General features: G+C 36.3%; 4 protein-coding genes across 9 annotated transcripts in view; 2 read left to right on the top strand and 2 right to left on the bottom strand.

The window, feature by feature from the left end:
- Acod1 (aconitate decarboxylase 1) overlaps window positions 1-3244 on the top strand; it is a 7516-nt gene extending 4272 nt beyond the window's left edge. For both annotated transcript variants that reach the window (XM_042685573.1, XM_042685574.1), the window contains 2 exons: window positions 1077-1282; window positions 2085-3244. In XM_042685573.1, coding sequence (XP_042541507.1) covers window positions 1077-1282; window positions 2085-3081 — 1203 coding nt within the window. In that variant the 3' untranslated portion in view covers window positions 3082-3244. The remainder of the gene's footprint in view (window positions 1-1076; window positions 1283-2084) is intronic.
- Window positions 3245-16687: 13443 nt separating this feature from the next.
- On the top strand, window positions 16688-23884 carry Cln5 (CLN5 intracellular trafficking protein). The gene is made up of 4 exons (XM_042685319.1): window positions 16688-16951; window positions 18906-19071; window positions 21102-21327; window positions 23356-23884. Exons 1-4 carry the CDS (start codon window positions 16764-16766, stop codon window positions 23844-23846), a joined length of 1071 nt encoding a protein of 356 aa, XP_042541253.1. The 5' UTR covers window positions 16688-16763; the 3' UTR covers window positions 23847-23884.
- A 3570-nt stretch (window positions 23885-27454) lies between these two features.
- Fbxl3 (F-box and leucine rich repeat protein 3) lies at window positions 27455-40907 on the bottom strand. Of its 4 annotated transcripts, none has more exons than XM_042685317.1 (5): window positions 40547-40907; window positions 36603-36954; window positions 34678-34800; window positions 31910-32081; window positions 27455-30368 (listed from the first exon to the last, which is right to left on the bottom strand). In XM_042685317.1, the coding sequence occupies exons 2-5, from the start codon at window positions 36948-36950 to the stop codon at window positions 29725-29727; spliced, it is 1287 nt and encodes a 428-aa protein (XP_042541251.1). In that variant the 5' UTR covers window positions 36951-36954; window positions 40547-40907; the 3' UTR covers window positions 27455-29724. The 4 variants fall into 4 exon arrangements, with proteins under 4 accessions (XP_042541251.1, XP_042541252.1, XP_042541250.1 ...); XM_042685318.1 differs by having other exon boundaries at window positions 36603-36951; XM_042685316.1 differs by having other exon boundaries at window positions 40729-40812.
- Window positions 40908-49504: 8597 nt separating this feature from the next.
- On the bottom strand, window positions 49505-284279 carry Mycbp2 (MYC binding protein 2). 2 transcript variants are annotated; one of them, XM_042685653.1, is made up of 85 exons: window positions 283691-284279; window positions 248969-249044; window positions 244938-245153; window positions 242487-242640; window positions 237825-238021; window positions 235038-235280; window positions 234764-234835; window positions 233213-233309; window positions 228919-228992; window positions 228199-228337; window positions 226107-226183; window positions 225028-225232; window positions 223324-223488; window positions 221067-221225; window positions 218743-218947; window positions 215275-215420; window positions 214889-214990; window positions 208937-209044; window positions 202320-202439; window positions 200944-201025; window positions 196628-196745; window positions 193048-193252; window positions 192281-192434; window positions 190282-190454; window positions 188758-188883; window positions 188543-188670; window positions 183485-183576; window positions 180393-180527; window positions 178430-178513; window positions 176325-176421; window positions 172694-172886; window positions 172025-172299; window positions 170071-170292; window positions 166913-167104; window positions 165441-165647; window positions 164419-164550; window positions 162720-162898; window positions 159884-160026; window positions 158518-158618; window positions 157632-157850; window positions 155866-156091; window positions 154073-154191; window positions 153096-153183; window positions 150398-150447; window positions 147223-147395; window positions 145912-146056; window positions 142475-142690; window positions 140349-140404; window positions 138338-138453; window positions 137381-137478; window positions 135900-136016; window positions 135116-135256; window positions 126575-126649; window positions 123988-124212; window positions 123028-123160; window positions 121400-121522; window positions 118196-118351; window positions 101261-102904; window positions 99918-100087; window positions 98873-99117; window positions 97184-97351; window positions 91487-91644; window positions 88802-89001; window positions 87594-87743; window positions 84451-84611; window positions 83354-83510; window positions 82944-83168; window positions 80664-80729; window positions 79095-79334; window positions 78744-78833; window positions 76105-76185; window positions 75016-75282; window positions 74017-74300; window positions 70779-70875; window positions 69336-69455; window positions 67375-67476; window positions 66233-66361; window positions 65785-65917; window positions 63453-63556; window positions 61960-62148; window positions 61067-61174; window positions 59570-59779; window positions 56995-57102; window positions 55760-55925; window positions 49505-50332 (listed from the first exon to the last, which is right to left on the bottom strand). In XM_042685653.1, exons 1-85 carry the CDS (start codon window positions 283993-283995, stop codon window positions 50217-50219), a joined length of 14262 nt encoding a protein of 4753 aa, XP_042541587.1. In that variant the 5' UTR covers window positions 283996-284279; the 3' UTR covers window positions 49505-50216. The 2 variants fall into 2 exon arrangements, with proteins under 2 accessions (XP_042541587.1, XP_042541588.1); XM_042685654.1 differs by lacking the exons at window positions 118196-118351; window positions 126575-126649 and having other exon boundaries at window positions 78735-78833.
- Between the last annotated feature and the right edge of the window lie 4079 nt (window positions 284280-288358).

Below are 288358 nucleotides of genomic sequence, written 5' to 3'. Positions count from 1 at the left end.
AGCCAACTAAGTAGTTAGAATTACCAGAATGAGCCACCAGCACTCAACAAGGCTGTTTTTGTTTTGTTTGTTTGTTTGTTTTTAAACTCTCCCAGGTACCTCAAATCTCATCCTTAATTTTTTTTAAAGGATCAAACCCAATACCCAGACACAATTTATCCTTAATTCTTTCTGTTGTGGGTACCAGTTGCTTCTCTTCATTGATTTGACAGTATTTATTGAGAAAGAAATAATGGCCATATGGTGTCTATATTTTCTGAATCAAAAATCAATACTTGTCATCTGATGGGTCATTTTTATGTTTTTTTTCTGTGTGTCAGGGGGAGTATACAAGATATCATTTGGGCACAAACATGTTGGGATTCCTGAGACATTTTTATAGTTTATGAGGACAGTTGATCAAAATATAGAAAGGCAAACCCAGTGGTGCATTCAAAAGTCAATGACCAGCTAGCTGTGAGAAACACAGTACACATATCAAACTCACATAAAAATCTGTTTTCAAATGAACTGCTAGTAATTTTTTTAATATATGGGAAAAAACAAATGCCTGGCTTGGTTGAAGGAAAATAAAATCCTATAACAGAAAATAATGGCTTTCAAATACAGCTTAATAGTTCATCTAAAATTGAGAGATCTTGCACTATTCTTGCAAGCAAATGTTTAAAATTACTTCAGAAGAGAGACACACAACACAGCGTATGGCCTGATATATCATAACTGGAATGAACTTTAGATATAACGTGTTTACAGATGCAAGAGAAGAAGAAAGAGCAGCTTTGCAAGAGAGAATATAGGTTTTTTTCAGGGGCTCCAGCCATTTGGGCAAGATCTAAGGTGCCTGGGATTTGTAAGAATCTTTCTAAGGTCTAGCCCTCCTCTAGATAGAGACAGGGAGCCTAATGCCTAGTCCCGTGATTAAGAACCACAGCCAGTTTTCAGGTTTGAACATCAGCGAATCAGTTAAAGCAAAGTCACAGCAAAAATGGTTCATTGCTAAATTAGATCTTTACTGGCCCCAACGCCAATGCATTCAAGTAAATTCTGAAGGGAGTTGTTTGCACCTGTTTACACAGATTCACTCCATGGATTTTGATGACACTTGGCACCCTGCCACACATCCTTCTGGAGCAGTCCTTCCTGTTCTCACAGCTTTAACAGAAGCCTTGCCTCAGAGTCCAACGTTTTCTGGCCTTGACCTGCTGTTGGCTTTCAATGTTGGTGTTGAAGCTCAAGGCCGATTAATGCATTTCTCCAAGGAAGCCAATGACATACCAAGGAGGTAGGGAAAGCTCTGCTCCATTGAGAAGCAGCCACATTCCCCTTTATCTACCTGTGAGTCTCTCTGTAGAGCTGGTTTGGTGAAGTTCACAAGCGTGCTGGCAGATGTATCAGTATGGGTGAATACCAACCCTATGTCCATACATAGAACTATGACCTTAGAAGTACAGCAGAAAATTCCTTTGAGTTCTGGTCTATCACCCTGGTGTGACCACGAGTACTCTTGAGTCTTACTGACTCCATTCTCAGAATAGAACCTACTCCGATATTCACTAGGGTCCTTCAGCCTAATGAGAACATTTGGAGTACCCCATCCATGACTGTTCATCATGCATATTATAAATAGCCAAATGCTGGCTATATATCATAGGGCCCAATCAAAACATTGATTTTGCCTCTTGGGCCTGTGAGGAGAAGAATGTATTGGACTAATCTCTGGTGAACTTCCAAAGTTTCTACAAGAGCCTTAATTCTTACTGTTATTTCAACATTCAACAACTTTTACACTTATGGCAATAACTTGAACAGTTCTATTTAGAAAGAACTTGCTATTAGATACTACTGTAAAACATGTGATTCATTCAAAGTTCCTAAACCCTATGAGGTGAAAACTTTTTATCATAACCACTTATGTAAGAAAAAAATAATTATTCCAGCATATGGAATAACTCTCCTAGGATGACCCTGCTAATAAGTGTAAAGAAAGGATGAGATTTAAACCAAGGTAGTGTGCCTTGATTGCTGTACAACACTGCCCCCTGGTGGTGCATATTTGTAAGTCTCCAATCTGTATTGCTTTTCAGATTCCATCCCCCCTCCGTGGTAGGAACTTTGGGCAGAGCTGCCGCTGCGTCCAAGTTTTTAGGACTCAGCTTGACCAAGTGCCAGGAGGCCCTGGCAATTGCCGCCTCTTATGCTGGAGCACCCATGGCAAATGCTGCTACTGAGACCAAGCCCCTTCACATGGGCAATGCTGCCAGACACGGGATAGAAGCCACTTTGCTAGCCATGCTGGGTCTCCAAGGAAACCAGCGGGTCTTGGACCTGGAGAGGGGGTTTGGGGCCTTCTATGCCAACTATTCTCCGAAAGTCCTTCCGAGCTTGGATTCTCATACATGGCTACTGGACCAGCAGGATGTGGCCTTCAAGAGTTTCCCGGCACATCTGGCCACTCACTGGGTGGCTGAGGCGGCAGGGGCTGTGAGGAAGCACCTTGGGCCTCCAAGTGGAATCCTGTTTCCTGCTGCCCACATCAAGAAAATTGTGCTCAGGATCCCAGATGTGCAATATGTCAACAGACCCTTCCCAGATTCAGAGCATGAAGCCCGTCATTCCTTCCAGTATGTGGCCTGTGCCATGCTGCTCGATGGCTGCGTCACCGTCCCATCCTTCCACAAACCCCAGATCCACAGGCCACAGGTAAGAGAGCTGCTTGGGAAGGTGGAGCTGGAGCATTCTCCAGACAACCAGCCCAACTTCAACTCATTGTACTGTGAGATCAGTGTCACTCTCCAGGACGGATCCACCTTCACCGAGCGCTCTGATACGTTCTATGGTCACTGGAGAAAACCACTGAGCCAAGAGGACCTAAGAGGAAAGTTCAGAGTCAATGCCTCCAGGACACTGTCCTGGGACACCGTGGAAAGTCTTATAAAGGTAGTAGAAAAGCTAGAAGACCTAGAAGACTGTTCTGTGTTGACCACACTTCTGAAAGGATCATCTCCTCCAGAAGAGGCTTCAAAATATCCAGAAGACAATCCTTCCATTGCTCAATCTCTCCCAAGTCTGACTAACATGTGAAGGCCTTTGCAGTATAAAGCAGAGGCCTGCTGCTCCAACCGATCAGGAGCAAATCAAGGTCAAGTGTGCAGATATAGAACAACGTGCGTGCATCTGGAAGTCATCTTGTCCTATAAAAATTGTGTGATATCTTTAACTTACCTTCAAGATACTATTTAAGAAATTATTTTATAAACATTCACAAGGATGAAGTTTAAGTCCTCTGTGACTTTTGCTTATAAAGCTATGTGTATTTATGAGCTTCCTGAACCTCAGGACTCTGGGCTAGGCCACAGCAGGTTTCTTATACAATATATTGTTGATCCCTTCCCTGCAAGAGATGATTTGGCTCCTGGGCATCTACCCAGAACACCATTAGCGGGGATACCATAAAGACACTTGCACATCCATGTTCATTGCTACGCTGAGAGACTAAATGATGTATGTGTTATCACATATACAGAAGCTAGATCTAAAACACATAACAAATTATACAGGACTCTAGGCATTCACACAAGGGAGACCAAGGGAGGGCACTCTTAGGGGAGAAAAACAGGTGTAATGCCTCTGGGCCTCTGATCATTATAGAATAATATATATCAAAATGAACTCGAGGAAATGGAAACAAGAGGGTTTTGTTCTCTTTTTTTGTATTGTTTGTTCATTTTTCTATCTTACAGGGGAGGGTAAGGAAGGTCATAAAAATGGTGGGACATAAGGTGAACAAATGCATCAGTGGTACTCAGTAGAAACTATGTTGAAAATGAACTATACAACTTGTGGGTGGGGATGGGAGGAAAAAATGGGAGAGGACAAGGAAAAGGAACAAAAGGAAAGAAATGTTCTCATTATCTATGAAATGTACTCATTCATGCACCCATACCTATTAAGGTACTCATTACTTACGAAACGGTAACACCTCCGTACATCACCTTTGTAACAACAACAAAAAAATTGAGATGATTTGGGGGATCTGTGGGTTCAAATCCTGCCACTTCCACTTAGTACATGGATCCCTGAGCATATTACCAAGTATTTTCTGCTTCCTTGTCTCTATCTATAAAATAAAGCATTTTTTAAAAGTAGTTGGGCAGGGGACTTGGCTCAAGTGGTCTAACTCCTGTCCACTAAGTGTGAGTTTCTGAGTTCAAATCCCATCACTGAAAAAAATTAGAAAAAGAAAACAGTAGTATGTCTTAGACAGAGCACCCTATCCAGAAGGTATGTTCTGCTTTCAACTCAGATGGCTGGGATGCTTGGAATCTTGGATAAACAGTGACAAACCCTTCTTCACGGGAGGACATACAACTCTGTGAACCGGACTAACATTCTTCATTAAGAAGTGTCAAGACAAATTCCTAGCTGGGCACTACTGGCTCACACCTGTAATCTTAGTTACTCAGAAAGCTGAGAGCCGAGGATCACACTTTACAGCCAGTCCTGGAGCAGACAAATCGGAGAGATACTTATCTCCAATTATCCAGAAAAAAAGACAGAAATTGAGCTGAGGTTCAAGTGGCAGAGCACCAGCCCTGAGTGAGAAAAAGCCAAGAGAAGCTGGGTGCTGGTGGCGCACGCCTGTAATCCTAGTTACTCAGGAGGCTGAGATCTGAAGATCATAGTTCAAAGCCAGTCTGGGCGGGAAAATCGTGAGGCACTTATTTCCATGTTAACTATCAAAAAAATCTGGAAGTGAAGTTGTGGCTCAAGTGATAAAGTGCAAACCTTGAGCAAAAAAAGCTCAGGCTCTGAGTTGAAGCCCTAGAATGGTCTCTCTCTCCCACACACACACACACACACACACACACACACACACACACACACACACACACACACAGAAGAGCATAAGAGAACATTACTAAAAATGAAGAGGGCTATTACATAATGACAAAATGTTCAAGTTGCTACTTAACTAAAATAATCTACTGTTAAACAGAACTTATTTGATGGCAGTAGTACTAGGATTTGAACTCAAGTCCTTCCACTTACCTGTCAGGCACTGTAGCACTTGAGCCACACCCCTAACCCCTTTTTGCACTGTTTCTTTTCAAGTAGGCTCTAAACTTTTTACCTGGGCTGGGGATGACTTCAGATCTCCATCTTATGACCCATGACCTCCAAGTGGAGGTAATCACAAGTACCACCATATCTGGCTTTATGTAAATGGATTCTTCCTAACTTTCTGCTTAATCTGACCCTCAAATCATAGTTCTCCCAATCTTTGCCTCCCCAATAGCTAAGATTACAGATGTTCACTACTATATTTGGCCTTAAAGATATATTTTTAACATTTCTCTCAGCAGCAACAGTTAAAAAAATAACAATGAATAGATATACTCTGCAATACTTAAACAAAACCAACATATGTTTACATCTATAAAATAGAAAATCTTGCACCTCAAAACTAAAGAGTTGTAATATGTTATATGACTTTACAAAAAATACTAAAGCATAAAGCAGGTTTGTAAAACTTTTCAAAGAACTGGATGATAAATGGTATTTTCTCTCATCATAATGTAACCAGGTTAGAAATCAATGTAAAGAGAACTAATTAGTGACCTTTAGACAAAACTTAAACATAATTGGTGAACTTTAGATAAAACATAAACTCTTTTCCTGTCTTAATGTTTCAGAAATTCCTAGAGACAAGCAACCCCTGACAGCTCTTCAAAACCAACAGCTGGGAGACACTTGCTTAGGAACAGCCAGGATGACCTGACTAGCATCCCTTGTACCCGCTGAGCTAACTGAAGGCAGAGCACATGCAGACAGAATGTCGATGTACAGGGAGAAGTTAAGGCTCCTCTGATAGGCTCATAGGCCATCTACGTACACCTAAGCCACACACTGAAGCCAAGAAGAAGGCTGAGAGTGGGAAGGAGAAGAGAGATGAGCTCACCACACTCTTCTCCAGTGACAACTCCTTCCTCAGATTCATCTACTGGGACGGTTCTCAGCAAAGGCGTGAGAGACGTTTTGCTGGAATATTATAGATAAAGCTGAGCCCTCTTGTCTTTTCCTTCCATAGAGAATGAACACTGCTTTGGAGCTTCTCTGTCCTTGAGGAAGCTCTGAATATTAGCTTGCGGAGCCCTAAAGTCCAATCATGGTGGAACATGTTGACTTTTCTCCTTCCATTTTTCACCTCCTTAAGTTGGGTTAACTTACATGCAAACAAATGAACCCCCAACAAGGCTCAGGCTGAGCTGGGTGCCAGTAGCTCAGACTTGTAATCCTAGCTGCTCAGGAGGCTGAGATCTGAGGATCACAGTTCAAAGCCAGCCTAGTGAGAAAGTCTATGAGATTCTTGAATGTACTCATTATCTGGCCCATGTAATTGTAACTCCTCTGTACAGTATTCTCACAATAAAGAGAGAGAGAGAGAGAGAGAGAGAGAGAGAGAGAGAGAGAGAGAGAGAGAGAGAGAGAGAAGAGTGTGCTGGAAAATAGTAGAGTACTTGCCTTGGGCAAAAGAGCTCAAGGACCCTGACCACCAGGGAAAATCCCACTGAGACTCAGATGGAAGCTTCCGTTTACAAAGAGCCTTGTTCCAGTTCCTGCCCTCGGCACACATCAGAGTGCAGTCACCAGACACACTTCCCAGCTCTCAGAAGCACCAGTCTGACTATTGTGTATGTTTAGGGATCCCCAAGACCACACACCCCGGCAGTACTTCACTAAAAAGATTCAGGCCTCGAGGATCAGGCTAATTACAATGAAAGGAACATGACAGAATCAACAAGAGAAAAAGACACAGGCAGGGGCAGGAAAAATCCAAGCATACTTCCTCTCCTGAGAAGATATATCCAACGCGTTCCTTTTCCCACATGTGAGGGTTCAGTTGTGTGCATGCAGCGTCTCTGCATTAGGGAGTCCTGATACACACAGTTTTTATTAGGGGCACAGAAATAATTAGAATTCCAAACTCAAAGAAGGAAAAGAGGTGTACAGCTTAAATCACACTGTTTGCAGCCAGCCAGTCTTTTTGGTCAGGGAGTGGCTGTGTACCACGGTCCCAGACACTGGCCAAGGGCCAGCCTTGGGAGCAACTCTGTCATAGAATGAAGAACTGAAGTGATTCTAACCCAGCCCCTTAAAACGAAGATAAGAATAGGGAAGGCATTTTGTGAGTTATATTTTATAACAACTTCATTTGCCAGGTGTTGTCAATAACAGAGATTAATCATAATCAAGTAAGTTCCCTATGAGGGGCCTAGGGACCACTTCAAGGACCATGATAGTGTATACAGAGAAACATCTTTAAGGATGCTGGATAAATGACAGGTAGTCTCAGGGCTGGGAAGGTAGCTCAGTGGTAGAGCGCTTGCCTTGCATGCATAAGGTCCTGTGTTCAATTCCTCAGCACTACATAAGCAGAAAAAGCCAGAAGTTGTGGCTGGGTAAACAACAGGTTGTCTCGAGGCTGGGAAGGTGGGTCAAGTGGTAGAGCATTAGCCTTGAGTTGAAGAGCTGAGGGACAGCACCCAGGCCCAGAGTTCAGGCCCCACAACTGACAAAAAAAATGGCAGACTGTCATTAAATTTGACATGTTATATTGAGGATTTACTATGTGACAAGGGATGCAATTGGTGACAGAATGGTGAACCAAATAGCCAAAACCTCCTGCTCTCCTGCAGTTGCAATCTAGAGTGAGTAAGACACTAAGCAAAAGACAAAATAGGATGAGCAAATCCCCTTTGCCTGATCTGGGTGGCCTCTGATTTCCACATCCCTGCCCTGATAGGAACACCAGCTTCTGAGAGCTGAGCGGGGTTGGTTGATGGAATGAGCAACTTCTGCGTCTCTCTGGGCTGGCATAAACAATATGGCTACAAAAGGCCTCTGACTCTGCAGAAATACAACTATCCTGCCAATTGTGGAACCCGTCTCCACACAGACCAAGGCCATAGGGAACCCAAGGTAGGGACAAAGTCACCAGAAGACACACTGCGCTTCCTGCTAGCAGAGTTTATCACGTGCACAGTTTATTTGCATGTGCGCGTGTGCACGCGCATGTGCTTGTGTGCCCACACACTCACTATCTCTTCCCACCAACGTGGAATCCACCCCCAAAAATGAAGATGGTCACTTATAAATCACTTGGAAATTGTTTCACTCATTTTTTCTTCCCCAACTTTATGAAAAAAGAAAGAAAAAGTAGTGCAGGAATGGTGATAATGGCACAAGGCTCCAAAGAAAGCGAATGTTTCATAGGCAGCTCCTCCAGTCCCTGATGCACCTGTGCAGTATATCACAGGGAGTTATGATACAGAGCTTTAAAAAGTCACATTGCTTTATCTGAATCCAAATGAACACAAAATAAACTATAATTAGCTTAGCTATCTAATTCATTTGTAAAAACAGAAATCAAAATTCAGACATTAGCATCTCACTTCATTTCTCTCTGGTGTGTGCTGTGGTTATTATCAAAAGTGCCCCCAACTACCTCATTTAGCCTTAGTTGGTGCCTATACTAGAGCTTCAGTGCAAATTCTAGAACAGCTCAAGGCCTATCTCTTTGAAATATGGCATGAGTGTTGCTTCTGGCTCTAAAACCACAGTTAAGACATGCTTAGGTGCCAATTATCTGTACTGAGCAACTTCACTTTTCTTATCACGTGAAAAATATTACACGGAGAGACCATATCATGAATATACAAATGGATGGCAATTTGGGGTAACCTTCTTGGGGGATTTTCTCACAGCTGTCGCTACATCGGGGAATCTGTAGCCTTGGTGTCATCAGCAAACCTAGAGGGAAATGGATGGAGATGGCATGTTTCATAGGCATTGATTGTGAAAAGGGTTAAGTTTGTCCATTCCCCTTGGCCTCTCAACATTGTGATGCTAAATGAACCTCACTGTAACATAAGAAATTTGTTCCAACTGGCTACCAGTGTTCATGCCTAGAATGCTAGCTAGTTGGATGGATCACCATTTGAGGCCAGCTTAGGCACATCCAAGAGACTCCTTTTCAATCAAAACCTGGACATGATGCACTTACCTGTCATCCAGTTACTGAGACAGGGAAGATTATGGTTTCAGGCCAACCTGGGCAGATAAGTCCATGAGACTCCTCTCAATTGAAGAAGCTGAGCATGGTGGAGAGCCTAAAATAGAAGCATTGCAGTCAGTACCTATTTTAACTATTTATTAGAAATAATTAAAGCAAGCATAATATGATGCATGTATGGTAAGTGATATAATATGGGAGGATAGCTACATTAATTTTTTTCTTCTAGAGTAAGCCAAGTATTTTCCAAGAATAGATTGTCCATATGACTCAGAGCCACCTGATCTTATCATCTTAAACCCTACCACCTGGCAATCTATCTAACAAGAATGTTCAAACAATTCTTACTAAAGGAAGGAGGGTATGTGACTCGATCTTTATGCATTGGATCATGTATTGAATTATCACACTACCATAGAAAATGTACAACTAAGATAACAATAGAAAAAATAAGGTGCACAAGAAAAGTAATAGGGATGATAGCATTTTTTTGTCTCCAGTTGAAACTAATTGGAATTAATTCACTTTATCAGGATAAGTATAGCAACTTGTATCTGTGGCAGCTGTTCAGAGACCCTTTATAAAACAGTTTTATAAAATATAGGTCCAGTCACTAGGGATCATGTAGCTTTCATGTAAATTTTGTAGCAAGTGAACTTCACAGACATAGAAGTCTGGGCAGCCCAGGTAGTCACCCATAGAACCAAGATAACTAATCAATTATTGGTTAGGCCACTCAGTTTGGTAGTATCTGTTACATAGCCAGAAATATCTGGAAAACTATATGTGTAAAATAAAAGTAACAAACTTACTTAGATAGATATATATAAATACACAACAACACACACCTGACGTAGAACCTCCCCATTCTCACTGAGAAATAGCCAAAAGGACTCCAAAAGAAATTCAAAGAATACTGTAGACATCTAAAATAATTAATTGCCAGACTGACTTTTTTTTGTCAGTTATAAAAAAAAGTGCCATACTTGTTAGAGAATACCTATAATCTTAGCTATTTTGGAGACAAAGTCAGGAAGACCTTGAGTTCAAAGCCAGCCAGGCAAAATTTGTGGGATTTCTTATCTCTAAAACAAAATACAAACAAAAAGATCTGAGTAAGTGATGGGGACAAGAGAGAGAGCGTTCTTGAGGCCCTGAGTTTAATCCCTAGTACCACATAAACAAGCTGACTTCAACTGCAGAGTTAAAGAGGAGATGTACAAGTCGTTACGTTGAAAACGAACTTTATAACTTTGGTGTGGGGGAGGGGAGGATTGGGGGGGGGAGGGGGAGAATGGGAAGGGATGGGAAGGGGAAACAAAAGAGGAGGCTACAATGCTTGATAAGAAATGTACTCATTATCTTGCCCATGTAATTTAACCCCTCTGTACAGTATTTTCACAATTAAAAAAAAGAGGATAAATATATAACATATGGCTCTTTAGAAAGATTAGCAATCAAAAATATTTGAAACACAAACCGAATTTTTAAATTGAAGTAGTACGATTGACGGAAAATGTTATATGCATTAAGAAGAATTCAGAAACAGATAAACCCTCTATTGATTCCAAACCCTGAGGCCTTTAGGTGTGGTTCTCACACAGTCACCATAAGGTCCACTCCTGGATGGCGAGCAGACTCCACCCTCCTCGCAGCAAAGTCTCCACCCAGTACCTGCGTTACCTAGGCAACTGGGACACCTGGAAGAGGTCACATCTGCATCCGCTGAGGTCACATCTGAATTTGATGTGGCCACACCTTTCTCCACCCATACCCTACATAAGGCCTTAGCCTAGGCCCAGAGGCTCTTGCAGTTCTTTTCTAGCTCTCTCTGCTTTCTCTCTGCTCTAGCTCTTTCCTCTCTTTCCCAGCCACGTGGAATGCCAACCTTGCCTGGTCCCAGCAGGTCTACTGAATAAACCTACCCCTTACCTGAATACCACGTGCGTGCTGGTACTGTTCTTACTCAGCTACCTCTTTTTAAAAACCTAACAGTCATCACTTGTCACCATCTGCTCTGTGACAAGATCTCTTGGTGACTCAAGCATTCTTTGAAGCTGGTACAGAAAAAAAAATCAGACATAGTGGCACATGCCTATAGTCCCAACTACTAAGAATACATGTTCATGTCTGCATATGGGAGTCATCTAGGGCTCTTTACAACTCTCTGAATCAGGCCAAACCCCAAAACAATGCAAGCACAATCTCTGGAGATGGAACCCTGGCAGTGATGGATCTGAAGCCCACTAGGTGATTGCAATGTTCAGTCAAGTTCAGGATCCACCGATCTCTCTGGAGCACTGGAGGAATTATGTGGGGTGTATTGAGAAATGCTGCCTTTGATTTCTACCCCAGCAAGTTTTATATAAATGGTTTCAGGTGTGATCCAGATGTCAGGTGTTTAGAAGCTGCACAAGCAATTCTTACATGCAGCAAAGTTGGGAAACAGGGGCCTGGAGCCTGGCACAGAGGATTTAAAATGGCAGCTGAGCTGGCAACATTCTTAGAAAGGAGGGTTTAAATTCAATAGGCATTAATTAAAATGAACAGTTGGCCTCACAGCTTTCCACTAACTCACTGGGTATGTAGCCTCGTGCTCACTGAAGTTCAAGCCTGCCAAATCTATGTCCCCACTGGCTCTCCTGGCACTCTCCTCCTACACATTTCTCTTCTTCTACTGGGCTCTCTTTCAAGTGATTAACAATTTTCATCTGCTTGGCATTAAGAGCAAACAACTTCATCCACAAATAGAAATAAAAATAAATGAAGTCCTTGCCTGTATGAAAACAATAGAGCAAATCAATCTTAGAGTCTACAGCTAAAAAGAAAGCTGGTAAAACCACTAATTTGTGTGAGCCTTTGAGGCCAGACAAGCTACAAATATTACAACTCAACTAGTAGGAAGAAAATAAAGCTACAGTTTTAGCTTCAAAAATGAAAGGAGCCAGAAATATCACAAGGAGGCTGGGTTTCAAATACATGCATGTTTTATATTTATGTCTAAGCATATGTATAAGTGTATACATTCATATATGGGTGTGTATACATATATATAGTTTTTGTTTGATTGATTTGTTTGAAAAATGAACCCAGCTTTATTGAGAAGGAAGTATAGGACTGAAAGATGTTGGAAATTGACTAAAACTGCACTTACAGGCAAACCTTCTAGAGCAGTGGTTCTCCATCTGGGTGCATAGTACACCGCCCAGCAGTCTTAGCTAGGATGAAAATGTTCTTTTGGGGTGAAGAAAAAGTTGTAGAAAAGAATGGTATCACAGGGGCTGGGAAGGTGGCTCAGTGGTAGAGCACTTGCCTTGCATGCATGAGGCCCTGGGTTCCATTCCTCAGCACCACATAAGCAGAAAAAAAAAAACCAGAAGTGGTGCTATGGCTCAAGTGGTAACACACTAGCCTTGAGCTGAAGAGCTGAGGGACAGCGCCCATGCCCAGAGTTCAGGCCCCACGACCGGACCCAAAGAATGGTCTCACAACCTTGTGAATATACTTAATGCTAACAAAGTGAACAACTAAAGGTTAAAAATGTAACACTTATGTTGTGTATATTTAATTACTACAACCAAAAAGCAAACAATATCAAAACCTGTTGAAAACTATTGGCAGTGAGGGTATCAGGATTACAATAGTCTGTGCTTCACAAATGTAAGTCTTAGAAAGTCCAAAACTCTTTATGTAACCTAGTTTTTGCAGAAAAGCAAGAGCAACAAATGTCATTACTTCGTTCCACTTGGATTCACCAGCTACTTGATGGAAATGCATTCTTCTATAATTAAAGAATGAAATCAGCAATATCCAGGAAATACATCTTTACTTCCTTGGCTGGATTTTAAATTATTAATTTTTTTTTGTCGGTCGTGAGGCTTGAACTCTGGGCCTGAGTGCTGTCCCTCGGTTCTTCAGCTCAAGGCTAACGCTCTACCACTTGAGCTACAGTGCCACTTCTGATGTTCTGGTGGTTTATTGGACTACCCGGGCTGGCTTTGAACCGCGATCCTCAGGTCTCAGCCTCCTGAGTAGCTAGGATTACAGGTGTGAGCCACCAGTGCCCTGTTAAATTATTAATTTCTTTAAATTATTATCTTCTTCCAAGAGAAACTCATAACTAAAGAAAGCCCTACATATACTTCCAACAAGAGACCTCCCTTTACCCTGGAGGTGGAATGCAAAACATAGTCATAGGTAGAAGACTACGCACCTGTGAGGCCCTTGACCTGGTAAGATGACATGGCCAGAGAACGTCAGTAATTCCACACTGGGAAAGAGAAGCATACATGACATGCTCAGAAAGTAGGAGAACGAGCAGCTGCTTGTGAAAGTATACTTGTAGCCATAGATATCAAGCTAAAAAGACCAATGCATTCCAGAACTGGGATCAACTAACTCTGGCTCTAAGATTGGGGGTCGACTCTGACTCTACCTTCACTGCCTTGTAGGATACCTAGAAAGGAATATCTCTGTGTCTGCATTACCTCAATCTGAAAGCCAAAAGTAACACTTTTTCATAGATTTGTTGGGGAGGACTCAATCCATCAGGCACTGATGGATTTGATGTCAACCAGGTGGTCCCAATGTTCAGCCAAGCTGAGAATGACTTCATTTTCCTACATACACATGGTCAAAAACAAAAAGCTCAGTGGCACAGCACTTGCCCAGTGTTCATGAAAGCCTGGATTCAGCCTGCATATGTGTCCATATACACACACATACACACACAATCAGGTCAAGTGCTAGAATCAGCTTCAGGGGTGTGCAGTCTTCTACCATGACTTATGTCCAGCATTATATTTCCAGATAGATATCTTCTCCAAAGTAGATACAGGGCTTTATCATTTATATATTCATAAGTAGAAGGCTGGCAGAGTGGCTCAAGTTGTACAGCTCCTGTTTAGTAAGTATGAGGGTCTGAGTTCAAACATTAGTATCATCAAAACAAAACAAATATTAGTTGAAAATTCGATTCATAATCTGCCCCACTACAAAGGGAGAATAAATACAGCAGTGGTACTCGCTAGACACTATGTGGAAATGAACTATACAAGTTTGTGGGGGTGGGGATGGGAGGGAAAAACTGGGAGAGAACAAGAGAAGGGATGACATGGTTCAAGAATAATGTACTCATAACCTCATCACTTAACTGTGATCCCTTTGTGTATCACCTTTACAATGACAAAAAAATATATTTTTAAAAAAATTTGCCCTGCTATTTACAAAAGACAGATAAAATCAGCCTCAAAATTACCAGAAAAAATATATATAACCACAGTAAATAATAAAGTGTCATTACCTTCTTGACTTATTCACAGAGAAACTTTGATCTCTAAAATTTTCTTTTTTGAAATTATATCAGTATAAATAAAATCTCAGAGAATCAGCCTCACTCTAATGCAGAAAGACAAAAAACTTCTGATAAGGGGTTTCTGGAGTCAAAATCCCATCTGTATTTAAATTCCATCTCTTTTTTAATTTCAGTTGTTGGTGAAGAAATGGGACCCCTGTGTCTACTTTGTAACCTAGATCTCAGGCAACCCCTGTGTATCACACAGCCTTGTTGGGCTTTGAGCCAGGCAAAATACTGCTCAGAGTTCAACACACGTCCCCAGAATATTATGACAACACTCTTGTTCATTTATCCAGGGAGATGCTTGAATGCATCCTCTGGTGTAGTGTCTTATACTGCAATGGCCTAGTAAAATTGATTTTGTTGGACTACAAGTTAGGCAAGGTCCTGAGAGAAAACAATTCGATTAAAATTCAATTCTTTTGGCCTTCAAACTTTGTTCCCCCTTTGGGGTGTGAAGTTGGAACAGCATGATTGTTAGGTGGACTATCTACCAGCTGTGCCATGCCTCTAAGTCATGCTTTTTGTTGATGCAGCCTAGGGATCTTTTCTGTGCAGGGTGGTCATGCACCATGATATTCCAGATCCCAGTCTCCTGAATAGCTAGGATTACAGGACTAAGCCACTGATGGCTTCAAACTTGGCTCCCAAGCTTTAGAAAGCCATTGGATCTGTATAAACAGGACACTAGCTTGGATGTGGGCTCATAGCCAAGAGGAGCAGAGCTTAACCCAAGTTGTCACCTGGGGAAGGAATGGCAGCTACCAGAGTTTGTAAGGGCCATGCGAGGAAACACTGTCTCACCTTGAGAGGTTTCTGTACAAAGCAAAGCCATCAAAACCAAGAGGGAAGTTCCCACCATTGGCCAATGTCAATCTGGATATGTTTTTATAGCCCAGAGAAGGCAAGAGCGTTATGGCAAGCTCCACTGTGGCACTCTAGCCAACTGTACCTTTAAAGGCACTGACTTTGGAGCACTGACCCTCTGAAGTAGTGTGGAAGTCATGTTCAAGGGTGGGTGCACACAGAATCTTACAGGTGCCCTTCAAATCAACTTTCATGGCTTGAATGACTTTCCTTCTCATCTTGGATGGGGTTTCGAAGAAGCCAGGTTGATTTGGGTCATTTTCAATGGTATAATGGATTCAGGGATTCATCTCAATGAGCTTTAGACACGTGGATGTCGGCCTTGTCTGGATTTCCCCACAACTCCCATCTTGGTACAGCATGTGGGAAAGAGTCCTTTCTTCCTTTCCTCCCTTCCTCCGCTCTTTCCTGCCTTCTGTCTGTAGGGAAGAGTGATTCACATCCCCCTCCCCCCGTGGTGTTGTGGAGGTCACCGCTGTCCGCAGAAGACACCTTGCTTATTCCAGTATATTTGCACCTATTACGATTCACACGTCACTGGGAAAGTGAAGGAATCTGAACGCCCTGGCCTAGGATTGCTGTAGTGGCTTTCTTCTTAAACAGGGCCCATGAGTCAACGCTGTTGATGCACTTAGATCTAAACCAGCCGTTGTGTGCAGCAGCCTGGCAGATCCCACGGTGGTCTGGAGATGGTGAAGGGACAAAACCAGAATCTTCTTCCTGATTCGGTGGGGGGGGGGGGGCGGGAGGGAGGGGACTGCACGGGCAGATGGAGGCAGCGCGGGCTAGGGCCTGCGGGTGATGACGGCTGCATCCGGGGCTCAGCCTGGTGACGGATGAGTCACCCCCCCCCCCTTTTTAATGGTTTTCGTTTGCAGTTTTCCTTCTTCATTATTCAAATAGAGACTTCCTTCCACTTCTCGTTTTTGGAGGGCTCCTCTGGGCCCAGTGGGTGGGGCGGGGAGCACGAGTCCGAAGGATCCAGGTCGAAGCCTGGACTTTCAGTGGATTCTTGTTTCGGTGGCGGTGGCCGGAGGTCAGCGCGGGTGCACGGCACAGGCCCTCCCCGCACCGCGCCTCCCCGCGCAGTTCTCCCAGGAGCCAGGCCCGAGGGGCCAAGTTTGTAGGCCGCACCGACGCACTAGGAGAGAGGGGTCTCGCGCCCGGCGTCCGGGAGAGACGGTCACGCGCACGGCGTCCAGGAGGGACGGTCACGCGCACGGCGCCCGGGAGGGACGGTCACGCGCACGGCGCCCGGGAGGGGCGGGGTCACGCGCTCCGAGGCGTCACGCACGCCTGGACGGGCACCGCGGACAACTTGTATGCGCGGTGGCGCGCTGAGCCGAGCCCGGTCCGGGCGGCGGCGGGGAATCGCGGGGGCGCGGGATCGCGGGGGCGCGCTCACGGCGCTGCCTGGGCTTCTGCCGTCGAGAGGCTCTGGAGGTGGCGGAAGCACCCAAACCGTCTATGGAGCCGGCGGGGACCGCCGGGACCGGGACCGCCGGGACGGGGACCGCAGACCAGCGCGGCGCGCGCACGTCTCCGGGGCGCGCGCTTTGGCGTTGGGACCTGACGCTATTCTGGCTGGCGGTAGCTTCCGGCTGGTCTCCGGCGTGGGGCGGAGGCGCCCGGCGCCACTGGCCTGTGCCTTACAAGTGAGTGCGGGGGCGCGCGCGGCGCGGGGGCGCGCAGGCCGGGTTGCTTGAGGGGGAGGGGGGCGGGGCCTGCTGGGAACGGTGCGCGCGCCCGCGGCGGGAGTCCCAGACGCGCGCCGCGCCGTGGAGAAGGAAGTGAGGGAGCTCGGGGTGGCGGGCGCCTTTTGGGTGCCGCCCGGGGGGGACGCCGGGGCCTGGCCGGGCCATCACTCTCCTGCGTGACTTCGGTGCGTGTAGCGGAGTCCCGGAAGAGGTGAAAGCCCGCTCAGACGTTGCACTTGGCGCTGCCATTCGTCATTACTGCCGACGATTGGTACCGAACGACTGGATGCGCTTCCCCGAGGGCGGATCGGCACGGGGCGGGACGGGGGGCCCTGGAGAGTGGCCGGGCGCGGGTTGACCGAGCCTGAGACACGGTGGGAGGGGGCGGAACACGGGGAAGGGTGTCCGTACCCGACGCGGGGCGCGGGCTTCCGAACGCACACAGCTGTCTACACCGACAGAACGTGCTGGAAGGCAGGCGAAGCCCCCGAGACGTCTTGATCGAGTTCCTGCCGCCTCCGCGCCATGAAACCTGGCGTGGATCCCACCGATCACCCGTGGGATCGTGGGCAAGTTACGGTCTCCGTGTGCTCACGTGCGCCCGAGTCAGAACCCAGCCGTGGAAGGCGCACGGACAGGTGTTTTGGAAAGGGTGTCACTCGTCATCTGTCCTTGGAATGCTTTCGTCTGATGTGGGTGGAGACGTTTTGCTTGGAGCGCTGGTTTTCCTGAACATTCCAATTAAAAAAAAAAAGTCCCCAAGTGAACGCCTAGCCTACAGACAGGAGGTTGTAAATACAAAGCTGTTTGGTGTAATTTTTTTTTAAGACAAGAAATTGCCCATGACTTCCGTTCCAGCAATTAAGTCCATCCCGCTCTTCAGCCCCCGAGGTGAATACTTACCTTTGTTAGTGAGTTCATACTTGAATTTTGTGCTTTTCAAATTACCTTTGATTTAAAGTCGATTTTTTTTTTGGTTGGGATAAATGAACCTTACATATATTTGGCTTAAATAAGGCAAGTACTTAAATTAAAATAGGAGTTGTATTCATGTGTTAGGATCATAATATTTTTGGTGTGAAACTTCTGGCTCTTGAAATCCTTACTGGATAGAAAACACTTCTTATTCTTCCTTCTCTTCAGTGCCAGGTATGGAAGGTGACCAGTAAGTCTGAATGCTCTGTGGCTTTCTCCAACCTTCTTTTTCTTGCCTGAACTCTTGCAGTCACCTACTCTCTTCCCAAAGCAAAACTGTGAGCTGTTCACACTTCTCAATGCCAGAGTCCAAGTGACAGCCCCTCCCTTCCTCTTCCCCCTCCATTACAGCCTTGAAACCCTAATTTCAGTTTTTCATCCCTACTGAAGACTCTTGAAATGCATTTGTTTCATAATACTTAATATTTCCCCTCCTTTTCTGTCCTAGCCTTCTTTGTAAGTACTTAAAGCCTAGCCTAGGTTGTCCACCATCTATCTGTGCCCTCTTCTATCGCATGCGCCAGGTGAACAGTTGTGACTCCTTTGTATCACAGTGTTTTGCTTCCTTTGTGCTTTGCCCAGCAGCACACCTTATGATGCACTTGTCTTCCCAGCCCCCAATCCAGGCTCTATAAGGAAGGGAACAGCATTAGACTTTTTATTTTTCTCCTTCCCACGATGGCCGTACACATAGTGAACATTAGTTGATTGAATGTTGGTTAGTTCTTCAGTGCATGTAGAATATACCCTAAGATATGCCCATAAAGAAAATATGAAAGTGTATTCACAAGAAAACTAAAATGTTCATATTTATTCACTATGATCCAAACTTCATTTTCCCTAACAATGTTGCTGAAATGAAAATCTGGAGTTCTAGAGGCATGCAAAGAACCACTTCCTCTTAGAATGTCATTTGATGGGTTGTCTGTCCTCTTAGACGCTTTTCCTTCCGGCCGGAACCAGATCCTTACTGTCAAGCAAAGTACACCTTCTGTCCCACTGGCTCACCCATCCCACTTATGAAGGGCAATGACATCATTGAAGTCTTCCGACTACAGACTCCAGTTTGGGAATTTAAGTATGGAAATCTCCTGGGACACTTGGTAAGGATGCATCTTGATCTTACAAAGTTTTAATTAATTTACTGATTTGTTATTAAGTTGATTTGAGGAAGTCATCAGTACTCAAATGGTCCCATTTAGATTATACCTACTGTTGTACTTCTTACCATATTTTAAATGGTAGTTCAAAATTAGTTACATCCAAGTACATGAGATTTCTGGCATTCTAACTTGCCTGTTTATTCCTCCAGTACCATATAGCCGTGCTTTCCTTCTACTTCTGTCAGAAACTCTTCATCAAAGATTTTTCCTACTTCTTTTCTTTTGAACTCAGTATCTGATGCTTTTGTTCATTGACTAGAACTCTACAAACTGAGCCTGACCTCCAAACACAGTTTTTCTGACTTCTAACACCATAGTAGGTTTGCTTCCATTGTTATCATATACATAATGTACTGATTTATTTTTATCAGCATTGCATTTGTATGATTCAACATACTGTTTATTGATAGTTTCTTCTGTTTACCTTAAATATACTGCATAAATTATTGAATTAATGGAATATACCAAAATATCTCTGTGGATGGATAATTGGATTGCTTCTCCTTTTATTTTTGGTGCTGGGGATAGGACCCAAGAGCCTCTGGAAATTACTCTTACCACTTAACTACACTCCCAGCCTTTTCAGTTTTTACCTACACAAATATTGCTGGACTGTGTGTGTGGCTCAGTGGTAGAGCATTTGACTAACATGCACATGGTCCTGAGTTCCAGCCCCAGAATTGTAGAATAATAATAACAGCAGTGCTGTTCTGTGCATTATTACATATTCCTTTTAGTGGACATAACACTTATTTCTAATGTATGAAACCCAGGAGAATTGATAGATCATAGGATAGGTGCTTCTTTAACTTCAATTTTCTGAAGTAGTACTAATTAATCCTCACTTTATCAGTGACAGGGAATTCCAGTTATTTCCATATCTTCTCTGACACTTAGAATTGTTAAGTTTTTAAAAATTTTTCTATGCCATTCTAGGAGATAAGTGATAAAAGGTCATGATGACTATAATTTGCATTTTCCTGATAATGATGTTTAGTGCTTTTCATATTTATTGTTATTTGGGGTGCATACTAATCTAACTCCTACCCCAATCTTAAATTGGTTTATCTTTTCTGATTTGTATGAATCATTTGTCAAATATACTTTCAGAAAAAGTTACAATCAGCCGGGCGCCAGTGGCTCACGCCTGTAATCCTAGCTACTCAGGAGACTGAAATCTGAGGATCACTGTTCAAAGCAAGCCGGGGCAGGAAAGTCCGTGAGATTCTTATCGCCAATAAACCACTAGAAAACAGGAAGTGGCGCTATGGCTCAAGCGGTAGAGCGCTCAGGGACAGCACCCAAGCCCAGAGTTCAGGCCCCACAACCGACCAAAAAAAAAAGTGACAATCAAACTGGGTATGGGGGCACATACCTGTACTCTCAGCACTCAGGAGGTTGAAACAGGGACATCTTAAGTTCTAGTTCTATAATATAGAGCAAGAACCTACCTCAAAAAATGTACATATTTGTATAAACATAGGTATGTGTGTATAAATATAAATGTGCATATATGTATATATAATCAATAACAAATATACTTGATGTAATCTCTTTTAATATTATAAGTCTGACCCCAGGGAAATGAGGAGAGAGGCTCAGAAGAAGGGGCAGGACAGGCAGGAAGTCACTTCTTGGTTACAGGCCCTGCTGTGCTGTAGGCACTTTTCCAGTTTAGCCCAATTGTGACGTGAGGTGGGCAGAGCTCCTTCCTGAGACTGGCATGGATGTCTCTCACATTTATTCTAAGCTGTAAGAAAATAATGAGTGTTTGTGCATAGCACCTATCCCAGCCATGGGATGAGCTTCAGTGACTAGAACCAGAGTGGATGAGAGCTTGGGAGCTTGAGGGGCCAGGACAAGGGCACAGGAAGACAGCTGGTTAACGGACGTGTGTGTGGCATATGACGCTTTCTTCCATCTGGTGACCCGACCCAGAGTTACTCCGCTGGTGTTTTCTTTCTACACAGAAAATTATGCATGATGCCATCGGATTTAGGAATACATTAACTGGCAAGAACTACACAATGGAATGGTATGAACTTTTCCAACTTGGCAACTGTACATTTCCTCACCTCCGACCTGAAATGGATGCCCCTTTCTGGTGTAATCAAGGAGCTGCCTGCTTTTTTGAAGGAATTGACGATGTCCACTGGAAGGAAAATGGGACATTAGCCCTCATAGCAACGATATCAGGTAAGTTTCAAAAATGTGGTAGTGTTTTGTGGTAGCATTCACCTGCAGAGACAGTTCCTCTGTTGAGACAATTCAGTCCTGTTCTACTTTTTAGACTTCACTTTTAGATTGTTCTGGCTGCATGTAACTCCACGTGGTCGTTATAGAGAGCTTTACCTATGGGAGATGAAGAGCTTATCTGCTGCTTTACTTCTCAACTCTGTAGTAAAAATGAGTGTAATAAGATGCTTTGTACTATTTAATTGGACTTGCTAAATAGAATTGAAAGAAGAAATCCATAAGGTATCTACTAACTATATATGATTTATTTTTAGCAATGGTAAATTATTTATTAAGAATATAGTAAATAAGCTAGGTGCCAGTGGCTCATGCGTATAATCCTGACTACTCAGGAGGATGAGATCTGAGGATTGTAGTTTAAAGCCAGCCTAGGCTGCAAAGTCCATGAGACTCATCTCCAATAAACTACTCAGCAAAAGCCTGAAGTGGTGCTGTGGCTCAAGTGGTAGAGTGTTAGCCTTGAGCACAGAGAGAACAGAGCCTAGGCCCTGAGTTCAAGCCCCAGGACTGGCAAAAAAAAATGTAGTAATTAGATAATACTACCATTACTATTCACATAGACTTGCTCTGGGCCCAGCCATCTTCTGAGTGCTACACATACCAAAGTACTCTCAGAACAACCCTAAGAGATAGTTACTGTTATTTTCCCAATTGTACAGATGGGAAACTGAGGCAGAGAAGAGGTTAGAGAGCTAAGTGGGATGCCAGCCCCGGCAATCAAGCTACATAGACCAATACTCTCAATAATTCTGGTATACTCTCTCTCAAAATGCATATGATCTTCATGTTTGAGGCCCTCCAGAACACTTTAAATATTTTATATGAGATTTTCTTTAGGATGTCCCAAACCATTCTAGCAAAATGAAAGTCCATCTCCATCCACATGCTTAATAAAATAGCTTCTCTTCCATGCCAAGCCAGTTCTCCATTTCTGCCTATATAATCTGAAACTTTTCCTTTTGACATAATGATCATACAAACAATGACCACTGTTTGCTATAAAACAGTTTATAAAATGGAAGTAAGTACTTCAGTCTTCCAAATTGTCCCATCCTGCCTTGTGATTAATCCTATTCAGTGACCTTCATTTTTCAAGTTAGTGTTTTGGAGCCCAGCCATGGCTTATCTCATAAGAACATCAGTACTTCCAAAGTTGAACAACTACAATATTGTTCCCAGTTCTAAGAAAACAGTATGCAATTTTATTTCCATTAAATTGATGCATGCATCATCCACTGTTTTGCAAACATATTAGATATGGTGAAAAAGTGAAATGTTAGAGCCTAGCTCTGTTAGGCATTTATAATGCCCAGTAAGTATTTTCTAACTCTGTGCTGATAGAATGGTAGTAAAAGAGAGTTAGCCATCCTGGGATCTGTGCAGTGGGTGAAGTTGGCCCAAACTGATTCATTGGAACAATTTCTATAGTAGGTATGGAATTATAATCAGGAGGAAAAGGGAAACAGCACATATTCCATGGAAGAGGGGGTACTTCTTGTAGCTTGAAGCACACCAGCCAACCTTCCTCAGCAGGCAGCTGTTCTTTCTGCTAGCATCCCATGCTTTGTAACACTCATCCTCCTCCTCTGTGGTACTTAGGTTGACTTCATCCATTCAGCTTTTCCTCTTCCCAATCCCTTCCTTGCTCCCCCTTTTTTCTTTTGCCTCTGAATCCAAAGTGTATTGAGTAGCATAAGAACTATTATTTACTTAACCTCACTTTGACTATAGCTTAAATGATTATCAAGTTAGGAAGACTTCTCTTTATTATATCCAGTGTTTGTAATTCAGAAAGGCCTTGAAGAATGGATTAAAAAAAATGCCTGAGCTTAGATTCCTGTTGGTTTGGAAATTCAAGACTGTCTCTTATTTATGTGCATCTGCAGTCTTAATCAGGTCAGAACTTGTCTTAAAGTTAACGTAATTGTCTTTGATGTTTACATGGTTTTGTTCTTCTTTTTAAACTAGGAAATACATTTAACAAGATGGCAAAGTGGGTGAAAGAGGACAATGAAACGGGGATTTATTATGAGACATGGACTGTCCAAGCTAGCCCAGGAAAAGGGGTGGAAACGTGGTTTGAATCCTATGACTGCTCGAAGTTTGTGTTAAGAACATATGAGAAGCTGGCTGAGCTTGGCGCAGAGTTCAAGAAGGCAGAAACCAACTATACGAGAATATTTCTTTACAGTGGAGAACCTACTTACTTGGGAAATGAAACATCTATTTTTGGGCCAGGAGGAAACAAGACTCTTGCTTCAGTCATAAAAAGATTCTATTACCCGTTCAAACCACATTTGTCAACTAAAGAATTTCTCTGGAGTCTCTTGCAAATTTTTGACTCAGTGGTGATACACAGACAATTCTACTTGTTTTATAATTTTGAATATTGGTTCTTACCTATGAAATTCCCTTTTATTAAGATAACATATGAAGAAATCCCTTTACCTAATACATAAAATTTTTTAAAATCAATTAAAAAAACACAAAAACTTAATTCTACTGCTCTTCCTCCTCCAGCCACCAGCACCAGTTTTTCAGGAATAATTTTACATTTGTGGATTCCTTCGGGCAGAAAAGTAAAAATGTACTTTGGTAAAATTGCTTCATATGAATAGTTCAGGACTTTTCTTGTGGGAAGAAGCTAAAAACACTTATTATATGGAGAAAAGTGAGCACACTCAGTGATCTTGATTTCAATTTCTGAGCGTGTTAACATGGAGTAGGATGGTTCCTATCAGATACAGAGCTTCTTTGGTACTAATAGACACATTTGCATGGTGGGAACTACTTTGATACAGCAGTTGGGCTTTCATTTAAGTGCTTTTCGGAGGTTTGCATTTGTTAGGCTTGCCGTGCCAGTCTGCAGGTAGACTTCCCCCCTCCTGGCCTTCTTTTCCATGCAGGACTATACATGTCCTTCCCTAGAAGTCTCCACAGCACCAGCGTTACCTAGGTGATCCTTTCTCTGAGGTCACATCCTGGACTGTCTCTGTTCTGCCTCCTTCAGACCTTGGGGGTTTTTCCAAGACTCGAGGTCACTTCCACATCCACTGTGACCACTCCTCACTTCTCCCTACCTTCAGCCCAATCCCGCCAGGTGTTCACCCCTTCCATGCGCACCTCCATTGCATGAGGGCTGGCAGTTCAGAATGAACTTCTTTTTTCTGTCGGAAGCAGTTTTTCTCTGGCAGTTTTCTGGGCAAACCTTAACAGCACCATTACAGCTGTTGGAACTTTTGGAACTAGGTCAAGTTGTGCATGTTTGTTTCACATAATTTATAATTTTTTTTGGACACTGGAGCCCGAGTTGTGCTTTCAGATGTGGTAAATACACTATTAAAGAGCAAAATTTCTGACTAGCACTTTAGAAGTAGCTAAGAACTAGCTTTTTTTTTTTTTTTTTTTGTACCTGGATATTATATTCTTTAGTTTCCTTCACTCTAAAATGATTCATCTCTCAGGATTTTTGACAAGGTTGATGTCATATCTGTTTACATAGGAAGGTCAGAGAGTACTAATGTTTTAGGACTGTAATGATTAATCAAAGAACAAAGTGTCATCCTTGAGCCTGCCCAATAAAGATTATTGCCACCTTTTCCTAGATTTTGTAATTTAGTAGACTTTGAGCTGACAGTGTAGTTAGTACTTGAGTGCATTCATGGTTGGGTGTATACTTCTGACTCTGTCCCCCAAACAGGACCAGCACAGTGGAACAGGGTGCTCCTCCTAGAGAAGACAGGTTTTGTCAGGGATCTCTTATGTCTGTTTTTGTTTTAGGGCCAAACAAGTTCTGTATTTTATAGTGAACTGAACACGCATTTTCCTCTTTGTGGAAAGTAGGAATATGATGCAGTGGAGATCAGAGACAAACATTTAATATGTAAATGGGCCAAATCAGTTTTAGCTCATGTTTGAGTGTTTGCTAAGAGGTTAGTACAATCATTGAGTGCATATAAAAAGCTTAATTATAGATGTTATTTGTGTGGTGCAATAAATTGGAGCTTAGTAAGGTCAAGTGATCATTCCATAACTACCCAGTTAGTAATAATGGAGTCAGATTTTTATCTCAGGTCCTGCTGACTGACTGAAATGGATGCACTGTTTTCTCAGCACTGAAGAAAATAAGGTCTTTCGACCAGTACCTGTCCACCAAATATTACCCATTTATGAAGAATTAAAATTTTGACTGGAAGCATTTAGAAACTTATAGGCAATTTGTAGGAGATTTTATTTCTGTTGAATCTAATTTTTTTTAAGCTGAGGCTTGTAATTTATGTCTTAGTTCTTATTTCATTCAACTAGGAATTCATTTTGTGTTTTTCAAAAGTATTACTAAAATACAAACTCAATAAAACCATAGCTTGAGCAGCACAGCACTATACCATTCTGCCTCCTGCCTAGGTAAAGTCTCCTCAAATACACTTTCCTTCACTGCCATCCAGTCTGTCTGCTGATATTAATGCTGCCTCCTTAACCTGCTAAAGGATCTTCACAATGTCACGGGAAAACTGGATCATTACATTAGCACCATCTAGTGGCTAAACCTGCATAACACAAATTTTTACCAGATTATTGAAATTACTCTGGATTTCCAGAACTGTTGGACCTATAAGAAGAGATTGTTATACCAGGTTTGTGTCAATTGAAAGTCACAGAACTTAGTTCCATACCAAATAAAATGAGGATATCTGTAACCTGGAACTTGGGTTTTAGAGAAAGATTCTAAATTTTGTGTTAAAAGCCATTTAAGGTATTTTCATTGTTCTTGAGAACACTAAATGAAGTTCTGAGAAAGTACTATATAGATTCAGGTGGCTAAAACAGATACATGGCACTCAGTAAACATTTCTAAGACTTAAATCTTTCAAGCCTTTTTCAAAGGAAAACAATGACTATTCAAGAGCAAGTTTTCAAATGTTAACTGAGAAACCCAAACCAACCTGAGGCAGGAATCTGCTAATTACATGTTGCTGCTCCTTGAGTTACTGTGTAAATTAAATGTGATTTCTATTTTATTGTTAGCTTTAAGTTATAAATGTATAAATATTTCCTTTAAAAGAAACCATGTCTTTGTGAGTCTGAATATTAGGGCTTTACAATAAATGGCTAGACATTGGAAAAGTATACCCAGAGTGTCACCTAATAAAGTCAAAAGATAAAAATAACTATTTCTTGGAACCACCAATGAATATTAGCTACTTTTCAAAATTCAGAAAGGGTTGGTTGTGGTGGGACATGCACATAATCCCAGCTATTCAGGAGGCAAACGAAAATCTCAATTTCAGACCAGCATGGGCAAAAGTTACTGAAACCCTAATCTCAAAAACAAGCCAGCTCGACAATGGTGGTTCACAACTGTAATCCTAGCTATCAGGAAACTGAGATCTGCGGTGACAGTTCAAAGCCAACCCCCGGCAAAAATGACTGTGAGACTCTTGTTAACCACCAAAAAAGCCAGAGCTGTGGGTCAAGTGGTAAGAGTGCTAGCCTTGAGCGAAAAAGCTAAGGGACAGTGTCCAGTACTGGGACACAGTCTAGCCAGTTGAAGAACTCTTTAAAACGTAACTGGATTTTTAAGTAGTAAGTCACACTTATAAAAATGTTAATATGCAGAAAAATTATTCCTTAACTATCACACCTGAGGCATGCATGTGTATGCACGTGCACTGGTACTGGGGCTTGATCTCAGGGACTTGCACTCTCACTTGGCTTTTTCACTCAAGACTGACACTACCACTTGAACCACATTTCCACTTCTGGCTCTTTAGTGGATTGCAGACAGGAATTTCATACTTTTCTGCCTGAGCTGGCTTTGAATCATGACCTTTGGATCTCAGCCTCCTGAACCCGTTTTGGTTTTTTGCTGGTTACTTGGGATGTAATCTCTCAGGCTTTTCTCTCAGCCTCCTGAATAGATAGGAGTACAGTGTCAGCCCTAGAGCCTGGTCCTATTCTTTATTTGTAATCATTTTCTGCACACAATTTTGGAAAATACATATTTCATGGTAAATTTTATAGGCATCAGAGCTTATTTTAAGTACAGAGCCCATGTGCTTAATCTTTCTTCAAAGAAGGCAGCCTACCACAGCTGAAAAATTATATCCAAATATAGACTTAAAACTAAAACTACTGATTTGTAAGTTTAACTAGTTTTAAAGAATATATGGTTACATAGTTAAGATTATAATAATGCAACAATATTATAGTAACTATTTTTATTCTCAAATTGATAAAAGCATTTTACATATACTTTACAATATAAACAAATAAGTGCTATTTTGTTTATAAAGTGACATATAAGTATTTCAAGCATTATGTAATTTAATTTGTACAAAAAGTAAATTTTCAAATAAACTTTGGTTAGTAGAACTGATTTATATGTACTGTCAAATCCATTTCCAAAGTTCTTAAAAAAAACTCATCCACTAATACAAGTATTCCTTTAAAGTTTTTTTTTTTTTTTTTTTTTTACTATTTATAAGGGGAAATACCATAATTGCACTTAATTTTCAAGTGCAACCTTTTTCTCATTTCTGTGCAGCTGAAAGAATATACCATCGTTTTTGAAAAGCATAAATCATGTATGCAAAACCATTATTACCTTATTTTTTTTCCTTTTTTCTTTTTTAATTTTTTTGGTGCCAGTACAGGGGCTTGAACTCAATGCCTCACTTTCATGCAGCTTGATAGCTTATAGCTGGAACTCTGACTTGAGTCATGGCTCCAATCAGGTATGTTGCTGCTTAATAAAAGATGGGAGTCTCACACTTTTCTGCCCTGACTGACTTTGAACCTCAAGCTTCCAGGTCTCCTGTGGCATGAGCCACAGGAGCCTGGAAATTCCTGTTGTTAGGAAAGCCATCTATTTTAAGATTGTTAGCTTCCATTTAATTAGCAAGATACTTCCTAAAAGTCACACTACTAAAGAGAGCCATATCAAGCATTAATATATTCCACTGGAATACATTAACATCACTTCTAATTTCCCTTAGAAGAGTAATCTACTAATACTAGTTCTGAGAACCAAATTATATATAATATCTTAAAAAACCTCTAAATATAGACCAAAACTTAGTACTCTATATGTACAGACTCTAAAATGAATGCAGGGGATTTCCTTTATTCATATGAGGGAAAGACAAAAAGTTGCCTACATTAAATAATGTATTGGTTTGAGCCAACTTAATCACAAAACTGTAGACATTTTTCTATTAAAATTTTCCAATTCACTGTGCAATACTGACCTCAAAAATATGACTAAAAACTTTAACCTCATTTTAATTTTCTGTTTATGATGAACTATACCGGTGTTCCATTTTTTTTTTGTTTTTTTTTAAAGTTCTATTTAGATAACTATGTAATTCCAAAATGGAAAAATGAGCCATCACTAAAATTCACTGGAGACTAATTTTTTCATAGAAACGATTTATAAACATTTTAAAGTTCTAACTTTAATTATCTCAATTTGGCTTTTTTTTTAAAGTAGGTAAGATTTTAATTTTAATTATTATGTAATACTTAAAAAACTAGTTTAAACAAAGATAAAACATAAGAAAACTGGTTACGCATTCCTTACTTTACATACAATAAAGTGTCATATACATAGTAACAGATCAGAGAAAAGAACTTACATGGTTTAGCAGATTAGAGGAAACCTAAATGTTTATACAAAGCTAAATACTGCCTTATATTCCAATTACTTTCTCTTAATTTGATCTTGGCTCCATACTATCCTTCTATAATAACCATTCTGTGACACCAGTTTTCTAAAGGTTCCAATTAGCTATATAAACCTTTGTACTTTTTAAATAACTGTATAACATTAGAAAACATTCAACTAATCTTTTCCAATAGATACAATATAAGCTAAGTTTTTCTCACAAAATGCTCACTTTCCTGAGCTATATTAAACACCTTAGAACAGGTGTATTTATAACTGAAAACCCTAAAATGTCAAGTTTACATTTTTTAAAAAATGCATAGAGAACATTTCAGAAAACTTATTAGTACTCACTTCTAAGATATTATAATACATAGGTTGCATTTCTTTCAGATTATGACTGTTCAATCTTTGTAACTGGTTATTACTTTCAAATATGAAACCACATTTAAAAACGAAATTCAGATTTGACTACTATTATGCTAAAGAAACAGATGGAGTTTTCTGACCCTAACTGATTTGTAGGTCTTCCAACAAACATACCAGTATATTTAAGATATCAAATTTCTGTGCTACAAAAGAATAGAATTATATTCGAACTACAGCAGACTTTTACTATAATACATTTGCTTGAAATTAGGGTGCTATTCATTATGCTGTACATCATGAGGTCCTTACCAAGTGGGCATCATGTCTGGAAACCATACCCTTCCAAGATGCTTAGAAACTTCCCAATGAATCTGCTCCAAGCTATACTTTTGGTCAGGAATTAATACTTCTTCCATAATGGATAACTGAGACAGGCGGCCACCACACATCTTCACAAACTCAACAAAGGCGCTACATGACACTTCACATTCTCCCAGTCCAATAGCTGACAAGTTTTTGCAACGTTCTGCAATGCGAATTAACTCTTCATCAAGGGGTCGTAATCCATTAGCACACACTACTAGTTCAACTAGCCTAGGGCATGTCATTCCTACTCGGCCTAGTACATCTTTGCTTACTGATCTCCCAAAGTAAAGGTGAGTGGCAGGTATTTCATAACGAAAGAATGGGTCAAATTCCTCTTCATATAAGAAAAAATACATCACTAAATTGACTTTGGGTGAATGTTTGATGAAAGCATCCCAGCTGCTCTTCTGAATACTATGGAAGTGTGTCTGTCCAGGGTTCTCACTGACCACATCAATGCGCAAATGTTCTAAACGAACGTGTTTTTCAGAAGATAGAGCAAGTAGCAACTCATCACTTAATAAGTGATAGTTCAACGCCAGTTCTCGTAAGCCATGACACTGATCAGCCACACAAAGGATACCTTGGAAGAAGAAAAAAGAATCTCATTATTTATAAGCTTTACAAATTAATCTGTTGAAAAATATAAGTGCACATCTCACAGATTTTGCTTTATTTCCACTTTCAAATAATAATGCAATAGATAGGTTCCAGTAGCTTCTTATGCCTGTAATCCTAGCTACTCAGGAAGGTGAGATCTGAGAATAACAGTTCAAAGCCAGAACAGGCAAGAAAGTATGTGAGTTTCTTATCTTCAATTAACGACCAAATGCCAGAAGTGTAGTTGTGGCTTAAGTGAAGAGCACTAGCCTTAAGCAAAAAAGCTCAGGGACAGTGTCCAGGCTCTGAGTTCAAACCCCAGAACTGACACAAAAAAACAAAAACAACTATGCAATTTAATTCAGTTGTGATGTTAAATTAGCAGAAGGTGAGTCACAAACATTTTAAATCACTTTCACTATAAAAAATTGAAACTGTGCCTGGTGTTGGTGGCTCATGCCTGTAATCCTAGCTACCAGGAGGCTGAGCTCTGAGTATTATGGTTCAAAGCTAGCCTAGATAGAAAAGTCCATAAGACTCTTATCTCCAATTAATCACCTGAAAATCACAGGTGGCACTGTGGCTCAAAGTGGTAGAGCACTGGCCTTGAGCAAAAAGAGCTCAAGGACAGTACCCAGGCCCCCAAGTTCAAGCTCCACAACCAACCAAAATAAAAAATTGAAACCAACTCTAAATCCTAATAAAGTCCATTTATCATGTCAAAAAAATCATTTATTAATAACTGCCATCTTAAAAATATGCTATAAGCAAGTATGATTTATCACAGTAAAGCCAAGTATGGGTGCCTCATTTATTGCCTATTTCCAGCAATTTGAACTCTGTGACTCTTGCTTGCTAGGCAAGTGCTCTATTACTTGAACCAGGCCCCAGTATTTTTTTTAACTTAATTTTCAGGAAGATGGCATATTTTGCCCAGGGCCAGTCTCAAGACCACAATCCTATCTTTGGCTCCCACATGTCTAGGATCAAAGGCTTGTACTAACACTTCTGACTTACTGAGATGAGATGGGAGTTGCTAATGTTTTGCCCAGCTGGCCTCAACACACTATTCTCCCAATCTACACTTTACTATTTATAATTTCTATCCAAATGGAGCAAAAGAACCATCAGCCTACTGGAAACAATAGGAATAACCCTAAGACCTTGCACTATTCCTTGGTATTTTTCTCTTAACCCTGCCTAGACCTTTACAAACAACCTCTTTACTAAGCATCTGTGAATTACTCTAAGGTTTCCTAGTTCCAGCTGGAACACTATGGATATTTCCTTTACAAAAATGTATATATGGCCCTAGGTGTCCCCCACCCCAATTACTGATTTTCTTGCACATGCCAAATAAAATAACTGGAAAATAAGCTGAAAGTCAGTGTCTAAGCAGAAGAGATAAAACAGTGCAAACAAATCTGCAAGTTAACAAAACTATTGAGGTTTATTTTATTTGATGAACAAGTCAATGTATTTTATTAAAATGTGTCTGGAAAACAAAAAAAAACCACAACATACCTGCTGGAGAAACATGAGGACAGCTGCTCATTTTTAGCAACTTGAGCGTATCGCTGTTGTTGGCCACCAGCACTTTGAGGGATGGATCATCTACTGGGGTATCATCTATCTTGAGCGAGGACAGGGATTTGGAGTTTACAAACACAACTGTCAGTGCAGAGATAAAGTGAGACTGGAAAGCAAAAACATGAAAATACTGTTTCGATTTTTTGAAATAATTTTTTTAGAAATGAACAAAACATTCCCTAGTATGGTTCATCTGAATTCTAGTGATAAATTTCAAAACTGTTAAATAACACCCTGCACTCTGTTAATGGAAGTATGGCCAAAAAAAAGTCACTAACTTCCATCTCTGGGATACTTGTGGGAGAAAAATTAATTTTAATTTTCAGCATGCCACTTAAATCACTGTAATGCTGCAATTCAGAATAAGAATCTCTGGACACTTCATCATGTCTGGAAACTATATGTGTGGTTCTAGTTGTAGGCTTCCTAGTAAGCACAAAGCTCTGAGTTCAAATCCTAGTACTGCATTGCCCTGAAAAAAAATTAAACACAGCCAACCAACAATGGAAATCTTATTTGTACCAGTGCCCCAAATACTAATGACTATTAGAATAGCAGTAACTACTGACACAATCACTAAAAATTCTAAGTCAATCAACTCAAAAGCTATGATTAATTTAGAACATGAAAGGTCATATAAAAATTGATTTTAAAACTGCTAAAATTATATTTAAATAAAATTATAATCTCTGCAAGTGTTCTATTTAATTTGAATATGTCTACTTAATTTGAATAGAATCAACCTAGGCCTATGTAATAAAGAAGCAGTCCCAGCTAGAATTCTCAAGCTAGTATTACACATGATAGTACAGTAACTCCAAATTAAGACAAAAAACTATGTTCCATATACATTTTTTTTTTTTTTTTGCCAGTCATGGTGCCTGAACTCTGGGCCTGGGCACTGTCCCTCAGCTCTTCAGCTCAAGGCTAGTGCTCTACCACTTGAGCCACAGCACCACTTCCAGCTTTTTCTGCCTATGTGGTGCTAAGGAATTGAACCCAGGGCCTCATGCATGCAAGGCAAGCACTCTACTACTGAGCCACCTTCCCAGCCCCCTGTTCCACATACTTTTAATACTCTGTATCTTAAATTAGGTTATATGTGGAATACATGCATTTAACTATGATGGTCACACAGAATATCAACTCAGAACATTTCCTTTCAGATGTGATACTTGAAGGTGGTACTAAATCATGTAGAGCATTATGATTTGAATCATCTAGACTATCTGAGGGAGAGAGAATTGGAATCACTCAATTTGGACTAGTAAACTAAAATTTATGCACAATTAAGTCTGAAAACCACCGTAACTTAGAATCTTAAAGTGTTAAAATGAGCAGATTTTCTTGTGTTTCCCTTATTTAGTCTATGGGAAAAATATTTTTATCTAAAAATCTACAAATTTAATGAAACTTTTAAAACATTAAAGACCTTTGAAAAAAAGGTATTGCTATTTAATAAGAACACCCAGGTATTACATACACGTTAGTAATACTCCTTCTTCAATCACACTAGTAAATTAAACAATCAGGTATTTTCTGAAGTGTGTATGTATAGATAGATATACATAATTTTTTTGTTTTAGCCAGGTGCCATTGGCTAACACTTGTTCATTACTCTTGAGACTGAGATTGGAGGATTGCAGTTCAAAGCCAGCCTGGGTAGGAAAGTCCAAGAGACTCTTTTTCTCCAATTAATCACCAGAAAACCGGAAGTGGTGTTGTGGCTCAAGTGGTGGAGTGTTCACCTTGAGCTAAAGAGCTGAGGGACAGCACCCAGGCCCAGAGTTCAAAAAAAAATTTTGTTGTTGTTGTTGGTTGTAGGGCTTGAACTCTGGGCTTGGGCACTGTCCCTCAGCTCTTCAGCTCAAGGCTAGCACTCTGCCACTTGAGCCCCAGTACCACTTCAGGTTTTCTGGTGGTTAATTGGAGATAAAAGAGTCTCACGGACTTTCCTGCCCAGGCTGGCTTTGAACCGCAATCCTCCAATCTCAGCCTCCTGAGTAGCTAGGATTACAGGTGTGAGCCACCAGTGCCTGACTGAAGTATCTTGAGGTAACGCTGAAAAATGCTTCAAATTATTATCTATCCTTAGCATACAGATATTATGTATGTGTATGTTATATGTATATACTTAAATATATGTATGTTATCTATAAATACTTAATTTCATTTTTCTATTTTAAGAGATAAGCTGTTAAGAGTAAAACTATCTCCAATTGTATAAAAGATCATGTTAGAACATACATGTGAATTTAGCAATTAATTCTTCACAAAATATATATTCTTGAAATATAGAGTTAAAAGCCAGGCCATACTTTCTTCAAAAATAAATCTTCATAGAACACTTGCCAGAAATTTATTTTAGTAGACTACATCTGCCTTCAATATTAATATTCTCTTCTTTGATTCTAACCTCACCAATCTGTTCTGCAGGCTAAAAAGGAGTATCTACACTCCCCTTTTTCTAATGTTTGTTCTGTTTTGCTTTCCTTTAGCCCTTTCTAGAAAATCTTCAAATCAATTTTCTCTTTAATATTACCAATGAAGATACACAAAGTGATTTTAAAAATTATTCTGAAAATACTATGTTAACATTCTCATAATTGGCTTTCCATTACACATGCTACTTTTCTTAAACTCTCATTATACATATAAGAAATATTTAGGCTTTAACTGGATTCTCAGTAACGAGCAGATACCTTTGGTAAATCCATAAAGCTTGGCCGAGCAGTTGAAATAAGTCCAAGTGTTTTTAAAGAGCAATTCACAAGTTGTGATAATATATCACAAGCTGCTTCAGCTGATTCTTTGCTGCTGTCCACCTTAGAAAAGAAAACATCTTTACTGATGCACATATTTACATTTCTTTGATATAGCTTCACTTTACAAAAGCAGAAACATTGTTTCTTCGCTCCATTATATTTTAAAGAACATTCTTTTAATTATGCTGTCTCCTACAACTTCAGGCTTAAATGCTCCTGAGAAATTATAAGTGCAATTGTCAAGATAGCTTTTTCACTATTATATATTTAGTGTTGAAACAACTAAGACGACTGTATAAACTAAGGGAATAAAGCAATTTGTAGTGTGAAAACTGTATTTGGTAGATCAAATAATAGATGAAATACAGTGCATATGTTAAAACATTTCAAGAAATTAATGACTATTCATAATGTTGAGACAAACCACAATTTGGATTCATAATTAAAATTTTTAATGGAAATAATTTAGCAAAGTAACAATGTTCACTAATCAAGTGCAAATCTGAACCAAAAAATTGTTAAGTAGCTCTGCTATCACACATTACACATTCCTCTGCTGAAACACCACTAGAAAGAGGAATTACGGAGAAAAAAAAAGGAAAAAAATACATTCCCAACCCCCCAAAGGAAAAGTTAGCTGCTCCCTAAACTAAAAATCATATTACAGCGAACAGCTAGGTAAAAACAAATATACTAATTTATATTACAATTAGGTTCTTAAAATGTGATCTCTGGACTAGCAACATCAAATTCACCGAAGAATTTAAGAAGCACAAAGTCTCATGCACATCCAGACCATGTGAATGAAACTTTTTTTTTGGGGGTCGGTCATGGGGCTTGAACTCTGGGCGAGCTCTTCAGCTCAAGGCAAGCACTGTACTGCTTGAGCCACATAGCACCATTTCCAAATCAAGAATGGGCCCCAACAACCTTTGTCTTATATGCCCTGTAGGTGATTCTATTTATTGCACATCAAGTTTGAGAACGACTAGTACTCTGCTAAAAAAGTATCTGAAACTCAAACTTAACTTGGCTTTTTTTTATTTCCAGGGTGGCAGTGGGGTGGGACTATACTTGACAATCCACACCTCTAATATCCAAAATGTTTTTATGTATTTGGGAACATTGCCACAGTCTGCTCAACCATTCCCATTACCGAGTATCATCTTCTCCTTGGACACAAGGTCCACCTAAGAGGAAATGACATTCTTGAAAAGAAGATGAGTGTTTAAGTTATGATATGAAGCTGTAGGTTAAGAACCATTGCTTTATCTAAATCTAATTCTGCCCTTTTAACAACTGATACATATCGGTAAATCAGGTATCATTATCTTATTTTTCCTTGGTGATTGAAAAAACTTGTTTCACTTTATCTGAAACAAGGGTTCTACTGCAAAGCCCAAGCTGGCCTTAGCTTTCTGAAGGTTTGGATTACAGATGTACCACCACCTTTAGCATGCCTCACTTTTCAACACGTACTTGTAAGTGTCACTTGATTTGCTTAAAAATGTGATGCCTGTCTCAACAGATTCAGTAAGCCTGCCCATATTTCACTGTTTCTAAAAGGACATTAAAGTCTCTGTACTCATATACATACATTCAAAGCTGTGCTTTCTAGATATCTTGAAAGGCCACCTCAATTTTACCTTAACATGGTATCAGTTCCAAGTTGCCCCTTACAGCAAAGAAAAGCAGCAGTTCCTATGGTATATTTCCATGCATCCTTTCTATTTTTCTCTGAAACATATCAAACTAAGCCTTTTAAATTTTTTATGCCACCTATAGATTTGAAGATCTCTTAGCAGTGAGATCAAAAACACCAAAATTGCTTTATTTCTTAAGAGAAGATGTTAAAGTATTACCTTGAAGCTGACGTACTGTAGATGGTTTGAATGTCTTTTAATTATCTGTTTAATCAGCTCTGGATGTGTAGCTTTTAAGTAAGATGTAGCTGGCTGATTCAGTTCAAATTCAAAACACCTCCACAAGTCAGGCATGTGAAATACCTGATTCCAGTTGCGGCAAACTTGTGAGGCATGAGCCCGGTCAAGAAGAGGCAAATACTTAAATACTTGGAGAATAATGTCCTGAAGGAGATTGCCCCAATCGCAAGTTTGAGAATGCTCATTTGTAGTCCTCAGTTTCTTTGATTTTTCTGCAGTACCTTCTTCAGATGAATTATGCTCACTATCTCTTCCTCCTCGTTTCATCCTACTTGGAAAAATGAACCATTCTCATTATAACAGCAATGAAACCAAATTAATTTTTCTGTCATTGGATGTGTATTTGTTTTGTTTTGTTTTGTTGTTGTTGTTGTTGGTTATGGGGCCTGAACTCTGGGCCTGGCTGCTGCCCCTTAGCTCTTCAGCTCAAGGCTAACACTCTACCACTTGAGCTACAGTGCCACTTCCAGCTTTTTCTGCTTATGTGGTGCTGAGGAATCAAACCCAGGACCTCATGCATGCAAGGCAAGCACTCTACCACTGAGCCACCTTCCCAGCCCATGGATGTGTATTTGTATATTGAAACACAACTATGTACAAAGAACTAGACCAGTGATTTTTAAGAATTATCAAAATAAAATAAAAAAAACACCACTGGAGACCAACTATTCATTTCTGGTAGATGTTTCTTTTTTTTTTTTTTAAACATTTACACATGTATTACCTATGATTTTAAAACGAAACCTTTACATCTTAAAAGTTATAGTCAACCAAAATGAATACACAGGAAAATAAAGCTATACTTTCTAAAAGTTTATTAAAATCATTTTAAAATTCCTGCTGTTCTTGAATTCAAAACAGACCATATTCCCCAAGAACCACCAGAAAGGGTATGAATTAAGCAGTCAACTATTTTCCACAGTGAATAGCCTGTAATATGTACTACTGATAGAAATTACTAACTTCAGCTTATTTCAAGTATACCTAGGCTGGAGGTGTAGTCCAGAGGTAAAGTATTTGTAGATGCTCCACACTTGGATTTGATCACCAGTAGCAGAAAAAAGAATAAAACAAGAAAGAAAGAAAAGAGAAGCAAACACAGCTCTGATGATGCATTTGTTCTAGCAATAGGGCTTCTCTTCTCATCACTTACTGTTAGACATTTTCCCCATTATATGTTTCTGAAAGACCACTATGTGTAGTGGTCGTGTGTATATTCTTACTACCTTCATTCAGTTTGTTTCTTTGAAAAATAATCTTTACTTGGACTTGAATCTATGGAAGTGGCATTGGAGCTCAAGCAGTAGAGCGCTCCCCTTGAGCTGAAGAGCTGAGGGACAGCACCCAGGCCCAGAGTTCAAGCCCCACAACCGACAACAAACAAAAAAACAAAACTTGGGCTTGGATCTAAATCCTACCCTATTTGTCACTGGTTATGTGGCTTTGAGCAAATTACAAGACTGTCCTGTGTCTCAGTTTCTAATATAGGATATTAAGATTAAGGGTTCTTATGAGAAATCAAATAGGAGGGCTTTTGAAAGGACAGACTATTGAACTCTAGTTTAGAAATGGAGTCCAATGTCAAAGTCATTGAAGCACACAATAAAAGGTGAACAATGATACTAAAACAGGTTTGCGGCTGCTCACCAAAAACTGACCAAGTATTCCACTGGGCTGTGAAGCAGGGGCCTATTCCTCATTGTGTCTAATTTTAACTGAATAAGGTGATGTAAATCTACCAAGCAGGGGAAAAGGAAGAGAGGACAGCATGACAGACATGACAGCAACAGGTTACTTTTATGGAAAATTGAAACTTAACTCTATAGTTTTTTAAAGGTATTAAGGAAAAAATAATACAGTGCCGTGTTTTAACATAAAATTCTAATAATAATGTTACACTAAAAGTAGAGACAGAATGTCATTATGACCCATTTTTCTGCTTCAACTTATCTTGAAGATTTACTTTAATTTTAGCAAGTACAACTGGGTCAACGAACAAGTATTTTGCTACCCTTGCCCAACGTCTATAATCCTTGCTACTCAGAAGGCTAAGATCTGAGGATTGTGGTTTAAAGCCAGACTGAGCAGCCAGACTGGGCAGGAAAGTCCATGATACTCTTACCTGCAATTAACCACCAAAAACAGGAAGTAGAGCTATGGCTCTAAGTGGTTACAGTGCTAGCCTTCAACAAAAAAAGATAAGGGACAGACCCCAAGCCCCGAGTTCTAGTCCCACAACTGACAAAAAAATAATTTAAAACGCATTTTGTCCAATTTAGTCTCATTTATGCAAAAACTTCCAATGCTTTCATAAGTATTTTATAATATCTACACATGCAGCTCTGCTGTACACAAAGTTAAATAATTTAGGCTGGATGCAGGTGACTCATGCCTCTAATCCTACCTACTCAATAGCAGGCTGAGATCTGAGAATCATGGTTGGAAGCCATTCCAGTAGAAAAGTCCCAGAGACTCTTATCTCCAATTAACAAGTAAAAAGCAAGACCTGGATGTGTGAGTGGATGGTAAGCACCATCTTTGAGTAAAACTGGTAAGGGACAGTGCCTAGGCCTTGAGGTCAAGCGCCAGCATGGACCTGTACACAAAAAATTTTCCATCGATGGACTTTTTAATCTCTTAGTATATACATTCTATATTTGAGTGAGGATCAAGCAGGACAATACTTCTATATGCATAAACCAAAACCAGGCTTCCAGGGCTGGGTGAACTTCATGCAGTGTTTCAGGTCCTAAATAATGCGACTATGGCAGCAAGGGCTTTTGGTTATTATTGTCAAGTGCCAAAATGCAAATAAGAGAAAGAGTACAGACCAGTTGAGCAACTCAGGGAATCAGTGAGCTTGGGTTAGCATTCCACAAGTCTGAGAGGAGTGGTCAACTTGATCATTAATTGAAGAGTACACTAATCTGGGTGTCTCTCACTGTCTTGGGCACATTTACGTATACTCGGCATACAGGAAGTTTTTTTTAAGCGTGTACTTAATACTAAAGTTCCTGATTCAGATTAAGTTCATGGTGTTCTGTTTAATTAATATAAACATCAACAACGCATTCTTTGGCTGGAATATAAGAATACAATAATAGAAGTCGTCTCAAGACAGTTAACTCCCAATGGTCACTGATAATTTCTAAGAAGGGAATGGTATTTTTATAAATAGATGAGGGATAACAGAAAGAAGAGAAAAAAAAAAAAACCTTTCATTTGGCCAATCGATTCGACACCATTAACAACAAGAAAAGACTATTTTTCTCCTCTTAGCTTGGCGATGCGGGCTAGCCCAGGGCTGGGCAGTGTCCCCGACCCCTGGCTGCCTAACAGGCTGCACAGGCCTCACGCGGCTCACTGAAGAGGCCTAAGGAGGCCGCTCACCCGAAGTTGACCAAGTTTTCCACTGGGCTACGCGGCGGGCGGGGGGCGGGGTCCCCCCCCCCCCGGAGCGCCACCTCCGGGGCCGGGCTTTCCCTGACATTTCCCCGGCGCCCCGGCCGCGGAGCTGCGCTTCGTGTTGCTACCACGCGGTGTGTCCACCCCACACCCCCATCTCTGCCCGGCTACCTGCGCGCGCGCGCCGCCCGAGCGCGCCGCCGCCCCGCACGCGCACCCCGCCTTGTTGACATGTTGTGGAGCGGCCACGGCGGGGCAACGCCCCCAAGCCGGTTCCAAGGTCTAGGGCCGCGCCCGCGTCCCGCGGGGGTTCCGGAGGGGCGGCCCACCCGAGCCCCGCCCCCTGGGCTCCGCCCCCGCCTCGCGGCTCGCCCGCCCCCCCCCCCAGCCCCCGCGGCCCCACCCCACCTCCGCAGCCCGGCTCTCCGCGGGCTCCGGCCCGGCCCCTCCGCCGTTACCTGCTGCCGGGGGCGGCTTCCCCCACGCACCTCCCCGACCTCCGGGGACGGCGGCGGCTGGTCCCGCGGCTCTCACATGAGGCCCCCCGGGGCCCCCGCTTCGCGCTCCCGCCGCCTCGGCCCCCCGTGCTCCGCCCGCATCCGAGACGCTGGTCCCGCGGCGGGCGCCGACGCGGCTCCACCTTGGCGGCTGCGGCTGCCCGGGGAAGAAGCTCTCCTCGGTCCTGCGCTGTCGGCGTCCGGGCCCTGGCGCTCCCCGTCCCCCGCCAAAGACTTCCCTCAGCGCACGGCGGCCAACGCGTCGGTCCTCTCTCTCCCCACCGCTCAGATGCCGAATCCAAAATGGCGCCGGGGCTCGCGGGCGCGCGCTTTCGCGGGCGCGTCTCCGCCCGAGGGCCGGCGGGCGCGTGTCCGCGGGAGGTGGGGCCGGGCAGGCGGGGCCGCGCCTGGCTAGGCGTGGGCGCGCCCCGGGCCCCGCCCCCTCCGTTCCGGGTGGTGAGGGACGTGACTCGCTGCAGAGGGATTGCTGAGGGTTTCTTTGGGGGCGGGGGGCAGATTGAGCGCGAGCGAGGAGGGACAGTTCCGGGAGGTGGAGCGGGCGGGACCCACAGCTGGCCCCACCCTGCGGACGGACCCTGGCGGCTGGCAGCGACCCCGCAGGCGCCGAGGGCGAGCATCACGTGGGCTAAGTGACCGGTCACGTCGTGACAGCAGACAGCTCCGGGTCACGGATGATTTTTATTCTAAAAATCTAAAGTACTGGTGTCTGTTTTCAAAGACGTTCCCACACGGATGTCTTTTTATTTTTCTAGTTATTACTTTTTTTATGTGTACTTCATGAAGTACACATACTCCTGAAATTTGTAAATATATATATATATATATTTTTTTCTAAAACACATAAGGGTGTGGAAGGTGTAAAGAAATAGATTGTTAAAAAGCTCTGGTGAAGCCATCTATGAATCTCAAGGTGTCTTGGTAATTGCTACCGAGTTGGCTTTCTTTTCGAAGTTTGGCTTTGGGGACAGAAAGAATGGTATTGTATTGTGTGTAAAGAAATGGAAAGACCTGGAAAAAATACTAAATGAAATCAGACCCAGAGAGAGACAAAGGTTACTTGTTTCCCCTCATGCATGGAAGTTAGCATTAGCTTATAAACGTGTAAATAAAAGTGTTGTGTGGTATGCAAATATATACAAATGTATTAAATATGGTAGATTCAAGAGAGAACTCAAATAGTGTAATTGCTTAGAAAAGCAAGGGCAGAGGTCAACAAAATTAGCACCAGAAAGCAGGTACTTGAAAGGGGTAGAAGAGGGTCATGGAGAGAAGGGTTCAGGAATGAAGAGAAGAGGGAAAGAATGCAGTCAAGAATCCAATGTATACCCTATAAAATTAAGAAACGCAAAAGGAGTGGGTTGGGAGAGATAGGTGAGAATGTTGAAAGTGGTGACATTGCCGGGCATGGCGGCTCACGCCTGTAATCCTAGCTACTTAGGAGGCTGAGATCTGAAGATTACAGTTCAAAGCCAACCTATGCAGGAAAGTCTATGAGACTCCTATCTCTAGTTAACCACCAGAAAACCAGAAGTAGCTCGAAATTGTAGAGCGAAAAGAACTCAGGAACAATGTACAGACCCAGAGTTCAACCTTCACCACACATACACAAGTTGTGACATTGATCAAGATGTTTGTATATCAACTGCTTTGTTAAGTGGAAACTACTTTGTACACTAAAGATAATAAAATGAAAAAAACTGTAAAATGTCCTTATGTGCAAAATCATAAGTCATGCACCAACCCCCACCCTGAAGAACAAGAAGTGACCTTCCATCCACATATGTCTTTAAAACCTAGCCCTTTCCTAAAAAATTGGGTTGCATTTGATTTCCAGGACACTTTTGTTCTTTCTCTTTTTCTAAGAAAATGAGCTAGTGAAGCCAAACGAAGAAAGTCCAAGGTAGGAGCCCAGAGAAAAGGCAAGTGTGTCATAGCATTTGCCTGGATTGTTGGTTTTCAAAGGACAGAAACTAAGTCCTGGTGGGAAGAAATCTTCCTGCCTATGATGTTAGTTCCTTTCGGTGAAAAGTTCTATTGCTTAGATTCATCAGAGGGAAAAACAACACAGTATAGAAACAATGACCTCTCTCCTTACTCATAGCATTACCCCAACAGTCCTAACAACAATGACATGATTAAGTGGGTGCTCCCATATGCCTCTGACTCTCCCTATTTCTCCTTCATTTAATTCTCATGGCAACCTTGTGTGGTAGTTATCATTACTCCCAAGTGTTTTTAGATGAGAAAACTGAAGCAAAGACATCACATATCCAAATAAGTATCCAATAAGTAAAAGAATCAGATTCCAAGCCTAATCCATGACCCAGATTCCATACCCTCAGAGCATCTGCCACTTTGCGCAGGCTTGACTTGAAGCCCTCAAATATGCCAGATTCAAGAAGATGAGGAGACGAAAGTTCCTCTTCTTGTGAGGAAACACCAGAATAGGAGACCTGAAAGAAAGGAACTCCAGAATAAAAGAGAGGAAATGGAGGACTAGATCAAAATTTTAAACATCAGAGAGCAGGAAAGTACATGTGGACATGTATCTCCTCTAATACTAACTCTGTAAAGGCCCTTCCTTTGTAGATTCAAAGATCTGTTGCTCCCGACTGCTCTTTGCCCCAGAAAAGAATTACATGCATTTTTCTTATATCTATAGATAATTTGTCAACTTGGAAAACACTGAATTTTCCAAAATGGGGAGCAATTACATGCAGCCTTTTTCCTGAGGCTCCACTCAGGTTGGGGCTGTCTGCAATCATCACGACTCCCAGGAACAATCACCCTTGGTTAATGGCAGCTGTGGAGATTAACTCATTACCTACCCGAGACCAAATTCTATGACCGCTGTCAGCTAAAGAAACATATTTAAGACTACAGTACAGTCCTCCTGGTTCAAATTGGTACTGGCCAAGAATTTAAGTTGTATTCAAAAGACAACAAATTCAAAGTAACGATAGCAACTCAGAAAGAAAAGTATAATGGCTTGGGCTAACTCCAGGCCTTGCAGATAGAGCAGAACCATCCATACTATCTAAATCCATACCATCTAAAAATGGTCTTCTAACCTACTAGATAGACAAAGATTCTGCTGGACCCTAAATTGCCTCAGCTTGCTCTCTTCCAGCAGAGGTTGGTTTGCATTCCTTCTGCCTCTTTATCACAATCAATCTCCGTAACAGGTGTTCATCTGCTCAGCCTCTATCTGAACAGTTACAGTGACACACTTACCACCTTGCCAAGGATATTTGTTCCACTGCCAAACACAGACATTTGTTAAAACATTATTTTGTATGTGTAAATAAAAGGCATCTCTTTGTCACCTATAATTTACCTTTAAATGATATAAATCTGTTCTTTTTCTTTCTATGCTTTCCAGTTACTTGCCCAGATTGCCAGTCACTTACATCCATATTGGTTAAAGTTTAATCCAGAAGACCAAAACTGTTCAATTGCCTATTTCTCAAATATGTTCCTTAACATCCTACGTTGGCAGATAGTTATGACTAATCAGGCTTGAAAGTTGTGCCCAGAATTGGGATGTCCATGTGGACATGCTTTTACTTAGTAGCATAGAAAACTTTAGCTTCAACTGGAGCTACCCTTTGCAGGAGGGCACTTTCACAGATAAGACTAAGTGAGCTTGGAAACAATGACAAAGCCTTTGTCTACAGTTACATCAGACTTTCTTGTTTCCCACACCCATCTTCCTGGAGAACTTAGGAATGAAACAGCATATACATATGCAGAATTATGTTCCAAGTTTTTATTCTATCTGCCTGACAGACCTATTACTTTGAGACAAAATAGGATGCTTTAAAAATACAATTTTTAATAGCTGTTTAGGCCTTAGTACTTTCCAGTTGTCGCAGCAGTATTTGTGAGGTTTTACTTTTCCATATTACAATATTCAGAACACATTTCTATAAAGACTCTAAGCAGTCATACCCAATATTGGATCTATTTTTTCACTAGTACATTTGAGAAGTACTAGACCCATTCTACATGAAGCCTCTCAGCCATGTGTTAGGACATTACAGGCCAAACATTCTAGGCACAGGGGACATATTTCATGCTTCTCTTTGAAGGAACTCAGAATTCTGGTACTATATACTGTTCAAGTTTTTGAGTTGATACTACTTTATTTACTGAGAAATACCTAATTGTTCCCACTTCAGTAATTTAAAAGAGTAATGACTGAGGTAGCTGATGAGTCTTGAAAGACTGGTTGCTACTTCTCGTTCATCTTCATGTAGTAGGTATTGGAATTTGCCCTCTCACTGGAAAACATTGAGTGTGTCCATCTTTATCAAGGTCAAAGGCAAGTTTGTAGGCCTGGCATTTTAGCTGATGAGTAACCATGTCTCTTCCTGAGTCATCTTCGATGACTGTTTTTCTTTGTACTGAGGCATAGGTTATAAACATCAGAGTGTACAAGTCTAAGGAAGGCAGAATGACAGATGTCTGCATGCGTACTCTTGAGTAACTCTTATTCAGATCAGCATATAAAACATCCCAGACTGCACTGCTCCCTCCTACTCAGTGCCCTCTCAAAGGCAACCATTCTCAAGTTTATTACTATAAATTGTTTATGCCTATTTTTAGAAGGTTATATACATGAAATCTGGTTGTTGTTTTTTTTTTTTTTTGGTCGGTCGTGGGGCTTGAACACTGGGCCTGAACTCTGGGCCTGGGCGCTGTCCCTCAGCTCTTCAGCTCAAGGCGAGCGCTCTACCACTTGAGCTACAGCGCCACTTCCGGTTTTCTGGTGGTTTATTGGAGATAAGAGTCTTATGGTTTCTCCTGCGTGGGCTGGCTTTGAACCACGATCCTCAGATCTCAGCCTCCTGAAAGCTAGGATTACAGGCATGAGCCACCAGCGCCCGGCTGAAATCTGTTTGTTTTTTGTGCCTATATTTTTTCTGCTCAACCTTTTATCTAAGGGATATATTCATTTCAACCACTTCTTGACACAAACATAGAGCTCAGAGTGATCCTATGACAGCATCTCTACCTGTCCTGTTGCTATTTCCCTGTCCCTAAAGAACATGTACTTGTCTAGGACTCAGCCTTTCTTCATTTTAAGTTTTCCTGCTAAATACAGAGAGTAACAAATGTATGGGGAATAATAGAGCTCACTAAATTCTTTCAGAAACTTAAATGGCATTGTTTCTCTCCTAGGTGGATAGAAGCCAGACCTCCTCCATGGCATCTTGCTGCCACAATTCCACTCCCCACCACTAGCTCCCACTCTAGCAAGCTAGCCTACCTAAACCATTTTCATGGTAAGCCATTGCTTTGCATAACAACCCTTTTTAGAGAGAGATTTGTTAGTTCCTCACAGGCAAGAAGTCTGACTCAGAATTCTGACAAGAGCCGCTAGCCAATTATTTGCTTTGATGATACTGAGGTATTTTAGTCATTTACATATTTTGAATATTAGTCCTTTGTCAGAGAAATAGTTTTCAAATATTTTCTCCCATTTCTAGGCTGTCTCTTCATTCTGAATAATTATGGTAGTTCATCATATGGTAGTTCTACTTTTAGTTTCCTTTGCTGGGCAGAAGCTGCCTCGTTTGATTTAATCACATTGGTCTATTCTTTCTTTTTTGTTTGTGCTGCTAGGGATATTGCCAAGTCATTGCTATGCCAGAGCTTTATAGTGTTTCTGCTTTTTTTTTTTTTTCCTAGTAGTTTTATAGTTTCAGGTCTTACATTTAGATCCTTGATCCATTTTGAGTTTATTTTTGCATATGGTTTGGTTTTATTTCTACACATATTAATATCCAGTTTTTCTAGAAATGTATTGAAGAAACTTTTACTTCTCCAATATATCTGGAAAACTAGCTCTTCAATTATCCCATCTTCTCATTTCTAGTGACTAGTATTCAACTTGACTGCTATATGATAAATTTTCTTAGTCTCCTTATATGAGAACATGCAGTAATAATTATTTCAATTGACATAATCCCTTCCATTTCATTCTTGTTGCCACTAATGACAGAATTTCATCCTTTTTCATTTTCTTTTTTTTGGCCTTTTCTTTTTCAGAACTGGGGATTGAACCCAGGACGTTGTACTTGCTGGGCAAGTGCTTTGCCACCGAGCTACATCCAGTCCTAATTTCATCCTTTTTCATGGCCAATAATATCCCACAGTGTATAATGACCCATGTTCTTCATTACTGATTTGTTGGGAAACCTTGGTGAATTCGAGATCCCAGGTACTATGGTGTTATTATGAACAGTGCTATTGTGAATAAGTGTGGCAGTGCAAGTACTTTTGTTTCCTTTTAAATGAAATCCTACTCCCAGGAGTAGAATGGCTAACTCATATGGTTATATGAGATATATCTATCATATAGTTATATTTTTAGCTTTTTGAGGAATCTCCATACTTTTCCATGATCTACTAATTTACATCTACATTTCCCTCCAACAGTATTGTCTCTTCATCCCTATCAGAATTTTTTATTTTTGTCTTTGATTATGTCCATTCCAACTGGGATGGGATAATAACTCACTATGTTTTTTATTTGCATTTAATGATTAGTGATGTTGCACATTTTTTTCATAAACTGGATGCCTGTTATATATTTTCTGAGAAATTTCTATTCAGACCAGTTGCCTGTTTTCTTTTTTGTCTGCCTTTGTCAGGCAGGCTCTCTAACAAACAAAGTGAAGTGAGGAAGTGTGGGAATCTGATTAGAGTAAGAACTGAGGGCAGTAGGCAGGAAAACCTGCAGACTGGATGCCCATTGGGCATCTAAGGAAGAACAAGGAAGAAAGTTGGATAGGAAAGCCCTCCATCTAAGCAGATGTCTCAGCTAGCCCTATCTCTGGATGCAAAGATTCCTCATGAAGGTCAATTTGCTTAGAAGAAATGGGCCAGGCCATAGCAAATCAGCTATGTTTTACCACTGGTTGATGCCCTGGAAGAGTGTGGATTTTAACCAGATGTTGTATGTAGCTGGCACCTGTCATGGAACTGGACTGTTGAAGTGGTGGGGGCTGCCATGAAGAGACCTTTCCCAATAAACTAAAATAAGGAGGAAGCAATAGTATCTTGTCTCTTCTGAAAATCTTTTCTATATGACAAGTGCCCAGTTACTTTTTCATAAATCCTGTTGGGAGAACCACTGGCAACCTAATAGTATCAAGGGAGAAAAGACTGACTTTAAGAGACAAATTTCTAGGTTTATACCTTTACATTTTTTTTAACAGTAAACGCATTGAGAATCTAGTGCAGGTCTTCTATCAAAGAAATTAATTGATAGAATATGGACACCTTAGGCTTCAACAATCTACTCAGAAAATTGTTTATGAAAAATGGTCTTTCCTTGGCCTGAAAACAACTAGAAGAGTTTCTTTCCAGAAAGATTCACTGTCCCCCACTTTCTGATTCTGATTTGTTTCCTGCCTAGCATATTATCCAGAGTATTTTAAGCGTCTTTGTATATAGGATGCTTAAGCAGATGTTTGCTACAACCATGCCCTTCCTGCCTTTGTTATAACTTTTATTCCTAAAATGTTAGGGGTGATTAAAAACAGCTTCTTTATAAGCAAAGGTAAGTTAACATACATTATAGGGCTTTGTTGGTTTTTTCCTTCATTACTAGAATATTAATCTGAGAAGACTCATTCTGGTCAAGCATCTTAATAGTTCCATTTTTTTCTTCTCCATTACAAATTGGAGCAGATCAATTTATCAGCAAAGTTAGAAGACATTTAGAAGACATTCTCAAGGTTAGTTTTTGCTCCTGTGTCCTGTGAGTTTAAGGCAAATATATTTACACTGGTCTCACCATTCTCCCCTCTTTTCCCTGGGGGTACATTTAGGGTCAGTGTTTGTCCTTGTACCTACTTTGTGTTTTCTGGAAACATGTTAAATCAACCCTGAACCTGTATACTCTGACTTACTCTTCCCTGATCACATTATAGATTTTTCTATTACATACTTTCCCCCCATGCCATCTCTGATCCTTGAAATGCTATTTACAAAATGAAGCTCAAATGGCCTCTTAGCTACTATCCTCCACACTGTAAAAACAACAAACAAGTAATGATTTTTCTAAACCTTGAAGCATTTGGCTTGGCCATCTTAATGACATTTAGTAGAATGTTCTGTAATATAGTCATCTGTACTATGATTTGACTTTATATATTTGAAGTTCCTTTAAGGCAAAGGCAGTTTTAAGCTTGTCACAAACACTTAACCACAAACATCATTACATTTATCATTGATTTCTATATTGGAAACTACTTTCTAGATTTCCATTGGTGGGAATTTAGAAAAATATAGGTCAAACTTAATTAGTCTCATTAAATAAATATATTCTGATTTATGATAAATTATAAATCAATCATTTAGAGGCCTATTAGAGGCATGGCTCAAGTAGTACAGTATCTGCCTAGTAAGTGTAAGGCCCTGAGTTCCAACTGCAGTTCTGTCAATACGAGAGAAAAACCAACGAAACAAAACAAAATGAAATAAAACAAAAAAACAGAGTGGAGGGGAAATTAAGATGCGGAGGTAGGGGAAGAAGCAGAAGATGGTGACAGAAAGATCTAAACACACTGTGGGCTACAAAGAACTACAGAAGATAAAGACTAGATTTACTTTATAAATATTCTATAAGCTACTGTTTAAGAAAACAGAAGTTAACTAAGTGTGAAAATGTGTGAAAATATATGTATACACACATAAATTTTCATGCCCTATGATCTTCTATGCAACATTTAATTAATATTCAAATATAGTGGTTCAGCTAATAGTTCCCTAACAGTTATAGAAATTACTATTTGCAATATTTGAAAAGGTTTTTTCAAAGAATCTTTGAACTTTTGTGCTTTAACCTGTTTAGAAATAATCTGTCTCAAACACCTTACACAATTGTTAGACTTTATCACTGTATAAAAATGTACAGTGGTTTTATTGACATGTACATTCCAATATGTTTACAGCTGCAAGATAATGAGGCACACTCAGTATTGCACTTCATTAAAATTTCAGGCTCAAACTTAACCTAGAAGTTTAAATGAAACTGCATTTGTAATTTAGTAATTCATATACAGGACAAACATTGATATCTTTATATACAGTGTGATACTTATTACATTATATGCTGTCCTAACACAATTTTTTTAAATAACAGTCTAGGAAATAAACCAGAATATTCCTCTTTTTATCCCCACCCGTGATGCAATTGTACAGGAATACAAAAAGGCAGTATACAATAAACAATGATTATTTTTCTTTTTTGCTTGAAAGCCAGCATCATTCTAGTCCATGGGTATGGTGATTTTTTTTAATATCAATTATCAATAAATGTCCAATGCTTCACAGGCCAATGACGGTAATGGCCACATGCAAACACCTCACAAGTTTGATGTCTTGGTTCAAAAGAAGATAAACCGAAATAATGGGGAAACTTTCCCTAGCAAGAATTATATACATGGTATTTGGCATTCTTCTTGCACTGTGAATGGTTCATTTTCATGGATGTAAAAGTGGTCCCATTCTTATCCTGAGCAGAGTTTAAATTTCACTGCATCCTCATGGTGGATGAAGGCAACTTCCCTCTCTATTGACAAAAGAGCTTAATGTTCTAAAAAGTGTGAGCATTTCTGCAGACTCCACACCCAAGAGCAAACTCTTCCCCAGTGGGCGGATGAACAACATGGAGTGGACATTCCGTTCCTTCTAGCTGTTTGCCTTTGGGACCTGTATAAATTGTGAAGGAAACGAAGAGATATAATTTGAAACATGAATACACATGCACACATACCTTTATATATAAATTACTGATAAGTTACTACAGAAACAATATGTCTCATTATATAAATATAAAGCTAAAAGGTTATTTTTCTTTAAGCATGAAAGTAAAAACATTCATAAAAACTTTAGCAGAGGAAGTAACATGGTCCATTACTTACAGTGTCCTGATCAAAGAGAAACACTATGAGCTATTGATAGATGACAGTGAGAAAATGACAGAAGTACAATATATATGAAAATTGTACAATAAAACCTGCTGAAAACTATTAAAAAAGAGATCATAGGAAGGGACCAACTAACTGTAAAGTGTATTAAAATATAATATAGATAGGGTAAATTTGATCGAAGTATATTATATGTAAAGATTACAATAAAACTCTTCTGAACAGTTAATTTATACTAATGAATTTACAAAACAGATATAAATTATTACAAATATAATTTTATTTTTATTTATTTATTTATTTATTTTTTGGTCCGGTCGTGAGGCCTGAACTCTGGGCCTGGGTGCTGTCCCTCAGCTCTTCAGCTCAAGGCTAGCACTCTACCACTTGAGCCACAGCACCACTTCCGGCTTTTTTCTTTTTGCTTATGTGGTGCTGAGGAATTGAACCCAGGGCCACACGCATGCAAGGCAAGCACTCTACCACTGAGCCACCTTCCCAGCCCCTACATATATAATTTTAAAGCAGAGAAGCAAAAAAAGTCATGAAAATGCCTCTTTTATTTAATAAAAATTACTCTGGGTGGTAGAACATGAACACTTTTCTTTAGGATTTTTTTTTTTTTTAGCAAATAGAAACAAAGAAGTATAAGTAAATGAGGTTACATATCTACTCCCACTGCACACTGGCAAAATAGAAAGACTGATTATTGGTGTTATTCTAAAAAGTGTATGAAGGGGGGAGATTAATACCTAAGTAAAAATTAACCAGTTCAAAACTATGAACATTAAGATAATATAAAATATAGCTTTCTGTTGGGAAGTAAAAATTTGTAGATAATAAAGAAACCAGGCTTTTAAAATGTTAATAACCTTGTACTTTTCTATTTTTTAAAGATTTATTATGGTAATATGCTTCACACCACATCAAATCATTAAAAAGGATTTATAACTTTTTTATAAATAAGGAAGAACTTTAGGATGTCAGAAATACAGGCTATGCTTACACTTAAATGTAGATTCCCTACTGGCTAGTAGGGAACAGCTCACCACTACTAGTTTTTCAAAATAAGAAACACAAATTCTGATTTTGCTTCAGAGAAAAATAGCATGAGATTCAATGGAGAATGAAAACTCTTTCAATTTACTTCTTCTGGATTTAAAATTTTGTCTGACATAAAAGAAGGAAACTATGAAGGGTAAAAGGTTAGAAAGTTTATAAAATGATTAGTCTGGTTCAGTATAAATGCCCAGTTAATGTTAGATATTACAGAGTAACATCAACCTGATGCCTGGTCTTGAGGAGTAAGAAGTACAGTCCATACAAGAATAATACCAATGCCTAGAGGAGATAGCTAAGCTCAGAAAGAGAAGTCAGCTACTGCTTTGCACTAACAGGCACAAGAGCAGCAGTTGTGCTTCACAAATAAATGCAGGCACAGACTCAGAATGTGTCAACAAAGGAGGATAACTTGTAGGCTGGCTAGCATGTTAATTATCAAGTATATTTGCTGTCCTGTACCAACCTACACTGCACTCAATGGCACATAAAGATCTGGTAAAAACACTATTGTGGCTCTTATAAATTGTATTGCTTGGGTTAGTTCAGGAAAACAAACAAACAAAAAATGGTATCATTTATTCCACAATTATTTCCTGAGTGCCTACCATGTTGTCAGGTACTTGAACTCAGGGCCTAGGCACTATCCCTGAGCTTTTTTGCTCAAGGCTGACACTCTACCACTCTGAGTCACTTCTGGTTTTCTGATGGTTAACTAAAGATATGAATGTCATGGACTTTCCTGCTCGGGCTGGCTTTGAACCATGATTCTCAAATTTCAGCTTCCTGAGTAGCTAGGGTTACAGCTGCCACTGGCACCCAGCTGAATGTCCTTATGACACCTAAACACCAGTGTGATGCAGGAGCTGGGGTTTGGTAGAGCTCATAACTAGGATTAGTGCTCTTGTAAATAAGAACGTGGCTCTGTAGATCCCTTGTCCCTTATTCCATGTGAGGACACAGCAAAACGGTACTATATATGAACAAGAAAGTTAGGCCTTCGCCGGAGACTAAACCGCCAGAACTTTTGTCATTACATTTCCCAGCCTCCAGAGCTACCTTATTAACGAAGCTCATAGCATTTGTTATTTCAGCCAAAACAGATTAAGATAACCTACTTCATTTTCTTAATTTTTTGCTCATCTTCACCCATATACTAAAACACAAAGCTAATAGGGTTGAGACTTTTAAAAATGATTATTCCTTTTGTCCTTATATGGTCATCTTCTCTTACTGATATTACTTTGGGTTCTCCTTTAATTCTATTCCAGTTCTCAATGGATGAGTCAGAGGAATCCGTGAGTCCAGAACAGCAAATCTTCTAAATGGGCCAATTAGTCACTTTCTTTAGGCCTCAAATTTCCATTTGTGAACATGTAGATACTCCTACTTTGTAAAAGATACTCCTACATTGTAAAAGTTATGTGTAAAAATGCTTAATATGTGTGAAAATTCTCAGAATCAATATCCACTCCTTCCTTCTGCCAATTCCTTAACTCTTCTGCCTCCATTGTGTGGTTCACAATTGTTTGAAGAACAAAGTCCTAATTGTGTCTGACTGGATCATACGTATGTATGGAAAACCTCTCTTTGCCTGATCCTTCTCACTGTGTTGTCCAGAATATTCATTTCTTTGCTACCTTACTCAGTTTCCCTCTTCAGGATATATTTTATTTCACTGGAAAAATCTGGATTGTCCCTGATGACAGAGCTTGCCTCTAATTTTTCTTAACTGCAAATTGGTTATTGTCTTAGTTCCTCCCCTGTGGGAAGGCGTTAAGAAGCGTGACTGACATTCTGGGTTCTCATCTGCTTCCAGACCTTGACCTACAACCATTAAATAATCCACTTTCTTTGGAGCTCAGATCATCATGAATATGGCCTATTTTTTACTCTTTTCATTTGCTGATCTCTGCTCATCACCATATCCTTCTAATCCTGGCTCCCATCTCTGATCTAGTCATCACTCTGAACATCCTGTCTTCACATCATTCTCAATTTGCTTCTTTCTAAGTTTTCTACTTTTATGTAAAACAGCAACCAAATAGGGAGGAAAATACTTTAATACACACACACACACACACACACACACACACAAAACAACCTTGAAAACCCTTGAAGGGCTTTTTTTTTCTTTAATGACAGAAGCAAATGGCATGAAGTACCAATACTTAAAAAACATTCTAGCTATTCTAAATTTAAAATAGGTAATAAACACACACACACACACACACACACACACACACACACACACACACACACACACACACACACACACACACACAAACCCTTGAAAATCCTTGAAGGGCTTTTTTCTTCTTTAATGACAGAAGCAAATGGCATGAAGTACCAATACTTAAAAAACATTCTAGCTATTTTAAATTTAAAATAGTAATAATTTTTACAGGTATAAAAATCAAACTACTAAAACATTATAATCAGAAATTATGTTACTTCCCTCTCTATCACCATATTACTCATATTCCTCAATAATCAATTGACAAGAATATTTTCCCAGAATTTCTCTATGCAAATATGAGCAAATCAGTATATACAGCCTGCCTGCTGTTTATGGATTCTATGTGGCTTTGACCAAGTATAGTAAAAGCAAACAAAATAAAGCACAAGAATTATTAACTTTACCTGTACATCTCAGTTTATGTGGAGAAGTTGCTAATCCTATGTTTTATCTTCAGGGTTTTTTTGGTTAGTCATGGGGCTTGAACTCCAGGCCTGAGTGCTGACCCTCAGCTCTTCAGCTCAAGCCTAGCGCTCTATCACTCGAGCTACAGCACTACTTCCAGTTTTCTGGTGGTTTATTGGAGATAAGAGTTTCATGACCTTTCCTGCCTGGGCTGGCTTTGCACCTTGATCCTCAGATCTCAGCCTCCTGAGTAGGATTACAGGCATGAGCCAGTGGCGCCTGGCTCCATTTCTTGTTTTTTAAAAATTTAATTTTATTGTAAAGGTATTATATAGAGGGGTTACAGATACATAAGTAAGGCAATGAGTACATTTCTTGTCAAATATTGTTACCCCCCCTCTCTCATTTTTCTCCCACTTTTCCTCCCCCTACACACAACTCCCTGCTCCCAAGTTGTAAAGTTCATTTCCAACATAATGTCTTGTGAGTATCGCTGCTACACTGGTTCACCCTTTGTCCTTTGTCTCACCATTTGGTTATTCACGTTCCCTTCCCCTAATCAGATAAACATATATGCAAGACACATGGTACCAAAACCAAAAACAGTGACAACAGGGGATAAATCAATGAGGAAAACAAAAACCGAGAGAAAAAAGAAATAACTTCACATAGTACATTAACAACAACAACAAAACCTCTTATTTCCATATCTTGGAGTTCAAATTTTGATTAGCATCATTTTATATGGTCATATGTACACATAGCTATTGAGCTCCTGTGATCCTCTGCTAGGACTACTCGAGACTATACTAATTATTATAAATGAGGGAAACCATGGAGTCTATGTTTCTTTGGGTCTGGCTTACTTCACTTAATATGATTTTTCCCAAGTCTTTCCATTTCCTTATGAATGGGGCAATGTCATTCTTTCAATGGAAGCATGCTTCAGTTTTCTGCTTCGTGTTTCTCTGCCCTTTAGTTCTGTGAAAATATGCTTCCCCAAAAGCAAAGTAAAAGTTAATGTATTTAATTTACATGACAGGAGAAAATTTTAGGTTTGTTGAAAGGTGGTGTATCTTTAGTGTAAGTTTGGAGGTGTTATGGAAAAAAATGACTCAAGCATCTGAACTCTAAGCATCCTGAATATTTTCACTTTTTCCTCAACTGTCTAGAAGGATCTATTATATTTTCATTTTCTTTCTTTTTTTTTAAACAAAGGCAATATAACATGTATATGTGTGTGTGTAATTTGTTAAAGTTAAAAAAATCTAAAGATCTTTCTACATTAGCACAAAGAAACTCAGTTTTATGGTACATAGTTTTTGGTCTTAACTACTTCCTTACTGCATACTAGTAATGCAAGGCTAGAGGTATTTATTCCCATTAATACTTCAGGCTAGTTTGAATTAGGTTGCCATCATTTGAAACAGAATTCTCATGTAATCTTTAAATAAAACCAAATACCACATAGATCATAATTGTGATATTTAAATACTGAGAACATACCTGCAGGACAATGTGGAAGTTCTTCCTTAGGAATGCTAGTCATTCTTTGAAAATCATCATGACATGCATTACAGAAATGTGTTGTTCCAAAACAGAAAAAGACAGCCACTGAACAGCAGTAGCGACACTTATATTCCAAGAAGTCTGTTCCATGTTTGGGACACATCTATAGCAAAAGAAGAGACAAGAACAAGAGTATATTGAGCCAACTCCATCTGCTTTTATATAGTCATATACATAACTCATTCTTTTATATTTTGAGAGTAGACAGATTTCTGAAAATTGATGGTCCATTTGTTAAAAATAAAAATCACGGGCTGGGATGGTGGCTCAGCAGTAGAGTGCTTGCCTTGCATGCAGAAGGCCCTGGGTTCGATTCCTCAGCACCACATAAGCAGAAAAAGCTGGAAGTGGTGCTGTGGCTCAAGTAGTAGAATGCTAGCCTTGAGCTGAAGAGCTGAGGTATAGCGTCCAGGCCCAGAGTTCAGGCCCCACAACTGACCAAAATAAATAAATAAATAAATAAATAAATAAAATTATTAGGTCTGAGAATGTGGCTCAGTGGTAGAGTGCTTGCCTTGCATGCATGAAGCCCCGGGTTCAATTCCTTAGTACCATATAAACAGAAAAAAAAGTCTTAAGTAGTGTGGTGGCTCAAGTGGTAGAGTGCTAGCCTTGAGCAAAAAGAAGCTCTGAGACAGTTCTCAGGCTCTGAGTTCAAGCCCCATGACAGGCAATAAAATAAAATAAAATCATTAATATATGGTTTTCCCCAAAAGGTCTGGACAATTCTAAAGTCCTAATTCCATCTCTGGTAAAAACCAATCTGACTAATATGCAATCTGCTTAATTTCCTTGTGAGTGCCAACTAATTGGTTAAAAAAAAAATTGATAATATTTTATCATTTCCCAGTCTCACTGGTATACATGTGAAGATTTCATTAAAGAGAAAATATCGAAGTTTGACTATAGGATTAGTAAAAAACGTAATGTTATTTGTTGTTTAAATGTGATCATTTCATAGAAGACTAAGTTTAAAATGAACACATCCAGAAGCAATAACACATATGAAACAATAAACAAAAAATACATAGGAAACAATAGTTTTAAGAATTATACAAAGCTGAATAAATATCAGAAAACACCAAGGAGGAACTTGATTTTACCAGATATTATTACCTTAAGAGCACAGTTTTGACATTTTAAAACTATCCTAATAAAAATGTTCTGCCCACCTGAGCCCTGGACACATCAGAACAGGCGCCACAGATGAGCTCTCTGGGGTCGTAATCATCCCCTTGTCCAGCTTCAGCATCACAGCGAGCTTCCCCACCAAAATATGCCTATGGAGAGACCACATTTAGATGATGTCAGGAAAAAAGAACGTGCTGGGGTGGGTATAATAAAAATCAACTCAACAGGATCTTAGAAATACTGTTGTCTACCATCCACTCCCTTCCAAATGCTATGTGAACAAACGCCTGTTTTGTTGACTATATAATAGTGTAGATCAGGATAGGAAATAGTTTAAAACTATTTCAATTCTGAAATGGAGTCATGCTGTCACAACATCATACTGTTAAAACACAATGATAGCAGAATTATAACATTCAAATGAGTATCACACAAAAGGTTCAACAGTAAAATACAAACTGTATCAAATTTGAGTAGTTTTTCTTATTTTTGGATATCAGACACATTCCTTTCTAATGAATAAAATATGCTTATTAATTACAAAATTATAGTACTGTAGAACAAAAATATGCCTAATATAAATTATTAGTACAGCATTATTCTAAGTCCAGTGTGTAGGAGGGAGTTTAACTATCATGTGGTCACACAAGCATTTTTTAATAAAAGAAAAACAGCTGGGTGCTGGTGGCTCCTGTCTGTAATCCTATACTACTCAGGAGTCTGAGATCTGAGGATCATGGTTTGAAGCTAGCCCAGGCTAGAAAAGCCGAGATTCTTATCTCCAATTAACTACCAAGAAAGAAAGAAACAACCCCCCCCCCCAATAAAACCCCCAAAACTAGAGCTAGAAGTAGAGCTGTGGCTCAAGTGTATCTGCTATAGTCATGAGCTCAGTGCCCAAACCCTGAGTTCAAGCCCCAAAATTGGCACAAACAAAACAAAAAAGGAAAAGAAAAGAAGAGAAAATTTTGTAATTCTATTCAGAATACTGTTCATACTTAAATCTACACTATATTCAGAAACTTAATGGCATTCAGTATAGACACTTAAGAAAATGAAATTTCCATGATAGATGATTTACTTGTATTTGCTTAGGGCACAAAATAAATGAAGCCAAAAAATTGGGACAATTTCCATGCACATCATGTCCATACCCAAAAAGTGAAATCAAAATTTGGAATAAAGAAGCTGAGTCAATAAAAACCTATTATCTGTACTAGGAAAACAGGTTAAAAGACAGGTTCCACTGATGTAGAGGTTATAAATGGTCACCTATCAGCTAAATCTGGGCCTACAAATATTTCAATTTATCTTGGGACCTAGTTGGTTATTCTAGCTATTTATGTTTTGGTAAACCCCATTTGGCTTCCTAAACATTTGACAGTTACAATATCTGGTTATGATGCTTACCACAAATATGCAGAAATAATACTTGGCTATTTGTATGAATAAAAGTTTCACAAATGTATACTGTTGGTTTACCTTGCATGTATGTTATTTATTTGCCTTTATGGCTATCACCTACCTACTACCTACTTAGCCTTATATTCCTTATCTGTATTTTCTTTTTATTACATAGCAAGTCTATGTATCTTTCATTCAATCATTAATTTACTTTTTATTCATTCTCTAATTACCTTGGTATTCTCAAGTAGAGAAAGAGAAATGAGAAAACAGTCTGTCTTCATAGAACTTCCCAAGGGGGAGGGCAAAGAGATACATAAACTAGTAATAACTGTGTAGCCTGCGTGCTATGATGGATGCCTGCAAAATAGCAAAACTGTGTATGAGGGTGGTTGATAGTAGGGAGTTGGGGCCACATTACAGAGGAGGTGAACTCTAAGCTGAATCCTGAAGTAGGAAATGATAGACTTGACCATATACATGTGTATGGAATAGGGGTGGCTAGAAAAGTAAAATGTGTAGTCGGAAGCAGAGAACATTCCAAGAAGAACAACCTCCAGCACAGTGCCATAGAGCTTTCTGTGAGTTAACACTGAAATGTAGGCTGTCCAGAATGTTGTAGCACTGAGTAGAATGGAAGCATACTGGAGGATGAGACTGGAGAGATAAGGCTACAAGATTATAAGCAGAAGAATAAACTCAATTAGATTCAGGATCTAGAAATATGAACCCACTAATGGCAGTGTATGTATGTGAAAGGGATGGAACAGAGGTTTAGGGGTATCACCTAAGAGCTCAGTAAGAAGGGTACTAGAATTACAAAAGAAAATAGAGTTGATGGTATAATAGATAAAAAAGATAACAGAAACTTAGAGACCGAATTGATAAAGCTTTATAAATAACGATCATAGATGTAGAGGGATTCAAGACTGATGAATATATTATGAGGCATGTGAACTTTGTAGTACTTGTGGGAAAAGAAGTAAGGGTAAAGGAAAAGTAACTGATAAAGTTGTATCTTTTGTACAGAAGTACATGTTTTGGAAAATGCCTAGGAAGAAAAGAATGCAAAACAAATTAAGGAAAAAAGCTCAACTTGAAGCATGATGCTTCAAGTTTCTTTTTCTCATGTATAACTTCAACTTTACGTGTAATAATCTACAAAATACAATACAAACATCTCTTAAAACTTTAGTTCAATTTATAGCTTACCTTTCTGCATTTGTAGCAAACATAATATGCATATCTATTCATGGCATAGCCAGCTGGATCATTGTAAAACCTCACACCAGGAGTTGTGATCGCTTCACTCTTATGTAGACCTTCATATTCCAATCTCATTAAGGCTTTTCTTTTGACATCCTCGTAGAGTTCTTTTATTGGATCAAGTAGGTCTTTTAATACTATATGGTTAATTTTGTTCTGAAAGACAAAAGGACATGCTATAACAGAATCACTTATTAATTCCACAAACATTAAGTATGCACAAATATGCAGTCATGTTAACCTTTTCTCTATAAGATGCTACTAAATAATAATTCTGTAAATTCTTCACAAGCCCATGTTTTCCTAAGAGCATGGAAAATAAGGACAAATGAGATGAGACCATAAAAATTCCTTATTTTTAGCTTCACATTTCCTGAGTCTGAATGTCTCACAATGCCTTAGCTGTTCTGGACTAAAGATTTCCTTGATTCCAAAATATGACACACTCATATTGTGTGTGGGGCTTTGGCTCTATGGAGATCATGTAGTATTGTCAGGCGAATGAGATGAGCAGGTAGTTATTTTCTTCCCCACTTTCATGTATCTATTTCTAGGCTCAGAAATATGACTTTTCTCTGTGGTACCATACGTGGAGAAAAAAATACTGTTAAATTAATCTTTCTGATTACTCTTCAGTTTAAGCAATGATTGCGGTAAGTCTTCTCATGATAAACACTTTATAGTAGCCTGCAAATATAAAGATTAAAAACAAACAGAAATCAATAGAAAAAAAGGACTAAAATATAGAGAAGGCATTGTTATATTCTTTATCATCAATATGTTATTAATAAAAAATAGCTCTCAAAAACAAGTTTCTACTTTTTGTAGAAATGTGCCCAAATGCCAAGCATTTCTCCTTATTTTAATTCACTCCAAAACAATCTCTTCTACTAATACTAAAGATCAAGCTTAAATTCTTTTGCAAGGACAAGAGGATATTTGCTTTATTTATTTATTTTTTTAGTGTTCATCATATCAAGTGATACAACTCTCAGGAGGTCTGAAAATGATGTTTATATCATTCAATATTACCAGCTTTTAATAGCAACTACAAAGACCTTTTACTATTGTTACTACTTGGAAGAGGAGGGTAGAAACTGATGTGGGGAGGGACGGGGCGTGAGGACGTGTAAAATGCAAATGGGAGGGCTGGGAAGGTAGCTCAGTGGTAGAGTGCTTGCCTTGTATGCATGAGACCCTGGATTCGATTCCTCAGCACCACATAATCAGAAAAAGCTGGAAGTGGTGCTATGGCCCAAGTGGTAGAGCACTAGCCTTGAGCTGAGAGCTGAGGGACAGAGCCCAGGCCCAAAGTTCAGGCCCCGTGACCGACCAAAAAAAAAAACAGATGGGAAGACACCAAAAAATGATGATGCCTCTTTATCTTGAGAGATGAAATTAAAATGAAAAGAGAAAGTAGGTAATTTCAGGTTATTTCCATACCTTGCAAATGGGACAAGATATAAATCCAAATGTTATCCTTGGACCAAGCCATCTGTTTTCCAAAACTCTCCGACAGCATTGTAAGTGGAATACATGACTACAGTCCAACTTTAAATAAATCAAAAAATAAGAAGGATGTAAGCAAATATAGAATTAATAAACACCTGACTGACTGGGAGACTTTTGTATAATGTAAAAATGTTACTTAAGGCACATCAATAGTAAAATCAAGAAATTCAGTGGAACAAAATTTCAGTCCTGTGTTTTCACAAGTAGGAATTTATTACCTTCACCGTCTCCTAATTTTTACCACTCAAATATTAATGCCACTTATATAAAAGCTACCTATAAAGTAAGCTGGGTTAGGAACAAATACAAAGTTATTTAATTTTGTATTTCATAGAAAAGAGAAATTATTGAAAGAATTAAGATTTTTGAAGTAATACTGACAAAGAATTAAGAAATCACTAACAAATAAGATTTTTCAAAGAGTATTCATTAAAAACAACAGATCAAAGTTTAAAAATTCATTTGGTAGTTACAGTAGTAACTCATGTATGTATGGAAATATGATCAATTATATATAATGCGATAAAATAGTCTACATTTCAGAAACTAAGAAAATAGCTCTATGATAATAACATAATTAAGTCCTCCTACTGAATATTTTATGTTATTGGTTATGAGGACTTAGAGCAATCACAAAAAGTAAGTAGGTTATACAAAATGGGAAGCAGAACATGAACAGACAGATTTTTCTCCTTGATATATTAACATATGTTAATAGGACATATTTTTGTTCAGGAATAAAAGGTATCAATCATTTCTGTATTTGACAACTATATTTCTAATTCCCCACATAAAAGTCAAGATACATGTAAAAGCTGAGACACCTGAATGGCTGGTGCTGCCGAGAGAGCTTCAGTGAAACATATCATGCACATGTCATCAGCATCTTGCTTCAGCGTGGTGGCATTTTTATCACAGCCATGCAGACAAGGCAAACAATGTTCTTCATTTTTAACACCACCACATGGATGGCCACAAGGATGTGTCTTGCTACAGGCTATCTTAGCATATTCCTAAGAGAGATGAATCACAATGGCATATGATAAAAGGTATATGCTACTAATTATGCCGATTATATTAATTTTGTAAAACTACTTTCCTACCGGAAATGCTTATTACAACAATGTGACAATGATCATTTTTATTCTTTCCTTGAATATGAATTAGGATTAATAACCCTATTTTTAATGTTATTAAAAAATTCCAATCCACATAAATGTAATGCTGGTACAAAGTAAATTATAATTTGTCATCATGCATAGTCATCAAGCAAAAAATTTCTGTATAATCTCTCAATTACTATGCCTTCACCAAAAGTGGGGTCAAATCAAACAAAAGCCCATAGGTATCTCTCATTATCTTGAGATTCATCCTTTTTTTTGGGGGGGGGAGGGGTGAGAGTCCTGGGAGACTTGGACTCAGAGCCTGGGTACTGTCTCCGAGCTTTTGTGATGAGGCACTCAGCCACTTGAGCCACAGCTCCATTTCTGGCTTTTCGGTGGTTAACTGGAGATAAGAGTCTCACTGGCTTTCTTGCTTGGGTTGGCTTTGAACCATGATCCTAAGATCATGGTCCTGAGTAGCTAGGATTATAGATGTGAGCCTCTGGTGCTCAATATTATCAAAATTCTTGTTAGAAGAGCTGAAAATATTTGGCCAGCATGGAAAATATGTATACATTTTTAAGACTCAAGAATTCTCAGCTATGCTGGGCACCAGTGGCTCATAACTGTAATCCTAGCTACTCAGGAGGCTAAGATCTGAGGATTGCAGTTAAAAGCCAGCCCAGGCAGGAAAAGTCCGTGAGACTCTTATCTCCAATAAACCACTCAGAAAACTGGAAGTGGTGCTGTGGCTCAAGTGGTAGGGTGCTAGCCTTGAGCTGAAGAGCTGAGGGACAGTGCTAAGGCCCAGAGTTCAAGCCCCACAACCACAACCACAACCACCACCACCACCACCACCACCACCACCATCAACAACAACAAAAAAGAATGCTCAGCTAATAGAAACATTATGGGAAAATAAAATTTAAAAAGTAAAAACCTACAGTCCACAGAGTTTAGTTACTATTAGCACAAAATAAAATATTAAATAATTACAGTCATAAGAAACATAAAAGTTTGGCTTGGTCTTCAAAGCCTCATTTGATCTATTTCTGGGCCTGACGAAGAATTTAACACTTAACCCTTGACAAAGTACAACTGAGCTAAGGCTGAGATCATTTCTATTAAGTAGAAGTGTTCCCTGGGACCCTATCATTACTTCCTGGGATGGGATAACCACCATATACATACATATACATACACCACATACATACCTGGCAATCCGCATCAGAACAAACACTGCCAACTGCAGATAACTCGGTTCCACTCCTGGACCCACAGAAGCGGCATGCTTCTGAACTACTTGTGGTAGGTTTACCTAGGTTCAAAGAGAAAAAGAAAAATCTTTTCTTCAGGACATGCCTTCTATAGACTACAATAAAACTGTTTTTAAAAAGCCAACAAGAATGGAGGAGACAGGGTAAGCATATGTAGTCATTATATTCCATGTACATTAGGCAAAAAATGAACTATGTAACTTGAGGGTAGGGATGGGAGGGGGGAAAAGGGGGAAGAACAAAGGAAGAACAAGAAGCATTGTACTCATAACCTGACTTATGTAAGTGTAACTCCTTTGTACAACTACTTAATAACAACAATAAAAATAAATAAAAACAGATACAGAAATAAAGAAACCAGATTTGTATTAGTTGCTATCACTGGGAAATTAGCCAAGGGTTGCAAATTGCCCTAATTATAAAGCTCCCAAAAAGGTGGTGAAAAACTAAATCCAAAAAAATTCTTGATAGGCTTATACTTTTTAGTGAAAGAAAGAAGATGATTCATGTAGTCATGGTAGTGGACAGAGCAGGTCTGGCAACCCCTTCAAATCCAAATGCAGTAATTCTAGATAAATATAATCATCAAATAAACTGAAATACAAAGCATACATTTGGGAAATCAGCGTATTATATATACCAATAAAATTCCACAGAATAAAGCCTATTATTAGAGTACAAAACTAAAAAAAAAGAGGAATACCCATCCAATTTAAATTTGAAAAAAAATTAAATGTTGAAATACTCATAGAAATAGCAGAAAACATAAAAACGGTGAAAAAAACCCTGAAAATTTTAAAGCAAGCTTTTTTTAAATATGTTTTTGAGACAAGGTCTCACAAGGCAGTCTAGTTGACCTTGGACATGTGATCTACCTGTCTCAACTTCCTGAGTGTGGGGACTAAGAGTGATTTCCACCATGTCAGGTTCCCATGCTTACTTTTATACATAAGCATACAATTTGTACATATTGTCACTACATTCAATAGAATATTTTCTAAAAAGATAGCTTATATCATGAGCATGAGGATGATTCAACATCTCACGGTTCCTTAAACTAACATATAGTACTGACAGATTATAGGAGGAAAAAAATCAACTAGGAGGAAAAAAATCAACTATAAGAAAAAATATTTTTATAACATGTAGGTCTCTATAATAAGAAACATGTTTCTTGAATGTAAATGCTGTAAAGCCAATTTTATCAGGCCATCAAGAAGAGTTAACTATTGGAATTTTCCTGTATCTTTTCTTTTAGAATAGCAGTAACAAATCTTATATTATAGGGCATAATGTCAGTCATGTTTATAGTTAATTTGCTCAGATGTGTGCTAACTTTCAACATTAGCAGTTTGAGTCAGTAAGAGAAATGGTAGACTATAGTTTTGCTACAAAGTGAGATTTGTATGATTAATGTAACATTAAGTTAGGGTTATACAAGATTTTTTTAGATAAAGAGCAAAATGAAAACTGTTTTGCTGGGTGCCGGTAGCTCATGCCTATGATCCTAGCTACTAAGGAAGCTCAGTTCTGAAATCTAAAGCTGGCTAGAAGAAGAGAAATAACCAGAAAAAGGGCAGAAGCGGAGGTGAACCTCCAGTGGTAGTATCAGCCTTGAGTAAAAAAATGGAGTGAGAATGTGAGGTCATGAATTTAAGTACCAGTACTGACACAAAAACAGAACAAAAATGTGTTACTTTTTCCATAGTAATAATTATTCACCTTTGTTAGTTATTTTATTACTATCAATGGAATGATACTATTAAAAAAGCCTTATTCTTCTAGGTCTATAAAACCTAATAAATATATCACAAAATCAAAACTCTACAGTTAAAAGAGATCACAGTGATCATATAGGGCAGAACTTTTGATTGTGGGGCTGTAATCAAGAGAATGAGAGGTGAGGGGGATTAATGGCTGTGCATCTTGGGTACAGCACTTCCAGCTGGAGGGAGCCACTCCTAAAAAGATAAATAGTACAATAGCTTCATTTCAGAAACGAGTCCTCATTTGTTCCTAAGATGTTAAAAATGACTTGCCCAAGGTCATACAACTCTTTTGTGACCAAGCAAGTTTCCTGACTTTTGAGTCAGAATACTGTGTCTAATACATAGGATTAAATTAGACTTCGGTCAATACCATAACTAAATATTAGAATAGAGAATCATTCAATTTTTTCATATCTATAGACAAAAACCTACTTTAGTCATAACCTGTAAACATAGTTCATTTTTTCTCCTAGGCACAATTCAATCTTTAAACCTCTTACCTGTATGTTCTCTGAATTCCACCATTGCCTTCATTGTTTTAGAATCTGCTAGTGCCATCAACCAGAACAATTTGGTTCTACCACAACCTTCATGAAGGTCAACCTTTATAGCTTCCTCTTCTTCTTTGAAGACCTATTATTTCATTGAAGAAAAAAATGTACTTAACTATTCTGAAAGAAGATATAAAATTTATGTAAGAGAAGGGCTTTCATTTATGAAGTACTATAAGAAGTTCCAGATATTTCCAATTTTTATAATAGTTCCCATGTGGATACATAGTCTTAGAAAAGTTAGCTCAATTTACAGTTGATAACTGAAGCAAGAACTCAATTAAGGTCATTAATACAAAGGCACATTTCTTCCCTTCTTTTCCACATTTATTTCAAAATTATTAAATGTACTTTCTGCTTTAGACCTTGTTCTAGAGATAGAGATCAAAATCTTTACCTGTCTTTGGTGAGTTTTGGTTCGTCGATGAAGATGGAGGAATCTGTCACAGTCAGTACATAAATTTCCACAAATATTGCATAAAATGATAGCTGCAGTTTCACCATCATCATGGTTATCACACATAGGCTACAATAAGACAATTCCATAGGTTACATTAAACTAAAAAGAAAGCCTTAGATGCACAAATTTAATGTATCTATAGTTCATTTTTTTGTTGTTGTTATTGGTCTTGGGGTTTGAACTCTGGGCCTGAGTGCTGTCCCTCAGCTCTTCAGCTCAAGGCTGGTGCTCTACCTCTTGAGCCACAGTGCCATTTCCAGTTTTCTGGTTTATTGGAGATAAGAGTCTCTCATGGCCTTTCCTGCTCAGGCTAGCTTTGAACCTTGGTCCTCAGATCTCAGCCTCCTCAGTAGCTAGGATTACAGGCGTGAGCCATTGGCGCCTGGCTACAGGTCATTTTTAACTCTAATAATATTCTTCCAAAGAGTGGTAAGATTTATTTATTTTTTTTTTTTTCCGGTCGTGGGGCCTGAACTCTGGGCCTGGGCGCTGTCCCTCAGCTCTTCAGCTCAAGGCTAGCACTCTACCACTTGAGCCACAGCACCACTTCCGGCTTTTTTCTTTTTGCTTATGTGGGGCTGAGGAATCAAACCCAGGGCCTCGAGCATGCAAGGCAAGTGCTCTACCACTGAGCCACCTTCCCAGCCCCAAGAGTAGTAAGATTTTTATAACCTGAATGTTATATGAACTATGATGACAACTACACTGAACTATAAAAATCTCTCAAAAATATTCAAAGCCTAATGTCCTATACAAGTTAAATGTTTAATAACATCAAAATAAATATTTTGCTTAGAGATCTAATAAAATGTTTTCCCATTATATAATACAAATATTCTGTCTGCTAAATGAGGAAAACAATTAATCTTTAAAATCTGGGCCTGGTGGCTTATGCCTATAGTCCTAGCTACTCAGAAGTGAGCGGTGAAGGGACTGTAAGTGAAGCAGATTCAGAAGACAAACTTGGCTAATTTGAACATAATTTTTAAGGTGTATCACTAGTTGTGTATTTTCACTTGCTTATTTTTTCCAAGCTCAGCTAAAGAAGTTAGTGTGTGATGAAATAATTCTGATCTTACCATTTGTTTTTGTTGTCCATCCTTTCCCATCCATCTTCCTGAAGAGAGGCGATCCACATGATCTTGATCAAGAACACACAGTGATGCTAGAGCAAGCCAGAGCTGTTGAGAAGGAAAATTATTACCCTACTGAATTCTTAGAAAACACAGATTACTGACTGTTTAACTCTTCACAATAGTTCAATAAATGCTGGCTGAACTGGAAATGTACAGATACTCAAAGGCATCCACTCACGTAGTAATGTGGTACCAAGTATACACTGCCATGTGCCATGCATGAACCATCCTCTTTTGGATGAAATTATCCTTTACTGGTTTATATAGTAAAACATTTAAAGGAATGTTTTGCATATTAAATTTCCTCCTTCAGTGTCCTCTGCATATTTTTCTATCTAGTACCATACTCCCGAGGCACTAAATTCCAAAGAAAGTAGTAGTATGGCTTTTCAGTTTTGCATAGTCCTGTGAGTACATGGATACATATTAAATACATTCCAGACAGAATGTTTATATCTCAGTAGTTTCTGTTGCTTTGAAAGGCCTAGCATTGGGGCTGGGAAGGTGGCTCAGTGGTAGAGCGCTTGCCTTACATGCAGGCCCTGGGTTCGATTCCTCAGCACCACATTAGCAAAAAGAAAAAGCAGGAAGTGGCACTGTGGCTCAAATGGTAGAGCGCTAGCCTTGAGCTGAAGAGCTGAGGGACAGCACCCAGGCCCAGAGTTCAGGCCCACAACCAGACCCCCCCAAAAAAGAAAGGCCTAGCATTTACTTGGTATACTGTGTCAGAAATATCTAATAAACTTTTGAAAATCACCCTCAAAAATAGTTTTCAAAGCTTAAGCTTCAGTTTTACATAGAACAATTTGTTCTTTCATGAATGAAAAAGCAGAAAATTATTTAACTGGCTCAACTCTAAGAAATACAGTCAGCTTGACCTCTGGGCCTGGGTGCTGTCCCTTCACTCTTCAGCTCAAAGCTAGCACTCTACCACTTGAGCCACAGTGTCACTTCCGGTTTTCTGAGTGGTTTATTGAAGGTAAGAGTCTCATAGACTTTCCTACCCTAGCTTGCTTTGAACTACAATCCTCAGATCTCAGCCTGCTGAGTAGCTAGGATTACAGGCATGAGCCACTGGTGCCTGGCTCCTAATGTTTCTCTACTACAATAAAATCTCAAATCTCTTTGGAATTACATGGTACATGATATTTGATAGGGTGAAACTTACTATAAATGTCTCATTTAAAGTCCAATCCCACTTCCTCAGAAATTCTGACCATATAAGAAACTATACTGAAAACAAACTTTACAACTTCTGGGGGGAAGATGGGGACAAAGGGAGGGGAAAGAGTCAGGGAGGTGGGGAGGGAAGGGATAGTAGGGAAAAAACAAAGGAGGAGATAACAATGCTCGACAGGAAATGTACTCATTACCTTGCTCATGTAACTGTAACCCCTCTGTACAGTTCTTTATAATAAAAAAGAAAGAAATTCTGACCCATTAGTGCATAGTTTTTGTTTCTTAAAAGTATGACCTACCTAGAAGGTAGGATTCTTCATTAAAAATATAAAAATGAGAAGGAAGGTGCCTTGTTTTTGAAAAATGATCAGTCTGTCATAGAATACTACTACTAAATTTACTGCAGTAATCTACAGTAAATAGGTCATTACAAAGAAAATACACACAATATAATGTAGTCTTTCTAACCTGCACATTCTTAGTTTCTTAATAAGAAAAACAAGTGATACAGGATACCTCAGAGTGAACACTAATGATTGCCACATTCCTAATTCATAAAAACCCTTTATTTTTGTACATTCTTTTAGGGTTTTCAAAAAATACATTAGTTAAAATTGTAAATTATGCTCATTGACTGATAAGAATTTGTCCAAATCTCTTACAGAAAAAGAATGTGTAATTATGCAGACCAAACAAACAAACAAAGACACAAAGTGAAAACCTACTCTAGTTGTTGCAATGCATCTCACTGGAGACCTAAATTCTTCTTCCATCTTGGTCAAGGCAATGATAGTTTCTGCTATAGCATTTTTTGTCACTCGGGACCAAGCTTCTGACAGATGACCCTATTAAGCAGAACACATATTTTAATAAGTGACTAGAAATGCATTATCATTGTAAAGCCTTCCTATTAAATAGCATATCTTAAAGGGAGAGATTTATTTGTAGCAAGACAATGTGGGGGCACAGACTTTAGAAGTAAAAATCCTTCACAATCCCATGAAAAAATTCAATTTCCAAACTATGTTTTTGATGATTGTAAAAGTAAATCGGAATCTAAGGTTTCAATATACTTTTACTATAGCATCCAAGGGAAATTTGTTTCAGACTTGTACTAGAAGTGGTGCTGTGGCTCAAGTTGTAGAGTGCTTGCCTTGAGCTGAAGAGCTCAGGGATAGCACCCAGGCCCCGAGTTCAAGCCCCACGACTGACAAAAAACAAATATGTATATATTTAAGTACAAAAATATATAACAAATTTTGGTTATAAAACTGTATTATCTAGCATGAAACTTGTAGAGCCATGCTGAGTGCTCTAACTGGTATTACTAGCATTCAACAGCACACACAAGTTTAACTATAGTTACTTTTATTTACTGTGCTGAAATTTTTTCCAGAACATCTATCTCAGGATCTTATACACTGCTATGTTGATTTTTTAAAATCAATTTTTAACTGTTACAGAATTTAGTTGTTCCTAGCACTCTTTTTTAACCATTTTCATTCAATGAACATTCTGAGAAAGTCTATTTGCCACAAAAGTTGAGAAATTGTGCATACTCTTGGAAAAAGTTTATCTTCCCCCAGGAAAAAATGTCCTTCCATTTCTAATATCCCCATGTTATCAAACTGTTAAAGGGCAATTCAATTTCTTCTCCAAAAATGTCTTGCTCCCTGCCACTTGGGGAGCTATTTCCACTCGTGCTGGTCCTTCTCAGGTTACCTTCTGGAAATACAAGGCAATGTGAAGAAGCAGGAACTATGAAACAACTAATGAAAGACATTTCTTGTTCTCCACACTTGCAGATTTCTCCCTAAAGCCAGCATCTTATTGCAGTATTCACAGGCTATTAATAAGCTTTATAAACTATGAAGGCTAAGAATGAGAACCTTCTTCTTTTCCTCTCTCTTACGCTCTTTCTCAGGCCAGAAAGCAGCCTTGGAAGACCTCAACAATTCTCAAGTTAACTGGACAGCTTGAAATGGGAATAGTTTACTTAACAACAAATGTACTGATCATAAAAAACAGCAATGGCAAAGTAGTTAAACGTACTAAAAGTAGTCTTAAGTACAGTAGTAGTATCCTTCTATCAATTCAGCAAATAAGGCTGCTTAGTGTTAATCAGATCTTGTTGCAACTCATTGCTGTAACCACAGAATGTAACTTACTGCTGCCATATCCTTAATAAGTTTGATGATAATCTCTGAGATCTGAGTAGGAGTTGAGCCCTTCATCCACCAATGACTTTCACCTCGTCGAAGATAACTAAAAAGAAAAATCAGCACTTATGAAACAAGTCATTTTGTAGTTGTACAGATAAGAAGGATAAAAATTTTACTTCAGCATACAGTATTGTAATTGTTTAAAGACTAAGCAGCTACAATATATTTAGGTATGTATATATGTGTGTGTATGCATGCATGTCTGTATATATGCATATATGTATGCATGTATTTATAGACAGGGTCTTGCTGTGTATCCTAGGTGTCTTTTAAACTCACAGCCTTCCTGCTTCATTTTCCAATGTGGGATTCCTTGTGCATACCACCAATTTAGATAATTAAAACTTCTAAAGAGAAAACCAAAATATTACCTAAAATCTCTTGTTTAAAGAGAATAACTATACTGATTTACATTCTTGTCAAATACTTGTTTCCATGCTATTTTTGTGTACTCATACTCCAAATACAGTTGATGGACTACCAACTGTTGGTTTCCAGTGAGCATGGAGATTAAAAGGCACTTGCCATCATATAAAGCAACTCCATCAACGTGCACAGTACTACTTGGTTTAGTTGGCATTTTTTGCCTACTAAATTGTGTGCATGAAGGAAGTGATGGAAAGTGTAGTGCTAACTCGTCATGGACTAGATCTATAATTTTTTAAAAAATTTAAAAAAAGTTTTATTCAATCCAAATGGATACCAGAATTGGTTTTTTCCAAAAGGTATAAAATACCTAACTTGTACAGAAGTCATCATTTTTGTCAGCCTGTATTAGTGGTTCAAAATGTCCACTTATTGCTTAATTGGGGACTGTACTGTTTTGTAGGAAAAAGCTGCAAATCACAAAAAGTGCTAGTAGTCCATCAGACAAAGTGATGTGAAGGATATGAAGAAATTTCACAACCCCAGTCAATCAATTGTGGATTACAACATGTACGTTTGTGTTAGCCAAAATTTGGGTTTTGGTGGTACTGGGACTTGAATGCCAAGACCAGTTGCTCTAGCATTTAAGCTATGCCCACCCTCAGCCCATTTGGCTTTAGTTCTTTTACAGACAGGGCCTCACTTTTACCCAGGCCAGTCTTGGATCATGACCTCCTTACTTCCCTACTCCCTGCTAGGTAGCTGGGACTACAGGTACATACCACCATACCTTGCTTGTTTTGGAAAGAGTCTTACTAAGTTTTGTTGTTGTTGCAATATATCTCTACTGGCTCTATAATTTTGCATAGTTCGAGATGTTGCCAATTTTTTTTTTACCATTACAAGTACAAAATAAACTTTTCTGGTTATATATAAAAGTTTTAGAAGCATATTGGCAGGTTAAAGGATATGCATATACAAAAATGCCACAGAAATTTATGTTAGATGAACATACTCATTCCTGTATAATCTTGCCAAGCATCAAAGATACTTTACAATGGCTTAATCTATATTTCTCTGATGTAAGGCTTTCCCTATATTTATTAGCATTTTATATTGTTCTATTAGTTGACTATCCTTGTATTATTATAATACCTGTTTATTATACAAGTTTAAATATTTTTATGTTGCTTAAATTTGAAAACACTGCAATAGTATGTTCTATCTTTTCTTTTTTTCCTTTTTTTTTGGTGCCAGTCCTGGGGCTTGAACTCAGGGCCTGGATACTGTCCCTGAGCTTTTTTTGTTCAAGGCTAGCACTCTACCATATGAGCCACTGGTCCACTTCTTACTTTTTTGGTAACTGGAGATAAGAGTCTCACAGACTTTCCTACATGGGCTGGGTTTGAATTATGATCTTCCAAACTCACTCTCCTGAGTAGCTAGAATTATAGGCATGAGCCACCAATGTCTGGCTTCATTTCTTTCCTTTTTAAAAATTTGTGTGTGTGTGTGTGTGTGTGTGTGTGTGTGTGTGTGTGTGTGTGTGTGTGTGTGTGTGTGTGTGTGTGTGTGTGTGTGTGTGTGTGTGTGTGTGTGTGTGTGTGTGTGTGTGTGTGTGTGTGTGTGTGTGTGTGTGTGTGTGTGTGCACGCCCCAGTACTGGAGCTTGTACTGAAGGCCTAGTGCTCTTGCTTGGCTTTTTCACTCAAGTTTGGCACTCCACCACTTCAGTCATACCTCTATTTTGTCCTTTTTTTCAAGTCCTGGGGCTTGAACTTAGGGCCAAGGTACTGTTGCTGAGCCTTTTTGCTCAAGGCTAATGCTTTACCACAGTTCTACTTGTGGCTTTTGGTGGTTAATTGGATATAAGAGTCTCATATATTTTACTGTCTGGGCTATTTTTGTTGTTGTTGGTCGTGGGCCTTGAACTCTGTGCCTAGGCACTGTCCCTGCGCTCTTCAGCTCAAGGTGAGCACTCCACTACTTGAGCCACAGAGCCACTTCCGGTTTTCTGGTGGTTAATTGGAGATAAGAGTCTCAAAGACTTAACTGCCTGGTCTGGCTTTGAACTGCGATCCTCAGATCTCAGCCTTCCGAGTAGCTATGATTACAGGCGTTTGTCTGGGCTTGTCTGGGCTGTTTTTAAACTGCAATCCTCAGATAGCTTCCTGAGTAGCTATGATTATAGGCACGAGTCACCAGTGCCCAACAACTTGAAGCTTCTTGTTGGTTAATTGGAGATAAGAGTCTTAGAAACTTTCCTGCTTGGGCTCTGAATGCTGATCCTCAGATCCCAGCCTCCAGAGAAACTAGGACTACAGGTTTAAGTCACCAGCATCTGGCCTTTTCATTTTTATGTAATCAAAGCTACAAACATTTTCCTTTTGGAAAAGTAACTTTGGGGCTCTGTCTTTTTGTTTAGGAAGGTGAGAAGTATATTTTTTCTATAAACTGTTGTAGAAGTTTTAATGAAAATCCATGAAGTTTTAATGATCTGAAGTTTATCTCCCACCCTATATTGTTTAGTTATTTTTAATGTTAGTAAAATACATTTGACATAAAATTGATGTTTAGTTTTATACATGAGATGCAGACCTACCTTATTTATCAACACAGGTATCTAAATATCCTAACATTATACATACAGTTTACTTTCTACTCCCTATTACAAATAGACATTTTTACTGCCTATGATATCCTTTTTATACATGAGTCAATTGTGTATGGATACTCTCTGGTGAGTAAGCCAACAAGGTCGAATCTGAAACCATGTTTTAGTTTCGTTCTTTGGTATTGCAACAGAAATGGTAACAAACCTGGAGTTGAAAATCATTGGAAGAGTGACAGTTGTAACTCCTTTGCCCACAGTGGTTCCAGCTGTCCCTGTGATAGTAGTTCCTTTGGCTTTTAGCTGCACAGTGAGCGCCTTGGCAATGCACCCCAGAAACATGTCCAAGATACCCAGTTTATTCCAATCTCCTTTCTCAGTTGAGTGAATGATATCACTGATATCTGCTGGGGGCAAAGATTTCACTCCTATGATGCTGGCCAGACGACTGGGGGTTACTTCAGGCAAAACTCGTCTTAGTAAGGAGGTTACCTGGTAAGAAAAATGTAAGAGTCCATTTAAAGATTGGTATATTAAACTTTTAATTAAAAAAAAAGTGCTGTAATGTCAAAAATCTATGTAAAAGAAGATCAGAAATACTATTTAAATATTATTTTGAGAAATAAAGAAATAATTATTAAAACACTTTAATTTGTAGAGTAATAATGATGAAGAAAAAATATTTTTATTTATTTAAATATTTATTTATTTTTAGCCAGTCTTGGGGCTTGAATTCTGGTTCTGGGCACTGTCTCTGAGCTCCTTTTGTTCAAGGCTAGTGCTCTACCATTTGAGCTATAGTGCCACTTCTGGCTTTTTCTGTGATTAACTGGAGATAAGAGTCTCACAGACTTTCCTGCCGAGACTGGCTTCAAGCCTCAATCCTCAGTAGCTAGGATTAAAAGACAGGAGCCATTGGTGCCCAGCTGCTTTTTATTTTTAGTTAGGACTAAATGACACCATATATTTAATGGTAAGAATGTAATCAACAGCCAAAATATTCTTTATCAGAATATATTAGTATAATAAACAATATTTTGCTTTTTTGTACTCCTTTTACAAAGAGTCAAAAACAAAAAATAAAACACAAACTTAAAGGATCTAATATATGAGAGATCCATATTTAAGGTGGTTTTTTTTTTAGCCAGGTCATGTTTAAGTGTTTCAAGAAAAATGAAGGACAAAGGTAAGTGACATGATGAGTCACCTGTCTCTGGACCCTAGGAGAGGCTGTGTGAAGAAGAGAAAAGAGATCCTGAAGCAGAGTTAGCTGTTGAGCCAGATACTGCCGGCCGACATTAGAACCACTCAATGCTAAAACCATGGAGAGCAGTTCAAAGCAGTAAGCGTCAGAGGAGGCATCTTCATCATTTGGCTGAGAATTGGCATTTTCTTTGCTTGATATGGCATGTTCCCATTCTTCACGAACTCGGGTGGCTTCCATACGAATAGCTTGGACGATGTGAGCACATACCTAAGTGAAGGCAATGTATAGACATTTGTAAACTGATTAACTACTTTTCATAAAACAAACAAAAGGACAAGTAAGTTATCAATTTAATGCTCTTCTTTCCAAATTAATTATCCATTTTATCATTCTCTTAATTCATCTTAAGAGCAATGGAGTAAAACTAGAGAACATTAACAAAAATACAAATATTTATAACACTTATTATATGAAATTGACTATATATGCTACCAGTGCCTCTGCCCATGAGTTACTAGCATATGAAACCCAATATCCACGTTTTAACATTTCTATTCTTAAAATTGATAGCATTTACAATATAATTAGAAATTTTTTATTTTTTCTGATTTATAAGAATCCAAGTTAATGAATATAGTACAGAACTATACCAAGTCCAGAAATATAAAGTACAAAAAATTCAAGTTGGCGTTTATTCTAAAGAGAATGCTGCTAAAACCAGTATTTTGACTCTTGAGCCTCTCATTCCATAAAATCTAACAATACTCTTATAGTTACTTCTATTAAACTGTTTAATGAAAAAAAGGAAAAAAATAGGACATGAAAATTTAATCTGATAGAGCTGAACATTTGTCACTAAAATAAAACTATCTCCATGAAACTGAGAAATATAAGAGCATCAAGGTAAGAAAATTTAAAAACTTTCTGAAGTGATCTTTGATATGAACAATCATTCCCCTCTAGAAAAATATAAACACAAATTCTGTAGAACCTATAAAAGATATAGAGCTAAAGCTTCCACAAAATTTAGAAAATATTTTATTCTCTAAAAACAAAACTGAAAAGACAAAGCAATCCCAATTCACCAACCTGTTTTTGTAAATTTGTCAGCTTACTTCTGCTGAATATGATTCCAACCATATGCTCTTTCAGGTCAGCATCTGATGTTGCCTTAAAATAAGAAAAGAAAGAAAATGAAGTGTACTCTTTAAAAAAAGTTTGAGTATTTGATATTTCAAAATATCTTGAGAAATAATTTTAAAGAGAATTTATTTGAACTGAGGTTAAGATAAAGAATAAAGTTCACTTGGTCAAAGTGACTAGACTAAACAAAGGAGATACAATCATTAAAATAAAGAGGAAGCAATAAAACTAAATGATGATTCCTTGAAAAGACAGAATTGAATGTTTTACCATGTTATGTTATCCCCCAAACAGAATGAAGACACAAGTTAGCTACATAAGAATAAGAGACATCACAGAAATTCTAGATATTGAAAGGATAGAGTATAACTTATGTTAATCAGTTCTACAACTTAGATGAAATAAATTACTTGAATGACAGAGCTATTTGTAGAATAAAGCTTTTCTTGAAATTTAAAACACTTGCTAGATTATACATAATCTCTTAAATGTTTTACCTTTGTTTACTTATTGTGTGTGTGTGTGTGTGTGTGTGTGTGTGTGTGTGTGTGTGTGTGTATGTTTATTTGGTTTTAACTCAGCCTGGGCTCTGTCCTTTAGTTTTTTCACTCATGGCTGGTGCTCTACCACTTGAGTCACACCTCCTTTTCCAGCTTTTTGATGGTTAATTGGAGATAAGAGTCTCAGGGACATTCCTGTGTGAGTTGACTTTGAACTATGGTCCTTAGAACTTAGGCTCCTATGTAGCTAGTATTATAGGCTGGTAATTATAAGGCTTGTGCCTGGTTTATTTTTGCCTTTTAAACACAGCTTCATTGAGATAACCATACTGTAATGTTTACCTCCTTGAATTCTACAACTTTAATGGTTTCTGGTATATTTACAGGCATGTGCAACTGTCAACACAGTCAATTTTAAAGTATTTCATCACCCCTAAAGAAGACTGGGCCTCATAGCTGGATCTTCTAGTTCACTGTATTTTTCATCAAAGGAAAACAAAGTACCTATAAGCTAATGTCATGAATTGATTAAAATGTATAGCAATATACTTACTGGTTATTCTACTCAACAGAAATAAAGGGAAGAAAAATATATAAGAATATACATTATAGTGGAAATTCTTAGTAATTTAAAACAGAAAGAAACATCTGCCATCTGATTTTAGGCATTTATATTAAAAAAAAGAATCTATAGTTCACATCACAATAGTAAAAAGCTGAATGTTTTCTTTAAAGGTCAGGAACAAGCAAAGATCTCTTCTCTCCAGTTCCACTCAGCTACTGCAGGTTTCACCAGAGTTGCAGTTAATTCTAACAGGCCGAGGCTGTCTTCTTATAATGCTTTAGTTGAGATGCAGCAAGTGAAGTAATTATATTACAGAAGAAATTTCAAGAATACTATAAAGAGTAGTTATTTCAATAAAAATGTATGATTGTGCCATGGTGGGTAAAAAGACAAATGCACCTGGTCTTAAGAATGTATGGTTCATGTGAGTGCCAGTGACTCACACCTGTAGTTCTATCTACTCAGGAGACTGAGACAAGAGGATCTCAGTTCAAAGCCAGCCTAAACAGGAAGTCTGAGACTCTTATCTCCAATTAACCACAAAAAAAGCTAGAAGGTAGAAATGTACCTCAAGTGACAGAGCACTAGCCATGAGCAAAAAAGCTCAGGACAGCACCTAGACTGTGAGTTCAAGACCTGGGACTGGCACAATTGAAAAAGAAAAAGAAAAAACAGGTTTGGCTCAGTGGAAGAAACGAAACCTACATGCAGATAAACAAGAGCAACAGAGAAACCAAGAAGAGGAACATATAGATTATTATAAAAATTAGCAGATGGAAAAATCTTTCTGTTTAGGGAAATCATAAGATTATTATTTGTAAGCCAGGTGCTGGTGGCTCATACCTGTAACCCTAGTTACTCAGGAGGCTGAGATCTGAGGATCATGGTTCAAAGCTATCCTGGGCAGCAAAGTCTATGAGACTCTTATCTCCAATTAACCACCAGAATATTGAAAGTGGCACTGTGGCCACTGTGGTAGAGCACTAGCCTTGAGCTGAAACTGTGGTAGAGCACTAGCCTTGAGCTGAAGAGCTGAGGGACAGCACCCAGGCCCAGAATTCAAGCCCAATGACCGACAAAATAAGAAAGAAAGAAAGAAAGAAACAAGAAAAAAAAGATATTATTATTTGTGCAGACTTAGAAGTTTTTGTGAAGACTGTTAAGTATTTTTACCTAGTCTGTGAGGGACAAATAAAACAAAGGAGGGAGAAGGTAATTAATTTATGGAGCACAGTGTAATAAATGCCTGTTAGCTTTTCATATATTGACAATTTAATATAACAACCCTAGATATAAACTAACTTGCTGTGAATTATAGAACTAGCTAGATTATACATAATGAATTTCTTTTAAATACATAATTTTCTGATTAAAGTTAAAAAATATAAATGGCAAAGAAGCTATTATCAAAGAAATATCCACTAAAACAAAAATCAGTGTATGGATTAGTCCTCTGAACAAAAGTAAGAAAATGAAAAAGAGAAATAAATGTTTAGAATACAAATAAATACATTGTATACTTTTTCCTCTCCTTCAGGTGATGACAAGAGAGCCTTTTCCTCTTGTTCTGGTGTAGGTTCAGCATCTCCAGAAATGAGCTTTCCAAATACCTGACAAGGTAGACACATGAAAATTAGTGTCAGGAATTACCAACTGTTAAAACTTAAAACTGAACCTCCATGCTTTATGCTATTGCTCTATATACCATAATTCTGAATTCTGAATGCAACATCAGATCAGAAGGGCTACAGGGCCACATCTGTAGCCAGAAATCACTAACAAATTTTATAAAATGTATTGTTAAACTCTCAAAATATATAGAGTTAATTTATCCTTCACTATAATGAACTACTACTAGAATGGACACTCACTTGAGATGTAATAAGTCTGAATACTCGCAGAGTCTCAGCCTCACAGTTCCTCTGTTGGGCTACACTGGCTGAAATCTGGCCTGCAATTTTTGTGCTTTCACCATCTTTCCAGCCAAGGACTTTTACTTGTCGAACTCTGAGTGTATTTTCTGGACCCTTTAATTCAATTTTGATGATGTGATTATCTCCTCCTGGAAGTTCGCTTGTCACCCAGCCTATGTGCCTGGAATCCAGATCAACCTGGTTGAGTAGAAAAAAGGCAGGAACCTGATACAGCTGAGTCACTTTCATTGCCACCTTACAATCAGCGTTAATTATAGCAATGTCTGTCATTACACAGAAATAATGGGTATTAGTAAACACTGTTTCACACTACTTTAAGTTTTATAAGGATACATAATATTGCTTAAAGGAATAATATTACTTATAGAAGAAACAGGTCAACACAGTTTGAATAATCCTGTGATGGAACTGAAAATTAAAATCTAGGCCCAAGTCCTGACTACCAGATGGTTTTTTAGTATAAGTGGTGTAAGTGGAGCCATCACCAACAACTTGCACAATTGTACTTAATATAGACTGTCAGTATGAATCCTCTCAAGATCAGCAATAAATCCTTGCATTAAAGCATCACTACAATATATGAATTTTCAAAGCACTATTCCTTAATATGCTTCATTTTAAACATAGTTTATGTGACTATGCTGGATTCCTTAGTTTATTGACTTTCATTGAGAATATAATTTTCCTCTCTAAAAGTTAAATGCTGATACAGCGCTGAATGGTTGCTAACATTATTCCTTTGATATAATTAAAATTGTACTTATGGTATTTGATAACTAAGAAATGAACTAGGGATTGCTATGTGATTTATTTAGTCATTGAAGATATTATTTAATTGATGTCATTTTTCTAAAATGACATAAATATGAACACATGCTGTTACTGAGTTGTTTATCTTCTTAAATAGTATATAATTTGAAAAAAATTGTTACTTGTTTTATCTAAAAATCTCAATATGATTTGAAAAAGTAATAAAAAAGCCCAACAGTTCAACCTTTGTGAGATCAAGTAATCCCACAAGAACAGCTTTGATGAAGTTTCGCCAGTGTGTAACTAAGAGAGTATGTATATACACAGAATCTCAAGCTCCTGCCAGGCAAGGGTTGACTATTCACAGGGTTTTTTTGTAAACTGACTTGCAACATAAGTAAGGCTAAGCTTAACAAGTGATAATTTTTTAAGCTAGAAAATAATCCATTTAACCTAAATTGTAGGCAAATGGAAGGACTGTTATATCAGATCTGTGATGAATTTTAAGGTAAACTGAATCTATAGGCACAATATAATAGTACAGGCTTATTGCAGGAATCCACTTAGAGCACTAATTCTGAGTCATCTAGCACAGGGATAGCTGTTCCTATCCTCACAAACACACTAGTTGGTGTTTGTAAATTAATGATTTCCTACAATATTTAAGTCATGTCATAAAACTAGAATTCCACAATGGAGACTTAAGAAGAACTTTTTCTCTGGTAGCAAAACATTTAATGATAAAATTTCAATTACCTGCTTTATTCTGCACAAATCTTCTACTGCTTTGCCAGTTAAGAAGGTCATGGAGGTGACTTTGTTCTAAAATAGAAATCCAAAATAGTTATGTTATATTCTTGCTTTAGAAGTTATAATGGTTTTACAGTCTATTAATGTTATATCAAGTCTTCTGCCTGTTTTTTACAGTCCTTCCTAATTACCATTTATCCAGCTAATAATAATTACTACAACTCTAGAACATTTACTTATTTACATTTGTTCATTCATTCATTCTGTTATTGTGTCGGTACTTAAACTTGCTGGAGCTTGAACTTAGGGTCTCATGATCTTGCTCAGCTTTTTCTATCAAGGCTGACATTCTACCACTTGAGCTACACCTTAATTCTGGCATTTTGGTGGTTAATTGGAAATAAGACTCAGATCTAAAACCCAGTCTTTTTATCTCAGTCTTCTGAGTAGCTAGGATTACAAGCATAAGCCACTGGCACTTGGCTTTCTATAACTTTAGTCTTACATATTCTTACAAATTTTATCTTAAACAATCACATTTCAGCCTTTCTTCATATGCTCGCCCAAAGTTTGACATTTTTCATACATCTTCATGTGGCCTCCAAACAACTCTGTTTTTCACTCATGTCTCACACTACTGGTTACAATGTCATTGCTTTTTAGTAACTGAACAGATACTTATCAGTGCTATAATGTCTGCCTTATGGAGAAGGATATTCCAGAATCTTCCATCTTTTAAAGACACTTGCTTTACTAAGAAAGGTAACACTCTCACAGAAAATAAATTTAAAATAATGTAAGTACAGTCATTTCAAACACAACAAAAAAGTCAAGTTGGTAGGAGAGCAACATATCTTAAGGTTAATGCAAAGTATATTCAAAGATTAACATATTAATTTGTTTTAGAATTACATAGTATGACTATTACAGACCAGGACAATCCCAATCAACAAATGTTATAGACAATGGTGGGCAGTTTGAGGGGGTTCATACGCTTTGGTTCAAAAAGAACACATACATGTTTCTGAAAAGAAGCATAAATGCCAACTTATATAACAGGGATTAAAAAATTAATACTGCTGTGATTATCTACTCTAAGAAAAGACAAAAATGTCAAATTGATTGTAATCACTGTTCTGAGAAAGGGTATGATTAATATATTTAGACATAAATGATGTGGAGGTAAAGGAGAGCTCTGACTGCAAAGTGAACAGCTGTGGTTGGCTTTATATCCAGGTTATCTGAGATCCAACTCCACCATTCTGATTCTTTCTGGAAAGTGAATATGCAGATGGGTGGGAGCAGTTCCTCAATGGTACAAAAGGATTTATTAAAACTGTATCAGCTCACAGGCAATATCTAATCTGAGGAACAAATTCCAAAAGATATCCTTCCTTAGAATGGGGGTAAAAGAATGGTATGGCAGTTGGTACTATTTTATTGTATTTATTGTAAATACAATTCTTTTCCTTTGTTTTATGCCTTTGATGGGACCTAAGGATGAGAAGTTGAAACATGAAGTGATTAAATATAGGTAGGAGTGTACTGGATACAAAAACAAAAGCAAAAGGAGAAAAAAACTGTCTATGGAGAAAAGAGTTATTTTTATAAAGCATTTACCCAGACAGGATTTCTCTGCTGGGTCTTATAAAGATTTGGAGAGAATCTGAAATGCACAGTTTATGGGGAATATAGTTAGACCATTGAAATAGCTGAAACAAGGACATGGAAGTAGAAAATTCTACAGTAAACTTTTATTTTGTCTAGCTACAGTTGTATATTGAATTCAGATCTCAGCTTAGAATTTATATTCTATAGTTCCCCCAATTACATAAATCTGTTTTTAGATTTAAGGTTAATTTACAAACTAAAAAAAGCTCCTTGCTCATGTTATTGTAACCCCTTTGTATGGTATTTTCATAATAAAAAAATTTTTTTAATGCTCTTATTTGGCAAAATCTCAAGTGGTAAATCTTTTAGGTAAACTCACAAAGAAAAATGCATGATTATGGGGCTGAGAAGGTGGCTCAGTGGTTGAGCGCTTGCTTTGCATGCATAAGGCCCTGGGTTCGATTCCTCAGCACCACATAAGCAAAAAGAAAAAAAGCTGGAAGTGGCGCTGTGGCTCAAGTGGTAGAGCGCTAGCCTTGAGCTGAAGAGCTGAGGGACAGAGCCCAGGCCCAGAGTTCAGGCCCCACAACCAGACCTCCCCCAAAAAAGAAAAACGCATGATTACTAATGGTCTGAAAGGAACTTAGAAGCTAGAAATTAAGTTCTCTTTCTTACCCCAAGGTCCCGAGAATTGTCTACATGAACAGATACGTAGCGGGCATTAATTCCTTTTACACAGTTGATAGTAATGTTCTTAGTTTTGTTTTTATCTTCATCTCCTGATTCCCAAAAGGTTTCTGTGGAACCATCTGTCAAACTGCCAATCATGGCAGGTCGGCTTGAAGTTTTTATGTCAACAATGCTGGTTAAGTCCTTTAAGCTCATAACTATGCACAATTCCTAGCAGAAACAAATATAAACATTTATAATATAAAAAAAACAAATCTTTCATGATGAGAAAACATACATTTGACAATAAATAATGTTAAGAGAACCAAATTATTTATGAGCAACTTAGTTTTTCCTCATAAACATTGCAGACTATTTACTACAGGACAACAGACCATCGCTATTATGTCACTGACCTGACTCATAACTTCAAAGCCAGACTGAATACTGATGCTGAAACTCTCCTCACTATCCCCATCATCTGATTTTGACAAAATATTATTAATGTGGTGAAAGACGTTGCTCTGATGAAGGAATTGGTGATCAGATTGCTTGAATTTGAGACTCCAGCATCTAAAATTAATACATAAGCAATATAAATACAAATTAAATAAATTAAATAAAAATTACAAAACAATTTTTCAGAAATGTCTGAAGAATTCATGGAATAGCTATACATACTCTATAGCTAATTCCTAAAAAAAGAGTTTAGTGAAAAACTGAAATTTAAAAACTTTAGGGAGTTAAATCATTGCCATTTTTTAAAGGAAAATTCACCTACATCAAAGGTCATAGATTCAAAAACAAAAGGCTATAAGTCTGTATCAAGAAACCTTTGAAAGTTTCTCAAATATTTCTATGTGATAATGTCACATAGAATAATGCATTAGGATATAATGTATCTTTAATTTCAAAAATTTCATGAAGAGGACAAATATATCTCTCTTTCACTGGTTTTATCATTGGGGTATGAAGCCCAATCATCTTATCAACTTATTGTTCCATAAAACAATGGAAGATTTGAGGATCTAGTTATATTTATAGTCTAATGAATAGATATAATAATATGGTTCACAATGTAAAAGTAATGCGAAATTCTCAACAGATTTCAGGTTATGAAAAGTTTTAAAATTGGGTGCATGTAACTGGTCCATTCTTCTTTAGGTTCTTTTAAAGTGGAGACTCTATTCGGGTTTGCTATGATTCATTTTCATTCTTATGTTTTGTGACATTGAAATGATTTGAAGTAGGAGAGAGAAAAGTGAGGGAGATGGTTACAGCAAGCATTTGGAGCACTAAAACGTATGTGTTACATACATTTTACAGAACAGCAAACAGGTATCAGTCAAAGGGAACATCTTTCAAAATTAGGAAAGTAAGGAGGAAGACACCATCTACATGGTACAAGGATTCTTTATATTTTAGCATTAAAAAGAGGGTTTTTGAGCATTTAGGGTTTTGTATTTCATACAAAATATGTAGGAGCACCTAGAATACTTAGAAACAAAATTACCTTAAGGCCATTTGCTGCAATGAACTTCCACTGGGGAGAGACATCATAAGATCAGAGATTGTTTGTAGTAAACGATGAAATGTGTGTGGCAAAGGATGGGCAGCTTCGCCTGCAATCACTATATCTGAGAGTGGATGTTCACATACTCTTGTATCTTTCTCCTAAAGTAGATATTGAAAGCAAGTTTACTCGTATGTAAGCTGGGAAGAACTCTCTTTACAGTAGTTTTAAAAACACTTATAGTTAAACCATACCCAATACATACATTAAGCAAAGATTTCCTAATTCTATTTGTAATACTTATAGGGAAAAAGTAGTAAGATTCCTCATAAAATTAGCAAATAAATGAATATCATATGCACATACTTTTACTACACATACAAATATATTAGTAGAATAAATTTATATGTATACATGATGAGGTATATATGCATGTGAGTTTGTATAGATGTTTAAAATAACACGTTTAGAAGTTGGGGTCATTACTAATTCATCTGACTTTTTTTTATGTGAATTACACAAAACAGCTTCTTCCTTTAGGCAGATACACAGCTTGGAGAGAGAGAGATGTTAGATTTCATTTTCTATTCAAACCCTCAGTCTGGTGGCAGTTTTAATAATAGTTTATAGAATAACATATAAACTATTTAACAGATGTTTCAAATTCCTAAGAAAGATTTCTTTTTTGGGGGGGGTCTGGTCGTGGGGCCTCAACTCTGGGTCTGGGCGCTGTCCTTCAGCTCTTCAGCTCAAGGCTAGCGCTCTACCACTTGAGCCACAGCGCCACTTCCAGATTTTTTCTTTTTTGCTTATGTGGTGCTGAGGAATCGAACCCAAGGCCTCATGCATGCAAGGCAAGCGTTCTACCACTGAGCCACCTTCCCAGCCCCCTAAGAAAGATTTCTTAAGAAAGTGATCACACACAGTTCCAGGAGGAGTCAAGAAGAAGTGGGGAGCAAATGCATTTTCATTTTTAGCAATGTGACTGAACACTTATCAGTGTTATAATGTCTGATTTACTATGGAGAAGGATATTCCAGAACCTTCCATCTTCTAAAGACACTTGCTTTACAAGGAAAGGCACATTCTCACAGCAAATAAATTTTAATAATATAAGTACAGTCATTCCAAATACAACAAAAAGGTCAAGTTGGTAGGAGAGTGACATATCTTATGGTTAATGCAAAGCATATTCAGTTTCTGTACCAATACTACCTATGGCCAATGAAGGATGTGGATGAAGTCAAACTGCAGAGGTTTTTGGTCATGTTAATTCTGCTGTAGGCCACACTACAATTAATGCCTATTTTATGCATTCCTCTAGGGCAGAAATTACCACAAAATAATGAGAGTTTGAAGTCAGGGCTTTGTGATTAATAGCCAAGTGCTCTACAACTTGAGTCACACACCCTGGTCCTTTCGTTTCAGCTTGTTTTTCTTTCTTCTGCTTGGGCTGGCCTCAGACCAAGATCCTCCTACATCTACCTCATATATAGCTATGATTAAAGACATGAACCATCATTTGTTTTTGAAATAGGGTCTAACCAGCTTTCTGCTTAGGCTAACCTCAAACAGAGACCTCCAAAGTAGCTGGGATTACAGGTGTAACAGTCCTTGTAAAGATTTTGACATGAAATTTCTAACAGCATCCAAATACCTTTAAAAAAAAATACACCTTTCTTTTAATTAAATTCCCATTTCTAAAACTCTCATTTGAGGAATTGCATTTCTTCTATTTTATATGCACCAAAATAAAAATCTGCCTGTTTATATGTAGAGTAACTTGCCTAACTTTACCTAGTCAAAAGTAATGTCTCCCTCCATGTTTCAAATAAATACCTTTAAGCACTTACCTTTACAAGAAAAATATGACATTTTTTATCATTAAAAGTCATTAAAAGCTTTTAAAATTGCAGCTTAAATTATTTCCAATAATGTTGATCATAGTATCTAAGAGTCACTGAATAAAACATATCTGCTTAACAATAAAAGTCGATGTTACTGAAAACTGGATACTGTGAACCAAGCATCACTACTTTATTCTTTCGAGCAGGTAATAAACATGATGGAACATTCAAAATGTATAAAAATGCCAAGATAAGTCTTCCTGTCCCAATATCCTAGCCATGCCAATGATCTCTCCATTGGCAATTCCTAATATAGTGGACCATATTATAAGATTTTCTACAAATGTTTGTTTACACAAATGGCAGCACTCTATGCACACTAATTCACATTCTCCTTTTTCCTTTTATCTTGGAGATCATTACATATTACTTACACATGCAATAAATATTTTACTGCTGTACAATGTTCTGATGAACAGAAGTGAGTTCATTTTATCAGTTTACTTATAGGCATTTGGACTATTTTCATAAAAACCCTCTAAAGAATTATTTCAAATTTGTGATAGGAGAAACTCACAGAAGTAATACTATACCATTCTGAATGTGATTTTTTATAGCTTTTGAAACTATTCTACAACAAGTCGTTATTGGATGACAAAGATGAATGTGCTTGATTCTTCATCCTGCTGCCAAAGTGTGCTTATCAAAATTTTTCAACTATGTTAATGAGCTAAGTGACAAAGACAGTCACTTTTTACTTCTTTCCAGGTCTCTTGATTTCACACCACAAGAGCTCTGGTTTATTTTCTTATGAAGAATATTGTATTCAATTCCTTCATCAGAGATAGTAGTCAATCTAGATCTGACAAGTCCTGCCACTCAACTTTGTTAGACTGGGGCTATTTCAGTTTTGCCCATGATTTTTAGGTACTTATTTTAACTGTTGATATTCCTTTGACATGGCCTTTGAGGATTTCAATAGCATGCCAGCAGTACTCATCACGGTCACCCCACATATGTCCTCCCAGTCCTTGGTCCCTTATGTAAGAGTATTGTTCCTTTTACTTATCATATACTGCTTTGTAATAGTATATATTATCTGCTATCCAGCTGACTACTTTATGACAGATGTCACTCTCAATATTTTTACTAAGTGTAATCAACCCTCTGATAGCATGAAAATGTTACTTTTTGTCAAGCTAGATACTCTGTAATGATGTATGCAAATTATACCATCTGAAACCTTATTAGTTCTTTAAAATACAGAACAATAAAATGAGCAAAAATTTCACTCACTTGCTCTGCATTTTCTTTATTTGTTTTATTTTCTTCATCTTCTTCTTCCTCTGGTTCCAGTGGAGCAGGAGTGAGTGAGGCTACGAAATGCCACAGAATATCATGGAGAGAAGTTGTTTGTATGACATTGCACAGAAGCCAATTGAATGCCTGAATAAAAGCATCCAAGATAAAAAGGAAACACATGAGTTACAACTATAGGATTTTCTTAGAAGTACTTCAGAGAACTACATGCTCAAGGGCATATTAGAAAATCTGTCCTTTATATTATTGAAAGTACATTGAACTTAAAATGTTAAACAATTTAGGTCTTTATTAAAGAATATAGGTTGAAACAAAAAATAATAGTTATGAAACACAATGAATTTTTTCTTAATTTACACAGGCACATTTATTTCCAACTTACATTTAAAACCAATGCAGAATGATTCTAAAGCTACATTCAAGTGACCATTTACTTAAATATCTTTATATTGTTTCCACTAATAACTGGTCAGGTATTTATCATATTTATCATACTCATAACAAAGATTTACTATATATAGGTTTGTAAGATACAGCAACTCAACAAAACATTCTAGATAAGCTGTTACCAGTAAAGTTATAATTGAAAAGCCCCATTCCTCATCCTCTTTGTCATTTCATTCTAGTGAAATTAATACTCTGATCATAAAAGCTTAAAAAATGATCTCAAAGCTGGACACCAGTGGCTTGTGACTGTAATTCTAGCTATTTAGGAAGAGCAAAGCCAGCCTGAGAAACAAAGTTCATAAGACTCTTACCTCCAATTAACCCAACAAAAAGCCAGACATGGAGCCTGTGGCTCAAGTGACAAGAGTGCTAGCCAATAGAGTACTAGCCTTGAGCAGAAAAAGCTAAGGGATGGTGCCTAGGCCCTGAGTTTAAGTCCAGGAAAGGCACCTAAAAGAGCAAAAGAACAAAAAAAGAAACAAAACAAACAAAAAACAACAAACCAACTCAAGATTCAAATCATTAATTAGAAATAAACATTTTACAGTACTTATATAGAACTCTAAATTGATTAATATCCATAAACTTCAGAGTATAATTTTGACATGAGCTTTATTTTTTCAAAAGGTTAATGGTATCTAATTTGATGGAATTTGGTAAAAGAAAAATATTAAATAGAATCAGTATGTATTTGTAAGATCCAGGAATTGTATTTAATTCCATTAACATATTCATACCTCCATAGCAAAAACTCGACAAGCAGATTTCCTTAGGGCCTGTTTCATTGCTATTTCAAGACCTTCTAGATCATGATGCTGTATAACAAAAGCCAAAACTGGCCATTGGAAATTTCGTTCTCCTTTGGAAAGAGAACTATGGGCTGAGATTAGTCGGGAAAGTTCAGGTGATGGATGTCTCAAAAGGGAAGAACCAACTTCTATTAAAAAAAAGAAAATTATTATTTTTCTTAGATAGCATATGATTATATATGATTAATATAGATGATTATATGATTATGAGTATAACATACAAATATATGATTAACATTTAATATGAATAGGATAATTTGCATATCTAGAGCCTTTTGAGGGACACATGACAAAATCTTAATGATTTCAACTTTGAAGAAGAAATAAGCATCAGAAAGATTAAATATCTTAATTTCCTAGAGTTACACTATCAAGTTACATTGGTGGGTTTTGAATCCAGGTCTGATAAATGGATACTCTAAAACATTCTAAAAGCTAAGTGAGTTCTAGTCTCTCTAATGGAACCTGCACCTCATCTCCATCATTTCCTAAAACACAAAGGTGTCTCAATAAGAGTTCCAAGATACTTATTGAATGAACCTATGTATCATGTTTTATGCTTTGGTGGCATTAGGTTTTGAACTTAGAGCTTTGTGTTTGTTAGGAAGGTTTGTTAGGAAGTCCTTTTTGTTGTACTGGTTATTTTCCTTCCTTCCTTCTTTCCTTCCTTCCTTCTTTCCTTTCCTTCCTTTTTTCTTCCTCCTACCCTTCCTCTTTCCTTCCTTCCTTCTTTTTCCTTTCCTCCCTCCCTCCCTCCCTCCCTTCCTTCCATCCCCATCTTTCCTTCCTTTGTACTTACCTATTTTCCTACCTACCTTCCAACTTTTTTCTTTTCTTTTTTTGGGTCCGGTCGTGGAGCCTGAACTCTGGGCCTGGGCGCTGTCCCTCAGCTCTTCAGTTCAAGGCTAGCACTCTACCACTTGAGTCACAGCACCACTTCCGGCTTTTTTCTTTTTGCTTATGTAGTGCTGAGGAATCGAACTCAGGGCCTCATGCATGCAAGGTAAGCGCTCTACACTGAGCCACCTTCCCAGCCCCCCACCTTCTTTCTTAAACTAGAGTTTGAACTCAGGACTTGTGTGTGCTTTGCTCTAGTACTTCAGCCATACCTCCAGCCTTGCTTTGTGCTGTGCTGATTATTTTGGAAATGAAGTCTCAGAAACTTTTCTGTCAAGTCTGGCTTAGAATTTCAATCATGTGAATTTCAGTCTCCTTAGTAGTTAGTATTACAGGTGAGGCCCAAGTGCTCAGTACACTGGTTGGTTTTGATACAGTCTCACTTTCTGCCCAGGCATGTTTAGACTGCAATCTACCTAACAGGGCTTCCTGTTGTAGTTGAGATGACAGACATCAAAAGCCCAGCTTCTTTAACTATAACTGAGATGCAATTTAATGGACTTTTTTTTTTTACCTGGGCTAGCTTAGAACTATAATCCTACTGATCTCTGCTTCCCATGTAGATATGACAACAGGACTATACTACTCACTAAGCTATAGGTTGAGATCAAGGACTTCTGAACTTTTCTGCTGGCCTTAAGCAGAAATCATTCTGATCTTAGCCTCCCAGGTAGCTAGGATTATAAGGTCTCACTTGAACCTATAAATTGTTGAAATATGTTCAACTGTAATTTTCTTGAAGAGCTTCAGTAATAACATACATAAGTTGGTATGGTGGGAGAGTCCTATAATCTCAGCTACTTGGGAGGTTGAAGCAGGAGGATTACAACCTTTCCCAGGTCAGCCTGGGAAACAAGAAGATTCTGCCTCAAAAAAGGAAAATAGAAAACAAAAAAGCTTTTCATACACCTGTAATGTGAAATTGACATTTTAGTAAGTGAATCACCATATTATCTTATTCTATTGAGCTTCTTTCATTTTTTGTGAGGTAAATCTTCAGCTCAAATATGAAGCTGTTGATAGTAATTGGCCCAAATTAAGAATTTCTTAAGAATACTTATATCTCCAAAGTTTTATATGTATTCAGAGTGATAGTACCGGTAAAAGTTTTTTTTTGTTTTTGGTTACTTGTGGGCTTGACTCTGGGCCTGGGCACTGTCCCTCAGCATTTCAGCTCAAGGCTAACACTCTACCACTTGAGCCACAGTACCACTTCCAGTTTTCTGGTGGTTAATTGGACGTAAGAGTCTCAGGGGCTTTCTTGCTCAGGCTGGCTTTGAACCTGATCCTCAGATCTTACCCTCCTGAGTAGCTAGGATTACAGGAGTGAGCCACCAGTGCCCAGCACCTATAAACGTTTTATCTTTTTATACAAGTTTTATTTTTTAATAGGAATAAGAAGATAAATGTGTGTGTAAACTATTGCAACTTCTGGTTCATTGAAGCTTAAATGGAAGGGATAATTGGTAACAAAGTTGCCTTAAACATTTAACATATAAGACTGTAAAGATAAATTTATTCTCTGGATGTTGCTTGTCATTGAGATGCAAAATTTAGAAAGGCACATTTATGGCGGGATCACACAGAAGTTCTGTCTAAAACAAAGTGGAAGTTAATCCATTCCCATCCCTTCAAATCCTAGATTATTGGCATAGAACATAGTTTTTTTATATTTAATAGCTGAATACTCACTCGTCCTTTTAACTATGTACATACCTGTGTCTCCACTGTTAACTCTTCTTCTAGGGATGGCTTTAACACGTGCAGGTAAGATGGAGTGTTGTTTGTCATATTCAGAAGCAACAACTGAGTATGACCTTTGGAAAACAGTTCTCTTTGCCAGATCACTATCAGTTATAGGACTAGTTTCCAAACTGCAGAAGGAGCAAGAAAACAGGTGGAAAACTGGTAAAAACTTAAAAGAAAAAAAAATGAATGAAATACAACTGTACTTAAACTACTCAAATATTTGCATGTAAATTCCATATGGGGAAACATGCACCAAAACAACTTAAGAATCCCTCTTTAAATTAAAATTTTATCTTTTCAAATAGTTACATTTTGATTGATCTCAGAATTTTTTTTTTTAACTTGTGGTTTTCTCAAACCTACTTTGTATTTTAAATATAAAAGAAATTATCAAATGTCCTACACAACTTTTGGGATCAAATCAGTAAGCCATGATAGTCAGGAAAATTAGGCATACGTAATCATAAATTCGTTGAACAGAAAAATTAGATATGTACAGGAAGACTGCTAATTCAACAGAAAGTAAAACTTGGTTTTCTTTTGGTGCTTGAGGATCACTTTTGGGAAGGGCTGTCCCACAGCCTTGCTAAGATCACTGCTACTCCAGCACTGTAATTATACTTACGTAACATAACGACATAGTGACTTTCAAGTGTAAGGAAACTAATAGCTTTTCCATTTATAATAATATTTAAAACACTTAAAAGGTTACAACTTCCTTTCTTGTGACACTGTATAAAAAAAGAAAATCATCTTACCTTTCTGCTTTGACAAATTTGCAAGCTGTTCTTTTCTTTTTCTGTCACCTACCTCATTTTAAATTGGGACATTTTTGTCACCATGGGATCTAGAGTTATTTTCTTTCAGCACTCACACCAACTTTCAAATACATGTCCTTCAGTAAAATTTACATATTTTCTAACAAGTGGCTAACTCCCTGAGTGGGTTCTTTACTCATTATCTAAGATAATGAACGCTATTCTTTGAGAAAAATGTAAGAATCGAAGTGCTGCGCATTAAACGAGGGTAAATGTACCTGGGTAACAATTTGGGGTTATACAAACACTGGATACATAGTAACTGAATTCATTTTTTTTTTTTTTGGGTCCGGTCGTGGGGCCTGAACTCTGGGCCTGGGTGCTGTCCCTCAGCTCTTCAGCTCAAGGCTAGTGCTCTACCACTTGAGCCACAGCGCCACTTCCGGCTTTTTTCTTTTTGCTTATGTGGTGCTGAGGAATTGAACCCAGGGCCTTGAGCATGCAAGGCAAGCGCTCTACCACTGAGCCACCTTCCCAGCCCCTGAATTCATTTTATATATAGTGTTACTATTCTGTTTAACAGATGGTTTTCAATCAACATAAGAAGAATCACTACACAATTTTTTTCACTACGCAATTTGAAAAAGATGAGGTTTTTTTTTTTTTTTATAGAAATAAGATAATGCTCAAAAAAATTCAAGCAACATAAAAAAACCCAAGGAGATCATCATTAAGTCATTCTTGTCTACTTTGGGCCAAATAATAATTCTTTGTTGTGAGAACTGTCTTATTGAACAATACTGCTTTCTACCCATTAGGATGCCATTTGAACTAGCTCAGTTGTGACAAACAAAAAAATGTCCAAATATGTTCAAATGATAGCTGAGAGGCAATTATTACGCCTGGTAGAGAGCCAGTGTTTTAATAGATTCATTATTCATCATCTTATAAAATAACTTGATTTGTCAAGATGCCCCTCAGTGGATGAATGAATCAAGAAAATATGGTTTATATACACAATGGAATTTTACTCATTCATTACAAAGAAAATATTGTCCCATTTGTAAAGAAAAGGAACTGGAAAAAATTGTTAGGTGAAGTTAGTTAGGACCAGAGAGACAAAAGATGCATGCTTTCCCTTATATGTGGAAGTTAGATTTAGTTATGAACTTACAAATAAATATGGTGGGTGATATGCATATTAATTGAAATACTGTAGATTCAAGGGAGATCTCAAATAATGTAATTCCTTAGAGAGGCAAAATCAAAGTTTAGCAAAACGAAACACCAAGAAGCAGGTATTCAAAAGGGTATGGTAGAATCAAGGAGAAAGGGACAGAGGAATGAAGAGGAGAAGAGGGGGAGAATTCACTCAAGAATCCAGTGTATACCCTACAAAATTAAAAAGACAAAAGGGGTGCTAGGGGAGGGATGAGTGAAAAATGTTGAAAAGGGTGATACTGACCAAGATATATTGAATTCATAAACTATCTTGTTAAGTGGAAACTCGTTTGTTCAACTAATTAAAGGAAATAAAAAGAAAAACAGAGAAGCTTTTTTTTTTTTTAAATAATAAAGAGCTGATGCCAATGGCTCATGCCTGTATTTCTAGCTACTTGGGAGGCTGAGATCAAGAGGATAATGGTTTGAGGCCAGCCAAGGCCAAAAAAGTCTATGAAACACCATCTCAGAAAAAGAAGTTGGTAGTGGTGGCACATACCTTCCATCTCAGCCACAACAGGTAGCACAAAATAGGTGGATCATGGTCCAGAAAGTATGAACCTAGGCAGAAATTAAGATCTTTTATCTAAATACCCAGTACAAAAAAGACTGGAAGCATGGCTCAGTGGTAGAGCTCCTGCCCAGCAGGCACAAGTCTTTGAGTTCAAAACTGAGTACTATTAGATAGGAGGGAAGGCAGGAAAAGGAAAGAAAAGGAAGGCAAAAGAAAAGAAAAGAAAAAAGAAATAAAAAAGATTCATTCATTCACTCATTCATTCATTCATACATTCCTGCTGCTATTTGATGCCTGAGAATGCAGCTGAATATAAAATACCTGAATGTTTTCTTTAGGACCATGTGAACATCAGACATGCTTTCTCTGGTACATTTTTTTTTCTGACCTACTGTTTACTCTTTTAAAAGTATTTTTCATTAATCATTTGGTTTACGTGATTAATTCAGAATTAATCATGGATTTTATGAAAGAATGTTTTCTAATAAATCGTGATATGGGAACACATGTGTTAATGTTCTCAAGATCTTTTATGTGTTAGCATATCTTTCAATGTATGATTAACGTGTCTAACAATGGATGAAACTTTTTAGAGCTTTATATTTCTTCCTTTCACATAAAATTATGATTTAAAAAGTCTGATTTCAGTGTAACTTTCATTTTACATGATGACTTGCTTTTCCTTTCTCAGGTACTTGAAAAACTCTTGGTTTAACTTGGAGTGCCAGTAACTTGAAAGTATTTCTTGGATGAGGGCTTAGCTCAAGTGGTATAAGACTTGCTCAGCATGTGTGAGGCTAGAGGTTCATGCCATTGTGGAACCAAAACATAAAACAATTAGAGAGAGAGAAAGACAGAGAGAGAGAGAAAGAGAGAGAGATCTTATCTGTTGTAAAATTCTGCTAATTTAATTCAGTATCATTTTACTGTGTTTATTTTTTCATGGGATCACTGCAAATATTTACTTCACATCAATAATTCAACTCACTGATCTAAATAGTTCTAATTTTTTAGTTTTATAATGGTGTTGCGTTGGTCTTTGGTCTGTCCCCTTAGCTCTGTAATGTAGTTTTTTACTTAGTTCTTTTATCTCACTTACACATTAGAATTTTTATTAAATTTATGTCATCAAATTTTTCCCATACTACAAAACATTCTAGGAATTTTCTTTCCGACTGTGTTTCTCATCTACTTTTGAAGGATATACTGTTTTCATTTTGCTAATGCTTAAAGCAGGCACCTCTATTTAGTTCTTTGGCTTGTTCTGATGATGCAGCTGAGGATTTCCCTCAAGTTCTTTTCTCACCACACTTAATATCTATTTTATTACCTTCCCAAGGATAACTAGAGATTTTTATTTGCCTTCTATATCAGGAATCAGTCTGTCATATCAATCCATGGGACCTTAACTGGTCACTGTGCTTCATCAACTGCTGTCCTGCTGCAGCAAGGAAATAATTCCCTCCAAGTTTACATTTTCTTTTGTGATCTGAGAGACAGATAGTTGCATACATATACTGGAAGGTTTACATTCGTCTCCTAGATCTATTTTTTTCTTATCTGAAGGTTATCTGCTTTTTAGTAGTTTGTTTCTTTTCATTTTTGTTTCTTTTCACCGTTAGAAATGTGTAGCACCTTGTATGAGCTGATCTGAATAATTTTTCTTGGTATATTTTGGTTATTAATACAATTTTAAAACTTCATTGGGAACTTGGAATGGAAAAATTCTCTACTATAGCTTTATCTCACTACTTTTAACTTGAAGTTCATATTATTTGATTGTGATTCTAGAGGGTAATAATCATTAAGGAATCATACACTTCAGACTAGTCTCCAAATGGACTGTAATCTTTGTTAAGAAGTATATATATATATATATATATGTATATGTATATATATACATATATATGTATATGTATATGTATATATACATATATATATATATATATATGCCTCCTTTAGAGATATCTTTAGAAAGATATAAAGTGCTATGTTATACTCTTTGGAGAAAAAAATCAACAGAAACCAAACTCAACCAAACAAACAAATCCCCCAATGATGAATAATGATGAGGGGTAAAATTATAAATAATTTTAAGAAATGAATTGGAATATGTAAGTTCTATTATGCTTAAAGTGTTCATTACTTTAGTTTCTTACTATATATATGGCATATCTTAGTAAGAATGTTTTTTTCTTCTTTTAGTAAATATTTTCTTTTCTAATGATACAAGTTCACAGTTATTCATGCTAGAAATTTTGTTGTCATCTTATATTTATCTTTGTCATTATAAAGTTAGTCAACAACGCACACTTTTTTCATCTTTTCTCATAGTCTTTTTTTTTTTTTTTGGTCGGTTGTGGGGCCTGAACTCTGGGCTTGGGCACTGTCCTTGCACTCTTCAGCTCAAGGCTAGCACTCTACCACTTGAGCCACAGCGACACTTCTGGTTTTCTAGTGATTTATTGGAGATAAGTGTCTCACAGACTTTCCTGCCCAGGCTGGCTTTGAATGGTAATCCTCAGATCACAGCCTCCTGAGTAGCTAAGATTACAGGCGTGAGCCACTGGTGCCCAGCTTTCTCATAGTCTTTACCAATGTAATGTAATTCCATAAACAAGGCTGAGATCTATACTAAACGTATTGGCTTCTCAGTATCACAAAGAGACTATCTTTGCATTTTTGTCTCTTCTCTAAAAGTTCCAGAGGTGCTTGATTTATTTGTGCAGCATTTTTACATGCTTATATTCAGTATTAAGAAGCTCTTTGGTTTCATCTTACCATACTCAAGTCAGGAACACTATAAGGAACCATCCAAGTTACAATGTTTTTGTACTAGTGTTTCTCCCATGAAATGTCTATGCTGCTTCAAAGTCAACTTTTCTATTCTGATTAAATGCAGTACTAAATAATATAACATCATAACATCATTTAACCTTTCTTTATATCATTAGTTGATCTTTTCTTTCCAACTAATGTTTCTCCCATCAAGGACACTTTACTCATGTATATGTATATTGTTTCAATAGTAAGTAAGCAGAGCTGACTTATCTCAACTTCCACCTGAGATGGAAGGCTGCATTAAAGAACTTCTAGAACATTTGTTTCTAGTTCAAAGTTATTCTTCCACCAAACACTGGCTATTCAACAGAGAGAAGGGAAGTAAAATACCTTGGTGGCATAGATTTCATATTACTCTCAGGCTCTTCAAATACATTGGGGCTTGCATCAGGAGTTACTGATATGTATGGGGCAGGTACAGATGTTGAACGTAGATATCTCATTTCATCCTGGAATAGGTTGTCATCTTGATAGCCCACAAAATTTTCATGATGATGCCTGCATTAAATCAAACCCAAGAACTTAAAGAATATGATGGCAATATAGGTCCTCTCCATTTTTAAGTATCTTTTGTAAAAGACAAAGCAGCACTTGAAAGTCAAAAAGTAAAAGTGAAGTATTAAAATGATCAGATGTATATAGGTGGAATTAAAAGTCTGAGGACTTTACACATACATATTCCAGGTGCCACAAACATGTCAAACCCAAAATAGAACTCATTTTCTTTTCTTTCAAGAACATTTCCATCTTCCAGTGTTAGGCGAGCGATCCCATCAACTGTCCAGATCCTTAGGCTAGAATATCTCAGAGTAATGCGTAACTTAAGCTTATGACACCAGGTTTCCTATCAAAACCACTCCCGCTTCACATTCCCTATCATCATAGCTATGCTGCAGGCTCATAATTCTTGCATAGACTGCTGAAATATAGGCAGTCACTTGGATTTCTATTCCCAAGAGAGCTAAAACTATAAGATTTACAACTCTGTTATCACTTTCTCACATGTATGACTGTCTGATTCATTCTTTTTCAAACTAGAATAAAAAAGTCTAAAAAACTCCAGTCAGTACTCTAACTGAAGCTAAAGATATGTGGGATTTGGCATAGCTGATAATTTCCACCTCAGTCTCACATTCCCATTTTCCTTTGTAACTTACCCTATGCAAACATTTTTAAATATACACAAACATTTTTAAAACCATATAATTCTACTACTTAAAGAAGTTAGCACTTTTACATATGGAACAGAACAATTAATTAACAAACTCTAACAACAGGTAATATCTAGAGAAGTTCATTTATCAGCTAATAAAGAAGAATTTGGAATGAAAAAGATTGTTTTGACACATGTTAGTATAATGTACAATATATGAACATATAGGCTAAAAATACAGGTGTAAAATTTTATGGTTTTTTGGCCAGTAGTACTGGGGCATGAACTCAAGGCCTGAATGCTGGTCCAAAGCCTTTTGCTCAAGGTTGGTACTCTATCACTTGAGTCACAGTTCCATTTCCAGCTTTTTGGTGGATTGTTTGAGATGAGAGTTTCAGACCTTCCTGCCCAGGCTGGCTTTGAACTGTAATCCTCAGATCTCAAATTGCTGAGTAGATGGAGTCATAGCCATTTAACCACTGGCGCCTGGCTGAATAATTTTCTTTTTAAAGGAAGACTGTAACAGGAAACATCACTTATTTTTCATTTTAGTATTTCCCATTACTAATAAACTGAAGTCAACTTACCAGAGAATAAAAAGAATATAGCTATAGTCTTACATTCTGAGATATATATTGGATAGTAAAAACACAATTTTATTAAGTTTTTTACAGGAGATAACCACAACAATAAAATGTATATCTTAGTAGTCACGTGTTAGCCAAGATAACTTAGAAAATAAGGTTTCTTTAGTACATATCACACCTAATGAAGTGTGGGTAGTCAGAGGAATACTGACCTACTCTATAAAATCAAGCAATTAATTCAAAAAGTGATTAAAAACAAGAAGGATGCAGTGTTATTACCTAGCTAGTGTCTGCAGGTAAAGACAAGGCATTTTCACAGGAAGATCCTCAGAAATACCCTCTTTCACACTGGGCAGCTGCGACGGGAATGATTTTGTAGGATGGTAGCACAGGATGCTTGGTTCTGCTGCACTGCTCAGGGACAGCAGAAAGAGGGCATTGGCTTTGATCACCTGGTGGGCTTCCATAGTGGGCAAGGCTCGTGGGGTCTTCACTTGCATTGGCTTTCTCCGAGACTGTTTTACCTGGTAGCAAAAGAACTGAAGTGACCATTTTCTACTTAATAAAAAAAAAATGATCCTTTAAGTATTAATACAAATTCTTGAACATTCTATAACTATTTTAAACTATTTAAACTACTTTACTTGATCTTAGTCAAAAGGCCAAAAAGTGATATCTAGAAATATTGTGAAGTAATAATAGTGATTGCTGAAACAGCGTTTACTTCATGTTTCACCTGAACTGATTAAAAACTATTTTACATTGAACAAAAACTGTTCTTCTCTTTCCTTGGGGAAACTTAAAACCTTACTACTTAAATCTAAATACAATCACAAATACCAGAGTAATGAAGGGGAGGGAGGATTTCAGCAAGAGTATGATGTAGTATATCACTAGTGGGTATGATCTTCAGTTTCTGTGACTCCTACACTATAATTAGGTGTTACAGAAAAGAGACAGAAGATAAAGAATAGAGAAACAACAGTCACAAAAGTAGAAGGAAGATAAAGAGGAAGAGTGGAATTTATGTATATGTTTAGATAATATGTAACAATGAGCAACTAATAATAAAAAAATTACAAAACTAACATTTGTCAGTAAGGCATATAACTCAATTGTTTTGTACTATTAATTTACTGTTTAATTAAAATTAGTTGACTAGTACAAATAGCAAAGTTGAATATTATTTTTTAATATAAATGCTTATTTAAATGACTATTTGAAGTCAACTGATTTAATAATACGATTATAGAGATTCTTACAAAGTATATCCATATCATTAGTATCAAAGTATATCCATATCCCCGAGGTGGAATAAAAATACCTTCTCCCTTGCAGCAGCTTGTTTTTCACGGAGGTATTTTTCTCTGCAGCGATCACACACCAGGTACCAAGTGCTTCCTCCTATGCCACCATCACCACAGTTACCAGCCCATCCTCCACAAAAATGTCCGATGCTGTTGTAACCCTGACCACCAGCATAACGGCCACAACCTTGAATGATAATTTAAAAACTTCATTTAATACTTTATGTGTTTTGACAGATTTGCTTTCGTAAAGCAAGCAAAATACTAAAACGAGAATTTCATTTTCTTTTTTCAGGTGATTATCAGAAAAATAGCATGCTTGGCTGGAAAACAACCAGTTAAATGATATTCAAAATACCAGAGATGCTTTATTTCTAATAAGAAGATTAAGAAAAGTATAAGATGTGATATCTTTAGAATTACTTAAGAATGTAAATGAAAATAGACAAATATGAAATCTTATATAAGAATGATAGCTGGGTGCCAGTGGCTCATGCTTGTAATCCTAGCTACTCAGGAGGCTGAGATCTGAGGATCAAGATTCAAAGCCAGCCCAGGCAGGAAAGTCCGTGAGACTCTTATCTCCAATAAACCACCAGAAAACTGGAAGTGGTGCTGTGGCTCAAGTATAGAGAGCTAGCCTTGAGCTGAAGAGCTGAGGGATAGCACACAGGTCCAGAGTTCAAGCCCCATGATTGACCAAAAAAAAAAAAAAGATAAATTTTCAGGAATCCTATATTTATAGGACATCTGGGGAATGAATTGTAGAAAGAAAAGAATTTAACCATATTTTAGATGGATTTTGAAATATTTTATGTTATAAAAATACTTATAGTTACCTAAAATACTGTCTTCTAATAAAGTGACAGATTTTATTAGATTTTCCATAGGAAAAGCCCCACAAAAAAATAAGTATAATTCATTCTACTTGCAACTTCAAACTGGAAAACACTAAAATTGAAGTTCTAACATGGGATCTGATCTGTTTGGACATGTCATTCCTTCTACTGTACAAAACCTTAAAAGCATTCTCGGGTACCAAATAAAACATTTTTAAAAAATAAGAAATATTTCTGGGCTGGCTGCTCAAGTGGTAAAGCATTTGCCTAGTAATGAAATTTGTAATGTAAAACTTAGTATACTTTTTACTATATTGAACTAGCACCAAATTTCTCTATTTTTCACAAAATCAATTGCGCTGATAATGTACTTTAAAGGTATGATATAAATTGTGGGTAACTATTTTCTAATACTTTCTAATACTAATACGTTGACCTAACTCACCGAAATAATATAGCTCACTAAAAATAAAGTTCTATCTGTCTGTCTGTCTATCTACCAGCCTATCAACATGATTTACCTGGATGAGCTTGTCTCATATGATAGGTCACTGGGTAAGGATGTGATTCTCCACACAGCTCACAGATGGTATCTTTCTCTGGTCCCCCTACTGCCAGCTGAGCCATCTCACCAAACAAATTGCCTCTGGGCCTAACTTCTGTCTTTTCTTTTTTCTTTTTTTCCTTTTTGGCTTTCTTGTTCTCTTTTTCACACTCTTTCTTTTTAAGGACTGCACAGGAACCAGGACTTGGAAAAATCATATTCTGGGAAGCAGCTTTGATAGTAGCCAAAGAAATATCTTCCCAAAAAGCCACTAAGTGTTGTAAAGTTAAGGGAAGAGGAGACTTAGATTTTACTGGGTGGTGCATGGACATCTCAAAAGTGGCTTCGGTTTTGCCATCCTCACATCTCTCATGAAGAGGTGGTTCCTTAAGCATAGACAACACCTTGTTTTTGTTGATGCTTCCCATCTTAGATATATCTGGTCCATGAGGTGCAATATTAAACATATTCAGAGCAGATGATATTTCCAATGAGTGTCTGTTTTTCAACTTGATTTCCTTTTCCTCTGTGGGCTGTTGGCTATTCAAACTATTCCTTATAGGAGCATGCTCTTTGGAAAGTTCAGGATTGAATTTTAAGAAAGAAGAACAAGCCATTGCATCATGAACTATGCCTTCATGCCACAGGAAAGAGGCAAAGACTGCTCTGGCACACTCAGCTACTGACGGAGACATGGCTTGTTTGGCTGGCTCCAAAGGTTTCGATCCATCTCCTTTAAAAAGAAAACTAGATTTTTCTTTTTTGGGCCTGGTGTGCCTATTAGCACATTTTCGACTTATTTTGGGGGATGCTCTCATTTCCTGTTCATCTTTCAATGGAGCTTTTCCTATGCTGAAATGAACCTTATTTGAACTTTCATCCACGCTCTTAAATTCGCTGCTTTCATCACAGGTACTATCTGTTAGACTATTTGTTTTTAAAGTACTTGAAGTGCAGACTTCAACTACCTCACTATGAAGGTTTTCCTGTACCACATGGGGAGAAGGAGCTCTGTTTTCAGATCCAGGAGAGTCTTTGGAATCCTTTGGTACTGATTTTGGTTTTGGTGATGTAGATCGCCCCCTAAGTGGTTCTGTGAGGGGCATTTTCTTCTTGCGGAGAGTATCTGGATCAAGTGTGTAAGAGTCTGATTTGGAACGTTCCCGAGGAGGTTCAAGTTTTGTCTTAACAGGAGTGGTGCTTTTTTGAGGTAGATTTTTATCTTGTGGTGATGAGGAGCGTGGAGAACTAGCACCAGAAGGGCTAGATCTGTTCGCTGAGAGAGTCTTTGGCTTAGGAGATGATGACCGAGAACCTGGTCCTGGGGATTCAGCTCTGAAGCTAGAAGACATTCTCCCATCGGACTTCAGTGTCTGCAGGGTGTTATGGTTGGGAGATAATGATCTGCTATGGGAATCTGACCTCAATTTTGCAGCATCAGATTTTAACATGAGGGACTCACTAGCGGATAAACCTTCTGTCCCCCTTGGCTTCTTCTGGTCAGCATTAGTTCTGCTCATCCGTCCATCAGGTTTAAGTGATCTGCTATGTTTAGACGACAGTTCAGATTTTCCTGGTGTAGATACTGGTCTAGAAGATGTTGACACATTTCCTCGGTCACCTGCGTGGTCCATTTCATAGTGAAACTTGTTAATAAATAGTAACTTACTGAAAATTTAGTCAGTAAACACTAAAATTAAAAAAACAAAGCTACAACATTTCTATTGCTTGTCATAAATAAAAAACCCTTAAGAATCAAGGAAACAAAAGGAGTAATATTTCCCATACTATATCATTATACAACTACTATTAGAGTTTCATAGAAGGTAAAACAGAGAGAATAAATTGTTCTTATGAACTAGCATGGCATATGAATTTAAGCCATAGAACATCTAATTAGGGTTAATAGGGGACTAGAAAGAGAATAAAAAAGAATTACTGGTTTTTAAATGAGAAAGTATAAAAACATGTATATTTTCACATGAAGTAAGCACAATAAATTTCCAATTGAGTGAAATCTAACATTCTTAAGGTAAAGGCACAGATGTTACTGAATTCAAGAATTGAATTTATACCTTTATTGTTTTCAAATATACAAACAAATAGAATACAATTAGGCTTAAAGCTACTCAGGAGACTGGATTAAATTATTTATAATCAACATATAAATTTTCTAAAACTATTACGCAATATTCAGGAAGACCTGTATATAAACCTGCTGTATTCAAAAAGTTTGGTAAACTTAGATGATTAGCTCCCTGAGCTTATAGACCCTGTAAAGAACAGTAATGTTAGGATTTCAGAAGGAGTAGTCGAAATCTGAATTGTGAGCTAAATCTAAAGAATGACAAAAAAGAAAAAAAAATGTTCTCTCTTTTCTAAAGTGAAACAGTAGATAATCCTACACAAATACCAATTTGTTTTGGCATCCTGTCAATCACTTAAATGTCTGTCCTTCCTGATTAACATTCTTTACACTTTCCTCTGAGTAATTAGAGCCAGGCTGTTTACCTAGCCTCCTTAAAAATAAAAACACCTACTCTTACTGTAATTGATATTGTTGTCAGGAAAAAAAGAAAACTGACTAAATTTATTAAAAACTGAAAACCATAAACCTTGTTGGATTATGTATATTTTGGAAAGAGGATGCCTAGACAAAAAGATAAATTTGTTAACTGGCTATAATGACACCTCCCTCTTTTCCTCTCTCTCTGTCTCTCTCTCTCTCTCTCAGAACAAATTGGATATAAAAAAATGATTCTGTATACTGTGTGAATTTGCATATGGTAAGACAGTAGTGTTATAGGATTTGTCTTCTTCATGAAAGTCCTCTTGGACAGGTTTTTGTCTTTTACTCTTTAATGATGTACTAATGTTAAGAAAGGGTCTTGGAATACAGTAGGTGCTCAACAAATATTTGTTGAATATTTTTCATGCTTTTTTCATTATGGCTCCTAAGGTGACAGGGCAAAGGTGATAGTAGTTGTTGGGTAAGCATTTGATGCAAGCTAGATAATTCTGCAATGGAATAATGGATATGGCAAATAATGGGTATGGGAAAAGGGCATATAGAGCACACTGAGGAAACTGAGTACATCATTTGTTACATACCAATGTTTAACAAAACATTCTGGTTTTTTAGATGAATAAAACTATTCTAAATATAATCTTCTGTTGTACTCAGAGCTTTAATACTCTACCATAAAACTTAGCAAATAGTATTCTTTACTTTTTGTTCTGGAGACTGGACCCAAGGTATTTGATATGCCAGGTAAGTGCTCTACTATTGAGCTATATCCCCAGCCCTATGAGTCCTTTTGATAAATTTGAGATTATGCTACATTTAAGGGAAAACTAGTAAAAAGAAAAATCATGAAAAAAATCCAAATATTGAACTCATTTTGGGAGAATACAGATAAATAGATGTGGTCTTTATAAATTAAGTACAGTACTTTCAAACTGTCCAAAAGTAGTTTAAGCAGTTGTTGCTGATTTTATAGAGTAAATTTTGCAAACAAAGTATATTGGTAACTGTATTGGTAGTCTAGTCTTAGTCACTAATTTTGAACATTATCACATGTTAAAATAACTGGAGTATTTTTATTATTGATCTAAAAGCTGGAAATATTTTAAATCACTTTTTCACCAAATTTATCTGGGAGTTATACACAAATACCTACGAATCGGGACATAGCTGATGAGTTCTTTGGTGTCCTAATCCTGCAAACCTGTTGAATGGAATGATGAACACATATTGACATAGTTAATATGACTATGAATTCTCAGTGTTGGGTATTTCCTCATAATAGAAGTATTGTGGTTGGTTGGATAATGAGATCTTCAAATATTAGGAACATTGCTTGCCATGTGTGAGCAAAAGTGTGTATTATTAAGTGTGTATATTAAGAGTGTTAGAAAGCATAGGCATTTACATGCCTTATTTCTATTCCTCTAATATAGGTGAAGATTTTCCTAATATCTGAAACCGATGACAGCTAAATATATGACTGAGTTGAAGTACATAAACAATGGCAGAAATATTCCTTCCTGAGATATCTTTCAAATCATAACTAAAGCCTTTCCAGAAACACAATTTAAGCCAGACACTGGTGGCTCATGCTTGTAATCCTAGCTATTCAGGAGCCTGGCATCTGAGGATCACAGTTCGAAGCCACCCTGAGCAGGAAAGTCTGTGAGGATCTTATGTCCAATTAACCACCAGAAAACCTGAAGTACCGCTGTGCCTCAAAGTGGTAGAGCATTAGCTCTCAGAGAAAAATGCTCAGGGATAGTGCCCAGGTCCTGAGTTCAAGCCCCAGGACCAGGAAAAAACCAACAATAACAGCAACAACAAAAACATACTTTTTCAAAATATATTCCAAGTTCTTAAAAACAAAAAGGGTATTTTGTTTTTTAAGGGAGGTAAGCCCAAATGCTAAGATGTTGATCTTTGTGTAGTTTTCAAAAGTATTACAGCCTATTTGCAAAAACTGCTAAATTTTCATGTTGTATTTGCCCTTGAATATCAAAGTATAAGCAAATACTTTGCTTAAAAAAAAGAACCCTTCAGGTCACATTTAATACTTCACATTTATCACTTAATTTAGTTTGGTGACTATATTTATAATGCATAAATATTAAGCAATAATAGGAAAGAAATTCTAACCTCAAAGAAGTCTTGAAGAAATAATACAGAACAGAATATAAATTCAGTACATTCAAATAAATTAAATGTTACTAAACATACTAAATGCTAGCTATTCATCCACTGAATTGTGCAATTTTCTATGCCAATTGAAAATAATCTGTTTATCTACCATCTAAAATATAGCATGTTATAATATGTACTATATATCTGATATTATGTTACTATGCTAATAATACTTTATCACATGCCACTGTTTAGCAAAAAATTCTATATGCTATATAAACTTAATACTATTTACTGTTTCTATATTTACTTTCTAATGTATTACTTTTAATTGTCAAAGAAAAAATATAAACAGCTTTACTCATTTTAAAGAAAACATAAATTAGTTACTTAAGCTTATATAGTATACTAATTATTGCTACAATTTTTTAAAATATAGGATCTTAACACTTTAATGAAATACAACTTTAAGACATATCTAAGCAATTATCTACAGTACTGTAAAGGACTAAAGGTATACTTTAAATTTTCTGAAATATTTCTATGTTTAAAATGTTAAAATTAAGTCACTAGGAAAATACTGTAAGGAAAATCATATCAAAATATTTCTCATAAATACTAAAGTGGCCAGGCATCAGTGGCTCATGCCTATAATCCTAGCTACTCAGGAAGCTAAGGTTGAGAACTGTGGTTTGAAGCCACCATAGACAGGAAAGTCTAGGTCATGATACTCTTATATCAAATTATCAGTAAAAAGCCACTGTGGGCAAGGTGGTAGAGCACTAGCCTTGAGCACAAAAAGCTCAGGGTCAGTGCCCAGGCCCTGAGTTCAAGCACCAGGGCTGGTACAAAAAAAAAATCAATTGAACAAAAATGGTACAAATTTTTTTATATTACATATAGTAAAATATGTTTAAAATTTAACTCTCACATAAGATCATGCATTTGCCTAGATCATCATGTGCTTTACGAATTACATATAAATCATCTTGTTCTGATATGATTTAAGTCCTCAAATTAGGTATTTGTTTCTCTGTAACTATCTTACTTTTTATAATTTCATACAGGCTTAAAAGTAAGCACAAACAATATTTAACCCACAGATAAAAAAAATCATACATAGCAAGTGTGATACTGTATACTCTAATATGAACAGGAACATTATAAGTCATCTCAAGCACATAAAATTTAACATAAAATAATAAATCTTAATTTTAAAAAATGGAATGGGATGAAAATGACTGACGTGAACCATCTCTTTTTTTTCTTTTAATTGACACCTTCTTTATTATTAAGAATGACCCATCTATGGATACACGCATACCCACCCTTCAGTTTGTGAGACAGAGATGAGAGAGCAGAAGCAGGCCCAGCTACACCAAAATTTTTGTAAATGCGCTCACGAGAAGCAAGGTTGCGAGATGGAGATTCTACAGTGGAAAACATTGGCAAAGAAGCAGCACAGATTCAATGGAAAAAAAAATTTAGCAGAGAACACAAGCAAAAACAAAGCACTTCAAATGGTATGCAACTATAAATTATTACTAATAATAGGTTATATTCTGCTAAATTTTTCGATAAGTTTACATAAAATTATAACTGAAAACAAATTTCAAATTAAGATTTTAGCTCAAATTTCATTGATTTTATTATTTACTTAGAAATACAAGTTTATAGGTAAATTGTGATTTACCTATAAATAATAGTGCAAGAAAAAGAAAGGTTACTTACAGTATAACCTACTGTCATCTGGTTTTCTGAATGGACCCATTAATACTTTTATCTCAGAATGGACCTATGTTGACATTTCTGAGACATTAAATTTTGTTTGTAAAACTTCTCATAACACAAACACAACAAAAACAAAAAAAAAGAAAAACTACCCTACAACTTGCTGAAAAATGTTAGACATATTTATGATTTACCATGCAGAAAAAGAAGTACTTAATTAGAAGTACTATGTAAATCTCTCAAAAAACACTACAATTAAATCATGGTAATTAAACCAATTGAGCTGAAATAAATTTAAGTAATAAGGAGATAACTTATTACAGAAATAAAAACAATATAGCATACACTTCTCTGTATAGTAAAAGTACTATTTTTGATTGATTCAATATCATGGGAATTTTATAAAAGATGAATGACTCATAAAATAAGCCATTCAATATAAGAATATTGTGTATTATGTACTAGACATTGTTGTAGGCATGAGATACAAAAATTAACAGAAACCAAACTCCTCTTCTTATGCAAGTGTAAGATACATGTGAATGTGTGAATAATACACAATGAACACATTATTAAGCCTATAGATATTAGGTAACACTCTATGACTAGATAAGCTATTTAGGGGGTCAGGCCTACAGAAAGCAAAGCCCTGGTATGCCTAGGAATAAAGAATATGTAAGGACATACAAGAAGACTAGAAAGGAACAGTCAGTGAGGTTGTAAACACCCACCAGGCACATGAAAATATTTCTAGAAGAGATCAAAGACAGAGGTCTGTCAAATACTGCTGATGAATCAAGTAAAATGACAATTTAGAATTTACAAGTAAGAGGTAAGTCACAGGCTGACCAAAGCAGTTTCTGTATATGGAATGAAAACACAATTGCAGTGGGTCAAGGGAGAACAGGAGTAGACAGAGACATATATAGCATAAAACAATCCTGACCTAAGTTAAAAACAATAGATCTGTAAAACTCAAAAGGTACCAGTCTCTGCAAAGGAATTCTTTTTTGTTTTTGTTTTTCTTTTTTGTTGATGGCATGCTAAGCAAGCTTTTCTACCACCTGAGCTACACCTCCAGCTCAATTTTAAAATCTTACTCATAGCAGCTATTATTGAGAATATCAGGAGGGTAGTATATTTCTTCTTTATAAGGTAAACTACAAAGGTGTCAGCTTCCAAAAACAATTCATATTATCAGTGTCCAGGAGGTCTCTAGGCATGTGTTATACTCTGTGAGCACCAGGTTCAGCAGAGGGTACATGAGCAGGAATTCTAAAGAATACCATTTTAGGTATAAGCATACATAAACAAAAATGGGAGAAAATACAAGGACACTTGCAAGGTAAAAGCTTATTGACAATGCTTGGAAAATACCCTTGAAGTCTTTTCAATCTGTGACAAACTTTTAGGCAATATTCTAGATAAAATTAAGAGTGAAAAACAAAACAACTACTTTAAAAATAAAATCTATAAAGAGGTTATTTTTAAATTACAAGAGAAATTAAATTAAGGGTGGAGAAAGTGGCTCAGTGGTAGAATGCTTGCCTTACATGCATGAGGCCCTGCGTTCGATTCCTCAGTACCACATAAACAGAAAAAGCCGGAAGTGGCATTGTAGCTCAAGTGGTAGAGCGCTAGCCTTGAGCTGAAGAGCTGAGGGACAGTGCCCAGGCCCAGAGTTCAGGCCCCACAACTGACAAAAAAAAAAAAAAAAGAAAAGAAAAGAGAAATTAAATTGACTAGAAACAACCCTTGTTCTACACACTAAACATTTAGCTTGTTCCTATTTAGACATACTTTGATGAAGTTGTATTTGTTAACTTCAAAAAAATTTGATTTAAAAAGGAAAACAATGTATAAGATACATCATTATTCTATATGAAAAAAGTTGATTACTTCTTTAAATACTCATACTTTAAAAAACTCAATCTAATTCTATAGTTGAACTGCCAATTATTTAATTCAGCTCCATAAAATTAATTCTTTTTAGACACCATAGTTAGAGAATACTAAAGCAATGTAGAATGTCAGAATATTTTTCTAAGTAATTACTTCTTTATTGTGTGATTAGTTCTTTGGTTTTGATCTCAAATATCAAGTTCCCTTGGCCATTTCATTTTAGTTTGAAATACACTGAATTTAAAATTGAGGAAATAAGTGAAGTAAGGTTGGGCTAGAGGAGAATTATCAAAGTCTGACATTGATCAAAATGCACTGCACTCAAAAACTGGCATGTTGAATTGCAATCTCATTGTACAACTATTCAAAGATAATTTAAGAAAAGAAACTGTCGACTTCACTGTAAATTCTACTTTAAAAAATACTAGAGGCTCTTTCCCAGCTCTCTCTTTCCCAGCTCTCTCTCTTTCCCAGCTCTCTTTTCCCAGGTCTTTCCTGGGCCTTTCCTAGCCCCATGGAAGGCTAAGATGGCCTGGTGCCAGCCAGAATAATGAATAAACCTACCCCTTACCTGAATACCACGTGCGTGGTATGGTTCTTACTCAGCTACCTCTTTTTAAAAACCTAACATAAATAATGCCGTGACTCGGTTAAAGGGCTTAAAGTCATGATAGGTGGGATTCCTTTCTGTGTTTTTTTCCTCTTTTTTCATTTTTTGTTTGTTCTTCCTTTTTTGCTCTGAGGAATACCCACAGTTCTGACGGCCTTTTGCGAACCGGTCTGTCTGCTGCAGACAGAGCGCATCGATACCATTGCTGCCTTCACATCCATGTCCACACCACTTCTCTGCTCTGGTGAGTGAAACTATACTCTCAACAGCTCTCTGTCACTCAGTCTCTGTCCAGACGTGGTGCCATACCAGAGAGCTCCTACGGCCTTTAGCTGAAAGGCCGGTCACCTCTGAAGCCGAGGACGCTTGGTTTTGGGGGCTTGGCCATTTCTCTCTAGAGGGCTTTGGGGGCAGTCAGGACACCACTTCTGCCTGGTCAGCTCTCCTTCACTCACCAGACTGACTCTCCTACTCATTTAATGGGGTGCTGCGAATCACGCCTGAGCCGTGAAACCCCTTTGAAATGCCTCCTGTGCTCCCTGGAAAGGCAGAGCACCTCATTTTATGCCATTCTCAGATATAGACAGTTTTTGCTACTGCAATGGTAAGTGGTCAGAAGTCTATTTACTTTCATGCTCTCTTTGCTTTCTTTGCCATTCATATCCAACTTTCCCTCTCTCCCTTTCTCTTTTCTACAACATTTTTGGCTTGTGCCCTGAAGAGTGCAATGCAGGCTGGATCCTGGGGACCCCCTCTAGGTTCCTTCTCAAAGGCTAGCCAATGTAGGCTTGATCTATTTGTTCAAGGTTTCTTTGCATTCTTTCAGAAATTTGCCATCTTGGCCACATGGTAGGTTAAGGGTTTGGCCCCATCTGACCCTTAACTTTCCCCAAGCTTACCACTCCATCCATCTATTCTAAGGTGCCTTGCTATCAAGTTGTTCTTTTCACAGGCCCTGGCAACTGAGGCCCAACCATGTGATGTGCTTTGTTAGCAAAGATGTCTAAACATTGTTGTCAAAATTTTAGGTTCTGAGTTTTGTCTTTTTTGTTTTGTGTTGTGTATCTACTACTATGTGGTTCTAAAATTCTGGGCCTATCTGTGCTAAAATTCTCATCACATCTAACAAGTTTGTCATTGCAGAATATTTGTTGGTCAGTTCTTGATAAGGACCAGGTAAGGTCTATTCTATTTGATCTCCTTGTTGCTTTAATTGGAAATAATAAAGGGCTTTTGTGGCAAAGATTGCAGTTCAAAGCCAGCCTGGGCTGAAAAATCCCTAAAACTCCATCTCCCAACTAACCTGCAAAGAGCCAGGCTGGAAACATGGCTCAAGACTCTTATCTCGAACCAGCAAACACTGCAAGTGGTACTATAACTCAAAGTGGTTCAGTGCTGGCCTTGAGCAGAAGTGCTCAGGAACAGTGCCCAGGCTTTGAGTTCAATCCTCCTTGAATACCAACTGGGACAAGCCATCCCAGCAACAAGCACCTAGACTCAGCCAGTCTGGGGAACAAGGGAACATAGAGAGGAGTAAGAGGAGATGATGCCACATCAGCTACTTTGTGCCTGCCCTTTCAAAATGAACCAGAGTCAGAGGTCAATAGAATAAGAAGCCTGTCCATATAGTGTCCATACCTGTCTACCTATTAACTGGACAGGAATTTATATTCTTGCCTTTGCTACCTGACTTCTTCTCTACTTAGTCACCAGATGTCAGAAGTAGCTAGGGACATTTCTACCAACATTTTTCAGCCCCAAGTCCTTCCTCTTGCAATTTATTTGCTCTCTGGTATTTTTCAGCCCCTCAATGCCTCATGAGACTTCTCTAGACTTCATCTAAGGACTCATGCCACCAAGGGACAGCTGCTGCTCGATGCCTTCTCTGGGAGGGGACCAAATTCCAGCCTTTTACCCCTAATGTCAACGCCCCTTGTCAGCAGGAAGTAGCCAGAGAGAATCTGTGCCCTATTTCATGATTATTAAAAGGCTGGAATGTAAGGTCTGCTCCAGGATGGCGAGCAGACCCCACCCTACCCCACCCTCCTTGCAGCAAAGTCTCCACCCAGTACCTGCATTACCTAGGCAACTGGCACACCTGGAAGAGGTCACATCTGCATCTGCTGAGGTCACATCTGGATTTGATGTGGCCATACCTTTCTCCACCCATACCCTAGATAAGGCCTAGCCCAGGCCCAGACGCTCTCTCTTTCCCAGCTCTTGTTCTTTCCCAGCTCTCTCTTTCCCAGCTCTATTTCCCAGCTCTCTTTTCCCAGGTCTTTCCCAGGCCTTTCCCAGCCGCGTGGAGGGCCAAGATGGCCTGGTGCCAGCCAGAACGATGAATAAACCTACCCCTTACCTGAAAAAAAAAAATACTATAGAGGAGCCAGGTGCAGGTGGCTCACACCTGTAATCCTAGATACTCAGGAGGCCGAGATATTTGGACAGGGGTTCAAAGCCAGCCCAGGAAAGAAAGTCTGTGAGACTCATTTCCAATAAACTTCTCATAAAAAGCTGGAAGTGCTCAAATGGTAGAGTACTAGTTTTGAGCACAAACGGTCTCAGGGACAGCACCCAGGCCCTGAGTTTAAGACCCAGGGCCAAGAAAAAAAAAAAAAATATATATATATATATATATAGGTGCAAAGGATATACTTCAATAGGGAGAGCTCTCTCATTTTTCTTTAACAGACACAATACCGTGTTGACCTTGTCAATTTCAAGACCCTGCTGACTTTATTTCTACAACTTTAATCCAGAAGAAATCCAGGGACTGTCATCATCTTGTGACTGGGAATCTAAAGCGGTAAAAAAATTACATAACCTGGGGGGAGCGGGGCAGTGGAGATGGGAAGGGATGGTAAGAGGAAACAAGGAGGCAACAATGCTTGATAAGAAATGTACTCATTACCTTGCTCATGTAATTGTAACCCCTCTGTACGGTATTTTCACAATAAAAAAAAATTACATAACCTTATGTGGCAGCTATGTAGACAGATTTAGATTTAGAAATACCAGTGCTAAATCAATTCATTCAGATTTTTATGTTGAAATTATTAAGAAAAATATGGAATTGCATGGGGAAAGGAGAGCAAGATATATGATAGTTAATCTTGTCAACATGATTGGATTGAGAAGCACCTAGATTAGTAAAGCACACTTCTTGAATTTCTGTGTGGATTTTTCCAGAGCATTCACTTCTAATGGCATGAATCTAAAGAATGGTTAATCCATTGATGGATTCACATGAGGGCATTATGAGGAGATGGTGAATTAGAATAGTAGGAAGGAGTAGGTCACTGAGGGTATGTTCTTAGGAAGCTATATACTGCCCTAATCCTTGTAACCTCTTTGTTCTAAAGCCAACATGGTATGAATTGGTCTGGTTCACTACACCTTGACACGATGGACTAAACCCATTTAATCATGAGCCAAAATAAGTTTTTCATCCTTCAGGTTATTCTATCAGGTATTCCAATGACAGGGATGAAATAGGAATTAGAATTCACTTACACAAAATTATTATCCTATAAGACTTAAGGGAAAAAAAAATCTCATTTAAGGATAAAATAGAAACAACCTTTTTAGTAGACTATGACATTAATCCATATGATCTGAATATAGAAAAGAGGATGGAAAAAGGGATATAATATTATCTTCCAATCATAATGTTTCTTTAAATAACTTCTAAACATAACTGTACTTGGATAAAACATACTTAAAGTATACTTCTAAATAGATAGTAAATCCATAGACGTTTAAAGGATGTAACATGAGGGGAAAATATATCAACCTGTGATAGTTCAGATGAAAAATTGTGAATATAATTTACAGACTTAAGACCTTAGAAAAAGTGATTACCAAAAATTCCAAGAAAAGATAGGTATTCTTTAAGTAACAACCTTAGCGAACTGGAGACATATTCAGAAATTAAAACATAAAATAAGCATGCTGCTTTTCACAGACTGCTATTTATTAGGTGAAAAAAAGTAGCAAATACACATCAGAGAAATCAGATACTTTGATCACAGGGGATTAGTATTAACCATAACCATGTCATGCTTCCAGAAGTGACATTCTTAGGACAATACTTAGCACAGAGATAGCTAAAATAAACCACAAGCAAAAGTACTTTTAGGATAAGATACTCAAAAAGTAGTATCTGAAGAAAGAAGAAAACAGTAAGTATCAGTTTACTGCTTTAAAATAAGGAAAAATAAGGTTGAAGTAGAGGGATTGTTTGTTCTATTCATTTTTAATTTTTTTTATATTACTCCCTGGGGTAGGTATGAAAGAAATTTTGTTTCCTTAGTGACTAACAAACACTAAGAAGTACAGATGATCAGAATAGCCTGTGATATTGTGAATTACTTTAAGGGCTGAATGCATAAAATAGTCTGAATGAATTGAGCCCTTGTGTTCCCCACTTCTTACTATCTATGTAAGGTTATCTGAGATATAAAACAAACAAAAAACCCACTAAGTCATTTAGAAGACGCTCATATTTAAGTCTTATACTTGTCAGCTAACACTGGGCAAGAAATCAAGAAATCTCTCGTCTCCAATAGAGAGCTACATGGGATATTAGGTCTTTTAACAGTATAGATTAATTTTGCCATCATGTGTTATAGTAGCTATTGATGGTGTAGATTTTTCTTAAACCTAGAAGAGGAAGAAAGACAATCTAACAATAATGAGAAGTTGGGTTTAAAGACAATACTGCTAAAGCTAAGCAGTAAGATTCTGGCCTTACAACTGTGCTTAGCATGTTCTGTGTATGTAACTACATAAGTATTTTTACAGTTGGTCCTCTACACTCCCCACCTCCCCTTTGGTTGTGGGGCTTTAACTCAGGATGATGCCCTGTCCCTGAGCTCTTTTGCTCAAGGCTAGTGCTCTACCACTCTGAGCCACTGCTCCACTTCTAGTTTTCTGTTTGTTACCTGGAGATAAGAGTCTCACAGACTTTCCTGCTGGCTTTGAACCATGATCCTCAGATCTCAGCCTCCTGAGTACCTAGGATTACAGGAGTGAGCCACCAGAGCCCAACTCTCTATACTTATTTTTGATGTTTTTCCCTAGTTTATGTTACTCAAATTCTCTCTCTATACCCTTCCACTAAAATCTTTCTCTAGGACTTTTTTCATAATATTTTTAGTTATCTTTTTAAAACATAAAACAGTGCTTACCAATTCTATAAACTAGACAGCTAATTTTGCTAATTTAAAAAGTATCAGATTGTTTTAAATTGCAGTGGATAATTAAAAAAAAAACCCACAGGAAAAAAAAACAAAATTCCAGGATGTTACTGCAAACAATGCTCAAAGATATACCAGAGTTAAAATGTGGATAGGTTTATATGCATCTCCTTAGAATTTGTGTGACTTCAAGTATATCATTTACTTAGAAATGCTGTAATTTTTCCCTTTCAAACTGTTATTTTTTAAAAATTAAATTATAAAAGAAAAAAGATAATCTGTTTAACCAAGGCTAATACTCTACACGTTAGAACTAATTACAAACAGAAAATGTAAAAATATATACAAAAGAAGAGACTTCACCTTATTTATCTAATTAGGGCTGAATATTTAAAACATGCCCTTTGTAGTGAACAGAAGTTCAGATACTGTATGTTTCTAAGGTAAATCATTTATGATCTCTAAGCCATAGCCTCTTTTCCTATAAAATGGACAACACAGATGTGTTCTCAAATGAGGATATATTAAAGTATTTATATATAGTCTTTAGTGGTGACTAAATATAAACACACTTTTAATAAATATGGTGGCAATTAATTAGTACAAAGAGGTTGAGTATGCCTAAATCATCCTCTACATGCAGGTGGGATGCATGACAATGAAGTTTGAGGAAGAATACGTTATTCAAGGAGTTCTGACCTTTCCTAACATGAAAAAATACAATTCTCAATCATTTGCAAAACATTGAAACTATCTGATTCTACAATTTTAACATTATGCTAAAATATTTATCATTATTCTCAAATTTAGAAGTCAAATGATTCTGCTGATAAGAATGTAGCTTTGAAAAAGAGCTGAATATTTTCCATGGTTAGAATATAGAAAAGTAATGATTCATAAAATTGGTAATTTATACCTATCAAGGCCACAATTACAAACTGCTCCAAGATGATGGTACTAATCACATTTGTAGCAGATATGCACAAAATTAAATTGACACAACATCATTAATTTGGATAAATCTAATCTTATTATAATCTATATATTTTTTAAAATATTTTGTTAGATTTGGTAAATTTTAGTTTTTTTAAGACTTAAAATAAAAATAATCCATTAGATAGAACCACAAAGGTTCTTACTGTTTAGTTTTGTTATCTTCTGCTGAGAGATTTATTTTATGTATATATGTATGTATGCATTTATTTATTTATTTAATGGTGTTAGGGATGGGATCCAGGGCCTCATACATCCTAAACAAGTGCTCTACCACAAAGCTCAATCCCTAGTTTGTTATACAACATCATTATAAGGACCATTATATTTAAAAATGAAATTTGAGGGTGAATTAATTTGAATTTTCTATTAGGAATTTTCAGTCTTACTGATTGTGATGGCTTTCCTTTTACCATTAAAATTCACTGCAAATCTTCACTTTTCTTTCATTCTAAAATAATGAAAGAAAATTTCATAAATGACACTAGTCTGCTTCCTTGAAATTCTTAGGAGACATTCAAGGAGGCCAGGGTTGGTAGCCAATGCCTGTAATTCTAGCTAAATGAGAGGCATAGGTAGTAGGAGAAATATAAGACTTATCTGAAAACAGTTAAAGCAAAAAGGGCTTGGGGCATGGCTCAAATGGTAGGACCTAAAAAGCTCAAGGCTTCTAGGAAAAAAGAAAAACACTGAAATGAATAGTACACATTGGTAGACATGATAAGCTAGAAATGTCTATCAATTAAATGCCCAAACTGCATTAAACATGCCTACTGTATATTATCAACTCAGAAATTTTTATCCTCTTGTATATAGTTTACCTTAATTATATAATTTAATAATGAATATCAGAGTTTGCTAACTGCTGTTGAAAACAAACTCTGCTAGCATTCTTTTTTAACTGTAATAAAAACTACCAAAGTCTTTTTGTAGAAAAGATAATATAGGCCTTGGTAGCAATGTACTTTAAGCAAAGAGTCATTCATTTAAATTCAAATAATAAACATATAAGCTAAGCCTTTGAAAAAAATTATCTCATTCAATCAGTGACTTTACATGGATGACATGAGACCTGAATGTGGAAAAGAGAATATTATTGTCATACTGGTAGGAGCACTGAGATACTTATGTGAGATTTAGAAAATTGTTAAAAGAAAAGACACTCAGTTCAATGTAATTGTTTGGGCCTACTTTCCAAACCAATGTGAATTCCTATGATGGATAAAGGGCTAGAGCAATCTTAGAAAGTAGAATCTTGAATCATAAAACCACTATAAAGTATTAAAAATAACAAGATACAAAGAAGGGAGGAAATGAAAATTTAAGAAAATTTGGAAACTTAAATTGTTATATAGTTCATAGATACAAAATTTGCTTAGAAGAAACAAACTTGCCCAAACAAGTACATTCTGTCTTTAGCCTACTGGTATAGTGAAATGGTGTATTCTTTCAGGACATATATTAAAGTAACAAAAATACAACGAGTATTATCCCTAAAACTGAGGATTAGCATAGACATGCATATACAAAAGAAAACTTGAAATAAAAAATGCTTTTCTTCACATGTCTTATAATGCATATTTATTTAGAATACAAAAAGAAGTCAGTCACATTTTAATAACTATACTTATAAAATGTGTGGTTAAAAGTAAATGTCTTAGCTACAGAACTTCTTAGCTCTGAATAGCTTAAATACTTCAAAAATATGGGACAGAAAACATCCTGATTAAATAAAAACAGTCAGATGAGTTGATGATTAATTAGATAAACAACTCAGAAGAAAGCTTCAGAAATGCTTGATGAGGCAAGTAAGGCTGGCAGACTTACTCTGAAGCTGAGGCTGCTGGAAGGAAAGGGGCTGTCCAAACACAAATGGGCTGTGGACTAGGGAAGAGGGAGGCTTTGCAGCTTGATCAAAGATGGAAGGAGCTGGGAGATTGGGTCGTGACTGAATGGAATTCAATATGGCACTCAGTTGGTCACCTGTAGTGGGCAAAACAGTCAAAACTACAACTTGTTATTCATTAACATCCAAAATGACAATGTAAATGGTGCTTATGACACTCAGAAATTACATGTTAAATGAAACTATGCCAATTCAGAAAAATAAGGAAGCTGGGGATCAAAGTTCTTAAATTAGGGAACAACTTTTGCCCACTGTTTAATTTAGCTTTTATTTATTTATTTTTTAGGTGGAAGCATTCCACCAAATCTTATATAGTACTCTAACTACCAAAATACTTAAAATCACATGCAACATTCCCCATTATTTCAGAGAGGATAAAGAGTAAATAAAGATAATATAGATTCCTTTAAGTTATTTGGACAGTGTACCTATACAATGAAAATATAAGTGCTATAAATGATGTCAAATATAGATAATACTTATCTGAAGAAAACTACAATAGAGAAAAGATGGGTATAAAGTATATATTTCTAACTTACCAATATATCTCCATTAGTTATAAATCAATCATTTCTTTTGTAAAATTGCTATTATCAGCATGGAATTGGTGGCTTATGCCTATAATCCTAGCCACTCAGGAGGCTGAGGATCACAGTTTGAGGTCAGTCCAGGCACTTAAGTTCATGAGACTCTTATCTCCAAGAACCAGTGACAAGCCAGAAGTGGAGCTGTATTAAGTGCTACTCTTGAGCACAAAAGCTCAGGGACAGTGCCCAAGCACTAAGTTCAAGCCCCAGGACCAGCACACAAACCAAAAAAAAAAAAAAAAAAAATGCTATTACCAAAGTAATTTTTAAAATCATGAATGCATTTGCTTTGACAGGTTATATAAAAATATGTAGCTTTTATAATATAAAAATGAATCTGAGCTACCAACTTTAAATAGTGCTCCAAATATGAACTCTACCATGTTTATGTATAATTACATATGAAAGATATGAATAAAATATTATGAAACTACATGACTTATTCTGATTTGTCAGAATAGTTTCAATGATGCTGCAAAGGAAAAGTCCCACATCCAGACTACTGATGCAGAAACTAGAAAATCTTTCTAAATAGAATTTTCTAAATAGAATAATTTAACAGGTGAAAATTTTAACTGAAACACGAACAAGGGACAGATTTATAAGGAAATAACTATGGATGTAACTACAAATGAACTCATTTTTAATAAATAAATGCTACAAATTACAGAAAGTATTTTACAGATAAAAAAAGAGTCTAGTTGGGATTATGAAGTATGTGCTATTTTTGAACAGTCTTCACGAAAGCAAATTAAAAATACTTGTTATTTCTGATAAATAACAAGTGTTTTGAGCAAGTTCTGTCATTCTTACCAGTCGCTTAACTTTTATTAGGTTTTGGTAAACTGTATTTTAAATATTGATGTACAGTGATAGAAATCAATATAATGACTATGACACTTTAGCAACTGAAAGCATACAATTTGAATAAAACATGGCTCTAAAACAGATTATTACAAGTACTGTAGCAGTAAGTAAACATGAGAATTTGGCTTAAGAGTAGATAATACTAGTGAGAAGGTAATAAAGGAAAACACCAAGCCTTTGAGGTTAAGTAAACAGAACTCAGTTAGAGAAGAGCAAGCAGGTAATACCATTGCCTGTGAAAGGAGGAAACCAAGAGAGAAAACAAGAGAGTAACTGAGTTTCCTTCATAAAAAAGAACTTGTAGGCTGGGAAGGTGGCTCAGTGGTAGAGCGCTTGCCTTGCATGCTTGAGGCCCTGGGTTCGATTCCTCAGCACCACATAAGCAAAAAGAAAAAACCCGGAAGTGGTGCTGTGGCTCAAGTGGTAGAGCGCTAGCCTTGAGCTGAAGAGCTGAGGGACAGCGCCCAGGCCCAGAGTTCAGGCCCCACGACTGGACCCCCCCCCAAAAAACAAAAAAACAAAATAAAAAAGAACTTGTAGAAAGTCATGAGAAAATCTGATATAAAGTGGTTTCATTTTAAAATCAAACATTCTGTACACATTGATGTAATTTTAAATTATTTTCATTCTTCTTTTTTTTTTTTTTCCTAGTCGTGGGCTTGAACTCTGGGCCTGGGCACTGTTCCTCAGCTCTTCAGCTCAAGACAAGCACTCTTCCACTTAAGCCATAGCACCACTTCCCATTATTCATTTTATAATTGCTCTGCAAGTCGGGTAGAAGAACACTGTATTTGTTTGCTAAAATCAAATCTTTTTAATTACTTAAAAAAAACTTGTAAAGTCAAATTATTTTCATGTGGGCTACTTTATCTCTCTACTCAAAAAATTTATTACCAGGATTAGATACATAAGAAAGAACTAGATATAGTAAAGTTTACTCAGAAATTCAGTTTTGGGTAAAAATGTATACAAATTATTCCAAATTGATTATTTCAACTCTGTGATACTTGTCTCTTCTATTAAAATATCTATCTAGCTATCAATCTATCTCTATATCTAATACTCAAATGGCTTAGCACTTTTGTTTTACTTTTAAAACTTTCTAGTTTCATGATACATACTAAATTCAAACACCATTTCATGTAATTCTAATTAAGATAGTCAATTTAGAAACTTAAAACCACATATACTGAAGCTCGTATGTTATATATTTAAAGCTGACATTCTGATTTTAAATGTATCCTTTAAGGAAGTTCTTTATTGCTCACTAATATTACTCTCCTAAAAACAGTTTCATGATAAAAGTTATCTTACTAGAGTGATATTGAATCTTTAGAATATAAATTCAAAGTGAATATTTTTACAACAGAAAAAAATCTAAACAAGATCTCCCATAAACTTAAACTGGGCAAACAAAACAAAAAAACAAGACACAAATTACTATGAAAAACAACACTTTGTTAATATTTCAATCATAAAACTGGGCAAACAAAACAAAAAAACAAGACACAAATTACTATGAAAAACAACTTTGTAAATATTTCAATCATTAGTTATCTAAGGACAAATTTTAATTTTTTATGAATTGGCAGGCAAGAAAAATAATGGATGAAGACGTAACAAAAAATTACTAAAATTAGATAGGGGAAAGCCTCATTTTCAAACACCTACCTTTATTATTTCCAAGTCCATAATCAAATCCTTGGGCACTGCATGTTGCCCCTTTGTTAAAGGCTTGAACTGAGAAGGGGCTTGGCGGAGGAGTTTGAGAATTTTGATCGAGAAGAACTTGTTCTAGAATAAAAGCAACAACTATAACGTTACTCTCTTATGTGGTACTTTTCCCTACTCATATCAGGGAGAAATTTTTAAGAAAGATTTTATGATAGTTAGATTTAAAAAAACCTCATATTTGACTCTGATCTAAGTCTATTTCCCAGTTGGGTCAGCTTAACACAGACAGAGCCTAAGACATATATGTAATATTGACAGAGCATCTGACATATATGTAATACTGACAAAGCATATGACATATATGTAACAATGACAGAACACATAAGATGTTCTTAAATAACCAATTTACTTTCATTGTAGCAGGAAACATTATTAAACATATACTAATATTTATGGATAAGTAAATTATAACTAAATGTATACAAGAGCACGTCACAAAACTAAAGTTAAATACCCAATATAGTAGAAATCAAAATAGTTTTGTAAGCCCGGCACTGGTGGCTCACACCTATAATCCTAGCTACTCAGGAGGCTGAGATCTGAGGATCATGGTTTGAAGCTGGCCCAGGTAGTAAAGTTGGTGAAACTCTTATCTTCAATTAACCACCAGAAAACCAGAAATGGCACTGTGGGTCAAAGTGGTAGAGCACTAGCTTTGAAAGAAAAAGCTTCAGTGACAGTGCCTAAGACCAAGTTCAAGCCCTAAGACTGACAAAAAATAAAAAAAATAAAAATAAAAATATATATATATATTAAGAGTTTTGTAAATATGTACTCAGGTAGAAACAAGTATCCTCAACATTTCTTAGTATCTAGTATAAAAAATATTTTCACCCACAGAATATTTTTAATTAGAAAAAACCTTATACCTGGCCAAACCAGACTCACATTCTGCATATTAAAAAATAAAATTATTCAATATTATCTTTTTTCTAACAGTTACAACTTTTTGGAAACTCAGGATATTTTTGGTATTGTGAAGATTAATTACAGCTTTACAAAAGTGATTACATTGTCTAAACTTTGAAAAAAGGAGTGGAGGACAAAAAGCAAGACGGTTAAAAATCTAACAACAGGGGTTGAAAGTGTGCCTCAATCAGTAAACACCAGTAAGCAAAGCATTAGGTACCAAGTTCAAGTCCTGGTCTCTCAATAAAAAAATAAATAAAAGGAAAAAAATCTAACAACAGAGTAGGGAACCTCCAAAAGATGCTATGAACATTCATTCCCTAGATAATCTCAATTGGATTAATTTGTCTTGGATAAGTAATGAGAATTGTGGTCTGAAAACAATTTCCAGTTCTTGGTAGAAAGGGTAGAAAGTCTTGGACTTATAAAGAAGAATGAGATATACAAATTCCTATTAATAAAGCAAAAGGATTTTTAACAAAGATGGAGCCTCATGTTTCAATTTTTTTCTTTCATGGACATTCACTTAGTACTCATGTATTTTATAAGCCAATTTTGATCATTTCAAGATTTTCAAACCTTTCTTTAATGTAATAAACATATTTGTGTATTTCAAAGGTTAATTAAAAAAAAATCACAAATGTAAGCCAACTTGCCATCTTCATGTCGGAGGTACTGGTTTCCGCCTCTGTCTCTAGCTAAGGACCATGCCTCTCCTTCATCACTCTCACAGAACTCTACCATGCTGTTCTTATCCAGCTGCACCCATGTACCTTCAGAATTGGTTACCTGGTACATAACAAAAAGCATGATTGATTGGCTTGATTCTTTCCTGTACTCAGGCTGAAAGCCAGTAAAAAGCTTAAGTGTTTTTGAACAGCATAATCATTTCAATACATTTTTATTGTGAAATTAAGTTTCTGAAATTAAGACCACAGCCTGAGGTAAAACAAAATTAATAGAAAGCTCTTTAAAATACTACTTCAATTAAAATAATACTTTTTAAAGAACAAAAATAATCTAATTTTAAGTGGTTCCCAGCATACCTGGCTAATTTTTTTTAATGTTTTTGCATCTAAAATACCTTAACACACCATACTTGTTATTATTTAGGTTGATAGCAGCTATACAGCAAATTATGACCCTGACCCTGAGAAACAGCATGACACACTACATCTTCAAGCTTATCAGCTGAGGCAAATGCCACAGTGGTCTAAAGAATAATTTTATTTGCTCAGGACTTCAGTGAGACCTGTGAATGTGAACAAAGAAATGAAACCTTTTTTATCTTATCACATCTCCAAACCAATTCATGTAGAATATCTTAAGTTCTATTAACCCAAATCAGTATAGTACATTTGTACTCACAAGATATATGCAAATACATTTATATACACACTACAAACTATTTGTTAATATAAATAAAATAACCACAGAATAATTATAAGAATAAAATTGTCAGAAAAAAAGCAAAGAAAAATTGTTAGTATTTCAAATACAAGTAAAGATCAAGAACATCAACACTTAAACACCTGAAAAGAGATGACTGGTTGAATCATAAATGAAAGTAGTTGAAATTAATATCTTAAAAGTCATGAAGCTACAAGAATCCATACCTCTCCCACTGCTTTGACTTTGTTTCCCAGAACTAACATTCCAATTGGGATACCTCTAAGGTTAGGGCAGCTTCTGATGTTGTGACCTGAAGGTCCCGTCTTCACTACCTTGTACATCCCTGGCCCTCCTCGCAAGAATGGCATCTCCTGTTCTTGCATTGATGCTTCCTGTGGGCAGCAGGAGTTTATGTCTTTGAAAAAGTCATCAGTATTAGTTTTAGGCTCCTGAAAGTTTGAATAGGAAAAGAAAAATGAACAAAATACAATCTATTCTCACATTCAAATTCTCCTAATTAGTAATAGCTTTTATAGCAAGTGTATAATATTGTCAATTAAAAATGAGAACATATGTCTAACAATAAACATTAGTCTATACTACTATTAAAGAATTCAGTTTTTAAAATATCTAATGATATTTAAAACAAATTTGAAGAAAAGATAGGAGAAAATATTGTACACTAATAACTGAACAACTGGCTTTTGTCTTTTATAATTTGAGAAATATAGTAATGTACGCCTTGATTTTCCTTTTCACTTTTAATATAATTTAAAAAGAATATGTATTAAATATGTAATATATTTAAAAGAATAGCTGAACACTGTGCTTATTCCTATAATCCTAGCTAATCAGGAGGCTGAGACCTAAGGATCATGGTTCAAAGCCAGCCAGTCAAGAAAGTCTATGAGATTCTTATCTTAACCATTAAAAAGCCCAAAGTGGAGCTGTAGCTTAAGTGGTAGAGCACCACCTTTGAGCAAAAAGAGCTAATGCCCTGAGATTAAGCCCCAGTACTGGCACACACAAAAAAGATAAAAATAATTATGCCAACCACAATCAAATAATTTTGAATCAATGCTGAAACATTATTATATGTAAGTGTAATTAACAATTTCTTTACACTCTAATAATTGTAAGTAGAGAAAATACACTTATCTATAATCAGAGATAACAACTGCATAAATACAGCCACATCTCACTATTCGCTAGTTATGAATTAAAGAACAATGCTTACAAGATTTTTATCAATGCTTTTTTAATATTCTACAAATGAAAATGCATTTCAAAATTTGTTGTACTATTATTAAGTGATATAGTCAAGCCAATAACAAAAAAAGGTTATATTTTTAGCAGAGAAGAAAGATTAGCATGGATGTATTGTGAATAAATAAAATGCACTTCTATTTATACTAGTGAAAAGTGGTTTGAATATCAAAGAGAACTTGCTCCACATTTTCTGTTCAACCTGATTGTTGTCATATATTGTTTCATAATGTAATAGAATATTAATCGAGACGTATTTTCTCTTCTCAAATAAATTTAAGTGACAGTTTCATAATAGGATTCTTCCGTTGCTATTAACTCCATTAAAGAAAATTCAAAAATGAATTTGTAAATACAGAAATACTGACTCAATTATATTTAAGTAGAGCAAGAGACAACAATAATAAGATACTCATACACAATTAGGTTAATGTAATATTTAATAATGTTATAAACTCAACAAAAATGGAAAGTTATTATGCAAGATAAAATTTTATTACTAGTTTTATTCTTAAAAAAGGATCATCATTTTCAAATAAAAAGAAACTGAAAATGTGTATTTCTAATAATTATGAACACTCACAGTATAAACTGAGTATAAGATCTAAACTTTATATAGTGCTCCCAGGCGCACAAGATTTTCACTGTAAACACTTAAAATATCCTATTAGTAACTGATCGATTTCATTAAATATATAATGCCATTTCATAGTTACAAGAGGCAATTTTGTCCTATTTCATAAACTATTTTTTAAATTATATGACCACATTAAAATAACAGTAAATATGCATAAATTTAGCAGAAAAACTATTTTAAGGTTATTTGCTGATATTCCTGTAGCATTTACTTTTAATTTAGTAATTCCAAATTTGTTCATTCAGGTTAATAGTCTGAGTAAGTCTTGGAAAAACTAATAATTAGTATAACTATTTACTGAAAGCCAATATATGTCAGCTTTTATTAAAACAGTTAATATTTTAATCATTAATAAACATAAATATGTTAATAGCAAATAAAGTTTATCTAATAGTTATATTAAATAGTACACAAATGGACAAAAACATAGAGTTGTGTTATTATTCTCAAGCAATCATAAAATACTTTATTCAATACACAAATATGAGGCTCAAGTACCAGTATATAAAATTGTTGAATGCAAGTATTTTTTTTTTGTCTATTCCCATCCCACTCTCAAATGAATATTCAAAGGGGCGATGTGAAAGGGAAGAGAGTATGGAAAAACAGAAGAGCCGTAAGATTATATTATCACCTCAATCAATTAGCCCTGAAAAGGTAAAACCCTGATGTAACTGTTGCAGAAGTTAGTAAAAACCTAAATACAGCAATTGAAAAGTCATATGTAAGTTCCACATAAACTAATAATATATTATTTGGTAATAAACTCAACTATTGAATTTCATATAGATTTTTCTGTAAGAAATTTCTATTAACCCTAACCAAAACCTTCAATGACATAACTTAAAATGTGTTGTACATGCTGAAATACATGTTTAATGTATGACTTCTCCTTATAGTTAACTCACCTGGGGGAAAAAAGCTTTGGAAGTCCATGAAAATACGTCCAAATCCCTGACTCCTTGGCTAGCATTAAAGATATTCTGAGCGACAAAGTTTAAAAAAGAAAAATATCAACAAAGAAAGGGAACAGGATATAATCTGCAGAAGATGCATTTATAGTCACAATATTATTCTGTACTCGAGCACCAATACAGAAATAGTGTTTTACTGATGTGAAACTGAAGCCACCTGAGTAAACCATACACCAAAGAAGTTCTGAAAAATAACTTCCATCAAAAGCTCTCCATGGATATAGTGTGTCATGCCATTTACTAAACTCAAGAGCCAGACTTTGCTGTAATACTATCAATGGAAAAAGGAAACCTTAAAACTCCTTAAGTAAAAACTGATTTGTCTAGATAGATTGATTTTAAGACAGAAAACAGTCTGCTGTTTTATAAAAGAAGATTTGAACAAGGCAGATTTTATAGAAAATGAAACCATTATCATGGATGCAGTTCATTTGAAGTAATTGTCACTTTTTTAAAGTATAAATATTAAGAAAGTAAAAATAAAAAAATCTAAGTCATTTTTCAATTTTACTCCCTTCTATAAATTGATAAGTATAAAGAAAGAAATAATCTGAATCTTCATATGAAAAGACTGCTCTATATTTTTATATCTAAAAATCTGGAGATTACTGGCATTCAGAATCTCTATACTGAAACTCCGAACTATTTTTTTAGAGAACAACAAACACAGTTACACAAACTAAAAAAGGAAAATTGTTCACATGGTTTATTCTTGTGTTTTTCTACAATGGTCTGACTGTTTATCCCAGGCTGCTTTCAAACTCACAGTCCTTCTTATCTCAGCTTCTTGGGGGCTATTACAGATGTGTATTTCCACACACCCAGGATATAAAGTGACTTTATGACAACTTAAGTGATACAGTTTTTAAATAGATATATCATGCTATCAAGGTACATTTATCTGGCCCACCCCAAATCAAATCTTGTGAGAAACAATTGCATACTTTCACTGCTTATATAAGTGCTACTATAAATTGTTATTTTCACTGGACTAAAAAGGAGACACTCAAAATGTTAATAAAGCTGTCATCATCTAAGATTTCAACAAAGAAACATCACAAGTAATGAATGAATTATGAATCATTTGAGACAATGAGAATATATTTACTATTTTCTAGTTATTATCCTAAATGTATATGTATGTGCATGTGTGTATGTACATCCATATACATACAGTTCAGAAATATAAAACAATAAAAGAGAAAAAAGGAGTTTCTGTATAAGAATTTACCACCAGAGGCTCACTCCTCTAATCCTAGCTATTCAGAGGCTGAGCTCTGAGGTTTGAAGCCAGCCCAGGAAGAAGAGTCTATGAGACTCTTATCTCCAATTAAACACCAAAAAGCCAGAAATGGAGCTGTGGATCAAGTGGTGGAGTCCCAACTGAATAAAAAAGCTAAGGAACAGCACCCCAGCTCTGAATTCAAGCCCAGATCCGGAGGTCAAGATCCAATATTGGCACAGAAAATAAAAAGAATGAGTATGGCAACTGACTGAAAATCTTTGAATTAACTGCGCAAACATGTCTATTGAGTCAATAACATGTACAATGATATAAGAAACTAATGTAAATTCTAATCATGATAATAATTGATTCAATTTTGTCTTTTAATTAGATGCAATTCAAATTTGACATATTTCCCTTCAGTTTTTGCAACTGTAAATATAATCACACTAGTTTACTGTAAGATTTACTTCAATCTATAAAGTAAAAAAAAATTCACCACATAAAAGGTGGAGTTCAAAAATAAAATACTTAAGTAGTTTTCTTTGGGAATTTCCCAAAGGTTTTAGCCTAATATGAACATGCAAAAAATAATTTCTCCAAAGTGTCAGTTTCTTACTATTGAATTATATAAGTGAGCCTTCATTTTGTACGATTTCATTGATATAGCTCTATAGAAAGGTATTTATACACATATGAACATACAAATGCACATGTATTACTTTGTATCAGGCTATTCTTTAATCTCTTTTAGTTTGAAAAATTCTATCAAGAAAAGTGGAAAATTAAAGCATAAGTATAAAAGTATAAACCTAACTAAATTAATAAGCATCAAACTGTAACTCTAAGTTGATACTTAGGCAGAGAAGACATGAAATAGGTTAATCATCATCAGAGAGAAAATCCATGATCAAATTTGCCAAATGCACATGCAAAACAACAAAAAACTTCTTTCACTATGCCTGATAATGAGTTAAACCTTCTCAATTTTGAAGTAGAGAAGACAATTCATGAATATTAAATATAGCACATATTCATTATTTCAATGCTATTTTAACTGCCTCTTAATCTCATTCTATTTAAGAAACTAAAACATTAAAGAACAAAAAGAAGCAGGTTGTAGCCATGATAAGCACACTTATTACTGCTGTATTAAGCAAAGATTTGCCATTACTAAGATTAGAACATAGACTTCGCGTATGTATGCAATATACACTAACACACAGAAACCTAACAAAACAAGCCACAAAACTTGAGGTACATAAATCCTGCACTGCCAAGAATGATTAGGTATTATAACAGAATGACTGGCTATAAAATGGAAGGAACACTTGTTAATTTTACCAATTATCCATGGTGATTACAAAATTATATTTTTCCTACATTTCTACTTTAAATCCCTAATGCCTCCCAGTTTGGAATATTAGCATACTTTCTATATGTAAACACCTATTAGCCTAAATTTGATTGGATTTATATACTGAATAGAGATTTTCGGATATCCCAGGTGTTTTTGCAAGAATTCTGATGAGGAACGTTTATTCAGAAAATAGGACATCTTGGAGTATCACCAACTTCCACTGATAAAAAACTTTCTCATCCACTCTACTCCTTTTAGCAGACATTTGTCATTTTTGACAAACTACCAAATGAACTAGCATATAAGTTTTGCACACTCATAATGCATTATAAAACTAAACAATTTCAGAACAAAATTAACTTCTTGATTTTGGCAGGCAAATGCCTATTATATCATGTGTACTATTTTCTCTTTTTACTTTTATTTCCCAAACTGTATGAAAAATTCTGCTAGACTTCAAATCATTAGATTTTTTATTTGAAATCAACATTTCAGTTATGCTTTTACAGACAGATTTACTTGCCTGTCTGTCCGCCCCGCCCATCCATTCATCCATCCATCTAATATATCCTGGTATCCATTCTGACTCAATCATTAATGCTTAACTATTCATATTGTTTAATTAGAAGTTTAAAGCAATATATGATTTTTATATAAGCAGCATGATCATACTGAATTACAAAAAAACTACATTAGATATTAACAAATGTTGCACGATTACTATGCATAATGTGTAACAGTTAACATTTTGGGGGAAAAAAATGAGCCAGAAGTGATTCTTAAGTAATTCTTGCCCATAGGGCTTAAAAACAGAAATAAGAGAAAATATAAATACAAAAAAGCAGAAATTCAGCAAAACAAAGTATATAATGGCAGAAGTTGGAAAAAGAAGCCTTTTCTATATCCGCACTCAGTGTCTCATAAGGAAAAAGAAAGAAATCTAATTTTTCTCCATTAATGCTTTGCCTCACCCATATCAATTATTCATCAGGTTCCAAACATAGCAAGGCTATATCACTTTGGACATTTAACTTTCTGTAATTAATTTCTTCGTGTTTTCATTGCCAACTTTTGAAGTCTACCTCTAATTCATATCTTAAATTAGGCTATTCCAAAACTTACCTGAATTCAACTTAAATATCTAAGCAAAGTTTGCCTGCTATATTACAGAGTGAGTAGCCTCAAAGCAAGATATGTATCTTGTATTTATTCTGAATTCTTTCCTCTATCTCTCTACCCCAAACTTACCCTCTCACAAAGGAGTTGAATTGGTAGCATATACCTATAATCCTAGCTACCAAGGAGACTGAGACCTGAAGACTGAGGTTCAAAGCCACTCCAGGCACACAAATCCGAGAGACTCATTTCCAATTAATCACCAAAAAACAAGAATTGGAGGCTTGAGTCAAGTGAAAGAGTGCTAGCCTGAGCAAACATGCCAAGTGAGAGTGCAAGGCCCTGAGTTCAAGTTGCAATACTGGCACACACAACCACACACACACACTTCATGCCACAGTACTGGCACACGCGCGCACACACACAGAGGGTTCAGTAAATTAGTTGTTGAATGATCAATTAATAAATCAATGACTATACTATTATTATAGAATACAGAGCCGGGTGTGTATGGCAAGGAAGATCCTTCTATCTGCTACTTTCAAGAGACACACCTTCCTCACAAACACAAACATATTCTGAAAGTGAAAGGCTGGAACAAAAATCTAACAAGCAAATGACGCCCCCCCCCCCCATAAACAGGCAAGGAGTTGCAATCCTAATATCCAATAAAATAGACTTCAAATTAAACTTAGGAAGAAGAAATAAATAAGAACATTACATACTAATAACGGAATCTCTCTTATAGGAGGATATAACAATTCTAAACATCTATTCACCAAATACCAGAGCACCCAAATTTATTCAAGAAACACTACTTTCCCTAAAATCACCCAAAGATTGAAAGACATTGATTGTTGACTTTAACACATCACTATCCCCACTGGATAGATCAACTAGGCAAAAACTGAACAGAGAAACCTCAGATCTAAAAACAACTGCATAGACCAACTAGACTTAACACACATCTACAGAATATTTTACCTAGCAACTTCAGAATACACATTCTTCTCAGCACACATGGAACATTCTCCAAAATAGACCACATTTTAGATCACAAAACAAATCTGTCCAGATTCAGAAAGATTGAATTTATTCCCTGCATTCTCTTAGACCACAAAGGAATATAATTAAACTCAACACCAAAGCCATCAAAGAAAATTCTGTAACACATGGAGACTGAACAACATACTGTTGAACCACCAGTGGGTCATGGAAGAGATCAGAATAGAATTTCAAATGTTCATGATATTTAACAAAAATGAACATACAAATTACCAGCTCCTCTGGGACACAGCAAAAGCAATACTCAGAGGAAAATTTATAGCTCTGAGTTCCTACATCCTACAAATTGGAGAAATCTCAAACTAATAATTTAATGATGTATCTGAAGCTCCTTGAAAAAGAGCAAGAAGACAAACCCCAGTCAAGTAGACAAAAACAATTAAAATTAAATCAGAATTAAATGAGTTAGTCCAAAAAAACAGAAAGAATCAACAAAACTAAAAGTTCTTCGAAAAAATTAACAAAATTGACAGACCCTTAGCAAATCTTACCAAAAAAAGAAGAGAACACACCCCAAATAAACAAAAGCAGAGATGAGACTAGAAACATCACCACAGAAACAACCAAGATTCAGAACATTTTATAAGGGGATACCTCTCAAACCTTTATGCTAACAAATTTGAGAATCTGGAAGAAATGGAAGAATTTTAGCAAATATTGATACACCCAAACTAAACCAAGAAGATTTAAACCAACTAAACAGACCTATATCAAGCATTGAAATAGAAACAAGATACCTCCCATCCAAGAAAATCCCAGGACCAGATGGATTCACAGCTGAGTAGAATTCACACCCACCAATACTCCTTCAACTCTTCAATGAAATTGGACATGAAAGTTCATTACCAAACTCTTTTTATGAAGCCAGCAAAACCCTCATCCCAAAACCACACAGAGACTCATCAAAGAGAATTATAGACCCATTTCTTTGATGAACATCAATGCAAAACTTCTCAAAAAAATTCTGGCCAATCGACCAACAATTCATCAAAAAAAGTCATACACTATGACCAAACAGGATTCATTTCAGGGATGCAAAGCTGGTTCAATATGTGCAAATCAGGCAATGTAACTGAACTCATCAACAAGAGCAAGGATAAGAACCACATGATCATCTCAATAACTGCAGAAAAAGCATTTGACAAGATACAACATCTCTCTGGAGAAACTAGGAATCCATGGAACATTCCTCAATATATTAAAGGCAGTGTATGACAAGCATCTCATTCTTAACTAATGGATTTCTTTTTTACATTTTAAGCAAATTATGGTCTTCTTAAACTGTTTCCCTATCTCTTCCTCCCCAGTTTATCTACTTTCATACACATCCTTCTTCCCTTATAGAAAGAGCTTTTCCAAATGTGCCCTTAATTCTATCTCTTCTTTTTCCAGTCACCTTATGTACATCTTTAATTTGTTATTTTCCTATTAGTGTCTTTTAAGTCACTGAAAAAATGAAGTAGAAAAATTTAAGGCTGCAAATTGGTTCTAGGCACTAAAGAAGTATTTACATTCAAAAACATAATTGCTCAACATATATACATATGTATGTACATGTGTGTGTATATATGTGTGTGTGTGGTATGTGTGTAGGTAGGTAGCTATGTATATTGAGACAGTTTCTCACTATATAGTTTAGGTGCATTACATACAGCACCACCATACAGCACCTCTCAACATAAAGGTATTTTTTTGGGGTGGGGGACGGTCAATTGTGGGGCTTGAACACAGGGCCTGAGCATGCTGTCCCTGAGCTCCTTTGCTCAAGGTTAGGGCTCCACCACTTTGAGTCAAAGCTCCACTTCTGGTTTTTTGAGTGGTTAATTGGAGAGGAGAGTCTCACAGAGGCTGGCTCAGAACAGTGATCCTCAGATCTCAGCTTCCTGAGTAGCTAGGATGACAGGTGTGAGCCACCAGCACCCGACTTACAAATACATTTTTTGTAAGTTAACCTTTTCATTCATATTCCAAGAAAAACCTGCTAACAAGTATTTGTATGGCTTATTCCACCTAGCTTCTCTTGCTTTTGTTCCTGCTCTTCTCCCCCACCCCCCGACCTTACATAGACATACCAATATAAAATATGTCTAAGATGGGGTTTAAAAGCAACGAATAGTAGAATGAAAAATATTCCAAAATTGAAATCAAAGTGTTTACATAGTACTTTTTGCTCTTTCTACTTTTGTTTATTCTCTTGCTTTACCTGTGTTAAATTTTCATCTCATTTAAGACAGCTATCTCACAACTGTGGTTATAATATCTCAATATTCTGATAGAATATGGTTTCTAACTGAGGCCAATTTAGCTGCCTTGGATGATACAGAATTGCTATTTCCTTTCAGGAACTAAGCTTCCTTTCCTGAGGCTAAAATTATTTTGTTTCTTTTAACCATATATACGAATCTAAGAAAATTTAAGATTTATTTAAAATTTAATATTTCAATGACAGCTGTCATACATTTTAACTTTAGTAAAGAAGTGGTGGATATATATGTCCAATGTGACATTATAACAAATACACAAAAGAATATTCTGCCAAGAAACATCTTACATAACTATTGCTTTCATAAGTATTATTTCGGACTATTAGGAAGGAAACAAATCCAAATACATAGAATAGTGTGATATGAGGAACTAATGTTTCAATTTGGTTTCTTAAAAATTTGGCCGTTTTAATACTGAGTTTTTTAAAGTAAGTGTCTGTCAAGTCACTAAAAATGTCATCAGTAACACATACATTAGAGAGTAAAGAAGGGGTAAGTTTGGGAGGGATGGGGAAAATGATGAGAGGGGTGACATCGATCAAGATTGTATTCATAAACCGATTTGTTGAATGCTAATGACTCTTTTCTCCAACTACTGAAAGATTTTAAAAATTAAAAAACAGAAATCACACTTTTTGTAAAATTATTTTAAAAGTGTGATTACTGCCATATTTCATAATATAGTAATCTTGTAAGTTGCATTTATAAAAGATATTGAACAAATTCTCTCTATAATTAACTTAGATAATATATAGCACTACAAGTATAAAAAAGCATCTTATAATAATATAATAGTATTATAGGCCAAGACAGAAACAATTCAAACTTAAGACATAACACAGAGAATTGCATAATACCAAAATAACATACAAACATTCACTTGTTTCTGAATGCATAGTAATTCTCATTTCATAAAGTTTAGCTTGGGAATCATTCCAAGCATTAGGGTGAATAGGGGAAAAATGATCATGCACTTTTACTTCCTACCTCTTCGACAAAAATTCAGTAGGGTTTTTCTGCTTATTTGGCTTTGTAGTACTAAGGTTTTGAATCTAGGGATGGTGCTGTAACACTTGCTACAGCTCTAGCCCTGATTTTTGCTGGTTATCTGAATAGAGTCTAATGAACTTTTCTGTCTGATCTAGCCGCAAGCTGTGATCTTCCAGATCTCAGCCTCCTCAATAGCTTGTATAACAGGTAGGAACTGCTGGTGCCCAACAGCTTAGTTATAATTTACTGCTTCTTGTTAGTGATGATCAAAATACGCATTAAAGGCCTTGACACTGTCAAATTCCATTCTTGTTATATCAAAGCCCTTAACAATCCAAGCACTTAAAATGTAAGTTAGTTGGTAGTAGGTTACCTCAGAACTGAAAAGCCTTAATTAAAGAAAGCTCTTTAATGACAAAAGAGTGCCATGATTTTAAAAACCACCTTTTACTTACGTCAACAGGGACCAGAAGGCTCTTGCCAAGGTGTTGATTAAAAGAGAGGCACCAGGCTTCAGTATAACCATTCATATTAGGAACATACTTCTTTATCGTTTCATCATTCAGTCTCAGCCACACACCATCATCATTATGGATCTGTTGGAAAGAAGCAACAAAAACAAGCCATGCCCTCCTGTAACTCCCATGGGACTAGAAAGGAATGAGAGGTGGTAAAGCAGGCAAACAGTGGGGAAAGATCAAGTATCCAGTTTTGCAGAAGAGTAAGTTTGAGAGAATTTCCTAAAGAAGAAGGAAGGAAGATATGCAAAAGCAATGTAATTCATGCGGTGCAACTGTAGAAACAATTCTTCTTAATTAAAAGCACAAGAAAATAATATCTGACAAATAGCTTAAACTTTCCTTAACCTAAATTTAGATCTGATTTTCAAAAGTTATTTGGTTGTGTTACTATAAAATTCTGCTGTAGCCTATGTAAAGTTGAAGTAATATAAAAAAATATGTTCATAAAAGACAACTATGTCCAGTTTCAGTGAATATAAGTAATAACTACTGTATTTAGCTGAGTACTTTTCATGTTCAAAGTATAATTTTGCTTCATTTGTAATAAAAGAAAACAAGCAAAATGTATGAAACTCAATGAACAGAATCTACAAAGCAATTTCCAAAAAAACTACTTAAAACATAATCTATTAGTAAACTTATAAACCAGTATTAATGTGCAAATAAGGCAAAAAAATTCTCTGCAAAATATATTATTGAATGTTTCATTGTAAATTACCTCATCAATAAAAGTGATAGTTCCATTCACTTTCACTATGCCTATCTGCTCACTCTGAAGGGAAGGGTGGCTCCTAATACGGAGCCCTGCACTGTCTTTGGCCACAAATTTTCGAACCTGGGAAAGGCATAAAAAGAAGAAAAACATGGATTAAAAACTCAACAGTAGTAAAAGATAAAATTAAACACATCTGAAAGCAATGTAAATATGAAAATGTTCCTAAAGTCATTTATGGGTTGTTTTGTTCTGTAAACAATAGTAATTTATTTGTAACAATGACAGAAATATAATTAAGTATTGAAATGTATATTACTGGAGGAAATTTAAGAAACTTATCATACATTTGTAAATTTTTGTCTAAATTCTGAAGACATACAATATAAAGGATAATGGTGTCACTCACTACCTTTTAGCAAAGTATGATATGAATTGCATCACCAATTTTTTCCTTTGTCTGTACTGGAGACTGAACCTTGGGTCTCAAGTGCTCTACCATTTGAGCCACCATTTGTATTTTGTTTTTGCTTTTTGTCGGTCGTGAGGCTTGAACTCTGGGCTTGGGCCCTGTCCCTGAGCTCTTCAGCTCAAGGCGAGCGCTCTACCGCTTGGGCCACAGTGCCACTTCCGGTTTTCTAGTGGTTTATTGGAGATAAGAGTCACACGGACTTTCCTGTCCGGGCTGGCTTTGAACCGCAATCCTCAGATCTCAGCCTCCTGAGTAGCTAGAATTACAGGCGTGAGCCTCCGGTGCCCAGCTTTGTAGTTTGTTTTTTGAGATACGGTTTATTAGCTTTCCCAGCACTGATCTTCAACTTTAATTTTCCTGACTCTGCCTCCCAAGTAGTTGAAATTACTAACATTCACCACCATATCAGATTAAATATTTCCTTTCTAATGAAATCTCTTCAGTTGTTGTGGTAGTAGTGGTTTTTGTTGTTGTTGTTTTGAGTTATTGTTTGCTCAGAGGGAACTGAGTCATGCTTCTAGTCAAATTTTTTGCTAGTTATTTTGGAAATGGGAGTCTCCCTTTTTTTTCCAGATTGGCTTTGAACCTCAGTCCTCTTGATATCAGCTTTCTGAGTAGCTAAGATTATAGCTATGAATCACTGATGCCTGGCTATTACTTTTTAGAAGTTAGGAAATTATTATTTCTTTTAATAGCACAAGATATTTTAACTTTTCAAACTTTATACTTAATTTTAGTAGACTTTTTCTTAATTAAAAATTTTGAATAACACAAAGTATACACAATTACTATAAATTACTATAGTACTATACAAAGAAACAAAGTACAGTTTCTATCATATGAAATAATTAAAATTACCATGCAATACTCTCCAAACTTTTCTAGGAAAATTTAGAAAACAAGTAGAAAATCAATCACATAAAATATTAGATGTGTGATGAACATTTTTAAACATCAATGAAAAAGTTTAAAAATCTTTGGTTAATTTAAAGTCTTTGACTAATTCATGTCTAACCTTATTTGGTTGAGCTTCAGTTTTTGGCTTGACCAGCTGAGTTCCAGGTGGAATCATCCCCTTTGGTGGGTCTTTTACTTTTACTTCAAGAGCAGCATCTGTCAAAAAAGTAACAACTATAAAAATCACAGAAGAAAAAGATTCTGAAACCTAATTTTGTACACATTCATAGGCTATTTAAAATAATAAAAACAAATATATAAATTGCTTGTTTTTTAGAATTATTATTGTTTTTATGGTGTTTTTGATGAACAATTGACTGATCTCATAGATGTGGAACTCACAGAAAACTGAACACACTACTATGTCTACCTGTGTCCTTCTTTTCCAAAATTGAGAGATCTCATAAAGTTTAACAAAAGCAGTATTTTTAGTTGCACAATTTCTCTTAGTATATTAAACTATATGAATTTCTCATGTTTTCCAAATCTGCCTGATTATAGGAACTCAAGTTCCTCTGTATTACTAGGAAGGGACAGGGTTATAAGAAATTCATGCTGATAAACTTTTTTTTAAGTCTAGTTTTATCCTGTTGCACAGAGTTTATGTACTGAGCAGCCACTCTATGCCAGGTACTCATCTTGTCTGGGAAATTCACAGATGAATAAGATAATCTCTGTTCCCAGCCAAGAGAGAAAGATAGATAAACCAAAAGGTGGAGTCAGAGAAAGCACAGGGAAATAGAAGAATTTAGAGGAAAGCATACTTGACTGATACATTAGGGAATTAAGTGAAGAAGAGGTCCCGAGGGCTGTAATGCCAGAGCAGACACCAGGAATTACTACAAAACGTTAAGATCTTAGGATTGCATTAATCGTATATTAAGGGAGGAAATATAGTCATAAAGAAGTTACTTATCCACATGTGGAACCAGGGGAAAAATTACCATGGAATGAAAGTTTTGATCCTAGTGTATTAAGTTTCTTTGTACTAAGTGACTTATTGTGTTTTATATACCTATTTCAATGCCATCAATAGTAACATGAATAGTGTAGAGCCCAATAGCCCCTGGGGTCCAGTTTGCACAGTAAGTCCCATCATTATTGACCCGGATCAGCATGTTCTCACTGGGCCTGCAAAGAAAGGAGAGACCTATGAGAAAGGTTACTTTTTATAAAAAATTCATATTTCTAGCAAATATTTATTTTAGTATCAGACTGCCTGACAATCTTACTACCATGCTGTACTATACTCCCTAGTCTAAAACAACTGGATTTAATTTCTTCACCAGTAAATGTAGTAAAAGTTGCAAAGGAGAGGCAGAAATATATTTAGCTATGTTATTTCATGAAAGCCATGAGATGAAATCATTACTCCCTTAAGCCCTATGTTTAGACTTGCAGAGTTACTGAACAAGAAGCCTCTGCCCATCTAGAAAGGCAAAACTTTGGAAGACAAAACCTGTTCCTGTTTGTACTAAACCTCTGTATGGGTATTCACTTAACAGCTATAATCAAAACACTCCTTTTCCTGTCAGTTTATCATGAACTAACCTTTTTTCTTCAGTAAGGAAATAGAAATCATGAGATATAACTTCCAGGTTAAATTAAATTACTAAGCCTATTTTCTCTTACCTTTTCTTCTTTTACAACAGAAGATGCATCCTGGATAACATTATAAACCAGCCCTACTGCTTGGGCAATGATTCTACCATTGGGCAATGGATGCTACCATTGCCTTGCTTTCACTTACTTTACTAGGTTTTGTTTACTTTACTAGATCATTTCTTTAACATACAAACTTTAGAATCTCTATCTCCCTTGATAGTCCAGACCTCTTTTGGTTGGTTTTGAACTAAGGGCCTCAGCACTATTACTAAGCTCTTTGGCTCAAGGCTTAGTGCTCTACCACTTTGAGCCACAGCTCCACTTCAGGTTTTCTAATGATTAATTGGAGATAAGAGTCTCACAGACTTTCCTGCCTGGGCTGGTTGTAAACTGAGATCCTTAGATCTCAGCCTCCTGCATAGCTAGGATTACTGGTGTAACCAGTGATCAGTCTTTCCAAGATGACTTTTTTGATGATGGGAAGTTTATTAGGAAAAAAATATATAGAAGAGAAAATAATGTATGTGGCATAGACATGTCATAGTAAAGACAGTAGTTTAACCCATGTCCGTCACATTGGCTATCTGCCTCCATCTTCTTCATTATAAAACTTAGGTTCTATTAAGGTCTTACATCTCTTTTTCCTATTACATCAAACTGTAACAAAAGAACTAAAGAACTAGTCAACCTCTAATCACCCTTTCCATTTTTTATTTCCATTTTTTTCATAATGAGTTGTTTATAAGATTCTGCTCCCAATAGTTATATATAAATATAAATAAGTAATCTCTGTCTCAAATTTAAAGTCACTTCATTAGCCTCGGTAATGTCAGTCACATCTGGTAGTTACAATTTATTCTCTCTCCTTTCCTCATACTGAGGCTCGAACTCAACCTAGTGCTCTTGCTTATTCAAGGATGGTAATCTACCACTTGAGCCACATAGCCACTTCTAGCTTTTAGACAGAGATAAAAGTCTCCAGGATCTGTGTTCTTGAACTAACCATGAATGACAACTTTAGAATCTCAGCCTCTTGAATAACTGTAAGATATGAACAACTGAATCCCAGCTAACTTTCTTGAAATATTTCCTTCTTCTTTCTCTGTGATTTCATTTTGGCTTTCTTTAACCCCATTAGCACTGTTTCATTAGCTTGAACTCCTTTAACTATGATAATTTATAAAATGCCTCAAGATTTGGATTTCCATTTCCTCCTTTCTGAAATAGTTTCAACAGATTTCAATTATATTTTTATACATGCAAACAATTAAATCTAAATATTATTATATGTGAGAAATCTCTACTCAAAAAATTTATAAAGAATTCATTTATAAAAAGTAAAGTTGGAAGATAGGATGAATTTTAGTGGTAGGCAACTGACTGTACATGTTTAATTGTGCTTTAAAAAAAGTAATCTTTACCTCTTAGGAGTTGGTGATGCAAAACGCAGTTCTTCAAATGAGTAATTTTCATAAACCTTTAAGAGAGAGACCAACAACAATTGTAAAATCAGTAGAATCATTCTCAATTAGTAGAATGATAAATTAATTAATAAACAGTGTTAAGAAAACCGGTTATCAATATCAAAGAAAAAGGAAACTTCAATTGCCTATATAAGACCATTTGTAAAAATAAATTCTGATTGGACTAACGGCCCAAATGTTAAAAACAATTTATTGTAATTTAGATGAAAAAAATCTCAGATCATATATGTTCAAAACGAAAACATTTTAAATTTCTTTAGGCAAAGACTATAAAGACAGAAGCCATCACCTGGGAGAAGCGTGCTGGAAACTCATAAATGCAATATGCATCGATAACACATAAAATCCGTATCAATAAAAAAGAGAAAGCACACCAAGAAAAGTGAACAAAAATATAAAAGACCAATAAATACAGAAATGATTTAAGTAACATGGCAATCAGGAAAATGTAAACTAGACAACAATATAATCATATTGCTGACATCCAGTTGATGAGAAATACCCGGCCCTTTTCTACACAGCTAAGGTATTATATGTAGTCTTTCATCCATTAATAAACAATATCTCATTTTTCCCATCTTCTACAGTACTTGACTCATTAATGAGTGACAAGAAGTGTCTCCTGATATAAGAAAATCTCCCTGCCTGAAATGTAAATATGCCTTTACTACATCCTTTCTCTCAAATATCTCTGCAGTACCCAAACCTCTAAGTCTCTGTTTATTAGACCCATACCTCAGTGCCTTCACTCAGTTACATTTCCTGTTATTCTTTTTTTTTTTCACAACCAAACATACTGACACTTGTTTTTGTCTCTAGCTTTATTTATTTCCCATTTATTCATTCATCAACCAACTATACTCCTAAAACTTCTGTTAAATGATAAATGCTTGCTAAGTCTTCTTCAAAACTTAATTTCTTCAGCAGAACATTTGTAATTCTAAAATTTCTCTTGACTTTTAAGGCATGTGAGGATAAGGCAACTGGGGACAAAGTGAGTAGATTGAAAGCTGGAGTCAGACTCTCTCATTTATGTGATCTTGAGCATACCTTATGAATTTTCCTGACAGAGTGAGAACTGGAATTTCCCTCTTCATTCACCATGGAAGATAGTATCTCTTAGTTGAGTTCCCAATTATCAATGACTCCCAAATCCTTTTCTTTAAGTTGAACTGTAATTACTTCTGGTCTGTTCATTTAACTTCCTTTCATGTATCTTCATAGAGAATATCTGAAATCCACTGTATCCAAAACTGAGTCTATTTCCCTTTTTAGCCCAAACCTGCCTCTTCTTCCTACTATTCAAGCTCTATCTCTAAACTTTATTTTTTTGAATTTTTTTATTGTGAAAATACCTTACAGAGAGGTTACAATTACATGGGCAAGGTAATGAGTACATTTCTTATCAAGCATTATTGCCTCTTCCTCTGTTTTAAACTTTATCTTTTTTTCCTCCCCTTCCCCCACACCCCCAAGCTCCATTAGCTACCCAGTCTGCTGATTTAGTAGCCTAAGTATCTCTTAAACTATTCTGACAACACATTAAAGGAAGCCTTCAATGGATTATTACTGCTTTTTGAAAATGTTAAAATGTCTAACTTCAGCTTCATTGTTCCTGAAGGTAAGTAAAAGAGATAGACAAAATATTTTAAAAAATCTGTCCAAATGCTTTTAAGAGCTATAAAGCCCGAAGAACTAGGAACCCCAAAGAGATGCATTGGCATTTGGGAGAACCTAAAAGTTGATGAGGTAAACTCTGAACCATTCTAGAGCTATATTCTTGTAGCAGCAGGAAACTGACAGTAGATAAGTACATGAAATCCAGATTTAAACCACCTCCATCTCTAACTTTATTAAATTGGTCTACAACTGGTGATTACCCTAGACATATCTTCCAGAAACCAAAGAAAATCATCTCAAGAAAAATAACATCCTCTAAAAAATATGCTGCAAGTTTACTATCAGCAGCACTTTTTATTTGTAATTTTGTCGGCCTGACTCACTGAAGTGTTTGCTAAATAAATGAATAGTGAATTTTTTTCTAGTAAATAACAGTAAATTACCTTCATCATTGTAATGGCAATATATCGAGCCTCCTTCACTATCATTGGTTCATATGAAACATCCAGTTTGGGTGAGGCCAGCCCGCCAAAAGTCATGTCAGTATTAGCAGATGTGGATGTTACTGCAGGACTGCCAGGAATCCTTTGAGGTTTTTTCGTTTGCTCTTGTTGTAAAGATGTTTTCTTCTGAGAAACAGGCACAGCTTTCACCTCCACCTGACCGCATCACAAAAGCTAAATGTTATTATTACGTAATGAGCTTTGATATACTGAAAAAAAAGCAACTTAGAATTCAAGTTCACGTTTATTTATAAATTATGTTAGCATTGGTCTATCTTGGTCATTTCCTGCAAAGGCTCTCATCTTTTGACTATAAGATGGCTATAAACATCGTGGAAGGCAAGGACCCACTACTTTGGGATAAATTATCAGATTTCAACACACAAAAGATTCACCATTAATAAAGTTCAGGAAAGGTTAATAGAGTGAATCTATACAGAATTCTTGCAAGAACAATTGATTTTTACCACATAATTCAAATATACTTTCCCATAATCTCAGAATATAAAAAAATCATTAATCAATTCCAACTGTACTATTCTACAGATGAAAACTGGCTTCATTGATACGCCTTAAAACTTGACACACAGAAAAAATATTCTTAGCCAAATGATGTTTCTTTATTTTAGCAAGAGAAGAAACATTAGATAGCTCTGTCACAGACTTAAGACTTTGATTTAAACTATAAAATTTTCAATTTAATTTCTTCAACCATAAAACAGAACTAGTTTTTTTTTTTAACTCTAAGACCAGAATTTGAACTTAGTACCTGGTATTTTTGCTCATTGGCTAGGGTTCTACCAAATGAGCCACACTTCCTACCCAAGAACTATTTTTTATCTACTTATTGTACTACCTAAATACAAACATACTGTTAAAGAAATATTCTTAAATGCAAGCTGTCCTTTGAAAAATGCTATTCAGTAATACTTTCAAGGGCATTTGGTAAGACTGCTTAGAGGCAGGTTATATGCTTAGTATGCTTGAGTAAAAGAAAAAAAAGAAATACTTTCCAGGAATTACAATAAATATTTCATTCTATATGTTGTTTGTTTGCTTATGCACTGGCAAAAAAAAATTCACTTGAAGCCAGCACTGATGTCTCATACATATAATCCTAGCTACTTAGGAAGCTGAGATCCAAGGATCACAGTGCAAAAGCCCATTGGGGCAAGAAAGCCTATAAGACTTTCATTTCCAATTAATAACCAAAAAGCCAGAAGTATAGTAGTGGCTCAAGTGGTAGGCCCGACTTCAAGCCCCACCACACACACACACACACACACACACACACACACACACACACACTTGACCCCATAAACAATCAACCAACAAAAACCCCCACTTAATCTAACCTCATACATAATCACAGGTTTATATAAATTTGGATATCATATTACTAGCTCTTTATTAAATTGTGTTATTCTTATGGATGCTAACTGTAAGGTTGGCAAGAAGAGGCAATTGAAACAATAGGATTTTGGAGAAGTAGAAAGGTAGGGCTGGGAATGTGTCTCAGTGGTACTTGCCTACCATGCATGAAGCCCTGAGTTAGATTCCTCAGTACCACATAAACAGAAAAAGGTGGAAGTGGTATTGAGGCTTAACTGGTAGAGTGCTAGCCTTGAGCAAAAGAAGCTCAGGCACAGTGCCCAGGCCCTGAGTTTGAGCCCTGGGACTGGCAAAAACAAACAAACAAAAAAAAGTAGAAAAGGTAGCATAAATGAAATAGGTGATTAGTTTTGTCTTGTTTACGGTATTTGGGGTAAATCGCAGGACCATGTGCATGCTAGACAAGTGCCCTGCCACTAAGTTATATCCCTAGCCCTGTTTATCTATAATCATTCTATGAAATTGATACTTCATTGGCAGTCCTTGTCTATATAATATCTAGTACAGCCAACAATTATGTTCCATTGAAAAACCACATCTTCAGTTGGGGTTATGAGATCACTATTTCACCGAGAATGCTAAACACAAAACAAACCCAAAAGCCTAAGACAACTCAAAACAACCAGTCTTATAATTTGAAAATAGTGATTTTATAGTATAGTACAATTTTTTATCTCATAAAAATTTACCATAAGTTGTAAACACTAAGGCTAGTTTTCGTAAGATACACCTGTAATCCTAGCTATTCATATACTGTCTATAAGGCTGAAAGTAACTTAATTTGATTTGTAATTAATACAGTGATGCAATATTAACTAACTTAAGAATCAACATATTTATACAAATCTTTTCCTAAGTACTACGTAAGAATTTTCTAGATATAGTTTCTAAATTACAGATGAATGTAAGGGTGGATTTTGAGCCCAGTGAATAGTTGGTTTAGGGGCTGGGAAGGTGGCTCAGTGGTAGAGCACTTGCCTTGCATGCAAAAAGAAAAAAGCCGGAAATGGCACTGTGGCTCAAGTGGAACAGCGCTAGCCTTGAGCTGAAGAGCTGAGGGACAGCGCCAAGGACCAGAGTTCAGGCCCCACGACCGGACCCAAAAAAAAAAATTGGTTTAAATGCGACGGACACAGCTTAGAAGAAGCAAATATGTAGAAGAGAGGAAAGGAAAGAAGAGATAAAAAAGACAACAAAGAAATATCCATCATGTGGTTAAAAAAAGAACTCAACATGACCAAAAGATAAAACAAAGTCTGACTTCAAAAAGAAATATACAAAAAACAAAACAATCTACCCATCAAAACAGAGCAACAGAAGCAACAAAGGAGAAAATATTTTTAAAATACAACTAAAGTAATACTGTAAGTATAACATGAACATTAAAACTAAATGAAATGTTATGCTAATCCCCCAAATAGTATTACAGGCTGGTGTGTTGGTGTCTCAGACCTATAATCCTAGCTACTCAGGCTGAGATCTAAGGATCAAGGATCAAAGCAAGCCTAAATCCAGGAAAGTACATGAATTTCTTATCTCCAATTAATCACCAAAAAAAGCTGGAAATGGGGATGTTGCTCAAGTTGGTAGAGCACTTAGAGCAAAAAGCCCAGGACCTGATTTCAAGCCTAAGGTCAAGCATGTGTATGCGTGCATGAACATGCACACGTACACACACGCACACACAATTGTACTCTCATTCATTTATTCATTTATACTGTACATTGAGGGTTTTTCTTTTATGTTTCTAACACTCCTTATATAGTCAACTTTCTTCAAATTTCTTTGAAGTACCCTAACACCTAATATGTAGCTTGGAAAACTGGAAAGTAATATAAAAAAAATCATTTACACAATTTTTTAGAGTTCTCCATTACAGAAACAAAGAATTGAACAGATGGAACCTGAGCAATTGACAAACCTAAACTTACCAGTTACAGAAGTCAGAGAACAGACAGGTCTAAATTTCTTTCAGACAGAATTACCTTCATATTAGGAACATGTACCACATCTCCATACTGGTCTTTTGTTTGTACAGTTATGGTAGTAGGCCAACCACAACGAATATCATCCTTATTTAGGATCAAGGATGTTTTCTGAGGATCAGCATAGGAATCTGGTTGAAGCCACCTAAAAGTATTGAAAAGAAACAAATAATATTCATCACTACCACTGATAATTAACATGAAATTGGGCCAAATAAAAAAAGCTTGCACTGTCAAAATGCTAAAACACTATCTTCATTTCACATTCAGTAATAATCACATTTGTATCCCTTGGAAATCTTAACAATAGTTCATTAAAAAAAAAAAGAACAACAGGTCAACACACACACCATTTCTGATATTTAAATTATATAGACAATTTAAAGTCAGAAAATCTGAAATTTTAACCATGGCTAATTTAATATACCTAAACGAAGAAAAGAATTTAGGTTATGTGTAATTTGAAGCCCTGAATACATTCTCATTGCTTGAGGGCAGTGTTATTTGTGTACTGTTTTTTGGTGGGGAGGGATTTTGAACTCAGGGCCTCATATTTGCTATACAGGAATTTGACTACTTGAGTCATGTCCTCACCTCTTTTTTGCTTTAATTAATTTTCAGGTAGGGTCTTGTGTTTTTGCTTTGGGACTGCCTCACACAGTGATTCTCTTATCTAGGACTTCTTCATAATTGGGACCATATCCAGGCTCCACAACTCCCAACTTATTGAAAGAGAAGTCTTTCCCATATTTGTCTCTAAAAGCAATTCTCTCAATCTCCTCCTCTGGAGTAGATGAAATTACAGATTTGAGTCATGGTACTCAGCTTTAATATCCCCTAACACACAATTCATACCTTCCCTTCCATGTAAAATTTGTCAATTTCCTATTGTTTACAATATCCACTCCTGAGTTCATTCCATGATGAGATGAGTCTAAGTAATTCTATCATGCATTATATAGAAACAATTATAAACATAGCAGTGAAGCTAAAAGATCTGCTATCATATTCTGGCCACCCTTTGGGTTTTAAAAGCTAAAAACTATACTGTAATAAAAAAAACCAGAAAGTTATTTTTATTAGTAAAATGATATAAGCAAGACTATTTTTTCATGTTCATCCTACAAAAAGAGAAAATGGTAACAAAATAATCAATTATTACCAGATATCTCAAGATATTATTTTATACTTTACAAAGTACAAAAGCACACAAATCAGGCTGTTTTATAAGCATTTTGACACTTAATGATCCCCTTTTCATTTCTCTTCAGAATGAAGCCTTAAAGAAAGTAACCATAGTATTTAAAGTACCTTGCAAGCCTTCCACCACTTGATCCTGGAACACAAGCAATAAAGTCATCCAGAAAGGACTGCTCATTGCTTTGGATTTGAAGTGGTAAGTTTCCTTCAAGTGCCTCTAAAATAGTTGGTGAATGAGAAAGCGCTAAACCCTTTCCAAGAATACCAGAATGGGTTTTGCACACCTGTTGGGTTAAAAAAAAATCTATTTTACTTTTAATTTTCATTAATTATTTCATTAACTTTTTTCTTTTTTGAGACAAGCTCTTGCTAAGTAGCCCAGAGTAGTGTTTAACTTTTTATTTCTTCCCTCAACCTCTTTAGTGGTAAGATGATGGATCTGCATCATTATTCCTGACATATATGCATTTTTTTGAGGGGAGGAGGGGTCCAGTCATGGGATTTGAGCTCTGGACCTGGGTGCTGTCCCTCAGCTCTTCAGCTCAAGGCTAGAGCTCTACCACATGAGCTACAGTGCTACTTCCAGTTTTCTAGTGGTTAATTGGAGGTAAGAGGCTCACAGACTTTTCTGCCGGGGCTGGCTTTGAACCATGATCCTCAGATTTCAGCCTCCTGAGTAGCTAGGATTACAGGTTTGAGCCACCAGTGCCCAACTAGAAACTTTTTGAGAATAAATTTCATTAAATATTTTTCATAAAAGAATTAGCTTTCCAGGACTACCAAATTTCTATAATAGTAAGCTTTACATTCTATAAAATATACCACTTCAAAACTGTGACTTGAGAGTCAGAGAAACTTGAGTTCAAATTCTGACTCTAGGCAAGTGTATCTATTTATTGTTAATTAACAAATTACCCTTGAATCTAAAAAATGTGTCAATTATTGAACAAATAGTCTCTTTTATATAATAATTATAACATTTAAATTTAAGAACATACATAAGAACTTGCTTGAGAAAGAGAAGGTATTTGGTTCATATTATATCATAATTGCATGCCAAAAAGATGGGAAATTTGGGACAGCTTTGTTTTTCTTAATTAGTAGCATAATATTTCTTTTTTAAGCTTCAATAACAGTTACATAGCATAATAATCTTTCAATGGCTCTTATAAAAATTGGATTTTTGTCTGACATATAATATTAAATGTTTGTCATTTTTGTCTCCTGAATTGTAAACATCTGAGCTTTTTCTCTTTTAAACACAAAACTGACTTTTTAAAATTGTGAAGCCTCCTAACATTGCCAAGAATACACGGCTAAGCAAGAGCAGTCAAAATCACAGCTATTGTCACTTAACTGTCAAAGGTCAGATTCCAATGCAGGTGTGCTTACTATTACTAGCTGTTTGATCCTGACTGAAGTCATGTAAGGTTTTTGGGCTTCAGTATTCCACAATGGAGATAACATTCTCCACTTAACAGGTTTGCTGTAAGAACTAAGTAAGCTATAAATACATAAAATGTTTAGAAATAGTGTTGGATAAATTAAATGAAATGTGCTTTGATCCACTTAGGAAATAAAATATAAAGTATGAATCTGAACCTGAACATAATTTTCCTTTATTTTTCAACTAAGCTACTTTTTAAATAAGTCACAAAGCTTCTCTAAACTTCAGTTATAAAATGCAAAAAAACAATAGTGACTTCAGAGTATAATTATACTGTCAACTAGAAAATGCTAAATAGATGTTTTGTAAATTACATATACCTAGCTCAAAACTTTATAGTGCATGGCAAAATTTTTTAAAAAAGAACATAGTGAGCCCTCCTTCATCCTAAAAATATAACTTTTGTATTTTTTAACTATAACAGTGCTCTTTTTAATGATATTGCTGATATTAAATAGTAATGCTTTTTAAAAGTTTTTTATTAATCTAATAAAAATCAACCCAACTTTGGATTTTGTGTGTGCGTTTGTGCTGGTCTTGAGTTTTGCTCTGGGACTGAGTGATGTCTGAATTTTGTGCTCAAAACTAGTGCTCTACCATTTGTGCCACAGCTCCACTTCCATGTGTGTGTGTAATTGGAGATAAGAATCTCATGACTTTCCTGCCCACACTGGCTTTGAACCATGATGCTAAGATCTGTTTCCTGTGTAGATAGGTGCCCAGCTAGAAAAATACTTTTGGACAATCTTCCATACTCATGCAACCTTACAGTCTGAATGCCATGGGTTCAAATGAACATCAGATTCCCAACCTATCTTCTCCCTTCATGCTATTTCATTATGCAAAATTCACCCATCCTTGATAGTTTCAGTATGTAGCACGCATTGACATTATAAACAAATGATTATTTCTGCCCTACACTAAGAAGAAAGCATTATAACCAGAAAAAATACTGCTTAAATAGTTTGAATGTTCCATCCATTAGTGACAACTAGAAAAAATCAGACCACTGAAGTTAAGAGAGTGGCATACCAGTCTCTTAGTAAATTTGAGTACCAAAGGGTTTCAGATTAATATAGACAGAAAAATAGGATTTCAACTGAAATATACTACCCATATGTTTCCCTTAAGGACAAATGGGTACTTCAATATTTATAAAAGCAAAAAGTATAGCAATGACAAACTGATGATTCTCATCTGCATTTCACTGACTAGTTCTACCTTTTACAATGATACATAGGTCTACCACCATCTGACCAGTGCTTCTAACAGGCAACAGTACCTTTGTCACTTTTTGTTATTTCTTATCAAAATGAGTAACACATCAATACAACTTGAGTTCCTTTGTGAAAAGCCTTATTTCTTTTTCTAGGTAGTAAAACTATTTCAAGATAAAATGCTCTTCTTTCTCCTTAGGACTTTTCTTTTTTTTGTTGTGGGGCCTGAACTCTGGGCCTGGACGCTGTCCCTCAGCTCTTCAGCTCAAGGCTAGCACTCTACCACTTGAGCCACAGTGCTACTTCAGGCTTTTTCTGCTTATGTGGTACTGAGAAATCGAACCAAGGGCCTCATGCATGCAAGGCAAGCACTCTACCACTGAGCCACCTTCTCACCCAGGACTTTTAACTGGAGTCAATACCCACCATGCTATATAGTAAAAGACCATATGGATTTTTCTCCTCAAGAGGAGCAGTTATAACTTACGTATGTCTGAAATGATCAAACAATGGAATAAAGAACTTAAAGGAACAAACAATATGTATTTTAAAGAGACTAATTTTGTGAAAATGGGTCTAAATTAATGCACAAAATTTATCTTAAGAGTGTTTGGGACAATACCTGCAAAGCAGCTTCTTCAAGAATTTCAAGATCTTCTTCCAATTCATTACCTGTTGCACAAATAAAGAAAGTTTTACTAAAATATATTAATAGTTGACCTTTCTGGTCTTTTGTATTCATTACATCTTTTAACAAGTCTGCTACAATAGACTTAAAAGATTTAACATTCTGGACAAATCCCAGGGGTTTACACTTGAAAATGTAAGGTATTTTTAGTGTGAATATCAAGCCAATATTTAGGATGCATCCTAGAGTGATATGAAAAAAGATATGCATATATAAGTAGATATATGTTTGTATAGATGTTTAGTTCTTGAACAATGTATATTTACTTTTGGGTCAAAAAGTAAATTATTAGTTTATTCACTGATTATGCTGTATCTGGACCTTTTTATTTCATTGACTCAAAAAGAGCTACACATTTTAATAAAGCAATGATGGGTTACAGAAAAAGATAAGTTAGTGACAGTATCCTCTAATCATTTTTTCTTTTTCTTTCTTGTCAGTTGTGGGGCTTGATCTCTGGGCCTGGGTGCTGTCCCTCAGCTCTTTAGCTCAAGGCAAGTGGTTTACTACTTGAGCCACAGCACCACTTCTGGTTTTCTGGTGGTTCATTGGAGATAAGAATCTCATGGACTTTTCTGCCTGGGCTGGCTTTGACCCATGATCCTCAGATCTCTACCTCCTGAGTAACTAGGATTACAGGTATAAGCCACCGGCACCCGGCCTAATCATTTATTCTTTTACTTATTATAATAAAATTCAAGGAGAAATAGTCAAATTGTACTGAAGTTTGAAATAAGTAATTCTACTTCTTTAGAAGTTTAGCAATTCTTTAAGTGATATCCAGTGTGAACAGTTTCATATGTGTTATTGTTCTACAAGTAAATCCCAATTGCATGTGTGTCAATACACACATGGATACATACATACACATACTTGCAAATATATAAGAAAATAAATATGAAAATGGGACCTTTTCTGCAATCTGCTTTTCTCAATATAATTTGGGCATCTTTTGTTGTCAGGTCACCCAGATCTGCCTTCTTCACCTGCTGCACAGATGTCCACTGCACAGATGAGTAACACTTACTTAACTAGGTTCCAACTGACAAATATTTTGATTGTTTCTAGGTTTTACAATCATAAGCACTACTATATTACTGTGTGTGTATATATATACTACTATTACCACTATATCAATGTATATGTGTATATATATACATCTATGTAAACAAACACATACATGTACATATACATGTACATATCTTGAAAAGTTGCTGGGGATAGAACCCAAGGCTTGAGTATAATAGGCAAAACTCTACCACGTGGCTTCATTCCTAGCCCCAGATATATTTTTTGATCATCTGTCAAATATATACAATTAAGCTGCCATGTGCTAAAATACATACATGGAAATTTTTAACAGCTATTGATAAAGTTCCTGCAAAAAGGATGCCATCAATTTTCCCAATATTCAGAGACTATTATTTCTCCTAAGTTTATCAATGAATCAATGGATTGAGGGAACTGAGAAGATTGAAAGGGATTAATTATGAAGACAAAAAGGTGGATTTTAAAAAAATTAAAAGGTAGAAAAAAAAGATTAGAAGAAATAAAGTCTTGAGCATAATGACAGTGTCAAAAAGGAAATATATCTGATGGTTAATTTTGACTGTCCCCTTTAAAACAAACCTTTGGGGTGTTTGTGAGGGCATTTCCAGAAGGCTTAAATAAACAGAGAAGTCCTGCCCTGAATGAGTGTGGCAGCATCCCTGAAGCTGGGTCCAGACTGAAGAAAAGTAGGAAAAGAAGAAAAGGGGCGGGGGGGGGGGGGGGAGGGAATTCTGCTACAGGATTTCTCTCTGCTTCCTAGCTGGCATGATGTGAGCTGTGCTGCTCCTTCATACCTTCCCAACTATGATGCGCTGAAATGAATGCCATCATGAAATAAATCTTTCATCCTCACATAGTTACTTCAAATTTTTTGTCACATTGATAAAAATAAAAACCCTAACTAACATAGTATAGATGGACATTTGGACTGATAATAATTATCTTTCACCTAGGTTTCATTGACAGTTCACCTTAACAATCTTAGTGACAACCTCTTCTTCCAGTTCTGCTTATTTTTAATATTTGAGTAGGCTCAGTTTTTTTTGTTGGTATGTTTTTGTAGTTGTTGTTGTTTTTTTTGTGCTAGAATTGGGCTTGAACTCAGGGTCTGTATGCTATCCCTTAGTTTTCTCCTCAAGGCTGGAGCTCAACCTGAACCACAGTTCTACTTATGGCTTTTTTTGGTGAGTAACTGGAGATAATAGTCTTAGACTTTCCTTCGCAAGCTGCCTTCAAACTGCAACCCTAAGATCTCAGCCTCCTGACTAGCTAGAATTAGAGGACTGGGAACCAGCTTAGGCTACCTCTAATTTGAGATTAGCCTTGTTAACCAAGATTAACCCATGGCCTGACACATAGCATTTTTACATTTAAGGAGGGCATTCATATGTGTGGGTAAATAAGATTGCAAGATACCCTTCTGTCTCCATTTAAACAGAGTTGAGTCACACATACTAAGCAGTTTACTGTTCATGAGTATATGAAGTTATAGAAATCATTTTACCAATTTTCAGATGTTCTATTACAAACTCTGAATAATTTTTTAATTGTTAACAAGTATGTAGTTTTTAATCAGACTTACCAATAGGAAGTGCTAGATCCTTTTTCATCAAAGCTGCTGCACACACCCCACCAAGATTTGCCAATTCTTTTTCCAACTGAATGACTCCCTAGAATATTGAATAAAATTTAGTGTTTACAAAAAATGTTTTGAAGATAACATGGATTGCAAAAAATGTTACTCAAACTCATTCATTACCTTTGAAACTGAAAAGAATATGTCTGAGCTACTGGTTAAACTGTCAGTGGAAGAGATTTAATGTGCCTCATTCCAGTTTTAAGATTTGAGATTACAGCTTCATTATATAGTGTTTTTTGATTACTTAAAAGGAAATCAGTTAACTTTGACTTTGGTGTTCGGTATATGATTTAAAATATTTAGAAAATTTTGAAAGTAGAGGTATGGCTCATGTGTTAGAGTACCCGCCTTGAGTAAAAAAGCCACACTAGAGCATAAAGCTTTGAGTTCAAATCCTAGTACTGGTGTTAAAAAAAAAATCTAAATGGGCACCTCCTACTTTACTCCTAGCTACTCAGGAGCCTGAGATCTAAGGATCAAAGTTGGAATCCAGTCCTGAGACTCCAACTGATTACCAAAAATGTTGAAAGATGAACTGTGGCATAAATGTTAGAGTACTGGCTTAGGGCAAAAAGGCTCAGGGACAGTACCCAGGCACTGAGTACAAAAACCAGGACATTTCCCCCCAAAAAAACCATAGTAGAATATTTAGAAAAAATATTAATTACACTTTTAAATATACTTTTCAATATTGCAACATGTTGCATAAATTCTATTTTTTTACAAATTCTATTTTCTTAACATATTAAAAGTAACAAAAGACTACTGTACACAATAAAACTATACATTATTTAAATTACCTAGCCATAACTTAAAATAAATTTCAGTCCTGCTTAAAATGGATAACAACGCAATTTAAATCAACAGATTCTTAGAAATAGAATCTTCTTTAACAAAATAAAAAGATAATTTGCTTTTACCTCATCAGGTCCAGGGCTAAATTCATATCCAATTGCAAAACACTTGAAACCATAGAAGGAAGCTTTGTCATCTTTCACATAATCTGAAGCAGTTTCCAATGAAAAAAGGGCCTCGTTTCCTTACCAAAATAAAAAAAAAGGCATAATTTGGATCCAAACCTATAAAAAACATAATTAAAAATTCCCTATCTTTTATCCATCTTAAGATAAGTAGCTGTATCAGTTAGATTCTGAAGAGTTTTTTTGAGGGAGAGAGATTTCCATCCATTTGAGTAAACTGCTAAATGTAACACTAACAACAGAACCACCAGGGGTACATGATTGTTCACTGACATCTCTAACCTTTAACTTATGTGGGCATTTCTTTGACCATCTATCAAATGGAAGACTGGATAGACAGATAAACATGTTTCTAGGATGAATTAGACTAGCCATTCCTATTTAGTTAGGCAATCCTCTACTCTGGTATTTTACTCTGGCTTTTGCTGAATTCTTCATACTCAAAGACAATTCAGAGTTGAAAGAAGAAGTTTGTGAAATGACTTTAAAAGATCACAAGCCAATTATTGCTTATTTGTTAAAAAATACAATCGATTACACATCACTTTTTAAATGTAAAACATTAGCAAAAAAAATTACAATTAATTAAAAGTTTTAAAAATCAGTAAAAAGAAGTGAGTACACAGCCATTCAGCCTGGTGTCACATGCCTACCAACTCAGCTACTCAGTAAGCACAGACAGAATAACAACAGTTTGAAGTCTACCAGGGCAACGTTGCTGAGGCCCTACCAAAAAACATAAACAACAAAACAACAACAACAACAAAATAACAAGCACGGTAGGATAAGTCTGTTGTACCAGCTACCTGAGAGGTAGAGGTAGGAAGATAGTAGTTTCAAGTTTTCCTGGGAAAAAGCACAAGACCCTATCTAAAAACACAAACAAAAGAAGGGCTGAGGCTTGCCTATCAAGTCTGGAGGCCCAAAGTCCACACTGAATCTCTAGTACTGAAGAAAAAATACGTGTATATGTCTTTCTCTCTTTCTCTCACACACATACTCGCCCACACACATCTATGCACCCCTCAGAAAAGGGTTCACAAATTCTTTTCAAAGGAATGACTTGAGATCTTTAGGTAAGTTCTGAAATTTTAGTACTTATCAAGAGAAAAAAGATCTAAACCATTTTGTTACTTATTCTTTAACACCATCTACAAAACTGGCTATTCCTCAGTATTAATACATGATCCACCTCCCCCCCCCCCCAAAAAAAAAAAACCTCTAAAACAATCTCTTCTCCAAAATTCATACCATGCTATGCATCTTGCCTAGGGCCACCTTCGCTAATCCTTAACTAAACAAACCAAGGCACATAATAAATCTTTAATAATTTCCTTTAAAAGTAAACATTTTCAATAATGCATCCTTACTAAATGCACATAAATACATATATTTAACCCAATAAAATGAACATATGTACATATATTCTTCCCCAATAAAACAGAAAAGAAGCTGGGTATTAGTGCCTCACACCTGAAATTCTAGCTGCTTAGGAGGCTGAGATCTGAGGACTGTGGTTCAAAGGCATCTCAGGGAAAGAAAATCCTTGAGAATCTGATCTCCAATTAGCCACTAGAAAACTGGAAGTAATGCTGTGGCTCAAAGTGATAGAACACAAGCCTTGAACAAAAGAGCTCAGGGACAGTGCCCAGGTCTTGAGTTCAAGCACCATAACCAAGAATACAAAAAAAATAAATAAATAGAAATAAAAAAACTAGAAGAAAAACACTTACCTGGCAACACTAAAACCATAGTAGGCCATCCAGAGGAGCCTGAAAATTTCTTCAATTCTATCCATGAATTAAGATTTTCATGGACAGATGTCAATTTTGGTCCATATCCTGCATTCTGAAAAATTCTGACTGGAATCAACAAACGGAGGACATCTTCTGACTGTGCAGTACCACACTGAGGATCAAATTCAATTGTCATCCATCTGACACATTCTGGGAATGTCACCTGGCAATAGGCAAGTGGACATGAATGTACATACAGTCACACATCTACATATGTGCTTATATTTTTATTAAAAGACTTAAAAGACACAAAACAATGGCAAACTATTAGATTAAAAGAAAATTAAATGTTACCTATGAAAGAGATAAAGGGAACAGAATAAAAGGAATAGGGATAAAAGTTAAATGCTTCTTAGATTTGACATAGGACTATATAATTATTTAAATAATCATAGAAGTAAAATATAAAAACAATTCCTAGATACTAAAAATAAATAACTGATGCCAAAATAGTGTATAATCAAAGAGAGTATCTCAACTTTCTTTAAATACAGTAATTGATAATTCTAATTTACCTCAAAACACAATATTTAATTATAAATATTAGTTGGGATATAATCAAAGGATAAAACACCTATCTAGCCTCCTCCTTCACATCCAGAACAATATGTTCAGTGTCAATGAACACAATGATTCGAGATGTATGCAAAAGGGAATTCAAGTGACCTCATGTCTTTCTTTTGAAGGACATCAGCACAAATTCAATGAGGCATTTTCTCTTTTAAAAACTACAGCTACATGAAATTTCCAAAAACAAAATTCAAAGAAACAAAAAGAGGGATTAGAAATTAAAAACAACTTAAAAGATACAAGATATGTATGCTGCATACTGTGTTCTGATTTTAACTAGTAAATTTTACACATTTGGTGATATTAAGGAATTATTATTTTAAGTATCTATATATATAAATATAAATATATAAATGAAGTATATGCTGGAGGGTAAATGAAATAGAAGACTTGAACCTAGGGAGATGGATAAATGGCATGTCTTCTACCAACTTTTATACATTTACATATGTTGTACATTTAAAAGTTGACCATCTCACAGTGAAACAATGTGTTAATTTGTATTTGTACTGATGAAGTAGATGAATACTTCTCATTGATTTGCATATATTGTTTGAAAGTAAAGATTTTAAAACAGTCTAGAAGGATAGCATTAAATTTATAAAGTACTTTTTTGCACTAAGCATGGTAAACTATTTAATCCCTATATTGTGTATGCCACTTTTCAAAGCTGAGGTTATAGTGCAAATATGACATGACAAAATATTAGTCATAACACACAGCAGAGTTTAGCTGCACTACAGTTGTAAAAAGATTTGAGAAGAACTTTCATAAACCTACCAATCTACACTCTTTCAGGTAAAAATTCTTTCCTGTAGTTTTTTGTATAAAATTCTTTCCTGCAGTCTTTTGTATAACAGTGTCAAACAATATGCAGATAGTATAATAGAATGTACACTTTAGAGCTTTTTACTTGGTAGGCAGACCTTCTACCACTCGAGACAGGCCTGTAGCTCTTTCTTTCATTTTTCAGTGTTGGAAATCAATCTCAATGTGCATGCTTCTCAAGCACCCATCTGAGCTACATCCCCAGCCAAAAAGTTATATTTCTGAACACAAGAAAGCATTCTTTTAGATATCACCAAAAAAACCGATCAAATTTTAAACTAGTTTTTATTAAGAAAGATACTTACCTTGTAGTGCATTACACAGGCAGGCTTGTATGGGTGCTCACTCTCTATTACAGCATAGTGATTAGAGGTTGTACAAGCTGAGAGACCCTGCTCAGGCTGGTTTCCTGTGGTGCTGTCTGTTGACTGGTTGGGATTAAATGCAGGGGGAGCATACTTCTGATTCAAAATAGCAACTGAAGGAAGCAATTGTTGGACAAGGCCAAAGACTTCTACAGCCACCTAGTAAATATTTAAAAAAAATACTAAATGAGATAATAAATATGAAAACCATTTTAAACAATAAATTATTGTTAACCCTATTATTCATTTTATTGGTTATCAGAGGATCACATCTACAAGCCTAAGTACTGAGGACGCTGAGACCTGAAGGATCACAGTGCAAAGCCAGACCAAGTAGAAAGTATAGCAGGCTTCATCTCCAAAATAGCCAGCAAAAATCAGGACTAGAAGCATGGCTCCAGTGGTACAGCCATGCATTCAAACCCCAGAACTGCTCCCCACCAAGAAGAGATTTTTATTTTAGATGTTATAGTAAAATAACCTAGCCTAAAATTTTAAACATTTTTTGCTTTCCTGAGATCTATGGTAAATTAGGTTTTATGTAATAATAATTCCAGGATCAATAGATTATGATTTCTTCTAGATAAGATCTTTCCTAATGCTATGGAGATTTGATATTAGGCTCATAAATTTACAAAAAACACAAAAAAGTCAGTTAAGTCTTTATATATTTCTAAAATATACTTCCCATTCCCAAATTCTTCAAGTAAAGTCAATATGTATGTATATACATACGTACCTCAGAGATTAAAATATTTTTATAGGAAGAATACAAAGTAAAACTGTGACTATTTAACAGAAGATGCAAAGTTATAGAATTACACACCTTGGGAATAGCAGCAGCTACTGGTCCTATGTAGGCTATAATAAGGGGAAGCAGCATGGAAAACAGACTGGAAGAACTGAGCAGTTCTGGAATGTCATCAGCTAAAAAAGGCATTAAAACTATAGTTAGAAGGTAGTTTCACTGTATCATACACATACTATACTAACCTGTATTCTCTTTAAGCAAAATTATGGTTGACATTACTGTTTATATAGTATCTAGCACTATTTTAAGCACTTGTATGTGTTAGCTCAATTAATCTTCACAATTTCATTATCCCCACTAAAACTTTTATTATTCTCTAAAATCTTGGAAAAACCAAGGTATATAGTGTGTAAATATCTTATCCCAAATGCTTAATGTATATTAAGTACCTCTAAATTAATAGAGCCAGTACTGAAAACTAGGGTAATAGCCATGATTTTCAACTACTACTCTGGTACCAAAAATGAAAGAGTAATAATATTTCCTCAAAGAATGCTGCGAAGATTAATGACTTAATGCACGTAAAAAATGCTTATAGACAGAAAGTACTACAAAAATCTTCGCTGATTTTGAGCTATGCTCCTACTTTCCCAAGGAAATCACTTTGCTAATAGACATTTTAGTCACTGATTCATGAACATGGTGCTGGGTAGACAAGTTGAGTAGATTCTAAATATGTTTATGTTATAGGCCAATTATTCCTTCCAAATATTGACTCATAGATCAGCTACTGAATCATAACAGGTTGGGAAGGAAAGTTTCTTAGCATAATCTAAACCTCTGGGATCAACCAAACATTCCCTATTTTTACCAGGCTTGCCATGTACAACTAGTTTGCTTAACAAATGTTATTAATGGGTGGAGTATATGAGTGAATGTTTTTACACTGATAACTCTGATGACTACATAACTAGATGGAAAATATGGGAAAAGTAGTAGTAGTGAGATTGTAAGGCTAGTATCTATATGTGAAAACAGCACACACTCGAACCATGGCAGTCTGAGGTAGGCAATACAGAACAAATAGGGGAACACAAGCTGGTGCGGTTCTAGTGAATTTCATAGAATTTCAATAGAGATTTGACAGAACTTTTGGTGAATGGTGATACCTTAAAGAAAACAGATTATCAAAAGAAAAGTCCTTTTTACTACTTAAAAGAGTAGGTTTATCAAGGCAAAATTTTTCTCTTACGGGGTTAATTAAGAAAATAAGGATATCATCTATACTTTAGAGTACAAAGAGCATGAGTGATCCAAATTTAATGTGCTTATCACTCTGTGATAACCAAAATAGTCAGGATTCTATAAAATGCCTTCAATTCAGTAACTGCACACAAGGAATGACATTTGGGGTGGAGGGGATAAAAAAAGACAGTCTTACCATCCACAGCAAGAGCTCTGTGCAACAGGTCCTTAGCAGCTCGAACAACAGTGCTAACCACAGAGAGAGCTCTGCTACAATTTTTATCTTCTTCATTGGCTTTACTCAGAAGCTGGGATTGTAAATCTCCATCAAATTCACTCCTGTAACATGAGGAAAGATAAGAGTAGTTGACAATGGTAAGCGAAACATTATCTCATCATAGAAATCATAAAGGAGATCTTGCAGTAGAATCTGTATATGATTCTGAACTTTATTCTATTGTTAAGTTTAATAAGTAAGCCTCTCATTTATAGTTGTCAGTAATTATTTAGCTTCACAAATTGAGAAGGGCCTTTAAGGAAAACAAAGCTTTGGTATCAGAAGATGCTACTTTAAGTTCCTCTTTGATAAACATTTAATAAATGTTTATCAACATTTCAACAACAACAATAAAAATGACCGATAAAAGGTCTTAGAGAAAAGTACCAGGACAAAGGAAAAAGAATAGTGAGGTCAAGGAGGAGAATGAAGACAAGTATTGCTATAATGAAAGAAGAAAAGGTGAAGGTGGATGAGTTAGAACGTAAAACAGGGATCAGACCCTGTGAAATACAGGCCCCAAAGCATTATACTTCATACCTGTATACAAAGAGAAGGTCATGGGGCATGAGACAGAATGTGAAAAATATTTGTATTTTCAGCAGAACTGTGGCTGCCTGGGGAGAAGTGACTACAAAGGACAAGAAAGGAGAGAGGTATAGGAAGACATTAAAATGTTGAAAGTATAATTGTCAGGTTTTTTGATAAATTAGACGTAGAATGTGAGGGGAAAAGAAACATCAAGAACGAGAACATGTTTGGTTGTAACTTGATAGGAGAAGAGTACTATAAATGTGTTTACCCTAAAATATGTATGTGAGTCAACTACAGAAAATATTGTTAAATAGGATTATATGGCTTGTTGATCCTAGAGTGTCATCTAGAATCCAACTTCCTGCCTACGAATCTCTGTACAATAATTTACCCTAAGTATGATTTGGGCAAGATGTTTAAATAGTACCTCAGATTCCTGTTTTGTGAAGTAGGCATAGGAACAGGGCCTTCCTCATGACTAGGCAAGGCAACCACAGGCACAGTACTAGAACCCAGCCTAGCACACAACTTAACTAGTACATAACAACCAGCATTATCACTATTAGTATCATATGAATAAAGATGTTAAAGATGGACTTATGTACTTAGTCTACATCTCAGGGGACAGAAAGGCTATAGATGTGACCTTGGGAAACATTATAATGATGTTTGAAGCTAAAAGACTTTAATCATCTTTAACTTAATTTTTAAATATAAAGCTTAAGGTATTTAAAGTTTCTTGGTGAACACAAAATATCTAAAGTTTGGGTGGTACACTCTTTTTTGTGTGCATGCCAGCATACTCTGTGTGCCAGTACTGAGGCTTGAACTCAGGCCATCATGTCCTTGCATAGATATTTCTGCTTGAGTCACAACTCCACTTCTGCTTTTTTTGTTGGTTATCTGAGATAAGAGTTTCACGTACTTTTCTGCCAGGATCCTCAGATCTCAGCCTCTTGAATAGCTAGGATTATAGGTATGAACCACCAGCACCTGGCTATATATACACTTAGCAGCTGTCTGGCCTACTGAAATGTAAAATTCTTCTTTTGTGCATGTAACAACTTTTAATTGATAAAAGAAAAATCTATTATGTAATAAATTTTGTTTTCATTATTGGTTTACAAGAACTAGACATCTTACATACTTCAACAACATTGTGCTATATAGCTTATTTGCTGCCTGCTATGAGTATTTTAATTCATTTGGAAAAGAAAAGGAAAATATTTAGGGTATTTTTTATTAACTATCTAGGCAGCGTGCCCCAGATTGTTTAGTAAGAAAACAGAAAGTAGCAAGCCTCTAAAAGTGGTGTGCATTTGATGCTAAGTGAGACTATGGTTAAGTGTGGTAAATGATATTTGTTGTTATCTAAAGCTCTAATTAAGTTATATAACAAAAATTCAGCCAGCCAGCCAACTGGTGGCTCATACTTGTAACCCTAACTCCTCAAGAGGCTTAGATCCGATGATTGTTATTTGAACCCAGACTGGGCAGAAAAAGTCCATGAAATTCTTATTACTAATTAACCAGAAAGAAAGCTGGAAGTGGAGCTTTGGCTCAAGAGGTAGAATGCAAAATTGCTCAGGGATATCACCCAGACTCTGAGTTCTATCACCAGTTTGGACACAAAACAAAAACAAAAACCACAGTGAAAAATGCATTTTAAAGGCTTTTTAACCCAAGGATTGTTATCAGTCTTTTGCTTGTTTACATGTTGAATGGTTTTTGTTAAAATATTGTAAGAACAATATAATTTTATGTTCTAGGGTACCTGGGACTTGCTGGACCAGACATAAGATTGATAAATATTTACAGAAGTATTCTATAAACAGGATCAAAGCAACACTCTCATCCTAGAACAACTGATCGGATCATTCATTTTAGGTATTTATAAAAAGAAGTAAGTTCCATTTTAAGCTGGGATAGTATATAAAAAAATTATAAAGTGATAATACATAGCACATACATCCAGTCTACAAAATTTTAATAGTATTAAAGGAATAATAACAAAAAATTTAAAGTATTTATCTCTACATTGAACACTAATTTTGCATTTTAAATTAAAGCTTTTTAATTAGAATTAGCACAGATATGTGCCAGGAAGAAAAAGCATATAACTTAATTTCAACTATCCAGTCAGTAATTTTTACCTTGGTATTATATTGTATGTTACAGGACTTTAGAATATTTTACCATATCTCTCTGTAGATGCACCTACCTATAGTAGAGTATCTGTGGAATCTGTCCTCTAGTTTGGTTTGTGCCATTACTGCTCAAGCTGCATGTGCTGAATGTAAAGGTCACACCATCAGGGCACTGAACTGTGGTCATTCCTCCATCGCCATTGGCTGTACGGCTTCCATAGTTCCTCAAGCGCACAGCATATTTAATACTTTCCTTTAAGAGAAAGATGTAAAACAGATGTAAACAGATGTTTATATTTATTTGTAATGTACAGGAGATAAAAAGAATTCTATAAGTAAAACTGGGCAATTATATTGAACTCTTTGTTCTATTTATAGATATTATTGAGTTTTCAATGAATCAAATATGATAAATACTATTTAAATATATGGCTTAATTATATTAATCCTTAAAGAAATAATTGGCTAGTAGGGAAATAGAATTTGAATACTAGTATATCTAGCTTCTGTCCACTGTTACAAAATCAACCATAGAAAAGATTTTAAGAATATAAACTAATACTTTTCCTTCATGAATTTAGAACTTGAAGCAATTTTACTATATATTTTTTTTTTTCTGCTAGTCCTGGGCCATAAATTTTGGCCTTGGCATTGTTCAAAACTCCTTTTATTCAAGGCTAGCACTCTACCAGTTGAGCACCACTTCCAGCTATTCACAGCCTTTTCTGCCCAGGATGAGTTTGATTCTCAGCTTCCTGAGAAGCTAGGATTATAGGTATAAGCCACCAGCACTTGTCTTGTGAAATAATTTTAAATATTAAAAATTTATGAATCCATTACATTTTTTATTGGTGAGACATTCAGTCAGAGATAAAAATGGAAAGGTTGATAAACAGGAAGGAAATATCCATAAGAAAATAATTCTCATCTGGTCATACAAAATAATATTTATTACAATAATCTCTGGAATTTAAAAAATTAAAGAAAAAAGAAAATAGTTCTCTTGAGTATGATTCCTTATACATAATACATTAAGCTACAGACACTCAGGAATTATGATCTATGATTTCATTTTCATAATAAAACCTTTGTAGCCTTGTAAAGTCACTGATGAGCCTACTTTATCTAAAATTCTTTTTTTAACAAAACATTTAATAACCATAATAATGATGTTACTTTCCCTTAATAATTATTTCAATTTGGTAAAATTTCTCTATATTGCTAATTTTTTAATTATTAAGTTTTACAAACTATTAACTTTAATAATTAATACTGTTAAGAACTCTTTAAGGCATTTCCCACAATAAGAATAAGAAGGATAAAGGTTCATTCTTCTTATTTCCATATTGTGTTAGAAACAGAGGCAGCTGAGCTTCATTTGTATTATTTAATTTAATTGTCATGAAATTACAATGCAGTTATTTCCCGGTGTATAGATAAGGCTCAAAATGGTAAAATAATAACTTCCTAGTGTGTTAAAGAGGACATGTATCAGAACAGGTTTCTGACACTAGAGTTACTTGACCTAAGTTTGACCAAACAATTCTTCCTACTATATCAGACATTAACAGATATTATGCAAAAATAGAGTATAATATAGTGCTTCAGGAATATTGTCCCATAATAAGTAACTCCATAAATATGTGAAAAAACACATAAATAATAATCTAGGAAAAGCCCTATGTAACTATGAAAATTCATGGAATACTTCTCAGTATTTTGAAGTACATAGTATCTCTTGTATACAAAAGAAACAAAACTTTTAAAAATTACCTTTAAGGGAACAACTTTATCAAGTCTGATTTCAGCTATGTCACTGGGTGAATCATCTGTTGTGTAAGTTCCTTTGACTAATTCTAGAGATGTCCACCTGTGGGAATGAGTGGAATCTCCTGCATGCTCACTCTAATGAAGACATCAAAACAAAAGCCACCAAACTCTTAATTTTATTGTATGAACAATCTTGACTTCGCTTTTTAAAGCAGTTTCTATCTCTACTTCTTTCCTGTCTCCCTCTTTTCCTCCCTCCTTTTTTCTTAAGTGCTAGAAATTTAACCTAGGGTATCCTTTTCCTCTACCCTCCTTTCCCCTCCCTACTTTTTTTACCCCTCTTTTTGCCTTCCTTCCTCCTGCCTTGTTTCCCAAATAGCTAGGCTTACCACTATGCCTAGCTAGCAGTTAACTTTCTTGTATATGAAATTTATCATTAATATTTCCCCATATACATTAAAGAAAAATTCCAGGTACTTTAAACTGTTCATTTTCTCCTATTTCCTGAAGAGATTAGCACATGAGGTCTTAAACTATTATAACTCCTCATAAGAAGAGTACTTACAGAGCTTAATGAATTAGAGAATTAGTTCAAATTAATTGCTCAAAATATCAAGTTACAGATAGATCGCTATTTATTAGAAAATAATTTACATAGTAACTGTCTTATTATAATACAACTATAAAACCCAGACACTTTGATTTTGAGACTATATTAATAATACCTAAATCAATCAATAAGTTATATTCACTAAGAATATTCATTAGCACTCTGACAAAACAGCTTTATCACTAACAGAGCTAATAAGTCACCTGAACGCTAACCTCATTTCATGAAAAATGACAACAGCAAAAAGGAAAGTATTCAGACTTATGATTAGAGGCTTAGCTATATACTTTCTAGTTTTCAATTACAATTAAAATCTTTCCCTTTCACTCTTTGAATTTAATGTTGTATAGCTTGCTCTGGACCCACCAGCTCTGACATATAGCCCATATAGCAGAATGAATGCTATGATACTTACATCATCAACCAACACCTCTAATTCATATTCATGAATCCCACCTCCTCCATAAACAGAGAACCCAACCACAACTATTCCAGGCTTGTCTACTGAAAAACAGATTGCATCAGGGGACCCATTCCCTGTGTTCCAACTTCTTCCCTGGCTTGTTTTGGTGAATCGGTTAGCACTGGCTTTTACAGAATGGAGAGAATTAAGCCCATCAACCTATGAAAAACACACACAATCACATGAGTAGTTTGTTTTTGAGTGTTACTAATAAATCTGTAACAAAACTATCCAGTCTGATAAAATAATACAATGGGTTTACGTCTTCCTAAAGAAGTATTTTATTAGGCTATTAACCCATATTAATGCAAGATTTGATCATTCCCAAGTCACAAATTAGTATCCCATGAGAGTATTTTCTCAGTCAAACATTTAACTTACAAGGTCCAAATGTTATCACAGTAGCAACATACTAATAGCAATAGCAACTCATTTTGGTACCAAAAATTTAGCATTCTACAGGCCAGCAGTTTTCTACCTATATTACACAGAGTTCCAGAATTCTGCAGGTAGGTTTGAAGATATATATTCACACTTTCATTCTTCATCTAGACCATCTTTCTGGTCTATTAATTTCCAGTTAAGATTTACAGAATAGAGACTGTTTCCAAAGTTTGAATAGCACTAAGGTAAACAGTGACATTTTTATGATAAAAGAGAAGAAATGACTGATATTTATGAATATAGCAAGATTTAGAAACTGATCTGACAAAGAAATATAGAAATCTACACCAGGACTTTGGTAGCTAACTCTTAAGGTTATATAATATTGGGTGCCCTATAATTTTTATCATTCATTTTGATTAAAAAACCAAGTTCACCGAGGATAATCCTTCAGTACTCATTAGAAGAGTTTAATATGAAGTAAGATATATTATAGACTGAATGAAGATTTTAAAATAAACATTTTCTGCCCAGGTTGTCAACAGCCTCTTAGTTCAAGGTCTAACCTAACCAATAAACCTACGAAATTCTTTCCAGAGAAAAACATTAAAATTTTTCTCCAGTTGACCATTCAGAAATTCTGAAACCTAAATATCACTATGAATCTATATATACTATATCATATATACTATATATTGAAGAAAAATAATTTACAGATATATAAAGGCATTTAAAATTATTTCATAGGGATTTTCTCAAACAATAACATTTGATACATTTAAAACTTTGAACAGCAGTTATATAAGGTGAATGTACTTGCTGTCACTGAACAATACACATGAGAATGATTCTAATAATAAAGAAGCAGACAAGGGGTATCAAAGAGGCAAGAAAATGTTGAATTCAAAGGAAATTTTTTAACTGTGTAGTGCTATTGCTATTCTAGTTTGAAATTTGTTTCTAAAATGCCAAAGTATACGAAAAAGGAAACAAAATTTAAACATGTGTTACTTACTTAATCTCAAAATATAACTCATTACCTCAGATCCCAAGGCAGATGCTGTCAGTTCACTGACGATGCTGGCCAACAATCCACACGTGTTAGAGACCAGGTGGGAGGAGAAAAGCTCATTTTCTCTCCTCAGGCTGTTCCTGACTGGCAGTACAACAATAACCAGCATTTTCTCTAGAACTTCACGGAAACTTGTCATCCCTGAGATATTTTCTTCACTCTTCATGACAGGAGAAGAAAAAATGTTACAGTATTGCTTTGTTTTCCTTCATGTGAGCATTCAGTTGAAAATTTTTCTCTTTTTACCTAAGCCCTTAAAAGCCAGATTCTGGCTTTTTTGTTAGGCTCTTGTGTAATCTAATAGTACCATTTTTTAACATGATGTTTGTTTTTTTTTTTTTATTAGCTTTGAGTCTTTATTCTTCTTTAGGGAGGGAGGGATACTGGGGCTTGAACTCAAGAGCCTTGTACTTATTTTGCTTGCTTTATCGCTCAGCTGGTACCCATTGGTTGAGCCAGCCTCGAGCTGGGCTTTGGCTTATTATTTTTAGATATGAAGTCTTATAAATTTTTATTCCCAGCCTGGCTTGAACCAAGATCTTTCAACTCTACGCCACCTAAGTGGCTAGGATTACAGGGGTCAACTACCAGTACTGAGTTCATTTTTGGTCTTCTCAGTAATAATCTTGTGTCACAGATGTAAAACTACTCTTTCCATTTAAATTCTTTTTCCTATAGGATACTTCAATTAATTATTTCTGAAATATGTATAGAGACACAGCTATCCTAAACAGTCTATGAAAATCATTTATTTAAAATGTTGTGTGTGTGTATATGTGTGTGTGTGTGTGTGTGTGTGCACGCACACATTGCTCCTCGGGCCTGGGAACTGAAGCTAAGCTTTTTTGCTTAAGAGTAGTGCTCTACCACTTGAACTACACCTCCACTTCTGGCTTTTTGGTTGTTAACTGGAGATAAGAACTCACATACTTTCCTGTCCACTATCATGATATCTCAGCCTCCTGAGTAGCTAGGATTACAGGCATAAGCAACCAGCACTAAATTCTATTGTACATATACATAATCCAAGGCAGCTTTTACAATTATTATTGTATTCAATTTCTGAGAAAATATATTCAATCTATGCCAATAAAAAATTATAAGAAAATATAAGTCTATGTTAAAACAAAAAGTATTTTTCAGAATACTGGAAAATATTAATTTAGTTCATGGCCACACAGAACTTCTTTACCACCTTTACGATATCTATACATATATACATACATATGTATATCTATATAAACTCACAGAAGACACAGAATAAATGCACTCAATTTTATTAGGAGGCCACAATAACCAATAAACCTTTTCACTTTCTCTAAAAAAAAAATAAAAGGAAAGTTAACAACCAATTTGAGTATGAAATTAAAGGTATTACTTACAATAGCTCAAAACAACAACAACAAAAAACATTGTTTTGCCCTCTGGGAAAGTTTTACCACAACAATTACATTCCTTATTGCTTTATAATATACAGTACAGACTTCAGGAAATCAAAAAAAAATTCTGGATAAAAAGGGACCTCAAAGTTAAGCCAGTCTGTTATGAAGGCAAATCATTTATATAAATAACACACTTTTAAGCCAGGAATTGGTGTTTTATGCCTATAGTTCTAGCTACTCAGGAGATCTGAAGACTGAGGTTTGAAATTAGCCCACACAGGAAATCCTGTGAAACTCTTATCTCCAATTAAATCACAGAAAAGTCAGAAGTGGCACTGTGGCTCAAGTGGTAGAGTGCTAACCCTGAGCAAAAGAAGCTCAGGAACAGGGCTCAGACCCAGAGTTTAAGCCTCAGAATGGGCAAAAACAAAACAAAAAACAAAATATGTGTCATAAGTAAATATAATCTGAATGTAACATGCATAGTATCATAAATAGATATACTACCAAATTAGAGTATATGAAAAAACCAAAAAATACACTTTCAATTCATTTGGAAGTTTTCTATTTCAATTTTCATTCATATCATTGTGAGCATTGTTGTAGGACACTCTTATTCCTAACATATAATCTTTGGCTCAAACAAACAAACAAAAATCACTTTGAAATAATCTCTCAAATTTAAATTATTTCTATTAGCATTTGAATAAGATCCCTATACCATTTTGATTAAATTCTAATATATATAGTTTATTTGGATATAAAATAATCAGTTATTGATTAACTGAAACTCCAATTATTTTACCTCATATCTTTCCTTTGTCTAGAATAGAAATATGTTAGATTTTGATAACTGTCAGTCCCCATTTATACTCTACAATAAAGAATTCTGTGCTGCTTTACTGGGTATGAAGGAAGATAAAGGAAAAAAAGTATTGGCATGTTTATTTTTATTTACACCTTTTTAATTTCTAATTAGTAGCTGCCAAGATTATAAGAAGGTTCCCCAAAAATATCATGTTAATAGTCTGTTGATATGATTCATAGAAATCCAAAACAGCACACACTAGCTATTAGAATTTTAGAAAAGAGTTCCAGTAAGTAGCCCAAGGTAAATCCTAGAAAATAATGAAGTCAAATGATTAAAATTATCATGTTCACTCTTAAGAACACCCAAGAAATTGCTCAGGCTGTATTTTTTTATAGTCAGGCTGCATTTTTATAGTCTTATCACATAGAAACTTACAAGGAAAAATTAATTTTTCATAATTTTCTAGAAATGCTTTGATATCCGTTTCATTAATATTTTATTACTAACTAAAGGCCAAAATGTTTTCCATGTTAATATTATTTTTTATTATTTCTACAAAGATATTATGTTTACTCTCTGAATTTTCTTCCCATTGTGTCATTATCACTTTTGGCTTTTATGTCATTGAAATTTTTTTCACATTTTTCTTCTTGCAACATAAATTGTTACTGTACAATAATTATAATCACTATTTTCTACTTTTTTCACTTTCACTTTCAGATAAGTTCTTATCAACTAAGTAGTAAGTATATATGGTTTCATGTTAGTTAGTTTTCCATGTAGATCTTTCTAATAAACCAGAAGCAATTATTGAAGAATGTTATCTATGTCTGTTGTTTTAGCTCTGCTTACTTTACACTTTTTCTAAAGTTCTCCATTTCTTTCATCTTAGAGATATAAATTCAGTTTAGATAGATTTTAAGAAAAACTTACCTGGCTAAGCTTTTCCATATGTGCCACCAAAAGAGGAAAACGATGAACTAGTGTTGAGTCGTTCTCTGTACTAACTTGCTTAACAACAGATCTCAGCAGTACTTCTCCATCATATGCAATAGGGAAAATAGAAGTCAGCTTAACAGAAGTGTGACACAGAGCTGACATCACAGCTGCAAGGAGTCGGCTACTTGATGTCTTGAAGTTCGCTTCCTGGATATCCTTTGAAAACCAAAGCAAGATACCCCACCACCAAGAAATACTGTATAAATATAATCCAAAATTTTGGATACATAAAAAAGTTAAAAAAATTATCTTAGCACTCACTAAAATTGTTTTGTTGTAGAAAGAATTACACCAATACTTTAAAATATAATTATGGGATTGTGTTTTACTTAATAACTACACAATGAAAATGAGTAAATAGAAGTATCATCAATAAAAATCAGATTCCAGTCTTCCAATAAATGAAAAGCTTTTGCACAATCCTCTTCTGGCACTATTTTCAGTGAGAGAGATCAAAAGGTGACTTCCAGGAAACACTATAACCTTTATTTCTCAAATAATAAATGATGAAAACTGTAATTCTACGCTATAACATTTCATGAAAGTAAAAGCATGCTACCAACATTCAAGAATTTTCTTACAAAAAGTAGTATGTAGTAGCACTTACATATTTTACAACAAAATACTTAAAATTTTTTCTAATTCATAGAAATCATATACATATAGATATATATAGATATATAACATAGTTCAAATATCTGCATTACAAAGTTAATCATTAAATGCAGAGCAACATTCAATATGGGGAATCAAAGCTGCTAAAACCAGTCTATAGTAGCCAAGGAAGAAAATAATCTTATCAGGCTGGCAAGGCTGAGAATAAGAGCAAAATTAAGTTATACACTAATGAAGGAAATAATCTCACCCCAGAAAATCAAGTAGCAAAACACACTATTCTGGTACATGGATCTAATGTTGTCTGGGATAGCTTGGTAGTGACAATGAATTGGAGGGAGTGGCTTACTGAGGTAAAGCTAGAATTTCTAGTAAAATGCTAAATTGAAGTGGTGAGAGCACATTCTCTCTTTCCAGAGTTATAGTCAATATTTCAACATTAGGTAGTAGCATGGTAGCTGAAGATTTATTTTTTCTTTTGGTTGAATGTGGGGTTTGAACTCAGGGTTTAGGCTATCCTAGAGCCTCTACCACTTGAGCCACAGTACCACTTCTGGGTTTTGAGTGGTTAATTGAAGATAAGTCCCATGGGGACTGTTCTGCCTGGGATGGATTCAAACCACAATCCTAAGATCTCAGCCTCCTGAATGGCTGGGATTACAGGCAGGAGCCACTGGCCCCTGGTTGAAGATTTTTTAAATAAACATTCTTTATCATACTGATGAAATTTCATTATATATTAGTTTGTTACATTTGCTAACTTTTAATCATCATATAACAATTGTCAATTTTTTTCTCAATTAAGAAGATCAAATTGCTCTTTATTCAGTAAAAATGTGGCAAATTCTGATTTTTGAAAGTTAAATTAACTTGTACTTCCTAAAATAGACCCCACTTGGTCATGCTAAATTATTTGTAGATTTTGTTTGGTAATGATTCCCTCCCACGTCCCTCCTTTCTGTTCTTGCAGAAGTGGAGGCATCAAGGTCCAGGGTCTGCTCTCCTTGTTCTCACAAACTACTATATTGTCCCCCTTTCTGTCTCACACAGACCTATAGGTTCAAAGCGCAAATCAGGAGCTCTATGCTCTGTCAGTTATAACTAAAATATAACAAAACAGAAAATAAACTTTTAGAGTCAGATCATATGGCATACATACCAAGTTTCTTAACTGATCTCTTGAAGGTTAAAGAGATGTAACTGCAATATTTCTTGTGAAAACGATTAACTATTATATTGGTCTCTCAGCAAACACTTGACAACCTTAAATTACCTGATCCAAACAATTCAGCAGATCACAAAGGCAAGCCCATTGTAACGCAGGAGTTGGGTAGAAGGAATGAAAGCAGGCAGTAAAGGTATTATGACACTCTTGAAGAACAGCTTCAAGGAGACTCAGGGGTTGGCTAAGATATCCTTGAGGGTCATTATCCAACTTCACCATGCAGTGATCAACTCCTTCTGACAAGATTTTTCTTAACAAAGTTCTAGTTTTTCCAATACAATCTGCTAGTTTGCTTGTTTCTTCTACAACTGCTTTTCCTGCAGCTTTAAGAGAAAAAGGTGGAAAAAAGAAAATGCTAAGTAAAATATTATGTATGTATGAAAACTATCTATATAAATCAGCAATTTACTACACAGCTAAAATCACAAAAACTCATAATCTACAAATAACATAATTTTAAGATGTGTACCAGAATTATTTCTTTTAAAAATCCAAACGAAAAAAAAAGTGATTCAGGAATTTAGTCCAAATTACTTTCTGAAAACATTTCTTCTAGGCAGAATTTGTTTAACACAATACATTTGTTAACACAATATACTCAGCAAGGTGGCTCAGAGGCATTGGCTGGATTTTAATTAAACTCTTTGTTATCTGTATTTAAACTTTCTCAATGTATCAAATGTTTTGTTCTAAAGGAATTTTAAAAATTCATCATACCTGATACTGGGTAAATTTCACAGGTATAGACACGCAATAACCTCAGACAACAGGTACCCACAAAGCGCAGTCTCTCTAAATCTAGAAGTGTAGCTGTGAATTGGAATCCTTTTAATCCTCTAAGTTCTTCAACCCCTAAGACTAACGTGGTCCAGCTCCAGTGAAGAATACTCAGCAATGATTCAAAACACTCCTAATACAGAAGAGAAAAATAAGACAATACTGAGTTCAAATGACAACATACATACAATAGAGCCAAATGAATCACTTTACATCAAGAATTTTTATAGCCCAAATAATGGATAGTCTTAAAGTTCATTTACTAAGTTACCATTAAGAATAGAGGTTGGCATTTACAAAAACAATGTTCTTCAACACTGACCTTTTTTTTATTTATCTATTTGTTTGTCTGTTTATTGCCAGTCTTGGGGCTTGAACTCAGGGCCTGGGCTCTGTCCCTGAGCCTGTCTGTGCTCAAGATTAGTGCTCTATCACTTGAGTCACAGCACCATTTCTGTCTTTGTCTCACAGACTTTCCTGCCCCAGCTAACTTTGAACCATGATCCTCAGATCTCAGCCTCCTGGGTAGCCTGGATTACAAAGTAAGATACCAGCACCTAGCCAAAATTTACCTTCTTAAAAGATTTTTTAAATTTTTTTATTGTAAAGATACTGTACAGAGGGGTTACAGTTACATGAGTAAGGAGCATTGTTATCCCCTCCTTTGTTTTTTACCAACCCTTCCATTCCCACCTCCCCAACTCCTCCCTCCACCCCCCCCAAGTTGTAAAGATTTTTTTCAACACAGTGTCTTTTACATCTCATTGTTACAATGGGTCAGCCTGTATCCTTGTTTTCAGCATTTTGTGAATTCCCTTCCCCTCCCCAAATTAGAAAAATGTATATACAAGATGCAGGGCACCAGAATCAAATACAGTAAAAATAGGGGTTATACCATGGGGGAAGAAACAAAAAAAAATCACATAATACATTAAAAACAACAGTGGCAAAGATAGTTTTCTTGCCACCAGTCTTCTAACTTATCATGTACACCAGGACATTTTTAAGAAAAGAGACACTTACAAATGCAAATTTATTTGAAAGGAAAATTAAACTCTATTTAGTCAGTATAGCAAAATGATTAAAACAGAAATATTTTAGTATTAGCATCAGTGACAGTATCAAATAAGTTGTTTCATGTCTACATATCAAAATTTATAATAGAAAATATAGCCAATTTTGGACAAGCAAATTAATAGTAGACAAAAATCATGTAGAAAATACTGAAGAATTTGGTGCCCTGCATCTTGTATATACATTTTTCTAATTTGGGGAGGGGAATGGAAATAAAATGCTGAAACAAGATACAGGTTGACCCATTGTAACAATGAGATGTAGAAGGCACTATGTTGAAAATGAACTTTACAACTTGGGGGGAGGTGGAGGAGTTGGGGAGATGGGGAGGGAAGGGATAGTAGGGGAAAAACAAAGGAGGGGATAACAATGCTCAACAGGAAATGTACTCATTTACCTTACTCATGTAACTGTAACCCCTCTGTACAGTATCTTTACAATAAGAAAGAAAAGAAAGAAGGAAAGAAAGGAAGGAAAGAAGGAAGGAAGGAAAGAAAGAAAGAAAAGAACCTAGAAAAGAAAAAAGAAAAAATACTAAAGAAAATCGTATTTAGGTTTACTTAATGCTACAATGTGAGTTTAGAGGTGAACTTTTCTCACAATTCTAGTTAGCCTGAAGGTTTTATCCTACTTACATTATTATAGATACTGTATGAATCTAAATCTCAAAGCAGAGAACTTTGTTCACTCATTTCCATTAAATCACAGACTTCTGGTAACAGTAAATCAAATAGATAATTTATAGTCAGACATGGTGGCTCATTTCTCTAATCTTAGCAGCTCAGGAGGCAGAGATTTGAAGGATGATTTAAGGCCAGCATGGGCAAAAAGTTAGCTGGCAAAAAGTTAGCTGGAAATAAGGACACATGCCTGTAATTTCTGCTCTGTGAGAGGCATAGAAAAGGGGATCAAGGTCCTAGACTGGCCTGGACAAAAGCAAGACCCTATGTGAAAAATAAACTAAAAAGAAAATAGGGATAGGAGCATATCTCAAGTGGTAGATCATCTACATAATAAGCCCACGGTCTTGAGTTCAAGCCTCAATAACACACAAAAAAGAAAGAAAACGAATTAAAGAAATGACAGTGTAAGTTTCTTATATGAAAAGTTATAATTACCTAATAACCTTAAAGCCATTTGGGTATAAATACAAACAAATTAGTAAGAACAGAAAAAAGGTACTTAAAAGAATACAAAAAAATTCTTATTTACATGAAAAGATATTTAAATCATACTAAAATTGAACAAAGGTATCAAGGAGTATATTATTCAAAGAATAGTGTGAAAATTACCATAGCTCTTTTGGAAAGTCATTTTGACAAAGTTAAATCTAATTTTAAATGGACACAGTTTTAGAATTATCGGTAATTTAATGACGTTCTTATAAAAAAAAGAATAAGAAAATGAAAAATAAACTTGTGTGAAAGGAAAAACTGAAAAATAATATGATTACAGGATCACATGTAAACAAAGATCGAGTCAAAAGTACTAACGGAGAAAGCTGTATGTCCAGGAAAAGTTTAAAGATAAAAACTGTTATAAAAATAAATGTGGTCTAACATGCTGTATAAATACATACATAACCTCTGTATATATAAAAGTATACATGTACTAGGTCGGTATAGTGGTAAGAAAAAATAGAAATTAGAGGGAAAATCTTTTACCATTGTGAGTATAGCTCTATCTTTACTTTATCCCATTTCTATAAGTCACATATATTAATTCTATGATTTAAATTTTAAGAGTGAAAAAAGCTGAGCAGTGGTGGCTCCAATTCAATAATCATAGAGGCTGACATATGGAGTATTACAGTTCAAGGCCAGTATTGGCAAAAAAAAAAAAGTTCACTATACTTCATGTCCAAATAAACAGCAACAAGCAGGGCTAGAAGCAAACTGCCTATATAAAAGTGGGAGGATTGGTGAAAAAATTCCATTTAACCAACATGGGAGTCTACTAGCTACATATTCATGTAGTGCCTGCCTTACAGTTCAAAAGCATTTTAGATGACTTATTTTATTAGAAATTCATAATAATGACAATATAACTTAGATAAATTACATAAGAATGTACATGAAAGAGCAATTAGCTCAGACTTACTGGTCAGTTACATCACAGTTCTGCACTTATAACCTAAATAGCACTGTGCATCTTTATATAATGGAGAGGACCAATAGTTCAGCATGTTCTCACATACACAACTCTCCTTAGTTTCCTAACAATTACAGTAACAATTACATCTTGTACTAGTCCTTCATTTTTCTAATGCCTTCTGCATATGCATACTAGAAAATCTACCTGTTATTTTATATTTAGATAGTTTAGCATGTTAAAACCATAATCGAAACTTCCAATTTACATTACTTAAGTACACATTATCATTGTCTATAATACAAATAGTAGTATAAAAGCGTACCTGAGTTTATAAAGCTCTGATGAGAAACTGTTAGACTGACACTCAGAATTGAACAGATCTGAAAATTTTTTAATTGCTTACCACTGAGACAGTTCTTGCAAAAGATCTCTTTAAAATGTGTACAGGCTCACTGGTTTGTTGTTTGCCTTTGGAAGCACTGCCATCACTGGTGGGAAGTCTGAAGGCAATAGATAGGCATATAAAGTTATGATGAAGACACTAATGACATATACATTTGGTAATAATGAAATGATTACAACTTTTGTCTGGTAAAATGCCAATATGAATCTTTTCTTAAACATTTTCCAATGCTATACAAAGTTTTTATCACATGAATGCTTTCTGTATAATTTTTGTTATTTTTAAAGAGTTGTGCAAAAAGGTTACAATTTTGTAAGTCAGGTTGTGAGTACAGCACACCTTCCTTCACTTTCCCCCATTTTCTACTTCCCATCCCTACCTACAAGTCAGTTTATTTTTTTACATAGAATACATGGAATACAGTGACTGTATTTGCTTATCCTTCTGTCTTCCATTTCTTTGTCCCACCCTTTACTCACTCCCCGCCAAAGAAAAAAGGACAAAAAACAAAAGAACAACCAAAAACATTTTTCTATTTCTTGGAATTCGTTTAAATGCTAAGAGGAGTAAGTTACAACGTTGGATTCCTCCCCTTCGTATGTAAACGCATAAAGCTCTATATAATTTATCATGTTTAGATGAAGTTTAGACCTATCTTCTACATATGTCAGAAAATATGTGCCCTCTGTCTTTTGGAACTTGGCTTACTGCACTTAACATGATTTGTTCTAGATCCATCCATTTCTCTGAAAATGACATAACATTCTTCTGATGGACGAGTACAATGGTATTGTATATAGTACATTTTCTGATCCACTCATCTATTGTAGGGCATCTAGGCTATTTTCATAACTTGTCTACTGTGAATAATGCATATAGTGCAGCACTGAACAAGATGTACAAGTGTCTTTACCATATCCTGGCTTGTAATGTTCTAAGTAGATGCCTAAGAGAGATACTGGATCATAGGATAGTTTTATGTTTAGGGTTTTTTGGGGTTTTTTTTTAGGAATCTCCAAACCACCATCCAAAGTGTTTGTACTAGTATACATTCCCACCAACAATGCAACAGGGTTCCTTTAATATTTGCTATTGTTCAAATTCTGGAGGTTGACTAATTTGACTGGGGTGAGATAGAATCTCAATGTTGTTTTGATTTGCATTTCCTTTATGGCCAGGGATGTTGAATATTTCCTCATGTGTTTATTGGCCAATCTTAATTTTTCTTATGAGAAGTTTCTTTTAGTTCCTTTGCCATTTATTGATCAGTTTATTGGGGGAAAGGGGGTTAGTTTCTTGAGCACCTTGTATAATTTGGATTTTGGGCTTTTGTCAGATGTATAGCTAGTAAAGTTAAAAATATAAAAAATATAAAAATATAAAAGCATAAAAGTTACATACTCTACTAATGCTGCTATTAAAAAGTTATTTTTAAAAAGTTATTCATCAATAGTTCCTATAAGTAGCACAACAAAACTTGTTATGTTCATAATACTACACGTTATAAACAAAAACAGTAATAGGTTACATTTTAAAAATTCTTTCTTGGGAAAACTGAGGTTTTTAACTTTCAGGTTCTTTTAGTGATTACTGGAAAGGAAGATAAGGAAATAGGTCTTTTTTTCTGATTTTTATCACTTAGAGTAAAAAATTACACTACTGAGAATAAGTTTATATGCATTTGAATTCTTTATTCTAATATTGTAATAGTCAAGAAGTAGGCATACACACATACTTGCATAGGCCTCTATATGTGTGTCTAAATTACAGTGAACGGATAAAAATACTAAATAACGTTTAAAAGGTAATAAATATCAAATGAGGAAGTTATTTTTCAATGTTTCAATAAAGTGAGAAATTCATCAATGATAAGGGATTTTCCAATTCATTCTATCACCAGATAAATAACATAAGCATGATACAAACTAAATTACAAAATGCAAACTGAGCTAAATATTTTTGTGAAATTAGCTACATTTATGTCAATATATTTAACTTTATTAGATGCTTCAGTAAAATCTCTTACTATGTCATATATTTTAAATGATTATACTTCAATATAATAAAATATAAAACATCTATTAACTAGAAACATGTTAAAATACCTGTATAATAATTGGGGTATTTGACCAGCATTAACATCTGTACCATTATTTGATTTCTTTGAACTCTTAAACTGGAAAACAACTCTATAAAGAGAAAAAATAACAATGATACCAAAATGGTATTATCTAAGATTCATGAAAAGAAACAATAAATTTAGCAATCATGTCTTCAAATCCTAAATCAATGAAAACTACTCATTTTTTAAAGAGAAAAGCAAAAGCAAAAAGAAATTGCCCTGATTTTAACTGAGTAACTTAATAAAATGAGTAGCTTTCCTAGTCTCTCTCAGTCTTACAGCTTAATTTTTATATCAGAAAAGAAGGTGGATTTTCTTGTGTATTTTTATAATCTTTAAGTAGTTATACAAAACAGTTGCTATTCAATAAAGCCATCTATGATACAGTGCCTCTTAATCAATGGCACCCCTTTCAACATTCTCACCCATTTCTCCCAACCTAACCCTTCTCTTACTTTTCTTAATTTATAGGTATGTATTTTTTTGCCAATTAACAAAACAGTTCACTTATAAATGCATCTTAAATCTGTGTCATCCCTTCAACATCTTCACCACACTTCAAAGCACCCCTTCCCTTATTTAGAAGAAAAGTGTTAACAAAAGATTTTCACTCATAAAGTATATAATCTGTTTCACTAGGTGCATTTCAGGTTTTAGCATCTAAGTGCCATGTGCAAATGAATTGTATATAGGGATCAAACAGTTCAGGGCCACAGAAGTTTCCTCAGTTCTAGTGAACAATGTTAGAGTAAACTAAAAGAGACACATACAACTATTTAATTTTACTATAGCAGTCTCCTTGAGACTAAACTTCATCTCATAAATCAGTTTGTTCTTTCTTTAGTCAGCTGTTCTGAGTTGAGTTAAATAGAAATATTCTATTAATCCTATCTATTTCAAAGTTTATTTCATTCAAGAGAAATAACAAATAAGTTGAAATTCTTTGTCCTTCCAAACACATGTACCAGAACAATAAGTATAAAGAATAGTAGGATTAGAGTCAATAGATTCTGGATCTAGATTTGGTTCAGCCACATGGTAATAGTCAAATCACTGAGCAAACCAGTTCATGGTTTGTTATTTAGTTCCTTAAGTAAAAACTGGAGCTAATATCCTTTCACAGAGTTATTAAAGAAAGCAAAAGAGACAATGCATATTAAAGCATTTTATACCCTGTTCATCACCTTTACAATAATTTTTTAAAAAATAGTTCATAGAATGAAAATCACTCTACACAAGAAAGTTATTTTAGCCGGGCGCCAGTGGCTTAAACCTGTAATCCTAGCCACTCAGGAGGCTGAGATCTGAGGATCTCGGTTCAAAGCCAGCCCAGGCAGGAAAGTCCGTGAAACTCTTATCTCCAATAAACCACTAGAAAACCGGAAGTGGCGCTGTGGCTCAAGTGGTAGAGCGCTAGCCTTGAGCTGAAGAGGGAAGGGACAGTGCTCAGGCCGAGTTCGAGCCCCACGACCGACAAAAAAAAAAAAAAAAATTTTAAAGTTATTTTTAGGTGGTAAAATTTTTTTTTACTGTATAGCATGAAAATACTATGCCACACAAAGAAGCTTTGTAATTTATAAACTGTTTATATATGCATTACCAAATAAAAATTTTAAGTATCTTCATTTTTATTATAGCTCCAAATTCCTCACTACCCTTGTCATCTTCCTCTATGTAACTTCTAATTTGGTTAAAGAAAGGGCTTTTAAACAAAACCCAGAAATACACAGAAATGTTACCTGAAAAGATGCTCTAGCTAGACCTTAACTTGGCAACCTTGGCCAACTCGCATGTGAGGTTACACCTAAATTTCATCATTAGAATTTTATTATGCTCTACATGCCAATTAAACTTTTCATCTTACTAGAAGTTTTTAGAGCCTTCAGAACAATATTCCTGAAACAAAAACGTGAGTAGTAGAAGTAAATCTTCCACAATCTGCTTACCCATCATCTGTGGTAATAGAAGCTTGCCCGTGAGACCCACAGTCACTACTGGGTCCTGACACTCGAGCCCATGCAACGTACCACCATCCAGCTTGCAGGAGAACTGGTTCATCAAACATCATAGCATATTTTTCTCTGAGAAAAAAATTAATTTGAGAGTCAAAGTCAATTCCTCTATACTTGTAGAGTGCGTGCCTTATGCTGAGGAGCTTAGGGACAGCACCCAGGCCCAGAGTTCAAGTCCCATGACCGACCAAAAAAAAAAATTAAATTTCTCTGTACTTATTTTAAAGCCCTTGTAATAAAAATCTGAAATAAGACTTTTTAGACAATATTAAAACTTGTTTTAAAAATTCTGGAGAGGAACACAAACATAATAGTTCCTTATGTTAGGGTGTTTGAAATAAATTCTTTTTCACCTTTTAAAACTCTACATGCTTAAATCTTATAAATAGTCATATTTTAAAAAAACAAAATTTTTAGATTACTATAAAAAATAAGCACAAACATTTTACCGAAAATGGAAATTTAAGCATTAGTTTTAAAGTTCATTTATTTAATTAAACTCTTCTTCTTGAGATTTAAAATACGTTAGAAAAATTGCTCTGGAGTAAAGTGTCCTAGTTAATGCCTAGTTTTGTCACTTGTTGACTGTGAGACCCATTATATCTCAGATCTTTATCTGAAAACTAGGATACAAATAATGTCTGTAACACTGAGTTGTTCTTAAAATAAGTGAATTTAGATAACACGCCAGGAATGGAGCCTGTTAAAGTAACTACACAACAAATTTTATTAATTTGGGGGGAGAGTAAAGACTTGTATCTACACAAAGGTACTTGCTAAAGGCCCAATCAAATTGCAGAAATCTACGTGACAGAGTTTAAGCAATTGGTTGTAGGTGTTACTGAGAGAAAAATAAAGAGAATTTAAGGAGAGGATAGAATGATTGTAAACATTCTATGGAGCTAAGAAAGCACAAGAGAAGATCAGAAAATGGCAGTGTAATAGATGGAGAAGAATAATATGTAGGACATGTAAAAATTCTAATTCTACCTTTTAAAATCTGGGTCTGAAAAAGAAAAAAAAAAAAAGATGCAATCCCAGCTCTATGGGAGGAGGCAATAGGAGGATTACAGCTAAACACAGCCCAGCTTTCTATCCCCACCACACCACATTAGAATATATCTTTCTCAAGTATAAGCTAGGCATGTTGCTGCATGCCTGTAATCCTAGCTACATAGTTACTGAACACATGAGCATGGTGGTCTGAGGGCAACCTGGATAAAAACCTAACAATCGGTCTGAAAAATAACTAAAAGAAAAATGTCCTTGAGTATGTTTCAAGTAGTATGATGCCTGCCTACTAATATTAAGCACAAGATTTTGAATTCAAAACATCAGTACTAAACAAAAGAAGAAAAACAGAGTCTGGTCCTGTTTATTCTAATTAAGAAATTCAGATGTGAATTCATATATTATTTCCTTAATTCATAATTATATGCTAAAAAATACTAAATGACAATGGTATATACACATTGGTGAAAATTAATAAAAGTTATTGAAATTTCCCCTCAGGAGCATTTGTATATAAAACATTAAAGATGACTGAGAAATATATTAATATTAATGAATGCTTAAAAAATTTACCAAGTTTGTCTTTAGATCCACTCTTAAATTCTCAAAAGTATGTAACCGGTAAAAACAAAATCCTTAGTTCAGAAAATATACATTTTTCACTAAGGAGAGGTCTATGTACACTTCACAAGATTTCTTACCACTTTCTTAATGTTTTACTTTTTTTTGCTGGTCCTGGGGCTTGAACTCTGGGCCTGGGCACTGTCCTTAACTAAGCTTCTTCATGATCAAGACTAGCACTCTACCACTTGAGCCACAGCACCATGTCCAGATTTTTCTGAATAGTTTATTGAAGATAAAGAGTCTTCAGGAGTTTCCCTTCAGGCTGGCTTCAAACTGCAATCTTTAGATCTCAGCCTCCTGAACAGCTAGGATTACAGGCATGAGCCACTGATGCCCAGCACAGTTACTAATATTATTAGAAAATATCAGTTTATATTTTTCCTCCTAACATTTTGTGGCTCAAAATGCTAATTTGTCATGTGCAGTGTTGAGGGCTGATAGTTCTCCTCTTACTTAACAAGCTTTCATATATACTGACTTTAGTAAGCTCCCAGAGTCTTCAGTATAGCTGGTCCCCTCCTAAAGTGCATTATCAAACATTACCATAGAAATGATGTCAGAGGACAAAAGTGATTTAATTGTGGTCTACTTGACCCTGCATATAAAAATGTTACAGGTCATAAATGCTATCAGTCATGAGAACACTAGAAAACTAGGTTTCCTTTTTCTGATTCACAAAAATAAAAATGTACAAAATATGTATTTCCATTTTATCTTTAGTTTTAATCACTTAATTTTTCTTGTGAAATAAAATCACAGAGAACATTTGTTAATGTAGCATTTCCTAAAAGCAATAAATTTCCTAATTCAACCATATGCCATCTAATGTTTTGATAAGTCACATATGTGGGTGATGTTTCTACCATACACCCAAAGTATCTAATAGGTATGTCATCTAGGATTGTGTAAGTGCACTGCAGGACCTCTGCACAAGAACAACATCGTATAATATGTCTCTTAGAATACATCCTCATCTTCACTAAGGGAGGTACAATGTATATAACTTAATTTCTCAAGTCTATAAATAGCAGATTATGGGTAGAGTGGTGGCTTAGTGGTAGAGTGATTGCTTAGGCCACATAAGGCCATAGGTTCAATTCCTCAGTACCACATAAGCAAAAAATAAAAATTTTAAAAATAGCAGATTATTAAAGCCTTCCTTTTAAAGCTATATGTATATTATTTGTAATAATTGTTCATTATTTATGTATTTATTTTTATTGTAAAGGTGATGGTACAGAGGGGTTACAGTTATATAAGTCAAGTAATGAGTACAATTCTTTTTGGACACTGCCACCTTTTCCTTCATGTTCTCCCTGTTTTTCCCTCCCAGCCCCTCATAATGAATTTTTAAGTACATAAATACTACAATGAATAAGCAAAACATTTACCTAGCAGCACAGTCATAAGCCAACACATCAGTCTCCGCAAGAAGGTCTCCATCAGTTTCATGATCTCCTCCATCAGGACCCAATTCAAACAGCTGAAGAAAAGGAAAAATATATCTTCCCAGATCTTTTAGTTATATAAGTCTCAATCATATGCTTATCATTTTGTGCATTTCCATTAGACACTGCTATATCGAATATGAAAAATCTGAGCATGTGCTTTTTAAATTTTTTAATTGCTAAGTGAATCACACAGATATTTAAATTTAGAAATAGACAATGTTTTAAGGACTATATTAATTTCAGACTTTCTAATTTATCTATTAGGTCAAATACTAGGATAGCTCTATTCTACAAGATGTTGTATCCAATATAAAGAAGTGGAACTATAAACATAAAAAGAATGGTGAGACAACTCAATCCAGCACTTTATCTAAAAGAATTTTCATGATAGGATTTTGTTTCATCATTTTCTAGGTACAAGATCCTAGGACCTAGTATCTTCATCCATATAAACAATTTACTATTTCATAATAGTTGTAAAATTAAAGTAATCCTATGAAATACTTAGAAAATAATTAGCAAAATTACTAGAAAAATATTAGCTGTGAAGAAAGAGAAGTAACAAAAGAACCTTTACCAAAAACAGTTAAAATTAATATGGCATACAAGGAGAAAGAACATGGAGGGAAAAAGAGGGGAAAGTAAATCTAAACAAGGGGGAAAAAGGATTATGAGGGAAGAGGTCTTTTTAAAAATTTTACTAATACATATAAAACATTTTTTTCTCTCTCTCTCTAGAGAGAACTGTAGGGGAGTTGCAACAAGAGCAGACAAAACATTGCAATGCATTAAAATTTCCAGGGCATGTATTAAGCTAGATGTATAATTTTTTGAATATGTCTCATGATTGGACACCTGTCTCCAGCATGAATGTTATTGTCAACAGTCACTGAAGCCTCCAGGAAGCTCAATGTTATTAGCTCTGAAATGATTAATCACTTTCTCTTCTTGCCTTTCTTGTTCTGATCATGGCACTTTCAGTCACCTAGTGATAAAATTTTCCAAATGACATTGATCGAGATGTCATAAACTGACATGTTGAATTGAAATCCCTGTGTACAACTACTTAAAGACAGTAGTAGTAGTAGTAGTAGTAATAGAATAAGAAATCTAGTTTGAAACATAAAAATCAAGAGACCAGATAAATGACTAACACAAAACAAGTAACTTTGTGGTAACAGGGGGGAGATTTGGCGTGTTCAGTAAGAGATAGTTTCTGGCTTGTCCAACTATTTATGAGGTAGGGAATTCCTGAAAGACAACCACGTCTTAAGGGAAGAACATTAAATCAGTGGAGAAATAATGACTAATGGATAACTGATGTGATTTTAAAACATTTACATGAAAAGCTTGGCACTGCTGGCTTACTCCTATAATCATAGCTACTCAGGAGGCTGAGATGGTAGTTCAAAGTCAGCCTGGGCGGAAAATGGCTGTAAGACTTATCTCCAATTATCCTCAAAAAAAAAAACAGAAGTGAGCCAGACACCAGTGGCTCACACCTGTAATCCTAGCTACTCAGAAGGCTGAGTTCTGAGGATCATAGTTCAAAGTCAGCCCGAGCAGGAAAGTCCGTGAGACTCTTATCTCCAAATAACCACCAGAAAACTGGAGGTGGCACTGTGACTCAAGTAGTAGAGCACTTGCCTTGAGCTGAAGAGCTGAGGGACAGCACCCAGGCACAGAGTTCAAGCCCCAAGACCAAAAACAAAACAAAACAAAAAACGAAGTGGAACTGTGGCTCAAGTGGTAAAGCGCTAGCCTTGAGCTGAAGAGCTCAGGAACAGCACCCTGGAGTTCTAGTTCCAGTACTGGCACAAACAAACAAAAACACATGAAAATGGGCCAAAGAAATCTAAGTTGAGATATAAATTTTGGTATTATGGAATGCTGATTACTACTGAAATTGGGACTTACAAGAGATAGTCGTGGATGGGCTGGCAATGTGGCTTAGTGGTAGAGTGCTTGCCTAGCATGCATGAAGCCCTGGGTTCCATTCCACAGCAGAAGAAGCTAGATGTGGCGCTGTGGCTCAAGTGGTACAGCGCTGGCCTTGAGTAAAAAGAAGCTCAGGGACAGTGCTCAGGCCATGAGTTCAAGCACTAGGACTGGCCAAAAAAAAAAAAAAGAGTTGTGGAGAAAATGTGTGAAGAAGGCAGGCCTTTGGCTGGGTCTAGTAGAATTCTAATCTTCAGTGGCCAAGGAGAACAGGATACAATATGTAAATACTGAAGAAACACACAAAAGTATAAAAACAGAACAATATAAAAAAAAGGAAGAGCTAGAAAAAAATATATCTACCTTAGAAAGTTTAAGGAAGAAAAAAAGACTGCAGGAAGTCCTTAGTCTATGCATTACATAGGCAAGATTAATCCTAGAGAATGGTCCAATATAAAATAACAGATATGGAAGTGTTCTATAACTCTATGACATAACTACTGAACAATGAAGATAACTCTACTCACTGTGAAAATCAAAACTATCAAAAAAATTTCTCAGAGCCAGTATGTATCTTCTCAAAGAGCTTACTAGGCATTACAACTAAAACTACATTGCTCATTAAGGCTGCTTCTCTGGCTTAAAGATAAATCAAATCATGCTGGAAAAAAAAAAAAAAAAAAAACACTCTGAATGAGCTACACTGAGATAAGCCAGACTAAAATTATTATTTATCTTAATATCAACATAGGTGTGCTATAGGTGACCTTAATCACTAGTCTAGTCCTATAATCTATAATTTATTAAATTAATTCTAATTTCTACCTGAGTTTTTTAAATATGCATACCATAATAAACATTCTTTAGAAAAGGTTTTTCAATTAAGAGATTGGTTTTTATAGAGCTTCAATCTATTAATATGATTTTTAGATACTGTTGAAAAACTAAGAAAATATCTCAACAGAAAAGGTTTAATTGAAAATCTTTTGTTAACATAGTGTCTAGTGAGAACTATTGCTGTGTTTATTCACCCTTTTTCCCACCATTTCTGTGACCCCCTTACCATCCCAAAGACAGATAAATGAACAAGAAAAAAGAAAACAAAAAACAGTAGTAAAGAAAAAATACTTATTGTTTCCATTTCCTAGAGTTCATTTCAATAAACATTATTGTATATAAGCAGATGTGCAACTTGTGAAGGAGAGAAAAACCGGTAGTGAAGGAAGGAAAGGGTGACATTGATCACAAAGAAATACATTCTTTATCTTATTTTTCTAACCCTTCTGTACACCACCTTTACCATAACAATAAAAAAATGCATGAAGGGCTGGGAAGGTGGCTCAGTGGTAGAGCGCTTGCCTTGCATGCATGAGGCTCTCGGTTCAATTCCTCAGCACCACATAAGCAAAAAGAAAAAAAGCTGAAAGTGGCGCTGTGGCTCAAGTGGTAGAGTGCTAGCCTTGAGCTTGAAGAGCTGAGGGACAGTGCCCAGGCTCAGAGTTCAGGCCCCATGACCAGACCCAAAAAAAATTAAAAAAAGAAAAAAAATGCATGAAAAGAAACACAAAAAGAATTAACTTAATTCCCAATGTTTAATCCACCTTTGGTTTAAAAAAATGCTGCTTGAAGGGTGCATAGTTGATCATTCTTTCATTAAATCCAAAACACCCAACTTAAAACACTGTGTTCTTAAATTTACAAAGGAAAAATTTCAGTTGCTTTTCATTTTGTGTATGAGATATGTATCATTCCGTTCAATATTTGGAAGTCTTTTATTAAATTTTACACTGTCACACAAGAAAATAACTTGTGAAGCCTGCTTGAAATTAAGGCACCAACTGTTTAAGAGCAAAAATGAGAAGTGAAATATTCAACTTTGTGAATTTTGAAAAAATAAACATAACGAATAGAATAACTGCTGGCTCTTTTGGAAACAAATAGGTGTGGTCAATCTGTAATTTTTTTTCTCGTTTGCAGTACTAGGGGTTGAATGTTGAATCTGGTGCTTGCCACGAAAGCTCTCTATCGCTTGTGTGATGTTAGTTTATCAGAGAGGGTCTTGCACTAACTTTGTCCATGCTGGCCTTAGACCCCGGTCCTTCTATCTTCACCTCCAGAGTAACTAGAACCACAGATACACATGTGTCATCAAGGTCTGCCTGCTTTTAAGACAAGGTCTCTCATTTTTGTATGGGTGACCACCATGAACTCATCTATGTTTCCAAAGAATTGAGATTTTTAAGTGTACACCATCACACTCAGCCTAAATGTATGATTCGTAATTATTGTTTGTCAATCAAATGAAATCCATTTCTTATAGTCACCCTGCATTTGATGTCTGTTTACATAATATTTGGTATCAAAACTGCTATTAAAGTTTCTTAAACATACCAAAATGTCCCCACATCAAAATAGTTTTGTCTTCTACTGTTAAAATAGATAAAATAAAGTAGCCATATGTGAGGGGGCTGTATTTCTAGGTTACGTGAAAGTTCAGCACAAACGACTGAGACCCAACTACCAGTCTTCAGTCTTTAATTACTCAAAATTATTTTTCCTTTCATTTTTGATCTTCTTACTGACTTTCTTTTTAACTGAATGACTAATTATTAGATTACAAGAGAGCTAGCTAGACAGACAGATTTGTGGGCGGGGGGGGGGGGGGGGGGGAATTACTGGTACTGGAGCTTGAACTCAGGACCTGGGTACTTTTCCTAAAGCTTTATCTCTCAAGACTAGCACTTTACAACAACCTATAGCTCTACTTCTAGCATTTTGTTGGTTAACTGGATATAAGAGTCTCAATAACTTCCCTGTCTGGGCTGGATTCGAACCAAAATCCTCAGATCTCAGCCTCAATTAGCTATGATTACAGGGGTGAGCCACCAGAGCCCTGTTTTTATTGTATAAGATTTTAATAATGTTTCCTCTATCTCTAAATATGGCATTAAAAACAACAAATAAACTAAGCAAAAAGAAAATGAAGCATCAAATAATAAGATAATAAGCTAAGTCAAACAAAATATCTTCAAACAAAACAACGGTATCAATGAATTTTACCTTAATTTTAGCAGTATATTCTCCTCTACCTCCAAACAGACCAAGACCACCAAGCAAAATATCAGTGTCAGCACTAAAACGGATGGCTTCTACTGAATGAGCAGAGTAACCCCAACCCCCTCCATGACCTAAAAGATAAAAACAACAATCTGTGCTAAAATATCCATATATATTTCAGTTATAAGGTAGTATTTCCTAAGTTTAAGTATACATACTTTCAAACCTGTTTACTATACTATAGTCTTCCTTGGAATAAACCTTCATTACTGCTTGAGTCTCCTCTTCTGTACTTGCAATGCCCATTTTTAAGTCCTGCATAGCCGCCAAGGTGTCAAGACAACCTAAAACAACAAACAAGTAGAATTCACATCCTTGACATAGTGTTGATATTTGTTACTAAAGACAAATGAAAATAAGTAAGTAAGTAAGTAAACTTGGAATGTGTTTCACCAATTTATTCCATGCTTTAAATTTCACTTCATAGGAATACACAGAATGATGATTACATTTAAATGTTTTACATAAAACTGAATCTCTGACAACTTGGAATCACTTAACATTTGAGTCTTTACTAGTTTTTCTTTTCAAATTTTCTTTGGAAATTTTCCAAATTAGTTTTATTCCTATCAGATACTATTTGAGGAAGTCAAATTTACCTAAAGTAATTATAACTAAAATCAACTTTGTATAATTACAATGGTTATCAAAAGAAATCTGAAGAAATTTGAAGCCAGGTGTCTATGGCTCACGCCTATAATACTAGTTACTCAGGAGGCTGAGATCTGAGGATCACTGTTCAAAGCCAGCCAGGGCAGGAAAGTCTCTGAGATTCCAATTAACATCCAGAAAAACTATGGCTCAAAGTGGTAGAGAGTTAGATTGAGTAAAAAAGCTCAGGGATAGCATCCAGGCCCTAAATACAAAAAAGAAAGAAGGAGGGGGAGGAGGGGGAGGAGGGGGAGGAGGGGGAGGAGGGGGAGGAGGAGGAAGAGGGGGAGGGGGAAGGGGAGGGGGAGGGGGAGGGGGAGGAGGAGGAGAAAGAGGGGGAGGGGGAGGGGGAGGGGGAGGAGGGGGAGGGGGAGGGGGAGGAGGAGGAGGAGGAGGAGGAGGAGGTGGTGGAGGAAATTTAAGGGAAAATAACAAATAAGGAATATACTTATGATATAAACATAAATGGGCTTTTAAGAGGATGAGTTTTTTAAAGCAGTACAATATGAAGATATGGAACTATATAATTTCTAGGAACTATAATTTCTAGCAACATATATATATGCATACATACATATATAATTATATATTTAACTGTAAAAATGCTGTATATTAAAATAAATGACTGAGGTTAATGTGATATAAACAGTCTGTACAATTTAATATTTTTCAGAAATTTAAAATATTTGTAAATTAAATACAATAATTACATATTTTAGTGCTCAATCAATATCTCTAAATATTTATTGAAGTTAAACAAAAATATTACTTAAAGAGCAATCTTTTATGAAAATTATATATTCAGTAGTCATTTATATTTGGGTATACAATAATCTTTCAATGTTAATAGAGATGATGTATAGTATTCTTTGTCAGATAAGCTTGGTAGCAGGTTTAATTTGTTTTAAATCTAGTATGTTATTGTTTAAAAAACAACAGAGATACAAATTTACATACTCTTAAAAAAAAACTTAACCCTTAGCACAGTACACATTATTGCGAATTAGGTGCAAATCAAATAGTAACCCTACCTAGAATATGCAAGGCTGCATGAGATCGGGTGGTAAGGGCCCTGGATCCTGTTGGTAGAGCAAGTTCCGGACTCAGTATGCTACATCTGGACTGCATATCTGTTGCAGAGGGAAGTCTAGCATCAGCAACCACTGCATTGTAACACCACAATTCTCTGGTATTTGGCCGAAACCTTGCAAGAAAAAATAATTATAGCAACTCAGCCTGGAGTTTTGTTTGAAATTTTTCTAGATTATTATACAAGGAGACTAAATAATACAATCAGCTTAAGCAGGAAAAGAATAAAGCATATTATTTTCCACACCTAGGCTAAATGGTAACAAAAGCAATTTATATCATTACCAGAAAATAATTTGAACAAAATAGTAATACAGACTAACATACTTCTTAAGAAATATAACAAATGTACACTTGAAAATTTGATGCATACATGTAAATATGAAGCTTTTGAACAACAAAAACCCACTAAAAGCAACTCAGGCATTAGGAATATTCTTTCTTTGATCTCTCAGCAATGTGCAGTGACTTTAAAAAGCACAATGTACAAGTCGTAATGTTGAAAAACGAACTTTCCCCTCTGCATGGTATTTTCACAATAAAATTTTTTTAAAAAGCAAAAAAAAAAAATTGAAAATTCAGTTAGAAAGATAAATTGAAAGAAAATATGAAAACATGCCTGAAAAAACCTAAAATATAAAAGTGATTCATAATCCAATAAGACTCAATCTGATAGACAGCAAAAGATCTTGAGTTCAAGGCTGCCAGGGCTCTATAAATCAAGATGCAAGGAAAAATTTTAAAAAGGACAAAGAGATTGAGGGTATTGTTATTTTATATCATTACATATAAAGTACATGTACTACACAGAAATTATTGAGTACTTCAATTAAAATAGTAAATATGAAAAACTATTGTTCATTGTTTATTAATGCTGAAGATAAATACATATCCAGTGAGAGTAAAGATATATCATAACATTCTATTACCTACCCTGAATTCATCAATCCCACTTGTTAAACTCTTGGAAAAATAATCTTTCAGACATACAAAACTTTGAGTGTGTGTGTATGTGTGTGTACATGAATGCTTAGCGTGTGTTTTGTGTTCTTTGTAACATCAAAGGTAATATTCTATCTTTAATATACAATCTAAAATGTTCATTGATGGGCAAACAGCTAAGTATACTTGTCTCAGCACAGAATTCTATGTTAATAATAGAGTATTGCAATTATCAAGAACTGTCAAACTTTTTAAATAACTGTGCTCATATACTGAAAGCTACATGTTCATTTAAAAAGATGTCGAAGAATATAAATCAGCATAATACTTTTAGTTAAGTTAGTAGAATTTTGTATCAGGCTAAGATATCTGAAACATCACTAAGCTATTTTCCTATGTTTTTTCTTTGCTTTATGAAAAATTAACATAAACCTATATAATATTGTTATAAATTTCTGGAGCAGTAAGTAAAATTCTTATCTGCTTTTGACATGTTATTTTACTTATTGAGAAGTTAGCTCCTAAAGAATACAAAGAAGCAGATGTATGTCAAAAAAGGTCAATACCAATATGCAATGCCTGTGTTAGCTGCAAAATACAAGGACGCTACTGAGATAACAGAGGATACAAAGCAGCCAGAGGTCCAGACCATGGAAAGAAAAGAGAAAAGCACCTCGCATCTGATTTACCAAAAAGTAGGAACAGATTGCCTTTCATCTTTTAATATCTTTTAGAATAATGGAAAAAAATGAAGGAGCTCTCAAAGTACTTGAGGTCATCTGGCCCATTCACTATTAACACATATGTGACAAACACACAGTTGAACAAGCTGAATATTATACATCTGACCTCTGTGAAAAAAAACCATAAAAGGGATCTAATTCAAATATGTTACATAACTAGAGCTCAGTTATTCAGTAATCTGTGATTTTATTCAGAAACAAATTTTATACTGCTAATTGTTTCTAATTTTGTTTTACAAATAACTAATATGCTTACCTCCAAATTACATCATACACAGGATCAAGACAAACACCAAATCCTTGAAGATCTTCTTGTTCAGAGTCATTGAAAGTTTTACAACTCCCATCCACTTTATTTATCAGAAGACATTTAAATGGAGGAGGTTCTGATATAGAAGCAGGTACCAGTCCTAACAAAGACATACATACATATAATTTTACTATGCTTTACCAATTCATATTCCCCAAAACCCAAAATGTAAGTAGTACTACCATTTCACAGACAAAGAAGCTGAAACATCTAAACAGCTTAAGTAAAATCTTCAAGTGGCAGAATTAAAACCAAAACTTTTAGCTGTCTAAAGCCATAACACATGTTCCTAATGCGTATGCTATACCACTTTACTATGTAATTATTCCTTATACCTGGGACAAAAGTATAGAGGAATATTTTGGAAAGGAAACTTCCAATTTTGATCATAATCCATCATAAAATTAAATTTATTTAAAAGAACAACACAGAGAAATCCATTGCTCAAAAAATAAATTTTATCCTATTATAATTTAGCTCATAATTCTACAACTATCTATCACATGAACAGCTTGATTAGTAGATCTTTTAATTCTTCCATTCTTATAGCACATAAGCATACATAAATCCTGATACTTAAGAGTACTCATTTAAATTTCTGCCAAATGAAAGAAATAAAAACCCTGTAAGACCACATCTCTTTATAGTGAAAGACAATCCAGGCAGTACCAGTCAAAGATTGGGAGAGGACATCTGTTTGTTGTTGGCATTACCTATTATGTGTTTACTGGCAAAAATTTCTGATGTAGCAAGTACATGTGAATTAATAAGTGCTTCATCAATTCGTAAAAAAGTCTGGTCCCCACTTGCACCTATCCAAGTGGCTTTTCTTCCATATTTTGATCCAATGTTAGGCATGGAAGCTGGCTTTGCATTCCAATATGGCACATCCAAAATTGGTCGGCCCAGTTGTCCTTTCTAAAAAGTTAATAAATAATATTAACAATATTGTTTAATAAGTAATCTATAATTTTATAAGGAAACCGTAAACAAATTAGATATGAGATCTTATTCAACTTAAGTTTTAGTTTGTTATTCTTTTATAATTGTACTTTTATTATCTTATGTACAGAGGAGTTACATTCAGCAAATCAGTTTATAAGTACAACACATCTTGATCAGATGTTACCTGTTATTTATTTTCTGGGGGTTTTTTTTTGGGGGGGGGGATTGTTTTTGTTTTGCCTATCCTGGGGCTTGAACTCTGGGCCTGGGTGCTATCCCTGAGCTTTTTTGCTCAAGGCTAGCACTATACTACTTGAACCAGTGCTACTTCCAGCTTTTTCTGAGTAGTTTATTGAAGATAAGAGTCTCACAGATTTTGGTACCCAGGCTGGCTTCTAGCCACTATCCTCAGATCTCAACCTCCTAATCAGCTAGGATTACAGGTATAAGCCACTGGTGCCTGGCCCCATATTTTTAATACACATGAAATCTGTATCCAAAACTTATATAGTAACTATATATATATATATATATATATACACACACACATATATATATATATGTGAGATTCTGAAATTTAGATGCAGGGACACAGAATGTATTTACAAGTCAGCCATTCTTAAATCTATAGAAGTTTACAATTAGAATTTCTAAGACTGGAGAACAATAATAATTAACTGATTCATACCTTCCACTTACACTCCTACTCAAAAAATTAAAAACAAATATAGTAAGTAGAGAGACTCACATATGATTTAAATCTTTAGCAGTATTAAGAGTATTGTACATCGTGACACTTAAGAAGTTTGTAACTTAAGGAAGAAATCAAATTACCAGAGTTCTCTTTACCCATCTGACCCTATAAGATGAGAATGTGGAAGGAATGAAAGAGGAGATGAGGAAGAATAAATAAGTACAGAAGACTTAAGAAAAGTACAGAGCAGGGCAGTGGTGGCTCATGCCTGTAATCCAAGTTACTCAAGAGGCTGAGATCTAAGGATCGCAAATTGAAACCATCCCCGGCAAAACAGTCCCTATGAGACTCTTACCTCAAACTAACCACTGAAAAATCAAAAGTGGTCCTACGGCTAAAGTGGTAGAGTGCTAGGTTTGATCATAAATGTTCAGGGACAGTGCCCAGGCCCTACAACCAGAAACAACAACAAGAAAGAAGGAAGAGGGGGGGGAGGGGAGGAAGAGAGAGAAAAAGAGAGGAGAGGAAGAGGGAGGGAGAGGAGGAGAGGAAGAGGGAGGGAGAGGGGGTAAGAGAGGGGATAGGAGAGGGGGAAGGAGAGGGAGAGAGAGGGAAGGAGGGAAGGAGGGAAAGAGGGAGGAAAGGAAAGGAAAGGAAAGGAAAGGAAAGGAAAGGAAAGGAAAGGAAAGGAAAGGAAAGGAGGGAGGGAGGACGGCAGGAGAAAGAGAAACAGAGAGACAGAGAAAGAGAGAAAGGAAAGAGAGAAAGAAGAAAAGAGAAGAGAAAAGAAGTACATACAGAATTACTTTCTAGAAGGGAAGTCCCAGGACTGGAAGGGTGGCACAAATGGCAGAGTATCTGCCTATACCTGCCTAGCATAGGATCCTGAGTTCAGCACAATTTCAAGGGAGAAAGTCTTATCTTTAATGTAAAATACTACATGAGTCAGTTAAACAATAAATGGGGCAATTCACAGCAGAAGCTATGGGTGAGGGAATTAGAAATGAGCAGGACCACTCTTACCCATCAGACTGAACCACATTAAAAGGCATGACAGCACATTCTGCTGGCACTCTCAAACACAGTTGGTATAAAGGAAAGTAGAGAAACTGTTGGCATTTCACCAAAACACAAAAATATTCATTTTTAACCCAGTAATCTTACTTATTGGAATTAACCTCAAAGATATAGCAGAAAGTAACTACCTCAAAAAAATGCTGGAAAGCACTTTGTAAAAGAGTGTCTAAGTATAAAAAAATCTTAAGCATTGGTATTACCTATTATGTGTCTACTGACAAAAATTTCCATGGACTACTATAGAATGTTAAAAAAAAATATATAGAGTAATTCCTAGGAGATACATTGAAGTAAAAAGAGGATATACAGAATATGAACTTCTAAGAAAAAGATGAGGAACACTATGCACACACTATGTAAGATATGTGTGTGCACTTATTTATGCTTATAAAAAGGAATAACAAGCAGGGCAAAGCATTCACCTACAAATGTAAAGAGCTTGGGGAAATAGACATGCAGAGAAATGAAAGGGGGTAAATTTGCCTCGGTTCATTACTTCTGTACCATACCAAAGACATAAAAATAAAGAATGTTCTATTTTTTGTGTCATATAATGTTAATTAAAATACCATATAATCTTCAATATAATAATTTTCAATATAATAATGGACAAAGAAGAGCTGTGGCAATGTCACCAATGAAAAGAGACAAAACAGACAGAATAAGCAAATGCAATGTCTGATCCTATAATGGAGAGAAGAAATTTCTAAAAAATTATTGCTGAATCAATTGACAAAATACAAACTAAGGAATTCATTAATAAAGGACTGGAGAACATATGAATTTTTCTTAAAGGTTGCAAGAGAAAATGTTTTATTGTACATTCACAAATACAAACACACTTGAGCATGTTTATGTACATCCAGAGTAAAAAAAAAGTATGTGCAAATATGGGAAATATAAACAGGTCGAAACACTAACAAGTAAATATGGCTAAATGTGTAAGTATGCTATAGATGCTTATTTTTGCCACTGTTTAAAAGTTCCTGAAATTATTTCCAAATGAAATGTATTTCTAAAGTTTACATTTAAATTATATCCTAAAGCCCTCTAGAATTCTGAAGTTACCCACTATTTAAAGATAGTTTAAGTTTAATTGCACAGCCATAGGTATATTTTCCTTGGCTTCCTTGTGCCAAATTATACAAAATTCATAGAACATTCTCATTCTATTCAAGATTTGGAAGAAGAAAAAAAAAATCAGACAACGAAGAAGACACCGAAGAAAAGGACAAAAGGAAAGTACAAATTTAACCAAATCTAACTTTTCTGAAGTAGGCTTTAAGAAATCAGATAAGAAACAACCTTTCAAAGAATTAGTTCCACTGAATGGTTAAAGGGCTTTGATCTGGAATAAACATGTCCAATTCTAACGCAGCTATAAAATACTAAAATGCAATGCTGAGCTAGAAAAGAAAAATTATCTGAATGTCATTCAGATTTTGTATGTTAAGAGTTAGAAAAAATATACATACATAATTATAATGTATTTCATTGTAACCAGAAAAAAGAGCTAATGTAGACAAATTATGAGGCAAGAGTATTAAAGCAGTATTAATGTTTACAAAATTTCTTACAGAAAAACTTCCAAATGTGAAGACTTGTCCATCCATTAAAAGAACTGCCGTGTGGTTGCTGCCTGCAGTGACTTGTGTGCTAGGGCCTGGCAAGGCTTGAACAAGAGTGGGGCATCCCCTAGATTTAAACAAACAAAAAATTAAGTCAATTTCTTACAATACTTAACTGAAATTTTTTTTAAAAAAAAGAATAAAATAGGAGTAGAAAAGTTAAAAGGCACTAGTAAGAACATTCAGTAATTATTCTGGCACAATATGCCTGTCTTCATGCCAGGTTCTGAGTAGACATAAATGAAAATGACACAGGCACTGACTTGAAGATTATTTAAGACATGTTTGGAACTTACTAGTCTAATAGTGGGCATGTATTTTTAACTTTCCTGAAATATTAATGCTACCTTTGTTTTTCCAATTGGTTGATTTTGTACACTGAAGAGCTTATTAAGGATATCTACAAATATCTGTTGAACAATATTAAAATCATGTGATGCCTAAACAGGAATTCAACACAGGAATTAGATGAATTAATTTTATACTCCCCTTTTTGAACTTTCCTCTCTAGGCTGTCATCTTAGATGACAGCACAGTAGTTAATGAGCAAGTACCATGAGAGGCATTAACAGCAGCAACTATAGGCTCAGGTACTCAAGTGGAGCTAGACAGCATGGGTATGATTCCTTTTTTACCATTTTGTAAAAGTAAGACTTCATTCACTTTATGTTTCAATTTTTTCTTCTATTACATAGAAAATAATAACAAGCAGTATAGAACTCATAAGGTTCCTGTGGATAATGAAGAAGTTCATATATGACAAGTGCTCAGATTCATGTCTGGCATATGGAAACAGTTAATAAATCATAACAATTATGGAAAATGACAGCTTAGTAGCTTTTCCTACTTTTATGATTTTATCAACCATCTTCAGTAACCATTATTGTTAGAATAACCACTACAGAAATCATCCACACACAAAACAGGAGACCAATGAAACTGTGATCCTTTGAGCTTTTTAAAATTACATTTTTAATGTGGTTTCAGAATAGAATGAAAAATGAGTTGCAAAGGGGCAAAAATAACAGCTGGATGTGTAATAAAGAAAATTTCACAAAAATGTGAGTGAGACCAGAAGGCTGGAACTAGGAGTGTCCAATGGAAAATAATGGATGATCTGACAGCCTGGTAGGAAACAGCTGATGAGGCTCTGCAGAGGAATGGTTATAAGGCAGGAAGGCTTTTGTATTTAAACAGCCTCAAGGTGATGGTAACAATCACTTCACTGTAAGAAGGAATGAGAGCTAGGAAGGTTATTAGAGAGAAAAGACATCTTCATTTTCCTTGTGAGACTTTTTTTTAACACTTTGTGCATGGAAAGGAAACTCAGACATCTTCTAAGAAAATGTGGCATAAGGAGTCACTGGAAAAAGTTTCAAGACACATACCAAATGCTCCAGAGAATTAAACATTCAATTAGCAGAACCAAGTGTCTTTGGTGGAATTTGGACACTATATTGTAGCAGACAGAAGCAAACAGTGGAATCAAAAGATAAGAAAACAAAAACGAAAACAAGGGGACAAAGGGAAAAAGGAAACCAGCTTGGTTTTTTTTTTTTTGCCAGTTCTGGGACCTCAAATCTGAGCCTGGGCACTGTCCCTTAGCTTTCTTTGCACTCAAGGATAGCTCTCTACCACTTGAGCCACAATACCACTTCCAGCTTTTTCTGAGTAGCTTACTGGAGATAACAGTTACAAACTTTCCAGGCCGTGCTGGGTTCGAATTATAATCAGATCTCAGCCTCCTGAGTAGTTAGGATTATAGGTATGACCCACTGGCACCCAGCTTTTTTTTTTTTTTTAAAGATAAGAGAAATGAAGAAGTTTAAAGCATGAGCAAAGATCAAGTTAAGGAAAGGAAGTCAGAAAGAAGATAAGAAACAAAACTCTAAGGAAATGGAGAGTCTAAGGAAAACGCAGAGAGTCCCTGCCAAGGACAAGGGAGGCCTGTCTCTCATTGGAACATGAAGAATGGAATGGAAAGTGTATTGGGTACAAGAAGATTTGCAAGATTGGTGTGCTGAAGAATTTCTAACCACTTTTATTTTTGTTATGTGAACAGAGATATTCTGTGCTGAGAAAAATGGGTGAATATAGCCTTCAACATTAAAAACAATCAGCTCAGCCAGCGCCAGTGGCTCATACCTATAATCCTAGTTACTCAGAAAGCTGAGATCTGAGGATTGTGGTTCAAAGCCAGTCCAAGCACACAAATCTGAAAGATACTTATGTCCAATTACCAGTAAAAAGTTGGGATGGAGCTGTATCTCAAGCAGCAGAGCAAGAAACAAAAACAAACAAACAAAAAAAGGAATTGAGAGGCCATGAGTTCAAGCCCCAAAACTGCCCCCCACCAAAAAAGAAAAAAAAATTCTGTTCATTTAATCATTTGGCTGTTAAAAAAAAACAAACAGATAAATACCTATATCAGAGTTGAAAAGACTGATTTTTAAGATAGATTGAAAAGGACTTCTATGAAGTTTATGAGTTTCAGAAGATCTCGAAACTCTAAATTTCTAAGCACACATTTATCTTTGATATTATAGAATACATATTGTGTTTTTCTAAAGAGAGAGTCTATATATTTCATTAGGTTCTTTTTTTTGGGGGGAGGAGGGGTCCAGTCGTGGGGCCTGAACTCTGGGCCTGGGCGCTGTCCCTCAGCTCTTCAGCTCAAGGCTTGAGCCACAGCGCCACTTGAGCCACAGCGCCACTTCTGGCTTTTTTCTTATGTGGTGCTGAGGAATCAAACCCAGGGCCTCGAGCATGCAAGGCAAGTGCTCTACCACTGAGCCACCTTCCCAGCCCCTTCATTAGGTTCTTAAAAGGCCTTAAGACAGTTCACTACTGTCCATTTTAGATGGACTGATTGTATTGGAAAATAATCTAACAATCTCACAAGTATATAGGCCTGAGTGCAACACTTTTTTTTTTGGCCTGAACTCTGGGCCTGGGCACTGTCCCTCAGCCCTTCAGTTCAAGGCTAGTGCTGTACCACTTGAGCAACAGCGCCACCTCAGGCTTTTTCTGCTTATGTGGTGCTGTGGAATCTAATCCAGGGCCTCATGCATGCAAGGCAAGCACTCTGCCACTGAGCCACCTTCCCAGCCCCATGGGTGAAATACTCTTAAGCTCCACTGCAATCTAGACAATTACCCCTCAAACTGGCTCCCCTCTTTTTCATGGACAGTGACAACTATAATAATATATCTGAAAGCTCTTCTTTTCTATGCCTAGTCTTATCCTAAGTTTTCTTTCATTTTCTTTTACTAGATCATTCACATATCAAAAATGTGTCATTTTTTCTTTCCTTTGATGAAAGTGGGGTTTGAACTCAGGGACTCATACTTGCTAGGCAAGCACTTTACCGATGGAGCTGTGCTCAACTCTAATCCTTTGCACACCTAATCCTGTATTGACACCTCCTTTTTATTTATTTTATTGTAAAGGTGATATAAAGAGGGCTTAGTTACAAAAGTAAGATAATGAATACATTTCTTATGGAACCCTCATTTTCTCCCACTTTCCCTCCCTCCTGCCTGGCTCCCCTCTTCATTTCCAACACACAAGTATCTTGTGAGTATCACTGTTGCATTGGTTTATCCTTTGTCTTTTGTCTTCTTGAAAGATAACTTTCCATTATTTTGGATGCAAAGCACCTTGATTACATTAAGTAGGATATGGACTTGACTGCTCTAATGAAAGCTAATACATAGATAGAAGATTTTTCTCAGTTGAGTAGCATTACTTGTAAAGAACCAATGTGGCAGTTCATGGTATAAGGGACTATTTCAAACTTTTAGCTTTGTCACTCTTAATACATGGTTATTGTTGATGTCTATAATGACATGTCCAGTTCCTGCTAGCATGCATGCATTCTACCAGCAAGTTGCAAGGTCAGAAAGGGAAAGAAGATGTCCACCTTCCCTTTCATGAAGGAAGAAAGAGAGGGAGAGAGCGAGAGAGCGAGAGGGGGAGAGAGAGAGGGAGACAGGGGGAGAGAGAGAGGGAGAGGGGGAAAGGGGGAAAGAGAGAAAGAAAGGGAGACAGAGGAAAGAAGGAAGGAGGGAGGAAGGAGGAAGGAAGGAAGAGAGGGAGGAAGGGGAGGGAAGGAAAGCAGGGAAGGAGAGGAGGGAGGAAGGAAAGGGGCGGAGGGAGGGAGGGGAAAAGAAGGAAAGGGAAGAAAGATGAATGATTCCAGGATTTAAAAAATAAAAAAGGAAAAATGCAGTACCAGTTTCTCCAAACAAAAAGTTAGCAGGTACCTGGAATTGACATCCCCATGTCCCAGCTGCCCATGCTGCCCATATCCAAATGTATAGACATCTCCATTTTCCATTAAGACCACTGAAACCAAAGCAAACAAAGTTGTTTTTTCATCATATATACTTTGTATTTCTGTCATAACTATAAGAAAGTATAGTTATTTTAAAATGTAAGACCTTTAAAATAGGTAATGGAAGCCAATACAAATATATATTTAATGGAAATCAATCTGATTTTAGTTCTCAAAATATTTTAAGTCATTACAGACTATTTTCATTAAATCTCATAAATGCTAGGTAAAAGCATTACAATTTAATAACTGGTTCAAATCAACAGCAAAATTTTATTCATGGATATACTACATATTAAATAATATTCTTTAATACCTAGAATAATTATAGGTAGTAGATGGGTTAAAACTTGCACATAATTATGCATAACATTAATGGCATGCTAGGTTTATGTCTTATCAAATAATAAATATTTATGTGAATTTTACATGTTAAATGTCATTTAACCTAAATGTCAATAATTTGATAAGTTATATGATTTGATATATTTTAGAATATTATAAAATCTGGCAATGCACCTTTCTCATTGAACATTAACAAAATATAGGATCATATTACTAAAAACCACAGCACAATGCCAGGCACCAGTGGCTCAAGCCTATAATTCTAGCTACTACTCAGGAGGCTGAGATCTGAGGATCTCGGTTCAAAGCCAGCCAGAGCAAAGAAAGTCCGTGAGACTCTTATCTCCAAAAAACCACTAGAAAACTGGAAATGGCACTGTGGCTCAAAGCCTTGAGTTGAAGAGCTGAGGGACAACACCCAGGCCCAGAGTTCAAGCCCCACAACTGACCAAAAAACAAAACAAAACAAAAAAAACCCCACAGCACTTTATATCGAAAGGGATCTCAAAGATTATTTCATCTTTAATAATTTCTTTAATTAAGTTATCAAAATAAATCCATCAGAAGACAGACTAAAAGATTGTTGCAGCAGTGCACAGTGGCTCACATCCGTAATCCTAGCTACTCAGGAGGTTGAGATCTGAGGATCACAGTTCAAAACCAGCCCAGGCAGGAAAGTCCGTGAGACTCTTATCTCCAATAAACCACCAGAAAACCAGAAGTGGCACTTTGGTTCAAATGGTAGAGCACTAGCCTTGAGCTGAAGAGTTCAGGGACAGCGCCCAGGCCCAGAGTTCAAACCTCATGACCGAACAACAAAAAAAAAGATAAATGCAAATGCCTTATAGATTGGAGGTTGCCACAGTGATACAGAGTTAACATCCTTTGTTCATCAAAACTAAACAAGTTATTTAGCACAACTGTAAAAATGCAGTTATACCCTAAAGTTCCAGCTGCTACCTGAATGGTGAAATCCACAGCTGACTTGTACTGCTCGAAGCTCACAATCAAATCGCACAGAGCCAGGAGGGTATGTTGTGATTTTGCTTGCATCCTTTTCTCCTCTTTCTCCACTTCCATCTGTAAGTGTTATAATTTGTAATTAAGCTATGATCCATCTTCAAAATAAAAATTTAAATAACTTTACTATGGAAGGACAAGAGAAAAATGTTAAAAAGAATAAGCAAGAAGAATCTGTGCTGTTAGAAGTGACAGATGGAGACTCTACCTGCAAAGAAGCAAATTTGCAAAGATTGGCAGTATTTTTGTTCGCAAATATCACTAAGTCAATAAAAAAAAAGATAAGATACAGCTATGAATTAAACCTATTAAGCTAATCTGTAATGTGATGATTAAGTTACATGAATAAAGTTGTAGAGATAAAATATACATTTTATAAGGGAAGATTTAGTTTGTATAAAAATATTACTGCATGCAAAGTCATTTGGCAATTATTTTACTTATTAATATTATTAGTGTTCCCCATTTAAAAAAAAAGTCCTAGTTGACTCACAAGTGACATATTTCTCAAACAGATCTCAGGAAGGCTATACTGTCCACCAGTATTGCTAAATTTGCCTAAACTTTAAAAAAAATAAAATAAACCAAAGAGCTTTATGCAGTGCATTGCAGTTCAAAGACCTACTCTCATTCATCTATCCTGTCCCCTACCACACAGTCATTCTGCTTTGCGGTCTTATTCCTAACCCCAAATATTACCCTCAACCAAACCATCCTTCTATCTCACCCTCTTCTTTTTTTTGTCGGTCATGGGGCCTGAACTCTGGGCCTGAGCACTGTGCCTCCCCTCTTCAGCTCAAGGCTAGCGCCCTATCACTTGAGCCAAAGAGCCACTTCCAGCTTTTTTGCTTATATGGTGCTGAGGAATCAAACCCAGGGTCTCATACATGCAAGGCAAACACGCTACCACTGAGTCACCTTCCCAGCCCATCTTCATGACTAGTTTGACATAGAATTTTCTGCCATTCTAACCATAGCACCAAAAAACACATTCCAAAATAAAAAATTTCTACTTTGGAATATGTAAATGAGAGACAACTTCCTATTCTAAATCAAACATAATATATTTCACTATTAAAATATAAGCTTTATGTAATCAAGATTAAATTCCTTATACACAAAATAAATGAAAATACAGAAGGAATTTCAACAATTCCACTAATATAAACCAGAGTCTCTTGCCATGTGACAAATCTATACAAGTGTATACACTACGTAAACACATACATGAACTCATAAACACACATTTTACTTCTTGTATTTTCATTGCCCATTTTGGACTATTAAACAGAATAACCTTAAATCAATTTATTTTCATTTCATTCTTTCTTTTTAATCTAAGTTTCAACAAGACCCAGCAAATTAAGCTTGACTTAAATTATGACTTGTTTCTCTATTTAAGTAACTACCATTTCAAAAAGCTCTAAACTATTCATAATACTACCACAGTAAAACCTCACTAATTTGGAATAACAGAAAATAGGTAGATCCATGTAACTTACTAAGAAAGTACTAATCATAGGACATTTAAATAAAAATTCAGTTTTGTTACTTTTAACAAATGCAGACTATAGACTGAATGCTCAAAAAATAAAATGGGTTCACCTGCATTATATTTGAAAAATAGGCCAATATTACATTAAAATGTACCATATATATATATATATATATATATATATATATATATATATATATACACACACACATATATGAAAGTCCTCTGATATACAGAATTAACTGCTGGACCCAGAGGTTGAAGGCACATTGAATGGAATCCTTCATTTCTTGAGCCCTTGCTTTGAAAAGCTAGTGATTTAGACAGGTTTCACCTTAAAAGTATGACCCTGAAAATTCAGAGGAAGAAATTACTTTGAAATTTTTATTCAAAAAAGATCATATACACTGCATCTAATAAAGTATCATAACTTCTGATTCAGTGAGAGGTTTTACTATGAGAATGTAATTCCTCTTCTGCTCAATTTTCTAAATTGGGTTTGCCAAATGAAACAAAAAATGGGTGAGGTTAAAAGAAATATAATCTTAATTCAGAACCTTCTCATCTTGGAAAGGCAGTGGAATGGTTAAATGCATATAAGGCTTCACATTAAAAGGAACGTATGCCTTCCAAAGACAACTTAAATAAGACATCAGAAAGCAAATGGAGAGAAATTCAACAACTTTCTCCTGACTAATAAAATATTTAATTATTAAGTCTGATTTAACAAAAAGTAAATTGTGTTCACATGATGTTGCAGATTTAATTAAATATTTCAAGTATTGTTCCACTTCATATAATTTACCACTGTGTGGTCAGACGGGCACATTCCTTTGGAATTTGGCATTTTGTCCCCTCTTCTAATTGGAAACATACAGATGCAAATCCCACAATAGAGACACAGCATCAAGGAAGGAGAAAAATAAAGCCTAATAATTTACTAAATAATAGCATAATGACTAAAATAATGACTATTACTTAGAGGTCAAAATTCTGCTATAAACACTATATAAAAGGGTGAATTTAACAGTGATGTTAACCTGCATCTACATGAAACATTCTCAGTTAATAAGGATAGTAAAAATGCAACAAATATAAAGATGAGGTTCTTATTGATTGTATTTGTGTGTGTGTTCTAATGTATAACTCAATTCCATGATTCAGAAATATATAAAAATTTGTTAAGGAAAACATGTACTTAGCAAGCAGCAAAAAAATACTGCAAATTCAAGAATCAGCAATTAAAATTCAGCAAGATTAATTGTGCTGATGCTCACTTTTCCTAAGGTTAGAGAAAAAATTCATGTCTCAATATCTTGTAATTGGCTGCTGAAGTTTAAACAGACATATTTTCTCCAATATATGCTCATATATGCTACAAATTTTAGCTGGTATGTATATAAAATACTGTATACATACTATATACACTCATTTGTGTACATATACAAAAGTAAAAAGATTCAGCATCTAAAGAATCATGAATTAAGTTTAACATAAAGCTACTTTAAAAGTAATCTTTGTATTCAAACCACAAAAAAAGTTATCGAAGCACAAAGTGATTATCTGGGACAAAAAAGAAAGCAATAGAACTGCAATCTGCTAAGTAGTAGCACTGTGATAAATGCTACAAAACTTTAATGCCACATTAGATAAGTGCTTACAGAACTTGAGGGCTTGGAATGGAATCTTCCTCTACAAATCAGCTAGTGGTATGACAAATAAACTCAGGACATCTTAGCTTTCCCTCTTATGGAAAAACATAATGGTATGTACATCATAAGTTACTTAGGAGGATTAAGTGAAATAGTGTTTGAAAAGTGTACAATCAATATTCACTATTATTACTTTCTTTAATAGACATAGAAATCCAATGAATATAGATGTTGTTTTGTCATTTTATTAAAGGGTTAAGCTAAGTTACTTATAGGCTAAATAACTACCTCGAAGACATAAATGGCACACCAAATTTTTGGAATTTGGAAATAGTTTGCATTTGAATTACTGTGTAAAAATAAATTACATGTGTAATTAGTCAAATTTTGTATCTACAGGAGAATTCTAAAATAAAAAGCAAATAATTCAATCAAAGCTAGTGCTCATAGAGGATTTCTATACGTAAAAATTATATATAGTGTGGTGTAAATCTTAACTTTCAAAGCAAGTTAAGGATTATCATACCCAGAGAGAGACAGAGAAAGTATGAATAACCATGAAGTTTCAGTAAAAGAGAAATTTAGGATTAAAGCTGAATTCTAGTCAAAAGGCCCTATTTCCATTACACTATGCCATTTTCAAAAAGCAAAAAGGTTCAAAATACACCCAAACATTTAGCAGCATTCCTCCCGAATTATACATTAGTCTATTTAATATAGACTTCAAAACTATTTCTAGAGCAATTCAGATGTTCCATACAAGGTGCACTATATTAAAATCTTTGGATGCATGACACTGAATAGCTGAATGTATGTTAATCCTGGTAGAAACAGTTTATGATCTACTTTTTGATTCAGCTTTAAATATTCTATTTTGCCTCTAGTCAAAATTTGCTATATCACAACTTTCTCTGATGCCTTTCTAATCAACTGGAAGTTCTTCAGTTTTCTATCTTAGAAATCACCATTAACAGAAAATTCCTAATTCTTAGCACCTAAAATATGTCACAGTATAGAAAGTTTTAATTGTTATATCCTACAATTTGTACTACTAACATAATTAAATGTAAGATAGAAAATATCCATTAGTATAGTAAACTTCTCAATGAAAAACAAACAATAGAAAGAAACATACAAATATGATGAAATATGTAGTAAAAGCAGTTGCATGGAGAGAAGAATCAATGACAGGATAGAGAATGTAAAGTTTAGTAGGTGGTAAGGCGTTAGTAAGTGATAAATGAATGCTTCATGTAAATAGCATACATTTGATAAGCTATTATTTATAGCATATTACAGTGTGTATATATATATGTGTATGCATGTGTATATATGATAGTGTATATGTATATATGTATACCAACACAGCCCTTGATTGTAATTCTACAGAGTCAAAAGAGGATGCTACAATTCATACAAAAATAATCTAGTGGCAGACAAAACTGATGTAAGAGTAGTTTATTTAATAGTTGCTATGGTTAGTAACTAAGCACATTGAAAAAATTTTAATTTGTAATCTTAGTGTTCATTTAGTACATCACGTTAAAAAAAATCAGAAGAGGGCTGGGAAGGTGGCTCAGTGGTAGAGCGCTTGCCTTGCATGCTCGAGGCCCTGGGTTCGATTCCTCAGCACCACATAAGCAAAAAGTAAAAAGCCGGAAGTGGCGCTGTGGCTCAAGTGGTAGAGTGCTAGCCTTGAGCTGAAGAGCTGAGGGACAGCGCCCAGGCCCAGAGTTCAGGCCCCACGACCGGACCAAAAAAAAAAAAAAAAAAAAATCAGAAGAAATGAAGATGCTTGACCATAACATGCAAATATTTTTCAACTATTTCGTTAAATGAGAGTATTATAAATTCCACTTCTTATGAGGGAAAAACACATTGAGAATATCTGTTCTAATAGTGGCATAGACATACAAGATTCTAACAATACTAATAACACTATACTTCAAATACTGTTACTCAGATTTAAATACTTATATTATTTATAATATTATTTATATTATTAAAATCAATCAATAAAATATATCTTACTATGGTTAATTATATTAATTTAGTTATTCATTTTTGTTTATTATTTACTTGTGAGGTTTGAACTAAGATACTTGCATTTGTTAGGCAGGCAATCTATCACTTCAGTCAAACCCACAGCCTTTTTTTTACTTTAGTCAAAAAAAAAGTTATTGTCTTTAGGCATCTAATCACATCAGGCTTTTTGGTTCAGATGAGTTCTCACTAACTTTTGCCCAGCCTATCCCTGAACTTAACTTCGATTCTTGGCCTTCTGAATAGCTGGGATTACAGGCATGTACCATGATACCAGTCTACATTACATTTAAAACACTTTCAAACGTTATTTCTGCAGAATGTATCTTAAGAGTTATGTTTGAGGACTTACTAAATGATTTTTTTAAGTTTAGAGTTTATGTTTTCCAGCAAAAGTAAAAACAAAGATTAAATAATTTGCCTATATGAATGGTTTTTAAACTTCCTATTCTATTTGTCAGGGTTTATCTTAGGCATTTGGGAAAACAGCATCTGTAAATTGGACTAGCAAATGAAAAGCCTCTGGTTCACATACAAGAATTTAAGTGATGCTCGATAAGAAATGTACTCATTACCTTGCTCATGTAACTAACTGTAACCCCTCTGTACAGTATTTTTACATTAAAAAAAAGTACAAAAAAAGCATTTAAGTTATAGCATCTATAAATTTAAAATGTTCTGCATTAAACTCTTTCTTAGTGATGGATGACTGTAATTGTTGTTTTCTAACAAAAATTAACATGCCTTAGAAATATTTTTAATTAGCCAAAACTCTGAATACCTTAAATAATGCAGAAATTGATTCAAATTCTTCAATCTAATTGGTTACTACTGACCAATTCTCGGAACTCATGTAGATCTGTCTAACTTTTTGTTTGTAGCTACCTGTATTTAACCCGCAAATCTCAAGTATTTGTGCATTCATATGTTGCAAACCTTTAGAGCAGTAGAAAAATAAAATGGCAGTCTATCAATTTATATATTGCACTTAATAATTTTATTAATTCTAAAACAGAACAATAATTTTCAAAGGACCATAAGATGCTCTATCATAGCCATGTAAGAACAGGTAGGTAACAAAAGAAATCGAAAGCAAGGATATGTTCCCACCTGGTCTTAACTTTGTGAAATTTGAAAAGAAATAAAATATCCCTTTATGAAAGTTAATAAAAAGAAAAGAAGAAAGGAGAAGTATGAGTCACAGACAAACAGTGCCACTTTTAATCCTTCTTTCTCCTCAGGCTATGTAATAATGACAGAAGCAAAGCAGAAGAAATCAGGTTTGTGCATTTTCTCAGAGACAAACTTCAAATGAGTGGAAGCAATTGGGAGAGCATCCCGCCTGGTTGATAAGGAAGACCAAATACCTTTGTGCTTGTCCCGTTTATGCTTTAGCTGTGCTGGATGGGATCTGAGTCTGGCTAGAGCCTGCTCTCGATGGTTCATAAAAATAGGACCAGCAAATACAAGGGGGCCTGAGGAGAAACATTTTGTATGTGCATAGAGAAGCTCACAAAAGAAAAACACTATAATGAATAAAAATTAATTCCATCTAGATACATGAAAATTAATTCTTAACTTTTGTGGACATATTTGTCTCCCAATTCCCCAATTCCACCCCTAATCCCACAAATATTATCACCATTCCACACACAGTAGTATCTTCAATAGAGTTGATAAAGTACATAACCCATTTTTATTCTTATAAAATTGAGTAACTACTAATAGTATCTAAGGATAATCACAAAATTTCATTAAAATAACCAAATTAACTAAAAATATTTTCAATATCATGTTTAAAAATTAGTAAGTCATATACTCATTAAAGCAAGTATCTTTTGTATTGCTATACAAAAACTCAACTAATTCTTAAATATTAACAAGATCTTCCAGGTATTTCCAGGTCTATATCAATCTTGACACAAAACCAAGACAAAATATTATTGACTTTTCTACATATTGTGAAAGATAATAGGAAAAAAAACAGATGATCACAAACAGAACCAAAAAACTTCACTGATGAGGTGCTGTACATGTATGCAGAAGTAAGGATAACTTGAACTTGACACTAATAGTAGGTGGAACATATATCTCAAGGAGTACTTCTGAGACACTAATGGTCCTCACTGAACTTTTAAAACATCTCCAGATCACACTCATTTTCACTTATAAACCACTTTAAATAAAGTCATATTCACTTTAATACATAAAAGTATTTGTTCATTCTCTTCTTATAAAACAAAACAATAATTTCCTTAGGTTTCAGAAACTTCAAAAATACAGGTGGCTCATGCCTATAATCCTACTCAGGTGGCTGAGATCTGAGGGTTGTAATGTAAAACCAGTTAGGAAGGAAAGTCTGTGAGACTTATCTCCAAATAACCACCAAAAAGCCAGAAATGAGGTTGTGGCTTACCTGGTAGAATGCTAGTCCTGAGCAAAAAATTCAGGGGGAGTGTCCAGGCCTTGCATTCAAGCTTCAGGATCAACTGAGGCTTGAACTCCGGGTTTGGGTGCTGTCCTTCAGCTTCTTTTGCTCAAGGCAAGCACTCTACTACTTGAGCCACAACATCACTTCCAGCTTTTTTTGAGTACTTTATTGAAGAGTCTCATGGCGTTTCCTGCCCCAGCTGGCTTCAAACCCTGATCCTCAGATCTAAGCTTCCTTAGTGGATAGGATTACAAGCATGAGCCAGGCAAAACAATGTGTTCTATGAACATAGGTAAATTATTTATATTATTCACCAGACTTTTTTTGTCAGTACCAGAGCTTGAACTATAGTCCTCATGCTAACTCAAATGCACCACTTGAATCATGGCCCCAGCTCAGCTTTTCTGCCTGAGCTGGCTTTGAATCTTGATCATTCAGATTTCAGCTCTTTGAGTTATCTAGGATTTTAGGCATGAAACACTAGTGCCCAGTAATCAGATATTTTTAACTTTTCATGTAGTAGACACTAGATGTCATGCATATAATGATAAAGACACAGGATCTTGGCCTACTAGAGAAAATAGCAATAAAAGCAAAACACTGTAATATGCTCTTAGAAAGGAGGTCTGTACCATGAAGGATAGTCTCCAAATCAAATGAGGTAAGAAAGGTTTCAAAGAATGAAAAACTTTTAACGAGAGAAAAAAGTTAAGAGAGGGAATTCCAATTCAAAGAAAGCAGACTTACAAAAGCATGAAAATGAAAAAAATAATATTATACTGTTATTTTAAAAGACATTTAATAACCAAAATAAAGGTAGTATAGGTTATGGAACAAAAGTGCTGAAAAATTAGTTTGGGGAGGTACAAATCACAGTACTGCGACTCACACTTGTAATCCTATCAGATAGTGTGGGATAATTGTGATTTGAGGCCAGCTAGGGTAAAAAAGTTAGTGAGATGCCCATACCTCAAAGAAGAAAAAAATGAGTATGATGGTGTATTTCTCTCATTCCATCTATGAGGTTGGCTTAAAGTAGGATGACTGTATATTAGGCTGGCCCAGGTTAGAAATTCAAGGCCTGATACAAAGCTCAATTGGTTAAAGAATCTGCCCTGTAAGACCCTGAGTTCAAACACCACACATACACACAAAAATCCACATAAATACAACAGGTAAGTACAACCTTTTAATACCATAAATCTTTGTTTGGGAGATGGTGAGAAATCCACAAATGGTTTTCAACTAGTCAGCAAAGATACACTGTGATTCAGGCACCACACTATGTGCTGGAAACAGTTAAGCAAACAGAAACTCTACTACAAGAAGCATATAGTCTAATTGGGAGATGGAGGATTTACTAATAACTAAAGAAGAAACTATGAAGGCTTTGGCTGTATGTCAGGCAAAGAAAAGAAGTGGCCTGAGCTAAGGAAATATTAGTGAGATTCTTTTTTTTTAGGGGGGGGGGGGGTCCAGTCGTGGGATCTGAACTCTGGGCTTGGGCGCTGTCCCTCAGCTCTTCAGCTCAAGGCTAGCACTCTACCACTTGAGCCACAGCGCCACTTCCAGCTTTTTTTCTTTTTGCTTATGTGGTGCTGAGGCATCGAACCCAGGGCCTCATGCATGCAAGGTAAGCACTCTACCACTGAGCCACCTTCCCAGCCCCAATTAGTGAGATTCTGGAAAGTGAATATATTTAAGAATTATTAAGGAATTAGGAAGCTTTAATGAACCTTGATTTATTTATTCCAATGAGAAAACTAAATAAAATAGGTATAAAATGACCAAGTTTAGGTGTCTTAAAGGACCTAGCATTCATGCATAGGCAATATATTATGTGGAGCTATCACAGGTAGGTAAGAAGATGTGGAATTGATGTCAGTGAAAAATAAGCTATTGGTGATACTTTCTGAGACCTGAAAGATTATTATCTTTTGAACAAGTAACTGCACCTCTTCCAATCTATGCTAAACTCTTAAAATATTTTTTAATGTATTAACTCCAACATGTTTACTATGAATTATATCTTTGGCAGGGGAGTATAAGGGAGATATGATCTCCATTATAGCCCTGGCTATAGTTCACTACAGAATTCACTACATAGCCACAGCTGGCCTCAATTTCACCATCCTCCTGACTCAGCTTCCCAAGTACTAAAATTACAAGAGCAAACCACTTCATCCAAATAACTATACCTCCTTATCACAAAATAAAAGAAACCGTAACTAGGAGAAAAACAGAAAACCATAGTATACATATTCAGTGGAAGAATATTCAGTAATCTCAGTCTCCTAGAGAAAATAGCATTTTTACATGTGAAACTCTTGTGCTATTTAAATTAGCAGTAAGACAGCCATTTTGAAAGAGCAAGTGATACCAGAGGAAAACACAACTCTTACATATTAGTCTTATGGATATATATTCCTATATTTAAAAAACAATGTCAAATGTCTGTTAAAATTTAATATACCCACTCCCTGACCCACACTTTGTTTCTAAAACATTCTACTATACCAAGAAAAAGACTATTATGCAAAGCCACAAGTTTAAGGATACTTATTACAGAAAATCCCACCAAAAATCTAAAAATAGCCTGAATGCCCAGCAACAAAATGATGGTTGCATAAATAGTGGTACAAAATAATTTAGCTACTGAGTAGAATATGACAATGAAGAGAATGAGAAAGCCAAATCAAAACTAGCAAAAAAAAGGGGTGGGGACATGGCTCAAGTAGTAGAATGCCCGCCCCACAAGTACAAGGCCCTGAGTTGAATCCCCAGTATCACATAAAAGAAAAAAAAGATATATAGTTACAAATGATGTTTAAAATTCTAAAATATTTTTCTAAAATAAACAAAACACACAAACACATACCATTTTATATGGTGCTGTGTTAACTGACAAAATATACATGTGTGAACTCTGTCCTCCCTTTTCAGGATTCTGTGGTAACTGAGGCAACCTTATACAAGGAGGGTACAGCTTCAAATGCATCAATGTCAGTAGCATAAAAAGAACTGACATAACTGAGGTCCATAATGAAGATTCCAGCGCACCAAGAAAAGGTATTTTCTACATATTGTGCTTCTGGAAACATTAAATAGGTATATATATACATATATATATATATATGTATATATATATAATATATCCGAGAAAGAAGTTCAACAAAACAAAAAAGCAACAAAAATTTTGAGCATCATTAGTCTAAATGAAATGCTTACATGTAAGGTTCTAGACTAAGGAAAAAACTTACTTGTCACAAACATTCACCAACTGTCCAAGACTAGGTCTATTTTGTTAGTAAAAATCATATACAATGATTTGGATTTGAAGATACTAGGGTTTGAACTCAAAGCTTTATATTTTCTAGGCAAGCACTCCAACCCCAAATATTAAACTAGTAAAGAGTTTTATAACCTTTAGGTTATAAATCTATATATTGATAATATTTAAAATAAATGGCAAAAGAATGTCTACATTCTCCAACTTTTGAATTACCAGTGTATAATTCAATGTTCACTTACAATAAAATGGAACAGGGTTTTTGTGGTTGATTGTTTATTTTATTCTTTTTAAGAAAGAATATCAAGATATATATCGCATTTAGTAAAATTAAGATGTCATCAAAAAGATTTGCTATATACTTTGGTTTAAACCTAATAAATTATTGGATTTTATAGGTCAGTTCCTATAACTCAACCTAAAATTTCCAAAGAATGAAAAAACAGGTAGTAAAGAGATAATGTTATAAACTTAAGAAAAAAATGTTGTAAAGATATAAAACATAAACTTTCCTCTAAAATACATTTAATGTGCAATTTTCCCATATTACTTACATAATATAAATAGTAACAATATTTACATTATTAAAATATTTTGAAGGCAAAATATTTGCTTATAAAGCCAAACATACAAATTAACTTGGATCAATTAACATTGCTTATTAGATGTTACAATAAAAAAATCTATATATTCCAGGTATATGGTAAACAATTTAAATTTAATGAAAGTATTTGCCAGTGTATATTTCACTACCTATTTTCTTTAATTAAAAAGACCTTGACAAAATGCATAATGATGGTTATATAGTAATAGGCTTATGTATCAAGTACCATAATGCTTCTAATAAGTATTAAAATTTAATACCAAGATTTTGCCTAACAAGAACACAATCACAGAACTCTGACAGTTTTGTTCCTACAAAGAAAAAATTCTGTAATGCAACAACTGCTTTAGTAATATAATATCAACATCTGTCTATTCAGTGTATATTGAAATGATAATTATGTGTATTCCAGTTTAAATCAATTTTCAGGCAAAAAACTATCAAAAGCAATGAGGATATAATAATCAATAAATCTATCTTTCTAAATAAATCCAGCAGAATTCCCAACTTACTCTTCTTTTATGTAAGCAGCAGCACTCGTTTCCATAAAAGGTAACCATGCATAACTGCTAGTTATGCACTGGACTGAAAGGAAGCATGGTAGGTTATGCCCAAATGACAAGAGCCTGAGCAGCTAGCAAAACAGAATGAAAAAACTACATTAAACTGAACAATGAAGCTCATAGTCAAATAGCAGAGTCCACTGTCTGGGTGAAGGACAAATTCTAGAATTCATAATTTTTGATAAAACTGCCATTGCTGATAGACTTGGCAGAGGGCACAATTATTAACATGGGTTGACAAATGCCATAAATACAGTAGTGATTTAAATGTATGCTATTAATACAATTATAAATGCACCAAATATTTTTATATTATTTTCAAAGTTATCAGAATGTTACCCATTTTAATGATTCTACTTAAACCAGCTTATTCCATACAGTTTTCACTGGTTTCTAAGTATTCCTTTACTCTTTTTTGTAATTGAATCTTACCTCGTCCTTCTTCTAATCTGTGTCTTCTGATTACACGCTGTCGTTTTTCTTCTTGCCGTAACTGAAGATGTTCTTCAATATTAACCCCAGGTACTGGGACAGCTAGATGATTGACCAAAATAATAATAATAACAACATGTTCAATATGTTATATAACATAGCTCTAGCTACGTAATTATGCATAATAGCTATAACGACTCAAAACTCAAGAAACTAAAAGCTGTCATAAACATCATCTAAAATTATTTTTACTGCTTATTATAAGAATTCTTAGAAATACCTTAACTAAGGTTATACCATCAGTTAACAAATTTTAACATGTATCTCACAGAAATTCTTTATACTACCAGAATTACCAAGATGAAGACAAAATAAAGTTAAATTACCTAAAAGAAGATCTAAAGGGATCATTTCTTTCACTGCATCAAGAATCCCTCTTTGTCTTGCCTCTTGACCATCCAACTCTCTTGCACAAGCCTTGCAACATCCACACACAGCACAGCCAGATTCCCCAGAACCACAACCACAGATCCTAGTTAAAAACAACAACAACAAAAATAGGTCTAACTGAAATCCTTCTAACCTCTTTTTAAAAAAATCTTCTCTGTAACTTCTGTATTTCCATGATTAATTTTAAAGAATGTATAGATGAATAATTAAAAGCAAGAATTCATTAAATACTAAATGGGCATAATGGGTTTTTTTATAGAAAACATAAATGGATTCTGTTATTATCAAGGCAACTATTAACAAAACAAAAATTATCTTTTACAAGCTTTTTCAGCTTATGAATGCCAGAAAGGTTTAGCACTGAATGACCTGCATGGGCTCATAGCTAGCAAATGAGCTGCACTGCTGTCTACCAGACATATTAAGGAAGATGTTGGCAGTCTTCAGATAGTAAGCCAGCTTGTCAGCTTCCTAGTGTTTACCCTCACCATTCTTGATGTAATCTCTCTTTCACTGTGTCCAATAACCTGTTCTTTTCCTTCTTTCTTCTCCTTTCCATATAAATTACAAACTATATGGCATTTGTTTATAATAAAAATGAAGGCTGGAGGGTCACTGAAGGACTACCTTCTAAATCACATTGTGTAGATACAGAAGTCATGGTTTTAATGTTTGCATTGAACTGGTTCTTTAAAAACGTTCAATAGTTGCTGAGCATTGATGACTCACACCTACAATCCTAGCTACTCAGGTGGTAGAGCGCTAGCCTTGAACAAAAGGAGCCCAGGGGCAGCACCCAGGCCCCAAGTTCAAGCCCCAGGAATGGAAAAAAAAAAAAAAACCCCTCAAAAGTCTTGCTCAGCCCATGGTTATCCAGTTTTGTAAAATACAAGAGAATTAACCATCTGGAAACTCCTAGCTTTGAAAGCAAGCATTACTGACAATTTGAAGGATCACTTAATACACAGTTCAAAACTATGACACAATAATACGCCCTACTATATTGTCAGTGTACTCAATTCCATGAGATCAGAATTACCAAAGTCCAAAAAATGCTAAAAAGAATAACTTTTACAACCTATAGACCAATATTCTTTATGAAAACTGATGCAAAAATATTTTTAAAAAATACTAGCTATAAATTCATCAGCAGATTAAAAATGTAATAATTAACAAAGCATGATTCATCATTATAATGCAATATAGAAAAAATCAATGCAATATATCACATGATAATAAAGGGAAAAGCATGATCATCTCAATTTATAAGAGCATCTGAAAACACTCAGTATCAGTTCATGATTTTAAAACAAATTCAGTCAACTAAGAATAGAGGAAAACTACCTCAATACTATACTGGAAAAGCTTTCCAGAGCAATTAGGGAAGAAAAACAAACAAAAAAAAAAAGGCATCCAAATATGAGAAAAGTAAAATTATCTCTGTTCACAATTCTTTTTGAACCATGTTTCCCCTTCCATCGCTTTCTCCTAGTCTTTCCCTCCTGTCCCTATCCATAAAACATCCAGTTCATTTTCCACATAGTGTCTAGTAAGTATTACTGTTGTATTTGGTCACCCTTTCCACCTCTTATGTGTTCTCCCTTCCCCTCCCAAATACAAACTAAAAAGAAAAAAGAAAAAAAAAACAGCAACAATGGCAACTAAAGAATGTCTCTTCTTTCCTTTTCTTGGAGTTCATTTCATAGAATTTTATATGATCATCTGTACATAGATATTAAGCCTTTGTCCTCCACTCCTAGGCATAGCCTCCTTTTGTCTATGTATGTTATGACTATGGTCCTATATAACTTATCATGTCCCAGTGTTATTTATTTTTGTCATTCAATGTGTTTACTTGTAGATTTATCGGCACATTCTAGTTACCACAAATGAGGGAAACCATGTTTCTTTCTTTGGCTGTACTCATTACTCATTACTGGATTCATGTAACTCTAACCCTTCTGTGTATTAACTCTACAATAAGAATTATAAAAAAGAAAAGAAAATCACTGAACTTCTCTAAAAATAAATGATAGCAGTTCAAGGCAGATATAATCGAAAGCACAAAGCCTCATCTGAAAAATTAATGGGGGGAGTGGTTCAAGTGATAGAGGGCTTGCTACTGTAAGACCCTGAATTCAATCTCCAGTACCGGGGGAAAAAAAAAAAAAAAGAAGAAGTCAATTTAGATGAAGATTGCCATCCTGGAAGTTAAAAAAAAATCTCCTAAGTAAAAAAAGCATAGATTCCACACCACTTGAGCCTAGACTTTTAAGGTCAGCCAGGAGCCTGTGTTACATAGGGAGAGCATTTCAAAACATCAAGCAAAACCTCATATTTCAAATAAAAGGCTTATTTTATATTATATAACTATAGCATGCAAAGCATAAATTCAAAGTAAGTTCACAGTAGATCCAGACAGTATTTGGGAAAAGTACTTGACAAGAGTTTAAAAAATGGAATGAGGATAGCTGTCCTTACTTTGGGCTTTTCTTTACAAAATTTCCTCAACTTCTTCCCCAAATCAACCAGTTATAAGAAACTTGATCTTATAAAGGGCATACCATTCTATTAGCTATAAAAACTACATTCAAAATTACTCCAATATCCTATGAGGAAATACACATCTTTATTCTACTAAACTCACATACTAGCTTTAAATGATATAGAACCTTTAAAAAAGGAAGGGGCTGGCAAGGTGGCTCAGTGGTAGAGCAATTACCTTGCATGCATGAGGCCCTGGGTTCAATTCCTCAGCACCACATAAGCAAAAAGAAAAAAAGCTGGAAGTGGTGCTGTGGCTCAAGTGGTAGAGCACTAGCCTTGAGCTGAAGAGCTGAGGGACAGCGCCCAGGCCCAGAGTTCAGGCACCATGACCCGACCCCCCCCCCCAAAAAAAAGGAAGGTCTATTAATAGGAACATACAAGGATAAATAAAAGAGGTGTGATACAACTTTATAAGTGAGAATATCTAAAATCTTTCAAATTAGAATCAGTAAGTTTAAGTAATTTACTAGTCAAGTACTTTGTATGGTATTTAACAGCTCTACTGGAAAAGATTCAAGCTCAACAAAAACTAAGAGACTCAGATTTAAACACACCTAAGAAATGAATACAACTAAAGCTACAGAGATGCATGAGTTAAGTAATGGTTTAAATGTGTCAGATGAAAAATAAAAAGATACTGAATTAGAAATTAGTATAACAGAAAACAAAAGAATTATACTGCTAGAGTGTATCTCGGTGGTACAGCATGCATGCAGCCGAGGATTTGATTTCAGTGTGGCAATTTAAAATAATAACTTAAAATAATAATGATCATCATGATGAATTATAAATGAAGACACAGTAGAACAACTGGAATAACTGGGGCATATTTTCTTCCCTATCAATCCTTGTCTCACCCTCCGGGGACTCTGTCTGGACGTCCACTGCTGACACAGCTGGCTCCATAACCCGTGCAATCTCCACATACAGTGCACACCATACACTGCTCCAGCTTCCATTTATGCATGCCTGGAGGGCACATCATGGATTTCTCATCTTTTTCATCTATTTCTTCTTCCAAGTCTTCATCCATTGCTGTTGCCATATTTTCAACTCCAAATCCTATTTGACAAATCAATGTAAAAAACTTTATGTAGTTTAGTCTCATGTTTGAAAGTCAATAATAATTCTCAATTTAAAAATACATAATATATTGCTAATACAAATAACTATGCCAAAAAATGTTAAAATATAACAAAAACAAACTATAACTTAGAGAAAAAAATGCTCTCCCCATTTCCTTTCTGCAAATGGAAGCAGGGAGGCTATTCTCAAACACATCCCTTGCTGTTATTCTTCTTAATGTTTTTTGATTCTCGTCCTTTTTTCTATCTTCTCTACCAATACCTTCATTCAATAAACCAAAGAGATCCTCTCAACCATGCTTTAAACAAAGGTCTCTCCAATCTAGTACATCCTCCAACTGACACAAATCATCTTTTTAAAACATATTTTATTGTATACTGCCAAAGAGCCAAAAAAACAAAATTCCTGAGCAAGAGACCAACAGTTCCAATATGGCCCTCTACTTTTTCAACCTCACTTCTTCCATGCAAATTGCATTCCACAAAACCTGAATTCCTTCTGCTTTTGAAGATACTGTATCATTTCAAAAGCTCAGGGACTTTTGTTCATTTTTGTTCCCTCTGACTCACCTTCCTTATTTACAATATGCTTCCTTCTCCCTACCTTATCTATCCAAAAGAACTTTTTCAGCCTTCAAAGCACTTAGTACCTTTTTCAGAGAATCAGTCACCAACTCCTTAAAGCCTGTTTATACCTCAACTGCAACTTTCAGTAACAACAGTAGATAAAATGCACCAAACAATTGCTTATACTTGGCTGTAAAAGCATTACTCATTTCATCAGCAGTACTTTAACCAGTATGCTCAAATTAAATTACACATTTAATTCAATACCAAGTTTAAAAAAATGACTAATAATAAAAGTAAAGCCCAATGAAACCTGGTGACATAAAGCAAAATTTCTTAAGACTGAAAAAGTTGACACCATAAATTTTAAATCCTATGTAACAAATGAAACTAGGTGAGTCAAAGGGATATGCAACATATACATGCATACATAAAAACATAATTAAACTTAATATAAATCAATTTTTAAAAGTAAGCAAAGTAACCGGGCACTGGTGGCTCACACCTATAATCCTAGCTACTCAGGAGGCTGAGAACTTAGGATCACAGTTCAAAGCCAGCCTAGACAGTAAAGTCCGTGAGACTCTCATCTCCACTTAACCACCAGAAAACAAGAAGAGGCACTGTGGCTCAAGTGGTAGAGTGCTAGTGCTGAGTGAAAGAGCTCAGGGACACCACTGAGGCCCTCAGTATAAGCCCCACAACTGACAAGACAAAAAAAAAAAAAAAAAGCAAAATATGAAAAGCTTGAAGAGATATTCAATACTCACATTAATAATCAAGAAAATACAAATTAAAAAAAACATAATTCCTCTCTGCCTATGGGTTAACTAGTTGTGCTACTTTTCTGTAATAAACTTTTACTTCAAAAGAAAGAACAAGCAAAGGAAGAAAGTATGAGAGAACTAGCAGTTCTAGTTATAAGTCCATATAAATTCATATTTTCAAGAAAACAGTATTCATAATAATACTAGTATCTAAAACTAGTCTGGAATGATGGGACAAAAAATGAACAAATACAGCAGTGTCACCAGACACTATGTTGAAAATGAACTATAGAACTTGTGAGGGAGAGGAGTCAGGAGGAAAAAAACTAAGAGAAAATGAGAGAAGAAGTAAAAAGAAATATATTCATTACATGACTTATGTAACTTTAATAACTCTGTACATCACCTTTATGATAAAAAGTTTTTAAAGGACTGATCTGGAATATTATAAAACTCTGTGTCAAAAATAGATGGGGAAAAAAAACTAGGCAATGGTAGCTCATGCCTGTAATCCAAGCTAATCAGAATGCTGAGATCTAAAGATCACATTTTGAAGCCAATTTGGGCAGGAAAGTCCATGAGACTCCTATCTCCAGCTAACTACCAGAATGCCAGAAGTGGAGTGTGGCTCAAGTGGTAAGCCTTGAGGAAAAAGATCAGGGTAGTGCCCAGAGTTCAAGCCCCAGGACCAGCATAAAAACAAAAACAAAACAAAAACCCAGAAAACTCCACAAACCTTAATAACACAAAATAAACACCTACCTTTCCCTCCTTGACTCATGGCACCTGTGTCTCTTCCACACTGTCCTTTATTATTTACACCAAATGTCCAAACTTCTCCATTCTTCATTAAAACACAAGTGTGAGCTTTGCCCATAGCTACCTGAGTTACAAAATGGCCTTTCAAATCAGTTACCAAACCTATAGGAAAACACAAGTTTGGTAAAACAAAACAAACAAATCCCTCAAACCTAGTAAAGGAAGTACTTCAGTGCAGAGCTTTTCATTTCTGAGGCAAATCACTCATCAAAATGAGAAATGAGAGGCCAAACACTGGCTGTGTATCAGCTGACCAAATTTTTAAATTTTAGTTTCAATGAATTATAAAGTATTATTCAGACAGAACTGTACAGATTGCATTAAGACAAGCTTACTTCTCCTGAATGCTTTTCCCAATGCCAAAAACATTTAAAAAAGAGCCTGTTGTTTTCAAATATCTAGCACAGGCATAAAGAATACCATAAAGCTTTTACCTGCTTTGACCTATCTCAGCAAAACAAAGTAACATTCACAATGTTATGCTGAAATATTATTTTTATAGAAATCACTGTGCTCCACAAAGTTTCAATGCTGTTCAACATCAATGCTTTTTTCTACATCACAGTGCTTTCCTTACTTTCATTACACCTATTGCATCTTATATCATCTTTCAATTGACAAAGCACAATTAACATTAAGTAGTAATACTAATAAAAACCAAAGATAGTTAAGTTTTTAATATTATAAACATTAGAATACTTCTTTTATGTAAATTGCAAATACTATCAATCTAGCATCATACAATGGGAAAATTATCCTGTATTTTTGCCCAGTATCTTTTCTTTAAGGTAGTCTTTCCTATTCCTTATATTAATTTAGGTCTTTTCACTAAATACACTTCAAAAATTCCTACCTTTAGTAGTAGCATGCTTAAAAAGCATATATGTGTGTATAAGTATGTGTTCTGTACCTATACATATGTATGTGTGTGTTACATGTATGTGTGGATGTGTGTATATATAAATACATATGTATTGTGTGTACATACAATGCCTCAAAAGTCTGATCATCCAGCTGTCACCATGTTATTAGTCAGCTTACATATTACCTCAGTGGAGTTCAACTAAATAATAGACTACTATAAATGTTCTCTTTCTTTTTTCCACCATGAGACAATCACTTCTATTTCTAATCACAATTTCATTAATTCCTGCTTCTTTTTTTACAACAAAATTCAAAGGCATTACAGATTTATATCATGTAAAATATTCCCCAAATGGGATGACCAATTAGTTATCACCATGAAGAAAATTTAACATCCAAATATGATGAGTTCTTAAGATTAAAGTATATAAATATAAAACTACTTAGCTAGTTCTATCGCTCATATCTACTTCTTAAAATTTATATTACATTGGTCATGTAATCATATGACAAGAAATTCTTAAGACTTTACTCTGTGCCATGGTACCATGGTCCAAGACACTGAGGATATAATACAGTAGCTAGTAAGAAAGAGATAACCCTTGTATGAACCTAAGAGAAAAAGGAATAAAACAGCAACTACAAGTCAGCTTTGTTTTAAAAGTCATTTCCTGCAGGGTACTATCAATCCCCAGGAGCAAGTCACATGAGCACCTGAGTGGAGAAAAAATTTCCCAGAAAAAAAGCTGCTAAGAGGTTAAGTGTGGGCTGGGAATGTGGCTTAGTAGTAAGAGTGCAACATAAACAGAAAAAGCTAGAAGTGGCACTGTGGCTCAAGTGGTAGAGTGACAGCCTTGAGCAAAACAAGCTCAAGGACAGTGCCAAGGCACCAAATTCAAAGACAGACAGCAGACAGACAGACAGACAGACAGATATGGATGGATGGATGTTTAAGTTTTACTACCAAGCTCTAGGATTAACTGCATAAAATAAAATTCAGATCCTGGTGACAAGATAAAATGGAAAATTTCTTCCCAATTTTAGGTTTCATATTTGGAAGCAAGTGTGAAAAATACAAAGAAATATGCTACAATAATTTTAAATTTTGGATGTATCTTTTTAATACTTAATTTCCTATAATGGAATCTTCACTACATCAAAGCAAAATGATTTTTAAGTTAAAATGATAACACTTACTTGAGAGGGAAAGGAGGAGAAAGTGAAGGCGAGAGTAACAAGTTAGACAAGAAATGTACCCACGACCTTACTTATGTAACTATAACCACTGTGTAAATCACCTTGACAATAAAATTAAAATTTTTAAAGAAAAACTTACTTGAACTATCAGAGTAAATGGCATCTTTTCCAAACATGTACAATTCTCCATCTTTAGAAATAACCGAACTACTTCCATTATTGCAGGCTGTATACACCACAATCTTTCCTTCCATTTTAATTATTTTTTTAGGTTTATAGGGTTTTGATTGCCGTCGGCTCTTAGCTTAAAAACAAAGAATAAATAAAATTAAGGCAACCATGTAAAATAATAATAGTGGTTGATATAGAAAGGCCAAACAAGACAAGCATATCATGTTTGAATTTATGATATACTTCATTCTCAGGAAGGCCTAGACTTCCTGACATGGCCATTGTTAAAATCAGTTGTCTTACCAGCCTCTTCTGGTCAATTAATATTTAGGCTATTATTGTCAGATATTCCTCCTTTGTAGCACAATAAAGGTTCCAGTGGGAAACATCAGTTTTTCACCAAACTCCTTATCTTTGAATTGTTTTATATTACCAAAACAATTTTACTATCATGTCTAAAGAAAACCTTTTCTCTTAATCGGTAATTAACACGCACTTTTATACTACCTCAGTCAAACTAAGCTTCTTATTCCCTTAACATATATTTCATTAAGTAGCTACTGCAAGTCATGAGAGACTGTTAGGAAGAGAAATACACGTGTGGAATGAGGGAAATGAGTGACTCAAAAGCTTCTGTTCTCAAAAACTCTATGGTAAAAGCATTTTCATGCATGTATAAAAAATTAATGAAATGTTGGAATTTGTTTAAAAAAAAGAAAAGGAAGATGAGAAAGAAAGATAATGGGATGAGTTTGAACCAAATATACCATATATATTAATTAAAATGTCGTGTAAAATCAATATATGCTAATAATATATCTTTTTTAGAAAAAAATAAGCAAAAGATGGGAAGTATCAACTAGTTGTTCTTCTAATTGGCCCATTTCATTCATCCTTTTCACAGTAAGAATGCTTACACAGTAGGTATGCTGTTGCACTACAGCTTAAAATAGTTTTTTTTTCATATGACATGACTCATATAAATACACATGGTGTAATTTGCTTTGGTTGCCCAAGCAAGAAAGAACATTGCTCCCCAAATGTTACACAGGAAAACTGGTTTGCTGAAATTTATGACAGGTTGAAATACACTATATAGATATTTTAAGTGGTTTTTCCATGGTTACTTTTATTTTTAATAAATTTTATATTATGTGTTGACTTCAAAACCTACTCCCTTTAGAATGTTACTACAATATATTATTATACAAACTGTATGAGAAATTAAGAGGAAAAAAATCATTGAGAAACAGTGAACAGAGAGAAAATTAAATTTAGATTTTCATTGTCAAGCCATAATTTCATCAAGTAAACAACACCAAGAATAGAAATCCAAACCAACTCTAAAAAACAAGGTTGCATAAAGTTGACTTCCATTCTGAAATACATATTCCTTGCAAAGCTTTGGAACTGTGAAAATAATCTATTGGATCAATAAAATTTTTAGGTAACAGAGTAAGTATACATTTGCAGATGAATAGCCTTGATTCCATAAAACATAAAAATCCATGTGTTAGAATCCAAAAAGAAATCAGCTATCACATCTCTTTAATACACAAAACATCATATTGACCAAATATACATCCCAATGTAAAATTTTCTATTGTTAGTGAAATGTTAGTACAATTAATATATTCCACATAAATTTTACTCAGTGCATTGTTCAACTTACTTGATTCTCCATCTTCTCCTTTACTAGCAGATCCTGTAAAGAATATGCTTCCATCTTCTGCAACTAAAAGGGCATGAGAGCCATCATGTCCAACTGAGAAGTGTACTATCTTGGGAGATTTCGTAATTGGTAGCTCAACCCATTTTCCTGCTGAAGGACCACCTTGCTTGATTCCAAGGCTCTGGTATTTGCCAGTGTAATATATCTTATATATTTGTATATTTTTTAAAAAAGAAGAAGAATTATTACAGTGAATTTTGGAATAGTGTAATAGGTTTCATTTTTCTACATTTTATTGAAAAAATAATAATATGAAGCCAAACTTTTTTGTATTATTCAAATTTACTTATTTTGTAAAAACAAAAAAGTCTACGTAAGTCAGTTTTTGCCTATGTATGAGAAATTTCTTAGGTTATAACTTTTCGTGCTTGTATTTATTATATTTTGGAGTTTATTTCTCCAACTCACAGTAGAAAATTTACTCTAAATTCACTATTTTATTAGCTTTAAGTAGGTATACAAAGGAGTCACCATTTAACAAAGCAATTTATGAATACATACATCTTGATCAGTGTCACTCTTTTCAACATTCTCACCCACCTATACCAACTGACACATGATTATATATTGCCTAATTATTTCAATTTTCAGAATGCCTTCAATTATTTTACATTCACTTCACATTAACTAGATAAAAAAATTTCATCTTTATATACTGACCTGCAAAAGCTGTTAATTATATTTGCTTCCTACAACTTTGCATTTACAGAAACTTGTAATGAATACTTATCAAAATAAACTTAAAATACAAATTCATTCTAACAATTACACAATTCCATAACTCAAATTAAATTCTTATAAGAATATAACATTTTACAATTTTGTGTTTAAAATGTCACTATTGTATCATAACACTATTTTCAACATGAATAGAATTTTGACCATGTAAAGAAACAAAGTGATTGCATAAACTATATAAACATATAAGCTATATGTTTATAACCAGTTGATATCACCAATTATATCAATTATCTCTTAAAGTAGAAAAAGTCCATTTTCAATTTTAAAGAGCAATTTACCTTTCCATTTGCTGTTTTCATTAGTGCAAACTCTCTTCCTGCACCAAGAATGGCTGATTCCTCATCAAATCCTGTACCTACCACACAACAAGGTTAGTACATTTGCATTTCTAATGTGACTAGTTCCAAGTAGAACATTCACTCTTTCAAATAATTCAAATCCATTCAATCAATACCATTCAAAAGCAAAGATGAGCTAGCCATGGTGGTACATGTCTATCATCTCAACACTTGAGAGGCTGAGACAGGGAGATTAGACCAAACTGGGCTACAGAGCAAGACCTTGTTTCTAAATAAAACAAAAAATAAAACATAATACACAAACACAAAATACATTTCTGATGTACAGATAATAGATATACCACTCCAAAAAAATTAAAATTATCATGATCATAGTATATCCCAAAGTACTAATTTTTAATATACATCAAAAAAAGGAAGGGAAAGGTTAACAATGATTGACAAGTAGTGTACTCACTGCCTTACTCATGTAACTATAACCCCTCTGAACAGCATCTTTACAATAAAAAAAAAACTTAAAAATTCACTATCAGTAACTTTTTATAAAATTTTTATTAGGTATCTACTAGGTACTAGGCATAATATTTTAAGAACCGTAGCTTGTTTTTATCCTCATATTTTACCCAAATATGCAAATATAAAGCTTATAAAAACTCATCCAGATAGTTATTTGAGCTTAAAAAATGCCATGCAAATATTCAGATTAAAGAATTTCAGATTCTTTGTGCTATGCTTTTTCCTACAGTAGAACATTTTTTTTGGGGGGGGGGGGTCAAGTTGTGGGGCCTGAACTCTGGGCCTGGGCGCTGTCCCTCAGCTCTTCAGCTCAAGGCTTGCGCTCTACCACTTGAGCCACAGCGCCACTTACGGCTTTTTGCTTATGTGGTGCTGAGAAATTGAACTCAGAGCCTCAGGCATGCAAGGCAAGCACTCTACCACTGAGCCACCTTCCCAGCCCATACAGTAGAACATTTTAAGAAGGTTCTTTACAAATTTTAATACAAACATATTCAAATCACAAAACTATGTGTAATCTTAACTTTATAAAACATTTTATAATTTTGTCCAGTCATACAAACTAACTAGTCAATGAAATCTATAAATAATTAAAATATGCAAAATGCACTATGGTGAAGTTATAGAATTTCAGGAGAAAAATAAAAAAAATAGGTCTTCCAAAAAATTTCTGCAAGTTAAACAGCAGTACTATTAAATTCTAAGAATACAGCAAACAGACCCTGACAGGAGCTAGTGAACCCAATTCCTTCCATAATCCAACTACTGTCACAAGAGTAAGTTTATTAAACTCGAAATTCTGATTGTCTATACTTCTCTACCCAGGAGAAAGATTACTGATCAATTTGTTAGACTTTATGAATTGGTTTATAGGTATTTTGAAATATGTCCAAATAAAAATTGAAAGTTTTAATGAGAGAAATGCATACATGTTGTAGTAGCATTTATAAGTTTTCAAAAAGAATGGAACCTATATACTGATGAAGTCACCAAAGTCCATCCATAATTTTGTTAAATGTTTTTTTTAGCTCCATTCAAAATAATAATGGGGAAAAATAATAATAATGAAAAAGTAATGTATATTAGTCATTTCCTGAGTATGGCATTCTTACATTTTACTGTTTAAAGGACATAGTTCCCAATACTTATACATATTAACTCAAAATTTTATTTTATAGAAATATAAACCCAAAATAGTCTCTAAAATTCAGCTTCTGCTAAAGTGCTGAAGACACAATTAGAGTTCTTAAAAGAATTTTAAAAACCTAGCTGGGCGCCGGTAGCTCACATCTGTAATCCTAGCTGCTCAGGAGGCTGAGATCTGAGGATCGAGGTTCAAAGCCAGAGCAGGCAGGAACCTCCTTGAGACTCTTTATCTCCAATATACCATCCGAAAACCGGAAGTGGCACTGTGGCTCAAGTGGTAGAGCTAGCCTTGAGTTGAAAAACTAAGGGACAGCGCCCAGGCCCAAAGTTCAAGCCCATGACCGAGAAAAAAAGAAAAGAATAAACTATAAATTAAAGTAAGGGGACAAGGCTTATTTTGTCATCTTACTTATAATATGCAAGTCCTTTTCCAAATCAAATAGTGAGATGCCACAGGCATGTAAACATTTTCTTGCCAGTTTAAGTTGCAATTCTTGTTGTAGCACAGGCTCCGTGCTTGTGGCAAATATTCTCACAACAAAGCCATCCTAAGAAGAAAACATCACAGTATTATAATGCATCAATCATCCCTTTAAGGCTGTATTCTTCCTAGTAAAAAATAAATAATTTCAGAGAAAAGGCCGGGCGTTGGGGCTGGGAAGTTGGGTCAGTGGTAGAGTGCTTTCCTCACATGCATGAGGCCCTGGGTTCGATTCCTCAGCACCACATAAGCAGAAAAAAGCTGGAAGTGGCGCTGTGGCTCAAGTGGTAGGGCACTAGCCTTGAGCTGAAGAGCTGAGGGACAGCAGCCCAGGCCCAGAGGTCAGTCCCCACAACCGACCAAAAAAAAAAGGCTGGGCGCAGGTGGCTCACGCCTGTAATCCTAGCTAATCAGGAGGCAGAGATCTGAGGACTGCAGTTCAAACCAGCCAGGGCAGGAAAGTCGGCGAGACTTTTATCTCCAATAAACCACTAGAAAACCGGATGTGGCACTGTGGCACAAGCAGTAGAGCGCTCAGATAGCACCCAAGCCTAGAGTTCAAGCCCCACGACTGATAAAAAAAAAAGAGAGAGAGAGAGAGACAAAGCATTTCATTTATGACAGCTACTCCTGATTCAGAGTACTTACATCTCTTGAAGCAGCTATCTGATTAATATATTCTCCATCAGTGAATAAAATATTTTGACCTTCTGTATGGCAATCTGTACAAAAAGAAGAAAAAGTAATTGTATTACAAAGTAAATAAACAATTCACACAAATGATTTTACTCCTTTGTTGAAGTCAGAATGGGATTCTCCATACAATAAGGATAGACAAACTCAAAAGGAGATTGCTTGCTTCTTAATAAAACTTACAAATTAGCAGAAATAAGTAATTCAACTAAAAGTACTGGTTACATTGTGCTTACATTTATAAATCTATAACCAAGGACCTCAGATCCATCTATTTTCAAAATGAATTAATATTAGACACAGTCTGAGAGTTAAACATGCACCATGATGACAAACTGTAATGTTTGTTATGTTTCAGTACAACAACATGCAATGTAGGCAAAACTACCATCAGACATACTTCACAGTCATTAGTGTCACAGAGAAATACAGAGAGACCCAAAGCTTCTGTATTTAAAGTCTATGGTGTCCAACTACTGATATCCCTTGCTTTATGAAACAGATGATATTCAAAACCAGTTATTTATTTCCCACTTTAGAAAGTCAATGTCTAGATTCAGCATAAATAGTATTTAAAATACTCTTCAAACTTTTCTCCTCTATTGAACAAACAAATCATTCATTTACTTTGTATTAAAACGGTCATTTAACAGCTAGCATACCACATGTTGTCATTACTATATATACACATATATAGTATATGTATATGAATCTACAGAGCTATGCACTATATACATGTTGATCAAAGCTCCATTGTAACAAAGGATACCAGTATTACAGAAGGACACTGGAACAAGTTAGTGACTGCTACTGAATAACACAAAACTACAAGCAAAATCAACATCTATGGATAAATTGTACCCTTCTGGAAAACAAATATTCAGCGAGCAAGCACAAGAGCACACACACTTTCTAAAATAACTGTAGAGAACTAGGATGAACCTCTCTATTAATCACAGTATCAAAACAAGACAAAACAAAATTTCATTTGTAGCTGCACCTGAATCAACAAAACATACTATTGTGCTTTTTGTAATGCAGTAATGGAGCCCACCCAAATAAGCTACATTACTCTATATATCTTTGCCCAGGAGCTTCATACTAGCATACTTCCTTATTATAAATATGCAAAACACAGGCAGACCCTTACCAAATAGAGAATTCAGTGATCACAAACTGGAAATAGAAACTGGGAGACAAGGCCCACTGGTAGCCCAAGAGACTTGGTAATCAAAGAGAGGAGAAATCGAAAGAAAGAGTTCCTAGTCCACTGTACAGAATACAAAGAGGCGCAAGAAAGATGCTTCTCAAGCTCTAAGCAGTAAGATTTTAAACTAAAAAGCAAAGAAGAAAAACTGATTATAATTTCAGATCAATGCAGGGGTGAGGATGAAGCGGCGCAAGAAGAGTAGCAAAACACCTCATGATCTGAGGTGATCTGTCCCCAGACATGGAGAGTAAATGACGTAAAATACAATCTGGAAGGCAAAGATACTTCTTTAAAAAGAAAAAGACAATTATGGAGGGAGAGGGTGTGCTTTTTAAGTTCACACATACTAGTTTACAGTAATTTTTTTATAAACTTCAAGCTGACCTGAAACTCAATGAACTAACATTTTATGTCCATTTCTAATACGGTATTCATTACCACCCACAAATCTGACAATTGGCTTCTCTTGCTGGGAATGCTATAGAGCAGTGTTGACCCTATCTAAAAAAACAGAACACAAAACAAAACAAAACAAAAACAAAAGCAAAATGCTCTACTGAAGAAATGCAGTCCAGGCCAAAGAAATAAGAAATGGCAATAGGCTTCTTCAGGCATGAAGGCTGAATCTTCCCACCATAGGATTTCAAGGTTTTCTCTTCATCCTTCCTTTCTCAGGTATGTAGTATTATAAGACAGTATCTTCAGGAACGTAAGAAGCAACATCTGCAAGCTTGGAAGACACAATAGGGAACTATGCTCCCAAAGTTTGGTTCATTCTTCACCAAGAGTCCAACAACACATTTATGAAACAAAAAAAGCCATACTTGCATTATTAAAAGTTGCATTTCACAGGTTAAATGATGTGGAAATTTTTAAACTAAAAGACATTAACAAGTAATTTTTATCATGGCTGAATAAATAACACAACTTTAGGTAGATACCTTCCAATTGTCCTCGCATGTACAATCTCTCTAAATGACTAAGATAGAAATAACTGTTACCTGTTTAAAAGTATGAGATTCATCTATTCAGAATTTTGCTTTTATGGTATTATCCTAAAGTGACTTGCACAAAGACACAGCAATAAAAATGTTCATTACAATGAATATTAATTATAAAAATATTGAAGACTCCCAGTCTAATACATTAATCAACAGAATATATTTTTATCAATGAAATGATGTTGCAAGAGACCATTTAAAGAATTGGAAATGTTTCCAGAACGTTAAAGTAGAAAAGATAAGTTTAGAAAGCGATATGTAGCTTATGATCACTGTAATACGATTTTTATACAATAGTACCCTTAACATATAAGTATATGTTTGGAGTGTGTAAGTTATTTCAAGTAGTTTTTAATGTTTACTTACTGTTAAAAAAAAAAACATATAACAGGGACTTATAATGAAAAGAAGAAATGTAGCTGTATTTAAACACAAAAAAGGTTTTGTCATAGGTCTCCTGAAGCTGGTTTGTCTTTGTGCAAATTCGTGTGCTTTCCTGCTTGCCTACCTGCACTGGGGCTTGAACTCAGGTCCTATGTACTATCCCTTAGTGTTTTTGGCTCAAATCTAGGGCTGTACCATTTGAGCCATAACTACTTCTCTGGCATTTTGCTGGTTAATTTGAAGTTTCATAAACTTTCCTGCTTTAGCTGGCTTTGAACCATAATCCTCAGATCTCAGCCTCCTGAGTAGATAGGATTACAGGTGACAGCCATTGGCACCTGGTTAACATTTTAAAATGTTTCATTTTGTGCTGGTCCTGGAACTCAGGACCTATCCACTGTCCCTGTTTTTGTGCTCACAGCTACCTCTTTACCACTTAAGCCACCAGCACCTGGCTAACATTTAAGACTTTAATGTAAACAACTTCAGAAACAATCAAAGGTAGAAGAAAATTTAAAGACCTTAAATAGAGAACATTTTATGCATTTACCTAGTATTTTAAAAAATATGAAACCTCCAGATTGAGAATTAGACAGCAGTGATTCCAATAATGAGTATTTATGTACAATAGCAAAATTAATTGAAGTACAACTGAATAAAAAATTTCTTAAAAAATTACTAAACACCCTAAACCATGTCACTAAAAGTCCTTTAAAAGAGAAAAACCCAAGTTTATTGTTAACACAGAAACAACCAAAAGGATCTTTGTACTGGGCAATGACAGTTATAAGTTATAGTTTGACTAAAAGCAAGAAAATAACATCATACCACCAACTGAACAGTTGAAAAAATGTTGGTGGAGGTCAAGTATAACAAATCATACCTATAACCCCATTTCTTAGGAGGTAGTGACAGGAGGATTGTGGGTTTAAGACCAGCCTTGTCACAAAAATTAGTAAGACCTTATCTCAAAGAATAAGCAGACATATGGGCTGGGAAGGTGGCTCAAGGGTAGAGCGCTGGCCTTGCATGCGTGAGGCCCTGGATTCGATTCCTCAGCCCCCCATAAGCAGAAAAAAGCTGGAGGTGGCGCTGTGGGTCAAGTGGTAGAGTGCTAGCCTTGAGCTGAAGGGCTTAGGGACAGCGCCCAGGCCCATAGTTCAGGCCCCTCAACTGACCTAAATAAATAAATAATAAATAAATAGGCAAGCAGACATAATGGTTATGCATGCTTGTAATGCCAGCTACGCAGAAGATGGAGGTAGAGGGTTAGGTCTGAGGCTGGGCAAAAAAGTTTATTTGAAAACTCAACAGAATGCAAATACTTCCAGCCAGGCTTGAGCATGGCTCAATTAGCAGAGCAAGTAACAAGGACTGAGTTCAATTCTAGAGCTAAATAAATAAATAAATGTTTGGTAGAGTAAAGGTTTAGGCCACACAGATGGACAAGTTTTGAAATAAGTATTAAACTTCATTGGACTGATTTCTGAAATCTATTGTTCTCACATGTATTAACTTTACATAGTAACTTGTGTCAAGATATTTAAAATCCATCTCAACCTATTTTTAGGTAACAACTGTTTTTATGTCTAAGCCTAACATACCATGTGTTTAAAAGCACTTGTGAAGAAAACTGTAAGTAGTTGAAACATACCTGGTAGTATTACAGTACCATCCTGTTCCAGTGTTTCAGGGCTTATTCTTATGGCTGCCATGCTGTGGTTATTCACCTCTCTATATAATAAGTAACCCTGATAACAAAAGTTATAATGTGTTAAGATACTTTTATTGTCACTTTAGCAGAAACAAGCATCCATATTGTAACTGTTTGAGATCAAGAGAATCAACAATTGCAGCCTAAAAGACATTAAAGATTAAAAAATATAAGGTTGTAAGGACATTTAACAAGAGGAAAAACTATAATACTGGGAATCAAATGAACCTATTATTCTTAGATACATATATAAGGTACACTCAACAGGAAAAGGACAGTATAAATATTCTGTTCATAATGACTGTCACTTGTGAAGTAAATAATATAAATGATCCTTATTACTTTAACATACTTTAAGAAAAATAACTGAGCCAGGCACCAGTAGCTCACTCCTGTAGTCTTAGCTATTCAGGAGGCTGAGTTCTGAGGATCGCAGTTCAAAGCTAGACCAGGCAGGAAAGTCTATGACACTCTTATCTCCAATTAACCACCAGGAACCAGAAGTGGCACTGTGGCTCAAGTGGTAGAGCTCTAGACTTGAACTGAAGAACTGAGGGACAGCACCAAGGCCCAGAGTTCAAGCCCCACAACCGACAAAAATAAAAATAACTGAAATAAGGGAGTGAAGAATTTGATAGTCAATAAATGCACACACAACTATAATAGTAAATTTTCCAAGCCATTATTTCCAGTACTTTGTCAGATAAGAATTTAATAAGACATTTTAAACCAAGTTGGATTTTAGAAGATAATTACTGAGTAATTAACTTGGCATTTAAAATTTATTTTCAAGGTGGCCCCACTAATTGATATAGCAGGATTATTCTTCACAGACAATAATTTTAGTTTTCAAAATACTTTCAAATATCTTTTATCACTGCATGCTCACAACAGATCCTTCCACAAAAGAATTTAAGCTTATTTTCCAGGGTGGGGATAGTACAGAAATAAATGTTTCTGACCTTATCTTAGGGAGAAGTAATATATTTGATGACTGACCTAGTAAGAGGCTGACCCCCCCTGGCTATGTTGGGCAGGGGATAAGATCACAGCATTCAGAGAGCAACACAGGCCTACCTTTTTTTCTTCCTTTTGTGATTCCCTGAAAGTTCCTTATGTTGGTGCTATCTACTGAGCAGGACAATGACTATTCCTTAAAAGCTACTGGATATAGCAATATAAGGTTTGTGACAAAAGCCCTTCTTTGGTCTCCAATTACACATACATTCTCAATTCATAAAAGTCATCTTTAGAAAAGAACTCCAAAGAAGATATTTTATCCCCTTTTTAAACTAAATAACAGAGGATCAAATAAATTAACTGAGCTACTCTGAGGGTCTCATAACTGATAGGAAGCAAGCGAAGACCTAAAACTGAACCCTGCATGAATTATGAGCCAAAATTCTTTATACTATACCGTTGTTATAGCAATAGAGGCATATTACTTATTCATTTAAGAAAAGAAAAATTTTATTAACAATATTCTCCTACCTGAGCATACCCTAACCAAGACTTCTTTTCTTTTCTGTTTCTGATTCGGGATGTGGAATTATATATATGGCCCTGCAAAAATAACAAAAATTAATCTATCAAGTTGCATAATTACTGATCAATGAAAAAAAGATAAATGACATTTAATACACATCTTCAATGATAATTTTCAGAGAAAAAGTATTACATAAGCTTAGATAATATACTAAATATGAAGCTTACAACAGTACATAATTACTCTGCTATGATCAAGAATCATAAGGAATTACATTACCCGAACTGTTCCACTGTATCCAGAGCCTATTTTGTACAATCCATCCTTGCATAACAGATAAAGAAAAAATCCATCATTCTGAAGTAGACACTGGTCATCCTCATCAACAGATATTTCCTTTAATGGCCACTTGTGCATTAAAGCTGCTTTTTTGATGCCATTACTAAACCAGTCCTGAATTTGAATTTTTCCCACCAAAACTGCCTGTACACTTCTCTGTAGTGAATTCAGTATTGTTGGCACCTACACAAAAAAAAAGATGAAAACATTTTCAATGTTCTAAACACAAAATGTACAAAATGAAAGAAATGGCTCAGAATGATGTTTTGCATGCTAAGAAAATGTCCAAACTGGAGTATACTTCCTTAACCTGAGGATTCCATATTATTCACCAATTTCATAAAATTGTGACCATTATTTCAAGTTTTCTGTCTTCACAAAGCTATCATCATTTACTTAGAGAAGTCAGATATGAGACTTCTCATTCTCTATGCATGGCTTTTTTGTATTTTCATATTTTTATTTTTTATTTTTAATAATTATAAAGCAGATGCACAGAAAGGTTACAGTTACATAAGTCAAATACAGAGTACTTTTTTGGAGGTTTTTTCATTAATATTTTCTCTTAGGTCTTTTTGTACTTCACTCTAAACCATTTCTTCATCATTATTCTTTCAGTTCACTATTTCTATCTTTAACCATATTATCTTTCAACTAGTCAACTCATCCTTTAATTTTCTAATTATAATTACCTGGTTTTTATTCCCTGGAATTCAATTTTATTATTCCTAATATACCTATTCTTTATATTCTCCTTTCTTAATGGTAACTTAGATATTTTCTCTTATTACTTTAGCCATTTTAATATATAAATAATTTCAGTATTGAAACTGCTGTATTTGTTCCTAGTAACCTTCAATGAAGCACCTTTTGCCCATATGATTTTTTGTTAATCTGTTTGTGAAATGAAATACAATAGTGTATTCTCAGCAGGGCAACTTTGACATACGGACTTCATTCCTCAAAAAAATTTTAGTCTCTTTTTACCAAGGCACTTTGCTGTCTTGCCATCCGATCTTACTTTAAATTCGATTCTTTGGAATAGATAGGTAATACATATTTGAGTGCCCAAATCATTTCTGATGTTCTAAGTTATACATTCTTGGGAAGACTTTTCTCCCTCAGCCCAAGAGAGGTTTGTGAAGTGAACTTGGCAGATGGAAAGAAGACATAAAGAATATTGTATGCCATCGTAAAGATAAAGGGGTCCTGCCAGATGTGTTGGCCCGTGACTGTGATCCCAGCACTCAGGAGACTGAGGTAAGAAGATAACAAGTTCCAGGCCAGCCTGGACTACAAAACAGAATTCTATTAGGGAGCATGGGAAAAGAGAGAGAGAGAGAAAGAAAGAGAGAGAGAGAGAGAGAGAGAGAGAGAGAGAGAGAATGGCATTCAATGTAGGAATGATTGGTCAGAATAGTATTGTAGTCAACAGATAAGTAGTCAGTCTCTTCTCTGTGGCAGGCCAGCTCTCTATATAGTATAGATCCTTCAAATATTCCACTCTTGCACTCATCTCCTTGCCTCAGCCACAGATATACAAAATATCTGATCCAAGTTTGGTGTGTGATATCTGAATGTGTTATTTTATTAAAATTTTAGAAGTATTATACATCTTTGTCATATTTAAACATTTGCAAAATCCTCAAAGTATGTCTACAGAACATAGCATGAAAAATCAGTGCATTAGAGAAATTTTAAGGGGTTTTTTGGTAGGTTGTAGGGCTTGAACTTGGGGCACGGGGGCTGTACGTGAACTCTTTTGCTCAAGGCTAGTGTTCTATCACTTGAGCCACAGCACCACTTCCAGCTTTCTGGTGGTTAACTGGAGATAAGAGTATCACAGACTCTCCTGCCTTGGCTGGCTTCAAAACACAATCCTCAGATCTCGGCCTCCTGAGTAGCTAGGATCGTAAGAGGAACCACTAGTGCCAGCTTGAAGATAATTAAGGACCATAAACACACGAAAGAATTCTAAGCAGAGCAAAAAAAGAAAGAAAAGAAAACTAAAGGGACTACATTTCACACGAGCTCAAGACTGCTAAATAAGTCACCAATAAGCTCCTTTTACTATTTCTGCCCTGCTAATAACAAGACTGAGGGACTTCTATCTAACATGGAGGAGGCCAGAAAAGCAGAGAAGTTGGGCCTTAACAACTTCTTTTTCAATTTCAAGAATCATCCAAGACTTCTATCTATAGAGAGGACTCTATTTCCCACCACTAACAATGGTGAAATTATTTCACAATTAGATACTAAAATCCTAAAGTGTCAGATGCATATTTTCACTAAGAATAAAATCAACTTATAAAAAATCATAATGAGTTAAAAATCATAGCACATTGATACTGATGGCACATTGTTTTCTTTCGATAGAAAAAAGATAATTAAAACTGACAGAATTTCATATTTGAAAATATGGATAATATGGAAGACAGAGTAAGGACAGCATAATATAATGAAAAGTTAACAAAGAAAAGGCTGAAGATTTTGACAGTTTTTGCCAAAATTCATCTTATTATATTTAACACTGCAGAATCAATATTACAGAATTAAATATACATGGTTCCATAACACAAATATTGTAGGTTACTTGTGTATCAACATTGGAATGATCAAGGTACTATATAATGAGTAAGAAAACGCAGTGAACTACTACAGATAGAAAATGAGATCCTGTAAAATTACAACTTGGCATGTTACAAATTTCTAAATAGTTATAAATACCTGAATCGTTTGGCAAGCATGGCTACCATTGTTGGTGAGGATAGCAGAGATGGCCTGAAGTGTCCTTCCTGTTTCTCCCCAAGAGGCCACCAAACTAAAGAGGCAAGCACAGGAAAGTGCTGTCAGGGACTGTCCTGTGCTGTCATTCATCCCCGTACTTCGAACAGTGATTTCCAAAAGAAGCTGGAAAAGAGACTCTGTGGATAAAATAAGGATTCCATTATAGTCATCTGACATTCAGAACATTATCTATATATTATGCCTTTTTTTTTTTTTACTATAAACAAAATAAGGCACCTAGAATAATTACATTAGATTTTTTGGATACTCTTCTTGTAAGTTAAAATATTTATTTAACAGGGGCTTCAGAGAGTATTTAATGTAACCCCTTCTTTTTTTTTTTTTTTTTTTTGGCCAGTCCTGGGCTTGAACTCAGAGCCTGTGAACTGTTCCTGAGCTTCTTTTGCTCAAGACTAGCTCTCGGGGCTGGGAAGGTGGCTCAGTGGTAGAGTGCTTGCCTTGCATGCATGAGGTCCTGGGTTTGATTCCTCAGCACCACATAAGCAGAAAAAGCTGGAAGTGGCGCTGTGGCTCAAGTGGTGGAGCACTAGCCTTGAGCTAAAGAGCTGAGGGACAGTGCCCAGGCCCAGAGTTCAGGCCCATGACCAACAACAAAAAAAAAAGACTAGCTCTCTACTACTTGAACAATAGCACCACTTCTGGCTTTTTCTATTTATGTGGTATTGAGGAATGGAACCCAGGACTTCACTCATGCAAGGCAAGCACTCTACCACTAAGCCACATTCCCTGCCCCTAACCCCCCTTTTTGTAAGTGAATAAATGAAATCTGTATAAAGTTAAATAAAATAATCTTGCCTAGAGGCGTTCACATATTCAAGGAACCAAAATCATTTCAAGTTACATACCACTCATTGTGCTTTTAATCTGTAAAAAGTCTATTTCTTAAAATGCCATCTAAAAAATATTTTATTTGCAAAACAAAAGAATACAAAATATAAATAAAACTTTTCATATATAACAACAGCTCACAACAATAAATAAGATATATAATCCATTTACATTCTATGACCACTTCCAAGGTCAAAGCACAAATATTTTGCTCCTTCATTGGTAATGAAATTCAAACACAGGAAGGTTAAAGGATTTTCCCTAAATCATAAAGCCAGTTATTGGCAGACAGAAAATAATACATGATTGTTCTATGACCAGCAGAGGTCTCCACACAAAACTCCCTGAATAACTCCATCCAAGACTGAATCAATAGGCATCAGGTATTTCTTCAGTAGAAAGGGAAGAGATTTGAAAATCCTTACAGAGTGAAATAAAGTATATGGGAGAGGAGGGAAGGTTAGAATAAGGAAGAAATTCTTAGAATGATGAAGAGAAGGAATAAAAAAGAAGAAAACAAGGGGAAGAGAATGCATTTCGATACTCTGAAAAGACCTTTTTTTGAAAGGCCGTTTTTTATTTAATAACAAAAAAGGCTATCTCTTATAAATCCCTTACCTTCCATATCTAATTGCAATTTAAATCCTGTATATTTTATTTCCTAATTTCTCCACTTTTCTTTATTCCATTGCCATTTTCCCAGCTCATACTATGTATCACAGTCTATTAACTGAACCTCTAGAAAGGTTTGCAAATTATCTACCACTTACTTTTGCCCATTTTATGGGCAAACCAAAAATTTAGTTGTGTACTTAAATTTCATTTATTCCTTTGTTAATGATTTCCTTTCCATTGTTTCTACTTTCCCTCTTCATCCCTGCTTTCACTTGTATTTCTTTCATCTAAACTTCCTTCTGCCTTTCCTTCACCTATTCTTTTTTTTACTTCCTGCATGCTTTCTGTATTTGTTGCAGTAATTATCTTTCGCTATTTCATCTTTTAATTATTAATCAAATGTATATAAAACTTTTGTGCATATGAGGAACTACTCTAGGGTGAGGTAGAACACTGGCAAAGAAAGTGCCTCCACCCTAAAAATTAAATTCAACTGGAAAAATATCATCAATGACCTAAGCAAATATTTCAGAAAATAAGCACTATGACAGAAAGGACATTTTTTAAATGTATAATTACACAGAAGATTGCTTTCCATTCCTCCTAACACAGCAACCATTCTTCTTAACATGGCCTGTAAAACTGTACTTGCCTTTTTATCCTCTTCCATAAGTCCCTTTCTGATTTCTAAGTCTTACTACATGGCTGTACTCTCTGCCTGAGACTCACAACCTGGCTCATTCTCTTCCTATTTGTTCTTAAAATCTCAAAAACATTACCTCATTAGGAAAGCCTGTTAGAACTGTCAGAACTGACTGTCAGAACTCTTCTCCCCTTCATATAATTTATCCATATATACTTGCCCAATCACCTACTTGAGAACTTACATTATAGCCTTAAATTTAACAGAAACAGAAATACAAAGAAATGACTAGATAACTTAAAAATAAAGATCCATGGGGATGGGAAGGTGGCTCAGTGGTAGAGCGCTTGCCTTACATGCATGAGGCCCTGGGTTCGATTCCCCAGCACCACATAAGCAAAAAAGAAAAAAACCCGAAGTGGCACTGTGGCTCAAGTGGTAGAGCGCTAGCCTTGAGCTGAAGAGTTGAGGGATAGCACCCAGGCCCAGAGTTCAAGCCCCATGACTGGACCCAAAAAGAAAGAAAAGAAGGAAGGAAGGAAGAAAGGAAGGAAGGAAAGAAAAGAAACAAAGAAAGAAAGAAGATCCATAAGCTGGACACTGGTGGCTCATGCTTATAATACTAGCTGCTCAAGAGATTGATATCTGGAGGATGGCAGTTTGAGGCTGCCTAGTTTGAAGCCAGTAAAGTCTGAGAGACATCATCTCCAAAATAATGAACAAAAGCAAATGTGCAGTTCTGAGTTCAAACCCTGATACTGCCAAATAAAAATAATAAAGAAAGAAAAGGAAATAAATAGATCAGAAGTTAAGCATTGAAGAGATAGAAGATGCATTTGAAAGCACTAACAAGAAAATAAAAATGGATGAATTAGTAGGGTGAATGTTTTAATATACAGCATACATTATAATTTCCAAAACATAAAGTGTACTTTTTTAAAAAACTGGTGCCAGTACAGCAGCTTTTATTTGGTGACAGCATTTAATAATTATGTCATGTGGAGGATTTTGTTTTCAAAAACCACTGAGACTGAAAAAGAAAGATATGATATGGAATGAGGTTCTCCAAACTAGGTCTAGTAAAACTCAAGTAGACAAAAAAAAAAAATCTAGTCCAAACCAACAGTGTAGTCCTCAGACTAGCAAGACAAGCACGGACCAGAAACCTTGACCAAATGCAACTTCTAATGAATGAAATGGACCCTAGATTACTTAGACAGATGCTAGTGTTTGAGAACCAGGGCACAAACACTTCAGAGAATTCTCTTATAATACCAAAACCACCTAGAAATGTCTCTCCTCTTTGGAGGTCCAGGATTAGCATCAGAGAGAAGCAATTGGCCAATTAAAAGTCATCATTCCAACTATACTTCTATTCCTTTGTACTTTGGAAGTAAAAGATCCAATCTTCCCTGTTTATAGCATTAGGTGTTAGTTACAGGACCCTGGCAAGCACCCATAAAACAAATATACTTCAAGCTAACCTTTCATTTCAGGTTTTATTTCCTTTGCTGGGCAGAAACTTTTTAATTTGTTCCAATTCGACTTGTCTCTGTATTGTTTCCTAAGCTACTGGCATACTATTCACAAAGTCCAACATTTTTATTTAATGTGAATGGCCACTAAGTCAAAAAAACAGATTTCTCTATTATGAAAAGATTTTTATTTATGATGAATACAAAAGAAATATTCTCTTTAGAAACTGTACTACTTTAGATTGTAGCATTTATTCTCCTTTTTAAAAAACTTGTAATAAAAAGAGAAAAATCAGTATATGCTACTCTGACCAAAAGTTTGGAGATTATTTTTTTTAATTCCAAGGATATTATGTTTTACTTTTTCCTATCATAACAATAATCAAGAAATATTTATATATTCATTTTTTATATATATATATACATACATACACACACTGTGGGGGAAGGAGGCAGGAGCGATACTGGGATCTAAACTTGGTTCCTCATGCTTGCTAGGTAAATACAATTTGAGGCATGGCCACAGTCCTTCTTAGCTGTAATTGATTTTTCTGATAAGGTCTCATGCTTTTGTGCTGGCCTGCCTCAAGTCATAATCTTTCCCAGTAGCCTGGATTATAGGCATGTACCATTATGCCCAGTTTTGTTTTATTAGATACAGTTTTGCTAAAACTTTTTCCCAAGCTGACACTGAACTTAAGTCTTCCTAGCTCAACCTTCCATCCATAAGTAGCTAAGATTATACTCATACACCACCACACACAAAATAAATCCTAACACTTAAAACAAAAACTCCAGTAAAAATAGCAAAATGAGAATTAAAAAAAAACTGACATTCCTACAATTCCAATACCCAATCAAAGGCTTCACTAGAGAGAGGCACTTCACTTTTTTTTTCCATTGTTACACCCTCTTTTATTTTTCCCTACCATCCCTTTCCTCCCCCCAACCTCCCTATACTCACACACACAAAATTGTAAAGTTCGGATTAAATGCTTCCTTCTATGAATCAGCTCTTACCTAGGACCTCAGGTGGCTCTGACTGGAGGCCTTCAGGCTGCTGACCTTGAAGCACATTCAAGAGGGCTTGCAGACTCCTCAGACAAAGGGATGGATGAGAAAATCGTGTCTCCTTAATCAACTCGAAAACTTCACAAAGTCCAACCTCAATAATCTAAGATTAAAAAAGAAAAGTTACACCTCATAATGTATAAACATGACACTTTCCAGATAGTCTAACTGGTACAAATAATAGATCACTACAATATCCAAAAGGCAAGTAAAGACAACACATTTAAGAGAAGCGTTTAATGTGAAGATTTTTGAAAACTCATTTAGCTACATAGAAGGCTAAGAACTAGTAACACTGTTTGAAAATTAGTTTAGTATAAGGAAACCATAATAAGACATCATGAAAGTAGCTTGTCATAGTTAATAAAAGAGTAGATCCAATTACTCAGAATAAAACAATTATTTTAATTTATGAAACTGATTTGGTTTTGTGCAAGTAAAACTCAGTACTCTGTTTTGTGAAGTTATGTCAAATGCCACTTATAAAGACAATGTACCAGAATAGAAAAAATAATAATTAAAAGTAGCTATAAGCTCAGCCCTTTCTCTAATGGTATAATCACCTATAACTATTTATAAGTAGTAGGCCTTACTCTCCAAGATGATCCTGAAAAAAAAGTGAGACTGCTTAGCCAAAAGTATTATTGGTATTTTTAGTTAATTATATTTTTTCTTATTGGGACCAAGATAAATCTGATTCTATTTAACAAAATTAATAAATCTATAATTGAAAGATTATGAGGGGTGGGAAGGTTGCTCAGTGGTAGAGTGCTTGCCTTGCATGCATGAGGCCCTCAGTTCGATTCCTCAGCACCACATAAGCAGAAAAAGACAGAAGTGGCGCTGTGGCTCAAGTGGTAGAGTGCTAGACTTGAACTAAAGAGCTAAGGGACAGCGCCCAGGCCCAGAACTCAGGCCTCATGACTGGCAAAAAAAAAAAAAAAAGATTATGAAAGCTAGGCACCAGGAGCTCATACCTATAAACCTAGCTACTCAGAAGGCTAGATCTCATTATTACATTTTGAAGCTGCTCTGGTACACAAATCCGAGATACTCTTAGTTCCAATCAATGAGCAAAAAGCTAGAAGTGAAGTGTGGCTAAAGTGGTAAGAGTACCAGCTCTGAGCAAAAGTGCCAAGAAAGAGCAAAAGGCCCTGAGTAAAACCCCAGTACCGGCACTATATATATGAATAAGTTTTTAAAAAATCAGATTGTGAGAGAAATTACAATAAGCTGGTATAATTACAATAAACTGTATAATAATAATGTCAACATTTGGAGAAATACTTATAAGAAGTAATAAACTATGTGCAATAATTTTTTTAAAATTTAAATTAAGACTAGTAGAACTTAAAGTAATTTTTTTAAAAACTAAAATAAGACTAATTAGTAGAAATACCCCCAAAACATCAATCCTATTAGGCAGTATAGTGGAAGAATGTATTTAGATTTTCAAATTAATTCATACAGTACACAAATATCTTCTAAAAATATATATATATAATATTACATTAGACATGAAATACAGCAGTACTTGGTACCCAGAAAACACTGTATTGTTTGTTCCACTACATGTTTCTATAAGAAGTTTCTATAATGTGCCTTGATAATAAGGAGTGATAACAAAATGGTGTAGAAGTCAGATTTGATTGGTTCACGTTGATTTTTTTGCTTTCATTATTTTTCAGACAAGGTCTTGCATTTTTTTACTAAGGCCAGCTTCAGACTGCAATAACCTGAGGTGACAGGCATGGACCACACACAGTGCCCAGCGTATTGGTTAAGATGGAATCTCGCTAACTTTTTGCACAAGCTGGCCTCAAACTGCAATCTTCCCAATTTCTGTCACTACAGCAGCTAGGATTATAGGTATAGATAGCCACCACACTCAGCCCCTGTTTTTCCTGTAGGTCAAACAAGCTAAAATAACAGGAGTGAAATTATAAGCTCTCTGCTTCGCTGATATTCAGCCAAAAACTGTCCATCTTGTAGTAGGGTACACTGTCAGCTTCTAGAGCACTTGGGCTTGTGGCAGTTTGCACTTCCTCTTGTGTCCACCTTACTGGCAGCCCCCAACCCAAGCTCCACCTTCATCTGCCATAGCTCACTGGATCCATGCCAGTGCTTCACATGTGTATCCACTCTAACAGATTCCAGCCCACTCACCTCCCTGCCTGGGCTTCCTAAGTACTCCCCACTGTGTCACCAATTATTTCCTTCTTTGGTGTTCTAGTTACAAAGCAAGGTTTCTTAATCTGCCCAAAATATATCTATTTTTAATCCACAAGACACATTATTTTCAATGCTCTAGACTATAAAAAATAAAGTATTTTAACAATGCAATATATGTTACAGCAGAACACCTTCAGTTATTCATTGAAATAGAATTTAGTGGCTCACCTTTGGGAGCTTGATAGGAGGCTCTTTGGACTCTTCCTCTTCATCACTATCTGATTCTCCACTCTGCACAGAGGTCTTTGATGCAGCTGCCAATGATATTTCCTTTTTTTGCCACTCCAGAACACAGTGGCGCACATTACAGTAGATATTAAAAGCAGAAGGGTTGCTATGTAGCTTGATATCCGGTATGATTACTGTATTCTCCAAGTTTTCAGACTAAAATACAAAAGCAAATATTTCAATTTTACCTTCTTTTCCCAATATCATTAATTTCCATTTAATAAAAAGATAAAGAATAGATAGGTGATCCTGAGTAACAGAGCTATAACCAACCTAACAAAGGCTCAGGTAAAGAACAGAAATATCTTTTTACCTCCAAGATAGGAAGAGAGCTAACAAAGCCTAACCGCTGACATCACAAATAAAAGGTATTAATCCGAGGCCTGGTCCCTTTTTCCGACAATACTGGGGTTTGAACTCAAAGACTTGTGCTTACTAGGCAGATGTTCTAACACTTGAACTACACCTTCGGCTTTTTTGCTTTCATTGTTTTTCAGGTGCTGTCTCCTGTATTTTTTCCCAGGGCTGACCTTGGACTTCCATCCTCCTACCTACTGTTCTGTGCAGCTGGCATCACAAGCACAGATGGCCACACTCAGTTTAGATTGAGATGAAGTCTTGCTACTTTGCTTTCCTGGTCTCAAACCATGATCCTCCTGATGGCTGCCTCCTGAGTGAGATTATAGCAGTGACCACCATATACGCCTAAATGGCACTTTTTTCAAATAACCTTGAAAATGAGGGTAAATTAAAAATAAGCTGAAAATACTGAGCCATGGCAAGACGTCACCATTTTACTTTTTGTATATTCCTCATAAGCATGAATTATTACTTATTGATTTACATATCCTGTGTGATAACTACACACAGAATTTAAGTAATGTCTGGAGAATAAATTGAAGAATTTTTATGTATGTGTGCCAGTACTGGGGCTTGAACTTGGGGCCTTGTGCTCTTGCTTGGCTTTTTCACTCAAGCCTGGTGCTCTACCACTTGAGCCACACTTACACTTCCAACTTTTTGATGGCTAACCAGAGAGAATAATCTCATGGTTTTTCTAGCTGGGCTGGTTCAAACCATGATCCTCAGATATCAGCCTTCTAAGTATCTAGGATTTATAGGTGTGACCCACTACCACCTTCTTTTTTTATTATTATTATTTCCAATCCTGGAGCCTCTTTGTGCTCAAGGCTAACACTCTACCACTTGACCCACAGTGTTATTCTAGGTTTTCTGAGTAGTTTATTGGAGATAAGAGTCTCATGGGGACTTTTCTGCCCAGGCTGGCTTTGAACCACGACCCTTAGATCTCAGCCTCCAGAGTAGCTAGGATTGCAGGTGTGAGCCACTTTTTTTTCTTATCATTTATTTGAGTCTTCTTTTTAGGAGGAGTTTATGCTAAGAGTGATATAAATAAATTCATTCATAGACAGATGACTAGAGAGGTAGGAAGGAAATAACTTTAAGTACTAAGGGCACTAGGTTAGAGCTGAATTGAAGGAGACAAAGTACCTTGACTCCCTATCTCTCCCTGAGTATCATATACACTTCAGAACAATTATCCGAAAAAAACTTTAAACAAAATTTAAATGAACTTAAAAAGATTTTCAAAATTCCTATACTCTGACTTTGCATATAATACCAAAAGTAGAAGAGGAGCAGAATTCCATTGTATATGTGTACCACATTTTCTTGATCCACTCATCTACTGAGAGGCATCTGGGTTGGTTCCATATCTTAGCTATGGTGAATAATACTACAATAAACATAGTTGTGCTAGTAGCTTTAGTATGATCTTGTTTGTGATCATTTGGATAAATGCCCAAAAGTGGGATTGCTAGGTCATAGGGGAGTGTAGTCTTCTGAGGAAACTCCATACTGCTTTCCAGAGTGGCTGAACAAGTTTACACTCCCACCAACAATGCAGTAGGGTTCCCTTTTGGCCGCATCCCCTCCAACATCTGTTATTTTAGATTTCTTGATTAAAGCCATTCTAATTGGGGTGAGGGGGATAACAACAAAGAAGGGAAGGGGAAATAATGTTTGACAATGTACTCATTGCCTTACTCATGTAAGTGTAACCCCTCTGTACAACATCTTAACAATAAAATAAAATTTTTTAAAAAATGTTAGTAGTAAGGGGGGATTGGGAGGGGACAAACTGGAAGAAAATGGAGGGAGGAGTGACACCACTAAAAAGAAATATTCATTACTTGACATATATAACTGTAACCAATCTGCATATCACCTTTACTATAAAAACAGATAAATATAAAGAAGGGAGGGGGCAGAAATTGGGGACCTGAATGGCAACGTATTTGTTAGAAGTATTTTGGATAATAAGGAAGCTCTCTACTTCCTCTTCTATTTCAAAAGCACAAATAAGAAGTGGATATAGTGAACACCTATTATTTTCTACCTTCCCAAAAATACTTTCTTTGGCATAGGTACCCCTCCTCCACTCCATGTAGCCTACTTATCACTGGGTAACAAACATAACTTAGTCTAACCAAAGTTACTCAACTCACTAGCTGATGTGGACAGCACAAGATAAAGAAACAGATTAGACTTTTTTTTTTGGTCGATTGTGGGTCTTGAATTCTGGGCCTGGGTGCTGTCCCTCAGCTCTTCACCTCAAGGCGAGTGTTCTACCACTTGAGCCACAGTGCCATTTCCAATTTTCTAGTGGTTTATTGGAGATAAGAGTCTCACAGACTTTTCTGCCCAGGCTGGCTTTGAACCATGATCCTCAGATCTCAGCCTCCTGAGTAGCTAGAATTACAAGCATGAGCCACTGGCACCCAGCTAGACATTTTTTAATACCTCCATCTATCTATTTCAATGGTAAGTCACCAAATAAACTCCATCCTTGTCTCAATCTTATTTAATTTTACTTTGTGTTCACTACTTTGAAGTAACTTTCACTGAGGTACAATAGCAAGAACACTATTAGCAAACAGAATATAGACACTCTGCTAAGTTTCTGTTTCTTTAACCCAAAGTGAAGCTGCTCAGAAACCAGAGTTAAAACTCTTCTCCCTTTGTCTAGGTTCTTGGTAATGCTGCTTAACAAAAAGGATTCTTTTCTAGAAAGTGAACCCTGGTTACTATAAATGTTTAATTAAAATTACATGGACTTTATAGACAAAATTTCTATGTTAGATTGAAAAAAAGATTTTTAATGCCTAAAGCATTTGCAATTCAAATATTCTATATAGTTTTTCTTTTGTATAGCTACCAAAAGTCAACAAGACCTCAGAACAAGCAGGGCTGTATCACACAGCTATGACTAAAACCTCACTATTCGTGTCATCCCAGCTACATAGAAGATTGAGGTCAGGAAGACCATGGCTCCAGGACAGCCCAAGGCAAAAAGTTCACAAAACTCCATCTCAACAGAATTGCCATGGTGGCTAGAGGCTGTTATCCCAGCTACAATGGGAAGTGCAAAATAAATTGACCAGTACACTTGTGAAAAGCAAGAGCCTATCTCAAAACAAGCAGTGCAAAAAAAGGGTTGGAGATTTGGCTCAGTGGTAGAGCACCAGCCTAACAAGTGTGAGGCCCTGAGTTCAAACTTCTGCATCATTCTTTAAAAAGCTCAGGACAATACAGAATATCCTTAATTCATTAAGAGAGCCACATAAAAAAACCCAAATCCCAATCCCAATTCACAAACTAATTTCACTGTTTTTAGAACATGTAGTCAGAGTAGAAAAAGAAAAAGTAATGGATATATTCCCCCAAAGGAAAGAACAAAGATAAAGAAATAATTTTCAACACCCAAATATCAACTTCTAGGATACTATTCAAGAAGCATCCCAAATTAAAGATTAAACTAAAAACAGGATCAGACAATAATAAACTTTTAAAAATACACTTCTATACACAGAAACAGAATGGTTTCATGATATCCATTAGCAAATTCCTATGTGAAAATATTCTTTTCTGTAAATTACCAATAGTTTTACCTTGCTTCTTGTCTTCACTTTTGATTTACTCTTCTGTTTTCTTTTCAACTTTTTCTTATTTAAAATTTTCTTATTCCTAAAATTTTTTAAATGGAAAAAATTAAGAATGTCCATATTAGTAGATACAAAGCTACTAAAAATAAATATTTCCAAAACAAAAGTATTTCTCTTACGAAGTTATGAAAACAATATACTCTCTCTATATATATGCATGTAAGATACAAATAAAGGAACCTATTTAAGAAGATACTGTGAGACAGCTAGAAAATATATATTAAATAATAATTATTAAAATTTGAATTCTAAAGAATTCCTATAAAAGTAAAACAAAAGTATTAAATTTAAAAAATTTAAACTCTACTCAACAATAGGAGCCACTTAATAAATACTAATCAGGTTTCCTTCAAGGGAGACTTATTTTACTATAAGGAAAGATTACAATAAGGAAAATCTTGAATTCATACATCTTAAGTATTCAGCAACTAGGCTTATAGTACCTCAGCGTCCTAAGTCTAAATTATTCTAAAAGAAAAGAGAATCCTCTGAATAACTTCAAAAGATATTATACAGGGCTGGGAAGGTGGCTCAGTGGTAGAATGTTTGCCTTACATGCATGAGGGTTCAATTCCTCAGCACCACATAAGCAGAAAAGGCCAGATGTGGCACTGTGGCTCAAGTGGTAGAGCACTAGCCTTGAGCTGAAGGGCTGAGGGACAGCACCCAGGCCCAGAGTTCAAGCCCCACGACCAACCAAAAAAAAAAGGATATTATACATATTATTTTTTAATTTTTTTTTTTTTTTTTGGGTCCGGTCGTGGGGCCTGAACTCTGGGCCTGGGCGCTGTCCCTTCAGCTCTTCAGCTCAAGGCTAGCACTCTACCACTTGAGCCACAGCGCCACTTCCGGCTTTTTACTTATGTGGTGCTGAGGAATCGAACCCAGGGCCTCAAGCATGCAAGGCAAGTGCTCTACCACTGAGCCACCTTCCCAGCCCTATACATATTATTTTTATATACAAAATATTATATATACATACACATATAGTATGTGTATGTATATATTATTCCCATACTATATAGCTTATATATTTATATACATAATGAACAAATATTTATATAATATATACAGCATATTAATAATATATACAATGTTATATTATGCAATATTACATATGTACAATACATTGTTATATACTGTATATTATACTGTACTTAGGTATATCTAGTATATATACAGTATATTATTGTACCACATATACTTATCAAGAACAAAACATATATAAGTACATATATACACACAGAGTAAGAATTATAATGGAAGAAACAAGTGGTAAGGCAAACATTTTATCTTCATTTCAATTGAACAGAAAATCTAAGTTTCATGGTCTAGCAAGATGACACTATTGCTTTAATAAAGACTAAAGCAGAGATGGAGGAGGAGGAGAAATAATGATAATCATGATGATAGAGAAGAAAACTAGAAAGATGACAAGTGCAACAACAATGGTGATGATTCTAGCCACTAAGGAAGTCTTTAAGAACCAGTAACTAATTTGGTACAAACAGTAACAAGAAAAGTTTCAAATCTGGGAATTTGGAAGCAGGAAAGCTATTCCCAAAAATAGGGAAACAAGCAGAAGAATCAATTTGCAAAGCAGAAAAACAGGTTCTATGTTAAAAAAAAATTGAGTTCAAAATATTAAAATGTCAGTCAGACAGACACGATCAACCTTCATAAAAAGATTTTGTCCTTGATTAATCCTTAGGCTTCCCTCCTCAAATCACAATCACCACAAAACCTTAGCTATTTATCTCCCGAACAGTTCTGAATTCTGTTCACAGTATCTCTACTGCAGCTGCACTAGTAAGTTACATTCATGTCTTGCTTGGACTACTGCCAAGGCTTCTTAACTGGCTTCTACTCAACTACATTACTTCCACTGCCATCTATTCTTCACACAAGAATCCAGACCACTTTCTGAAAACACCAGGTCACTTTTTAAAAACAGTATCTTCTGAATTCTCCTAAAGTCTAAACACCATGATATATGTGATTTAAAAGATCCTCACACCTGTAATCCTAGCTATTCAGGAGGATGAGATCTAAAGATGGCAGTTTGAAGCCAGCCAGGAAAGAAAGTCTGTGAGACTCTTATAGCCACTGAAATCCTTCCACCGCCCCCCTATTCCCCCCCCAAAAAAAGCCCGGAGTAGAGCTGGGGTTGAAGTGGTAGGGCCCTAGCCTTGGGCAAAGGAAGCTCAGGGACAACACCAGGCCCTGAGTTCAAGCCAACACATATACACACACACCCCTAAAAAAAAATCGTCTTCCAATGTGTGACACATCAACCCACCTCTTCTGCTGCTATCCAGGTTCTCACTACCTGGCTCATTGTCCTTGAGCCACAAGGGCATATTCCTTTAGTAGTCTGAGCTCTTAGTGGCTTTAACTAAAGCTTCCCCTCTGCCATAAATGCTCTCCATCCTCTCCTATTACCTGCTGTTTATCATTCTCTCCTATTACCTACTGTTTATCCCAATCACTTCTTCAAGAAAGCCACCCAGCCTCCAAGACTGGGGAAAATGTTCTCAATACATACTCTCAATTCATCTTAAACTTTTGTCTCATAATTTGCTTAATACTCTTTGTTTCATACCCTATAGATGCAAAGGAGAAATATAATAGGAATCATGTATCTACAAGATATCCCCCCAGGATAGGATGAAACAAAAGTAAAGAAAAAGTGGTGTTAAACCTGAATAAATAAACCTGTTTAGACAATCCATTTAACTATAAGCATCGATGTGGCCATTACTTCACTATAATTATTCCAAAAAATAGACTCCACCAGTTCTTGAATATAGGCCATCATAAGAACCAGCTTTCCCCAAATTATTAGTTTTACTGTGTTTCGTTGATTTGGTCTGTTTTTTGTTGTTGTTGTTTTTTGTCGGTCGTGGGGCTTGAACTCTGGGTTTGGGCGCTGTCCCTCAGCTCTGCAGCTCAAGGCAAGCACTCTACCTCTTGAGCCACAGCACCACTTCCGGTTTTCTCGTGGTTTATTGGAGATAAGAGTCTCACGGACTTTGCTGCCCGGGCTAGTTTTGAAACGTGATCCTCAGATCTCAGCCTCCTGAATAGCTAGGATTACAGGCGTGAGCCATAGGCGCCAGCTGATTTGGTCTCTTTTAGGGGTAGAAAGTTACCAAAAAGAGCCACTAATAGTTGGGGAAATCATATGATGAAAACTTGGAATGAACATTAGAAAATGAAAATATTATTTGCTAGTATTATAATATCTATTTGACTATATTTCAAAGCTAATAAATTTTTCATGATCTGAGAAGGAATAGATATAAAACTCTAGAAACCAGTCCTACACAATAACAATTCACCTTGGTATTTCTGATGATTTAGGACTTTAAATTCTAAATCAATAAAAGCTTAATGAAGAATGCTTGGAAGTGGTCCTGCAAGACTTTTAGTCTTCTCACAAAAAGAACCTTCATACCCATGAGATTGAAAGAAATATAGTTTAAAACAAAAGGTAAAATGCTATTAAAATGGTCATTTTTTTCATAAATGTTTTGTGCCAGTTCTGGGACTTGAACTCAGGGCCTGGGCACTGTCCTTGATCTTTTGTGCTCAAAGCTAGTGGTTTATTTTATGAGCCATAGTTCCATTTCTGGCTTTTGGGTGATTAACTAGAGATAAGAGTCTCATGGATTTTCCTGTCTGGGGTGGCTTAGAACCATGATCCTTTGTTCTCAGCCTCTCCAGTAGCAAGGAGTACTGGCATCAGCCACCAGCCACCAGCCACCAGCACTGAGCTTAAAAGGCCTAAAATCATAGCTGTAATCATAGCTACACATGAGGCTGAGATCTGAGGATCATAGTTCAAAGCCAGTCCCAACAGTTAAGTCTGTGAGACTTTTTTCTCCAATTAACCACCAAAATGCCAAAAGTGGAACTGTGGGTAAAGTAGTACAATGCTAGCCTTGAGAGAGACAGAGAAAGTGCTCCAGAGCAGCACCCATGCACTTAGTTCAAGCCCCAGGACAGCACCAAAAACAAAAAACAAAAAAGAAAAATGTTCTCAATAGTCAACACTACTTAAGAAAAAAAATATTGTATTCCTTTAATATGACGTAGATTATTAAAAAATTCTCTATGGGCTCATTACTAAGTCTGTTTTATAGCAAAGCAAAAATAAAAATTTAACTTCAAATCTGTTTCTTCATTTGTCAATTTAACAGATGAAAAAGATGAGATTTCTAAGGATCATTCTAACTCTAAAATGCTAGGATTTTGATAAATTCAAATAAATAGAACTTGTGGGATAAAAGGTTTCAATCCTTTAGTCAATTTTACTTAGTAGTAAAAACCAAAAAACATCTAAGTCTATAGTCTTAAGCAAGATCAGGCAAAATTTTTCTAGGAAGGGATGAAAAGCAAATATTTTACTGCTTGTGACCATAAGATGTCTGTGGCAGCTACTCAACAACGTAAGCATGGAAACTGCTACAAGACAGCACATACACAGATGAGAGGCTAATACAGTAACACTTTCTAAAGATTGAAATTAGCATTTCATGTATTATGTCACTAAGTATTTCTTTTCTACTTTTAGTATAGAAAGACCTAGTATACTGTTACTAACAAAAATCTTACTTATTTTCATTATTTTTTTTTTTGGGGGGGGGTCCGGTCATGGGGCCTGAACTCTGGGCCTGGGCACTGTACCTCAGCTCTTCAGCTCAAGGCTAGCGCTCTACCACTTGAGCCACAGCGCCACCTCTGGCTTTTTTCTTTTTGCTTATATGGTGCTGAGGAATCGAACCCAGGGCCTCAGGCATGCAAGGCAAGCACTCTACCACTGAGCCACCTTCCCAACCCTTATTTTCATTATTTTATTTACTATTTTTACTAGGTATTTATTAATTACTTAAAAATGTAAGTATGTAAATGTAAATGTATAAAAAGCAGTTATTAGCTTATAGGGCACATAAAAATAGAAAATGAGCTGGTTTGGTACATGGGCTATTGTTTGTTGACCCTTTGGTCTGCAGTAAATTTTTATAACATATCAGAAAAGTTCATATGCGAAATGGTAGTGTACAACACTGACTAAAAACTATTCAAAATATCACTATACTTATATAAAAGCAAGACACGCTCTTTAAATTGCCTTTTGTTTTTGTATTGATAAACTCCTAATCCACTTTCTCTACATTAAGAAACTAAATATAATCAAGTCTCTGTTCCACATTCAAAGGCCAGACTAACCAGGAGAAATGCAGAAGCAATAAGAACTAGATAAACTAAAGATCAGACGCAGAAGAGCATGTACAAAGTGAACTGAGACCCTTGTCACTTTTTTCCCACGGAAGTATTTGAAATTTGGGGATGAATAAAAATTGAGCTTGATTTAGGCTGTGGAATTCTACTAAGGCCAACAAAAAAGGCTGGTAGTTGTGTAGATGTCTGCATGATCCAGAAAGACAGACTAGAACCTAGAAAAGCCTAGATATATGGTCATTTTTACCAATAGTCTATTTCCAAGACATGAAGCACTGAAAAAGGACAGAAATCCTGAGCCAAAAAAATGGAAGAGTAAATTTTCCACTGTATCCTAATGTTGAGAAAAGAGAATCCCAGCAGAGAGATGGGTTCACTTAATCCTACTGGATGGAGAGAATCAACACCTTGTGTTATTTATATAACAGCAAAAGACAAACCCTTCTGAAAATTAAATCTGAAAGAAAAACTGTTTTTTCTGTATTAGTCTGGTTTTAGACCACAAAATAAACATATTAAGAGAAGCTAAATAAAATTAGGAGGAGTCACAGATAACCCGGGACATTAAAGTTAGTTCACAAAAATAAGGAAATGGGTCAGGAAAAAAGATCTTGAAACAGACACAGAGTTTAACTAAATGATAGAAAATTTCCAAATAATCATAAAAAGGGAAAAATCTATGTAATCCTAGCGACTCAGGAGGCTGAGATCTGAGGATTGCGGTTCAAAGCCGGGGCAGGAAACTCAGTGAGACTCTTATCTCCAATAAACCACTCAGAAAACTGGAAGTGGTGCTGTGGCTCAAGTGGTAGAGCCCTTGCTTTGAGCTGAAGAGCTGAGGGACAACGCCCAGACCCAACACTGACAAAAAAAAAAAAAAAAAAAGGAAAAATCTATAAAAGTAAATATTAAGAAACTGAAAAATAAACACAGTAATCACCCCTATCCATGGGGTACTCCAGTGAGTGTCTGAAAACTTAAGACAATACCAGTCTACATTTCTTGACAGTCACTGTGATAATCCAGACAGCTATTAAGTAACTGAAAAGAAGGGAGAATTTACAATGTGGCTATGCTGAACAAAGAGATATTTCACTTCCCAGGCAGGATGAAGCTGGACAATGTGAGACTTCATTATGCTACTCAGAACGACACAGATTTAATTTTTATTTATTTACTTATTTACTGCCAGTTCTGGGGCTTGAACTCAGGGCCTGGACACTGTCCCTGAGCTCCCTTTGCTCAAAGCTAGCACTTGAAAATACAGTGCCACTTCTGGCTTTTTCTGTTTATGTGGTACTAAGGAATCGAACTAAGGCTTCATACATGCTAGACAAGCACTCTACCACTAAGCCACATTCCCAGCCCCCAACATGGATTTTAAAAGCATGCACTGGTTACTTCTGAAATTTTCCTTGTTTTCAGTTTTTCCTTTTTCTTTTTCTGGTGCTAGGTATCAAACAACCAATCAAAACAAACAAAAAAAACCCAAAATACTTTATGATACAAAAGAGACAAAAAGGCTATACATTTTTTATAATTCTATTCACAAACTTTTATAATTCTACTTATATGAAATGCATATATAAATAAATCAAGGAGTTGATCAGTATTTTCCAACAGCTGATACAAAGACTGCCAAAAGCTATGGAGTTTGTTTATAGAGTGACAAAAATATTCTAGTTGTCACAAAATGAATATATTTTAAAAACCACTGATCTGTATATTGTTTTGTGTTGTTTTTCTTTGGGTCCAGTTGTGAGGCCTGAACTCTGGACCTAAGCTCTGTCCCTCAGCTCTTCACCTCAAGGCTAGCACTCTACCACCTGAGCCATGGCACCACTTCTGGCTTTTTTTTTCTGCTTATGTGGTGCTGAGGAATCGAACCCAGGGCCTCATGCATACAAGTCAAGCACTCTACCACTGAGCCACCTTCCCAGCCCTGATCTGTATATTTTAAGTGTGACTTTTATGGCATATGACCTATTTCGATTAAAAAGTATAAAAAATTGCTGAGGGCTGGTGGCTCATGCCTGTAATCTTAGCTACTCAAGAGACTGAGATCTGAGGATCGCAGCTCATAGCCAACCCAAGCAGGAAAGTCCCTGAGATTCTTATCTCCAATTAATGACCAGAAGACCAGAAAACCATAAGTAGCACTGAGACTCAAAGAGACAGAGCACAAGCCTTGAGCAGAAAAGCTCAGAGAAAACACCAGGCCCTGAGTTCAAGACTCGCAACCAACCAAAAAACAGTATAAGGAAAATAGTCATTTATCTAAAAATAAAATCAGTATCCAGAAATTTTTAAAATAACAAATAAAATCAAAATTTAATCAGCATAATTCAATATAAAATAAAGAAAACAAATGAGAAGCAGAAAAATATTTTTAGAACTCAAAAGAATCCCTGATAATACGCTTCAGTAAACTAGAAAAAGATCTTTTTAACCTGATTAAAAATTATTTTAAAATTTACTTTGAACATTAATTATATTCAGTAAAGGAAAATTAAATCCTTCTGCTAAATATGGTTTTAAAAAAAAAGAGAAAAGCAAGGATTTATACCACTACATTTCTGTTTAATACTAAATTGGAGATCTGTAGGTAAAGCAAATAAAACCCATAATTGTTGAAAAGTAAAAAGTGAAGCATTATATTTACAGAAAGTACAAAATAATCCACAAATCAAGAAATTATACATGAAATAGCAAATTTTTAAATACAAAATAATTTTAATTACCCAATCTATAAAACAATAAACTGAAGATTTTCTATCAAAGCCACAGTAAATTGCTAGTAATTAATGTAATGATACTATCATTGTATTCAAGCATCACTACATAAATTAGGGAGAAATAGTAATAGTTGTCTGATTACTAAGTGGGAAACTTTTATTTACTTAATCCAGACTAGTAATTACTAATAAAGAGATCTGAACAATTTAAGTTGCTTTGGGGAAGATATAAACAAATCACTTCTCCTTACTTTTAAGTCATCACATAGAGAAAGAGGACTACAAATCTACCTTGGCAATACGCACAGCAGCAGAGAGAGAAAAAAAATTGAAAAGAAAGTAGGAAAATGGAGGAAGGAGGAAGGGGACAAATCTGAAAGTTTGAGACTCTAGACCATGCCTTATGCAGAATTATACTCTAAGACACAAAACTTAGATACAACAAGGAAACAAAAACCATGAAGCATCTACAAAACAGTCTGGAGAGAACCTGTTCATCCCAGACTTTGGAGAAATGTCTTAAATAAGAGCTAACAAATATACAAATATACAATGTGCTAGGAGTGAGAAGAGCAAAAACATAAAAGATACCCAATCAGACTTCGGATGAATTTTTAGATAGATTATAACATGACTATGCTTACTGAATTTAGGTAAATACAAGACTAGCTTTAAAACGTATATAAAGAATGGAGCTCATCTGAAAAACAAAATCAAACATTTGACAAGAAAAACATGGGCACTGGTGACTCAGGCATATAATCTTGGCAACTAGGGAGGCTGGGATCTAAGGATCACAGTTCAAAGCCAGCCCAGGGAGTTTCTCCCATGAGACTCTTATCGCCAATTAACAACCAAAAAGCCAGAAGTAGAGTAGAACACTAGCCTTGTGCAAAAAGGTTCAGAAACAGTGCCCAGGTCCTGAGTTCAAGCCCTAGGACTGGCACCAAATAATAAGAATAACAATAATATTAATTAAATCTACAATTTTGAACAAAAAGAAAATTTTTGAAAATACATCCCTAGGGCTGGGAAGGTGGCTCAGTGGTAGAGCGCTTGCCTTGCATGCCTGAGGCCCTGGGTTCGATTCCTCAGCACCACATAAGCAAAAAGAAAAAAGCCGGAAGCGGCGCTGTGGCTCAAGTGATAGAGCGCTAGCCTTGAACTGAAGAGCTAAGGGACAGCGCCCAGGCCCAGAGTTCAGGCCCATGACCGGAGGCTCTCCCCCCACAAAAAAAAGAAAAAGAAAATATATCCCTAGACCTCCTTCAAGTCAGAAAGCTCTTTTTTTTTCCTTCTTTCCCTCCAACAACCAGAGGAAACATAAATCAAGATAGACACTTTAACATAGGAGTAATAATAAAAAAATTTTTAGGACTTACTATGTAACACATATTAAACATCTTACCATCCAGTGATAGAGACATTATTCTCATTTTGTTTTACAGATGAGAGAACTAAGGGCCAGAGAGGCTAAAATAGCTTTCCTAAGGTCACAGAGTCTGGTAAATGTCATAGCCAGGTCATTTGTAAACTTTACTCTTAGTGGAGAATAAGAATGAGGATAATTAATAAAGCCTTGGCAGACATCATTTCAAACTGGGTGAAAGGAAAGCAAATGGAATACATTCATAACGATGTCTCCATTTTATCCGTAAGTAGTTATATCATCTGCTCTGAAGTTTTTGAGTAAGGACTAGAGTGGCTGGAAAGACTGCAGATCAATATATGGCTGACAAACCAGGGAATGTAACTGGTTCTAGACCAAGATTCTGATGATATTCTTCACTCTCAGTAACTATTATTATTTAAGATTATTATAGCCAATTGAAAATAAGAATTGTAAATTATTGATGAGAAATGATGTATGCAAAGGAAAAGAGGGAAAGGGACAGGGACAGGGAAAGAAAGAAAAAAGACCCTATAAAAATGACTGAAAAGAAAAAAAAATGACTGAAAGGGAATCATCTTTAAAGGTAGAAGCAACATTAAAAAAAAAAAAAAGTTGTTTCTGAAGCCAATGTGGGCAATAGAGGAAAGTACAGAGAGGTAGAGACTGTTAAACAGTAATCATCTGCAGGGAAATGTGAAAGATAAAAACTAAAGATGGATGGGCACTGGTGGCTCACATCTGTAATGCTCACTACTCAAAAGGCTGAGATTTGAGGATCAAGGTTCAAAGCCAGCCCGGGCAGGAAAGTCCATGAGACTTTCATATCAAATTAACTACCAGAAAAGCAGAAATGTCACTGTGGCTCAAGTGGTAGAGCTCTCGTCTTGAGCTGAAGAGCTCAGGGACAGTGCGAAGGCCTAGAGTTCAAGCCCCATGACACTCTGATGGGGCAACTAGAGCTTGATTCGACTGAAGAACTGACAGATGGTGCATCCGCAATAAACTGAAACCTTTATTAAAGGAAAACTTCTGAATTGCCCTGAACACAGACCAAGGGGACTTATTTTCAGGCACAAAGGCAGAGATGTTTTGTCAAATGTATGTAGCTAGAACACTAAAAACATCAGCTACTGCATCTCTAATCAAAAAGATAAATTAATTGTCTTTTTATCCCTTCTGCCATACTCCTTTCCTTTTAAACATTAAAGTACTCTCCTTCCTTCATCTAGCTTTTGTGACTTCTGTAGTGCTTTGAAAAAACAGGAGTGAGTGGGTATTCATTCATTATAATCTCTTAAGCCAACTCTCAAACCCACTTCAGTCCACCTATAAAGCAATATATTCATGAAGAGTCTGTGACCACACTGAAAATAATGTACCTGCAAAGACTGGAAAAATACTAGCAGTACTCTTTTCAAGATACAATCTAGAAGCTAGGAGCCAGGGCTCACGCTAATCCTAACTACTCAGCAGGCTGATATCTAAGGACCATGGTTCAAAGCTAGCTGGGACATAACATATGAGACTCTTATCTCCAATTTACCACAGAAGTGGAGCTGTGGCTCAAATGTAGAGAGCCAACCTTGAGCAAAAATGCTAAGGGACATCACCCAAGCTGTGAGGTCAGATCAAACTTAGTACTAAAACTGTCTTACCCCTCCCCCCCCCACACACACAAAAACATCATCTAATGAAGAACAGGAATTTTAGCTATAAGCCACAGACTAGGAAGTGAAATGCAATTAGGTAATACTGGAAATCACAGGGCTGACTAAGCAAAGAAGAAACCTCAGAGAGAATACAAGGAATAAACTTAAAAAAAACTTTCCTCAGTTCATAGTTATATTTAGGAGATTTCCATGAGGTAGGAATGTAGCTTAGTGGTAGAGTGCTTGCCTGGCATGCATGAAGCCCTGGTAGCACATAAACAAAAAAAGCTGGAAGCGACATTGTGGCTCACTCAAGTGGTAGAGTGCTAGCCTTCGGCAAAATGAAGCTCAAGGGCAGTGCCTAGGCCCTGAATTAAAACTCCTGGACTGGCAAAAAAAAAAAAAAAAATTATTTCCATTTTTGAGATCTTGTCACCTATTACCCAAATAATTCCTTCTTCACTGTTCTCACACCAAAATATCTCTTAAATCCATATTTCATCTATGCTCTTTGGCTTTTCTCAGCCTATTTCACTAAAACTGCTTTACTGACACTGTTTTGTTCTGTCCCTTTTTTATTTTACTCCTGAATTTACAATTCCAACAACTATCACTACAGACTTGAGGGATCAGCAAATAAAGTTATACAGGAACAAAGTCATCTTCACTTGTGCCATACTGCTTATGATTGCAACCCAACTATAAGAACAGAGCCAAATAGATACAATGCAGGCTGCATGACCCACAAAGTCTAAGGTATTTACTGCTTGTTCAACTACATATGTGCCATATATTCCATATTTGGGGAGGGGGAGGAAAAGGGCAGGAGGAAAAGAGGAAAGAGAGGAGGAAGAGGTTTACTTGAAGACTGAAAACATAAACAAAAGCAGGTTGTAGAAAGAATCAAAACTTGGAAAAATAACCCATAGAAGTGTGAATTTTCTGTTCATTTTTTCTCCTTTGTCTAACAGAGCAACACCTGCTCCTGCATGCTGGAGAATATGAAGGAAATATTGAAAAGAGAAAGATACAAGTCTTTCCATTTCCTAACAAATGGGGCAATGTCATTCTTTCTGATGGAGGCATAGAATTCCATTGTGTATATATACCACATTTTCTTGATCCATTCATCTACTGAGGGTAATCTGGGTTGGATTAAGTGAAGTAAGCCAGGCCCAAAGAAACATAGGTCCCACGGTTTCCCTTATTTGCAATATCTAGTATATATATGAGTCAAGCAGAAAAGGTCGGATAAGGTGATGTTAGGAAAATGAACCCTAAGATATGTATTTAAATGTTTTTTTTCTTTCATGCATTCGTTTCTAAAGCATTTATAAGATTATTTCTTTGTTGCTTTGTATGTCCTTCCCCTACAGTATAACCCCTGCTTTCACTGTATTTGATATTGGTATAATTTGTGGAGGGGAAGGGGAAAAACAAGTCGTTTAAATAAGGATACAGGTGGACCAGTTGCAACAATGAGAAGTACAAGTTGTCATGTCGAAAACGAACTTTACAACTTTGGTGGGGGGGTGGGGGAAGATTAGGTGAGGGGGGAGAGGGGGAGGCTGGGAAGGGTAAACAAAGGAGGAGGCTACAATGCTTGATAAGAAATGTACTCACTATCTTGCCCATGTAATTGTAACCCCTCTGTACAGTATTTTCACAATAAAAAAATAAATAAATAAAGACATCAATACTAAAAAAAAAAAGAAAGAAAGAAAAGAGAAAGATACAGATATACTAATCCTGCTCATAAATCAAGAAATCTTGGGTTTACTCTGCTGCTGTACAGCGATGAGTCACCAGCAGAGCAAAGGCTCTGGAACCAAACTTAAGATCTGTTGAACACCACCCACAGAAGGAAATATCAAATTTTCTGTCTGAACCTTAATGGGCTAACAGTCTGCTAAAAGAAATAACACAATATTCTTCAAGAAATCATAATAAATCCTACAGATTATAAAACCTAAAATAAAACTGAAGAATCCAACATGTAAAATTTAAAAATTCCTAAGTAAAAAGTCATTCAATAATAAAATGGATATGACAAAAAAAGGACTGTGAAATAAAAATGGAACAATAAAAATTACCCACTCTAAGAGCAAAGAAAAAAGAATGACACACAAAGACACAAAGGAAACTCAACAGTTAAGAGGCCTATAAGAAAGGTCTCAACTGACATTTACTGTCATTAGACTCTTAGAAGACAGGAAGAAATTAGGGCATAAATTTTAAAGAAAATCGTAGAGCCAGTGAAAGACCCAAACTTACAGTATCAAATCATTTAGCATTCACCAAAGACAAATTTAAAGATAATAATGGCTAAATAATCAAATCAAACTTCTGAAAAAAAAATCTTGAAAGCAGCTAAAAAAAATAATAATATATAGAGGGAAGAAATACATATAACCAAAGGTTTCTTGTGAGAAACTATGGAGGTTAAAAAAAAAATGGTACTGTGTAAGTAATGTGTATACTCAGAAAGCTATATCCATCTAAAATATCCTTTAGGAATGAAAGAAAAATAAACATATTCTCAAACAAAAAGAGATTATCTCAAAAGACTGTTTTACAAGAGATGACACAATAAGCATTAAGGTGAAAGGAGATTTTCCATCTTCCAGTGTAAAAGAAGAACCACAGAAAGAATATAAATATAAATAATGAATAATATATAGGTAAATGAAAATATTACTTTTTGCTTAAGCTGTTAACAGCATACTATATATAATAATTATAATTAAGTTTTCAAATATATGACAATTACATCACACAGTCAGTGGGTGAGATCTATATGGTTCCAAAGTTTCTCTTTTCTAAGTGAAGCAGTATACTAACAACCCTAAATTGTGAAGTTAGGAATATATATATTCTTTAATCCTTAGGACATGCAAAGAAATTAATAAAAAATAGCAAATAATAATAATAAAGAAAGAAAATGAGATGAACTAAAGCCAAGCATCAGTGGCTTATGTCTATAATCACAGCTGCACAGTTAGCTAGGATTTGCAGATCTTTGTTCAGAGCTAGTCCAGGCATACATATCCAAGAGTCTCTTATCTCCAATTAGCTAGCAAAAAAGCTTAGCTACAGTCATGGCTCAAATGATAGAATACCAGCTGTGAGCAAAAATTCCAAATGAAAGCTCAAAGCCGAGTCCAAGCACCAATACTGGTGCAAAAAATAAATAACTAAAATAAAAACTTTTTTAAAGGCAAGCATAGACAGAATAGATTTTGTTTTTGAAGGTAAGAGACAAACACCCATACATGTTGCACATAGAAGAGAAACTGTAAATATAAAAATGTAGGGAGAATTACTCAAGCTGATTCAAAACTTTGGCAAAGTAGCAAGGCATAAAATTAACCTTCAGAGGGGCTGGGAAGTTGGCTCAGTGGTAGAACGCTTGCCTTACATGCCTGAGGCCCTGGGTTCGATTCCTCAGCACCACATAAGCAAAAAGAAAAAAAGCCGGAAGTGGCGCTGTGGCTCAAGTGGTAGGGCACTAGCCTTGAGCTGAAGAGCTGAGGGACAGTGTTCAGGCCCAGAGTTCAGGTCCCACAACCGGACCAAAAAAAAAAAAATTAACCCTGTATGACAACAATGAGAAAAGTGTGGCTGAAATTAGGACAGCAACTCCATTCGTAATAGCCCCACAAAAAATAAAATACCTAGGAATTAACTTAACCAAAGAAGTGAAAGACCTCTATGATAAAAACTTTAAAAACTTGAAAAAGGAAATCAAAACAGAACTTAGAAAGTGGCAAAAACTCCCATGCTCCTGGATTGGAAAGATCAACATTGTGAAAATGGCAATAATTCCCAAGGCTATCTACAAATTCAATGCGATACCTATCAATATTCCAACCTCATTCTTCAAGGAAATATAGAAGAGGCAATCCAAAAATTCATATGGAACAATAAAAGACCCCGAATAGAAAAAAGGATCCTCAAAAGAAAGAACAGTGCTGGAGGAATATCAATACCAAATTTCAAACTCCACTACAAAGCCATAGTAATCAAAACAGCTTGATACTGGCACAAGAACAGACCTCAGGACCAATGGAATAGAATTGAAAACCCAGAAAGGAACCTACAGACCTATAGCCATCTAATTTTCGATAAAGGAGCTAAAAAAATAGAATGGAAGAAAGACAGCCTCTTTAGTAAATGGTGCTGGCAAAATTGGTTAACTACTTGTAGAAAACTAAAGCTAGATCCTTCAAAGACCTCGGAGTCAAAGAAGACACTCTGAAAACATTACAGGATGGATTAGGAGAAACCCTAGGTCTCCTTGGCACAGGCCAAAACTTTCCTAATAGAGACCCAGAAACACAACAAATCAAAGAAAGGTTGGACAAATGGGAAATTGCAGAGCTTCTTCAAGGCAAAGGACATAGCTTCCAAGATCAATAGAAAGCCTATGGAAGATCTTCACTAGCCATTCAACAGACAAGTGTCTCATATCTAAAATATACCTGGAACTTAAAAAATTAAATCCCCCAAAAACAAATCTTCAAAGAAACAACTGCCCAATAAATAAGTGGGCTAAAGACTTAAAGAGAAACTTCTCTGAAGAGGAAAGAAGGATGGCCAATAGACACATGAAGAAATGCTCAACCTCTCTAGCCATAAAAGAAATGCAAATCAAAACAACATTGAGATACCACCTCACCCCAGTTAGAATGGCTATAATCAAGAACTCTAATAACAACAGATGCTGGAGGGGATGTGGACAGAAGAGAACCTTACTTCATTGTTGGTGGAAATGTAAACTTGTTCAACCACTTTGGAAAGCAGTATGGAGGTTCCTCAAAAGACTTCACATAGAACTCCCCTATGACCCAGCAATCCCACTTTTGGGCATTTACCCAAATGTTTACAAACAAGACCACACTAAAGCTACCAGCACAACTATGTTTACTGCAGCCTTATTTACCATAGCTAAGATATGGAACCAACCCAGATGCCCCTCAGTAGATGAGTGATCAAGAAAATGTGGTATATATACACAATGGAATTCTATGCCTCCATCAGAAAGAATGACATTGGCCCATTTGTTAGGAAACGGAAAGACTTGGAAAAAACTATGTTAAGTGAAGTAAGACAGGCCCAAAGAAACATAGATCCCATGGTTTCCCTTATTTGCAATAACTAGTATATGTCTGAGTCGAGCAGAAAAGGTCAGTTAAATTGATGTTAGGAAAATGAACCCTAAGATATGTATTCAAATGTTTTTTTTCTTTCATGCGATTGTTTCTAACACATTTATAAGATTATTTCTTTGTTGCTTTGTATGTCCCTCCCCCACAGTATATCCCCTGCTTTCACTGTATTTGATGTTGTCATAATGTGTGGGGGGAAAGAGGAAAAACAAATCGTTTAAATAGGGATACAGGTGGACCCATTGCAACAATGAGAGGTACAAGTCATTTTGTCGAAAACGAACTTTACAACTTTGGTGGGGCTAGGGGAGGAGGGTTAGGTAGATAGGAAGGGGAAACAAAGGAGGAGGCTACAATGCTTGATAAGAAATGTACCCACATAATTGTAACCCCTTTGTACAGTATTTTCACAATAAAAAAAAAATGTAGGGAGATAAAAAATAAATAAGTGGACAGGGAAATTTTTAACATGAAAAAAGTGAGCATAAGAAATCTGAAGTGCCGGGTGCCAGTGGCCCACGCCTGTAATCCTAGCTACTCAGAATCCTGAGATCTGAGGACCATGGTTCAAAGCCAACCCAGGCAGGAACATCCATAAGACTCTGATCTCCAGTTAACCAGAAGTAGCCCTGTGGCTCAAGTGATAGAGCACTAGCCTTGAGCTGAAGAGCTCAGAGACATAGATCAGGCCAAGTTCAGGCCCAACCCCCCCCCCAAAAAAAAGAAAAGAAAAAAAAAATCTGGAGAGGCTATTTCAACATCAGAAAAATAGCTTATTCCTAAGAGTATTGTCGAGCTAAAGAGGGGGTTATAGTTACATGAGCAAGGTAATGAGTCCATTTCCTATTGAACATTGTTACCCCTTCATTTGTTTTTCCCCTACCATCCCTTCCCTCCCCACCTCAACTCCTCCCTCCCCACCGCAAAGTTGTAAAGTTCATTTACAACATGGTATCTTGTACATATAAAATTTTAATAATAAAATGCATTAGGTATTTTAACTATCATTAATAATTGTTTCTCTCAGGTGTTTTAAAACACTGATATTTATAGAACTCTACATCTAAAAAATAAATGTAATTTACATTTTTTCCAAGTATGGTATTGTCTTAGGCAAGAAAACCTATCTCAATAAATGTTAAAAGGTCAAAAATCACACAAAGTATGCGTTAGAAAGTAGCAATTTGTGTATGTATATATATAGCATATAATCATGTAATTGCTTAAAATTAATTCTAAAAAAAATTCATTGATTAAATGTAAAAATGACATAAAAACAAAATATTTGAGCAAAATGGCAAATATACAGCACTAGCAAATATATAGCAATTAAAAATATTTGGAATACAAATAAAATACTGCTAAGATGAAAACTCAAAATTAAATACTTAAGGTCCAAGAAAATCTAAAATCAACGACCTAAGGGCCTCAGGCATGCAAGGCAAGTGCTCTACCAATGAGCCAACTTCCCAGCTCTAGAGTGCTTATTTTGCATGCAAGAGGCCCTGGGTTTGATTCCTCAGCACTACATAAGCAGAAAAAGGTGGAAGTGGCACTGTGGCTCAAGTGGTGGAGCGCTAGCCTTGAGCTGAAGGGCTGAGAGACAGCTCCCAGGCCCAGAGTTCAGGCCCCACAACCAAAGGAAAGAAGGAAGGAAGGAAGGAAGGATGGTTAAAAACAAATAAAAAGAAAACAAACTATCAATAGAACTACTAACGAAGTCCAAAGTAAATTCTTTGTACTTATAAGCAAAATCTGACAAACCTCTGACTAGAATAATCAGGAAAAAAAGCCCAAAAAGATTATCAGAAACAAAAAGATTATTAGAAATAAAGGATGGGACATCACTTGTGGATATTAAAAGGTTAATACCACAAATAATTCTATGCTTATAAACTTAATAATCTAGGAGAAATACTCCCATTCCTTGAAAGACAATCTCCCAAAGCTAACACTAATGAAATTGACAACCTGAACTATTGATACTATTCAAAGAAACTGACTCAATAATTAATAACCTTCCAAGGGCCAGGTAGAACTCTTGCGTAGCATGCATGAAGCCCTGGGTTCAATTCCTCAGTACCACATAAACAGAAAAAGCCAAAGTGACACTGTGGCTCAAGTAGTAAAGTACTGTCTTGAGCAAAAGAAACTCAGAGACAGTGCCCAGACCCTGAGTTCAAGCCCCAGGACTGGAAAAGTAATCATAATAACCTTCCAAAACAGAAAACCCAAAAAGTTTACTGGTAAATTCAGAAATTTCTTAGGGAATAAATTATACCAATCCCATACAATCTCTTAAGCAGAAGGAATATTTCTTAATAAATGTTAGAAAGCCCGCATAAACCTAACACTAAAACCTGACATGACATTAAAAGCTACAAACCTGCATCTCTCATAAGCACATATGAGAAAAGTCCTCAAAGTATTATCAAATTACAGACAGGATGAGTAAGAATGATGGAAGGGTTGTTGACTAACCAAGAAGCCTGGAACATGTAAATGACCATGTTAGACTGTAATCCCCATTTGAAGAAAACAATGTATTTTATACCACAAGAAGTAAGGTGAGTATGAAAAATAAATTAATATAATCTATCACATCAACATGATCTTACCAGTAGATGTGGAAAAAGCATTTCAAAAAATATCCAATCCCCCTATTCATGACAAAATTCTCAGTAAACTAAAAATCAATGGGCACTTCCTTAACTTGATTAAAATAAAATTTACAAAAGCATCTACTGTTGATATTATACTTAGTAGTGTGAAGCTGATGGCTCATGCCTATAATCCTTGCTACTCAGTAGGCTGAGATCTGAGAATCAAGCTTCAAAGCCAGTCCAGGCAGGAAAGTCCAGGAGACTCTTATCTCCATCAACAACCAGACAACTGGAAGTGATAGAGCACTAGCCTTGAGCTGAAGAGCTAAGGGACAGAGCACAAGCCCAATGTTCAAGCCCCATGACTGACAACAACAACAACAAAAAAGCTGTACCCATCACGATTCTTTATCAAGATTATACTGAAAGCCTGAACACAATAAAATAAGTATATAAAAAGTATAAATAAAGGGAAGAAATAACTTTTTACTAGCAGATGACAAGACTGAATAGCAAGTCCAAAAGAATAGGCAAAATATTCCTGGAACTAATAAGAAATTGCAGTAAAGTTGCATGATACAAGGTTATTATGTAGAAGTTATTTTCCTGTATACTAGCAATGGAGTGGAATTTGAAATAAAGCACAACACCATTTACATTTGTATTAATAACTTATATGGACAGATAGAACATCTAGAATAGCCAACACACACAAAAAAAATAGAATAGCCAACACATAACCAAGGAAAGAAACAAATTTAGAGGACTGACACTTCAGGACTATAAATCCTCAGTAATCAAGACTTTGTGGTAATGAAGAAACAGAGCAATGGAACAGAATAGAGAACCCTGGAACATCATAGTCAACTGACTTTTAACAAAGGAACCAATAAGATATAGTACTGTAAATTAGACTTCTGGATAAAAGCTGCTATAACAACTGGCAAATAAACAAATCTAGATATAAATCTTACATACTTCACAAAACCTAACTCAAAACGAAAAACATCTTTATTATATATAAAACACAAACCTGTAAGACTCCTACAAGAAGACACAGGAGGGGCTGGGAAGGTGGCTCAGTGGTAGAGTGCTTGCCTCACATGCATGAGGCCCTGGGTCCGACTCCTCAGCACCATATAAGCAGAAAAAGCAGGAAGTGACGCTGTGGCTCAAGTGGTAGAGCACTAGCCTTGAGCTGAAGAGCTCGGGAACAGTGCTCAGGCCGAGAGTTCAGGCCCCAAGACAGACAGACAGACAGACAGACAGACACAGACACACGCGTGCGCGCGCGCGCGCACACACACACACACACACACACACAGAGTTCAGGCCCCACGACCGGACCCAAAAAAAAAAAAAAAAAAAGAATAAGAAGACAAGGTGCAGATTGGGAAATATGTATTTGCAAATGATACATCTGTTATCCACACTACAGCAAGAACTCCCAAGATTCAACAACATGAAAATAGTCTTTAATTGAAAAATAAGAAAAATAGAAATAATTGAAGGGAGGAGTGGAGTTGATGCATTATATTTATAAACTGACACATTTAATGGCAATCAATTTGTAAATACACTTAAATTTAAAACTTATTTAAATATATAGCAAAAAAATTTTAAATGCTCAAAACATATGTCATTGGGGAAATGAAAATTACAATGAAATAAAATATATCAGTGGCCAAAATCCTGAACACTGACAACACCAAATGGTGGCCAGAACATGAAACAATAGGAACTCTCATATATTGTTGATGAGAATGTACGGGAGACAGTTTGACCATTTCCTACAAAACTAAACATACTCTTACCACATGACCCAACAATAACACTTCCTGATATTACCTAAAGGAGTTGGAAATGCTTTTATCCACACAAAAACTTGTTCATGGATATTTATTCATGACTGTCAAAACTTTGAAGAAATCAGGATGACCTTCAATGAACTCTGACACCTTCAGACAATGGGATTAATCAGCATTAAAATAAATGGACAATTAAGTGACAGAAAGATAGCAAGGAACCTTAAATGCATAATTACTAAACAAAAGAACCCAATTCAAATCCACAATTTCAACTACTTGACATTCTAGAAAAGGCAAAACAATGGAAATAGTAACAACTATATAATCAGTGACAAGTTGGGGGGGGAGAATGGGAATCAATAAGTAGAGAATATACAATGTTAGCTCAATGTGAATTCTCTGTATGATACTGCAGTGACAAACCCATAGAGCATATACCACCAATAATTAACACTAATGTAAACTATAAACTGGTGAATATGATACATCGGTGTGGGCTCACTGATGATAACACACACACACACACATGCACGCACTCACACACGCACGCACGCACTCACGCACGCACGCACACACCTTTGGTAGGAATGTTGATAATAGGAAGGCTATGTAAAGAGTAGTCAAGGGGTATTTATGAAATTGATGCTTTCGTCTCAATTTTCTTATGAAACTCAACCTAAAAAAAAAAAAAAAAGCCAGGTGTCAGTGGCTCACACCTGCAATCCTAATTACTCAGGAGGCTGAGATCTAAGAATCATAGTTCAAAGACAACCTGGGCAGAAAAGGCCAACAGACTCTAATCTCCAATTTGCCACAAAAAAGCGGAGCTGTAATTCAAGTGATAGAGTGCTAGCCTGGAGTAAAGAACTCAGGGAAAGCATAGAGGTCCTGAGTTCAAGCCCGAGGACTGGCACATACACACACAAAAAAATGTTTATTTTCACAGATCTCATAAAGAACAGAAAAGAAAGCTATGGAAAATTTTAGGCGAAAATGTTCAAGTATTTGGGTGAAATTAACAAATTTGTAAAAAATACAAGTTACAGCTGGGCACTGGTGACTCACGCCTGTAATCCTAGCTACTAAGGAGGCTGAGTTCTGAGGATCATAGTTCAAAGTCAGCCTGGGCAGGTAAGTCCATGAGACTCTTATCTCCAAATAACCACCAGAAAACTGGAAGTAGCACTGTGGCTCAAGTAGAGTGCTTGCCTAGAGCTGAAGAGCTCAGCGACAGCACCCAGATCCAGAGTTCAAGCCCCATGACCAACCAAAAAAAAAAAAGAATACAAGTTACTAAATGAGACATAAAAAAAAAAAAACAAAATCTAGCCGGGCGCTGGTGGCTCACGCCTGTAATCCTAGCTACTCAGGAGGCTGAGATCTGAGGATCGCGGTTCAAAGCCAGCCCAGGCAGGAGAGACTGTGAGACTCCTATCTCCAATAAACCACCAGAAAACCGGAAGTGGCGCTGTAGCTCAAGTGGTAGAGCGCTCGCCTTGAGCTGAAGAGCTGAGGGACAGCGCCTAGGCCGAGTTCAAACCCCATGACCAACCAAAAAAAAAAAAAAAATCTAAATATCTCATTGTCTATCAGAGGGATTGAATTTGTCACTTCTCCAAAACAAAAATTCCAGTACTAAATGGCGCCCCTGTAAATTCCATCAAATATTAAAGAATACCAGACTCTATGTAATTTTTTAATGTTTTGAATTTTATTAATATTAACACAATTAATATTAGTATTTGTTTTTATTATTTTTATTATGATGATAAAGAGTACATATCTTTTTGGACAATGTCTCCCCTGCCCTCACTTTCCCCCAGTATTTCCCTCTGGTCTCCACCCACATAGTGTTTAGTGACTACCACTGTTGCATTTGCTCACCCTTTGCCTCTCCATTTCTATGTTCCTTACTCTCCTAAAGACAGAAAAATGAACAGGACAGAGGGCTGGGGGCTTAGCCCAGCGGAAGGGCACCTGCCCGGTGCGCGCAAGGCCCTAGGTTCGGTCCTCAGCCCTGGAAGAAGAAAAAAAAAAGAAAGAAAGAAACATCTGGAGCTTTAGAAAAATGAACAGGACAAAAAGAAAAGAAAACAAGAACAACAAGGAAAAAAAACCTCTTGCTTCCATTTCCTGGAGTTAATTTTGACAAGCCATATAAATTTTTTTAAACACAGAAGAAACTACTCCCAATTCATTTTATGAAATGAGAGTAACCACAATACCAAAATCTGACAAAGGCACCCAACAGATCACCTATATGCCAAATAATCATGGTCCAGTGTGTAACTGCAACCTTACCTTCCAGAATAACAGGTATGCAAGCTCCACTCAAACAATTCTTGCTGCTGAAAAGGAGCCCCAAACTCCATAGTTTAAAGTACACGGGGGTTCTTGCAGTGTCTTCTGTTTGAAATGTTTCCCTTCTGAGACCCAAGGTCTCTTAACCTCTATTTCTCAGGGAAGTATAAATTTCCCAAGTGTATCACTGCGATGCTAATGGAGCCATTCCTACTGACTACTGATGTGTTCTCAGTGGGAGCGCTGAAGGATGACATGCCATCCTGAAGGGTATCAAGTCAGTCTCTAAGATATCATCAGTTCTTCCACTGCACAATATTTCAATGACTAAAAGGTCAGTAGCTTCCAGCTGGAGTGATATATATTGAAACAAAGGATCTCAGGGGTTCTCCTTTACTATGAAATGATCTCTAGACTGAAATGATCCTTGTGCTGAGGGATTAAACTTTTTTTTTTTTTTTTTGCCAGTCCTAGGGCTGGAACTCAGGGCCTGGGCACTATCCCTGAGATTCTTTTGCTCAAAGCTAGCAACACGCTACCACTTGAGCCACAGCACTACTTCCTGCTTTTTCTGTGTATGTGGTACTGAGGAATCAAACTCAGGGCTCCATGTATGTTAGGCAAGCACTCTACCATTAAGCCACATTCAAAGCCTTGACTAGATATTTTTTAAATACTCAGCTAGGTGGTACTGGCTCTGCAAGCTGGAAAGGCTTGCAGAATATATGGAAAGTCCAGTCCAAATGAATCACAGCTCTTTCCAAAGTATAGGAATTGGTTTCTTTCTTTAATGGATAATAGTTCTCTGGTGCTATCAGGGTGGACACTGAGCAGCAGCAGCAACAACAGTTGTTAGATCAACACCTACGAAAGGAAGCTCTCTACTGAATACAGTGATATCCTCCACAGTAACTTTTTCATGCATCTGTATCCCCTTCTCCCCCCCAAAAAAATTTTCCAAACAGTACTAATTAAACCAAACAAAAACAAGAATTTGTGTGTTAAAAACTTTAGTAGCCTTTTGAAGAAAAACACATTTTTAAATGTATTTACTCATCCTTAAATGGCATTTAAGGAAGTGACTCAAGTGATAAAGCACTAGCCTTGAGCACAATGAAGCTCAGGCCTTGAGTTCAAGCTCTAAGATCAGGGGTTTAAAAAAAAAAGGGGGGAGCATTTAATAATTAGGTGTGCACCTTTTGAATTTAAAAATTCTGAAGCCTGGAATTAGATTGAACATACTACCCTACTTTGCTGACCCACTGGGTAATGCTTGATTTGTATCACAGCAACTAATAAAAAGGCCAAATTTGCAAAAACATGACCACATCAAAAGGAATGTAGTTATCATCTAATGTCAACACCATGAACTATCTCAGACTAGTAAGCTTATGAAAGCCACTGCTGTTTCTTTTGAAAATGTGAAATATCACATGGTATTCCTGGGTGGCTAGTGTGCTACTCTAGAATACACTTTAGTACAGTTTAGAAACTGCAAATATGCAGCAAGCATAAGTGTGTGTGTGTGTGTGTGTGTGTGTGTGTGTGTGTGTGAGAGTGAGTGAGTGTGTGTGTCCCTTCTACCTTTAGCAGTTTCAGTACCTCCCAGCACGTTGTGATGTAACTCTAGTTCTTGGTTTGGTATAGTCAGAAGAGAAGAATGGGGCAGATGACAGTAGGAAGGGCAGCATAGACTTCTGCACATCTTCAAGCAAGCATCCTCTAGCCAGAAGAAATAAGCCACTTTTGTAGGCAGAAAATTCAGGGAAAATTAGGTTTCAAGACTGTCATAATATCAGTTCAGATGATCCACTCTAAAAGTTCAGGCTCCTGTTCTTCCCGACGAGAACACTGGCATAGTAAACCGGCTGTAAATTCAAACTATCCTGGTCCTTTGCTGTTTTTTAAATTTAGTCTTGGCCTAATCATTTTTTTTTGTTTCTTCCTGTTGCAACTGTTCCTTTACAAGCTGCTAAAAAACATTTCCTTTTATATTTTGTTCCCAATTATCCTCACCATTTCATCATCTTTCTCCAATTTATCAATGTCACTTACCACTAGCTACCTCATTATATTTTCCTTATAATTTATCACTTCCTTGAAGCTCTCAAAATCCCACAATATAGCCAGGTGCCAGTGGCGCAGACCTGTAATCCTAAATACACAAGAGGCTGAGATCTGAGGACTGCAATTCAAAGCTAACTGGGGGGGAAAGTTCTTTAGACTCTGATCTCCAATTAACCACCAGAAAGCCAGAAGTAGCACTGTGGCTCAAAGTGGTAGAGCATTAGCCTTGAGCAAAAGTGCTCAGGGACGACATTCAGGCCCTGAGTTCAACCCCCAGGACCAGAAAAAAAAAAAGAAAGCCACAATATTGTAATCATTAGTACATTCCTTTCCACAGAAACTATATTCCACCTGTGTCCTCATAACAGCTTTAACACCGGCACAGTTGTGCTGCATGCCAAGGGTTACCAGCAGCAGGGTTCCACCTTTGCTATGAGAAAAAGGTTCTTGCCAGCCAGCAATTATAAGCCAGCTCCAAGTCTCATTCTGAAATCTACTTTCTATTACCATTCCTAGCACCAACTACCCTTAGTAGGGATTCCCAGGAAAGACTCTAAAATACACAAGTGCAAACCAGAAATTCATTATGGAATTGACAAGTAAGGAACACTTAGTTGATATTGCATCAACAACTGCAGGAAAGCCAAGGAAGCAGGATTGAACAAAGTTGCTGAACTGCAGTGCAGTCACAGGAAGGCTTCAGCCAGTCCCCTGAGGCATTTGGGCTTGGGACGGACCTTCAAAGTTGCTGTATCTTATAAACCTACATAAAACAGAAAATGGATGCAGGCTGTCCAGCACTAGAACAAGCATGCCTTTGAAAGAGGCTCTTTTTGATTCAAGGACTCAGCTATCTTTTTTTTTTTTTTTTTGGTCCAGTCGTGGGGCCTGAACTCTGGGCCTTGGCACTGTCCTTCAGATCTTCAGCTCAAGGCTACTGCTCTACCACTTGAGCCATAGCGCCACTTCCGGCTTTTTTTTCTTTTTGCTTATGTGGTGCTGAGGAATCGAACCCAGGGTCTCAGGCATGCAAGGCAAGCACTCTACCACTGAGCCACCTTCCCAGCCCTCAGCTATCTTTCTTATAGAATACTAAGGATACTAGTATACTAATATTTCTAAAAGTAGAGTAGCATGTGTGAAGATGGGAGAAATGGGGATATGGATGGTTAACCACAGCACTCACCATTGGACTATGAAGTCAATTCAGTTACTGAGGAGAGAAAACATTACTACTCCAATTTCTTAGGAGAAACTATAGTTATCGTCAGTTGAAAAGGGAAAAAGCTTTTTTGCAAAATAAGCAGCTAGTAAATACAGAAGAAATTATAAGGAAATAAATCATTTTGAAATCTCTAATGAAATTGCTGATTTACATAAGGATTATCAAAGAACAATAAAACCATTTGATGAAAGATGTTCACAGTGTCCAAGCCATACTCCTTCCTTAGTTGCTTGTTACTAAAGGAAAAAGCATACGTTTACCATACTACCCAAATAATCAGACTGGCCACCCCTAATGGGAGGCAACATGCACTCCTCAGCATTGTGTACAAAAAATAATAATGCTATATAAGCTATATAGCATATATATGTATTATATGTATATACATGTATATATATATATACATATATATACATGTGTGTGCATATATATATGCCTAAAAAAAAAAACCTCAAAAAAAAATCTAGTAAGTATTAAGGCTTCACTTCCACTTACTGGAAATACAGGACAAACAATATCTCCAGCCTAGCTCTAAAAGTAGCTAGATTTATATGACATTATAGAAAAGGTAAAGTATCTGTGAAAAACAGTGGTAAATAGGCATTAGGAATAGAAGGGCCTAAAGAAACTAAAGAAAACTAAAGACAAACTAAAGAAAATTAAGAATGATGAAAACATTCCTCTATATTTGCCTGTAGTGATAGTTCCAAGAGTCTTCAAATACACATATAGAGAGCCAACTATATTGTATACAAATTAAATCTCAACCTAACCCCTTCCCCTACACCTGCATGCTTAACCAGTTTTTGAAAAAAAAGTGAGACTATGCTGATGACTTTAAAGACAAAGATTTCAAAATGTTGAAGTATTTTTAAATTAACATTTTTATTTTAAGAAGCAAAACAAAATTTTTCACTTCTTTTGGGCTGGGAGATAAATTTATTTCACATTTCTAATTGTCACTATCCTAACATAGCAAATTTTGCCTTTACATAGAATCATTCATTATATAGAATTCTACAGATATAACAGCGCTATCCTTAAGCTGAAGAGCTGAGGGACAGCACCCAGGCCCAGAGTTCAGGCCCCACAACCGAACCCAAAAAAAAAAAGAAAAAGAAAATTACTACCTATCCACAAACATGTACACACAAGTTCAATACCACATCATTTCCTAATCCACTCCTATAAGAGTTGTCTCTTTCTGGCTCAAAACCATTTGGGTTGATCAATATTGTCTGATTAAAATCTGATTCTTATTTGCTCTTCAGGATACCCTCCCTTTGGTCTAAGACTCTGTATCTACAATGAATTCCTACTCCTTTCCTTCATGACACTTGCATTCTAGTACTAAGAGAAATCTCACCATTACTTACAAGCAAACTATAATTTCTTACATTTGCTCATACACTTGAGTAGGATGAGTGCCATCTCTGTCACAGTAGGTTATGCTTTCTTAGCCACTCAACACTTTCAGAAATATCTACCTTCATATGACCCCCTAGAGAGACAATACAGTCAAGTCTAGGTGTTGCAACTTACAAATGTTTGTTTTTTTTTCTTTTTTTGTTGGTTGCCAGGCTTGAACACAGGGCCTGGGTATTGTCCCTGAGCCCCTATGTGCTCAAGGCTAGTGCTCTACCACTTGAGCCACAGAGTCTCAAGGGGACTTTTATGACCAAGCTGGCTTCAAACCAGATCCTCAGATCTCAGCCTCCTGACTAGCTAGGATTACAGGTGTTAGCCACTACTGACACCCTGCTGCAATTGACAAACCTCTATAGGATGAAAGTAAGTCCTGATTAATAGCTCCTAAACATTTGCAAGAACAGTTGACTAAATTCCTTTTATTTTTATTTTTTTTGCCAGTCCTGGGACTTGAACTTAGGGCCTGGGCATTGTCCCTGAGCTTCTTTTTGCTCAAGGCTGGCACTCTACCACTTGAGCCACAGTGTCACTTTTGGCCTTTTCTGTTTATGTGGTACTGAGGAATGGAACCCAGGACTTGCTGTGTGGTAGGCAAGCACTCTACCACTAAGCCACATTCCCAGGCCCTTCTTACAACAGAAATTCTATGCACCTGTAAGATGGGCTCAAATATTATTTCTGACAAGAAAGAAAGAAAGAAAGAAAGAAAGAAAGAAAGAAAGAAAGAAAGAAAGAAAGAAAGAAAGAAAGAAAGAAAGAAAGAGAAAGAAAGACAGATGGACAGAGAAGGGGGGAAAGGAAGAAGAAAGGAAGGTGGTAAGGAAGAAGGGAGGGAGGGAGGGAGGAAAGAAGGAAGCAAGGAGGGGAGGAAGGAAGGAGGGAAGGAAGGAGGGAAAGGGAAGGAAGGAAAGAAGGAAGGAAGGAGGGAAGGAAGGAGGGAGGGAGGGAAGGAAGGAGAGAGGGAAGAGAGAGAAGGGAGGGAAGGGAGAGAAGGGAGGGAAGGAAGGGGTAGGGAAACAGAAAAAGAAAGAAAGGAAGCAGAAAGGAAGAAAGAAAGGAAGAAAGAAAGAAAGGAACAAAGAAAGAGGAAGAAAGAGAAAGAAAGGAAGGAGGAAGGAAGCGAGGGAGGAAGGGAGGGAAAGCAAGCAGCTAAAGGAACTAAGTAAATTTAGCTTTGAGAAGAAAAGTAGTTCCTCACTATGGTCACAATCTCATGTATTATTTCCACTAACATTGCTCATATACCACTCACTGTAAGATCCAAAAAGCCCGACTCCTCTTTATCTACCCATTTATCAGTTCCCTCCCGGTATCATTTCCTTTTTTACCAAATAGTCAAACACTATCATCAAATACCTTTCATTTCTATTTTTCTTTCAACTTTAGTCACATATTAACCCTAAATCAATTACAAGTTCTCCTTTCTGAATTGCAAACGTTTTTTTTAAATATCAAGATGACTGGAATATCAATTGTGATTTAATAATAATAATAACTGGCACTTACAGAGCATGTGTGGGAACATGTCCTATGGATACCCAAGAAAAGTTACAAGTAAAGAAACAGCTAAGGGCTGAAATGCTGATTCCCCACACCAAACAAGACACACACACACACACACACACACACACACGCTGATTCCCCACACCAAACAAGACACACACACACACACACACACACACACACACACACACACACACACACACACACACAGAGTTAAAGAAAGAAAGAAGCACCAGGCACTAGTGGTTCATGTCTATATTCTAGCTACTCAGGAGGCTGAAGTCTAGGGATCATGGTTCAAAGCCAGTCCCAGCAGAAAAGTCCTCAAGATTCTAATTCCAATTAACCCACAATAGAGAAACTAAAATTAATTAAATGTTGGACTGAAGGTGTAGCTCAAGTGGTAGAACAACAGCCTTAAGCAAAAGAAGAAAAAAAAAAAAAAGCATGTAAGGCCTGAGTTCATGCCACCGTATGAGCATGAAAAGAAAATAAAGAGAAAGAAATAGACAAAGAAAATCTAACTAAACCAATTTTCTATGTTTTTTAAGAAAAGATTTAAACAATTATAAATATGCTCTCAAGAACCACTGGAGTCACAATGATAAATAAATAAATAAAGAATTGTCTCAGCAAGATGAAATTTACTTCTGCAGAAGGGTGTGCCATCGGCCAAAACTCTGGCAAGCAAGCACACAGAGCTGGCAGTGGGCTCAGGTATTGATTCTAACACAGCAGGCCTTGCCCCCTGCTCAGATTGGTTGGACTCAGGTTCACAAACTATCGATTGGCTAGTTTGAATAGGGTAAAATGTATTTATATTACAGGGATCTTGAGATAAAATTAACAGTAAACTCAAAATATACCCATACCCTCCACTAATTCTTATAGAGTCCAGGGGCATGTCTTAATTCCATCTTGAAAAGAAAAGCAGTTTAAGACAAACCTTTACATTTTATAAATTCTCTCTTATCCCAAGGCAGTTCCTCTTTTCCTTAAGAGTCATGCCGTCAGGCCAAAGCAGGAACTTTTAAGCAAAATACTTTGACAGAAAAGACAGTTTTTTTCACAAAAGATTTCAGTCTGGCTCTAGAACTCTAACATTCAGCCACTGACCGTGGTGCTTCCCAACTATAAGGCCATACCACTATTCACAGGAAGAAGTAACCAAACATTCCTTTCTTATTCAACTACTTCCCCAATGAAAATGGTGCAATTCGGATCAACTCATTCATTTAAAAACATACCTATTCAGTCACTGAATAAATGAAAGTTTTTCTACATTCAACTCTAGTATAGGGATCAAAAAGAGCAAATAGCAAGGCCTTTCCTTCTCTATAGAGAAAAAGGGGGAAAGAACCTACTATTCACTAATATAAATAATACCACGAACTTCACGTAATAAAGCAGTCCATATTACCCTCATTCTACAAATTTAAAAAAAAAAAACAACTAAGAGATAGAAGTTATATAATGTATTCAGGGTTACACAACTAACAAATGATGGAGTCAGGATTTGAAACTAGTCTAGTGTCAAAATTCCAACTCTTAACTTTGTTACGTCTCCATGCTTGAATCCTTCAGTTTCTCAACTCTACATCTACTGATAATTCACTTGTCATTCTTGTTCTTTGAATATAACAAGCTCCCACCTCAATTTCTTAAACGATCTTCTTCTAGATTTGACTCTTCATTTTATCTAAACCTAAATGCCAACTCCCAAAGACACTTTTCCTGAATCTGTCACTTAAAACAGTCTAACTACAAATGCTTGATGATATGAATCTAGTTGTGTTTTCTTCACAATTATCAGTAACTGAAATTACTGGTTGTCTATTTCTCCTACTAGAGTCGAAGTTCAAAGACAGTAGAAACCTTATCTGTTAGGTCTACTGTTATACCTTCAGCACCAACAACAGTGCCAGGCACAGTAGGCATGTGGTATTTACAGAATGAATACCAAAAATGTGCTAGACATATACATTACGTAAAACATAAATAGTTATAGTTCCTACCCTCAAGAAAACCTATCAAGGGGGGAGGTGGGGGGAGTATGGGAAGGGATGGGAAGGGGAAACAAAGAGGAGGCAACAATGCTTGATAAGAAATGTACTCATTATCTTGCCCATGTAATTGTAACTCCTCTGTATGGTATTTTCACAATAAAAATTTTTAAAAACCTATCAATATGTATCTTTACAAATAATTCATCTCTTTGTTTTTAAAGGAAGACCAACACTCCTAACATTTTTTATAACTAACCTCTAGATCAGTCATCTTAAACATCCCTGAAATATCCCATTGATCTCTAACAATTACCCTTTCTAAGTTCTTTATTTTCTTCCTTTCCTATATTTGAATACTTACACCTACCTTTTTTCAAATGGTAACCCCCAAACACACCACACACACACACACACACACACACACCCCTGGTCCTGGTTAACTCAACACCTTCACACACACACACACACACACACACACACACACACCCCTGGTCCTGGTTAACTCAACACCTTCACACACACACACACACACACACACACACACACACACACACACCACACACCCCTGGTCCTGGTTAACTCAACACCTTCACACACACACACACACACACACACACACACACCCCTGGTCCTGGTTAACTCAACACCTTCACACACACACACACACACACACACACACACACACACACCACACACCCCTGGTCCTGGTTAACTCAACACCTTCACACACACACACACACCCCTGGTCCTGGTTAACTCAACACCTTCACACACACACACACACCCCTGGTCCTGGTTAACTCAACACCTTCACACACACACACACACACACACACACACACACACACACCCTGGTTAACTCAACACCTTCACACACACACACACACACACACACACACCCTGGTCCTGGTTCACACACATACACACACACACACACCCTGGTTAACTCAACACCTTCACACACACACACACACACACACACACACACACACACACACACACACACACACACACACACACACACACCCTGGTCCTGGTTAACTCAACACCTTCACTCTTCACACATCCCTCAACTATGAACACTCCCTCAAAAGTTATTTGCAACCTATAAACTTTCTTTAGCACTTACCTATTATTCTGAAATCCTCTCTTCTTCTGGTAAGAAGTGTTACTGTTTCATGGTTCTCTTCTTGGTTTCTAACCTCTTTTTCATTGTTCCTGTTCCTTATACCATGAAACCCGATGCTCCCTATAGCTGAATCCTCTACTGTGGCTGATTTCTGTGTTTATCTACTCTCTAACTCAATTGCTACCCTATACACATATCCACTCAGAGATTCAATGCCAGCTTTTACCATTAACTTGATTTTTTTTTCTTTTTCTTTTTTCTTTTTTTTTTTTTGGTCATGGGGCCTGAACTCTGGGCCTGGGCACTGTCCCTCAGCTCTTCAGCTCAAGGCTAGCGCTCTACCACTTGAGCCATAGCACCAATTCTGGCTTTTTCTGCTTATGTGTTGCTGAGGAATTGAACCCGGGACTTCATACATGCAAGGCAAGCACTCTACCACTGAGCCACCTTCCCAGGCCCAACTTGAATTTTTTTAATAAATGACTAAATTAAAATCAAATTCTCACATAAAGAGCATTTGCAGGCTAAAATTTAGAAAAAAATATTTCATGATCTGTAATAAACAATACTGCTGTGAAGAAGCATTATTAGCAGGCACTATCTTACAAGGTTAGCCTGAATTCCATGAATATTTCTTAAAATAACTGAACTATTCTTTTAGTTTTCATTGACAGTGTGTTCAAAAATCAACCAAAAACTACAAGCCATTCACAAATTTTATGCATGTTATTAACCTCTATTAATTTTGCCTAAAACTGTCAAGAAATTATACAAGTAGTAGAAAGACAAACACAAAATAATGTATAAGCCTGGGGGAGGGGGAACATACAAAGTAATTTCTGGAAGGTGTTGGCATAGATAGAACTATACTGCAGTCATAACATACCTACTTATTAGAGCCAACTCTCAAATATGGTTTTGTGCTATTTTCAAAAATATTAGCAAGAAACATACATGTGACATTTTGGATAGGAAGGCAAAACAATACACTTATATCTATATCATATACATTTATATATGTACATTTATATCTACTTTATGAAAGTACTCCTGGTCCCAAACCTGTAAATAATCCCAGGCATGAGAAGGCCAGTTTACCTGGGGAAAGTGTGAACAAAGCTCTATCTTTTCAACTCTTTTCAATGGCGAACCTACAATACATACTAATAAACTACAACTTCCTGACTTACACAGCACACTGGGAAGATGCAGTAAACTCTGACAAAATTCTACTATGCTTTCCTGGTAAACTGCAAGATACTATGGGAAGGAATGACATCAAGTCCCAATTACCACTGTCAAAGCTGGTGAAACAAGTCAGTCACCATCCTTTAGGGTAGGTGGCAAGTAAAGGCATGGAAAAGAAAACAATGGGCGATCCCTTAGCCATAAAAGGCACCCACATTTTAAGAAAAAGAAAACGAAAGTGATTTAGTATCTGCATCAAGGAAGCTGAGGATGCAGACAGTCTCATTACAACCAAGTCCCAGAGCCACTCCGATGTCTCTGAGCTGATGGCAGTTGAACACTATACTAGCTGTCACACAAGTTCTTCGGGTTTGTTTTTTCTTTTTTCCCCTTTTTCCCTACGCAGCCCCTTCTACTCACACGCCTACGAATAACAGAGAATACAGAACAGAAGATGAAGGGAAATGGCCGAATGGGACATCAGAACACAAGAGCAGCTGCAATCATTTATTCGCGAAATCCCAAAGGCCAGATCAACAAAGTACAGCTCCCACATTCTCTGTCGGACGCTTCACAGCCTACATACATCTCCACCTTTTATTCATCCATACCGTGGACCGTCTACAATTCATCCTACGGATACTGACATTATCCTTAACCTACAGCACTGCCTCCCCCCCAGGTGAATGGCAGGTTTCTTTGAAGGAGGGTAGCGGAGAAGAATGTCATTGTGAGTTTGGGGGTGGAGGGGGGGGAAGGAAGAGTGTGTGCCAATAACACTGCCGCAGACACTGGTAAGAGCCACTTCCCTTCCCTGTCTGGCCAATTCTCTCCTTGTCTTACCCTCGACCCACCGTGCCACCTCCTTCCTCAACAATACACACACGTGTCGTGACCGACCCAGCACCACCATCACCTTTTCTAGCGTCACACGCTACGCCCCCCCCCCGTCTCCCTTCTCTCCCACACCACACACGCGCGCGCACACACACACGCGCGCACACGCACACCGCAGCCACCGCACCCGCCCATCCCCGCCAAGTGCTTCTCCCTCCAGCATCCAGACGGCTCCGTACCCAGGGCACGCTCGCGCAGATGCACGCACACTGGCGCGCGCACACGCGGTGGCACACGCGGTTTGGGGCGCAGGGACAGGGCAGGTCCCCCCTCCCCCGTACACACACACACACACCCAGCCCACCTCCCCTGCCGGAGACTCACCTGGAGGCCGGGTGTCCAGCGCCGCCGCCCCCCTGGTCCCTGTCACTGAGCGCGGCGGTGTAAATCCTCCGGTAGCGGTCGGCCAGGGCTCGGCCTGACAGCAGCAGCTGGTAGTGACCCCGGGAATCCGTGGCGGGCAACCCTAGCCCCAGTCCCGCGGCGGCCACCGAGCCCTCGGGCACCGGCATGAACAGCGCCCCCGGCGCCGGGGAGGAAGAGAAGGTGGCGGCGGCTGGAAAGAATCCGTCCCCGCCGGGCCCCGAGGAGGCGGCGGCGGGGGAGGCAGTCGCCGCGCACATCATCATCCTCGCCGCCGCCGCCGCCGCCGCCGCCGGGTCCCCGCGGGCCGGGCCGGCAGACACGCGCGCGCGCGCTCGCAGCCCTTCTCCAACGACGACGGCTCCGGAGACGGCCTCGGGCTCCCGCAGCGGGGCGACTACAAAGACAGAGACCTCCTTCTCCTCCTCCTTCTTCTTCTCCTCCCCACAGCGCCGCCCTCACCGCTACGGCGGCCGCTCATCTAACCCCGCCACCCGGGGAGTGTGAGGAGGAGGCGGTGCCGGCCGCTGCCGCCGCCACCACCGCTGCCACCGCCAGAGCCACCCGCAATGGGAAGCGGCCGGCCGTAAGGCGCTTGCGCCGCGCTTCGCGCATGCTCAGTAGCTGGAACCCCCCGTTCCCTTCCAACCCCGCCCCTCTCCGCCACCGCTCCCTCCGCCTAGGGGCCTGGGTGTGTGCTGGCTGGGTGGTGCGAATCTGCTGGAAATCCAGGTCTCCTGGTTTTACTAGCAGCTTAAGAAGAGTAAAGCAAGATATTGGGGCGTGGGGGGGGGGGGGGGAAATGCTGCCGGCCTCGGTCTTCAGGTAATGGGGTTCCCTCCAGAGGATCGCCAAAGGAAAAGGGCTGTGCCCTTTAGCTCTACCTTCCCTCCAAATTTGTGGCTTCCAACATTGAATAGTACTGTTTGGTTTGAATTCCACTTGAGTGATTTTGCGTGTGTGTGTGTGTGTGTGTGTGTGTGTGTGTGTGTGTGTGTACTAGGGCTTCAACTCATGGCCTGGCACTCTTCCACTTGAACCATGCCTCCAGTCCAGCCTTTTTTTCTATCACGAGGATTTAAGTCCCTTAAAAATGGGTTTGACAAATAGTCATCAGTACATTATTTTTTCTGGAGAAAGTGAAATTAAACCAGGGTCATTCCCAATTTTTTTTTTTAAAGTTTGTGCTGGTCCTGGGCTTAAACTCAGAATCTAGGTGCTTTTTCTGAGTTTTTTTGTTTTGTTTTTTTGCTCAAGGCTAGGGTCCAACCACTTGAACCACAGCTCCACTTTAGGATTTTTGTAGTCAATTGGAGATAAGATTTTTAAAACCACAATCCTCAGATCTCAGCCACCTGGGTAGCTAGGATGTCAGGCATGAGCCACCATTGATTCCTAATTCTTGTTCTCAACATTTTGACCACAGTTAATGCAATAATGTTTTTCTATTCCTTTGCTGACTTCTCAATCACCTGAATGTACAGTTTTATCTTGACAATCACGTAATGGCTTATCATTTTCTACCTAGACTTGTATCATTAAACATAATACTTGAGTGTGACTGGAAAGTATTAAGTGTAATTAAGACTGTGTAACATCTCCAAATGCCAGATCTAGCAATGACTTTTATCATTGTTATCTATAAAAATGTAACATTTGCTGAATCCTCAAGGTATTTTACTTAGTTAATAAGTGACTTCTGTACAAACATATGTGCCAATGACCTAATTCATCATTGTTTTCTTTTTTGAACTTCAATTTTAAGAATTTGATCAATTTATAGTCCTGACAAAATTCTTTCTAAGTTCTAGTTTTCCAGAAGTATATCCTTTATCTAGTGACAGTTCTTATATCTGTACCTGTTCTTGAATCTCTTTATCTTTAAAAATATAAAAGAGAGAAAGAAAGAGAAAAAGAAGAAAAGCTCTGCTTAGTGTTTAAAATGAACGGGAAAGTAATTCTAACCATGGAGGGGAAGGGTGCGGAAAAGGATAAATTATATTTGGAGCTTTAAATCATAGATGTATATCCTTGAAATAAAAATGTAGAAATAGCCGGGCACTGGTGGCTCATGCCTGTAATCCTAGCTACTCAGGAGGCTGAGATCTGAGGATCATGGTTCAAAGCTATCCCAGGCAAGTAAATCCATGAGAGTCTTATCTCCAATTAACCACCAGAAAACCAGAAATGGTGCTGTGGTTCAAGTGGTAGAGCAAGCGTTGAGCTGAAGAGCTGAGGGTCAACGCCCACGCCCAGAGTTCAAGCCCCACAAACAACAAAAAAGAAAAATGAAAAAGAAATGAAAGCAGAAGAACAAAGAACAGTTGTGCGAGTCAGAATTTTAGTAACTGTTTATCTTTTTGGGTAGTGTATGTGTGCTCACATATGTGTATATTGGGGCTTAAACTCAGAGCCTGGGCACTGTCTCTTACCTTTTTTTTGGGGGGGGGGGGGGCGGGCCTGGGTGCTGTCCCTCAGCTCCTCAGCTCAAGGCTAGCGCTCTACCACTTGAGCCACAGCGCCACTTCCAGCTTTTTTTTTCTTTTTGCTTATGTGGTACTGAGGAATCAAACCCAGGGCCTCATGCATGCAAGACAAGGGCTCTACCACTGAGCCACCTTCCCAACCCCTGTCTCTTAGCTTTTTTTGAAGGCTGGTACTCTACCCTTGAGCCACAGTTTCAGTTTCTGTCTTTACTACGTTGGCTGGATTGAACTCTGTCCTCAGAGTTCAACCTCCTGAGGAGCTAAGATTACAGGTCAGAGCCACAAGTTCCTGAGTTTCTTACTGTTTTCTCTTGTGTCTTTCTTTGTCTTTACTCTGGAATTTTGCACATAGTGTGCAATAAGTACTTGTTAGATTAAACTCTTCGGAATAAAAACAGTTAAAACCTTGATGTTGAACCAGAAATTCAGGACCCCACCACTGTTATGACATAAGAGAAGAACAAAACACTACTATAGAAGCCCTTAAGAGGGAGTCAGGCAGGGCACCAGTGGCTCATGCCTGTAATCCTAGCTACTCAAGAGGCTGAGATCTGAAGATGGAGGTTCAAAGCCAGCCAGGGCACAAGAGTACCCTGTCTCACACACACACACACACACACACACACACACACACACACACACACACAACTTATACCCAGCCAACTCAAAAACTGGAAATGGAGCTGTGGCCGAAAGTGGTAGAGCTACAAAGTGCTCAACGACAGTGCCCAGGCCAGGAGTCCAAGCCCCACGACGGGCAAAAAAAAAAGAAAAAAGGAGGGAGATGGAGCAAGAGGGGAGTCAAAGGCCTAACAGGTAGATAATCCCTGCAAATGGTTACTGTTGTAAGAACCAAAGTAGCACCTAAAAGGATGTCTGAAATCAGATATCCATCAATTTGGATCCTGACTCTGCTACTTAATACTTATTGGAGGCAAGTGTCCTTCTTTAAATAACGATCGATGTAATACCTCATGAGATTGGTAGAGGAGGAAAAGCAACAAGAATGTCCACCTCGGCTGTGTGGCTTTTTGTACATGGCAATGAAACAAAACGCACTAGATTTTTTTTGTCAAGGTAGGGATAGTGTCTTGTGTCTTTACTAATTGATTGCATCACCAGCAAATCCGGACCAGTCTAACCTTAAGCAGGAGAAAAATATTTTTTTTTTGATTGTCGCCTGCACAGAAAGCACTTCCAGGCTTAGATGATGTGTACAGCCAAGGAGACTTTCCTAGTGGGCACTGGACTCAGTGCATCTCTGTCCACCTCTTCTTTCATGCTAACTGTATTTCTCAGTACCAGGCAAGCCCCTTCCTGAGCCTCCTGGGTACACGCAAAACCCGGTCACTGGATGACTCCCTAAGAAATCCCTTGTCATTGAGCCGCACCACTAGGCGTGCGCAGAGCCCACACATGCTCGCTTGGGGATCAGAGGGTGGCGTGTCTGTTGCGGTTGGCAGCGTTTCCTTCCACGGCAGCGGCAGCAGTCTCCCTACTCTAAATTGAAAGCCTGTGCAGCCGGCCTGTTCTCCTCCCCTCCTCTTCCTGCCTGGGCGCTGCGTGCCGCTTGCGCCCTGCAAATGTCACCAAGCTATCGCCCGGGCAGATGAGTACCATGGAAGTCCCCCCCCCCCCCAAGAAAGGGTGTTTGGAGTGTCCCCTTTATTTCCACTGTCAAGGTGGACGTGAAGGAGAGAGTGGTCCTCATGGCAAATCGCGAGGATCGCCTGCACCATCCTCTGCCAATCTGTAACTGTGGGTTTCTGGCAATTTGCAAAGCCACTGTCCCCTTCCGGTCCCTTTGCATGCAATGCTACGAAATGTCCTTCTGCCACCCTGGGGTGTGTGTGTGTGTGTGTGTGTGTGTGTGTGTTGGGGGCGGGAGGGGGGGTACTTGTTACTCAAGGCCCTGCAAAATGAAAGAACGCAGAGGGCTTTTTTATTTTACTTTACTGCAGACCCACGGAGCGTGACTCGCCTTTCACACTGCCATCTTAGCTTTATCCCGGCTGGGGAGCATGTGTGCTCCCGTGTCAAGAGGGAGGCTTGGAGGGCGCGGCTTGGGCACCGCGCTGGGCGGGCTGGGTGTCAGGATGGCTAGACCCAGCGCATGACGCATTCAAAGACTAGCTTGCAACCC

This window comes from Dipodomys spectabilis, unplaced genomic scaffold, assembly GCF_019054845.1.
Source record: "Dipodomys spectabilis isolate Male_0828 unplaced genomic scaffold, ASM1905484v1 ptg000095l, whole genome shotgun sequence".
NCBI lineage: Eukaryota > Metazoa > Chordata > Mammalia > Rodentia > Heteromyidae > Dipodomys > Dipodomys spectabilis.
The sequence above is the reverse complement of the archived record's forward strand: the minus strand, read 5'-3'. Positions and strand labels throughout refer to the sequence as shown.

What these genes read in the sequence shown, in the direction of transcription:
- Cln5 (XM_042685319.1), top strand. Translation starts at nt 16,764, where the DNA reads ATGGAGCCGGCGGGGACCGCCGGGACCGGGACCGCCGGGACGGGGACC. An exon ending in CACTGGCCTGTGCCTTACAA is followed by an intron (nt 16,952 to 18,905) that starts GTGAGTGCGGGG and finishes CTGTCCTCTTAG; the next exon opens with ACGCTTTTCCTTCCGGCCGG. An exon ending in GAAATCTCCTGGGACACTTG is followed by an intron (nt 19,072 to 21,101) that starts GTAAGGATGCAT and finishes CTTTCTACACAG; the next exon opens with AAAATTATGCATGATGCCAT.
- Mycbp2 (XM_042685653.1), bottom strand. Translation starts at nt 283,995, where the DNA reads ATGATGATGTGCGCGGCGACTGCCTCCCCCGCCGCCGCCTCCTCGGGG. An exon ending in TCACATTTGGAAGTTTTTCT is followed by an intron (nt 193,253 to 196,627) that starts GTAAGAAATTTT and finishes TTAACTTTTTAG; the next exon opens with AAAGGACAACTGGGCCGACC. An exon ending in TATAGTAAACAGGTTTGAAA is followed by an intron (nt 188,671 to 188,757) that starts GTATGTATACTT and finishes TTTATCTTTTAG; the next exon opens with GTCATGGAGGGGGTTGGGGT.
- Fbxl3 (XM_042685317.1), bottom strand. Translation starts at nt 36,950, where the DNA reads ATGAAACGAGGAGGAAGAGATAGTGAGCATAATTCATCTGAAGAAGGT. An exon ending in GCTTTATGGATTTACCAAAG is followed by an intron (nt 32,082 to 34,677) that starts GTATCTGCTCGT and finishes TTTGCTTTCCAG; the next exon opens with TCTCACTTTATCTCTGCACT. An exon ending in TCCTCATGTTTCTCCAGCAG is followed by an intron (nt 30,369 to 31,909) that starts GTATGTTGTGGT and finishes TCTTCTTCCAAG; the next exon opens with GTATCCTTTGTGTGGCTGAT.